General features: G+C 44.2%; 1 protein-coding gene across 1 annotated transcript; it reads left to right on the top strand.

The window, feature by feature from the left end:
- Positions 1-39,828: 39,828 nt before the first annotated feature.
- On the top strand, positions 39,829-252,501 carry LOC132817298 (E3 ubiquitin-protein ligase MARCHF4-like). The gene is made up of 4 exons (XM_060827709.1): positions 39,829-40,221; positions 89,882-90,037; positions 95,522-95,714; positions 252,182-252,501. The coding sequence occupies exons 1-4, from the start codon at positions 39,829-39,831 to the stop codon at positions 252,499-252,501; spliced, it is 1,062 nt and encodes a 353-aa protein (XP_060683692.1).
- Positions 252,502-254,019: the final 1,518 nt, after the last annotated feature.

The raw sequence follows: 254,019 nt of genomic DNA, 5'->3' as shown, positions 1-254,019 counted from the left end.
GGGCGAAGCACTGCTGAAAATTCCTGCATTTTTTTTCTATGTATGGGTTTCTTTGGGTTGGTGATGTTATTTCCTATGATGATGTTACTTCCTGTTGTGAAGTCACTTCCTGTTTTTTTTCTCAGGGGGTGGTAGGTGGGGTCTAACTCGATGTGTTTGTTGATAGAGTTCCGGTTGGAATGCCATGCTTCTTGGAATTTTCATGCGTGTCTTTGTTTGGCTTGTCCTAGGATGGATGTGTTGTCCCAGTTGAAGTGGTGTCCTTCCTTATCCGTATCTACTCAGACCCCTTGGCGTCATGGTAGCCAACAAACCCACCAAATACACTAAAACAGCAGCTAATGAACTCGAAAGACTCCATACAGACAACAAGCAAAACTAATGTAATTTACAAAATGCTGAAAATGTGTTGCTGGAAAAGCGCAGCAGGTCAGGCAGCATCCAAAGAGCAGGAGAATTGACCTGCCTGACCTGCAGCGCTTTTCCAGCAACACATTTTCAGCTCTGATCTCCAGCATCTGCAGTCCTCACTTTCTCCTAATTTACAAAATATCATGCAAGGACTGTAACAAACACTACATTGGACAAACAAGCAGAAAACTAGCCGCCAGGATTCATGAACACCAACTAGCCACAAAACAGCATGACCCTCTCTCACCAGTATCCTTACATATGGATGAGGAAGGACACCACTTCGACTGGGAAAGGTAGCATTGAGGAGGCAAAGAGGCTGCAGAAGGATTTGGACAGGTGAGAATAGTGGGCAAAGAAATGACAGATGGAGTACAATGTGTGAAAGTGTGATGTCATGCACTTTGGTATGAAGAATACTGACATGGGCTATTTTCTCAATGGGGAGAAAATTCAGAAGTCTGAAGTACAAAGAGACTTGGGAGTTCTAATCCAGGATTCTCTCAAGGTAAACTTGCGGGTTGACTCAGTAGTTATGAAAGAAAATGCAATGATGGCATTTATTTTGAGAGGACTTGAATATAAAAGCAGGGGTGTATTTCTGAGGCTTTATAAGACCCAGGTCAGACCACATTTGGAGTATTGTGAGCAGGTTTGGCCTCCATATCTCATGCATGTTATATTGGCCCTGGAGTATATTCAAAGGAGATTCACGAGAATGGCCCCAGGAATGAAAAGCTTAACATATGAGGGGTGTTTGAGGACTCTGGGTTTCTACTCAGTGGACTTTAGAGGGATGAGGTGGGATCTAATAGAAACATACAGAATACTGAATGCCTAGACAGAGTAGATGTTGGAAAGATGTTTCCATTGGTAGGATAGACTAGGACCTGAGGGCTTAGCCTTAGAGTAAAGAGAAGACCTTTTAGAATGGTGGTAAGGAGAAATTTCTTCAGCCAGAGAGTGGTGAATCTGTGGAATTCATTGGTACAGAAGGCTATGGAGGCAAGGTCATTGAATATATTCAAAACTGAGTTAGATAGGTTCTTGAATATCAAGGGAACCAAGGGCTTCGGGGAGAAAACGAGAGAATGGGATTGAGAAACTTATCAACCATGATTAAATGGCAGAGCAGATTTGATGGGCTGAATGGCCTAATTTCTGCTCCTTTGTCTTGTGGTCTTATGGTCTTATTGTCTTACATTGGTGGTTGAGAAGCTACTGAAGAGAATTCTTAGGGATAGGATTTTCATGCATTTGAAAAAGCATGGCCTAATTAGCGACAGGCAGCATGGGTTTGTGCAGGGCAGGTTATGGCTTACTAACTTGATTTAATTTTTCAAGGAGGTGAGAAGGGTGATCAATGAGGGTAGAACAGTGGGTGTTTGCAGCAGAGAGCGGCGGGAGCTGGGCAGAAGTGAAGTCGGAGCGCAGAGGCTGTTGGGAAGGTGGGTGAGTGTTGTTTAAGTACTTACCTCGAAGCCAGCGGTCTTTTTGCAGCAGAGAGCAGTGGGAGCTGGGTGGAAATGAAGTCAGAGCGCAGAGGCTGCTGGGGAGATGGGTGAGTGTTATTTAAGTAGAGCCAGACATGGTGGTACATGTCAGCACAAATGACGTCGGGAAGAAGAGGAGGGCCATTCTACAGCGGGACTTTGGAAAACTCGGAAGAAGGCTGAAAAGCAGGACATCCAGGGTGGTTTTCTTTGGTTTGCTTCCAGTTCCCCGGGTGGAGAGGACAGGAACAGGGAGATAGTGGACTTGAATGTGTGGCTGGGGAACTGGTACAGGAAGCAAGGATTTAAATTCTTGGATCACTGGGTTATGTTTAGAAGTAAGGATAAATTATACAAAAGGGATGGGTTGCACCTTAATAAATGGGGGACCAGCAGATAGGTTTGCCATTGCAGCACAGCTGCGTTTAAACTAAGTAGCTGGGAGGAGGGGACAAACTGGTTGTTTAAGAAGGAAGTTAAAGGGAAAGTTAGAACAAGAGAAGTCAAGAAAGACAACGGAATCAATGGAGCAAAAAATTCAAAAAAGGATCATGCTGTAAGATTAAGTGAAATAGGGATTGATAGGAAGGGTGAGGGGAGTAACAAATTAAAAATATGAATGCACGAAACATAAGAAATAAGGTGGATGAGCTTGAGGCTCATTTGGAAACTGGCAGTTACAATGTTGTGGGGATTACTGAGACGTGGCTTCAAGTGGACAGGGCTTGGGAAATGAATATTCAAGACTATATGTGCTATCGTAAGCATACACTAACTGGCAAAGGGGGTGGGGTGCCCCTGTTGGTAAGGAATGATATTCAATCCCTTGCGCAGGGGGACCTAGAATCAGGGGATGTAGAGTCAGTGTGGATAGAGCTGAGAAATTCTAAGGGTAGAAAGACCCTAATGGGAGTTACCTACAGGCCCCCAAACAGTAGTCTGGATGTAGTGTGTAAGTTAAATCAGGAGCTGAAATTGGCCTGTTGCAAAGATATTACTACAGTTGTTATAGGGGATTTCAACATGCAGGTAGACTGGGAGAACCAGGATGGTACTGGACCCCAAGAAAGGGAGTTTGTGGAGTGCCTCCGAGATGGATTCTTAGAACAGCTTGTGCTGGAGCCTACCAGGGAGAAAGCAATTCTGGATCTTGTGTTGTGAAACGAATGGATTTGATCAGGGACCTCGAAGTAAGGGAGCCATTAGGAGGTAGTGCTGAAAATGTGTTGCTGGTTAAAGCATAGCAGGTTAGGCAGCATCCTAGGAACAGGAAATTCGACGTTTCGGGCCAGAGCCCTTACAATAAGTTTTAATCTGCAGTTTGAAATGGAGAATTAGAATCGGAAGTGACAATATTTCAGTTGAATAAGGGGAACTATGGAGCTATGAGGGAGAAGTTGACCAATGATGATGCAATACCCCAGCAGGGATGGCAGTGGAACAATAATGAAAGGTATTTCTGGGTATAATGCAGAAGATGCAGGATCAGTGCATTTCAAAGTGGAAGAAAGATCCAAAGGGGAGTCAGGGGTGGCCGTGGCTGACAAGGGAAGTTAAGGACCATATAAAGACAAAAGGGAAAAAGTATAACATAGCAAAGATGAGTGGGAAGCTTTTAAAGAACAACAGAGGATAACTAATAAGGAAATACGCAAGGAAGAAATAAGGAATGAAGGTAAACTGGCCAAAAATATAAAGGAGGATAGTAAAGGTTTTTTTAGGTATGTGAAAAGAAAAAAAATGGTTAAGACTAAAATTGGGCCCTTGAAGACAGAAACGGGTGAATTTATTACGAGGAACAAAGATATGGCAGAAGAGTTGCATTGGGACTTTAGATCTATCTTCACTGGGGAAAACATGAGCAATCTCCCAGATGTAATCGTGGCTGAAGGACTTGAACTGAAGGGAATTTATATTAGGCAGGAAATGGTGTTGGAGAGACTGTTAGGTCTGAAGACTGATAAGTCCCCGGGACCTGATGGTCTGCATCCCAGGGTACTGAAGGAGGTGGCTCTAGAATTTGTGGATGCATTGGTGATCATTTTTCAATGTTCTATAGGTTCAGGATCAGTTCCTGCGGATTGGAGGGTGGTTAACGTTGTCCCACTTTTTAAGAAAGGTGGGAGAGAGAAAACAGAATTATAGACCAGTTAGTCTGACCTCAGTGGTGGGAAAAATGCTGGAGTCAGTTATAAAGGACGAAATTACGACACATCTGAATAGCAGTAACATGATAGGTCAGAGTCAGCATGGATTTATGAAGGGGAAATCATGCTTGACTAATCTTCTGGAATTTTTTGAGGATGTAACTCTGAAGATGAACAAGGGAGATCTAGTGGATGTAATTTACCTGCACTTTCAGAAAGCCTTTGATAAAGTCCTACATAGGAGGTTAGTGAGCAAAATTAGGGTACTGGTATTAGGGGAAAAATACTGACATGGATTTAAAATTGGTTGGCTGACAGGAAACAGAGTAGTGATAAACGGGTCCCTTTCGGAATGGCAGGCGGTGACCAGTGGGGTACCGCAGGGATCAGTGCTGGGACCGCAGCTTTTTACAATATATATTAATGATATAGAAGATGGTGTTAATAGTAATATTAGCATATTTGCTGATGACACAAAGCTGGGTGGCAGGGTGAAATGTGAGGAGGATGTTAGGAGAATACAAGGTGACCTGGACAGGCTAGGTGAGTGGATGGATACATGGCAGATGCAGTTTTTTGTGGATAAATGTATGGTTATCCACTTCGCTGGCAAGAACAGGAAGGCAGATTACTACCTAAATGGAGTCAAGTTAGGTAAAGGGGTAGTGCAAGAAGATCAAGGTGTTCTTGTACATCAGTCAATGAAAGCAAGCAGGCAGCAAAGAAAGCTAATAGCATGCTGGCCTTCATAACAAGAGGAATTGAGTATAGAAGCACAGAGGTCCTTCTGTAGCTGTACAGGGCCCTAGTGAGACCGCACCCGGAATATTGTGCGCAGTTTTGGTCTCCAAATTTGAGGAAAGACATTCTGGCTATTGAGGGAGTGCAGCGTAGCTTTACGAGGTCAAGTCCCGGAATATCTCATGTTGAAAAATTGGAGCAATTGGGCTTGTATATCCTTGAGTTTAGAAGGCTGAGAGGGGATCTGATTGAGACGTATAAGATTATTAAAGGTTTGGACACACTGGAGGCAGGAAGCATGTTTCCTCTGATGGGTGAGTCCTGAACCAAAGGACACAGTTTAAAAATAAGGGGTAGGCCACTTAGAACAGAGTTGAGAAACTCCTTCACCCAGAGAGTGGTGGGTGTATGGAATGCTCTGCCCCAGAGGGCAGTGGAGGCCCAGTCACTGGATACTTTCAAGAAAGAGTTGGATAGAACTCTTAAGGATAGTGGAATTAAGGGTTATGGCGATAAGGCAGGAACAGGATACTGATTGAGGATGATCAGCCATGATCATAATGAATGGTATTGCAGGCTCGAAGGGTTGAATGGCCTAATTGTCTATTGTTGTCCATATGGATTTTAGTAAGGCTTTTGAAAAGGCCTCATGGTAGGCTCAACCAGAAGATTAAGATGCATGGGATCGATGGTGATTTGGTCCTGTGGATTCAGATTTGGCTTGCCCATTGAGGCAGTTAGTGGAAGAGCGTTTTTCAGGCTGGAGGTCCGTGATTAGTGGTGTTCTGCAGGGATCTGTACTGCTATTTGTGACATTTATAAATGACTTGGATGACAATGTAGATGAGTGGACTAGGAAGGTTGTCAAAGGATACAATGGGAAATAAATCAGTTGCAGATATGGACATAGAATTCCGAACTCTGAGTCTATAACTCTAAATGGTTGATGGAGTTTATTTCAGATAAGTATGAGGTCCTGCACTTTGAGAGATCAAATGTTAAGCAGAGATATACAGGACCCTGAACAGCATTGATGACAGAGGGATTTTGGGATTCAAGTCCATAGCTCCCTGAAAGTGGTCATGCAAGTAGATAGAGTGGTAAAAGTGGCATACAGCATGCTTGCCTTTATAGGAAAGATATAGAGGCTTTAGAGAGGATGATGCTGCCAGACCTGCTGAACTTTTCCAGCAATTTCTGCTTTTGTTTCTGATTTACAGCATCCACCATTTTTATTTTCAGTTTTTACTAGGATGCTGTCTAGATTAGAGGGTATGAGCTTTAAGGATAAACTAGATACTCTCTGGAGCGGCGGAGGCTGGGAGTTGATTTGATAGCAGTCTATAACGTTATAGAATTGATGATCAGAATGCTTTTCCCAGAGTTGAACTGTTTAAAACTAGGGGGTATGCATTTAAGGTAAGATGGGAAAGTTCAAAGGAGAGTGGTGCAAGTTTTTTACACAGTGGTTGGAGTCTGTAACACGCTTTCAGGGGTAGAGGTGAAGCAGATATAATTGGGGCATTTTAGGGACTTCTAGATAAGCACATGAATGTGCAAGGAATGGAGGGATATGGACCAAGGGCAGGCAAAAGGGATCAATTTAATTTGGGACCATGTTTGGCATAACATTGTGAGCCGAATGGCCCATTCCTGTGCTGTACAGTTCAATGTTCTATGTCGGAGAGTCAAGACTAAGGGAGTGCTGCACTGTGTCGGAGGGTCAATAGAGGAAGTGGTGCACTGTCAAATTATGGGACTGAAGGGGTGGATGAATGAACTATTGCACTGTATTATAGGCAGATATTCAAGTGGGCAGGAGGAAATTGGAACACAGTAGTGGTAGAAAACAATACAATTAGTTTTGAGATCATCACTGCTTTTCCTTATTTGTCTTCTTTTTGGTATGGAACTGTGAGCTGAAGTAGAGACACTTGAAGTAACAACATTTGTTTATTTTTAAAATGGAAAGAATAAACAAACTGATAGTTGTTTATTGGAACTGACCAGAAAAGTTCACTGCAGGTTAATTATTGATCAAAGAATGTTGCAGACATTTCTGCATTTGAATATATTATGAGTAAGGACTGGCAGCCACTTGGATGTTAATAGAAGCAACCCTAGGGAGACTGCTACTGGCCACTAACAAAGAGAATGTTAGAAAAAGGAAGATATACAACAGATTGAACTGGTCTGGACTGGGTTTTGGGCAGAAGGCAGTGCGGCTATGAAAGCTACTAGATGGAGTTTTGGTCACTCTTTAGTTCTCCTCCAGTTGTTGAATTATTTAAAGTTCTGAGAAAAGGGCCAGTCTGGTAACTTTGGAATTCAAGCAGGATAAAGAGTGTTACATGCCTGTGAACAAGGATTTCAAGGATTGCATGAAGGTTTAGCCATTCAAAACTGCTTAAATGAACTGGCCAGTTATAACAATTTGATTTTTCTTATTAATTTAACCCTTAACTGTGCCTGTCAGTCTGCCTATGTGTGTGAGTTGGGGCTATATTTAAAGAGCTGCAAATGTGTTGCTGGTCAAAGCACAGCAGGCCAGGCAGCATCTCAGGAATAGAGAATTCGACGTTTCGAGCATAAGCCCTATCATAGATATATTAAATAGATTATCTTCTTTAACTTTGCTCCATAAAAGTTCTAGTATTAATAATAATTTTTTTTCTGTTTAACCTATAAACTTGATATCTGATTCTTAAAGTCTGGTTTGGAACAATTGGGAAATTTTGAACATAAGAGCCAAACTAAGTGCAAGACTTGGCTGCTTCACCATTAAGTAGAATAATGACTAATCTCACCTCTCTTAGTCTCAAATCCTTTGTTGCTCACTCTCCATTACCCTTAAATTCCTTAAATTACTCAATGACCCAGAATCCTACGCACTTTGGAGTTGTAAATTCCACAAATTCCACATAACTCCTCTTCATTTCTGTTTTAAATCTACTACCCCATATCTTAAAACTGTGACCTCCAGTTCTAGATCACCAACGTGAGGAAATATCCTCTCTATGTCTCTGTTATATATCTCAATTAAATCTAATCCCATTCTTCTAAAGTCTAGAGAGTTTAAGCTGAAACGACTCAAACTATAAAAAAAGTCTTTTTCTCTGGAATTAATCCAGTGAACCTCTTCTGAACTGCCTTCAATGCAATTACATTCTTCCTGAAATAAGGGGATCGAAACTGTACGCAATACTCCACGTAGATGGGGAGTCGATAGCCTGGTGACATTCTCCATAGACTATTAATTCAGAGATCCAGGCAATGTTTTGGAGACCCAGGTTCGAATCCTGCCATAGCAGATAGTTGAATTTGAACTTAATTTAAAAATATGGAATTAAGAGTTTAATGATGATGACGAAATGGATACCGATTATCAGAAAAACCCATCTAGATCACTATTATCCTTTAGGGATGGAAACTGTCTTCTTTATCTGGTCTGGCTTACAGGTGACTGCAGAGCCACAGCAATGTGAGTGACTGTCCTCTGGGCAACTAGGGATGGGCAATAAATGTTGGCGTAGCCTGTCACGTCCACATCCTGTAACTAAATTTAAAAAAGATGTTATCTCATTAATGCTTTGTAAAGTTGTGGCAGCAATTGACTATTTTTATACAATTACACAATTCCGGACAATTAAACAAGACGGAATTTCAGAAAATGAAACCAGACGGGACCAACACCCCACGATTCTACGGACTACCAAAAATCCATAAATCAGGAGCCCCCCTCAGACCCATAGTCTCACTACCCAGAACACCAACTTACAGACTGGCCAAAGAACTACACGCAAGACTGAAATACCTAGTAGAAGAGTCACAGCACTCCATCCACTCCACATTACCAATTAAAACATCATGAAGCTAGTGGACCTGTGCCTCACCACCCACTTCACCTTCAACAACATAATCTACAAACAAACCAACGGCACACCCATGGGATCTCCGCTGTCAGGATTCATAGCAGAAGCGGTAATGCAAAGGCTAGAACAAACAGCCCTACCAACCATCAAACCACAAATCTGGGTCCACTACATAGATGACACCTTTGTCATCACAAAACAAAACAAGATAGAAGAGACATTTAACATCATCAACAATACCGTCAGGCATAAAGTTCACCAAGGAGGAAGAAACCGACAACAAACTCACATTCCTGGATGTCACAGTCGAAAGAAAGGACAACGGAGAATTACAAACCTGCGTATACAGAAAACTGACAAACACTGACCAAATACTTAACTACACCAGTAACCATCCCAACACAAACAAATGAAGCTGTATTAGAACACTATTCCAACGAGCCACCACACACTGCAGCACAGATGAACTTCGGAAAACAGAGGAGAACCACCTATACAACGTATTCCAGAAGAACGGATACTCAAAACATACAGTCTGCAGATTCCTCAAGAACAAACCACGACAAGCAGACCAAACACAGCCAGAAATCTTAACCACCTTACCATACATCAAAGAAGTTTCAGAAATGACAGCCAGACTACTAAGACCCCTCGGAATCCTAGTAGCACACAAACTCACCAACACTCTCAAACAAAAACTAACAAACTTAAAAGACCCAGTAGAATCCATGGACAAAACCAACGTCTTCTACAAAATTCCATGCAAGGACTGCCACAAACACTACGTAGGACAAATAGGAAGAAAGTTAGCCACCAGCATACATGAACACCAGCTAGCCACAAAAAGACACGACCCTCTCTCCCTCGTAGCCCTACACATGGATGAAAAAAACCACCATTCTGACTGGGACAACACATCTATCCTGGGACAGGCTAAGCAAAGGCATGCCAGAGAATTCCTAGAGGCCTGGCCCTCCAACCACAACGCCATAAACAAACACATAGAACATAGAAAAAATACAGCGCAGTACAGGCCCTTCGGCCCTCGATGTTGCGCCGACCAAAGCCTACCTAACCTACACTAGCCCAATAACCTCCATATGCTTACCCAATGCCCGCTTAAAGGACCATAAAGAGGGAGAGTCCACCACTGCTACTGGCAGGGCATTCCATGAACTCACAACCCGCTGAGTAAAGAATCTACCCCTAACATCTGTCCTATACTTACCACCCCTTAATTTAAAACTGTGTCCCCTAGTAACAGCTGACTCCATTAGCGGAAAAAGGTTCTCACTGTCAACCCTGTCTAAACCCCTAATCATCTTGTACACCTCTATCAAATCTCCCCATAACCTTTTTTTCTCCAATGAGAACAGCCCCAAGTGCCTCAGCCTTTCCTCATACGATCTTCCTACCATGCCAGGCAACATCCTGGTAAACCTCCTCTGCACTCATTCCAATGCCTCCACGTCCTTCATATAGTATGGCGACCAAAACTGCACACAATACTCCAGATGAGGCCGCACCAGAGTCTTATATAACTGCAACATGACCTCAGGACTCTGGAACTCAATTCCTCTACCAATAAAGTCCAGTAGACCATATGCCTTCTTCACAGCACTATTTACCTGGGTGGCAACTTTCAGAGATCTGTGTACATGGACACCAAGATTCCTCTGCTCATCCACACTACCAAGTAGCCTACCATTAGCCCAGTAATCCATCTTCTTGTTACTCCTATCAAAGTGAATGACTTCACACTTAGCTACATTGAACTCCATTTGCCACCTTTCTGCCCAGCTCTGCAGCTTATCTATATCCCGCTGTAACCTGCCACAACCTTCTTCGCTGTCCACAACTCCACCGACTTTCGTGTCATCCGCAAACTTGCTCACCCAGCTTTCAAGCCCCTCCTCTAGGTCATTTATAAAAATGACAAACAGCAATGGTCCCAAAACAGATCCTTGTGGAACACCGCTAGTAACTGCACTCCAAGATGAACCTATACCATCAACTACTACCCTCTGTCTCCTTCCAGCCAGCCAATTCCTAATCCAAACCTCTAATGCACCCTCAATGCCATACCTCCGTAGTTTTTGCATTAGCCTACCATGGGGTACCTTATCGAACGCCTTGCAAAAATCCATATACACCACATCTACTGCTTTACCCTCGTCCACTTCCTTGGTCACCTTCTCAAAGAACTCAATAAGGTTTGTGAGGCACGACCTGCCCTTCACAAAACCATGCTGACTATCCTTGATCACATTATTCCTATCCAGATGTTCATAAATCCTATCCCTTACAATTCTCTCTAAGACTTTGCCCACAACAGAAGTGAGACTCACTGGCCTATAGTTACTAGGGCTATCCCTACTCCCCTTCTTGAACAAGGGGACCACATTCGCTATCCTCCAGTCTTCTGGCACTATTCCCGTAGACAATGACGACATTAAAATCAAGGCCAATGGCTCCGCTATCTCCTCCCTAGCTTCCCAGAGGATCCTAGGATAAATGCCATCAGGCACAGGGGACTTATCTATTTTCATCCTTTCCAGTATTCCCCAGACCTCTTCCCTACATACCTCAAGGTCATCCATTCTAATCACTTGTGACTCAATATTCACATTAGCAACAGTGTCGTGTTCCTGAGTGAATACTGACGAAAAATATTGATTTAGTGTCTCTCCAATCTCCTCCGCCTCCACGCACAACTTCCCACTACTATCCTTGACTGGACCGATACCTACCCTAGTCATCCTTTTATTCCTGACATACCTATAGAAAGCCTTTGGGTTTTCCCTAATCCTACCTACTAAGGACTTTTCATGTTCCCTTCTCGCTGCTCTTAGCTCTCTCTTTAGGTCCTTCCTGGCTACCTTATAACTCTCAATCGCCCCAACTGAACCTTCACCCCTCATCTTTACATAGGCCGCCCTCTTCCCTTTCACAAGGGATTCCAATTCCTTATTAAACCACGGCTCCCTCACAAGACCCTTTACTCCCTGCCTGACTGGTACATACTTATCAAGGACACCCAATAGCTGTTCCTTGAACAATCTCGACATATCATTTGTATTCTTCCCTTGAAGCCTATTTTTCCAATCCACGCATCCTAAGCCATGCCTCACTACATCATAATTTCCCTGCCCCCAGCTATAACTCTTGCCCTGCAGTGCACACTTATCCCTCTCCATCACTAGAGTAAAAGTCACCGAGTTGTGGTCACTGTCCCCGAAGTGCTCACCTACCTCCAAGTCTAACACCTGGCCTGGTTCATTAACTAGAACCAAATCCAGTATAGCCTCACCTCTTGTTGGCCTGTCTACATAGATCTAGATATCATAGAACATAGAAGGATACAGCGCAGTACAGGCCCTTCGGCCCTCGATGTTGCGCCGACCGAATCCTACCTAGCCTATACTAGCCCAATAACTTCCAAATGCCTATCCAATGCCCGCTTAAATGACCATAAAGAAGGAGAGTTCACCACTGATACGGGCAGGGCATTCCATGAACTCACAACCCGCTGTGTGAAGAATCTACCCCTAACATCTGTCCTATACCTACCACCCCTTAATTTAAAGCTATAAACCCCTCAGAAAACAAACAGGAAATGACATCACCACAAACTCCAGGAACCCCATCCAGGAGAAAGATATAAATAGAAAGCAGGAGACAACAGCTTCGCTTCACTTGGAGATCGCCACTGATGATGTTACCTAGCCAGGTAATGAAACGTCTGGATATCAAACCTACAGCTCAGCGAGCAAACCTACACCCTATATTTTTATACTCTATTCCTTTAGCCATAAATGCCAAAATTTCATTTGCCTTCCTTATACCTGCTACACCTGCATACTAGTTTTCTGTGATTCATGCATAAATACAGGCAGATACCTCTGCACTTAACCACATTAAACTTCATCTGCTTGGCTCATTCACCTAATCGATCCATATTCATTTGTAAATTTCTTATTTCTTCATTGCAATTTATTTTTCTATCTATGTTAGTGTCATTTTAGATTTATAGAACATTGGAATTATACAGGAGAAGCTTTCCAGCCCCATAAAGTCTCTACCGCCAAAAATATACTAAATCCACACTAATTCTATTTTTCATCAGTAGTCATATAGTCTTGAATGTTATGTCACTTCAGGTGCTCATCCCCACCTCACTACCCTGCTTCCTCCATCCCCTTTATCTGCAGCTCCCCTTACACCCATCCCCAGTCCTAAAGAAGGGTTACACCCGAAATGTCGACTTCTCCACCTCTTGATGCTGTCTGGCTTGTTGTGCTGAATGGCAGAGCACACTTTATGGGCCAGATGGTCTACTCCCCATCCTATTTCTTACATTCTTATAAGTAGAGAAGGCAGGTTTTTTAAAATAGATTCAGGAGAACATTTTTATGTCAACATGTAGAAGGTCCATGAAAGAAAGATGCATTACTGGACCTAATTCTCGGGAAGAAAACTGGACAGATGTTTGAGGTGATAGCAGGCGAGCATTTTAGTGGGAGTGGCCATGACACCATTGTTCAGTTTATTATAGAAAGGGATAAAGAAGGTCTACAAAAAGGGATTCAGCAACTTGTTCATAATGTCCTCAAAGAATACCAGTAGATTAGTTAAACATGACTTTCCATTCGTGAACCCATGCTATGTCTGCCCGGTGGGACAATTTCTATCCAGGTGTCTCACTATTTCTTTCATGATTATAGATTCAAGCTTTTTCCCCACTACAGAATTTAAGTGAATGAGCCTAAAGTTACCGACCTTTTATGTACCATCTTTTTTAACATACACTTTATACTCATTATTCCAATTTATTTTGGGGTCGTTGAAAGCCAGTAATACATTGTTTTTACACATCTTTGCGGAAGGCGGAAAGGGGTGGGGAGGGAAATATATCCCTGTTGGTTGGGGTCTTTTTGGAGGTGGCGGAAATGTCGGCAGATGATTTGGTTTATGCGAAGGTTTGTAGGGTGGAAGGTGAGCACCAGGGGCGTTCTGTCCTTGTTATGGTTGAAGGGATGGAGTCTGAAGGCAGAGGCACGGGATGTGGACGAGATGCATTGGAGGGCATCTTTAACCACGTGGGAAGGGAAATTGCGGTCTCTAAAGGAGGCCATCTGGTGTGTTCTATGGTGGAACTGGCCCTCCTGGGAGCGGATACGGTGGAGTCGGAGGAATTGGGAATACGGGATGGCATTTTTGCAAGAGGTAGGGTGAGAAGAGGTGTAATCCAGGTAGCTGTGGGAGTCGGTGGGTTTGTAAAAAATGTCAGTGTCAAGTCGGTCATCATTAATGGAGATGGAGAGGTGCAGGAAGAGGAGGGAGGTGTCAGAGATGGTCCAGGTAAATTTAAGGTCAGGGTGGAATGTGTTGGTGAAGTTGATGAATTCTTCAACCTCCTCGCGGGAGCACGAGGTGGCGCCAATGCAGTCATCAATGTAGCGGAGGAAGAGGTGGGGAGTGGTGCTGGTGTAATTACTGAAGATCAACTGTAACAGCTTGTGAAAGGGCTGGGAACCTGAGGGGTATCTCAAATTGGAAAGAAGTAAATTGGTACCAAGAGGCAGAGAAGAACTAGAAGATAGGAGAAACGAAGCCGGTAATCAAGTATACTATGAGACAAAGTTAACAGCACCATTTCTGAATATGTACAGCATTTGCAACAAGGTAGATGATCTAAAGGCACAAGTAAAGATACATGCAAATGATAGAACATAGAACATAGAAAAATACAGCGCAGTACAGGCCCTTTGGCTCTTGATGTTGCGCCGACCCAAGCCCACCTAACCTGCACTAGCCCACTTTCCTCCATATACCTATCCAATGCCCGTTTAAATGCCCATAAAGAGGGAGAGTCCACCACTGCTACTGGCAGGGCATTCCATGAACTCACGACTCGCTGAGTAAAGAATCTATCCCTAACATCTGCCCTATACCTACCACCCCTTAATTTAAAGCTATGCCCCCTCATAACAGCTGACTCTATACGTGGAAAAAGGTTCTCATGGTCAACCCTATCTAAACCCCTAATCATCTTGTACACCTGTATCAAGTCACCCCTAAACCTTCTTTTCTCCAATGAAAACAGCCCCAAGTGCCTCAGCCTTTCCTCATACGATCATCCTACCATACCAGGCAACATCCTGGTAAACCTCCTCTACACCCGTTCCAGTGCCTCTGCATCCTTCCTATAGTATGGCGACCAAAACTGCACACAATACTCCAGATGCGGCCGCACGAGAGTCTTATAAAACTGCAACATGACCTCAGGACTCCGGAACTCAATTCCTCCACCAATAAAAGCCAGTACGCCATATGCCTTCTTCACAGCACTATTTACCTGGGTGGCAACTTTCAGAGATCTGTGTAAATGGACATCAAGATCTCTCTGCTCATCCACACGACCAAATATCCGACCTTAGCCCAGTACCCCATCTTCTTGTTACTCTTACCAAAGTGGATCACTTCACACTTACCTACATTGAACTCCATTTGCCACCTTTCTGCCCAGCTCTGCAGTTTATCTTATATCCCGCTGTAACCTGCCACATCCTTCCTCACTGTCAACAACTCCACTGACTTTCATATCATCCGCAAACTTGCTCACCCAACCTTCTAGCCCCTCCTCCAGGTCATTTAAAAAAATGACAAACAGCAATGGTCCCAAAACAGATCCTTGCGGAACACCGCTAGTAACTGTACTCCAAGATGAACCTTTACCATCAACTACTACCCTCTGTCTTCTTCCAGCCAGCCAATTTCTAATCCAAACCTCCAACGCACCCTCAATGCCATATCTCTGTATTTTTTGCAGTAGCCTACCATGGGGAACCTTCTCAAACGCCTTACTAAAATCCAGAAACACCACATCTACTGCTTTACCCTCATCCATTCCTTAGTCACTTTCTCAAAGAATTCAATAAGGTTTGTGAGGCACGACCTGCCCGTCACAAAACCATGCTGACTATCCTTGATCACATTATTCTTCTCCAGATGTTCATAAATCCTATCCCTTACAATTCTCTCTAAGACTTTGCCCACAACAGAAGTGAGACTTTCACCGCCCTATAGTTACTAGGGTTTTCCCTACTCCCCTTCTTGAACAAGGGAACCACATTTGCTATCCTCCAGTCTTCTGGCACTATTCCTGTAGACAACGAGGACATAAAAATCAAGGCCAATGGCTCTGTAGTCTCCTCCCTTGCTTCCCAGAGAATCCTAGGATAAATGCCATCAGGCCCAGGAGATTTATCTATTTTCACCTTTTCCAGAATTTCCAACACCTCTTCCCTACATTCCTCAAAGCCATCCATTCTAATTAATTGTGACTCATTCACATTGGCAACAATGTCCTGTTCCTGAGTGAATACAGATGAAAAGTATTCATTCAGTGTCTCCCCAATCTCTTCAGCCTCCACACGCAACTTCCCACTACTATCCTTGACTGGACCTATTCCTACCCTAGTCATTCTTTTATTCCTGACATACCTATAGAAAGCCTTTGGGTTTTCCCTAATCCTACCAACTAAGGACTTTTCATGTCCCCTCCTTGCTGCTCTTAGCTCTCTCTTCAGATCCTTCCTGGCTACCTTATAACTCTCAATTGTCCCAATTGAACCTTCACGCCTCATCTTTACATAGGCCGCCCTCTTCCCTTTAACAAGGGATTCCAATTCCTTATTAAACCACGGCTCCCTCACACAACCCTTTCCTCCCTGCCTGACAGGTACATACTTATCAAGGACACTCAATAGCTGCTCCTTGAACAAGCTCCACATATCGATTGTCCCCTTCCCTTGAAGCCTACTTTTCCAAGCCATGCATCCTAAGTCATGCCTCACCGCCTTACCTCTTGTTGGCCTGTCTACATATTGTGTCAGGAAACCCTCCTGCACACATTGGACAAACACCGACCCATCTAACATACTCGAGCTATAGCTTTTCCAGTCAATATCTGGAAAGTTAAAGTCCCCCATAACAACCACCCTATTACTTTCACTCTTCTCCTGAATCATCCTTGCAATCCTTTCTTCTACATCTCTAGGACTATTAGGAGGCCTGTAGAAAACTCCTAACGGGATGACCTCACTTTTCCTATTTCTAACCTCAACCTCAGATGGCGAGTCTTCATCCATCGTCCTTTCCACCGCTGTAATGCTATCTTTGACAAGCAATGCCACACCTTCCCCTCTTTTACCCCCACCTCTGACCCTACTAAAACATTTAAACCCTGGAACCTCCAAAGATTGCAGACAGATGGGTGACAGTGAGGGGGACTTGGAGGAAGCAGTCAGTGCAGGGACCCCCTGCGGTCGTTCCCCTCAAGAACAAGTATACCATTTTGGATACTTGTGGGGGGGTCGACTTACCAGGGGTATGCAATGCGGTTCAGGCCTCTGGCACGGAGCCTGTCCCCATTGCTCAGAAGGGAAGGTTTGAGAAGAGCAGAGCAAACATGAGTCTCTCTCGCCCCCACAAAACCACCTATCTGTGCCCCGAACTATCGAGTCCCCAATAACTATTGCAAAATGCAGCACTTACCTGCTTACCACAAGGGGTCTTATTATTAGGTTAGAGGAGAAGGGCGGGTGGGAGGCACTACCTCTGTAGTGCCTCGGGTTCCTCTCCTGCGCGCTTTTATAGGGTCCACTCCGCACTTTTTTTTAAAAAAAACTTTCAAATTTAAACCATTAAACAAACGTCACCGAGCCTACAAGCAGCCACTGCCAACACAGCCCTTACCTGCTCCGCTGAGAGAGTGAGGCCTAGGCCTTGGAGCTGCGCGCTTTTATAAGGAAAAAAAACCTACCCAGGTAAGCTTGCGCAACACCAGCTTCCGGGTCTGCTCCGTGCTTTTTTTAAAAAAAAACTTTCAAATTTAAACCGTTAAACAGATGTCACCGAGCCTACAAGCAGCCACTGCCAAACAGCCCTTACCTGCTCCGCTGAGAGAGTGAATCCGCTGATCTCATTATTCTTCCAAAATCATAGCTGTCTTATGACCAGCACTGGCATCTGAATATCCAAGGATATTCAATGACTGGGAAGGAAAACATGATGTGGAGGTGCTGGTGTTGGACTGGGGTGGACAAAATCAGAGTCACATGACAGCAGGTTATAGTCCAACAGATTTATGTGAAGCTTTTGGAGCACAGCCCATTTGTCAGGTGCAGTAAGAGACAAGAGCACACAAACATAGAGTTTATAGGCAGGGAGATCAAGGGCTTCCATCTCTAGCCTGCACATCTAGCATCTATCCTAAACATATTAGAACATTAAATATAGAACAATACAGCGCAGTACACGCCCTTCGGCCCTTGATGTTGCGCCAACCTGTGGAAACAATCTAAAGGCCTTCTATCCAACACTATTCCATTTTCATCCATATGTTTATCCAATGACCATTTAAATGCCTTTAAACTTGGCAAGTCTACGACTGTTGTAGGTGGAGTGTTCCATGCCCCTACTACTCTCTGAGTAAAGAAACTATTTCTGATATCTGTCCTATATCTATCACCCCTCAATTCAAAGCTATGTCCCCTCGTGGGCTATCCATCACCATCCGAGGAAAAAGGCTCTCACTGTCCACTCAATCCAACCCTCTGATTATCTTATATGTCTCAATTAAGTCACCTCTCAACCTTCTTCTCTATAATGAAAATAGCCTCAAGTCCCTCAGCCTTTCCTAGTAAGACCTTCCCTCCATACCAGGGAACATCCTAGTAAATCTCCTCTGAACCCTTACCAAAGCTTTCACATTCTTCCTATAATGTGGTGACCAGAACTGTATGCAATATCCAAGTCCGGCTGCAACAGAGTTTTGTACAGCTGCAGCATGAACTTGTGGCTCTGAAACTCAATCCATCTACCAATAAAAACTTATACACCATATTCCTTCCTAACAACCCTATCAACCTGGGTGGCAACTTTCAGGGATCAATGCACATGGACACAGATCTCTCTGTTCATCTATAGAACCAAGAATCTTACCATTAGCCCAGTACTCTATTCCTGTTGCTCATTTCAAAGAGAATCACCTCACACTTTAAGATTAAATTACTTACAGTGTGGAAACAGGCCCTTCGGCCCAACAAGTCCACACCAACCCGCCGAAGCGCACCCACCAGCAGCAGAGAGTGGCGGGAGCTGGGTGGAAGTTCAGGCGGAGCGCAAAGCCGGTCAGGAAGGTAAGTGATTGCTATTAGAGTGGGTGTGTTCTAAACCCCAGGTCCTACAAAGTAGGGTCTCCCTCCCTCCCTCCTCCTCTAACCTAAATTAAGAGTCCACAGACTTGCCACAAAAAGAGGGTCTAAGGAAGTTTGGATCGAAGAGTGAGGCTTCAGCTCAGGAGTCTTTGACAAGGAGGTTGAGTGAAGTGATTACGCCACAGTTGAAGAGGGTGAAGACATGACTGCCCAGCTGATTCAGTGTGCTACGTGCTTGATGTGGGAGGACAATGACTCTGGTGTGTCTGGCTCGTATATGTGTGGAAAGTGTGTGCACATTCAGCAATTGACCGAGCATTTTGCAGCACTGATGAAAGAACTCGAGGACCTAAGGCTCATTCGAGAGAACAAGATCTTTCTGGACAAGACCTTCAGCGAAGTTATTACACCAATCATGCTAGAAGGGAGCAGACGATGAGGAAGGCAGAGAGGAGACAGGTGCAAGAGACCCCAGGAGAAGTACCTGTCAGGAACAAGTTGAAGCTTTTGGAACCAGTAGAGACTGATGACACTGCCAGTTCGCAAGGCAGCCAGGTCTGTCAATCAAAAGTTGGCGCAGAGGCAGAGCGGAAGAGTCGGACATTGCACAGAGCTGTGGTAATAGGGGACTCCATCGTGAGGGAAACTGACCGGGGTTTTTGTGGCAGCAGACGGGATTTAAGGATGGTGTGTTGCCTTCCTGATGCCAGTGTGAAAGACATCGCAGGCAGAGTGCGGGAAATCCTCAAGGATGAGGGTGAAGAGCCAGAGATGGTGGTACACATCAGCACAAATAATATCGGGAAGAAGAGGAGGAACATACTACAGTGGGACTTTGGAGAACTAGGAAGAAGGCTGAAAAGCAGGACGTCCAAGGTGGTTATCTCCAGTTTGCTTCCTCTGGCTGGTGAGGCCAGAAACAGGGAGATAATGGACTTGAACGTGTGGTTGGGGAACTGGTGCAGGAAGCAAGGATTTAAGTTCTTGGATCACTGGGGTATATTTTGTGGTAAGCATAAATTCTACAAGAGAGACGGTTTGCACTTTAATAGGTTAGGGATCAGCATTCTGGCAGGCAGGTTTTCTAATGCAACACCACTACATTTAAACTAAGTAGCGGGGCGGAAGGGCCAAACTGGATGTATAAAAAGGAAATTGAAGGGAAAGTTAGAACAAGATAAGTCAAGAAAGACAACTGTATCACTGAGGCAGAAAACTCGGAAAGGGATCATGCTGTAAGTTTGAGTGATATAGGGGTTGATGGGAAGGGTGAGAGCAGTAACAAATTAAAAATACTATATATGAATTCACGAAGCATTAGAAATAAGATGGATGAGATTGAGGCTCTTTTGGAAATTGGCAGATACAATACTGTGGGGATAAGTGAGACGTGGCTTCAAGTGGACAGGGCCTGGGAAATGAATATTCAAGGCTACACGTGCTATCTTAAGGACAGACTGACGGGCAGAGGGGGTGGGGTGGCCTTGTTGGTAAGGGAGGATATTCAGTCCCTTGCGCGGGGGGACCTAGAGTCAGGGGATGTAGAGTCAGTGTGGATAGAGTTGTGAAATACTAAGGGTAAAAAGACCCTCTTGGGAGTCATCTACAGGCCCCCAAACAGTAGTCTGGATGTTGAATGTAAGATGAATCAGGAGCTGAAGTTGGTCTGTCGCAAAGATGTTAGGTAGATTGGGAGAATCAGGATGGTCTTGGACCTCAAGAAAGAGACTTTGTGGAGTGCCTCAGAGATGGATTCTTCGACCAGCTGGTGCTGGAGCCGACCAGGGAGAAGGCAATTCTGGATCTGGTATTGTGTAACGAACCAGAATTGGTCAGAGACCTCGAAGTGAAGGAGCCATTAGGAAGTAGTGACCATAATACAATAAGCTTCAATCTGCAATTTGAGAGGGAGAGGGTACAATCGGAAGTGACAATTTTTCAGTTGAATAAAGTGAACTATGGAGCTATGAGGGAGGAGCTGGCCAAAGTTCAATGGTGCAATACCTTAGCAGGGATGACCGTGGAGGAACAATGGCGGATATTTCTGTGTATAATGTAGAAGTTGCAGGATCAGTTCATTCCTAAAAGGAAGAAAGATCCCAGGAAGAGGCATGGGTGGCCGTGGCTGATGAGGGAAATTAAGAAACATATAAAGTTAAAAGATAAAAAGTATAACATAGCAAAGATAAGTGGGAAAACGGAGGACTGGGAAAGCTTTTAAAGAGCAACAGAGGATTACTAAGAAGGAAATACGCAGAGGAAAAATGAGGTACGAAGGTAAACTGACCAATAATATAAAGGAGGATAGTAAAAGCTTTTTTAAGTATGTGCAAGGCAAAAAAATGGTTAGGACTAAAATTGGACCCTTGAAGACAGAAACAGGGGAATATATTACGGGGAACAAAGAAATGGTAGAAGATTAAATGGGTACTTCAGATCTGTGTTCACTGGGGAAACACAAGCAATCTCCCTGAGGTAACAGTGACTGAAGGATCTGAACTTAAGGGAATCTATATTTGCCAGGATTTGGTGTTGGAGAGACTGTTAGGTCTGAAGGTTGATAAGTCTCCGGGGCCTGATGGTCTACATCCCAGGGTACTGAAGGAGGTGGCTCGGGAAATCGTGGATGCAATGGTGATTATTTTCCAGAGTTGGATAGATTCGGGGTCGGTTCCTGAGGATTGGAGGGTGGCTAATGTTATACCACTTTTTAAGAAAGATGGGAGAGAGTAAGAAGGAAATTATAGGCCAGTTAGTCTGACCTCAGTGGTGGGAAAGATGCTGGAGTCCATTATAAAGGATGAAATTACGGCACATCTGGATAGTAGTAATTATGGATGGATTTATGAAGGGGAAATCATGCTTGACTAATCTTCTGGAATGTTTTGAGGATGTAACTCTGAAGATGGACAAGAGAGCTCCAGTAGATGTAGTGTACCTGGACTTTCAGAAAGCTTTTGATAAAGTCCCACACAGGAGGTTAGTGAGTAAAATTAGGGCGCATGGTATTGGATGTACTAGATTGGATTGAAAATTGGTTGGCTGATAGGAAACAAAGAGTAGTGATAAACGGGTCCATTTCGGAATGGCAGGCAGTGACCAGTGGGGTACCGCAGCGATCCTTGCTGGGACCGCAGCTTTTTACAATATATGTTAATGATATAGAAGATGGTATCTGCAATAACTTTAGCAAATTTGCTGATGATACAAAGCTGGGTGGCAGGGTGAAATGTGATGAGGATGTTAGGAGATTACAGGGTGACCTGGACAAGTTAGGTGAATGGGCAGATGCATGGCAGATGCAGTTTAATGTGGATAAATGTATGGTTATCCACTTTGGTGGCAAGAGCAGGAAGGCAGATTACTACCTCAATGGAATCAGTTTGGGTAAAGGGGCAGTACAGAGAGATCTGGGTGTTCTTGTACACCAAACAATGAAGGCAAGCATGCAGGTACAGCAGGTAGTGAAGAAGGTTAATAGCATGCTGGCCTTCATAACAAGAGGAATTGAATATAGAAGCAAAGAGGTTCTTCTGCAGCTGTACAGGGCCCTGGTGAGACCTGTAAATATATATAAAAATCTTACCTGGAAACTAAATTGTCGAGTCTGAGGGGCGTGTCCTCAGCGCTCGGAGGTCACGTGGTCCTCTGATGCGCGCGCAGAGGATGATCACGTGATGCTCCGAGACGCGGGCGCGGTCACGTGGTCTCCCTGTTTCGCACTCCGGGAGGTCACGTGATTGGCCGTTTCGCACCCCGGAAGTGGGCGAAACTGCCGTTTCGCGCTCAAAAGGGGGCCGCATGGTGGTCCTTTGTCTCCGAAAAGGGACGGTCACGTGAGGTCGGACAGCCGGAAATGTGAGGAGGCGGGGAATGGAGTCGGAGCAACAGCCAATTAGAAGACAATTTCACTTGAGTGATGGTATGATGTTTTCTATGGTATAAAAGACTGTGTCAGGGAAAGATATACGTCTTTTGTTCTTTCTGAATTGACTGACTGAGTAATTTGTCAGGGACAGAAAGGTTTAGACCCAGAGCTCTGTATACTTTATCCACTTACTGCTAGAATAAAACTAAAAGTGTAAGATTAGATATTGTTTCCTATTGCTTTATTTAAAGAGCACGCAGGACTTGGCTCACACATAAAAGATAATAAGGTTGTAGATTGAGCTTAAAGTCCGTCAAACCACACCTGGAGTACTGTGTGCAGTTCTGGTCTCCAAATTTGAGGAAAAAACATTCTGGCTATTGAGGGAGTGCAGCGTAGGTTCATGAGGTCAATTCCTGGAATGGTGGGATTACCTTACACTGAAAGACTAAAGTGACTGGGCTTGTATACCCATGAGTTTAGAAGACTGAGAGGGGATCTGATTGACACATATAAGATTATGAAAGGATTTGGCAATCTGGCAGCAGGAAACATGTTTCCGCTGATGGGTGAGTGCCAAACCAGAGGACACAGCTTAAAAATACGGGGTAGACCATTTAGGACAGAGATGAGGAGAAACTTCTTCACCCAGAGAGTGGTGGCTGTGTGGAATGCTCTGCCCTAGAGGGCAGTGGAGGCCCAGTCTCTGGATTCATTTAAGAAAGAGTTGGATAGAGCTCTCAAAGCTAGTGGAATCAAGGGTTATGGAGATAAGGCAGGAAGAGGATACTAATTAGGGATGATCAGCCATGATCATATTGAATGGTGGTGCAGGCTCGAAGGACTGAATGGCCTACTCCTGCAGCTATTGTCTATTGTCTATTGTCACCCAGACCCATTCCCATAAATTTACCCCTGCACCTGCGGCACGGTGGCACAGTGGTTAGCACTGCTGCCTCACAGCGCCTGTAGACCCGGGTTCAATTCCCGACTCAGGCGACTGACTGTGTGGAGTTTGCACGTTCTCCCCGTGTCTGCGTGGGTTTCCTCCGGGTGCTCCGGTTTCCTCCCACAGTCACAAAGATGTGCGGGTCAGGTGAATTGGCCATGCTAAATTGCCCGTAGTGTTAGGTAAGGGGTAAATGTAGGGGTATGGGTGGGTTGCGCTTCGGCGGGTCGGTGTGGACTTGTTGGGCCGAAGGGCCTGTTTCCACACTGTAAGTCTAATCTAATCTAATCTAACACCACGGGCAATTTAGCATGGCCAATTCACCTAACATGCACATTTTTGGACTGTGGGACAAAACCGGAGCACCCGGAGGAAACCCATGCAGACACGGGGAGAATGTGCAAACTCCACACAGTCAGTCACCTGAGGCGACAATTGAACCCGGGTCTCTGGTGCTGTGAGGCAGCAGTGCTAACCACTGTGCCACCGTGCCGCCCAGCACTTTTCTGCATTAAACTCTTTTTGCCACCTCTCAGCTCAGCTCTGCAGCTTATGTATGTCCCTCAGTAACCTGCAACATCCTTCAGCACTATCCACAACTCCACCAATCTTCGTGTCATCCGCAAATTTACTAACCCATCCTTCTATGCCCTCATCTAGGTCTTTTACGAAAATGACAAACAGCAGTGGCCCTAAAACAGATCCTTGCGGGACACCACTTGTAACTGAACTCCAGGATGAACATTTTCCATCAACCACCACCCTCTGTCTTCTTTCATATAACCTACCATGGGGAACCTTATCAAACGTCTTACTGAAATCCATATATACTACATCAACCGCTTTACCGGTATCCAATTGTTTGGTCACCATATCAAAGAACTCAATAAAGTTTGTGAGGCACGACCTACCCTTCACAAAACCGTCTTGATTATCCCTAATCAACTTAGTCCTGTTTAGATGATTGTAAATACTATCTCTTATTACCTTTTCCAACACTTTACCCACAACTGAAGTAAGGCTCACTGGTCTATAATTACCAGGGTTGTCTCTACTTCCTTTCTTGAACAAGGGAAAAACATTTGCTATCCTCCTGTCTTCTGGAACTATTCCTGTAGACAATGATGACATAAGGATCAAAGCCAAAGGCTCTGCAATCTCCTCCCTGGCTTCCCAGAGAATCCTAGGATAAATCCCATCCAGTCCAGGGAACGTATCTATTTTCACACTTTCCAGAATTGCTAACACCTCCTTCTTGTGAACCTCAATCCCGTCTAGACTAGTAGCCTGTATCTCAGCATTCTCTTCGACAACATTGCCTTTTTCCAGCGTGAATACTGATGAAAAATATTCATTTAACACCTCACCTATCTCTTCAGACTCTATGTTCAACTTCCCACTACTGTCCTTGACTGGCCCTAATCTTATCCTGGTCATTTGTTTATCCCTGACATACGAATAGAAAGCTTTAGGGTTTTCCTTGATCCTACCTGCCAAGGACTTCTCATGTCCCCTCCTAGCTCTTGTTAGCTCTCTTGTTAGGTCCCTCCTGGCTAACTTGTAACTCTCAAGCACCCTAACTAAGCCTTTTCACATCTCATCTTTACGTAAGCCTCTTTCTTCCTCTTGACGAGAGATTCAACTTCTTGTTGACGATGGTTCTCTCGTTCGAGCACTTCCTCCCTACCTGATAGGTACATACCTATCAAGGACACACAGTGGCTCGTCCTTGAATAAGCTCCACACTTCAATTATACCCATCACCTGCAGTTTCCTTCCTTATTCTACACATCCTAAATCTTGCCTAATTGCATCATAATTGCCTTTTCCCCAGCAGTAACTCTTGCTCTGCATTATATACCTGTCCCTTTCCATCACTAAAGAAAACATAATGGAATTGTGATCACTATCACCAAAGTGCTCACCTCCCTCCAAATCTAACACCTGGCCTGGTTCATTACCCAGTACCAAATCCAATGTGGCAATGCCCTTGTTGGCCTGTCTACATACTGTGTCAGGAAACCCTCCTACACACAATGGACAAAAAACTGACCCATCTAAAGTACTCTAAACTATAGTATTTCCAGTCAATATTTGGAAAGTTAAAGTCCTCCATAACAACTACCCTGTTACTCTCGCTCCTGTCCAGAATTATCTTTGCTATCCTTTCCTCTACATCTCTGGAACTATTCAGATGCCTATAGAAAACGCACATCAGGGTGACCTCTCCTTTCCTGTTTCTAACCTCAGCCCATTCTACCTCAGTAGATGAGTCCTCAAACATCCTTTCTGCCACTGTAATACTGCCCTTGACTAACCAGACCACACCTCTCCTTTTACCATCTTCTATTAAAGAAGCCTTCCCCTAAGGACAAGCCTGCACATGCACAGGATTTGTTCAGATGAGGAAGAATGCGATGGACACCTGAAGGATGTCCTCGTAGAACGGGATACGATGCTCAACTAATCTATCGCCATTTCCAACGTGCTGCAGTGAAAAACCACAACCACCTCCTCAGACACAGGATATGACTGATAGAGTACCCTTCATCATCCAGTACTTCCCTGGAGTGGAGAAACTGTGCCATGTTCTTCACAGCCTTCAACATTGTCATAGATGATGTTGAATATCTCATCAAAGTCATCCCTATACCCCCACTTCTCGCCTTCAAACAACCACATAATCTTTAACAGACTATGGTTTGCAGCAAACTATCAAGCCTTCAGGATAACGTCATGGCCATAGCAACTTCTGTAAGACATTTCAGATCATCGACATGGATACTACCATCACACTTGGCTGTCCTTTCATGTGCTGTCATGAATCTGAGTCATCAGAGAAGTCTGGCTGTCAGTTCCGAAATGTCTTTTATATAAAGTAGTGTGGTTAGTATATTGGGTCATGGCATCTATGGATAAAGGTGCAGGGATGTCCGTTCTTGGCAAAGACTTTGCAGAGGTGTTCTTCCTCTCTTCGCAGACCGGGGGTACTGCAGTGTGTTGTAGCCCTTTTGGACAGGATCTGAATACAGATTCTCTGTGTGTGTTTGGATGATTGCTGTTATAATTCAGGATCTGGTCTGTGTGTGTGGCTTTTCTGTACAATCCCCATTCAGTGTTCTTTCTACATCATATCTAGGAACGGGAGTTGCTTGTTAATTTCCTCCTCTCTTATAAATTTGACCCCTGTGAGCATATTGAAGTCTCCTATGATTATACAATAGCGTGGTGAGCGTGGTGTTGATCATCCGGTGAGTTCTCGATCTCTTTTTTTTAATAATTATGATTCATGACAGCACATAAACCAGCATATGCTATGCTCAGACAACAACTCACCAGAACAAAAGACTCAACACCCCTCATGTGCAGGATAAATGTGGTATACAAACTTTCATGCAGGTACTGCACGAAACACTATGTAGGATAAACAGGCAGACAACTAGCGATTCTCCTTCATTAACATCAACTAGCCACTAAACACCACAACCAGCTGTCCCTAGTAGGGATACATACAGATGTCAAGGACCATAAATTCAACTGGGACAACACAGCAATAATAAGATAAGCCAAAGAGAAGACAGCCAGAAAATTACTAGAAACATGGTAATCATCCACAGAATCCATCAATAAACGCACTGACCTAAATCCAATGCACCAACCATTGCAATGAACAACTGGAACCGGCAACAGGAAGCAGTGGGAACAAAACCAAATGGATTCCAACTAACACAGGACAGCAGCACTTCACAGGAGGCTCCACAGCATTGAGGATGTAACCTAGAAAGGAGATGAAATATCAATAAGCCAACTTCCCAGCTTGGCGTACACACCCACAACTGCAGTATGGAAAGAGTCAGGAATGCACACAGCATACGAAACAAAGTCAATAAGCTTGTAATGTAGGTTCGAATTGACAGGTATGATATTGTGGGTATCACAGAGATGTAGTTACAAGGAGATCAGGGCTGGGAAGTCAATATCCAGGGGAGGGAAGGCAGTTGCCTCGTGGTATTATCACTGAACTGTTTAATTCAGAAACTTAGGTAATGTTCTGAGGGGCTGGGTTCGAATCCTACCATGGCAGGTGGTGGAATTTGAATTGAATAAAAATCTTGAATTAAGATTCTAATGATGACTATGAATCCATTGTTGATTGCCAGAAAATCCATCTGGATAGTCTTCCCAGTTATGCTGTCATCCCTTGAATGAATAAAACCATCCAAGGATACATATCCTATTGAACAGAAAGGCAAATGACCAAATGGGGTATGGTTGCCTTGTTAGTAAGAAATTAATTAAATCAATAGCAAGAAGTGATATAGATTTGGAAGACACAGAATCTGTGTGGTAGGATTGAGGAGCCACAAAGGAAAAAAGACCCTGATGGGAAATATGTACAGACATCTTAGCAGTAGTCAGTATGTGAGGCAGGAAATATATCAGGCAATAGAAAAGACATATAAGAAAGGCATTATTGTATAATCATAGGAGACTTCAATATGCTGGTGGACTGGGAAAATCAAGTTGGCATTGGATCCCAAGAAAAGGAATTTAAGGAATGTCAACAAAATGGCTTTTTAAAGCAATTGTGGTAGACCCCAATAGGAAACAGAAAATTCTGGATTTGGTGATGTGTAATGAGACAAACTGGATCAGGAAGCTTAAGGAGAAGGGACCTCCATGGATCAGTGATCATAATATGATAGAATTCACCCTGCATTTGAGACGGAGGAACTGTAATCAGATGTTATGGTCTTACAGTGAGTAAAGGTAACTACAAAGATATTAGGGAGGAGATGTCCAGAGTTGATAGGAAGGGGAACCTAGTGGGGAAGATGGAAGACCAGAAGGCAGCAATGTCAGGAGATTCTGGGAGTAATTCAGGAGGCCTGGCAGAAATTCATTCAAAGGAAGAATAAGAGGATGGTGAGGCAACCATGGCTGACAAGGGAAATCATGGACAGCATATAAACAAAAGTAAAAACATACGTGGTGAAGATTATCGATTCATAGACTCATACAGCACAGAAAAGGGCCCTTTGGTCCAACCAGTTCATGCCAAACTTAATCCCAAACCAAACTAGTCCTACCTGCTTGCTCCTGGCCCATATCCCTCCAAACCATTCCTATTCATGTATCTCTCCAAATGTCTTCAAAATTCCTCAATGTAATTGCATCTGCATCCACTACTTTCTCAGGAAGTTCATTTCATATGCAAACCACTCTCTGTGTAAAAGATTTGCCTCTTATGTCTTTTTTAAATCTCTCTCCTCTCACCTTAAAAATGTGTCCCCTAGTTTATGATTAACTCTATCCATACCTGTCATTATTTTATAAATTTCTATCAGATTGCTTCTCAACTTCCGAAGCTCCAGTGAAAAAAGTCCCAGCCTATCTGGTCTTTTCTAACTCAATCTTCCATACCCAGTAACATCCTGGTAGATCTCTTCTGAACCCTCTGCTGCTTGATAATATCATTCCTCTAACTAGGCAACCAGGACTGGACACAGTATGCCAGACGAGGCCTCACTAATGTCCTGTACAATCTCAACATGACTTCCAACTCCTATATTAAAAGGACTGAGCAATGAAGGCAAGCATGCCATACGCCTTTTTAACTAGCCTGTCTTTATGTGATGAAAACTTCAAAGAATTATGTACCTCCACCCCTAGGTCATTGCCTTCTATGCTCGCTTTGAGCAGAATTTCGGCGGAGAGGAAACATCTATTCCGACAAGTCCTAATGAATCTATCCCAACCATCGCAGCATTAGAGGTCAGATCAGTTTTCCTTCATGTGAATCCAAGGAAAGCGATGCGACCAGACAGAGTACCAGGCTGTGCATTCAGAGCAGATGGATTGGTCAGATGAGCATATCAGGGACAGATAGAACAGATGGAATTTAACCCTGATAAATATGAGACGTACTACTCCAGATGGAGTACCAGGCTGAGCACTCTATGTGCAGATCAACTGGCAGAGGTGTTCTCTAACTTCTTCAACCTTTCCCTGCAAGCACGCCACAGTCCCTGCCTGTTTCGAGAGGGCCAACATCATCCTTGTGCCTAAGAAGGCTCATGTCTCAATGAGTATCGCCCAGTGGCCCTAACTTCGATGGTCATGAAGTGCTTTGACAGGCTGGTCATGGCATTAATCAACTCCAGCTTCCCCACTACTCTCGACCCACTCCAATTTGCCTATCGATCCACATCAGATGCCATATCATTTGCCCATCATTCTTTTCGGAACACCTTGACACCAAGAATAGCTACGTAAGAATTCTGCACATTGACTACAGTTCAGCCTTTAACACAGTTATTACTGATTACTAAACTTAGTGATCTCAGACTAAGCCCCACTCTCTGCAACTGGATCCTCAGTTTCCTGACCCACAGGCCACAATCAGTGAAGACTGAGCACAATATTTCATCCTCACTTACACTCAACAGTGGAGCCCCTCAGGGGTGCGTACTCAGCCCCCTACTGTACTTACTGTATACTCATGACTGCATTGCCAAATACCAGACCAATGCCATTTACAAGTTCTCTGATGACAACCACCATAGTCTGTTGAATCTCAGATGGCGACGAAGCAGACTACAGGTGGGAGGTGGAAGACCTGGAAAAATGGTGCACTGAGAACAACCTAACCTGCAAAACCAAGGCACCCATTATTGACTTTTGGCGGGATGTTACTCATGTCCCCCCTACATATTAACAGCACAGAGGTGGAACGAGTGGAGAGTGTCAAGCTCCTGGCAGTGGTCATCCACAATAAGCTTTCTTGGCCTCTTCATGTGGACGCACTGGTTACAAAGGCCCAACATTGTCTCTTCTTCCTCAGGCAGCTGAGGAAAATTGGCATGACGGCAAACTTTTATAGGTGCGCCGTATAAAGTATGATGAACTTGGCCCAGACAATCACAAAAGCCAACCCCCATGCGTTCTCAAAGATCCATCCCACCCTGGCAATGTTTGTCTACACCCTCTACCATCGAGGAGAAGGTACAGAAGCCTGAACACATGCACCAGCCAGTTTTGAAACAGTTTCTACCCGACTGTTGTTAGAATATAGAATGGACTCACAAACTCTTAACATTTGCCTATACCTGTGTTTTTGCTTTTGCCGCAGTTTACCTATTATTTATATCTATGCTACTTAACTCTGTGATCTGTCTGTATTGCTCGCAAGACAAAGCTTTTCACTGTGCCTCGGTACACATGACAATAAATTCAATTCAGTTCATTTCAATTCAATTCAGGTCCCTCAGTTCTACAACACTACCCAAGGTCCTACCATTAATTGTATAAGCCTACCCTTGTTTTTTTGTACCAAAATGCAATACCTCACATCTATCCAGACTGAACTACACCTACTATTTTTCAGCCCAGTGATCCATTTGATAAAGATCCCTTTGTAATCTTAGGAAACTGTCTTCACTGTCTGCAGTGCCATCAATTTTGGTGTCATCCACAAACTTACTAACCATGCTTTCTACATTGTCATCCAAATCATTTATATGTGACAAACAAACGAGGATCCAGAACCGATCCCTGTGGAACACCACTGGTCACAGGCCTCCAGTCGGAAAAGCAACCCTCCATCATTACTCTCTGTGTACTGCCATAAAACCAATTATGTATCCAATTGGCAAGCTCACCCTGAATCCCATGTGACCTAACTTTACTAATTAGTCTACCATGCAGAACCTTGTCAAAGGTTTTACTAAAATCCAAATAAACAACATCCATTGCTCTGCCATCATCAATCTTTTTGGTAACTTCCTCAAACAACTCAATTAAGTTTGTGAGACACGACTTTTCTCACACAAAACATGCTGACTATGCTTAATTAATGCTGACTATGCTGAATTAATTTTTGCCTCTCTAAATGTGCATAACTCTTATCTTTCATAATCACCTCTAACAATTTGCCCATAACCGAAGTCAGACTCACAGATCTATAGTTCCCTGGTTTCCCCTTACAACCACTCTTAAACAAATGTACAACATTAGCCACCCTCCAGTCATCAGCCACGTCACCTGTAGTTATAGAATTACTTCTGCAAGGGGCCTTGTAATTTCCTCTCTTGCTTCCCACAACATTCTACGATATACTGGATCAGGTCCAGGAGATTTATCCACCTTTGTATTCTCGAAGACCTCCTGAACTTCCTCTTCTATGATGTAAACTGTTTTCAAAACATCAAAATTTATTTCTCTGCATTTCTAGACTCTATTTCTTTCTCCACAGTAAAATCTGATGCAAAATATTCATTTAGTATCTCTCCCATCTCCTGAGGTTCAACACAAAGTCAACCTCCTTGATCTTTCAGAGGTCCTACCCTCTATCTAGTTATCCTCTTGCGCAATGTATTTATAGAAATTCTTTGGGTTATGCATAACCTTATCTGCCAATGCTATCTTATATTTCCTCTTTGCCTTCCTAATTTCTCTCTTTGGAATGTCCCTACATTCTTAATACTGATTAAGACATTCAATTAAACCAAATTGTTTGCATCTAAAATAAGATTCTCTTTTATTCTTGACTAGAACCTTAATATCTTTATTCATTGGTTGTTCCGTAATCTTACCAGCCTCACCCTTCACTCTAAAAGGAACAAAATACCTCTGAGTTCTCATCATCGCACTCTCAAATGCCTCCCACTTGTCAGATGTTCTTTTACCTGCAAACAGTCTACTCCAATCAACTTTTGAAAGTTCTTGTCTTATGCCATTAAAATTTGCTTTACGTCAATTAAAACTTTAACTTTCATGGAGGGTTTGCCCTTTTCCATAACCATTTTGAATAGAATCATGATTGCTAGACCTAAAGCATTCCCCCACTTTTACTTCAGTCACCTGCCCTGCCTTATTGCCTAAAAGAAGGATCGAAATTTGCTCCTTCTCGATTATTAGCATTCACATATTGATAAAGGAAATTTTCTTGGAAACACGTACTACTTTCTGCGTACTACATTCGGTCTCCTTTATACCTTTCCCCCTCAACCTGAGCCTGTACGGTGGAGTTCAAAGACTTTGTCTATTTATCCTATTCTTGCCCCTCATGATTTTATAAACCTCTATAAGGTCACCCCTCAGCCTCCGGCTCTCCAGGAAAAACAGCTCTAGCCTATTCAACCACTCCCTATCTCCCAAATGCACCAACCTTGGCAACATCATTGTAAATTTTTTCTGAACACTTTCAAGTTTCACAATGATCAGATGACCAATGGGCCGAAAAGTGGCAGATTGTATTTAATTCAATAAATGCAAGGTGCTGCATTTTAGGAAAGCAAATCTTAGCAGGACTTATACACTTAATAGTAAGGTCCTAGAGAGTGTTGCTAAACAAAGAGACCTTGGAGTGTATAGCTCCTTGAAAGTGGGGTCGCAGGTCAATAGGATAGTGAAGAAGGCATTTGGTATGCTTTCTTTTATTGGTCAGAGTATTGAATACAGGAGTTGGGAGGTCATGTTGTGCCTGTAAAGGACATTGGTTAGGCCACTGTTGGAATATTGCATGCAGATCTGGTCTCCTTTCTATCGGAAAGATGTTGTGAAACTTGAAAGTGTTCAGAAAAGATTTACAAGGATGTTGCCAGGGTTGGAGGATTTGAGCTATGGGGAGAGGCTGAACAGGCTGTGGCTGTTTTCCCTGGAGCGTCGGAGGCTGAGGGGTGACCTTATAGAGGTTTACAAAATTATGAGGGGCATGGATAGGATAAATAGGCAAAGTCTTTTCCATGGGGTGAGGGAGTCCAAAACAAGAGGGCCTAGGTTTAGGGTGAGAGGGGAAAGATAAATAAGGGACCAAAGGGGAAACCTTTTCATGCAGAGAATGGTACGTGTATGGAATGAGCTGCCTGAGGAAGTGGTGGAGGCTGATACAATTGCAATGTGCTAGGGAAGCTGAAAGGTCTAAAGGTGGATAAATCACATGGATTAGATGGACTGTACCCCAGCATTTTGAAGGCAACAGCTGAAGAGATTGTAGAGACATTACGATGATCTTTAGGAATCACGAGAATCAGGGAGTGTCCCAGAGAACTGCAAAATGGCTAATGTAACACGACTCTTTCAGAAGGGAGGAAGGCAGGAAATTATAGACCAGTTCAGCTTAAGCTTGATCATTGACTCAATTTGAGAATCCATTATTAAGAATGAGATTGCAGAGTAGTTGGAACTGCATGATAAAATAGGGCTGAGTCTGCATGACTTAATCAAAGAGACACCATTCCTGACAAATCTCTTAGAATTCTTTAAGGTAACAAGCAAATTAGGCAAAGGAGTGTCAATGGATGTGATCTCATAGAATCAAAGAATCCCTGCAGTGTGGAAACAGACCATTTGGCTCAACAGGTCCACACCGAAGCTCCAAAGAGTACCCCACCCAGACCCATTCCCATATTCCTCTACATTTCCACTGACTAATGAACATAACCTATACAGTCGAAGAGTGTGGTGCTGGAAAAGCATAGTCAGTCACGCAGCATCCGAGGAGCAGGAGAAACAATGTTTCGGGCATAAGCCCTTCATCAGTAATGAAGCTGGACCTAACCTACACATCCCTGAACACTATGGGCAATTTAACATCTTAGGACTGTGGGAGGAAACCAGAGGACCCAGAGGAAACCCACGCATATACTGAGAGAATGTGCAAACTCCATGCAGACAGTTGCCGGAATTTGGAATCGAACCTGGGTCTCTGGCACTGTGGAGGCAGTAATGCTCACTATTGAGCCACCTTGCTTATCGGTTTCAATTTCTGGAAGGCTTTTAACACAGGAGGCTGCTATATAGGAGCTCATGTTAGGGGCAAGTTACTGGCATGGATAGTGGATTGGGTGACTGGTAGAGAGCAGGGAGTAGGGATAAAGGACTCTTTTTCAGGATGGTAGCTGGCAACTAATGGGGTTCCATGGGGTCCCTTTTGCAACCACTACTATTCATGTTATACATTAATGATCTGGATGAAGGAACTGAGAGCATTGTTATTAAGTTTGCAGATGATAAAAAGACAGGTGGAGGGACAGCTAATGTTGAGGAAGCAGGGAGCTACAGAAGGACTTGTACAGACTAGGCAAGTGATCATATAGCGGCAGAAGGAATACAATGTGAGAAAGTGTGAGGTTATGCACTTTGGTAGGAATAACTATTTTCTAAATGGGGAAAAGCTTTGGAAATCTGAAGTACAGTGGAACTTACAAGTCCTCATTCAGGATTCTATAAGATTAACATGTAGGTTCAACTAGCAGTTAGAAAGGCAAATGCAATGTTAGCATTCATTTTAAGAGATCTAGAATACAAGAGTAGAGATGTGCTATTAAGGCTGAACTTATTGCTAAAGAGGTTCATGGAGGCCGAATCATTGAGTATATTTAAGTCAGCGATAAATTGGTTCTTGATTAATAAGGGGATCAAGGGTTATGGGGAAACACAGGAGAATGGATTAAGAAACATATCAGCCATGTCGAATGGTGGAGGAGACTGAATGTGCAGAATGGTCTAATTCTGCTCCTAAATCTTATGGTCTTATTAACAAAAATGATCTGTCTGGCTCAAGAAGGCTTATTTCAACATTGGAACCAGAAAGCAAAGATCAGTGAACTGACTTTGCGGTTTTCTACCTCTTCGGATAATCTAATTTTCCCTATTTGTTTGTCTTTGTGTGTATGGGTGGGGGAGAGGTTATTACAGATTATTAGAACATTGAACATAGATTGGTACAGCACAGTACAGGCCCTTCAGCCCTAGGTATTATGTTGCCCTTTTATCCCATTCTAAGATCAAACTAACCTACACACCCTTCATTTTACTCTCATTATGTACCGATCCACAAGTTGCTTAAATGTCCCTAATGTATCTGACTCTATCACCATGACTGGCAGTATATTCCACGCACCCACCATTCTCTGTTTAAAAAACCGACGTCTAACCTCACCCCTAAATCTTCCTCCAATCACCTTAAAATCAAGCCCCCTTGTGATAGCCACTTCTGCCTGGAGTAAAAGTCTCTGACTATTCATTCTATCTGTGCTTCTCATCATCTTGTACACCTCTATCAAGTTGCCTCTCATCTTTCTTCGCTTCATTGAGAAAAGTCCTAGCTCCCTCAACCTCTCTTCATAAGACATGCCCTCCAGTGCAGGCAGTATCCTGGTAAATTTCCTTTGCATCCTCTCTCAAGTTCCACATCCTTCCTATAATGAGGCAACCAGAACTGAACACAATAATCCGAGGGTGGTCTAACCAGGGCTCTATAGAATTGCAACATAACCTCGCAGCTCTTAAATTCAATTCCCCCTGCTAATGAAAGCCAACACACCGTTCACCTTCTTAACAACCATATCAATTTGGGTAGCAACTTTGAGGAATCTGTAGACATGGGCCCGAAGATCCCACTGTTCCTCCACGCTGCCAAGAATCCTGCCTTTCATCCTGTATTCTGTATGCAAATTCAAATTTCCAAAATGAGTCACTTCACATTTTTCCAGGTTGAACTCCCTTTGCCACTTCTCAGTCCAGTTCTGCATCCTGTTAATGTCCCATTACAACCTACAACAGACCTCCACATTATCCACAAGTCCACCAATCTTCGTGCCATTGGCAAACTTACTAACCCACTCTTCCACTTCCTCATCCAAATCATTTATAAAAATCACAAAGAGCAGAGGTCCTAGAACTAATCCCTGCAGAACACCACTGGTCATCGAGCTCCAGGCTGAATACTTTCCATCTACTACCTATGTCATGCTTGCCTTCATTAGAAGGGCATTGAGTATAAGGATAGACAAGTTATGCTGTTGCTTTATAAAACTTCAGTTAGGTCATGTTTGGGATATTTTGAACAATTCAGGTCACCACATTTCCGGAAAGATGTGGATGCTTTGGAGAGGGTATGTAGAAGATTTACCAGTATGTTGCCTGGTATGATGGATTTTAGCTATGAGAAAGGTTGGATAGACTGGGTTTGTTTTCACTGGAACATGGGAGGTTGAGGGGTGACCTGATAGAAGTTTATAAGATTGTGAATGGCATGGATAGAGTGGATACTATGAGGCTTTTTCCCATGGAGGAGGGTTCAATTATTAAGGGGCACAGGTTAAAGGTGCGGGCAGCAGGGGTGAAAGTGTAAAAGAAATGTGCAAGGCATGTTTTTCACACGAAGAGTGGTGAATACCTGGAACATGCTGCCAGAGGAGATGGTGGAAGCAGACACAATAGCAGCATTAAAGAATATATGAAGAGAAAGGGAACAGAGGGATACAGATCCTGCAAGTGAAGACAGTTTTAGTATGGAAGGACAAAGTGTGTTGGCACAGGCTTGGAGTACAGAAGAGCCTATTCTTGTCCTGTATTGTTCTTTGTTCTGTTTATTTGTAGTTAGAATCTAATGAATTGTAATAAATAATAATTCTTTTTTAGTTCAGAAACTTGATTTGTGCTTTCTAACAACTAAGAGTCATAGAGATGTATAGCACAGAAGCAGACACTTTGATCTAACTCATCCATGATGACCAGGTATTCCACAGTAATGTAGTCCCATTTGCTGGCATTTGGCCCATATTCCTCCAAACCCTTCCTATTCGTATAGCCATCCAGATGCCTTTTCAATTTTGTAATTCTACCAGCCTACACCACCTCCTCTGGCAGCTCCATACACGTGCCACCCTTTGCATGAAAAATTTGCCCCTTATTTCCCTTTTAAACCCTTCCCTTCTCAGTTTAAACCTATGCCCTCTACTTTTGGATTTCCCCTACCCTGGGGATAATACCTTGACTATTCACCCTATCTATGCCCCTCGTGATTTTATAAACTTCCATAAGGTCACTTCTCAGCCTCCGATGCTCCAGGGAAAATAGCCTCAGTCTATTCAGCCTCTCCCTATAGTTCAAACCCCCCAGCCTTGGCAGCAACAAGCTTATAAATCTTTTCTGAAGCCTTTCAAGTTTCACAACATCTTTCTTATAGTAGGGAGACCAGACTTGAATGCAGTATTCCAGAAGTGGCCTAACCAATGTCCTGTACTACAACAACATGGCCTCCCAACTCATTTTCTCAGTATTGACCAATAAAGAAGGGCTTATGCCCGAAACATCAATTTGCCTGCTCCTTGGATGCTGCCTGACTTGCTGCACTTTTCCAGCAACACATTTTTCAGCACTGACCAATAAAGCAAGTGTACTAAATGCCTTCTTTACTATGTGTATATATGAGACTCAGTTTTCAAGGAACTATGAATGTGGACCCCAAAATCTCTTTGTTCAGCAAAACTCCCCAGGATTTTACCACTAAGTATATAAGTCCAGCCCTGATTTACCCTACCAAAATGCAGCACCTCACATTTATCTAAATTAAACTAATTTGCCAATTTGATCAAGATCCCATTGTACATGGAGGTAAACACAGCAAATAACATTTGAATCAGAAAGTAAGGTAAATTGGGGAACTTTAACATTTGGTTTAACTCTAGGAGCAGGGGGCATGATTTATGGCATGCTATCTCAGTGGGTTGTGACAGTTTGCTTAAGAAATCAGTTAATTTGAGGATGTTAGAATTACACAATTAGAGATCCACACAAATGGAAATTGAAAAAAAATGACTGAATTATAGCGAAATGTCACCAATCAGGTATCCATGGAAGGAGAAAATCATGAAAAAATAGAAACAGTAAATAAAACTTATTTTAAAATTAGTTTCAAAATAAGTGATTGCCCAGTTAAAATATCGAAGAGGCATTTTTTTTCTCTCGGGTTGTTATGTGTATTTGGAATTCCCTTCCTCAAGCCACAGTGGATGCAGAATGTTAAGTATTTTTAAGACAGATTTGGATAGATCTTGATTGTCAGGGATATGCAGAACCGTGGAGGTTAAAATTAGGTCAGCCATGATCTTACCGAACAGCACAACAGAATCGAAGGGCTGAATGGTTCACTCCTTTTACCTTCTTCATATCAATCACATAATTGTTAAAAATACTTAATCGGAGAATCACAATGCAAATAAATCAATTATAAGCCTGTCAACAATATACTCAGAGAATTATACAGTTTTGAATTGTGGTTTATACAATCAAATAATCCCAGAATCTGAGAAGCACATAAAATCTGATGAAATAATTGTAGTACAATTCGATTGCAAAAACATGGAGTAAATTAATCCAAACCGCACAATCCCTTTCCATTGTCCCCATCAAACACTCGCAGCTCAGGTACAGCATAGAGTTAGATACAAAATATATGGAGGACAGTGGGAGGTGGGGGTGAAGGTAGGGATGAGGGAATCGGTTGGTATCGGTGACGCTGTTGCTGAGCTGCAAGTGACAATTGTTTGAATCAGGAAACAGAGATGACTGGCTTATTGAAGTTTCAATATATAAGATAATGTGGATGCAGCCAGAGAGGCAAGCGACGAAAGGCCGCCTTAAGGAGCCAGGAGGAAGAGGCGGGGTGGGAGAGAGGCCGCTTTAAGAAGGGCCGGGAGGCGGGAGCTGTCCCGGATTCGGTGCTGAAATGAGCAGCTGCTCGAAGCAAAGCTTCGGTGTTCCATGTACAGCGTATTTCAAGGGGCTGAAGGTGGAACCGTTTGGGTTTGAGGAGCCACCAGATTGGATCACCGAATATGAACCGGAATTAGAGAGAAGCCGGAGACAGGGAGCGCCAGAAACTGAAAAATCAACACAAACGTCCCGGAGATCCCGGAGAGATGGAACACTGAGTGTAACCCGGAGTAGAGCCGGAACAGGAGCAGACCCCCAGCTGGAGCTGACGCTCAAATCGGATCGGCGCAGCCTTGTGATCCCGGTGTAAACCGGATGAAATGACGATGCGTTTATTCCGATTGCTCGATACTGACTCGAGTGGATCTGAAATCAACTTCATATTTGCTTGGTGGTTTTGACTCCCAAAGTCCGGAAGCGATTGTTCCCGTTCGCAGAGAAAAACTGCAACATTCACCAAGAAGCCGATCCATATTTCCCCAGATTCCGAGCCCCGAGGCCGGATGCTGGCCCTAGGGTTCGGTGAGGTCTATCCCCCGGACTCGGTGCGGCCTGTATTTAAACCCTGACCAGGGCTTGTTCTGTTGCTGAGCTGCACATTGTTTGATCACAACACACAGATGTTGCGCCAAGTCCGGCTCAAGTGCCGCTGCCGCCTGTTGTTCAGTGACCTAAAAGGTTTTCTACTCCGGCGCCCCCCTCCTCCTCCTCCTCCTCCAGTGATGAATTACGACCGAATCTCACGGCCGACCAACAACGGGGTCCTGACCAACAACAACACACTGCTCCCGGCTGCGAAAGGGGGCAAGTGGCGGGCAGGCGGTGCTCCAGGAGAGGAATGTCCTGAGGAACAGGAGCACGGGGCCTATGAGCAGCCCATGCCCTTAGTGAGCCCATCAGCCGAGGAATCTTACCGAAGGAAATGTGAGGACGGAGTGTCTTTAAGCAGCAGCAGCATTGCCAGTGGCTGTCGCTCTCCTCAGTGCCGCATCTGTTTCCAGGGCTCCGAGCAGGTCAGTGCTGAATATTCTCAATTACAGCTTCACTTCCACCTTGAAACCCACCTCCAGCGCCGAGATCCTCCCTCCGGCCGTTTGCTAACTTCAAAAACCTCGGTTCGGTGGAAACATATTTTCCTGTTTCCTTATGAGAAAGGAATGATTGTCATTGGGACATAGAAGGATCCAATTCGGCCCATCGAAGATATACCGGAGGGACCATATCAAGGATGTTATAAACACTGGCGGGTAAAATTAGGGTGAACCCCAAGATATTCTATAAGTACTTTAAGAGAGAGAGATTAACCAGGGAAAGAACAGGGCCCAGTAGGGACTAAGGAGGTAATCTGTGGGTGTAGCCGGAGTATATTGATCAGTGTTAAACAAGTACTTCCCATCTGTGTTCACTTGGGAGAAGGAGGATATAGGTACAGAATTCAGAGAGAGGGACTTGAACAGATTGGCATAAGGAATGAGGAGGAATTGAAAGTTTGTTGGACTTAAAAGTGGACAAATTCCCAGGGCCAGATGTGTGAAATCCAAGGCTGCAATGGGAGATAAGGGAGGAAGTAGGGGCTCTGAATCAATTTTTAAATTCCTCCCTGGCCACAGGGAAGGTGCCAGAGGATTGGACAACAGCTTTAGTTCCACCTTTCAACAAGCATGGTAGGGATAGACTGGGTAATGAGAAGCCAGTAGGGAAACTGTTGGAGATAATTCCAGAAGAGGCAAGGTTTGATCAGTGATAGTGGGAGGTCTTTGTCAGAGGGAAGTCATGCCTAACAGATTTGATTGAAGTTGGTGTGATCAGGTGTGTAGATGCAGGTAGTGATTTGGTTAATGTGGATTTCAGCAAAGCTGGTCCCACATAGGAGACTGATCAAGAAGGTAAAAGTAATCAGATTCAATGGTAACTTGGAAAGTTGGATTCAAAATTAACTTAGTATGTGAAGACAGAAGGTGGTGATAGAACGCTGTTTGTGTGACTAGAGGCCAGTGTCCAATGGTGTACCACAAGGATCAATGCTCAGTCTCTTATTGTTTGTGATATTCATAAATGATGTAGATGAGAATTTGAGGTAATCTTAAGTAAGTTTGTGAATGACCAGAAGATCAATCAGAGAGGACTAGGTTAATAGAGAGGAAGAAGGTCTTAGGTGACAGGAGGATATAGAGGGATTGGTCAGACAGGCAGTTTGTGGCAGATGGAATCTAACCCAATAAATATGTGACACACTTTGGAAGAAGTAACAAGACAAGAGAGTACTCAATGAATGACAGGATACTAGGAGGTTCAGAGGAGTAAAGGGATCTTGGACGGCTTGTCCACAGATCCCTGAAGATGGCAGGGCAGGTTAATACTGTTGTCTCGTTCTTCCTTAAACAGGTAAGACAACTCCGACCAGAGTTCTGTGAAGGAATTTGCTCTGGTATCCCACAATAGCAAAGTGGTCAAATCAATATGAACACAAACCAGTATCAATTTCCTTTATTAGGAACAAAGTTACAATAACCTTTAATAACAAATGCCTCTAATTCTATTTGGCTGCTTAAGGTTACAATACTTCTCGACCTTCTTAGAGTCAGAGAGTCATAGAGATTTACAGCAAGGAAACAGACCCTTTGGTCCAACAAGTCCATACTGACCAAATTACCCTAGTTCCATTTGTTAGCGCTTGACCCATATCCCTCTAATCCTTTCCTATTCATATACCTAGCCAGATACGTTTTAAATGTTATAATTGTACCAACCTCCACCACTTCCTTTGACAGCTCATTCCATATACGCACCACCCTCCACATGAAACTGTTGCCCCTTAAGTCCCTTTTAAATCTTTCATCTCTCATCTTAAACCTATGCCTTATAGTCTGGGCTCCCCACCCCAGGGGAAAAACCTTGTCTATTTACCAAACCCATGCCCCTAATGATGCCTTTCTGTATTGGCCTTCCTTTGTTTGGTGGATAAGTTGTTAGGTGTATGAAGTCCAGGATAGCTGTTGCCTTTTACATTATGCTAATATCATTAGCACCTGGCTGCTGTGTTTGCACTGTGTCTGGTGTGTGGGTTTTGTGATTTCAGCGTTTTACATAGCCAATGTACCCAGCATCTCTTGATATTTGGCCAAGTTAGCGATATATAGTGACATTTCCCCACTTTTGAATGGAAAAACCTGATGTGAATGAAGTTCAAACCTAAAATTTGGTTATGTGTGTTGTCAGGGAAACCTGCATGTTCATGTGAAAGTCATTGTGGGCATTGGTCAAACCTATCATACAATTAAATGTACAAAAAAGGGAACTCCTGTTTTCACAATTCCATATAGGATTGAAGTACAAAAATAACTTCCAGTAATCAGAACAAAATGGAAGTGACAATAGTGATAACTCTGGGAGGTCTATCTATCAAGTGGTCCAGAAGTGCATATACAGCATTATTCATAGTGACCGTGCTGAATTGTAGGGATAGCTATCTTTCTCAGCCTACAATCCTAACTGCCAGTATCTTGAGGTATATTAAAGTGAGTGCAATTGGGACCACAGCTAGATATGAGAAGAGCCAAATTCATGAATGATAGGTTAAGGGCACAATGGTATTATAGCCTGTTTGTCTGCATTTACTTAAGAGTAGTCCCAATCGTTGTCCCTGTCGCTCCACAGCATATGGGAGGGTGTCATGGTAACCTAACCAATACTATTTTTTAATAATTCCAATATTTTCAACTTCAAAGGCCCTCAACTCAACTTTGTTATTCAGAATAATTGGACACCTTAGCACCAATGCCAATGCCTTGCTAAGAGCATTGTTGCAGTGTCATTATATCACACCTTTGTGAGCTGCTGCTAGAGATGTTAATGTGGGTTTTCTCCTGGAACAAATGTTTGAGCTATTCATCACTGACCCAGAATGGGACTTTTCCTTGGCTAGCCTGTCCAAGGTCCTTTCTCAGCTGTTTAATCATCCAGTTAGTGTAGATACTGCACAGTGTGTTGCTTTGTTGCTCAGCGTCACCCCTGTTTTTGCCCTGGATGATCTGGTTAATCATCTAGGCGTGACCCTGTAGTATGGTCACTATATAGTGACTAGCCTGATTCTCCACTAGTTCTCCTGTGCTCTCATGTTGATTGCCTGTATTTAATTCATCTTGGGCTTATTTGACTTGTTGGGTTGAGTTCCTGTGCTTATTTTCTAAACTAGCCAAATCAAGGGAAGCGACCGTTGACATCTCTGCCCCATTTGCTGTGGCTAGATCATTTAAAGGACTCCTTTATCTTTTGTCTATTGACTGCTGATCTTGGTTTTCCCTGATATTTTCCTGTCCCTCATCCCATTATTCTGCAAGTCAGGTGGGAATATGATTATTTTAATGGGGAAGGATACCACACCAGTAACAGTATCTCTGATACATTTATTATAATTGGTGTTAGTTACATAATCTGTGTCTGGGCCTCTTGCTGAGATATTTGTATCATCGATAGTCATAGATGAGGTGCCGGAAGACTGGAATTTGGCTAACGTGGTACCACTATTTAAGAAGGGTGGTAAGGACAAGCCAGGGAACTATAGACCAGGGAGCCTGATGTCGGTAGTGGGCAAGTTGTTGGAGGGAATCCTGAGGGACAGGATGTACATATATTTGGAAAGGCAAGGACTGATTCAGGATAGTCAACATGGCTTTGTGCATGGGAAGTCATGTCTCACAAACTTGATTGAGTTTTTTGAAGAAGCAACAAAGAGGATTGATAAGGGCAGAGTGATAGACGTGATCTATATGGACTTCAGTAAGGCATTTGACAAGATTCCCTATGGGAGACTGATTAGCAAGGTTAGATCTCATGGAATAAAGGGAGAACTAGCCATTTGGATACAGAACTAGCTCAAAGGTAGAAGACAGAGGGTGGTGGTGGAGGGTTGTTTTTTGGACTGGAGGCCTGTGACCAGTAGAGTGCCAAAATCTTCGAGTAAAAAATGAGGTCTGCAGATGCTGGAGATCACAGCTGCCAATGTGTTGCTGGTCAAAGCACAGCAGGTTAGGCAGCATCTCAGGAATAGAGAATTCTATTCCTGAGATGCTGCCTAACCTGCTGTGCTTTGACCAGCAACACATTTGCACCAGTAGAGTGCCACAAGGATCGATGCTGGGCCCTCTACTTTTTGTCATTTACATAAATGATTAGGTAAGGCATTTGATAAGGTTCCCCATGGTAGGCTTATGCGGAAAGTCAGGAGGCATGGGATAGAGGGAAATTTGGCCAATTGGATAGAAAACTGGCTAACCGGTCGAAGTCAGAGAGTGGTGGTAGATGGTAAATATTCAGCCTGGAGCCCAGTTACAAGTGGAGTTCCACAGGGATCAGTTCTGGGTCCTCTGCTGTTTGTAATTTTTAGTAATGACGTGGATGAGGGAGTCGAAGGGTGGATCAGTAAATTTGCAGATGATACGAAGATTGGTGGAGTTGTGGACAGTGAGGAGGGCTGTTGTCGGCTGCAAAGGGACTTAGATATGATGCAGAGCTAGGCTGAGGAGTGGCAGATGGAGTTCAACCCTGCCAAGTGTGAGGTTGTCCATTTTGGAAGAACAAATAAGAATGCAGAATACAGGGTTAACGTTAGGGTTCTTAGTCAGGTGGAGGAACAGAGGGATCTTGGGGTCTATGTACATAGATCTTTGAAAGTTGCCACTCAGGTGGATAGAGCTTGTAAGAAGGCCTATGGTGTATTAGCGTTCGTTAGCAGAGGGATTGAATTCAAGGGTCGTGAAGTGATGTTGCAGCTGTACAGGACTTTGGTTAGGCCACATTTGGAGTACTGTGTGCAGTTCTGGTCGCCTCACTTTAGGAAAGATGTGGAAGCTTTGGAGAGGGTGCAGAGAAGATTTACCAGGATGTTGCCTGGAATGGAGAATAGGTCGTACGAGGATAGGTTGAGAGTTCTCGGCCTTTTCTCGTTGGAATGGCGAAGGATGAGGGGTGACTTGATAGACGTTTATAAGATGATCAGAGGAATAGATAGAGTAGACAGTCAGAAACATTTTCCCCCGGGTACAACAGAGTGTTACAAGGGGACATAAATTTAAGGTGAAGGGTGGAAGGTATAGGGGAGATGTCAGGGGTGGGTTCTTTACCCAGAGAGTGGTGGGGGCATGGAATGCGCTGCCCGTGGGAGTGGTAGAGTCAGAATCATTGGCGACCTTTAAGCGGCAATTGGATAGGTACATGGATGGGTGCTTAATCTAGGATAGATGTTCGGCACAACATCGTGGGCCAAAGGGCCTGTTCTGTGCTGTATTGTTCTATGTTCTATGTTCTATGATTTGGATGCGAGCATAAGAGGTACAGTGAGTAAGTTTGCAGATGACACCAAAATTGGAGGTGTAGTGGACAGTGAAAAAGGTTACCTCAGATTACAACAGGATCTTGACCAGATGGGCCAATGGGCTGAGAAGTAGCAGATGGATTTTAATTTAGATAAGTGCGAGGTGTTGCATTTTGGGAAAGCAAATCTTAGCAGGACTTATACACTTAATGGTAAGGTCCTAGGGAGTGTTGCTGAATAAAGAGACCTTGGAGTGCAGGTTCATTGCTCCTTGAAAGTGGAGTCGCAGGTAGATAGGATAGTGAAGGTGGTGTTTGGCATGCTTTCCTTTATTGGGCAGAGTATTGAGTACAGGAGTTGGGAGGCCATGTTGCGCCTGTACAGAACATTGGTTAGGCCACTGTTGGAATATTGTATGCAATTCTGGTCTCTTTTCTTTCGGAAAGAAGTTTTGAAACTTGAAAGGGTTCAGAAAAGATTTACAAGAATTTTTGCCAGGGTTGGAAGATTTGAGCTATAGGGAGAGGCTGAACAGGCTGCTGCTGTTTTCCCTGGAGCGTCGGAGTCTGAGTGGGTGATCTTATAGAGGTTTACAAAATTTTGAGGGGCATGGATAGGATAAATAGACAAAGTCTTTTCCCGGGGATGGGGGAGTCCAGAACAAGAGGGCATATGTTTAGGATGAGAGGGGAAAGATATAAAAGGGACCTAAGGGGCAACTTTTTCACGCAGAGGTGGTGTGTGTATGGAATGAGCTGCCAGAGGAAGTGGTGGAGGCTGGTACAATTGCACCATTTGAAAGGCATCTGGATGGGTATATGAATAGGAAGGGTTTGGAGGAATATGGGCTGGGTGCTGGCAAGTGGGACTAGATCGGCTTGGGATATCTGGTTGGCATAGATGGGTTGGACCGAAGGGTCTGTTTCCCTGCTGTACATCTCTATGACTCTATGACTCTATGTTGTTCCAGCTTGTCAATGAATGGTGAGGCTGCCTCCCGGTCTCCAGTAGCTCTCCTCTCACTAGAACAGGTTCTTTCCAGTTGTGACTGGAACTGTCCCACATAGAAACTCGGTGCAGGAGTAGGCCATTCGGCCCTTCCAGCCTGCACCATTCAGTATGATCACGGCTGATGATGCAATCTCAGTATCCCATTCCCACCCTCTCCCCATACCCCTTGATCCCTTTACCCTTAGGATCACGTCCAGCTCCCTCTTGAATCTATCTAATGAATTGGCCCCAACAGGTTCCTGTGGGAGAGAGTTCCACAGGTTCACAATTCTCTGACTGAAGAAATTCTTCCTCATCTCAGTCCTGAATGCTTACCCCTTATTCTTAGACTGTGAGCCCTTGTTCTGGACTCCCCCAATATGGAGAATATTCTTCCCGCATTTAGCCTGTCTAGTCCCATTGGGATATTATATGTTTATGAGATCCCCCCTCATTCTTCTAAATTCCAGCACATACAAGGCCTTTCCATCCAGCCTTTCCTCATCTGTCAGTCCTGCCATTCTGGGAATCAATCTGGTGAACCTCTGCTGGACTCCCTCAATAGCAAGGTGTCCTTCCTCATACTCGGAGACCAAAACTGCACACACTACTCAAGGTGTGGCCTTTCCAAAGCCCTGCAGAACTGCAGCAAGATATCTTTACTCCCAATGTTCAAATCCTCTTGCTATGAAGGAGAGCATGCTCTTAGCTTTCCTCACTGCCTGCTGCATCTGCCTTCATCAACTTTTCCACTGTGACATCCAGGTCTTGTTGCACCTCACCTTTTCCTAAAGTACCTTCCTGTTTTTGTGACAAAAGTGGATAACTTCACATTTATCCACATTTCATTGCATTTGTCAAGTATTTGCCCACTCAGTCAATCTGTCCAAGTCACCCTGCAGCCTCTTTGCATCTTCCTCGCAGTGCATACTGCCACCCAGCTTAGTATCATCTGCAAATCTGGATATTTGGCATTCAATTCCTTCATCCAAATTGTTAATGTACATTGTGAACAGCTGAGGCCCCAACACTGAAACCTGTGGCACTTCACTCGTCACTGCTTGCCACTCTGAAAAGGGCCTGTTTATTCCAACCAGTTCTCTATCCGTGTCAGTACATTACCTCCGATACCATGAGCTTTAATTTTCCTTACTAATTTCTTGTGTGGAACCTTGTCAAAAGCCATATAGATCAGGTTTTGCTGTATTCTGATGTCTTGCTCTTTAACTTTTCTAATTCATCAGTAAGTGATTACTAATCTCTCCCACAGCAATCTAATCTCAGCTGGTCAGTTGCGGGAATCTCCTAGGCTGCATTCTATTGCTATTGCTGTGGTTATGTTAGGGGCCTTCTTTCCTAATTTGTTATATGTTTTCTGCCATGGAATGTCTAGGGGTAGTGTTGGGCAAGCTAATGCAGCTACAGATAGACAAGTCTCCTGGCCCTGATGGAATGCATTTCAGGGTGCTAAAAGAGATGGCGGGAGAAATAACAAGTGTTTAACAAGGGCGGTAGACAAAAGATGGGGGATTTTGGACTGGTTAGCTTAACTTCTATAATAGGGAAGATGCTTAAGTCTATTATCAAGGAAGAAAAAGGAAGGCATCTAGATAAAAATTGTCTCATTGGGCAGATGCGGCATGTGTTCATGAAGAACAGATCATGCTTAACTAAATCTTTTGGAACTCTATGAAGACATTACAGTGAACAATGAGGACCCAGTAGATGTGGTGTACCTAGATTTTCAAAAGGACTTTGACAAGGTGCCACACAAGAGGCTGCTGCATAAGATAATGATGCTGGTGTCATAGGTAAAGTATTGACATGGATAGAAGATTAGTTGATTAACAGGAAGCAAAGAGTGAGGATAAATGAGTGCTCTTTTGGTTGGCAATCAGTTATCAGTGGTGTGCCTCAGGGATCAGTGTTTACAATTTATATAGATGATTTGGAGTTGGGGACCACGTGTAGCGTGTCAAAATTTGGAGATGAGACTAAGATGAGTGACAGAATAAAGTGTACAGAGAACTGCGAAACTTTGCAGAGGGACATGTATATTTTAAGTGAGTGAGCAAAAATCTGGTAGGTAGAATACAATGTAAGTAAATGTGAAGTCCTCCATTTTGGTCGGAGTAACAGTAAAAAGGACTATTACTTTAATGGTAAAATGTTGCAGCAAGGACCTGGGTGTCCTTGAATCACATAGGGTTGGTCTGCAGGGACAACAGGTAACTAGGATGGCAAATGGGATTCTGTCCTTCATTGCTAAAGGGATTGAATTTAAAAGCAGAGAGATTATGTTGCAGCTGTATTGGGTACTGGTGAGGCCACATCCCCTGGAGTCCTGTGTGCAGTTTTGGTCGTCTTAGTTGAGAAATGATGTACGGGCCTTAGAGGGGGATGCAAAGGAGGTTCATGAGGTTGATTCTGGAGTTGAAAAGGTTGGCTTATGAGGAGAGACTGAATAGACTGGGATTATATTCATTGGAATTTAGAAGAATGAGGCAGAATCTTATAGAAAAATATAAAATTATGAAGGAATGAGATAAGATAGATGTGGAGATGATGTTTGCACTGGCAGGTGAAACTAGAACAAGAGGACATAGCCTTAAAATTAGGAGAGCAGATTTAGGACTGAATTGAGAAGGAACTTCTTCACCCAAAGGGTTGTAAATCTATGAAATTCTCTGCCCAGTGAAGTCGTTGATGCTACTTCACTAAATGTTTTTAAAACTAAGGTAGTTTTTTTGAACAATGAAGGAATTAAGGGTTACGGTGACAGGGTGGGTAAGTGGAGCCGAGGCCATGAAAAGATCAGCTATGAACTTATTGAATGGGAGAGCAGGCTCAAAGGGCCAGATGGCCTACTCCTCCTCCTGGTTCTAATGTTCTTAAGTTCTGTGATCCAGGGACAGCCTGGGCCACTTTTTATTGTCTGAGACTGTCCTCCCATGTTGGATGAAGGGGTACTTGTCCCATTTTGCTATGAAGCAAATTATTGCTAGATGCTTTGTAGGATTTCTCTTCGATGTTGTGAAGTTATGGGAAGTGGTTGTGTTCTTGCTGCAGCCTCTCAAAGACTTAGATATGTAGAACTAGAGCACAGTGACCCCTTCTAACACTACCCAGATATATGATTTTAACCTCTTATCTTGGCCTGACTGTAGAGTTTCCCACACCTATGTTTTACATCCATCCCTGGGTCCGTGACCAAATCTCTAGTTCCTTGTTCCAGGTACTCTGTAAAACACCAAGCAGTCGTTTTGATAGGGATAGTGGAATATGTAGGAGTGTCAACAGCTGCCAATATCTTTATTTCTTTTAAACAGAAAAGTTTCCTCAACTTTGCTCAACTCTCTTGAACTCAAAATTTGACTCTTAAAATTACTTTCTCTCGACTCTGTCCCCATCAAATACACTTGGGGTAGGGACAACAAGGAATCAAAATATAGGGTAAACTTTGCTCTACTCATTCGAACTCAGTAAACTAAATATCAACTCCTCTCAGCTCCATCCCTATTGAGAACTCCTGGAATAGGTACAACAGAGTTTAAAATTCAGAGGAAAACACTTTTCTACTGATTGGAATTGAAAATAAATAAAACTCCTCTCACACTGACCATCAGAGACTTCTTGAATAGGGACAACAGGGCTTTAAAATAAGGAGTCCAAAATGTCTCTAGGGTTTCCACACAAGAGGCAAATTGTCCCATGGGCTGACTTCCTCAGAGTCCCTGCATTTCCCACTACCGTTTTCCAGCTCATGCTTTGTTTACTCTAGCTGTAGGACCAATTTCTGGTAGGCTGCCTGTAATCTCAGTTACTCACTTGAATCCTGGCTTTCATGTGAGATATTTACACATTTAATTATGGCTCAAGCTTAATTCTGACTGCTCCACTATCAACATCCTACGAGTTACCATTGATCAAAAACTCAACTGGACTCACCACATGAACACTTCATGTGGCTTCAAGAGCAGGTCAGAGGCTAAGAATACTGTAGTGAGTAACTCATCTCCTGACTCCCGAAAGCCTGTCCACCATTTACAAGGAATACTCCCCACTTGACTGGATGGGTGCAGCCCCAACAACACTCAAGAAGCTTGACACCATCCAGGTCAAAGCAGCCCACTTGACTGGCACTGTATCTAGATTAGAGTGATGCTGGAAAAACAAAGCAGGTCAGGTAGCATCCGAAGAGCTTTTGCCCGAAATGACGATTTTCCTGCTCTTTGGATGCTGCCTGACCTGCTATGCTTTTCCAGCACCACTCTAATCTAGACTCTGATGTCCAGCATCTGCAATCCTCACTTTTGCCTGGCACTGTATATACAATCATCTACTCCCTCCAACACTGATGCTCAATAGCAGCTGTTCGTATTATCTACAAAATGCACTGCAGAAATTCACCAAAATTCCTCAGACAGCACCTTCTAAACCCATGACAACTTCTATCTAGAAGGACAAGGGCAGCAGATATATGGGAATACCATCATCTTCAAGTTCCCCTCCAAGTCACTCACCGTGCTCACTTGGAAATATATCACCGTTCCTTCACTGTCACTGGGTCAAAATCCTGGTATTCCTTCCTAATGGAATTGTGGGTCAACCCACAGCACATGGACTGCAGTGGTTCAAAAGGCAGCTCACTACCACCTTCTCAAGGGCAACACATACTGGCTAGCTAGTGATGCTCACACCCCATAAAAAATGTTTAAAAAAAAATACTGCTGTTGAGTTTGACTTTGGAGGACCTGATGGTCACTTCTAATTGAAACCTATTCGGGTGCAAAATGTTGTCAAGTTCCTCCTGAAACAAGTTCAACAACTCTGACAACAGTGTTATGAATGAATTTGTTGGTGTTCCACAATACCAAACGGTCAAATCAATATGAACACAAACTGGTTCCAATGCAAAACAATCACATTTTTTTTTCTTTTGTGTTTTTTTGTAAATGAAAGGAACAAATATCTTCCCTATAAAAGGCGGGAAAGATAAATAAACTCTCCTTCTCAAAACACAAAGACCACTAGTATCAGCAGTAACACAATGACAGTGCCCAGCCAGCACAGAGTCTGTGCCCTAAACTAAGGAGACTCTAAATCTTTATTTTTCTATTTCCCCCACATTTTCGCCTAACAGCAGTAGTGCTTATATTTTCACCAGTACCCATGTGTGTGTAGATGTGAGACACAGTGAAAGACAACAGGTGTACACATCTTTATTCAATTTCCACCACCAGGAAGAAAGGAAACACCAGAGTGGCCAGTGACAAGCAGTGTCCTTCTCATCAAAGGGCAATGCCGCTTGATCAAAAAAATGAAGGGGAGGGTAGGGATACAATCCATCTTTATTAGGAACAAACTTACAATCATCTTTAATACTAAACACACTAATCTCTAAGGATTTTCCTGCTCCTCAGATGCTGCCTGACCTGCTGTGCTTTTCCAGCACCACTCTGATCTAAACTCTGATTTCCAGCATCTGCAGTCCTCACTTTTGCCAACATGAATCTTAATCCTATTAGCTCCTTAAGGTTACAATACTTCCCAAGTCTCATGAATGATTTATGCAGTCGTGCTCTCTGTCTCTTTCTGTGTCTCCGGGTCTGTGAAGCTGCTTTCTTCCTCTCTCTGGATGGTCAGCTAGTTATCTGCCTCCTGCCACACTGGCCTTCTCTGAAGGCCTTCAGAAGAGATTCAAGAGAGAGATTGAACTGCAGGTGAACCCTGTTTTCATATTGTATTGGATGGTTTTCTAGAACTTTCTGTAGTCTGGCCAATCATGGAGACACACTTAATAATTTGAAACATGGTCAATCATTTGGAAAGTTTGGTACTGTTTGTTTCTTTGTGTAGCAGGGCCCAGCGCCTTTCTGCGTGGTGGATACATTGTTGGGGAAGAGTTGATTTTGCTGGCTTTTCTGGCTGATAGTTTGTAAGTTTATTTTCACAGAATAAATTGAAGCCCAGGATCAGGGGCACAGCACAAAAAAGAGTGACATCCCAGGAAAACTGTAAGTTTATAGGTTGGTAATAGCTGCTAATGTGACTGTAGGATGCTTTCAGAATGAATGAAAATGGAGAAATACTTACAGATAACAAACTAAAAGATTAGTAGAACATTAAATAAAACAAACTAATAAATTAAATATTAAATAATTAAATAAAAAATAAATAATTAAATATTACAATTAAATAAATAAAAGAGAGATGCAGGACCAAGCAATGTGCTGTACCTGTATAATGTGGAAACTGATGATTCATAGTGATCATATCTATAGCAAGCGTTGGTTGCTTGAGGAACTCTGAGTCAGAGCTGATGACATTGAGTCTGAGTTTCAAACACTGCGACACATCAGGAGGGGAAGAGTTACCTTGACACTGTGTTTCAGGGGAAAATGACACCCCTTAGATGCACTACCTTGAAATTTGGTTCGTGGTGAGGGACAGAAGGGTGTGACTATGAGGGAGCCGGGTAGAGGTATCCAGAAGTAGTGCTGCAGGAACCTCAGTCTCAAGCTTGTCGAGAGGTTTGAGATTCTTGCTCCCTATATGAACAAGAGCTTTGGCTGTGGGGAGGATAAGCAAGCTGACCATGGGGAGATCCAAGATGGCGGCGACTCAGCAAGTCTGAGTTTACAGTGCTCTTCCCAAAACCTGGGTAAAGTGAGTTACTCACCCCCACCACACTTACCAAACCACCCAAAAAAATGTTCTAACCTTAATTAGCTGTTTACTATTATATTTAAGCAGTTTAATATTAAGTGGATAATGAGTAAACCAAAGGGATCCCGCAGCTCTCAGAAAACAAAGACCCCTCCCCCACCCTCCTCTCCTCCTCCGGCTGCAGCTGATGTAAAAACAGGCCTTGAAGAGATGATTGCCAGGCTGGAAACGACACTCGTCAATTTCATCGCAGAATCCAGACAGAGATGGAATGCATTCGAAGAAAAGCTACAAAAGCACAGCCAGGCTATCGAGGAATTACAGGGCCGAGTGAAGGGGGCGGAGCTAAAGGCCACGACCTCCGAGGCTGCAGCACAAACAGCTGCAGAACAGGTGCGAGCTCTGGAGCAGAGAGTCCGGGCCTTTGAAATCTACATGGATGACCTGGATAATAGAAATCGGAGAAAGAATATCCGTCTTCTGGGCCTCCCTGAACAAGAAGAGAAGGGACAGTTAGTAGTATTTCTGGAGCGATGGCTGCCCCAGCTTTTAAACCTGGGGGCTGAAACTGACCGGGTAAGGGTGGAGTGGGCCTACCGGGTCGCAGTACGCGGATCTGGCCCAAACCAGCGCCCACGCCCGGTGCTGTTCCGGCTGCAGAGTTATAGGGAGAGGCAGATACTCCTGGATGCCTCTAGAAATCTTGGAAAGGATCCTAAAGCCATGATCCATGAAGGATCCAAGATTATGTTATTTCAGGACTTCTCCCCGGCTTTGGCACGAAGGAGGAAGGCGTTTGATGAGGTGAAGAAATGTCTAAGGAACTTAAATATTCAATACACCTTACGTTACCCAGCGACGTTATGCTTTAACCACGAAGGATCCGAGTATAATTTTAGATCACCAGAAGAGGCTAAGGAACTTTTAGACTCGTTTACATAAATCGTAAGAGACAATTTATGTTGGCTTGCCTCTTCCACACTCCGTGGGGAGAAATGGATACTTTACTCTACTTTACTTTTGCTTCTGGGAGCAGGGTTGTCTTCCCTTGCTATTTTATGTTATTATATTTAACTGTAATTTGTTGGAATTGTAATTTTATAGTTATGTGTGTTTGTACGTGGCATTGATGCTATCAGATATACTCAGGTATGGGTGGGGAGGGGTGGGGGTGGGGCGCTCACTGTTAACTCTAGCTCGGTATTATATCTAAATCCTATTAAGGAGCGCCCGGGTCAAGGGTGGGACACTGTTTGGGAGAGGATATGGTGGACCTTTAGAAAGGAAGTAAGGCCCCCTGAGAATAAGGGGGAGGATCTCCATTCAAACATATTTTTTTTTGTTCTTATTGTTTGGAAATAGTTTCCTTTTTATTATACTGTTGTGAGTGTATTAGAGAACATTTTCTCTTGTTTGAAGGATGTAAGTGACTCAACTATACACTCTGGATAATTGTGGATTAGATTAGTAGTTAACTGAGTTTCATTGTTTTTCTTTCTTCTTTAGTATCATTCCTTTGAATTTTGATGATTATATATTTAAGATCTATTTTTATATTAATGTTTGTGCTTGAAAGTTCTGTTTATTTTTGTAAATCTGTCAAAATATTAAATTTCTAATAAAAATATCTTTAAAAAAAAAGCAAGCTGACCATAACAGCATAAAACAATTCAAGAGGGGTCAAAATACTTGGGAGGAATTAAGTACTATCACCATCACTAAAGAAATAGTATTGGACAAACTAATAGGGTGAAAGGCATTTAAATCTCCTGGCCCTAATAGCTTGCCTCCAAGGATCAGTACAGTACAGGAACAGGCTTTTTGACCCACTATGTCTGTGCTAACCATGAGGCTATTCTCAACTAATCCCAACTGCTTGCACCTTACTTATTCTCTGTCCAGTCATGCAAACGTCTAAATGCCTCTTAGACTTTGCTTTCATATATAGCTTCTACCATCTCCCATGACAGTGCATTCCAGGCACCTAGTACCCTCATTGTAAAAAACGTTGCTTGTTTATCTCCTTTAAACTTTTCCCCCTCTCACCATAAGTCTATTTCTCCTAGAATTTCACATTTCCACCCTGGGAAAGAGACTTGACTATCCACCCTATCTATGCCTCTCATAAATTTATTAGATCAAGTTATTGCAGATGCTAGAATCCGTGTTGAAAATAAAAAATGCTGGAAATCACAGTGGGTCAGGCAGGATCAATAGAGATAGAGAGCAAGCTAATGTTTAAAGTTGAGATGACTTCATCAGAGCAGCTATTTATGTTTTCATAAATTTATACACTTTCAAATCACCCCTTAGCTTCCAATGCTCTAGCGAAAACAATCCATTTTTTTCTAATCTCTCTAATCTGTTGCTCAAACAGTCCAAATAATGTGTTGTAATTCTAAAAAAATTATTATATTCCAGAGGATCGGATAACTGCTAATGTGACACCCCTATTCAAAAAGGGAGGGAAGCAAAAAGTGGGGAAATATAATACAATTAGATTAACATCTATTTTTGGAAAAGTAATGATTAGATTACTTACAGTGTGGAAACAGGCCCTTCAGCCCAACAAGTCCACACCGATCCTTCGAAGAGCAACCCACCCAGATCCAGGAAACTGGAGCACCCAGAGGAAACCCATGCAGACACGGGGAGAATGTGCAAACTCCACACAGAGAGTTGCCTGAGGTGGGAATTGAAGCCGGGTCTCTGATGCAGCAGTGCTAACCACTGTGCCACCGTGCCACGTGTAATGGAGTCAATTGTTATGGAAGTACTAACAGATGTTATGACACAGGGTAAACCCTCCTGCTAAATTTAAACTAGCAACACAGAAAATATTTATTCCATACAGTGATCTGTGAAAATTCAAGGGGCCAAGAACTAGTTAAAGTAACAACTTTATTTCTTAAAGTAAAACAGGGAATAATTAACTAACAGTTATTTACAACTCCTTCCTCTAATTTATCTTTTATTTTCCATTCTATAATACTAATCAGATAAAACTGCCGATTAAGATTTACCAAAATTCAACTTTTCAAAAACCAGCCAGATATTGAATCTTCTTTTCTTATTCTTTAGCATTTCTGCTTAACAGGTTACTGATTGATAAAGGTACCTTTAAGAGAGCTATTCTCCGGGCAGTCTGTAGATGTCATTAGCTTGGCAGTTCTCCATCCAAGTGTTCAATTTTCCCTGGTCTTATACCCCGAACGCATTGGATTGCATCATTGGCTTTGAAGATATATTAAATTCAAACTTGATTGGAATTTGGTTTTTTTGGGGTATAATTTAAACTGATTGGCCTAATTTGAATCTGTTTTGTCCTTTCCAAGCAACCAGCTAATCTAGCTTTTGACCATGTGTTACATTGTTACCTTATTCAGAACACTTTTACAGGTAGTTCTGCTAGCGTTTAACTCTCTTAAAGGACAGCACATCCACATCTTCATAACACCCCCCCCAAGAAAAAAACAAACCAACATATTGAAAATATGGCTTCATTGTTTTTGTTTCACTATTCTTCAAACATATTACCCTAATATACCAATAACGTTAATCTAAGTTCACCTTAACTTCTTCCCATGCATGTGTGTGTGTATATATACACACACATATAAATCTCATCTAAACTTTACTCAGTTAAATCTGCAATAGAGCATCTGTGATTACCTTTTTAAACCCACAACATGTACAATTTTAAATTAAAACCCTATAACGTAAGACTCCAATGAAATAGTCTCCTATTCTTGTCTTTAAAATGTTCTAAGAATGTAAGCGGATTGTGATTGTGAGAAACAGAACTCACTCACAAATCAGCCTGAGACAAAGCCTTGGAAACAAGAACAATTTATTACAGCCTTGCAAGTACCGGACGCTTCTGCAACCAAGCAGAAATGCGCATGAAAACAGAGCATGTTAACTTTCTTATTCAGTTTACAAGTTGTGGAATCATACCTCCCTTTTCCCAGCCTATCATAAGCCGATTACCTCACTTGTTTTTTTCTCTCTAGTTATTTTCTTATCCGGCCATCCTGTTGTCCTTGTCTGCATTCTTTGTTCCTTGTTTGTTACAGCTTGTTCTTTTATTCAGTTTCTCTTATCATACTATTATCTTTATTGTGAAATGCCCCTGCTGCTTCTTTTTGTGGTCAGCTACTACCCTTCATAGTTATTTCTTAGCTTAAAACTATTTTCTTTAAAAGACCCTCTATATTCATTAAAGTCTTAGCCTGAAGTATGCTACATGCGACATGCTGCAAGAATTCCGTGACCGTTTGTATAATGTTTCCCTTCCTCCTCCCCCACCTGCAGAAACTACATTTCTAACCTCCCACAATTCCCTTTTTCTTTTTCTCTAACTGTTGTTTCTGCACTTACTAAGTCTCCTTTAATTCATTTTCATATGCTCTGCCCTTCTACGTCTTTTGTGTTGTTTGTCCCTCGAACTCTAGAAGCATTCTTTGACTTTCTCTTTGTTGCATATCACCTGCTGATTGTAAAAGCATCTGATGATTTATTTGGGTTCCATCCCCAAGGGATCTCATCAGTCGGCTCATTGCCCACTTTAGGACATTGAACCCTACCACCAGACCCACTAATATCAATAATCCATAGATAGCTAGATTGACTAACCACCTTCCCCAACCAGTCAATCCCCAATTCCCCCATTCCCATCATTTTTCATTCCGGTATCAATTACCGGCCTCCCTTATTTTGGCAATTTTGTCTCGCACATGTTTGGAGATATCAGAAATGTTAGAGGAGACCTCAGGTATGTACGTACAACATTCCTCTCCAATTAGTGCACAGGTACCACCCTTCTCTGCTAGAATATAATCCAGAGCCATCCTGTTCTGAAGCCTAGTGGCAATCATTTCGGTTGCTATGGCTGCTACTTGGGATTGAGTTTCGGCCAATGCATCGGCAGTATTATCAGCCAACTCTTCCAGGGAAGCCGCCAACTTTTGTATTTCTACTCCTGCTTGAGCGGTCCCATACACAGGTATCAAAGTCCAGAGGAGGCAATCTCCTTCGGTTACTTTCTGGGTTACTCGCCTTCCTCCCTGTTTATTCCGAGGTATTTTTGGGGCTCTCTTTAACAGCCTCAAGTGGGGAATTATACAGGCGAGGTAGCAGCAGCCACTCCAGCCTTTCTGGTTTTGGGGCAGTATCTGAACTGGATGGTCCCAGCACCCAATCCCGTTACATCCGCCACTCCAAATGTACTTCTCGCCAGGGATAAATGGGTAGGCCTTTAAGCCATGCACCCAATATGTCCCATTCAATACCTAGGGAATGGTTGTGGGAGTAGCTTGGCTGGTGTGGACACAAGATGAATTTTCTAATCAGAAGGGTGCGACATTATTCTGATTACAGAAACAAGTGGTATTTACTGCTCCTTTCGGGGGGGGGAAACTCTAAGGCCATTGATAGCACCCAGAGTTTTCAGGACTGGTTGAGAGAACCATCCCGCAAAATTATAATTATCCCTTTCAAATCTCCAAGTTGTATCATTTGAGCCTGAGTCAAATTGTTGTACATCTTACATTTCTTCTTTAGTAAGTGGTATTACCATGAGAGGAATTCCGGATTCCCCATGGTGTGGGATCTCCGCACATACCCAACAGTCGGTATGCCCTTTTAGTTTCGCATAATTCTGACATAAAGTGGTAAAATGATTTTTCCCACCCCCCTTGGCAGCTAGCGCCAATATTATCGTGACAACATAAAGCTGACCATTCATTTCAGCTCACAACCCTATCTGTCTATTCTCTAACCCTTTAAATACCAGTGAGTTCATGCAACACTTACAATTGTTTTGGGATACAGTTTTTTACCCAATACTTAATAGTCTCTTATCTCAGTCCATTCTTTTTTTTTTCTCAGCTTGACTTTCAGGGGGTTGTCTGTGAGGTGAGCTTGCCACTCTGCTGAAGGGGAAGGAGCGTCCATGGGGCCCTTAACACGAGTGTGATGACTCCACCCTTTTTCAGCAGTTCGGATGGCTGTTTCAGTAGCCAGGAAGGTTAGGAACGGTCCCTCCCAGCTTGGGTGCAGTTTGGTATCTTTCCAGGTTTTTATCAGGACCCATTCACCTGGCTGTATTCAATGTACGGCGAACTCAAGTGCAGGTGTCTGGGTCAACAGACCCTTCTTCCTAAGGACAGACAAAGAAGAGCCGAGCGCCACAATATAGTTCTTTAAAAACTTATCATTGAACTCTACAGTTGGTAATTGTCCTGTCACTTCTCATCATTTCCTCTAATTAGGGTTGGCTCAAAAATAGGCACCAAGAATTCCTCGCCTTTTACTCTGGAAATCCTGTGATTCTTGTTAGTCAATTTAACACTGGTAGGTCTAAAATTAGGGATGATCGTGCTCCCGTGTTCACCAAAAATACTGCCTCCTCCCCTTCAGGTCCCACCTTTAAATTTATCAAGGGTTCCTGGTGGGTCTCAGGAGGAAGGAATCCCTGACTCCCCTCATCTTCATCTAAGGTCATTAGGGAAAAGGCTTCCCTTTCTCATGCTAATTCTGGGCATTCACATTTAAAATGCCCCACTTTCCCGCAATGGTAACATCCTGCCTGTTGCCTCCTTTCTCGGGTATCTGACCCTTGTCTTTCGTATCCTCCCCTACCTTTCCTGTTATCCCTTGATCCCATTCTTCTTTTTTGTTATTTCTTCTACTGCCGCCACGATCATTTTGGCTTTCTGTTTATGCTTCTCGTCTTCCCTTTTCACATACACTTTCTGTGCCTCACGTAACAATTCTTCCATCTATCTTTCACTCCATCCATCTAATTTCTGTAATTTCTTTTGTATGTCCGGCCGTGATTTAGTTACAAACTGGACCTTTAAGAGTCCCTGTGCTACCGGATTATCGGGATCCATTCCCGAATACTTCCTTGTGGTCTCCTTGAGCCTTTGAAGAAATGCAGAAGGGGTTTCATCCTTCTCTTGTCATACTTCAAAGGCCTTAACAAAGTTTGTGATCTTGGTGCTGCCTCTTTAATTCCTAGATTAGATTAGATTAGATTACTTACAGTGTGGAAACAGACCCTTCGGCCCAACAAGTCCACACCGACCCGCCGAAGCACAACCCACCCATACCCCTACATTTACCCCTTACCTAACACTACTGGCAATTTAGCATGGCCAATTCACCTGACCCATACATCTTTGGACTGTGGGAGGAAACCGGAGCACCCGGAGGAAACCCACGCAGACACGGGGAGAACGTGCAAACTCCACACAGTCAGTCGCCTGAGTCGGGAATTGAACCCAGGTCCCTGGCGCTGTGAGGCAGCAGTGCTAACCACTGTGCCACCGTGCCGCCCGATTACCATTTCTCGTAGATCTCGCATTGACTCCGTATCTTCTCTGTCATTATTTTCCCAATGAGGGTCAACATTTGGGAATTTCTGTTCTGCACTGGCGCCCCTTTTTCCCCAACTGGGTGCTTCTTTTCCCATTCCTATAAAGCCGCTCTCCTAATCATACCTCGTTCCTCCCCTGAAAATAACCTTAAAATTGCCATCAGTTCTCCACAGGTATATAAATTAGGCCCTAGGAATTGCTCTAATTGTTCGGCTAGTCCAAGCGGATCCTCTATTAAACTTTTCATTTCCTTTTTAAAGATCCTAACTCACTGCTAGTTAAGGGAGCGTTTACATATCTGATTGTCCCTTCCCCAATCGGAACCTCTCTTAAGGGACATAATTTTACATTTTCCATTATCTCTGCCCCTCCTTTACGTGCGGTGGCTCGAGTGATTCTGACCCCCCCCAGGTTCTGCATCTTTTAGTTCAGAGTCCGTTCCCCTTTCTGTATCTGGACTCGGTTCTACTTTGGGAGCTGTAGGCTCGTTCCGAGGAGTAGTATTTGGGGGCGGGAAACACATTAAGGGATCCCATTGTGGCTTCCCTTGTTCATTCTTTTTCTGTTCTTTCCCTGATTCCTCTGTATTCATGGGACATAATTTTACTCCTGCACTCCCTATCCAACAAGCCGCATATTCTGACTCTTTTTGACTGTAGGTTCTTTCTGATTGACATATATATTGAGATCTTGACACAGCCAATCCTCATCAGACCCATATTTGGGCCAAAAAAATACCAGGCACCTTAATACTTTCTCTAGTCCAAACGAAACAACAATATTTTATCATTGTAGTCTTATCTTTCTCCCGTATCCGGGAGTTGTGTTCCCAATTACTCAACTTTCTCCCCAAAGAACTGTCGGGCGGGATATATCCCCTTTAACGTTATTTATGATCGACCGTTACACAGACAACTCCCCGTGCCTCCCATTGTTGCTAATTTAATTAATCTTAACGAGGTCCTGTGTCACCTTCTTCCACACCCCCTTCAGGGTCCTGACTAGACACCTTACTCATCCGATTAATCTGACCAATTATATGCTTTTTGAGACTTCAACTGTTCTCCATAAATCACTTTTATGTAAGGATAAAAGAGATTAGTTAGAAGCTGATAGTAAGGCAGTCATGACCTGTAAAAAGAACAGGGGTTAACATTTTATTTCATAATCTGTAAAATCCTTAACCTTAAAAGAAATCATGTTAAAATTTCCATAGTATCTCACAGACACTTTGAGCTTCCTGCAACGACTCCTCTAGCTTTTGAATATTCTTCTGGACGTCTGGCCATTAGTTAGTTACGAAGTGCACCCTCAGTAACCCTTCAGCTACTAGTCCTTCTGACACGGACTGTTTTCCATTGACATATGCTCATTTTTATATATCGCCAATTCCCCGTACTTTTGTATGTCCCGACCACCAAGGCAATACTTAAAAGTCTCTTTTCTTACCTTGGTCTGTGCACAGAGTTACCTGGCCATTTCGGTGCACGCCGTCCCGCGGCAATTTCTGCAGCAAATACCGCTGCCCCCGGTCGCCCGGATATATCCTTTAAGACCTTTCCCTACTCGGGTCTTGTGCACAAGAGTTGCCCGACCGAACCCGCCGCGTCTGCCCGCCTTGTTTCCAGGGTCTCCCAGTCCGGATTGTACTTGCCCAAACCGCGAACGACAAGCAAGGGAGTCGGAGATCACCGAAATTGGCGCGGTGCACCTCCCCCGTTGTCCCAAGAGTGTCGAGCGGTCGGAGTTTTGGATCCCGGAACGAGGCCCCCAATTGTAAGAACCTTTGGTCAACCTTTCATGACCAATGCTATGTCACAAGAACACCACCAGTTTATCACCAGTTTTGCTTCTAGTAGTCATTCAAAGAGCTCTGCCAACTGTATCATGTACCTTTCCAGGACTTACTAAAGATCACTACAATGTACAAATACATTGCACGGTTTGTTAACTTAGCCACAACTCTGGTCATGATAGCAGAACCTTCGCAGAGCCGTTAAGACAGCCAAGGACCAATAGTGATTCAAACTAGAGACCGAGACACCCGGCAACTATGGCAAGGACTGAATGCCATCACAGGTTCTAAAAAGAGACAGTGCAAGAAAGCAGACAACGATACATCCCTCCCAGATCGTCTCAATGCCTTCTATGCTTGCTTTGAGCTGAATTTCGGCAGAGCGGTAACACCTATTCTGACAAATCCTGACGAACTTATCCCAACAGTCACTGCATCAGAGGTCAGAGCAATTTTCCTTCATGTGCAGGTCAACTGGCAGAGGTCTTCTCTGGCATCTTCAACCTCTCCCTGCAGCAGGCCACTGTCCCTGCCTGTTTCAAGAGGGCCAACATCATCCCTGTGCCTAAGAAGATTCATGCAGCATGTCTCAATGATTACCGCCCAGTGGCCCTAACTTCAGTGGTCATGAAGTGCATTGAAAGGCTGGTCATGGCATTAATCAACTCCAGCCTCCCTACTACTCTTGACCCATTCCAATTTGCCTATCGGACCAACAGATCCCCATGAGCTGCCATATCACCTGCCCTTCACTCCTCCCTAGAACATCTTGACATCAAGAACAGCTATGTAAGAATCCTACTCATTGACTACAGTTCAGCCTTCAACACTATTATCCACTCGAGGCTGAATTACTAAACTTAGTGATCTTGGACTAAGCCATGCTCTCTGCACCTGGATCCTTAGTTCCTGACCCACAGTGAAGATTGGGGATAATATTTCATTGTCACTAACACTCAACACTGGAGCCCCCAGGATGCTTCCTTAGTTCCCTACTGTACTCACTGTGACCCATGACTGTGTCGCCAAATATCAGATTAATGCTATTTACAAGTTCACTGATGACACCACCATAGTCGGTTGAATCTCACATGGTGACAAAACAGACTACAGACAGGAGGTGGAAGACCTGGAAAAATGGTGCACTGGGAACAATGTAGCTCTCAATACCGGCAAAGCCAAGGAACTCATTATTGACTTCCGGCGGGATATTACTCATGTTCGCCTACACGTTAACAGCACAGAGGTGGTGCAAGTGGAGAGTGTCAAGCTCCTGGGAGTGGTCATCCACAACAAGTTTTCTAGAACTCTTCATGTGGATGCACTGGTTACAAAGTCCCAACAGTGTCTCTTCTTCCTCAGGCAGCTGAAGAAATTTGGCATGACGGCGAAAACTGTTGCCAACTTTTATAAGTGCACCATCGAGAGCATTCTGTCTGGATGTATCTCTACTTGGTATGGCAACTGTACCATGCAAGATTGGAGATGGGTATAAAGTATGGTGAACTCAGTCCGGACAATCACAAAGGCCAACCTCCCATCTATAGAATCCATCTACCAGGCCCACTGACAAGGAAAGACCACCAACATTCTCAAAGATCCATCCCATTCTGGCAATGTTTTTCTACAACCTCTACCATTGGGGAAAAGGTACAGAAGCCTGAACACACTCTACAGCTGGTTTCAAAACAGTTTCTACCCTACTGTTGTTACAATACTGAATGGCCTCACAAACTCTTAACATTCGCCTGTACCTGTGTTTTTGTTTTTACCGCTGTTTACCTATTATTTATTTATCTATGCTACTTAGATTCATTTGGGGCATCTCCAATGGCAAACGATATGAATGGGATACCTTTATCCCAGTCATTCAGGTAATCCTGACAGTATTCTCTCAACATGGTCTTCAAGGTCTGATGCCACCTTTCTGAAGCTCCCTGGGATTCAGGATGAGACGCACTGGATCTAATGTGCTGTACAGCTTAGCTATCCATAACCTCCTCAAACAGCCTAGCAGTAAATTTGATCCTTGGTCTGACTGAATCTCTCTGGGTAGCCCATACCATGTGAAGAAAGCTATCAACTCCTCTACAACCTTTTTGTCTTGGTACTCCATAATGGAATTGCCTCTGGAAATCTGGTAGACTCATCCATTATGGTAAATAAGTACTGGTTCCCACTTTTAGTTCTCGGGAGGGGACCTACACAATCAATTATAACCCGTGTGAAAGGTACTTCAAATGCAGGAATTGGAAACAAAGGTGTTGGTTTTATTACCGCCTGGGGCTTCCCTACCATTTGGCACGTATGACACATACGGCAAAAGTTAACCTTGTGCATTCCAGGCCAATTAAAAATGTTTTTGGATCTTAGCCTGAGTCTTTCGAATCCCTAGGTGATGTCCTACAGGTAGTTCACATGCTTCGTGCTGTGACTTATGATAGTAGGATCTGGTTACTACACAATCTGGGAAAATACAGGATATTTCTGTTTTAACTTCTCAGTTTCTTGGTCTTCCTTGGACTTCTCCACAACAAGGCATGTCACTCCCACCTTGGATCCTGCCAAATCATTCCCAAGAACAAACTGAATTCTGGATCTGACACTCTATGACTCACTCCCATTGTAACTTCCCCAGTCTTGAGTTGGCACTCCAACCTGATCTTACATAGATGAATGTTAAATATCTGTTCATCTGTCCCACACATTACCACACTCTTGGGTACCAGGTCATAAAGAGTGCATATTCGCTCGTCCCTTATATCAGCGACTGGATTAGATTCTGTATGTCTCAAAATTATAACTTCTTGTCCTTCTCCCCCTATTCTTTCTGAGAAAACTTTACACACAGAGGCAAATTCTTTGTAGAGATCAGGTACTAACTCCATACCTAGCCACTGCCTAGGCTCTGTACTCTCCTGCAGCTCCTTGTCTCTTCTTGTGGCCTCCTTTACGACCTTCACTAATGCCATGGCTTAGCTTCTTTTACCACATCTTTTCCCACCACGCCTTTTTTTAACGACCACTACTGTGTCTTTACGAGTCCCACCTTCTGGCAGTGAAAACACCTTTACCCAGTGTCCTTCTGAAACCACCAGCACTGTAATTTTCTATGTCCCACTCCATTACAGTGAAAACACCAGAGGCCTTTCACTTTCTGCCCACCCTCTTGGGCTTCTTTAACCTGTGGTAAATTCTTACCAGTGCTCTCTACTCTTGGTTTAGTAGTGTAGGATCTCCCCTTCTCCTAACTTCTATTCCTTTACAGGAAGCTTGTCTTATGCACCAACATGTATTCATCTGCTAATTCTGCTGCCCTTCTCACTTCCTGAAGTTTCTGTTCCTCCATGTGAATTCTGACCATCTCTGGAAGTGAGTTTTTAAACTCCAGCAGAATAATCTCTCTTGGAGCCTCAAAGGTCCTATCTATTTTCAAAGGACGCACCCATTGATCAAAATGACTATGTTTAATTCTTTCAATTCAGCATAAGTCTAACCTTGTTCCTTCTTTGTGTTTCTGAACCGCTGTCTATATGCATCTGGTAGTAAAAAATGAGGTCTGCAGATGCTGGAGATCACAGCTGCAAATGTGTTGCTGGTCAAAGCACAGCAGGCCATGCAACATCTCAGGAATAGAGAATTCGATGTTTCGAGCATAAGCCCTTCATTCCTGATGAAGTATATTGGGTCCAGGTCGATGTGCTTATTGATTGAATCTGTGGATGAGTGCCATGCCTCTAGGAATTCCCTGGCTGTTCTTTGTTTGGCTTGTCCTATAATAGTAGTGTTGTCCCAGTCGAATTCATGTTGCTTGTCATCTGCATGTGTGGCTACTAAGGATAGCTGGTCGTGTCGTTTCGTGGCTAGTTGGTGTTCATTGATGTGGATCGTTAGCTGTTTTCCTGTTTGTCCTATGTAGTGTTTTGTGAGTCCTTGCATGAGATTTTGTACACTACATTGGTTTTGCTCATGCTGGGTATCGGGTCCTTCGTTCTGGTGAGTTGTTGTCTGAGAGTGGCTGTTGGTTTGTGTGCTGTTATGAGTCCTAGTGGTCGCAGTAGTCTGGCTGTCAGTTCGGAAATGCTCCTAATGTATGGTAGTGTGGCTAGTCCTTTGGGTTGCGGCATGTCCTCATTCCGTAATCTTTCCCTTAGGCATCTGTTGATGAGATTGCGGGGGTACCCGTTTTTGGTGAATACATTGTATAGGTGTTCTTCTTCCTCTTTTTGCAGTTCTGGTGTGCTGCGGTGTGTTGTGGCTCTTTTGAAGCTCTCTTGTGGCTCTCTTGATGCAACTTCTTTTGTGTGTGTTGGGGTGGTTGCTTTCATTGTTCAGGACTTGGTCTGTGTGTGTGGCTTTCTTGTATACCTTCGTGGTGAATTCTCCGTTCGGTGTTCTCTGTACCATCACATCTAGGAATGGGAGCTGGTTGTTCTTTTCTTCCTCTGTCGTGAATCGGATTCCAGTGAGTGTGGCGTTGATGATCCGGTGTGTGTTCTCTATTTCTGTGTTTTTAATGATTACAAAGGTGTCATCCACATATCTCACCCAGAGTTTGGGTTGAATTTGCGGTAAGACTGTTTGTTCTAACCTTTGCATTACCGCTTCTGCTATGAGTCCAGAGATGGGTGAGCCCATGGGAGTGCCATTGATTTGTTCGTATATTTGATTGTTGAGTGTGAAGTGTGTTGTGAGGCACAGGTCCAGTAGTTTAAGTATGCTGTCTTTGTTGATAGGTTCAACGTCCTGTTGTCTGTTCTGTATGTCCAGCAGGTTGGCTATTGTTTCTCTGGCAAGGGTTTTGTCGATATAGGTGAACAGTGCCGTTACATCGAATGAGGCCATGGCTTCTTCCTTGTCTATGTGTATATTTCTGATGATGTCCAAGAATTTCTATGTTGATTGTATAGAGTGTCTGGATCCGCTGATCAGGTGTTCAGTTTCTGCTGTAGTTCTTTAGCCAGTTTGTGTGATGGTGTCCCAACAACACGACCAGCTATCCTTAGTAGCCACACACGCAGATGACAAGCAACATAAATTCGCTGGGACAACACTACTATTATAAGACAAGCCAAACAGAGAACAGCCAGGGAATTCCTAGAGGCATGGCATTCATCCACAGATTCAATCAATAAGCACATCGAACTGGACCCAATATACTGACCACTGCAGCGGGTCATGTCTTTTTGTGGCTAGCTGGTGTTCATGTATCCTGGTGGCTAGTTTTCTTCCTGTTTGTCCTACGTAGTGTTTGCGGCAGTCCTTGCATGGAACTTTGTAGATTACGTTGGTTTTGTCCATGGGTTGTACTGGATCTTTTAAGTTTGTTAGTTTTTGTCTGAGAGTGTTGGTGGGTTTGTGTGCTACTAGGATTCCGAGGGGTCTTAGTAGTCTGGCTGTCATTTCTGAAACTTCTTTGATGTATGGTAAGGTGGTTAGGGTTTCTGGCTGTGTTTAGTCTGCTTATCATATTTTGTTCTTGAGGAATCTGCAGACTGTATTTTTTGAGTATTCGTTCTTCTGGAATACGTTGTATAGGTGGTTCTCCTCTGTTTTCCGAAGTTCATCTGTGCTGCAGTATGAGGTGGCTCATTGGAATAGTGTTCTAATACAGCTTCATTTGTGTGTGTTGGGATGGTTGCTGGTGTAATTAAGTATTTGGACAGTGTTTGTCAATTTTCTGTATACGCAGGTTTGTAGTTCTCCATTGTCCTTTCTTTCGAATGTGACGTCCAGGAATGCGAGTTTGTTGTCTGTTTCTTCCTCCTTGGTGAACTTTATGCCTGAGGGTATTGTTGATGATGTTAAATGTCTCTTCTATCTTGTTTCGTTTTGTGATGACAAAGGTATCACCTACGTAGCGGACCCAGATTTGTGGTTTGATGGTTGGTAGGGCTGTTTGTTCTAGTCATTGCATTACTGCTTCTGCTATGAATCCTGATAGCGGAGATCCCATGGGTGTGCTGTTGGTTTGTTATAGATTATGTTGTTGAAGGTGAAGTGGGTGGTGAGGCACAGATCCACTAGCTTCATGATGTTTTAATTGGTAATGTGGAGTGGATGGAGTGCTGTGACTCTTCTACTAGGTATTTCAGTCTTGCATGTAGTTCTTTGGCCAGTCTGTAAGTTGGTGTTCCAGATTTGGGGCGGCACGGTGGCACAGTGGTTAGCACTGCTGCCTCACAGCACCAGGGACCTGAGTTCAATTCCCGCCTCAGGCGACTGTCTGTGTGGAGTTTGCACGTTCTCCCCGTGTCTGCGTGGGTTTGCTGCGCTTTCCTCCCACAATCCAAAGATGTGCAGGTCAGGTGAATTGGCCATGCTAAATTGCCCGTAGTGTTAGGTAAGGGGTATGGGTGGGTTGCGCTTCGTCGGGTCGGTGTGGACTTGTTGGGCCGAAGGGCCTGTTTCCACATTGTAAGTAATCTAATCTAATAGTGAGACTATGGGTCTGAGGGGGGCTCCTGGTTTATGGATTTTTGGTAGTCCGTAGAATCGTGGAGTGTTGGTCCCGTCATTCCATGCGAGGACTGTCACAAACACTACGTAGGACAAACAGGAAGAAAGTTAGCCACCAGGATGCACGGACACAAGCTAGCCACAAAAAGACACGATCCTCTCTCCCTCGTAGCCTTACACATGGATGAAAGAAAACACCATTTCGACTGGGACAACACACCTACCCTGGGAGAGGCTAAGCAAAGACGTACCAGAGAATTCCTAGAGGCCACAACGCCATAAACAAACACATAGATCTAGATACCATCTATCAACCTCTCAGAAAATGAACCAGAAATGACATCACCACAAACCCCAGGAACCCCATCCAGGAGAAAGATATAAATAGAAAGCAGGAGACAACAGCTTCGCTTCACTTGGAGGTCGCCACTGATGATGTTACCTCGCCAGGTAATGAAACATCTGGAAATCAAACCTACAGCTCAGCGAGCAAACCAACACCCTAAACCTCAACCTGACCAACAAACCTTCACAAACCTTATAGGGCGGCACGGTGGCAATAGGGCGGCACGGTGGCACAGTGGTTAGCACTGCTGCCTCACAGCGCCAGGGACCTGGGTTCAATTCCCACCTCAGGCGACTGACTGTGTGGAGTTTGCACGTTCTCCCCATGTCTGCGTAGGTTTCCTCCGGGTGCTCCGGTTTCCTCCCACAGTCCAAAGATGTGCGGGTCAGGTGAATTGGCCATGCTAAATTGCCTGTACTGTTAGGTAAGGGGTATGGATGGGTTGTCGCTTCGGCGGGTCGGTGTGGACTTGTTGGGCCGAAGGGCCTGTTTCCACACTGTAAGTAATCTAAATCTTGCATGTCTCAGGATATTGATGCTTCTGGCAGGATAGAGATGGAGGAAAAAAGGGTGGAGGAGTTGCATTACTGCTCAAAGAATATACCACAGTCATGCTAAAGGAGGGCACTATGGAGGACTATGGTGACATCACTTCCTATTCCTTTTCTCAGGGGTGGTAGATGGGATCTAACTCAGTGTGTTTGTTGATAGGGTTCTGGTTGGAATGCCATGCTTCTAGGAATTCTCGTACACAAATTCCAACCAGAACCACAGGAAATAACATCACCATGGGAAATGTTATCACCAACCCAAAGAAATCCAAACATATAAATAGAAAGCAGGAAATTTCAGCATTGCTTCACCTGAGGTCTACTGAAGATGTTACCTAGTAAGGTAATGAGACGTCTGGAAATGAACCTTTCAGCTTAGCGAGCAAACCTACATCCAAAAGTTGTATAGGACTTTGGTTTGGCCACATTTGGAATACTGCATACAGTTCTGGTTGCTACATTACCACAAAGATGTGGATGCTTTGGAGAGGGTGCAGAGAAGGTTCACCAGAATGTTATCTGGTATGGAGGGTGCCACCCATGAGGAGAAGTTGAGTAGATTAGGAATATTTTCATTGGAAAGAAGACGTTTGAGGGAGACCTGATTGAGGCCTACAAAATCATGAAAGGTGGATAGCAAGAAACTTTTTCGCAGAGTGGAGGCCTCAATTACTAGGAGGACTCATGAGTTCAAAGTGAGAGGGGAAATGTTTAGGGGAAATATACAGGAGAGCCTCCACTATCCAAATATCTGAAAATCGGATTATCTGAAGGAGATCTTGGTGTCCCGATTGAAACATTACATCAAAGACGTGTGCCCAACAGTGATCACGTCTTTTGTTTACAGTGATTTAAAGAGAACAGTTCTGGACTGATGGGGAGCACAGGACTGTCTCTAACCTCCCACCCTCTCTCTCTCTCTCTCTCTCTCTCTCTTCCCACACTTTCCCTGGAGTTCTACACAGGCGTGTACCCTAACCACCCCTCACCCCCCACTTCCCCAGATAATCTCTCTAACATTATCCTGCACAGGGCCAAAGTGGAACCTCTCAAAACGTTGCAGTAAAAAGGTGTGTGTGTGCGCATCCTATTTGGAGACTCACCACCCAAAAGACAGTAGCAGCACCAGCAGTCTTGTTGTGGGTGTCCAGTCTGGCTGCCCTGGAGAGGGGGCGCAGGGTTGAATGGGGGGGGGTGCAGGCAAGGGGCAGTGTTGGATGGGTTTGGCAGCGGGCAGTGTTGGATGAGGTTTGGAGGGGGGCCAGCAGGGCTCGCACTCGCTGTGCTGCTGCTCATCTCCTGAACAGGGAGCCCCACTTATCCGAATAAAATAGTGCCCGCTCATCTCATTCGGATAATCAGGGTTCCCCTGTACATAGAAAGCTCTTTATGCAGAGGTTCGTGGGTACCTGAAATGCTTTGCCAGTGGAGGTGGTAGGGGTGGGAATGATAGCATCACTTACCAATATCCTTTTGGGAAGGAAACTGCTATCCTTACCTGGTCTGGCCTACATGTGACTCCAGACGCACAACAATATGGCTGACACTTAACTGCCTTCTGGATAATTGGGGATAATAAATGCTAGTCTGGCTAGTGACACCCATATCCCCACGAATGAATTTTAAAAAAAGCACAATATGCCCTTTGGTCCACCATGTCTGTACCAACCAACAAATTCCAAACTACACTAATCCCATTTATCTGCACTTGGTCCATTGCCTACTATGACCTTGTATTTAAATGCATGTCCAAGTGCCTCTTAAATGTCGTGAGAGTACCTGCCTCCACCACTCTGTCAGTCTTAGATGTGTCTGTCATGGGGACAAATGTCTTACTATCTACTCTGTCTCTGCTGCTTAGAATGTTGCATACCCCAATAAGACTCCCCCCTCAGCCTCCTCTGCTCCAAGGAAAACAGTCTCTCCTCATAGCTGAGACTTTACATCCCAGACAACATCCTGGTGAATCTCCTCTTCATCCTCTCCAGCATAATCACATTCTTCTGATAGCATGGCAGCCAAAACTACACACACCGTTCCATCTGTGGCCTAACCAATGTTTTATAAAGTTGTAACTAAACTACCTTGCTCCTAATTTCTACACCGCAGCTAATGAAGGCAAGCATCCCCTATGCCATCTTCATCATCTTGTCTATATGTGTTAACATCTTCAGAGATTTATGGACTTGTACACCAATATTCCATTGTTCTTAGGGACCTAGGGACTTACCATTTATAGAACACAGAACATGGAACAGTTCAGCACAGTACAGTCCCTTCAACCCTCAATGTTTGTTCCGACCTTTTATCCTACTCTAAGATCAAACTAACCTACATGGCCTTCATTTTACCATCATCCATGTGCCTATCCAAGAGTTGCTTAAATGTCCCTAATGTATTTGACTTTATGTGTAAATCCTTCTCTTATTAGGCCTCCTAAAATGTATCACCTCACACTTTTCAGAATAAAATTCCATCTGCCATTGCTCTGCCTAATTTCCCAGCTGATCAATATCAAACTGCAACCTGACACCATCTTCCTCACTGTCAACAACACCAACAGTTTTTGTGTCATCTTGTAAACTTGCTAATTATCCCTTCTATATTCACATCCACGTTGTTAATATACATAAACAGCATTGATTCCTGTAGTTCACTGCTATCATCACAAATTTCCGATCACAAAAACAACTCTTCACCTTTACTCTTTGCCTCCTATTTGCAAGCCAGTTTTGAAATTCCATTTCATCGTCTGCATCTGTTATTTGTTGAGACTAGTTTAGTCAGAGGTCTCATTGTACTGGCTCAGCTGATGGTTGGCACTCTTTGATGGTGACACTGCCATTTAGGCCCCTAATTTCCTGTCCTTGACTGACTATCCTCACCTTAGACCCCACGCTGTGGACAACAGACCTTTCCTATTTCACTTCTCCAAGCACATGATTCTATACTGAGTTCTCCCTTGGGTTCCCCTTCCAATCCTTGATCCCCCCAACTCCACTCCACAATCCCACTCAGCACTGACTACCTCTTGACAGTCTTGGCCTCTGCAAGCTGCAACCACTCCCCCTCTTTGTGACTTAAGTTAACTAAGTCGAAAAGTGCGGCTGATGAAGGGCTTATGCTTGAAACATCAGCTCTCCTGCTCATTTGATGCTGCTTGACCTGCTGTGCTTTTCCAGCACCACATTTTTCAACTGACAGTGCAACTGTAGTTCTCACTTTCTCTTCTTTAAGTTAAGTAAGTAAAACTGAAGACAGAGTTGGTTGAAGTGAACTGAAAAATTCGTTAAAAAGTAAGATGGTAGAGAACTAGTGGCAGCACATGTCTAGTAATTCTCATTGAGAAAGAAGACTCTATGAGAATGAAGCAGCATTCCATGGCTAGCCAAGAAAATTACAGATGGTTTCATAGTGAAGAGGAATGTACACTGCCAAAAATCCTGTCTTTAATTCTATATTCAGCATTCAAATACAACCTTCCAAAATGCATTACTTCACATTTATCCAGGTTGAACTCCATCTGCCATTTCTCAGCCCAGCTCTGAATCCTGTCTATATTGTGCTGCAGCCTGCAGTAGCCCTCTACACTATCGACAGCACCTCCAACCTTTGTGTCATCTGCAAATTTACTAACCCACCCATCAACCTCCTCATCCAAGTCACTTATAAAAACGACAAAGACCAGAGGCCCAAGAACAGAGCCCTGCGGTACACCGCTCAACATTGACCTCCAGGCAGAATACTTTCCATCTACAACCATTCTCTGCCTTCTGCCAGCCAACCAATTCTGAATCCAGATAGCCAAATCTTCCTGTATCCCATACCTCCTGACCTTATGAATGAGTCTACCATGGGGAACCTTATCAAATGACTTGCTGAAGTCCACAACACCACATCTAATACTTGACCTTCGTCGACCTGTCTCGTCACCTCTTTATAGAACTCAATAAGATTTGTGAGGCATGACCTGCCCCTCACAAAGCCATGCTGACTGCCTTTAATCACACTATGCTTTGCCAAATAGTCATAAATCCTATCCCTCAGAATTCTTTCCACAACTTTGCTGACCACAGACGTAAGACTGACTGGTCTGTAATTGCCAGGGATTTCCCAATTCCCCTTCTTGAAAAGAGGAACAATATTCGCCTCCCTCCAGTCCTCCAGTACGACTCCTGTGGAGAGTGAGGAAGCAAAGATCTTCACCAGAGGCTTAGCAACCTTCTTTCTTGCTTCCCGGAGCAAAGTTATAGAGTCAAAGAGCAACTTAGGATAAATCTGGTCTGGCCCTGGGGGCTTCTCAATCTTAATGTTTTCCAAAATTTCCAGCACATCAACATCACCAATCTTGATCTATTCAAGCCTATTTCCCAGCTCCTCAAAGTTCTCATTCATAACAAGGTCCCTTTCCTAAGAGAAAACTAAAGCAAAAAAATCCTTTCGGGCTTTCCCTATCAGCTTAGACTCCACGCACAGGTGCTCTATGCTATCCCTGACCAGTTCTACCTTCTCCCTGATCAATTTCTTATTCCTCATGTATGAGTAAAATGCCTTTGGATTCCCGTAAGGTAGATTGGATAGTGAAGAAGGTGTTTGGTATGCTTTCCTTTATTGGTCAGAGTATTGAGTACAGGAGTTGGGAGGTCATGTTGCGGCTGTACAGGACATTGGTTAGGTAAAAACAATGACTGCAGATGCTGGAAACCAGATTCTGGATCAGTGGTGCTGGAAGAGCACAGCAGTTCAGGCAGCATCTGAGGAGCAGCGAAATCAATGTTTCGGGCAAAAGCCCTTCATCAGGAATAAAGGCAGAGAGCCTGAAGCGTGGAGAGATAAGCTAGAGGAGGGTAGGGGTGGGGAGAGAGTAGCATAGAGTACAATGGGTGAGTGGGGGAGGGGATGAAGGTGATAGATCAGGGAGGAGAGGGTGGAGTGGATAGGTGGAAAAGGAGATAGGCAGGGAGGACAAGTCCGGACAAGTCATGGGGCCAGTGCTGAGCTGGAAGTTTGGAACTAGAGTGAGGTGGGGGAAGGGGAAATGAGGAAACTGTTGAAGTCCACATTGATGCCCTGGGATTGAAGTGTTCCGAGGCGGAAGATGAGGCGTTCTTCCTCCAGGCATCTGGTGGTGAGGGAGCGGCGGTGAAGGAGGCCCAGTACCTCCATGTCCTCGGCAGAGTGGGAGGGGGAGTTGAAATGTTGGGCCACAGGGCGGTGTGGTTGAACGGTGCGGGTGTCCCTGAGATGTTCCCTAAAACGCTCTGCTAGGAAGCACCCAGTCTCCCCAATGTAGAGGAGACTGCATTGGGAGCAACGGATACAATAAATGATATTAGTGGATGAGAAGGTAAAACTTTGATGGATGTGGAAGGCTCCTTTAGGGACTTGGATAGAGGTGAGGGAGGAGGTGTGGGCACAGGTTTTACAGTTCCTGCGGTGGCAGGGGAAAGTGCCAGGATGGGAGGGTGGGTTGTTGGGGGGCGTGGACCTGACCAAGTAGTCACGGAGGGAACGGGTCTTTGCAGAAGGCGGAAAGGAGTGGGGAGGGCAATATATCCCTGGTGGTGGGGTCTTTTTAGAGGTGGCAGAAATGTCGGTGGATGATTTGGTTTATGCGAAGGTTTGTAGGGTGGAAGGTGAGCACCAGGGGCATTTTGTCCTTGTTACGGTTGGAGGGGTGGAGTCTGAGGGCGGAGGTGCGGGATGTGGACGAGATGCGTTGGAGGGCATCTTTAACCACATGGGAAGGGAAATTGCGGTCTCTAAAGAAGGAGGCCATCTGGTGTGTTCTATGGTGGAACTGGTCCTCCTGGGAGCAGATACGGTGGAGGCGGAGGAATTGGGAATATGGGATGGCATTTTTGCAAGAGTTCGGGTGGGAAGAGGTGTAATCCAGGTAGCTGTGGGAGTCAGTGGGTTTGTAAAAAATGTCAGTGTCAAGTCAGTTGTCATTAATGGAGATGGAGAGGTCCAGGAAGGGGAGGGAGGTGTCAGAGATGGTCCAGGTAAATATAAGGTCAGGGTGGAATGTGTTGGTGAAGTTGACGAATTGCTCAACCTCCTCGCGGGAGCACGAGGTGGCGCCAATGCAGTCATCAATGTAACAGAGGAAGAGGTGGGGAGTGGTGCCGGTGTAATTATGGAAGATCAACTGTTCTACGTAGCCAACAAAGAGACAAGCATAGCTGGGGCCCATACGTGTGCCCATGGCTACCACTTTGGTCTGGAGGAAGTGGGAGGATTCAAAGGAGAAATTGTTCAGGTGAGGACTAGTTCGGCCAAACAAATGAGAGTGTCGGTGGAAGGGTACTGTTGGGGATGTCTGGAGAGGAACAAACGGAGGGCTTGGAAGCCCTGGTCATGGCGGATGGAGGTGTAGAGGGATTGGATATCCATGGTGAAGATGAGGCGTTGGGGGCCGGGGAAACGGAAGTCTTGGAGGAGGTGGAGGGCGTGGGTGGTGTCTCAAACGTATGTGGGGAGTTCCTGGATTAGGGGGGATAGGACAGTGTCGAGGTAGGTAGAGATGAGTTCAGTGGGGCAGGAGCATGCTGAGACAATGGGTCGGCCAGGGTGGTCAGGCTTGTGGATCTTGGGAAGGAGGTAGAACCGGGCAGTGTGGGGTTCCCGGACTATGAGGTTGGAAGCTGTGGGTGGGAAATCTCCTGAGGTGATGAGGTTCTGTATGGTCTGGGAGATGATGGTTTGGTGATGGGGGATGGGGTCGTGGTCGCGGGGGCAGTAGGAAGAGGTGTCCTTGAGTTGGCATTTGGCTTCAGCTGTGTAGAAGTCAGTGCGTCAGATTACCACTGCACCCCCTTTATCTGCTGGCTTAATGGTGAGGTCAGGATTGGAGCAGAGGGAGTGGAGGGCTGCACGTTGTGAGGGTGAGAGGTTGGAGTGGGGGAGGGGGGGTAGACAGGTTGAGGCGGTTAATGTCCTGGCGGCAGTTGGAAATGAAGAGGTCGAGGGCAGGTACTAGGCCAGCGCGGGGTGTCCAGGTGGATGCAGTGTGTTGGAGGTGGGCGAAGGGGTCCTCGGAAGGTGGGCGGGAGTCCTGATTGTGAAAGTAAGCTCGGAGGCGGAGGCGACGGGAGAATTGTTCGACGTCATGGTGTGTATTAAATTCATTGATGCGTGGACGGAGGGGGATGAAGGTGAGTCCTTTGCTGAGGACTGATCGTTCGTCCTCAGTGAGGGGGAGGTCTGGAGGGATGGTGAAAACTTGGCAGGGCTGGGATCTGGTGTATGTGTGGAGCTGGGAGTGGGATCAGAGCCAGTAACTGGAGTGGGTGTGATGGTGGGGGGAATGGGGGTGGAGTCATGAGCAGGGATAGTGTTCCCCTCGGGGTTCTGGGGAGTGGGGATAGTGACAGTGGGGTCTGTGGGGGGCGTGTCAGCAGAATGCAGATGAGTGGCGCTGGTGGGGGTGGAAGTGGTGGTGACCACGGCAGTAGGGGTGGCAGAAGTCATTGAGCGTGTGGCATCAGTGATGATGTGAGGGGTGGAAGTGGTTGTGGGAGTGGCCATGATGAGGGCGGAAGTGACATCATCAATCAGTGAGGGGGTGGTAGCTGCCTCAGCCGCATGGCTAATGGCGTCTGAGTCGTTTCCGAGGCCAGGGGAATCTTCTGAATGTTTGAGGAGCGCTGGTTATGGAGGTGGGTAGATAAAAGTTTGTTGTACTTACAGTTTTAGATGTTTGAGATGGAATTGAAATACTGTGTTGAGAGTATGAATTCTCCTGAGGATGTAGTACAGAGTGGGTCCTTTGCGATTCTGAGAGAGTGTGGCCCTCAGCTGAGGCAGGGCTGACTGTGGAGAGGTTAGGTGCCGGCGCATTGCTGCGAGCATGGAGGGGAAGATCCTGAAGGAGAACTGTTGCTGGTGTTTTTGAATCTGTAGTCTGTACTGTTTGTCCTGTTCGGGTCCGAACTCTGCTGGTTTAAAGGTGGGCTGGAGTCCGTGTGGGATGAGTTGGTTACGGAGGCAGGCACTGAGGGAGCAAATGTGGCTGTGGTACCGAGTTTGTTTCATGACATGGTTGAAGAGTTTCAGGGCAGAGAAAATGACCTGGGAATTGCAGTGGGAGAGGGACTCCCTGAGATTTTTGTAGAGAGAGGAGGAAAACTTCTTCAAGGCAGGCATCCTTTTCCACCTATCCACTCCACCCTCTCCTCCCTGACCGATCACCTTCATTCCCTCCCCCACTCACCCATTGTACTCTATGCTACTTTCTCCCCATCCCCACCTCCTCTAGCTTATCTCTCCACGCTTCAGGCTCACTGCCTTTATTCCTGATGAAGGGCTTTTGCCTGAAACGTTGATTTCGCTGCCTGAACTGCTGTGCTCTTCCAGCACCACTAATCCAGAATTCAGAACATTGGTTAGGCCACTTTTGAAATATTGCATGCAATTCTGATCTCCTTCCGATTGGAACAATGTTGTGAAATGTGAAAGATGACAAGGAAGTTGCCAGGGAGAGGTTGAATAAGCTGGGGCTGAGGGGTTACCTTATATAGGTCTATAAAATCATGAGGGGGATGGATAGGATAAATAGACAAAGTTGGGGAGTCCAGAGTTGGAGGGCATAGGTTTAGGGTGAGAGGGGAAAGATATAAAAGAGACCTAAGGGGCAACTTTTTCACACAGAGGGTGGTACGTGTATGGAATGAGCTGCCAGAGGATGTGGTGGAGGCTGGTACAATTGCAACATTTAAGAGGCATTTGGATTGGTTTTATGAATAGGAAGGGTTTGGAGGGATATGGACCAGGTGCTGGCAAGTGGGACTAGATTGGGTTGGGATATCTGGTTGGCATGGATGAGTTGGGCCGAAGGGTCTGTTTTCATACTGTAAATCTCTATGACTCTATGGCTAAACTGAAGATCATGTGGTGTGTGAGAGAAAATGAATAATAAATATAAAACCAGACAATAAAAACTTCCATAATTAAATGAAAATAAAGATAGCTGCTCAGGTGAGTTTTGATCCTTCCCACTAGACAATAGACAATAGGTGCAGGAGTAGGCCATTCTGCCCTTCGAGCCTGCACTACCATTCAATAAGATCATGGCTGATCATCCTTAATCAGTATCCTGTTCCTGCCTTATCTCCATAACCTTTGATTCCACTATCCTTGAGAGCTCTATCCAACTCTTTCTTAAATGAATCCTGAGACTGGGCCTCCACTGCCCTCTGGGGCAGAGCATTCCACACAGCCACCACTCTCTGGGTGAAGAAGTTTCTCATCTCTGTCCTAAATGGTCTACCCCGTATTTTTAAGCTGTGTCCTCTGGTTCGGCACTCACCCATCAGCAGAAATATGTTTCCTGCCTCCAGAGTGTCCAATCCTTTAATAATCGTATATGTCTCAATCAGATCCCCTCTCAGTCTTCTAAACTCAAGGGTATACAAGCCCAGTCGCTCCCGTCTTTCAGCATAAGGTAGTCCCGCCATTCTAGGAATTGACTTCGTGAACCTACGCTGCACTCCCTCAATAGTCAGAGGTAAGAGTGGAGAACTGATCATAGAATCATAGAATCAAACAGTGCAGAGGAGGACTTTCAGCCCATCAAGCCTGTACCACCAAAAATATACTACTATTTATACTAGTCCCACTTTCCTGCACTAGGCCTATAGACCTCGTTCCTGAAGGGCTTCTGCCCAAAACATCAATTTTCTTGCTCCTCGGATGCTGTCTGACCTGTGCTTTTCCAGCACCACTCTAATCTTGACTCTGACCTCCAGCATCTGCAGTCCTCACTTTTGCCTGTAGGCCTGAATGTTGTGGTACTTCAGGTACTCATCCAAGTATTTTTAAAGGTTGCAAGATTTCCTGCCTCAACTGCTATTCCAGGCTTTGCAAACCAGATTCCCATTAACCTCTGGTCGAAAAATACCCTCTAAACTTCCTGCCTTTCACCTCAAAATTACGCCCCCTATAGTCATCATAACAGGAAAGAAGCAGACGTAAAGCCTTTGACGAGTATTTTATTTCTGACTTCATAGTAGAATGTCAGTGGTTAGCACTGCTGCCTCACAGCGCCTGAGACCCGGGTTCAATTCCTGACTCAGGCGACTGACTGTGTGGAGTTTGCACGTTCGCCCCGTGTCTGCGTGGGTTTCCTCCGGGTGCTCCGGTTTCCTCCCACAGTCCAAAGATGTGCGGGTCAGGTGAATTGGCCATGCTAAATTGCCCACAGTGTTAGGTAAGGGGTAAATGTAGGGGTATGGGTGGGTTGCGCTTTGGCGGGTCGGTGTGGACTTGTTGGGCCGAAGGGCCTGTTTCCACACTGTAAGTCTAATCTAATCTAACAAAAAGAGTAAAAATAATCTAGAGGCAAAAGGAAGGGAAGAATTTTGAACAGTCACAATCATGAGTGAAAATCCACAATCTATTAACAGAGCTAAAAGCTGACAGATGCCCTGGAATTATGCCTTTTTAGTTGTTCGTGGGATGAGGGTGTCACTGGGTAGACCAGGGTTTTATCCTTCCCTAACTGTCCTTGTAAACCTCACATCTTTTTTATTGTCCAGTGTTGGATTATAAATAAAGATAATGAGAACAGACACATTTCCCAGAATGCACAAATGATGATATACGTTAAGAATTTAAGAGAAAGATGGCAATACACTGTATAAGCTGTATCTAAGGAATGAACAAAGATAAATTGATGCTAGACTCATGTTTTTTCCTGAAAACACATTTTTGAAATGGCCATCCATTTTTGCTAAGGGTAGAGGCATGTAATGACCATGTTGAAGGACCCTCCAATCGAAAGGAAATGTTCCAGAATCTGTGGAATCTTGGAAGATGACCAGTAATGCAACCAATATTTCTTCGGCCACTTCCTTAAGAATCTTGGGATGTAGGTTATTGGGCCCTGGTAATTTAATTAGCCATTAATCCTGTTAATTTCCCTACCCCATTTCCCTACTAATACTGATTTCCTTCAGTTTCTCTCTCTCACTAGACCATGTGTTCCCTAACAATTCTAGGATGTTATTTTTTCTCCTCCTTTGTGGAGACAGGCCCAAAACGTGTACTTGCTTGGTCTGCCATCTCTTCACTCCCCATTATAACCTCCCCTGTTTTTGACTGTAAGGGACTTACATTTGTCTTCGCTAATCTTTTTCTTTTCACACACTGATGGAAACTTTTACAATCACTTTCCCTGCAAAGATATACTCTATTTTCCCTTTCTTAATCTATTCCTTTGTCTTCCTTTGCTGAAAGTCTCAACTGCTTCTAATGTTCATGATTGCTGCCTTTTTGCCCAATTTGGAAAATCTTTCTTTGGATCTAATACTATCACTAATTTCCTGTTGGTCATGGTCGGGCCACCCTTCCCTGCATTAGGATTTGAAACCATGTATAAAGCTCTTAGATAAATCATTCTCTTGGAGAAAAAGTTAGAACTCACTTTTTTATAATTAAAAACCCATGTTCAAGACTGAAGAGTTGCAACTCTTAGGGCGGCACGGTGGCACAGTGGTTAGCACTGCTGCCTCACAGCGCCAGGGACCTGGGTTCAATTCCCAACTCAGGCGACTGACTGTGTGGAGTTTGCACGTTCTCCCCGTGTCTGCGTGGGTTTCCTCCGGGTGCTCCGGTTTCCTCCCACGGTCCAAAGATGTGTGGGTCAGGTAAATTTGCCATGCTAAATTGCCCATAGTGTTAGGTAAGGGGTAAATGTAGGGGTATGGGTGGGTTGCGCTTCGGCGGGTCGGTGAGGACTTGTTGGGCCGAAGGGCCTGTTTCCACACTGTAAGTCTAAACTAAACTGTTAGGTAAGCAGCAATAATGGCTGGTAATTAACGAAAAGTAAACCTCCTTTACATCACCCTCATATACTCAGGAATAGTAATGGTCTGGAGAACAAAGAAAATTTACAGCCCAGGAACAGGCCCTTCGGCCCTCCAAGCCTGAGCCGATCCAAATGTACTGTCTAAACCTGTCGCCCAATTCCTAAGCATCTGTATCCCTCTGCTCCCCACCTACTCATGCATCTGTCCAGACACATCTTAAATTAATCTACCATGCCTGCCTCTACCACCTCTGCTGGCAACGCGTTCCAAATGCCCACCACCCTCTGTGTGAAGTACTTGCCATGTGTATCCCCCTTAAACTTTCCACCTCTCACCTTGAAAGTGTGACCTCTCATTATTGAATCCTTCACCCTGGGAAAAAGCTTGTCTCTATCCACCCTGTCTATTCCCTTCATCATTTTGTAAACCGTAATCAGGTCCACTCTCAATCTCCTTTTTTCTAATGAAAATAAAAGTAACCTACTCAACCTCTCTTCATAGCTAGCACCTTCCATACCAGGCAACATCCTCGTAAACCTTCACTGCACCCTCTCCAAAGCGTCCACATCCTTTGGGTAATGTGGCGACCAGAACTGTACACAGTATTCTAAATGCGGCTGAACCAATTTCTTGTACAATTTTAACATGACCTGCCAGCTCTTATACTCAATACCCTGTCCAATGAAGGAAAGCATACCATATGCCTTCTTGACCACTCTATCCACCTGTGCAGCAACCTTCAGTTTAACATGGACCTGCACTCCCAGATCTCTCTGCCCATCAACTTTTCTCAAGGCTCTTCCGTTCATTGTATAATCCGCTCTAGACTTAGTCTTATCTAAATGCATCACCTCACATTTGACTGGACTGAAAGCCATCTGCCACTTTTCCGCCCAACTCTCCAGTCTCTCTATATTCTTCTGTATTCTCTGACAGTCCCTTATGCTTTCTGCTACTCTACCAATCTTCGTGTCATCTGCAAACTTGCTGATCATACCAACAGTGCCCTCTTCCAGCTCATTTATGTATATTACAAACAACAGTGGCCCCAACACTGACCCCTGTGGAACACCACTGGTCACCTTTCTCCATTTTGAGAAACTCCCTTCAACTACTACTTTCTGTCTCGTGTTGATCAACCAGTTCTTTATTCACCTGCTAGAACAGCCTGCACACCATGTGACTTCACTTTCACCATTAGTTTACCATGGGGAACATAGAACATTACAGTGCAGTACAGGCCGATCAGCCCTCGATATTGCGCCGACCAACCATACCAACCTGAAGCCCATCTAACCTACATTATTCCATGTACGTCCATATACTTGTCCAATGACGACCTAAATGAGCTTAAAGTTGGTGAATCAACTACCGTTGCAGGCAAAGCATTTGCCACCTCTCAGCCCAGCTCTGCAGCTTATGTATGTCTCTCTGTAACCTACAACATCCTTTGTCACTTTCCACAACTCCATCGACTTTATTGCCGTAATTTACTAACCCACCCTTCTACGCCCTCATCCACGTTGTTTATAAAAATGACGAACAGCAGTTGACCCAACACTGACCCTTGCGGTTCACCACTAGTAACTGGACTCCAGGATGAACATTTCCCATCAACCACCACCCTCTGTCTTCTTTCAGCAAGCCAACTACTGATCCAAACTGGCTATTGAGGGAGTGCAGCATAGGTTCACGAGGTCAATTCCTGGAATGGCGGGACTACCTTACACTGAAAGACTAGAGCGACTGGGCTTGTATACCCTTGAGTTTAGAAGACCGAGAGGGGATCTGATTGAGACATATAAGATTATTTAAGGATTGGACACTCTGGAGGCAGGAAAAATGCTTTTGCTGATGGGTGAGTGCCGAACCAGAGGACACAGCTTAAAAATACGGGGTAGACCATTTAGGACAGAGATGAGGAGAAACTTCTTCACCCAGAGAGTGGTGGCTATGTGGAATGCTCTGCCTCAGAGATTAGTGGAGGCCCAGTCTCAGGATTCATTTAAGAAAGAGTTGGATAGAGGTCTCAAGGATAGTGGAATCAAGGTTATGGAGATAAGGCAGGAACAGGATACTGATTAAGGATGATCAGCCATGATCATACTGTATGGTGGTGCAGGCTTGAAGACCAGAATAGCCTACTCCTGCACCTATTGTCTATTGTCTCTTGTTAAATATTATATCTCCCACAATCCCATTCCTCCACATTTTGTACAATAGCCTACTATGGGAACATTATCGAACGCCTTGCTGAAATCCATATATACCACATCAACCAGTTTAATCTCATCTACCTGTTTGGTTATCTTCTCAAAGAATTCAAGGTTTGTGAGGCACGACCTACCCTTCACAAAACCATGCTGATTATCCCTAATCGAATTTTTTTTTTCCAGATGATTATAAATCCTATCTCTTATAAAATTTTCCAACACTTTACCAACAACTGAAGTAAGGCTCATTGGTCTATAATTTCCGGGATTGTCTCTACTCCCCTCTTCTGGCACTATTCCTGTAGACAATGACGATTTAAAGATCAATGCCAAAGGCTCAGCAATCTCCTCCCTGGCTTCCCAGAGGATCCTAGGATAAATCCCATCCGGCCCAGGGGACTTCTCTATTTTCACACTCTGCAAAATATCTAATACCTATTCCTTGTGAACCTCAATCCCACCTAGGCTAGTAGCCTGTATCTCAGTATTCTCCTCGACAACATTGTTATTTTCTAGAGCAAATATTGTCGAAAAATATTCATTCAGTGCTTCCCCTATCTCCTTTGACTCCACACACAACTTCCCACTACTATCTTTGATTGGCCCTAATCTTGCTCTCATCATTCTTTTATTCCTTATACCTATAGAAAGCCTTAGGGTTTACCCTGATCCTATCTGCCAGCAACTTCTCATGTCTCCTCCTGGCTCTTCTGAGCTCTCTCTTTAGGTCTTTCCTGGCTCCCTTGTAATCCTCAAGCACTCTAACTGAGCCTTCACATCTCATCCTAACATAAGCCTTCTTCCTCTTGACCAGAGATTCCACTTCCTTCGTAAACCACGGCTCCCATGCTCTACAGCTTCCTCCCTGCCTGACAGGTACATACTTATCTAGGGGACCTTTTCCTTGAATCAGCTCCACATTTCTAATGTGCCCATCCCCTTCCCCATCCTATGCTTCCTAAATCTTATCTAATCACATCATAATTGCCTTTCCCCCAGCTGTAACTCTTGCCCAGTGGTATACACCAATCCCTTTCTATCACTAAAGTAAACATAACACAATTGTGATCGCTATCACCAAAGTGCTCACCTACTTCCAAGTCTAACATCTGGCCGTGCTCATTATCTAGTACCAAATCTAATGTGGCTTCGCCCCTCGTTGGCCTGTCTACATACTGTGTCAGGAAGCCCTCCTGCACACACTGGACAAAAACTAACCCATCTATAGTACTCATACGATAGTGTTCCCAGTCAATATTTGGAAAGTTGAAGTTCCCCATGACAACTACCCTGTCGTTCTCACTCTTATCGAGAATCATCTTTGCTATTCTTTCCTCTACATCTCTGAAACTATTCGGAGGCCTATAGAAAACTCTCAACAGGGTGACCTCTCCTTTCCTGTTTCTAACCTCAGCCCATACTACCTCACTTGACGAGTCCCCAAACATCCTTTCCGCAACTGCAATACTGCCCTTCATCTGTCTCTCACCGACCTGGACAAGAAGGACACCTATGTTAGATTGCTGTTCATTTACTTCAGTTCTGCATTTAACACTATCATTCCTCAGTGTCTGATTGGAAAGCTGAATCTGCTGGGCTTGTATACCTCTCTTTGTAACTGGATTCTGGACTTCTTGACTGGGAGACTTCAGTCAGTCCAGATTGAGAACAGCGTCTCCAACACCATCTCACTGAGCACGAGGACCCCTCAGGGCTGTGTGCTCAGTCTACTGCTATTCATCTTGTGACTGTGCAGTGATGCACTGCTGGAAAGATATTATTAAGTTCGTTGAAGACATGATAGTAGTGGGTCTCATTAGCAGGAACAATGAGTCAGATACAGGGAGGAGGTGCAGCAGCTAACATACTGGTGCAGAGCCAACGATCTGTCTCTGAATGTGGACAAAATGAAAGAAATGGTTGTTGACCTCAGGAGGACATGGAGCGAGCACTCTCCACTAGACATTGATGGCTCCCCCGTGGAGGTCATGAAGAGCACGGAATTTCTTGGTGTCCACCTGGCAGAGAATCTCACCTGGTTCCATAGCCAAAAAGCCAGCAGCATCTCTACTTTCTGTGTAGCTTGAGAAAAGCCCATTTCCCATCCCCCATCCTCACCACATTCTACACAGGGTTCTTTGAGAGTACCCTGAACTGATGCATCACTGCCTGGTTTGGGAATTGCATCGTCTCAGATCGTAAGACACTACAACAGATAGTGACGACAGCTGAGAAGAATTTCAGGGTCTCTCTTTCTCTTCCCTTCATTACAGACATTACATCACACACTGCATCTGCAAAGCTAATAGCATTGTGAACGACCCCACACACGCTTCATCTAAATTCTTCTCTCTCCTGCCATCTGGCAGAAGATACCAGAGCATTCAGTCTCTCATGGCCAGACTGTGCAATAGGGCTTGTGCTCGAAACGTCGAATTCCCTATTCCTGAGATGCTGCCTAACCTGCTGTGCTTTAACCAGCAACACATTTTCAATAGTTTCTTCCCCCAAGCCATCAAGCTCCTTAACACTGTATGATCACACCCTATTGCAAGACAAAAGATGTAAAATTATCGGCCAACTAGCTTAACTCCGGTTTTACGTAAAATTCTAGAATCCATCATTAAGATGAGATTTCTAAATTCTTGGAAGTGCAGGATCAAATTAGAAAAGTTCGTATGGATTTAGTAAGGGGAGGCTGTACCTGACAAACTTGTTGGAATTCTTTGAAGAGGTAACAAGTAGGTTAGACCAGGGAATCCCAGTGGATGTGGTCTACCTAGACTTCCAAAAGGCCTTTGATAAGGTGCCTCACGGGAGGCTGCTGAGTAAGGTGAGGGCCCATGGTGTTCCAGGTGAGCTACTGGCATGGATTGGGGATTAGCTGTCTGACAGAAGATAGAGAGTTCAGATAAAAGGTTCCTTTTCGGAATGACAGCTAGTGACAAATGGTGTCCTGCAGGGTTCAGTGTTGGGGCCACAGCTGTTCACTTTACATATAAATGATCTGGAAAAAGGGACTGGGAGCATTCCAGCAAAGTTTGTTGATGAGACAAAGTTAGGTAGACTGGCAGGTGGTACTGAGGAGGTGGGGAGGATGCAGAAAGATTTAGACAGTTTAGGAGAGTGGTCCAGGAAATGGTTGATGAAATTCAATGTGAGCAAATGCAACGTCTTTCACTTTGGAAAAACGAACACAGGCATGGACATCTTTATAAATGGTGAGAAAATTCATAAACCAAAATACAAAGGAATCCAGGAGTGTTAGCACAGGATTCTGTAAAGGTTGACATGCAGGTTGAGTCTGTGGTTAAGAAAGTAAATGTAATGTTGTCATTTATTTCAAGAGAGTTAGAATATAAAAGCAGTGAGGTGCTACTAAGACTTTATAAAGCTCTGATTAGAATATCTTGTCCAGTTTTGGGCCCCACACCTCAGAAAGGACATACTGGCACTGGAGCGTGTCCAGCAGAGATTCACACAGATGATCCCTGGAAGGTAGGCCTTACATACGATGAATGGCTGAGGATCCTGGGATTGTATTCATTAGAGTTTAGAAGGTTGGGGGAGATCTAATAGAAACTTACAAGATAATGCTTGGCTTAGAAAGGGTGGACGCTGGGAAATTGTTTCCTTCAGGCGGTGATACTAGGACCTGTGGGCACAGCCTTAGAATTAGAGGGGGTCAATTTAGAATGGAAATGAGAAGACATTTCCTCAGCCAGAGAGTGGTGGGCCTGTGGAATTCATTGCCACGGAACGCAGTGGAGGCCGGGATGTTAAGTGTCTTCGAGGCACAGATTGATAAATTCTTAATCTCGCAAGGAATTAAGGGATACGGGGAGAGTGTGTATAAATGGCATTGAAATGCCCAACAGCCATGATTGATGGCAGAGTGGACTCGATGGGCCGAATGGCCTTACTTCCACTCCTGTGTCTTATTGTCTTATTCCATTTGCAATTTTCAGATGACTTTTTGAATTGCTGCTAAAACAATGGTTTATTAATGATCATTCATTGTTACATTGTAATTTGTCCACCACTGTGCCTGATATCTTGTCTTGTTAGGAATTACTGTGCTGTCTTGCGTGTTTTGTACTTTTCCATGTACTTTATGTTGCCCTGTGTATGACTACTCTCTTGTAGTCTGTTTGTTCCCAATACACCTTGGTCCTGGAGGAATGCTGCCTCATTTTTATTGTACCAGATGTATATGTTAGAAACGATAAATAAAGTTACTCTACTCTACTCTACATTCGAGACTCCTACCACTCTCTGTGTAAAAATACCTGCCCCACACATCTCCTTTGAACTTTCCCCCTCTCACCCTAAATGCATGCACCTGAGTATTAAGCATTTCAACACTGGGAAAAAATATTCTAACTGTCAATCCTATCTATGCATCTCATAATTTTATAGATTTCTATCAATTCTCCCCTCAGCCTCTGCTGCTCCAAAAAAAACCATCCGAGTATTTCGAGCCTCTCCTTATAGCTCATACCCTCTAATCCAAGCAGTATCCTGGTAAACCTCTTCTGCACCCTCTCCAATGCCTCCACATCCTTCCTGTAATGTGGCAACCAGAAATGAACACAATACACTAAATGAGGCCTAACCAAAGTCACAAACTAGACTATTCCCTACTACAGGAGAATCGACGTTTCAGGCATAAGCCCTTCTTCAGGAATCCTGAAGAAGGGCTTATGCCTGAAACGTCGATTCTCCTGCTCCTTGGATGCTGCCTGACCTGCTGCACTTTTCCAGCAACACATTTTTCAGCTCTGACCTCTAGCATCTGCAGTCCTCACTTTCTCCTATTCCCTACTACCACTATATTGCTTTTTGCTTATCTACTTGAATGGCTACCTTTACCATGGATGCTGTGGCCACATAGCTCATACCACTCTCCAAACAAGCTGAAGGAACCTCAAAATTGGTGGACAATTGTAAGGGCTAAGACTCCTGCACTCCTGTCCTCTAGGCCCCCCTTCACTGTCTCACTTTAAATTACATTCTCTTGTTCCTAACCACTGACCAAATTGAACATTCTATCCTAAGAGGTGTCATCACCTCCTGAAACAAAGGTAACTTTCCCTTCCCTGATGTTTCACAATGTATGCTTCTCAGCCTCCAGAACAATAAAGTTTCTGTATTCATCCAAACATGGACAAAAGAGCTGAACTCGAGGTGAGGCGAGAGCAACTGCCATTGACGTCAAGGAGTCCTAGCAAACCTGGAGTCAATGGGAATGAGACAGAAGATTGTCAGCTGAATAGAGTCATACTGAGTAAAGAGAGAAATTGTTCCTAATTCCAGGACATTGCTGCAGGAATGTTTCATGGCAGTGTCATAGACCACTTCTTTAATCAATTAATTATGTCATAAGATCTGAAATGTTTGCTGATGGTTACACTGTGCACAATTCCATTCACAACTGCTCAGATATTGAAGCAGTCCATGTACATATGCAACAAGGCCTAACAAAATTCAGGTTTGGAAAGATAAATGCTATTATCATTCTCCCCACTGGATTACTAGACAATGACCATCTCCAACTAAAGCAAATCTAAACACCTCCATATGACATTCGATGAGATTATAACAACATCCAAGAAACTTGACTTCAAGAAAATGTAGCATGCTTATTCACTTCCACAATCATCACTTTAAACATTCATTTCCTTGTTAACAACACACAGTGGCAGCTGTATATAACATTTGTGAGATGAACTGCAGCAGTTCACTTAGTTTTTTTTGATAAATAATCTCCATTACCTCAGACAACAAGTGTAACTAATGCATAGAAACATTACTTGTAAGTCACACATCATCTGGTATTACGTTGCTGTTGTTCTTGTTACTGGATGTAAATCCTGAAATAATTACCCCGAACTACACTCCACCACCCCATAGGAGCATCATCAACACAGAGACTTTGGGGTTCAAAAATAAGGTTCCCTGCTTCTTTCTCAAGGGTAACTAGGGATAAGTAATAATTGCTAGCCTGGCTAGTGATACAACATCCTGAGAATTAATTAAAAGCCTTTCAGAGATATGTCTCTCTGTAACATTAATGATTATGTTATTATTATGTCCTGTGCTGCTGTCCTGTTAGTCACACTTTCATTTTCTTATTGTTGTTTAGGGGGATTTGCTGAGTCCATGTCGCTGTGCCGGATCTGTTCGTTGTACACACCAACCCTGCCTGATAAAGTGGATCAGTGAGCGAGGATCCTGGAGTTGTGAGCTGTGTTACTACAAATACCATGTCATTGCCATTAGTGCCAAGAACCCCCTTCAGGTGCCATCTTTTTTTTTACTTCTGCTTTACTCTGTGTTTAATTTTGTATTTTGCTAATGCTTGTGCACGTGCAATTTCTGACATAGGTCATTGGGCAGTGCTTGAAAATTGGAATGCCTGCTGACTTCTTCCTCCTTACTTAGGGATTCTGAGAGATTCTGTCTACTCAGCTGACATCAGCTGGGCAAGAAAATGGTGAACTTAGGGTTCAAACCAAGAATAATGCAGAGACAGATGTGAACTTCTGCAGCTATTCATGTCTGTCAAAATATGATAGGCTGCTTCATCTGCAAACAGTATCATATTGCAGTGAATTGTAATGGCCAATGTATGCAGAACAAGATCTCAGAAATAGTAAATTAATGAAAGTAATGTCAGGTGACGAAGGATTTTTGTACTAGGATTGGCACCTTACTGATTTGCCTCATTGTAAAAGTCTGAATGCTCCTTTAACAATGAATTCACGTGTATTAAATAAAAACCGAAAGAACCGCAGATGCTGTAAATCAGAAACAAAACAGAAGTAGCTGGAAAAACTCAGCAGGTCTGGCAGCATCTATGAAGAGAAATCAAAGTTAATGTTTTGAGTCTGGTGACTATTCCTCAGAACCCAGAGTTCTGAGGGAGGGTCATCGGACTAGAAATGCCAGCTTTGATTTCTCTGCATAGATGCTGCCAGACCTGCTGAGCTTTTCCAGCTACTTCTGTTTTTGTTTCTGATTTACAGCATTTGCAATTCTTTCAGTTTTTATTTAGTATTTAACTCACTTTCACATCTCTTCTAGGCATGCCTACCTTGAAGAAGTTCTGCTCCTGTTCCCAATGGGATTTCTGTCCCATGCTTTTTTGATGTCCAGTTCTGAATTCATGTAAACACAAAAATGCAAAACCTGCTGGTACACCATCCCCCTCACCCCCATCCAGGGCCCCAAACAGTCTTTCTAGATGAGACAGAGGTTCACCTGCCTTGCTCCCAACCTAGCTTACTTTATCGGATGCTCCCGATATGGTCTTCTCCACGTCGGGGAGACCAAACTTAAGCTTACAGAATGGTTCGCCAAGCATCTCAGCCAGGCTCGCAGGGGCTGACTGGACCTCCCAGTCACTGCCCATTTTAATTCCCCTTCCCAGTTCCTTTCCAACATGACCTTCCTTGGTCTCCTCCATTGCCAGAAAGAACCAAACTGCAAATTGGAGGAACAGCACCTTATCTTCTGCCTGGGCAACCTACAGCCCAGAGGACTCAATATTCAAATAACCTCCCTTCCCAGCCCCCTCCCTTCCTTTCACTCCTCCCAGCCACCTACCAGATTCATTCCTCTTATTGACCAATCGAGTCATTCTCTCTACCTGTCTTTACTTATCCCCACTTCACTATCCTGCCCCTGACACCCCTCCAGGTCCCCCGCACCCATCCCCAGTCCTGAAGAAGGGTTACACCTGAAACGTTGACTTCTCTACCTCCTGATGCTGTCTGGCTTGCTGTGTTCTTCCAGCCTCCTGCTTGTCTATTTTGGATTCCAGCATCTGCAGTTTTTTTGTCTCTCACGAAAATTAGCTTTTGTCAGTGAGGACATTGACTCAGCTAGTTCACATAATCACAGAACTGTTAAAGCACAGAAAGGGACAATTCAGTCAATCATGTCTGTGCTAACTCTCTACATGAGCATCTCACTCATTATCATTCTCCTGCCTTCTCCCTATAGCCTTGCACATTGTTCCTTTTCAGGTAACAATCTAATTCCCTTTTGAACGCCTCGATTGAACCTGACCCCATCACAGTGTCAGACAGTGTTTTCCAGACCACACCACTCACTGCATGAAAATGTTTCTCCTCATTTTGCCATTGTTTCTTTTGCCCATCAAGGTAAATCTGTGTCCTATAACTCTTGATTCTTCCACCAGTAAGAGTAGTTTCTCCCTAATTACTTTGTCCAGGTACCATATTTTAAATTCATTCCTGATGAAGGGCTTTTGTCCAAAACGTTGATTCTCCTTATCCTCGGATGCTGCCTGACCTGCTGTGCTTTTCCAGCACCACACTCTTGACTCCAATCTCCAGCATTTGCATATCTCATAGAACGTAGAACATAGAACTTTACAGCGCAGTACAGGCCCTTTGGCCCTCGGTGTTGCACTGGCCTGTGAACATAGTCTAATGCTCATTTAATCTACACCGTTCCATTATTATCCATATGTATGTCCAATGACCATTTAAATGCCTTTAACGACAGCGAGTCTACTACTGTTGCAGGCAGGTCGTTCCACACCCCTAATACTCTCTGAGTGAACCACATTTTAAATACTGAGTTATCTGAGTTATTTGACAGCTACCCACCATCTCAAAAACATCCAGCTTATTGAGCTTATTTTCATAAATTGTTTTCACAAAAATTGTTCACCAGCTTAAGAAAGCCAACAGCAACACCGCAACAGTTCAGAGTTTGACAGTGACTGGCTAAATCACAATTTAGGATTAGAAAATTAATTTACAATGATAGCCAACATCATCAACACTCAGTGCAGCAGTGAATACTGTCCAACTTTAGCTGAACATGGACATGGACTGCTTCAATACCAGAGCAGTCATGAATGATTCCGACCATTTTGCAGTCATCCATGAACATTCCCACCTCTGATGGAGGGATAGTATTGAGAAAGCAGTTGAAGATAATTTGGCATAGGACCCTACTCTGAGGAACTCTTGTAGAGATGTCCTGGCATTGAGATGACTAACCTTCATTTTCCTTTGTGCCAGCCAGCTGAGAGATTTTCCCTATTAGCTATTGACTTTAGTTCTGCTAGAGCTCCTTGAAACCAAGGTTAAATGCGTCTTTAAAGTCAAAGGGAGTTACTTTACCTTACCTTCAGAATTCAGATCTTTTATCCTTGTTTGAGCAAAGGTTGTAACGAGGTCAAGAGCTCAGTACATTTAGGAGCTATGTCTCCCCAAGTCTTTTAAGATAGAGATGTGTGTATAAGGAGTTGTGTCTTCCCTTCTTGGTTGTTCAGAGAGGACTTTCCCAGAAGTGTTCCCCATAAATTGACTGAGACTTTTTATCTCTTTGATTTTGCACAATGGTCAGTTCAGAACTCACTGGCCCAACTGGTTCAATTGATCAATCAATCTTCTGATTTCCCATGCCCATTGGTTTTCTATGTTTACTGGTGGAACTTTATTTTGTTGATTTCCTGACTTTTGCATATTGGGGTCATTGTGACTTTCATGGTGTTGTAAATAGTGATAACAATTTACTCCCTCTCCATTTTCATTTTCATTGAACTCATAGAAAGTCCATAGTTTTATCATCCAATTTTTTTTACAAAATTCAATTTGCCATCTTTGACCCTTGCTAAAGCCTTCTCTTGTCACCAGTTCATTTCTAACCCTTACACACTCCACATTAAATCATTGATGTTTCCTCAATGCACTTCTTCCCCCCACGCCCAACCCCCTAAAAGCTTTCTATTGCCAAAGCCTCAATCACAGACAAATGCCACTCCAACTACTTCCTTGTTCTTCCATTGACGCTATCCCTTTTCCTTTGAACCCAGTCCCTTACCTGAAAAACAAAATTGGCCAAATTGCTTAAATATACATGTTCAAACTTTGACCTCAGTAGCACAACTATATCTTTGGAATTCCAGGATGGAACTGTACCTGTCTCCAACATATCAAATTTTTTTCTCTCAAAGTCCACTGAGTTTTCCAGGAACATCCTGCAGGGCTAAGTTCTTGTCTCTGGAGACACCTGGTTCTTTCTCCATGGAAACCTCACTTCCAACCGAAATTGGGAGGAGCACAGATTTCATAATGTCTAAAATGTAGGGCAACTATTCAGCCATCTCTCTAATCTGTATAATTTTCATTCTCCCAAACTCAAACCTCCTCTTTCCCCTATAATCTAGCCCCACTAAAATCATTGCATCCACTAAAGTGCCATTGATTCCATGTTTACTAAATTCTTGACTGCTCAGCTTCACTCCGCTGAAGCAGATGGTAATGGGTCCCCTTCCTCAGGTATAATCCCCTCCCTTGAAATTAAGCATTAGTAATTCTCCATAAAAAAACCCACCTTTTAAAAATTCATTCATAGGATGTGATCATTGTTTGCAAAGCCAGTAATTATTGCCCGTCTCCATACTACACTTAAACTGAGTGGCTTGCTAGGGCCATTTCAGATCATTACCGCATCGTCTCGTCAACAATCAGCAAAGTGGCAGAAGCGGCACTTGCTCTTCCAGATCTGCTGTGGAATGTATGGTTTCATGGACATTGTCCATTTCAGAGACAGTAATGAGTCAACCATATTGCTGTGGCTCCAGAATCACATGTAGGCCAAACCAGGTAAAGATGGAAGATTTCCTTCCCTAAAGGACATCAGTTCATTAGAAGGGTATTCACAACAATTGGCTTTGAACACATGGTTGCCAAGTTCTTTTATTCTTCAGCATGGGTTCTGGATTGCAAGATCAATGATATTACCACTGCAGCACTGCCTTGATCTCTTCATCCTTATAAATTAGCAACCAGCCTTTCCTCTCCAAGGTTCTTCAATATTTTCTTTCCTTTTAAGCAGTTGTCCAATTTATCTGCACCCCATATTCAAATCTCTCCAAATCAGTTTCTGTCCCTCCTGCAGCAATGAACAACCAAACCAGATGTTTGAGAGTATTTGCATTCTGGCTGACCCTGAAATTAGCTTTCAATACTATACCCTCTCCACTACAAAGACTGTCTTACATCCACCTCCAGACTTTGTCTGTCTTCACTGCTGCTCATCTTCTGCTAAAGAGCAATTAGGATCAGGCGTAAACCATTTTGCACCAGAGGCCTATTTCAGCTGAGATACTTTGCTATCTTTAGGTTATTTTAGTGTTCCTTCTGATACCTCTCTTAAATTCCACTTTCTGAATTTCACCACATTAAAAACTCAGTGCCCCTATCCTATATCAAGTTTCATCCTCATTATTATGCTCATGGACCTAAATAAACTTCAGTCAATGATCAAATTGAAAACTCTCAGCTCTTTAAAAAATCTTTCAAAATCCCGTTTTCTGTAACATCCTGCAGCCCTCCAAACCCTCTACAAGTTCTCCATTGTTCTGTTTCCCAACCAAAGTCTGTACACATCTCCCTTGGCCCATATTATTGTCAAACATGCTGTCAGCTGCTTTGCTTTCTTCCTCTGAAATTCCTTTCTTGAACTATTTTCATTTTAATTATCCTTAGGAAAATACTTATTGTGCCGATGTTTTGTTCACTGCTATGAATCTTTCCTGCTTTCTTTCCATATTTTCTTCATCCTTACATCTCAATTATTTCACATTACTTGTGCATGTAAATGTACAATATTATTTTTGATTGTGCAGCGTGATATTACAGTAGTTTGTTTTGTGAACTATGCTGTCAAACGTACAGACATTACTCTGTACAAATGATAAAGAGTTAAAGAGTTTGACCACTTTCTGCTCCGTCTCCAGTGGCAGGCAATATCTCTGACGGTGATTGAGAGAGTTCAAATTGCAGCTGCAATTCTCGGCTCCTTATTCCTCATTGCAAGCATTTCCTGGCTCATCTGGTCAACAATCAGCCCATCAGCAAAGTGGCAGAGGCAAGACTTACTCTTCCAGATCTGCTATGGAATGTACGGATTCATGGACATTGTCTGCATCGGTAGGTCCTCACTACTGAATCTCTGCATACTTAGTATGGTGTGAAAATGAATTGAGTGCAGGACATTCAACTTTTGGAGCAAGATCTGAATCTGGTGGGTGTAAGAAGGAAAGTTGAGTGAAATAAGGGAATCTCAACGAAGTGGAGAAAGTGAGGACTGCAGATGCTGGAGATCAGAGCTGAAAATGTGTTGCTGGAAAAGCGCAGCAGGTCAGGCAGCATGCAAGGAACAGGAGATTCGACGTTTTGGGCATAAGCCCTTCTTCAGGATTCCTGATGAAGGGCTTATGCCCGAAACGTCGAATCTCCTGCTCCTTGGATGCTGCCTGACCTGCTGTGCTTTTCCAGCAACACAATCTCAACAAAGTCCAGAGTGAGCATAATTCTGGGGAATGCAGTCTCACTCATAAAGGGCACGAGAAGAACCTCAACAAATGTCTGTTAGGATTACCCTTGATAACTTGCCACAACACTTCAAAGATAATTAAGAATAAAATATAAAACAGGGTTTGGAGTCACATGTCAGTCTGTTTGCTTATTGAATATACCCCTTCTCTGAAGGGCATCATTGAAATAGTTGGGTTTTATGTGCTAATCCAGGAGGCGCATGTGTGTGTAGGGTACACAACAGTGACAGTTGTAACACAGTTACCCACAAAAGGTTTGTTGAGCACATTTGGGCAATAAGGGTTTAGCTAGTTCCATCCAACAACCATTTCCTGTAACCCAGCAGTTTGTTTCTTTTCAGGTAATTATCAATTCCTTACCCAAGAATGACCTTGCCTCCACCACCTTCTCAAGCAATGCATTCCATACCTTAACCACTTGCTGCAAGAAAATGTTTTCACTCATGTTACCTTTGCTTTTTTTGCCAGTTATCTTAAATCTTTCCCCTCCACAATCCTTGCACAATTGGGAGCCCTAAATATGCCTCATATTTTTGACTATCAAATCTATAACAATACGTTTCTGAATCTTCTGATTTCCAAGGGCACCAACTGAAATCTTCTTAGGAATTTGTATCACAGGATTTAGGAGGAGCAGGCCATTCTGCTGTTCTAGTTCATGGCTGATGCTATTTTTGTGAATTCTCCCAATGTTCTTTGATATCTTTAATATCTCAAAATCTATTGATCTCTGTCCTGAATATACTCGATGATTGAGCCTCCACAGCCCCCGAAGCAAGAGAATTACAAAGACTTACCTCTCTTGAGTGAAGAAATTTGTTTTTGGCTCTGTTCAAAATGGCCTATCTCTTAGTTTGAGACTGTTTCCGTTGGTTCTACACCCCCAGGCAGCGGTAACATTCTTCCTGCTTCTCAGGTCCTGTAAGAATTTTCAATAAGATCACCTCTCATTTCTGTAAGCGGTAGAGAATGCAGGCACACTCTCCTCAATTCTTCCTCATCAGACAATCTTGCCATTCCAGGAATCAATCTTGCGAACCTTTGTAGAACGCCCTGTATGTCAGGTATATCCTTCCTTAGGTGAGGAGATCATAATGCACACAATACTCTAGGTGGGGTCTCACCAAGGCTTTACATAATTCTAGTAAGACATATTTACCCCTGTATTTAAATCTTCTTGCAATAAAGGCCAACGTTTCATTTGCCTTTGTAAATGCTTCCTGTACCTGCCTGGTAATCTTCAGCGGCTCGTACTCTGAGAAATGTGATGAGATATGGCATATATTTATTTACTCACTCGTGGGATTCCTTTTATTAACTCATGGGATGTGGACATCATTGACCTGGTTGGTATTTATTGCCCATCCCTAATTGTCCAAAGGGCATTCGCAAGTCAACCACATTGCTGTGTGTCTGGAGTCACATGTAGGCCAAACCAGGTAAGGATGACAGATTTCCTCCCTTAAAGGACATCAGTGAACCAGATGCCTTGACATTCCAGTGCTGTCACATTCCTTGTTTAACATGGATTCCAGACCTGCATTCAATACTCTAGTTGTGGCCAAACAAATGTTTTGTACACTTCCAGCACAACCTTCCTGCCCATAAACTAAATCCTTGGCTAATAAAAACAAGTAGGAGAAAGTGAGGACTGCAGATGCTGGAGATCAGAATGAATAGTGTGGTGTTGATGAAAGGCTAATGCCCAAAACGTTGATTTTCCTGCTCCTCGGATGCTGTCTGACCTGCTGTGCTTTTCCAACACCACATTCTCGACTCTAGTAAAGACAATGCTTTATCTCCATGTCCTAATATTTCAAGGCACCAATGCACACCAAGTGGTATCACATTCCTCTGATCCTTGATGTTTCTAAGGGTCCTACTGTTAGTAGAGGGCATATGAGACACTTGTCTTTACTAGAGCCGAGACTGTGGTGCTGGAAAAGCCTCCTTTGCCTTGTTTGACCTGCCCAAGGGCATAATTTCACATTTATCCAAATTGAATTCCACTTGCCACTGATCAGTACATCTGAGGTCAGCCTGAGCAACAGAGTGAAGGAGGGCAAATGTCGGAGTGAATAGTCGTAGCTTGGAGCTGAATTTAGGGGTGGAGCTCCAGAGGTGATGTCATGACTCGGAAAGTGACTATCAGCTTGGCTGCTGAAGAAGCAGGTTTGCAGATTGAATGAGTGGTGTCTGGAAAGAGATAAAATATTTTATTTTATGGTTGTAGTCTGCTAGGAATAGAGAATGTGAGTGAGTCTGGTAACTAGTGGATTAGATTATATAATCAGTCCCCGGATTATTGTCTGTATTTGATAAGGTTGATTTAGTCAATAAAGTTTGCAATGGCAGGAGAACTCAGCCCCATGGAATACTCCTCCTGCAATATGTGGGAAATCAAGGACACTTCCAGTCTCTATGGTAAGTACATATGCAATAAGCGCGTTCAGCTGCAGCTCCTGATTTTCCACATTAGGCACCTAGAGCTGTGGATGGAGCATCCACAAGATTGAAAATGTCATGGATAGCATGATTGGTGAGCTGGTCACAATCAGTGAGTGCTACACAGACAGAAGAGTTGGATAACCACTAGGAAGTTTGCATAAGCATTGTCAGACAGTGCAGGAGTCTCCTGTAGCCATTCCCCTCTCAACAAGTATAACATTTTGTATACTGTTAGGGGGTTGGCCTCTCCTGGGAAAGCAGCAGCAGCAGCCGGATCAGTGTCACTGACTGGAACTGTTATACAGCGGGAAGAGCTGAAGTGGAAGCAAATAGTAGTGATGGAAAGTCTATAATCAGGAGCACAGATATGCATGTCTACGGCCACAAGTGAGTCTTCAGGATGGCATCCCTGGTGCCAGGCTAGGGATGTCTCTAAACAGGCATAGGATATTTTAAAGTGAGTAACCAGAAGTTGTGATCCATATTGGTTTTAAAAAATATTCATTTGTGAGCGTAGCTGGCTGACCGGCATTTTATTACCTGTTCTTAGTGGCCATTGAGAAAGTGCTGGTGAGCTGTCTTCTTGCACTGTTGCAGTCCACCTGCTGTGGGTTGACCCATGATGCCATTAGGGGGAGAATTCCAGGATGTTGACCAAGCAATTAAGAAGGAAGGGCATTATGTTTCCAAGTTAAGAGTGTGTCGCTGGAAAAGCACAGCAGGTCAGGCAGCATCCGAGGAGCAGGAAAATCGACGTTTTGGGCCGGAGCCCTTCATTGGATGCTGCCTAAGCTGTTGTGCTTTTCCATCAACATACTCTCAACTCTGATCTCCAGCATCTACAGACCTCACTGTCTCCATTATGTTTCCAAGCCTGGACATTGTTTCTCTTCAAGAGATGTTTGGGACATTGGTTCGGCTACTTTTGGATTACTGCATTCAGTCTGGTCTCCCTACTATAGGAAGGATGCTTTTCAGAAAAGGTTTAAAAGGATGTTGCCAGGGTTAGAGGTTTTGAGCTATAGGGAGAGGCTGGGGCTACTTTCCCTCGAGCGTCAGAGGCTGAGGAGTGACCTTGTAGAAGTTTATGAAATCATGAGGGGCATGGATAGGGTGAGCAACCAAGGCTAGGGGAGACCAAAACTAGCGAGCACAGGTTTAAGATGAGAGGGGAAAGATTTAAAAGAGACCTAAGGGGCAACTTTTTCACGCAGAGGGTGGTACATGTATGGAATGAGCTGCCAGAGGAAGTGGTAGAGGCTGGTACAATTACAACATTTAAAATGCATCTGGATGATTGTATGAATAGGAAAGGTTTAGTGGGATATGTGCCAAATGCTAGCAAATGGGACAAGATCAGTTTAGGATATCTGGTTGGAATGGTTGAGTTGGACTGAAGGGTCTGTTTCCATGCTGAACATCTCTATGACTCTGGGTCCTGGAACTGAAATGACTGACCTCCAACAACCATGACCATCTTCCTATGTGCCAGAAATGACTCCAACCAGCAGACTGTTTGCCCCCTGATACTCATTGATTCCAGTTTTTCTAGTGATACTGGATACCACACTCTGGTCAAATGCAGCCTTGATGTAAAGGGCTGTAACTCTCACCTCACCTCTGGAATTCAGCTCTTTCATCTGTGTTTGAACCAAGGCTGTAATGAGGCCAGGATGTGGGTGGCTCTGGAGAAACCCAAACTGGGTGTCACTGAGCAAGTCGTAGAGTCCTACAGCATGGAGATGGGTCTTTTGGCCTAAACTGGTCCATGCCGACCAAAATGTCCATCCACGCTAACCCCATTTCCCTGCACTTGACCCATATCCTTCTAATTAATTTCTATCCATATATTTGTCCAAATGCCTTTTAAATGTTGTTAATGTACCCACCTCAATCACTTCTACTGGTGTATGCATACCACCCTCTGTATAGAAAAGTTGCTCCTCAAGTTTCCTTTTATTCTTTCCTCTCTAACCTTAAACTGATGCCCTCTAGTCCTCGATTCCCCAACCCTGGAAAAAAAACTGAATGCATTCACCGTTTCTATCCCTCTCATGATCTTATACACCTTGAGAAGGGCGCCCCTCAGTCTATTAAGCTCTAAAGACAAAGGTCTGAGCTTGTCCAACCTCTCCCTATAACTCAGACCATTGAGTCCAGGCAACATCAATGTAAATTGTTTCTACACTCTTTCCAGTTTAATAACATCCTTCCTATAGCAAGGTGACCAAAACTGAACACAGTACTCCAAGTCCAGCCTCATCAATGTCCTCTACAATTGCAACATAACTTCCCAACTTCTATGCTCAATGACCTGATGAAGGCCAGTGTGCCAAAAGCCTTCTTCATTCTCCTGTCTACCTGTGACTCCACTTTCAGAGAACCATGCACCTAACTCCAATGTCCCTCTGTTCCACTACACTCCTTAAGGCCCTACCATTCACCATGAAACTCCTGCCTTGATTTGACTTTCCAAAATGGAGGATCTCACCCTTATCTATATTAAACTCCATTTGCCTTTTCTCGCCCCACCCCCCCAAATGATCATGGTCCTGCTGCAATTTCTGATGATCTTCCTCACATCCACGATACTGCCTATTTTAGTGTCATCAGCAAACTTACTAATCATGCCTTCTGCATTCTCATCCAAATCATTGATATAGATTACAAACAGCAACGGCGCAGCACCGATCTCTGAGCACACCACTGGTCACTGGCCTCCAGTCCAACAAGCATCCTTCCACAATTACCCTCTGCTTCCTACCATCAAGCCAATTTTGTATCCAATTTGCCAGCTTGCTCTGGATTCCATGCAACATAACCTTACACAGCAGCCTACCATGTGTAACCTTATGAAAGGTCTTACTGAGATTCATATAGGATCGTCAACCCTGCCCTCGTCAATGTTCCTGCTCACTTCATCAAAGAACTCGAACAAATTTGTGAGGCATGATCTCCCATTCACAAAGCCATACTGATTACTTCTAATCAAACCCTGTCTTTCCAAATGCATGTACATCTTACTCCTCAGAATCTTCTCAAGCAACTTACCTACCACTGGCTTACTAGTCTATAGTTCCCTGGTTTTCCTTGCATTATCACTTGAATAATGGTACAACATACACTACCCTCCAGTCTTCTTGGACTTCACTAATGGCTAACAATGATGCAAAGTGTTGCTTGATAGCACTATTGAGGATATCATTTGACACTTTATTGATGATCAAGAGTAGATTGATGGGGTGGTAATTGGCTGGGTTGGATTTGTCCTGGTTCTCCAGGATCATTTGCATTTCTGCGCTGGAAGCTGTGAGGTACCAGTCTCTGCCACTCTAGATTCAGGGTTCTGAACCTGACTCCCTTTCAATTGCCCTTCGGAACGGCACTCGCCTGTCTCTTAGGATTGACTGACCCATGTTCAACTACTATTCACATGGATCCCTTCTCCACTTTGGTCTTCAAAGTTCTAGATTGAATATTTGCTACAACCACTAAGATCTGCTTCTGCGACAGTTCCATCTGGGCCCTGGGCTTCTGTGCTCACCTCACCGTAGAGGCCCTCCTACTTGTCACAGCGTAGCCTCCACAGGCTCTGTCTGCCAACGATGGCTGGGTTTGGGCCCGATGCTCTAGTGCCATCCATTTTCAGTGCTGGTTGATTTGGCAGGTCAGTTGTTACACATTCCTTCATAGAGTCCAACTTCCATGGCCCCCATCCTGCTATGGATATCAACAGCACCTTTTGTGGAGTCTGATGAGCATTGGGATTGGGCGCCTTTACCCAACATTCAGTTCATCTTGCAGGATCAGGTCTGCTTACCAAAAGTGGCCCACCAGGCACTCACATTCCACACCTGCCTCCAAGCCAGCGAGTCTGGCTTCTTACCCATTTAAAGTTTGCAAATAGGTTGAGATCTTTTCGACTCCAAGACCTCTAATCATTCACTGGGTAATACTGTGTGGAGGAGAGCACCAGCTATCTTGAGGGAAACTCCGGAGGGAATTAGCTACCAGATGGTTCGATTAGTCTTTCGCTCCTATACCAAGGAAGGATGACCAATTTGTATGTCAGGACTGCTAGGACCTCCACCAGAGGTAACTTCTCAGATTCTATGCCCAGGCATAGTTCACCATCTTTTGGGTCCTAACACGTGCGCTTGTGCTCCATCTCCCTGACAGTGTGGGTGAGACAGGCTAGTGGTGCGCCCACTGCAAAGGACGGTGGTATACCATCTTGTTTGGCCCCCACCACCTTTACCTTCATTGCACCATGAGGTTTCGTGACCGCCTTTTAGCTCACGCATGTATTAGTCCATATTCTGGAGTACAAGTCGTCAGTACTATCACCAGAATGTTGTCAGGGCCCATAATCTTTCCAGTGTCTCCAACTGTTTCTTGATATCATGTGGGGTGAACTGAATTGGTTGACAACTGGTATCTGAAATGCTGGGGTCCACAGGAGCCCAAGATGAATCTTCCTCTTGGCACTTATGGCTGAAGATTGCTGCGAATGCTTCAGTTTTATCTTTTGCACTTATGTACTGAGCTATACCATTATTGAGGATGGGCATATTTGTGGAGCCTTATCCTCCAATGAATTTTTAAAATTATCCACCACCATTCATGTCTGGATGTGGTTGGACTGCAAAGCTTAGATCTGATCTGTTGGTTGTGGGATCGCTTAGCTATGCCAATCACTTACTGCTTATGCTGTTTGACACGTGAATAGTCCTCTTTGGTGGCTTCAGCAGGTTGACTCTCATTTTCAAGGTATGTCTGGTACTACTCCTGGCATGCTGCCCTATACTCTCCATCGAACCAGGCTTGATATTAATGGTTAAATGGGGGTATATGCCAGGCCATGAGGTTGCAGATTGTGATGGAGAACAGTTCTGCTGTTGATGACCCATGGTGCCTCATGGCATGGATGCCCAATCTTGGGTTCTAGATCTTTTTGAAGTCTGTCCCATCTAGCACGGTGATAGTGCCATGCAACACAAATGAATGACATCGGCAGAAAGAGATTACTTCCTGTGTTATGTGCTACTGTAAGGAGAAATAGAAAGATAGTACAGGTAAATGTGTAGCTGAAGAGCTGTTGTAGGTGGCAGTGCTTCAGATATGCAGATCATTGAGATGTCCAAGGCAGCTGAGACCTGGACAAGAAGGACAGATTGCATCTAAACTGCAGAGGCAACAATATTCTGACGGGTAGGTTTGCTAGCGCCACTTGGGAAGGTTTAAACTAGTGTGGCAAGAGAGTGAGAACCTGAACAGTAGGTCAACAAGTAAAATTACCAAGGAGGAATCTGAGACTGAGGCCAGTGAGACTAAGAGAAAGAACAAGAGATAATGAGGACTGCAGATGCGGGAGAGATCAGAGTCAACGAGTGGGGTGCTGGAGAAGCATGGCAGTTCAGGCAGCATCCGAGAAGCAGGAGAGCCCTTCATCAACTCTCCTGCTCCTCGGATACTGCCTGACCTGCTGTGCTTCTCCAGTGCCACACTTTTCAACTAAGAGGAAGAACAGACGGGGGGAGGTTACTGAAGATGGTGGAACTGTTTGAAATACCTTTATTTTAATGTGAGGAGTATGACAAGTAAGGCAGATATACTTAGAATTTAGAGTAACATATATAACTCTGATGTTGTAGCTATGACAGAGACTAGGTTGAGAGACTCTCCTGCTCCTCAGATGCTGCCTGACCTACTGTGCTTTTCCAGCGCCACACCTTTCGACTAAGAGGAAGAACAAACAGGTGGAGGTTACTGAAGACGGCGGAACTGACTGAAATACCTTTATTTTAATGTGAGGAGTATGACAGGTAAGGCAGAAGAACTTAGCATTTGGAGTAACATGTATAACTCTAATGTTGTAGCTATGACAGAGACTAGGTTGAGAGACAGGCAAGTCTGGCAGCTTAACATTCCAGGATTCAGATGTTTTGGACGAGATAGAGAGGGATGTAAAAGAGGTGGGGGAGTTGCGTGACTGATCAAGGAGAATGTCAAAGCTGTACTAAGGGAGGATACCTCGGAGGGCTCATCCAGCGAGGCATTATGGGTACAGCTCAGGATTGGAAAGGTGGAATCACTTTGATGGCATTGTACTACAGTTCTCCCAACAGCCAGCAGGTGATAGAGGAACAGCTAAGTGGACAGAATATGGAAAAATATGAAAACAACAGGGTTGTTGTGGTGGGTAATTTTAACTTCTCCTAAATTAACTGGGGTTCCTTTTGTACCAGGGGCTTGGATGGGGGAGAATTTGTTAGGTATGTCCAGGATTGTATTCTGAAACAATATGTAAATAATCCAACTAAGGAAGAGGCCTTAGTTGGAATATGGTACTGAGTACTGGTATTGGGAAATGCGCCCAGCCAGGTGATCAAAGTTTCAGTTGGGGAGCATTTCGGGATTAGCGACCGTAATTCTGTAAGTTTTAATATACTTACGGATAGAAATAAGAGTAGTCCTCAGGTGAAAGTAAACCAAGAGACATAGGAGCAGAAATTAAGTCATTCAGCCCATTGAACTGCCATTCAATCATGGCTAATAAGCTTGTCAACTCCATTTTCCCACTTTCTCCCCGTAACCCTTGATCCCCTTGAACTCAAGAGTCTATCTATTTTAATCTTAAATGTACTCAATGACCTGACCTCCACAGTCTTCTCTGGCAATGAATTCCATAGATTCACCACTATCTGGCAAAAGAAATGTCTCCTTATCTCCATTTTAAAAGGTCTTCCCTTTACTTTAAGGCTATGCCCTTGGGTCCTAGTCTCTCTTACCAACGAAAACATCCCCCAACATCTACTCTGTCCAGGCCATTCATTATTCTTATCCTTCAATTAGATCCCCCCATATTCTTCTAAAAGCCATCGAGTATAAACCCAGAGTCCTCAAACATTCTTCATATGTTAAGCTTTTCATTCCTGGGATCATTCTTGTGAACTTCCTCTGAACATGCTCCAGGGCCAGTACATCCTTCCTGAGATATGGGGCCGAAAACTGCATACAATGCTCCAAATGTGGTCTGACCTGGGTCTTATAAAGCCTCAGAAATACATCCCTCCTTTTATATTCAAGTCCTCACAACATAAATGCCATCATTGCATTTGCTTTCCTAACTATTGACTCAACCTGCAAGTTTACCCTGACAAAAATCCTGGACTAGATCTCCCAAGTCTCTTTATACTTTAGACTTCTGAATTTTCTTCTCATTTAGAAAATAATCCATGCCTCCATTCTTACTACCAAAGTGCATGACCTCATACTTTCTCACGTTGTACTCCATCTGCCATTTCTTTGCCCACTAACGTATCCAAATCCTTCTGCAGCCTCTCCGCCTCTTCAATGCTACTTGTCCCTTTACTTATCTTTATATCGTTGCAAACTTAGCCAGAATGCCCTCAGCTCCTTCATCTAGATCATTAGTGTATAAAGTGAAAAGCTGTGGCCCTAATACAGAACACCACTTGTCACTGGCTGCTATCCTGAGAAGGACCCTTTTATTCCCACTCTCTGCTTTCTGACAGACAGCCAAGATTCTGTCCATGCTAGTACCTTTCCCCTGATGCATTGGCCCTTATCATAATCAGTAGCCTCTTGTGTGGTACCTTGTCAAAGGCCTGCTTGAAATCCATGTAGATAACATCCATTGGCTCTCCATGGTCTAACCTGCTCGTTACTTCCTCAAAGAATTCTAGCAGATTTGTCGGGCATGACTTCCCCTTGATGAAACCATGTTGACTTTACCCTATTTTACCATACACTTCCAAGTATTCAGGAATCTCATCCTTCACAATGGATTCTAGGCTCTTACCGTCGACCAAGGTTAGGCTAACTGGTCTGTACTTTTCCATTTTTTGCCTTATTTCCTTTTTAAATAGGGGTGTCATATTTGTGATTTCCCAGGCCTCTGGGACCCTCTCTGATTCTAGTGATTCATGAAGGATTACTATAAAAGCCTCCACTATCTCTTCAGCTATCTCCCTTAGAACCCTGAGGTGTAGTCCATCTGGTCCAGGCAATTTATCCACCTTCAGGCCATTCAGTTTTTCTAACACCTTCTCCTGGGTGATGACCATCATTCTCAGCTCTGCCCCCTGATTCTCTTGAATTTTTGGGATATTGCTCATGTCATTTTCTAGGAGTCATAGCTTGAAGGTAAAAGGGGAAAGATTTAGAGGAGCTGTGAGGCAAGTGTTTATACATAAGGATGCGCTGACAGAAAAGGTTGTTGAGATGGATACAAAAGCAATGTTCATGAGGCATCTTGACAGAAACATAAATATGCAGAGAATAGAGAGGTATGGACCATGTAGAAGTGAAGAGTTTTTAGTTTAGAAGGACGTCATCTGTTGGTGTAGTCTTGATGGGCAATTGGTGTCTGGAAAATCAGGTTATTAGCAGATCTCAAGAAGAGGAATTTGTGGAATGTCTATGAAATGGATTTTTGGAGCAGTTTGTGGTAGAGCCCCCTGGGGAACAGGCAATTTTGGATTTGGTGATGAGTCATAGAGTCATAGAGATTTATAGCACGGAAACAGACCATTCATCCAACCTGTCCACGCTGACCAGATATCCCAACCCAATCTAGTCCCACCTGCCAGCACCCAGCCCATATCCCTCCAAACCCTTCCTATTCATATACCCATCCAAATGCTTCTTAAATGTTGCAATTGTACCAGCCTTCATCACATCCTCTGGCAGCTCATTCCATATACATACCACCCTCTGAGTGAAAAAGTTGCCCCTTAGGTCTCTTTTATATCTTTCCTTTCTCACCCTAAACCTATGCTCTCTAGTTCTGGACTCCCCGACCCCAGGCAAAAGGCTTTGTCAATTTATCCTATCCATGCCCCTCATAATTTTGTAAATCTCTATAAGGTCACCTCTCAGCCTCCGACGCTCCAGGGAAAACAGCACCAGCCTGTTCAGCCTCTCCCTATAGCTCAAATCCTCCAACCTTGGCAACATCCTTGTAAATCTTTTCTGAACCCTCTCAAGTTTCACAACATCTTTCTGATAGGAAGTAGACCAGAATTGCATGCAATATTCCAACAGTGGCCTAACCAATGTCCTGTACAGCCGCAACATGACCTCCCAACTCCTGTACTCAATACTCTGACCAATAAAGGAAAGCAAACCAAACGCCGCCTTCACTATCCTATCTACCTGCGACTCCACTTTCAAGGAACTATGAACCTGCAATCCGAGGTCTCTTTGTTCAGCAACACTATGTGGGACCTTACCATTAAGTGTATAAGTCCTGCTAAAATTTGCTTTCCCAAAATGCAGCACCTCACATTTATCTGAATTAAACTCCATCTGCCACTTCTCAGCCCATTGGCCCATCTGGTCCAGATCCTGTTGTAATCTGAGGTAGCCCTCTTCGCTGTCCACTACACCTCCAATTTTGGTGTCATCTGCAAACTTACTAATTGTACCTCTTATCCTCGCATTCAAATCCTTTATGTAAATGACAAGAAGTAGAGGACCCAGCACCAATCCTTGTGGCACTCCACTGGTCACAGATCTCCAGTCTGAGAAGCAACCATCCACCACCACCCTCTGTCTTCTACCTTTGAGCCAGTTGTGTATCCAAATGGCTAGTTCTCCCTGTATTCCATGAGTCATGGTACAGATTTGAATAGCCTAAAGTGGAGAAATCCCCTCGGGGGCAATGGCCATAATATAAAAGTTCATAGAATTTGTACAGCACAGAAGCAGGCTATTCAGCTTATCAAGTCTGCACCAACCCTTTGAAGAGCATCTGACCCAGACCCTCCCCTGACCCTGTCCCCCTAACCCTGCATTTTCCATGGCTAACCCACTTAACCTGCACATTATGAGCAATTATGCATAGCCAATCCACCTAGCCTGCACTTTGGATTGTGGGAGGAAACCAGAGCACCCAGTGGGGACCCACACAGATACAGGGAAAATACGCAAAGTTAACACAGCCACCCAAGGAGGGAATTGAACCTGGTTTGTCTGTTACTGTGAAGCAGCCATGCTAACCACTGACCCACCATGCCACCCAACATTTGAACGTGTAGAGTGAAGCCCTAATGGATGTCTAATCCAACGTTCACCCTTCAGTTTGAAAGGGAAAATGGAATTGGATGCAACCGTATTAAAATTGAGTAAAGATAACTACAAAGACACGAGGGAGCAGCTGGCCAAAATTGATTGGATGGAAAATCTACCAGATAAGATGGTTGAATAGCAATGGCAGGAGTTTCTGAGGGTAATTTGAAAGGCACAACAGAAATTCATCTCAACAAAGAAGAAATATACTATAGAGAGGAGACAACTATGGCTGACAAAAACAAAAGTAAAAGCATATGATGTGGTGAAGACTAGTGAGAAGCCACTGGATTGGAAAACCTTTAAAAACCAGCAGAGGATAAATAAAAATGCAGTAAGGGAGAAGGGGATGAAATATGAGGGTAAGCTAGTGTAATACTATTAGATTAAAAAATGAGGTCTGCAGATGCTGGAGATCACAGCTGCAAATGTGTTGCTGGTCAAAGCACAGCAGGTTAGGCAGCATCTCAGGAATAGAGAATTCGACGTTTCGAGCATAAGCCCTGATGAAGGGCTTATGCTCGAAACGTCGAATTCTCTATTCCTGAGATGCTGCCTAACCTGCTGTGCTAATACTATTAGATTGCAAGGGTTTTTTTTAGATATTAGATTAGATTAGACTTACAGTGTGGAAACAGGCCCTTTGGCCCAACAAGTCCACACCGACCCGCCGAAGCGAAACCCACCCATACCCCTACATTTATCCCTACCTAACACTACGGGCAATTTAGCATGGCCAATTCACCTGACCCGCACATCTTTGGACTGTGGGAGGAAACCGGAGCACCCAGAGGAAACCCACGCAGACACGGGGAGAACGTGCAAACTCCACACAGTCAGTCACCTGAGTCGGGAATTGAACCCGGGTCTCAGGTGCTGTGAGGCAGCAGTGCTAACCACTGTGCCACCGTGCCGCCCTATCTAGAAGTTAAGAGAGGGAAGTGTGGACATTGGACTGCTGGAAAATAAGGTTAGAGAAGTAATAATGGGGAACAAAGAAATGGTAGAGAAAATGAATAGGTACTTTGCATTAGTTTTCACGATGGAATATATTAATGTAAAGCAGAACTTCAAGAGAGTCAGGGGCAGAGGTGAGAGTAGTGGTCATCAGTAAGGCAAAGGTACACAGTGGTTCAGTGGCTAGCACTGCTGTCTCACAGCACCAGAGTCTCAGGTTCGATTCCAGCCTTGGGCAACTGTCTGTGTGGAGTTTGCACATTTTTCCCATCTCTGTGGGTTTCCTCCCACTGTCCAAAGATGTGCTGGTCAGGTGAATTGGCCATGCTAAATTGCCCATAGTGTTAGGTGCATTAGTCAAAAGGAAATGGGACTGGGTGGGTTACTCTTTAGAGGGTTAGTGTGGACTTGTTGGGCCAAAGGGCCTGTTTCCACACTGTAGGGAATCTAATCTGAAAGGTCTGAAAATGGATAAATTACCTGGATCCAAGCTATACCCCAGAGTGCTGAAGGTGATAGCTGAGGAGATTGTGGAGGCATTGGTGTGATCTTTAGGAATCTCTGGAGTCATGGAGAGTCCGAGAGGACTGAAAAATGGTTAATTTAACATCCCTGTTTAAAAAGGGAGAGATGCAGAAGATGAGAAATAAAAGGCTGATTACCCTGACATTGGTAAAATTGTAGAGTCCACTATTATGGGCGACATGGTGACTCAATGGTTAGCACTGCTGCCTCTCAGCGCAGGGACCTGGGATCATATCGTGCCTTAGCGACTGTCTGTCTGGAGTTTGCACATTCTCCCTATGTCTGTGTGGGTTTCCTCCCACAATCCAAAGATGTGCAGGTTAAGTGAATTAGCCATGCTAAATTGCCATGTTCAGGGATGTGTAGGTTAGGTGCATTAGTCAGGAGTAAATATAGGCTAGGGGTAGGGGTTGGGGAATGGGTTTGGGTTGGTTACTCTTCAGAGGGTCAGTGTGGACTTGTTGGGCTAAAGGGCTACCATTGTAGGGATTCTAATTCTATTAAGGATGACATTGCTTAGGACTTGAAGGTGCATGGTAAAATCGGATCAGTCAGCACGGCTTCGTCAAGGGAGGTCAAGCCTGATAAATCTGTTAGAACTCTTTAAAGAAATTACAGTACAACCTTGATTATCCGAACATCAATTACCTCATTTTTGGATAATCCGAACTAGATCTCAAGGTCCTGCAAAAACGGCATCAGGCAACTCAGCATTCAAATATCAATTAAACCGCATGATGGCATACATTACCGGATAACAAAGAAATGTTTGATAACTGGCACTCAAATTGCTACTTGTTTACGATAGGTCAGTTATTGGTTAAATAGCATTATGGTGTGCATTGTCAGATAGCGAGAAATGTTTGGATAACTGGCACACACAAATTACCGCTTATTTACGATCAGATCAGTTATCCGAGCGCTCAATTATCTAAACAAAATACTCCCCGCCTGTCTAGTTTGGATAATTGAGGTTCTACTGTACAAGCAAATGGAGAGCCAGTGTATATGATTTATTTGGATTTCCAGAAGGCCTTTGACATGGTACTACTCAGGAGGCTGCTAAATAAGATATGATGTTTGGGGCAAGGTAGTGGCATGGATAGAGGATTGGCTGACTGGCAGAAAGCAGATAGTAGGGACAAAGGAGTCTTTCACAGGATGGTAATAGGTGATTAGTGGAGTTCTGCAGGGATCTGTGTTGGGACCACTAGTATTTAAGTTATACATCAATGATCTGGACGAAGGAACTGAGGGCATTGTTGCTAAGTTTGGCCGATGACACAAAGATAGGTGGAGGGACAGGTAATGCTGAGTGAGGAGGCTGCAGAAGAGCTTGGACAGGTTAGGCAATTAGGCAAAGAAATGGCAGATGGGATACAATTGAAGGAAGAATAGAATGTTTGGTGGAGTGGTGTAAAAAAAAATGGGGTTGAGAAACATATCAGCCATGATCAAATGGTATAGCAGCATTGATGTGCCAAAAGGCCTGATTCTGTTCCTATAAAGTAAACTTGAAGATTGAGTCGTACTTCGGAAGACAAGTACAATGTTGTCATTCATCTCAAGAGGACCATAACATAAAAGTAGGGATCTATTTCTGAGGCTTTATAAGGCTCTGGTCAGACTACATAGAACATACCACATTCCAGCACAGTAGAGGCCCTTAAACTCTTGATGTTGCAACGACCTGTGGAACTAATCTGAAGCCTATCTATCCTACACTATTCCATTTTCATCCATATGTTTATCCAATGACCACTTAAATGCCCTTAAAGTTGGCAAGTCTACTACTGTTGCAGGCAGGGCATTCCACACCCATTGCCATCTGAGGAAGAAGAATCACTGTCCACCCTACCTAACCCTTTGATTATCTTACACATCTCAATTAAGTCACAGAAACCTGGCTCAAACCATCCATTTCTGACTGTGCACTTCAGGCTGATAGTTTTTCTGTCCATCGTATGGACCTCACAGTGTCCTCGGGTAAGACAAAGGGTTGGAGGGGTTTGCTTTTTTAATCAACAACTTGTGACGCATGGGCATTGCAACCCTGGGCAGCCATTGGTCCCCAAACCTTGAACTCCTCACCATCAAATGCCGCCCCTGTACATACCACCACAAGCAAAGGTTGAGGAAGCTCTGGATGTGCTGTACTCCACGACTAACACTGTGGATTCGGAACACTCTGAGGCCTTGTTTATTGTGACTGGCGACTTCAATCAAGCTAATCTAAGGAAGGTATGGTCCAAGTACCACCGGAACATTACCTGTCCCACATGGGGCCGAGACATTTTAGACCACTACTTCACCACTGTGAAGGATGCCTACCATTCCATCCCCTGCCCTTATTTCAGAAACTCCGACCACAATACCGTGTTTCTTCTCCCGGCTTACAGGGCAAAAGCACAAGCAGGAGACCCCCTCGTGGTTACAGGTCCAGTGCTGTTGGAGGAGGCAGAGGATCAACTCCGGTGCTATCTGGAATCAGCTGATTGGGTCTTGTTCAGAGAGTATGCAGGTACCTTGGACGAGTACGCCACCACCATCACAGACTTTGTCAGCAAGTGTGTGGAGGACTGCATACCGAGGAAGAAATCCGGGTGTTCCCCAACAGGAAACCCTGGATGAATCAGGACAGACAGAACCTGCGAAAAACCAGGTGTGAGGCCTTCAGATCACAAGATCCACTCAAATATAAGGAATCCAAGTATGACTTTCGCAGAGCCATTAAGACAGCCAAGGACCAATACCGATCTAACCTAGAGACCCAGATAGACACCTGGCGACTGTGGCAAGGACTGAATGACATCATAGGTTCTAAAAAGAGACAGTGCAAGATAGAAGATGATGGCACATCCCTCCCAGATTGTCTCAATACCTTCTATGCTCGTTTTGAGCAGAATTTTGGAGGAGAGGTAACACCTATTCTGACAAGTCCTGGCGAACCTATCCCAACAGTCACTGCATCAGAGGACAGATCAGTTTTCCTTTGTGTGAATCCAAGGGAAGCAATGGGACTAGATGGAGTATCAGGCCGTTCACTCAGAGCATGTGCAGGTCAACTGGCAGATGTCTTCTCTGGCATCTTCAACCTCTCCCTGCAGCAGGCCACTGTCCCTGCCTGTTTCAAGAGAGCCAACATCATCCCTGTGTCTAAGAAGGCTCATGCAGCATGTCTCAATGACTACCATCCAGTGGCCCTAACTTCGATGGTCATGAAGTGCTTTGAAAGGCTGGTCATGGCATTAATCAACTCCAGCCTCCTCAGTATTCTTGACCCACTCCAATTTGCCTATCGGACCAACAGATCCACATCAGATGCTATGTCACCTGCCCTTCACTCCTCCCTAGAACATCTTGACACCAAGAACAGCTATATAAGAATCCTACTCATTGACCACAATTCACCCTTCAACACTATTATCCCCTCGAGACTGAATTACTAAACTTAGTGTTCTCAGACTAAGACCCACTGTCTGCAACTGGATCCTCAGTTTCCTGACCCACAGGCCACAATCAGTGAAGATTGGGGACAATATTTCATCCTCACTAACACCCAACACTGGAGCCCTCCAGGGTTGTGTACACGGCCCTCTACTGTACTCACTGTATACCATGACTGCGTCGCCAAATACCAGACTAATGCCATTTACAAGTTCACTGATGACACCACCATAGTCGGCCGAATCTCAGATGGCGATGAAACAGACTACAGACGGGAGGTGGAAGACCTGGAAAAAATGGTGCACTGGGAACAACCCAGCTCTCAATGCCAGCAAAACCAAGGAACTCATGATTGATGTTTGGCAGGATGTTACTCATGCCCCCCCCCCCCCCACTATACATTAAAGCACAGAGGTGGAACGAGTGGAGTATGTCAAGCTCCTGCGAGTGGTCATCAACAACAAGCTTTCTTGGACCCTTCATGTGGGCACAGTGGTTACAAAGGCCCAACAACGTCTCTTCTTCCTCAGGCAGCTGAGGAAATTTGGCATGATGGCGAATACCCTTACCAACTTTTATTGCTGCGCCATGGAGAGCATTCTGTCTAGATGTATCACTACCTGGTATGGCAACTGTACCACACAAGATCAGAGAGTGGTGAACTTGGTCTGGATAATCACACAGGCCAACCTCCCATCTATAGAATCCATCCATCAGGCCTGCTGTCAAAGAAAAGCCACCAGTATTCCTAAAGTTCCATCCCACCCTGGAAATGTTTTTCTACAACACCTACGATTGGGGAGAAGGTACAGAAGCCTGAACACATGCACCAGCCGGTTTCAAAACAGTTTCTACCCTACTGTTGTTAGAATACTGAATGGATTCACAAACTCTTAGCATTCGCCTTTACCCGTGGTTTTGTTTTTGCTGCTGTTTACCTATTATTTACTATCCATGTTACTTAACTCTGTGATCTGCCTGTACTGCTCACAAGACAAAGCTTTTCACTGTGCCTTGGTACACCTGACAATAAATTCAATTCAACCTCTCAACCTTCTTCTCTCTAATGAAAACAGCCTCAAGTCCCTTGGCCTTTCCTCATAAGACCTTTCCTCCATACCGGGCAACATCCTAGTGAATCATCTCTGAATCCTTTCCAAAGCTTCCATATCCTTCCTATAATGCGGTGACCAGAACTGTACACAATATTCCAGGTGCAGCTGCACAAAGAGTTCTGTACGTGACCTCGTTTTTCCGAAACTCAATCCCTTCACCAATAAAACCTAGCACACCATATGCTTACTTAACAATCCTATCAGTCTGGGTGGCAACTTTCAGGATTCTATGTTCATGGTCAATGAGATCTCTCTGCTCATCAACACTGCCAAGAATCTTACCATTAGCCCAGTACTCTTTATTCCTGTTGCTCCATCCAAACTGAATCAACTCACACTTTTCCACATTAAACTCCATTTGCCACCCCTCAGCCCAGGTGTGCAGCTTATCTATGTCCTTCTATAACCTTCAACATCCTTCAGCACTGTCCACAACTTCACCAGCCTTAGTGTCATCCACAAATTTACTAACCCATTTTTCTAAGCCCTCATCCAGGTCATTTATAAAAATGACAAACGGCAGTGGCCCAAAACAGATCCTTGTGGTACATCATTGTAATTAAACTCCAGGATGAAGATTTCTTATCAACTACCACCCTCAGTGTTCTTTTAGCTAGTCAATTTCTGATCCAAACCACTAAATCACCCTCAATCCCATGCCTCTGTATTTTGTGCAACAGCCTACTGTGGGGAACCTTATCAGATGCCTCACTGAAATCCACATACACCACATCAACTGCTTTACCCTCATCCACCTGTTTGGTCACCTTCTCAAAAAACTCAATAAGGTTTGTGAGATACACCGTGGGCGGCACGGTGGCACAGTGGTTAGCACTGCTGCCTCACAGCGCCTGAGACCCAGGTTCAATTCCCAACTCAGGCGACTGACTGTGTGGAGTTTGCACGTTCTCCCCGTGTCTGCGTGGGTTTGCTCCAGTTTCCTCCCATAGTCACAAATATGTGCGGGTCAGGTGAATTGGCCATGCTAAATTGCCCGTAGTGTTAGGTAAGGGGTAAATGTAGGGGTATAGGTGGGTGGCGGGTCGGCGTGGACTTGTTGGGCCGAAGGGCCTGTTTCCACACTGTAAGTAATCTAATCTAATCTAAAACTTACCATTCACAAAGCCGTGTTGACTATCCCTAATCAAATTGTTCCTTTCTAGATGGTTATAAATCCTATCTCTTATGATACTTTCGAAAATTTACCCACCACCAAAGTAAGGCTCACTGGTCTATTATTACCAGGGTTGTCTCTATTCCCCTAATTGAACAAGGGGACAACATTTGCTATTCTCCAGTCTTCTGGCACTATTCCTGTAGACAATGATGACATAAAGATCATAAGCGAAACGCCCTGCAATCTGCCCCTGGCTTCCCAGAGAATCCTAGGTAAATCCCATCTGGCCTAGGGGACTTATCTGTTTTCATACTTTCTAAAATTGCTAACGCCATCTAGTCTAATATCCTGTATCTCAGTATTCTCCTCGATAACATTGTCTTTTTCCAGTGTGAATATTGACGAAAAATATTCATTTAGCACTTCTCTTATCTCCTTGGAGTCCACGCACAACTTCCCACCACTGTCTCTGACTGGTCCTAATCTTGTTCTAGTCATTCTTTCATTCCTGATATACCTATAGAATGCTTTCGGGTTTTCCTTGATCCTATCTGCCAACAACTTCTCATGTCCCCTCCTGATTCTTGTTACTTCTCTCTTTAGGTCTTTCCTGAATAACGTGTAACTCTCAAACTCTCTAACTGAGCATTAACGTCTCATCCCAATATAAGCCTTCATCTTCTTCTTGACAAGAGAAATGTGAGAAATTTAGAGTAATGTGAGAAAGTTTGGGCCTCATACCTCAGGAAATATCTACTGAACCTGGAGCAGAAGAGGTCCACGAGAATGCTTCCAGCAAATAAAGGCTTAATGTATGAGGAACATTCGAGAAATTGATGGAGTTTAGAAGGATAAGACCATAAGACATAGGAGTGGAAGTAAGGCCATTTGGCCCATCAAATCCATTCTGCCATTTCATCATGGTTTTTGGGATTTTCAACTCCACTTACCCACATTCTCCCAGTAGCCCTTAATTCCTTGGAGGATTGAGAATTTATCAATCTCTGTCTTGAAGACATTTAACGTCCCAGCCTCCACCGTGCTCTGTGGCAATGAATTGACCCCCTCTAATTCTAAGGCTGTGCCCATGGGTCCTAGTATTCTCACCTGACGGAAACAAATTCCCAGCAACAACCCTTTCTGAGCCATGCATTATCTTGTAAGTTTCTATTAGATCTCCCCTCAACTTTCTAAACTCTAACGAATCCCAGGATTCTCAGCCGTTCATCATATGTTAGGCCTACCATTCCAGAGATCATCCATGTGAATCTCTGCTGGACATGCTCCAGTGCCAGTATGTCCTTCCTGAGGTGTGGGGCCCAAATTTGGACTCAATATTCTAAATGGGGCCTAACTAGAGCTTCATAAAGTCTCAGACACACATCACTGCTTTTATATTCCAACCCTCTTGAGATAAATGACAACATTACATTCACTTTCGTAATCACGGACTCAACCTGCAAATTAACTAGCACTTGCAGATCCCTTTGTATTTCGGCTTTATGAATTTTCTCACCATTTAGAAAGTAGTCCGTGCCTGTATTCTTTTTTCCAAAGTGCAAGACATTGCATTTGCTCACATTAAATTTCATCAGCCATTTCCTGGACCAGTCTCCTAAACTGTCTGAATCTTTCTGCAGCCTCCCCACTTCCTCAGTACTACCTGCCTGTCCACCTAACTTTGTATCATCGACAAACTTTGCTAGAATGCCCCCAGTCCCTTCATCCAGATCATTAATATATAATATGAACAGCTGCGGCCCCAACACTGAACCCTGCGGGACACCGCTTGTCACCGGCTGTCATGCCAAAAAAGAATCTTTTATCCCAACTCTCTGCCTTGTCAGACAGCCAATCCTCAATTCATACCAGTAGCTCACCTCAAACACCATGGGCCCTTACCTTGCTCAGCAGCCTCCCATGTGGCACCTTATCAACGGCCTTTTGGAAGTCTAGATAGACCAAATCCACTGGGTTTCCCTGGTCTAACCTACTTGTTACCTCTTCAAAGAATTCTAACAGGTTTGTCAGGCACGACCTCCCCTTACTAAATCTATGCTGACTTGTTTTAATCTGACCCTGCACTTCCAAGAATTTGGAAATTTCAACCTTAACGATGGATTCTAGAATTTTACCAACAACTGAGGTTAGACCTATAATTTTCCATCTTTTGTCTTAATCCTTTCTTGACCAAGGGGGTTACAACAGCGATTTTTCCAATCATCTGAGACTTTCACTGACTCTAGTGATTTTTGAAATACCACAACAATGCCTCCACCATTTCCTCAGCACTCTAGTATGTAGCCCATCGAAGCCAGGAGATTTATGTTTTTAAACTTTTTAGCTTTTCTAGCACTTTTTCTTCTGTAATGGCTACCATACTTAACTCTGCCCCCTCACTCTCCTTAATTGTTGGGATACTACTCATGCCTTCCACTGTGAAGACTGACACAAAGTATTTATTAAGTTCTCCATCTATTTCCTTAACTCCCAGCTCTAGCCTTCCTACATCAGTTTGGAATGGCCCAATTTCTACTTTTGCCTCTCCTTTGTTTCTTATGTATAGAAAGAAACTTTCACTATCATTTCAAATATTACTAACTCGCTTACCTTCATATTTTATCCTCTCCTTCCTTATTTCTCTCTTTGTTATGTTCTTTCTGTTTTTGTAGTCTTCCCAATCTTCTGATTTCACAGTGCTCTTGGCCACTTCATAGGCTCTCTCTTTGATACATTTCCTGACTTCCTTTGTCAGTCATGGCTATCTAAATGCTCACCCCTGCCCCGCCCCTGGATAATCTTTCTTTTCTTTTGGGGTGGACCTCTGTTCTGTGTCCTTAATTACAGCCAGAAACTCCTGTTGTTGCTGTACTGCCTTCCCCTCTAGGTTCTGCTTCCAGTCATTTTTCGTCAGTTCCTCTCTCATGCTCTTGTAATTACCTTTATTTAACTGTAATATCGTTACATCCAATTTTGCCCTCTCTCTTTCAAACTGCAGACTGAACGCTACTATATTATGATCACTGCCTCCTAAGTGTTCCCTTACTTTAAGGTCTTTTATAAAGTCTGGCTCATTTCAAAGCACTAAGTCCAGACTAGCCTGCTCCCTTGTGGGCTCCATCACAAACTGCTCCAAAAAGCCATCCTGTAAGCGTTCCATGAATTCCTTTTCTTTGGATCCACAAGCAACATTATTCACTCAGTCCACCTGCATATTGAAGTCCCCCGTGATCACCGTGACCTTGCCTTTCTGATATGCCCTATCTATTTCCCGGTACATCTAGCGCCCCTGGTCCTGACCACTGTTAGGAAGTCTGTACATAACTCCCATTATGGTGTTTTTGCCTTTGTGATTCCTCAACTCGACCCACACAGACTCCACATTATCTGACTCTATGTCATTCAGTGCCATAGATTTAATTTCATTCTTAACTAACAAGGCCACCTCGCCCCCTCTGCCCACCTCCCTGTCTTTTCGATTAGTTGTAAATCCTTGAATGTTTAAATGCCAACCCCCTGCAGCCACCTCTCTGTGATGCTACCACACCATAATCATTCACAAAGACTTGTGCTGTTAATTCATCTACTTTATTATGAATACTACGAGCATTCAGGTAAAGCGCTTTAGTGCTAATTTTCTTATCCTCATAATTTCCAACATCTCTTGTAATATGTCCTAAGTTATCCTTCCATTTTGCTTCATTCCTGGTCTGCCTTGAACTTAAACCCTGCACACATGCTAATCTGCTGCTTATCGTTCTTCTTGACTTCACACTCCCTATTGCTTTCCCTTTCCCTTCCCCCAGACTCACAAGTTTAAAGCCCTAGTGACAACCCTATTTATCCTTTTTGCTAGAACACTGGTTCTAGATTGGTTCAGGTGGAGACTGTCCCATCGGTACAGAGTCACAGAGATGTACAGCCTGGAAACAGACCCTTTGGTTCAATCCGTCTATGCCGACCAGATATCCCAACCCAATCTAGTTCCACCTGCCAGCATGTGGCCCATAGCTCTCCAAACCCTTCCTATTCATATATATCCTTGAACGTTCTGACAATTGAAGTGCTCATCCCAATATTTTCTAACTTTGTAAGGTTTCCAGCCTCCATTACCTTCCCTAGCAGTGCATTGCAAATTCTCACCACCCACTGAGTGAAACCTTTTTTTCCCCAACTCTCCTCTGAACCTCGTGCCTATTACCCTAAAACTATGCCCTCTCATGAGTGGCACCTCAACTAAGGGGAACGGCTATTCTCTCTTCATCCTGTCCATACCCCTCATAATCTTATTCAGCACAATCATGTCCTTCTCTGTCTTCTCTGCACGAAATAAACAATCCAAGCCTATCTCGTCTCTCCTTGCAGTTAAGTTTTTCCATCTTGGGCCAGATCCTGGTGAACTTCCTCTGTACCCCCTCTAGTGTTACCACGCCCTCCCCACTAACCCACTCTCCACTCCCAACACATCCCTTGCCACTGCAAGAGGTGTCAAACCTGTGCCCACACCTCCCCCTGCACCTCCATCCAAGGTCCTAAAGAATCCTTCCACATCTGAAAGAGATTTTCCTGCACATCCAAACTCAGTTACACTCGATGTAGTCTCCTGTACATCAGAGAGACAGGATACCAACTTGGGGAACTTTTCAGAGAACATCTCCGGGACACACACACTAAACTACCCACTGCCCTGTAGCTAAACACTTCAACTCCCCCTCCCACTCCACGAAGGACATGCAAGATCTGGTACTCCTCCACCACTGAATCCTAGCCACTCGATGACTGGAGAAGAACACCTCATCTTCTGCCCAGGGACCCTCCAACCATACAGAATCATGTCGATTTCACCAGTTTCCTCACCTTCACTCCCTCCACCTTATCACAGATCCAACCCTCCAACTGCCCTCTTGAACTGTCCTACCTGTCCATTTTCTTTCCCACGTATCTGCTCCACCCTCTGGTCCGACATATTACCATCACCTTCCACCTTCATCTGCCTATCACATTCCTAGCTACCTCTTCCTCAGCCCCACACACCTCTCATTTATCTGTCAGCCTCCTTAGGTCCCAGTTCCACCCCCCCCCCCCAATCCCAGAACATTCCTGATGAAGAGCTTATGCTTCCTGCTTCTTGGATGCTGCCTGACCTGCTGTGCTTTTCCAGCGCTACACTTTTTAACTCTGATCTCCAACATCTGCAGTCCTCACTTTCTCTTAAACTCTATGCCACAACAGATGAAAGCAAGTGTCCCATATGCCTTCTTAACTATCCTATTTACATGCCCTGCCAACTTCAGGGATCTGTGAATAATTACCCAAGATTCCTCTGTTCGCGTAAGTTATGCAGTGTCCTGTCATTCATTAAATACTCTCTCATCTTGTTTCTTCATCCAAAGTGCATTACTTCACACTTGTCAGGATTAAATACTCCCTGCCTCTGGTCTACCCATCTGATCAACCCATCTATATCTTCCTGTAACATATAACCATCTTTTTTGTGACAAACCACCCTAACACTCTTGGTGTTTTCTGCAAATTTGCTTAACATTCCCCCCAGATATTTATCTATATCATTTATGTATTTAACAAGCAATTAGTGGGCGGCACGGTGGCACAGTGGTTAGCACTGCTGCCTCACAGCGCCTGAGACCCGGGTTCAATTCCTGACTCAGGCGACTGACTGTGTGGAGTTTGCACGTTCTCCCCGTGTCTGCGTGGGTTTCCTCCGGGTGCTCCGGTTTCCTCCCACAGTCCAAAGATGTGTGGGTCAGGTGAATTGGCCATGCTAAATTGCCCGTAGTGTTAGGTAAGGGGTGTATGTAGGGGTATGGGTGGGTTGCGCTTCGGCGGGTCGGTGTGGACTTGTTGGGCCGAAGGGCCTGTTTCCACACTGTAAGTAATCTAATCTAATCTAAGGGTGATTCTTTTGGTGCATCACTGGACACCGGCCTCCAGACACCCAAACAGCCTTTTAGTACTATCCTTGTGTCTTATTACTAACCGGTTTCTGATGCATCTCGCCAAGTTCCCCTCAATTCTATTTCACCTTCTCAATCAGTTTCCCATGTGGGACCTTGTCAAAAGTGTTACTAAAATCCATATATTACATCAACTAAACTTCTCTCATCCACACACTTGATCACATTTTCAAAAAATTCTAACAAATTTGTTAGGCATGACCTCTCCCTGACAAAGCCATGCTGATCATTACTAATTCACTCATGCCTTTTCAGATGGGTACTGATTTGCTCCTTCAGAATTTTCTCCAATAGTTTCCCGAGCATTGATGTGAGACTCATGGTGTTCTGTAATTTTCTGGTTCACTCCTCTTAAAAAGGAGAGCCACATTAACCATCCTTCAATTCTTTGGCACTTCCCCTATGGCTTGAGAGGAATTAAAAATTTGTTGTCAGACCCCCTGCGATTTCCTGTCTCACTTCCCACAGCAGCCTGTGATGCAATTCATCCGGGCCAGGGGAGTTCTCTATTTTTAAGCCAAACAGGGCCTCTAATACCTTCTCATTTCCTATGTCAAACTGTGCAAGTTCCTCAAATCCCTTTTGCTGAATTCCATACCCACATTCTTAATATCCAGATTAATGCCTTTTCTGGAAATTAGAAACAAAAATATCACTGGAAAAGCTCAGCTGATCTGACTGCATGTATGGAAAGAAAACAGAATTAATGTTTTGGGTCTAGTAACCCTTAGGATACTCTATCTTCCCATTTTTGCTACCATAGTGTATACCCTTACAATGGTCCACATTGTACCATTGGCCATGCATTTACTCACTTATTTAACTTGTCCAAATCACACTGAAGCATCTCTTCATCCTCCTCCATCATCCTCATACCCTCCCAACTTTGTGTTGCCTAAAAACATGGAGATACGACATACAGTTTCCTCATCTAAATCATTAATATAAATTTTGAACAGCAGGGGTCTAAGCACTAATCCTTGAGGTGCCCTGGTATTGCCTGCCTGCCACTTGAAAAGAAGAACTGTATATTGCTACCTTTTATTTTCTATCTGCCAATCAGTTCTCTATCCATGTCATTTATTAACCAAATCCCATCTGTTTTAATTTTACATGCTAAACTCTTAAGTGAGGACTTATCGAAAGCCTTTTGAAAATTCAAGGAAGCCACAGCCGCATGGAAGATACAGAATGTGGGGAAATAGATGGTGCCATCTTGAAAAATGTCCATATTACAAACAAGGAGGTGCTGGATGCCTTAAAAAACATAAAGGTGGATTAATCCCCAGGACCTGATCAGGTATACCGTAGAACACTGGGAAGCTAGGGAAGTGATTGGTAGACCCCTGGCTAAGACCCCTGACTACTCAGTCAAGGATAGTAGTGGGAAGTTGTGCGTGGAGGCGGAGGAGATTGGAGAGACACTAAATCAATACTTTTCGTCAGTATTCTCTCAGGAACAGGACACTGTTGCTGATGTGAATATTGAGTCACAAGTGATTAGAATGGATGACCTTGAGGTATGTAGGGAAGAGGTCTGGGGAATACTGGAAAGGATGAAAATAGATAAGTCCCCTGGGCCTGATGGCATTTATCCTAGGATCCTCTTGGAAGCTAGGGAGGAGATAGCGGAGCCATTGGCCTTGATTTTTATGTCGTCATTGTCTACGGGAATAGTGCCAGAAGACTGGAGGATAGCGAATGTGGTCCCCTTGTTCAAGAAGGAGAGTAGGGATAGCCCTAGTAACTATAGGCCAATGAGTCTCACTTCTGTTGTGGGCAAAGTCTTAGAGAGAATTGTAAGGGATAGGATTTATGAACATCTGGATAGGAATAATGTGATCAAGGATAGTCAGCATGGTTTTGTGAAGGGCAGGTCATGCCTCACAAACCTTATTGAGTTCTTTGAGAAGGTGACCAAGGAAGTGGACGAGGGTAAAGCAGTAGATGTGGTGTATATGGATTTTAGCAACGCGTTCGATAAGGTACCCCATGGCAGGCTAATGCAAAAACTATGGAGGTATGGCATTGAGGGTGAGTTGGAGGTTTGGATTAGGAATTGGCTGGCTGGAAGGAGACAGAGGGTAGTAGTTGATGGTATAGGTTCATCTTGGAGTGCAGTTACTAGCGGTGTTCCAAAAGGATCTATTTTGGGACCATTGCTGTTTGTCATTTTTATAAATGACCTGGAGGAGGGGCTAGAAGATTGGGTGAGCAAGTTTGCGGATGACACGAAAGTCGGTGGAGTTGTGGACAGCGAAGAAGGATGTGGCAGGTTACAGCGGGATATAGATAAGTTGCAGAGCTGGGCAGAAAGGTGGCAAATGGAGTTCAATGTCGCTAAGTGTGAAGTCATTCACTTTGGTAGGAGTAACAAGAAGATGGATTATTGGGCTAATGGTAGGCTACTTGGTAGTGTGGATGAGCAGAGGGATCTTGGTGTCCATGTACACAGATCTCTGAAAGTTGCCACCCAGGTAAATAGTGCTGTGAAGAAGGCATATGGTGTACTGGGCTTTATTGGTAGAGGAATTGAGTTCCGGAGTCCTGAGGTCATGTTGCAGTTGTATAAGACTCTGGCGCGGCCTCATCTGGAGTATTGTGTGCAGTTTTGGTCGCCATACTATAGGAAGGATGTGGAGACATTGGAACAAGTGCAGAGGAGGTTTACCAGGATGTTGCCTGGCATGGTAGGAAGATCATATGAGGAAAGGCTGAGGCACTTGGGGCTGTTCTCATTGGAGAAAAGAAGGTTTAGGGGAGATTTGATAGAGGTGTACAAAATGATTAGGGGTTTAGATAGGGTTGACAGTGAGAACCTTTTTCCGCGTATGGAGTCAGCTGTTACTAGGGGACACAGCTTTAAATTAAGGGGTGGTAGGTATAGGACAGATGTTAGGGGTAGATTCTTTACTCAGCGGGTTGTGAGTTCATGGAATGCCCTGCCAGTAGCAGTGGTGGACTCTCCCTCTTTATGGTCATTTAAGCGGGCATTGGATAAGCATATGGAGGTTATTGGGCTAGTGTAGGTTAGGTAGGCTTCGGTCGGCGCAACATTGAGGGCTGAAGGGCCTGTACTGCACTGTATTTGTTTCTATGTTCTATGTTCTATGAATCATCAATAGTCACAGGTAAGGTGACGGAAGACTAGAGGTTGGCTAATGTGGTGCCACAACCTAAGAAAGTTGGTAAGGAAAGGCCATGGAATTATACACCGGTGAGCCTGGCATCTGTGGTTGGCAAGTTGTTGGAGGGAATCCTGAGGTACAGGATTTACATGTTTTTGGAAAGGCAAGAACTGATTAGGGATAGTCAGCATAGCTTTGCGTGTGAGCAGTCATGTCTCACTAACTTAATTTAGTTTTTGAGGAAGTAATGAAGAAGACTGATGAGGGCAGAGCAGTGGACATGATCTGTATGGACTTCAGTAAGGCATTCGACAAGATTCTGCGTCGTAGACTGGTTAGCTTGGTTAGATCACATTAAATATAGGTACTACTTACTATTTGGATACAAAACTGGCTCGAAGATGGAAAACAGAAGGTGGTGGTGGAAGGTTGCTTTTCAGACTGGAGGTCTGTGACCAATGGTGTGCCACGTGGATCAGTGCTGGAACCACTGTTTTCCATCATTTATACCAATGATTTGGATGTGAGCATAGGAGATATAGTTAGTAAGTTGCAGATGACACCAAAATTAAAGATGTAGTGGACAACGGAGAAGGTTTCCTCAGATTACAATGGGATCTTGACCAGATGGGCCAATGGGCTGGGAATGGAAGATGGAGTTTAATTTAGATAAATGTGAGATGCTTCACTTTGGAAAGGCAAATCAAACAGGGCTTGTACAATTAATGATGAAGGGCTTGTACACTTCCTGATGAAGGGCTTGTACACTTCCTGATGAAGGGCTTATGCTTGAAACGTTGATTCTCCTGCTCCTCAGATGCTGCCTGACCTGTTTTGCTTTATCAGCATCACACTCTCGACTTGGATCTCCAGCATCTCAAGTTTTTTTAGGATAATGAAAAAGGCATTTAGTATGCTATATCGGGAGAGGCTGAATAGGCTGGGACTGTTTTCTGGAGGGTTAAGAGTCTGAGGGGTGACCTTATAGAGATTTATACAATCATGAGGAGCACAGATAGGGTAACTAGACAAGGTATTTTCCTGGGGTGGGGAGTCTAGAACTAGAGGACCTAGGTTTAGGATGAGAGGGGAAAGGTTTAAAAGGAATGTAAGGGGGGAGTGGAGAGTATTCCATCACGCTCCTGACTTATGCCTTGTAGATGGTGGATAGGCTTTGGGGATCAGTCTTCCTAGTCTCTGACCTGTTCTTGTAGCCACTGCATTTATGTGGCAATTCCCATTCAGATTCTGGTCATTGATAACTCCCTGGATATTGATAGAGGGGGATTCAGTTATGGTAACGTCATTGAATATTAAGGACTGATGGTTATGTTGTCCCTTTTTGGAGATGGTCATTGCTTGGCATTTGTGTTTTGGGAACATTATTTATCATTTGTCAACTCAAGCCTGGATATTGTCCAGTTCTTACTGTATTTGGAAATGGATTACTTTTGTAGCTGAAGCTGTAATGAAGTCAGGAGCTGAGTGATCCTGGTGGAACCCAAACACGGTGTCACTAAGCAGGTTATTGCTGAGTAGGTGCTGCTTGATAGCATTGTTTAATGACACCTTTCATTGTTTTACTGATGAGTGACAGTAGACTGATGGGGCATTAGTTTGTTGGGTTGGATTTATCCTGCCTTTTTTGTACAGAATTTATCCAAATACTTTTCCACATTGTCGTTTCAATGTCAATTTTGTGGCTGTGTTGGGTCACTTCAGTTAGGGGTGCATACATTCTGGAACATAAGTCTTCAGTACTATTGTCAGAATGTTGTCAAAGCCCAAAGTCTTTGCAGAATCCTATCCCTCCAACTATTTCTTGACATCATGTGGAGTGAATTAAATTGGCTGAAGACTGGCATGTGTGATGGTTGGGACCTCTGCAAGAGGCTGAGACGGATCATCCCGAAGCATTCTGGCTCCAGATTGTTGTGAATAAGAGAGCAAAGGACAGTATCAGCACAGGAACAGGCCCTTTGGCCCTTCAAGCCTGCATTGACACATTTTGCCCTTCTATACTCAATTGAATTGAATTGATTGTCACGTGTACCAAGGCACAGTGAAAAGCTTTGTCTTGCGAATAATACAGGCAAATCACAGAGTTAAGTAGCATAGGTAAGTAAATAATGGATAAATAGCGGCAAAGTCAAAAACACAGGTACAGGCGAATGTTAAGAATTTGTGAGTCCATTCAGTATTCTAACAACAGTAGGTAGAAACTGTTTTGAAACCGGCTGGTGCATGTGTTCAGGCTTCTGTACCTTCTCCCCGATGGTAGGGGTTGTAGAAAAACATTGCCAGGGTGGGATGGATCTTTAGGAATACTGGTGGCTTTTCTTTGACAGTGGGCCTGATGGATGGATTCGATAGATGGGAGGTTGGCCTTTGTGATTGTCCGGGCCGAGTTCACCACTCTCTGTAACCATCTCTGATCTTGAATGGTGCAGTTGCCATATGAGGTAGTGATACATCCAGGCAGAATGTTCTTGATGGCGCACCTATAAAAGTTGGTAAGGGTATTCACCGTCATGCCAAATTTCCTCAGCTGCCTGAGGAAGAAGAGACGTTGTTGGACCTTTGTAACCAGTGCATCCACATGAAGGGTCCAAGAAAGCTTGTTGTGGATGACCACTCCCGGGAGCTTGACACTCTCCACTCATTCCACCTCTGTGCTGTTAATGTGTACGGGCAGGGGGCATGAGTAATATCCTGCCGAAAGCCAATATTGAGTTCCTTGGTTTTGCTGGCATTGAGAACTAGGTTGTTCTCAGTGCACCATTCTTTCAGGTCTTCCATCTCCCGTCTGTAGTCTGTTTTGTTGCCATCTGAGATTCGACTGACTATGGTGGTGTCATCAGCGAAATTGTAAATGTCATTAGTCTGGTATTTGGTGACACAGTCATGGGTATACAGTGAGTACAGTAGGGGGCAGAGTACACACCCCTGGGGGGCTCCACTGTTGAGTGTTAGTGAGGATGAAATATTGTCCCCAATCTTCACTGATTGTGGTCTCTGGATCAGGAAACTGAGAATCCAGTTACAGAGAGTGGGGCTTAGTCCAAGATCACTACGTTTTGTAATTCAGTCTCAAGGGGCTAATAGTGTTGAAGGCTGAACTGTAGTCAGTGAGTAGGATTCTTACGTTCTTACTAAAACTGTATTCACTTACAGGATCCATATCCCCCTATTCCCTTTCTATTCATGTATTCGTCCAGGTGCTTCTTGAATGCTGCTATTGTGACTGCTTCCACTAACTCCTCTATAGACAGGCAGGACGTTGGAAGAACAGAGCAAGCCAGGCAACATCAGGAGATGGAGAAGTAGACGTATCGGGTCCAGACATTCACCATCCTTTACGTGAAAAACGTGCCTCGGCTCCTAGTAAACCTTTTCTGTATCCTCTCCAAAGCATCCACATCCGTCTAACAGTGTGGTGACTAAAACTGTCAGCAATAGTCCAAGTGTGGCTTAACTAAAATTCAAAAAGCTGCAGCGTAACTTATCTATCCTTATAGTCAGTGCCCCTTCCAATGAATTGGAGATGCTGGTGTTAGACTGGGGTGTACAAAGTTAAAAATCACACAACACCAGGTTATAGTCCAACAGGTTTAAATGGAAGCACACTAGCTTTCAGAGCATCGCTCCTTCATCAGGTGATAGTGAAGGGCTCAATCCTAACACACAGAATTTAAAGCAAAAGTTTACAGTGTGATGTAACTGAAATTATACATTGAAAAATTGATTGTCTGTTAAGCCTTTCATCTGTTAGAATACAGTGATAGTTTCACTTCTTTCATGTGTAAATCACAAGCGTTTTTTTAAAAAGTTGCATTCTCGGGTTAGCTGTTAACAATGGTGATAGCTAGACAATATGTTGAAGGTGTTAGCCCCCTGTGGTCTCTGTCTATGCCACGATGTTTAGATTGATTCTAATCTAAAAAATGAGATAACGGAGTTTTACATAAATTTGTGCAGTTTTTGAGCTCAGAGTTCTACATGAATGTATGCAGTTTTTGAGAAAAGTACAATGTAACCCTGAATGTACAAATTCATCCCACAAAATATATGTGTGCATGTGGGTCTTTGTCTGTCTGTGTGTGTCTGTCTCTCTGGGTTGGGGGTTGTGAGTATGAGTGTGTGTGTGTGTGTGTGTGTAGGAGTATCTGTGTGTGTATATAGTGCAATGGTGGTCACCTGTAATGTGACATGAACCCAAGGTCCCGGTTGAGGCCCTCCCTATGGGTACCAAACTTAGCTATCAGCCTCTGCTCGGCCACTTTTCTCTGCTGCCTGTCCCGAAGTCTACCTTGGAGGATGGTCACCCGAAGGTCCGAGGCTGAATGTCCTGAACCACTTAAGTGTTCGCCAACTGGGAGGGAACCCTCTTGTCTGTTGATTGTTGTGCGGTGCCCATTCATACGTTGTTGTAGCCTTTGCTCAGTTTCCTCAATGTACCATGCCTCCGGGCATCCTTGTCTGCAACGTATAAGATTGGCTGAGTTGGCTGAGTCACATGAGTGCCTGCCATGTACAAGGTGGGAGGTGTCCCCATGCGTAATGGTGGTATCTATGTCCACACTCTGACACGTCTTGCAGCGCCTACCATGACAGGGTTGTATGGAGTTGTCCTGAGAGCCGGGCAGCTTGCTACGAATAACAATCTGTTTGAGGTTTGGCGGTTGTTTAAAGGCAAACAGTGGAGGTGTGGGGAAGGTCTTGGCGAGGTGCTCATCCTCATTGATAATGTGTTGCAGGTCACGAAGAACATGGCATAATTTTTCAGCTCCTGGGAAATACTGAACAACGAAGGTACCCTGTCGGTTGCAGCACGTGTCTGTCTCCTGAGGAGGTCATTACAGTTCCTTGCTGTGGCATGTTGGAACTGGCGGTTGATGAGTTCAGCATCGTACCCCATTCTTGTGAGGGCATCCTTGAGTACTTCCAGGTGTCCGTCACTCACGTTCCTCCTCATCTGAGCAGATCCGTTGTATGCGTAGGGCTTGTCCATAGGGGATGGCTGTTTTAATATGTTTTGGGTGGAAGCTGGAGAAGTGTAGCATTGTGAGGTTGTCTGTGGGTTTGCGGTAGAGTGTGGTGCTGAGGTATCCGTCCTTGATGGAGATGCAGTGAGACAGATAGTCGAGAGTAGTCCATGGTGAGTTTGATGGTGGAATGAAACTTGTTGATGTCACTGTGTAGTTTTATCAGTGACTCCTTGCCATGGGTCCAGAGGAAGAAAATGTCATCAATGTACCTGGTGTACAATGTTGGTTGGAGATCCTGCATAGAGAAGAAGTCTTGTTTGAACCTGTGCATAAAAATGTTGGCATATTGGGGTGCAAATTTGGTCCCCATGGCTGTTCCGTGTGTCTGGATGAAGAACTGGTTGTCAAATGTGAAGATGTGATCGAGGATAAAGCGGATGGGTTGTAGGATGGTGTTTGGAAATTGGCAGTTGTTGGTGTTGAGTACTGTGGCTGTTGCCGCGATGCCATCCTTGTGGGGGATGCTGGTGTAGAGTGCGGAAACGTCCATTGTGACGAGGAATGTTCCTGGTTCGACTGGTCCGTGGGTGCTGAGTTTCTGTAAGAAATCTGTAGTGTCGCGACAGAAGCCTTTCAATGAAGGCAGGCACGGCACAGGCCTTTTTTTACTACCTTATCTACCTGCGCTGCCACCTTCAGTGATCTGTGGATTTGCACACTCAGATCCCTCTGCATATCAATACTTCAGCTTTATCTGTTGCACTAATGTTTTGAGCACCCCCTTCAATGAGAGTGGGAATATTTGTGGATCTCCTCCAGTGAGTTTTTTAATTGTCTACCACCATTAATCCTGGATGATATGACACTGCAGATCTCAGATCTGATTCAATGGTTGCATAATTGCTTCTCTCTGTCACTTCCTGCTTATACTGTTTGACATGCAAGTAGTCTTCTTTTGTACATTCACCAGGTTTACACCTCATTTTTAGGTATGCCTCGTGCTGCTGCTGAATGTTCTCATGTATACTTCAATAAACTAGTCAGCATGACTCTGTGCAGGGGAGGTCTTGTCTCTCAAATTTGGTTGAATTTTTTCGAAAGCGATGAAGAAAATTGATGAAGGTATCGTAATCGACATGGACATTACTAAAGCATGGTCGGCTGGTCCAGACGGTTAAGTAACGTAGGATGCATGGTGAGTTGGTCAGTTGGATGCAAAATTGGTTTGTTGGAAAGTTGGAGGGAAGAAATGGAGGATGGAGTTTGATCTAGTCCAGTGTAAGGTGATGCATTTTGGGGGATCAAATGCAGGAGGAAAGTAAACAGTAAGTGACAGGATGCTTGGGAGCAATGATAATGTAGAATAATCCAGATATCCAAGCAGCATTCTGGTGTCTTGGTTTTGAATCCTACCATGGCACATGGTGGAATTTAGATGCAATAATAATCTAGAAATTATGGTCGAATGATGATAGTGAAATCTTTGCTAAATGTCATGGAAAACCCATCTGGTTCACTGAAACCAAAAGAGAAAATGCTGGAAAATCTCAGCAGGTCTGGCAGCATCTGTAAGGAGAGAAAAGAGCTGACATTTCGAGTCTAACTGACCCTTTCTCAAAGCTATGACAAACGGTCAGTTAGACTTGAAACGTCAGCTCTTTACTTAGTCTGGCCTACATGTAACTCCAGACCCATAGCCATGTGGTTGGCTCTTAACTGCCCTCTGGGCAGTTAGGGATAGGTAATAAATGCTGATCTAGTGATGCCCACATCCAGAGGGATCTTTGGATGCAAGTCCATAGCTTTCTGAAAGTGGCAAGACAAATGAATAAGGTGGCAAAGAAGGCACACACCATGCTTGCTTTCATTGGTCAGGGCATTGAGCATAAAAGTTGACAAGTCCTGTTGCAACTATATAAAAGTTTAGTTCAGCCACATCTGAATAATGTGTGTAGTTCTTTCTAGGAAGGATGTGCATGTTTTGGAGAGGGTGCAACAGAGGTTTACCAGGATGTTGCCTGGATTGGGAATGCATTAATATGAGGAGAGGTTGGACAAACTTGGATTATTTTTATATAGTCAGAGGATGAAAAGTGACCTGATAGAAGTATATAAAATGATGAGAGACATGGATATGGTGGATAGATGGAGACTTTTTCCCAAGGCGAATACATCAAATACTAGGAGGCACAGGTTTAAGGTGAGACAGGGAAAATTTAAAAGCAGGTTTTTTAACACAGAGGGTGGCAGGTGCCTGGACTGTGCTACCAATGGATTGGTGTTATGGACCAGGTCAGACCCTCTCAAAATATTTTAAGAAGGTAGCCTAGACACTCTTAGGCCACCATTTTTCAGGGGGAGTGAGAGAGAGAGAGAGATAGAGGACCAGGGAGCTGCTGGGAAGATGTGTTTCCCACTTAAAAGGGACTGACGTCGAGCGTCAGCAGCCTTCACTTGCAGCAGCGGTGAGAGTGAGGAGCTGAGTGGGAGCAGTCGAATTGCGCACTGGGAAGGTGAGTGAACTGATGTATTTGGGTAGTAGCTGAACTCGAGACACGTGTAGTGTCTCCCTTTCGCCTTCCTCCTCTAACCAAAAAAAGGGCTCTGTGATGTGCTGATAAGGTATGGATTTCTATTTTGTTTTTTCATCAAGTAATTGGTAAAAACATCTTTTATTTCTTTTCTTGTTTATGCAAGTTAAGCTTAAGATTAAAAATGGCAGGAGATCTCAGACCCATGTTTTGTTCCTCTTGCTCAGTGTGGGAGCTCAGGGACACAGCTTCCTTCAGGTGCAACGAGTGTGTCCAGTTGCATCTCTTGTTAGACTGCATGACGGCTCTGGACCTGCAGATGCACTCACTTTGGAGAATATGTGATGCTGAGATGGTCGTGGATAGCATACTTAGTGAATTGGTCACACTGCAGATTAGGATTGCTGACGGAAAAAAGGAATGGGTGACCAAAAGGCAGAGAAAGAGCAGGAAGGCAGTGCAGGCGTCCCTTGTGGTCATCTCCCTCCAAAACAGGTATACTGTTTTGGATAATAGCTGGCTCTGCTGTTCAGAAGGGCGGGAAGAAGAGTAAAAGGGCTATAGTCATGGGGAATTCAATTGTAAGGGGAGTTGATATGCAGTTTTGTGGTTGAAAACAAGACTCCAGAATGGTATGTTGCTTCCTTGATGACTCAGATTGGCGGCAGAACATTCTCAACGGGGAGGGTGAACAACCAGTTGTGGTGGTGCATATAGGCACCATTGATATAGGTAGAAAAAACACAGGATGAGGTCCTACAAGCTGAATTTGGTGAATTAGGAGCCAAGTTAAAAAGTAAGACCTCAAAGGTAGTAATCTCAGGATTGCTACCAGTACCCACGCACTATTCAGAGTAGAAAAGAAATAAATAGGCAGGGTGAATGCGTGGCTTGAGAGATGGCGCAGGAGAGAGGGTTTCAGATTTTTGGGACATGAGGACCAGTTCTGGGGTAGGTGGGACTATTACAAATTGGACGGTCTATACCTGGGGCGGACTGGAACCAGTGACCTTGGGGGCGGTTTTGCTAATGCTGTTGGAATGGATTTAAACTAGTGTGGCAGGGAATGGAAAGCAAATGAGGAGATTAGTGGACAGTAAGGAGGTAATAACTGAAGCCTGTAAGGAACTACATAATGGAGTCAGCGCGCCTAAGGGGAATAGTAGGCAGGGAGCAGATGATGAATGCAAAGGGACTGGTGGTCTGAGGTGCATTTGTTTTCATGCAAGAAGTGTAGTAGGTAAGGCAGATGAATTTAGGGTTTGGATTAGTACCTGGGAGTATGATGTTATTACTATTACTGGCTTAATTGAGGGAAGGACATGATTGGCAACTAAATATCCCAGGGTATCAATGCTTCAAATAGGATAGAGAAGGAGGTAAAAGGGGTGGAGGAGTTGCATTACTGCTCAAAGAAGATAACACAGCTGTGCTGAAGGAGGGCACAATGCAGGACTCGAGCAGTAAGGCAATATGGGCAGAGCTCAGAAATAGGAAGGGTGTGGTAACAATGTTGGGGCTGTACCTCAGGCCTCCCAACAGCGAGCGTGAGATAGAGGTACAAATATGCAAACAGATTATTGAAAGATGTAGAAGCAACAGGGTGGTCGTGATAGGAGATTTTAATTTTTGTAGCATTGACTGTGATTCACTTCGTGTTAAGAGGTCCAGATGGAGCAGAATTTGTAAAGGGCTTCCAGGAAGATTTTCTAGAGCAGCATGTAAATAATCCATACTGGACCTGGTTTGGGAATGAGCCTGGCCACGTGGTTGAAATTTCAGTAGGGATTACTTTGGAAATAGTGATCACATTTACATAACTTTTAGAACACTCATGGGCAAAGACGAGAATTGTCCTAAAGGAAGAGTGCTAAACTGGGGGAAGGCCAAGTATACCAAAATACAGCAGGAGCTGGGGAATGGCAGCAGTTGTTTGAATCCACATCTGATATGCAGTAGTCCTTGAAAGAGAGGTTGATTAGAATTCGGGAAAATTACATTCCTGTGAAAATGAGGAATAGAAATGGCAAGATTAAGGTACCATGGATTACAGGTGAAATTGTGAGACTAGCTAAGAGGGAAAAGGAAGCATATATAAGGATACGCGACTGAAGATAGATGAAGCTCTGGAAGAATATCAGGAATGTAGGATCAATCTAAAATAAGGAATTAAGAGGGCTGAAAGGGGTCATGAGATATCTTTAGCAAGCAGAGTTAAGGAAAATCTCAAACCTTTTATTCATATATAAAGGAGTAAGAGAGTAACTACAGAAAGGGTTGGCCCACTCAAGAACAAAGGAGGAAAATTATGTGTAGAGTCAGAGAAAATGGGTGAGATTCTAAATGAGTACTTTGCATCAGGATTCACTGAGGAGAGGGTCATGGCGGATGTTGAGGTTAGGGATAGATGTTTGATTACTCTAGGTCAGGTCAGCACAAGGAGAGAGGAAGTGTTGGGTATTCTAAAAGGCATTAAGGTGAACAGAGTCCCAGGTCTGGATGAGATCTATCCCAGGTTTCTGAGAGGAGCGAGAAAGGAAATAGCTGAGGCCTTAACAGATATCTTTGCAGCATTCTTAACCACAGGTGAGGTCCTGGAGGACTGGAAAATCGCTACTGTTGTTCCCTTGTTTAAGGAGGATAGCAGAGATAATCCAGGTAATTATAGACCAATAGAACAATACAGTGCACAACAGGCCCTTTGGCCCTCAATGTTGCGCCGATCTGTGAACTATTCTCAGCTCGTCCCTCTACACTGTCCCATCATCATCCATGTGCTTATCCAAGGATTGTTTAAGTCTCCCTAACGTGGCTGAGTTAACTACGTTGGCAGGTAGGGTATTCCACGCCCTTACCATTCTCTGAGTAAAGAACCTGCCTCTGACATCTGTCATAAATCTATCACCCCTCAATTTGTAATTATGCCCCCTCGTACAAGCTGACGTCATCATCCTAGGAAAAAGTCTTTCACTGTCTATCCTATCTAATTCTATGATCATCTTGTATGTCTCTATCAAATCCCCTCTTAGCCTTCTTCTTTCCAATGAGAACAGACCCAAGTTTCTCAGCCTTTTCTCATAAGACCTTCCCTTCAGACCAAGCAACATCCTGGTAAATCTCCTCTGTACCTTTTCCAATGCTTCCACATCGTTCTCGAAATATGGCGACCAGAACTGTACACAATATTCCAAGTGTGGCCACACTTGCGTACTTTGTATAGTTACAGCATGATATTGTGGCTCGGAACTTAATCCCTCTATGAATGAATCCTAACACACCGTATGCCTTCTTTACCTCACTATCAACTTGGGTGGCAACTTTCAGGGATCTATGTACATGGTCTCCAAGATCCCTCTGCACATCCACACTGACCCAGTACTCTGCCTTCCTGTTATTCTTCCCAAAGTGCATCACCTCACATTTAGTGCAAGCTTACCTGGGTAAGTTGTTTCTTTTCCCCTCGGCCTCACTCTCTCAGCGGAGCAGGTAAGTGCTGTTTGGCAGTGGCTGCTTGAAGGCTCGGTGACGTTTGTTTAATGGTTTAAATTTGAATTTTTTTGTAAAAAAAGGTGTGGAGCGAACCGGAAGCTGGTGTAGCACAAGCTTACCTGGGTAAGTAGTTTTCCTATAAAGGCGCACAGGAGAGGAACCCGAGGCACTACAGAGGTAGTGCCTCCCACCCGCCCTCCTCCTCTAACCTAATAATAAGACCCGTTGTGGTAAGCAGGTAAGTGCTGCATTTTGCTTATTCTCGTGTTTAGACCTAGTTTTTTTAAAGGTTACTTTTAGAGGGATGGCAGTGAAGGCAGTGCAATGTTCCTCTCGCAACATGTTTGAGTTGAGGGATGCCATGGTCGTCCCTGCTGATTACACTTGCAGGAAGTGCACCCATCTCCAGCTCCTCCAAGACCGTGTTAGGGAACTGGAGCTGGAGTTGGATGAACTTAGGATCATTCGGGAGGCAGAGGAGGTCATAGATCGGAGCTTTAGGGAAGTAGTAACTCCGAAGATTGCAGACAGATGGATGACAGTGAGGGGGACTGGGAGGAAGCAGTCAGTGCAGGGACCCCCTGCGGCCATCCCCTCAAGAACAAGTATACCGTTTTGGATACTTGTGGGGGGGACGACTTACCAGGGGTAAGCAATGGGGTTCAGGCCTCTGGTACGGAGCCTATCCCCGTTGCTCAGAAGGGAAGGGTGGAGAAGAGCAGAGCAATAGTTATTGGAGACTCGATAGTTCGGGGCACAGATAGGCGGTTTTGTGGGGGCGAGAGAGACTCATGTTTGGTATGTTGCCTCCCAGGTGCAAGGGTACGTGATGTCTCTGATCGTGTTTTCCGGGTCCTTAAGGGAGAGGGGGAGCAGCCCGAAGTTGTGGTCCACATTGGCACCAACGACATAGGTAGGAAAAGGGATGAGGATGTTAGGCAGGCTTTCAGGGAGCTAGGTTGGAAGCTCAGAGTTGGAACAAACAGAGTTGTTGTCTCTGGTTTGTTACCGTGCCACATGATAGAGAGTCGAGGAATAGGGAGAGAAAGCAGTTAAATGCGTGGCTACAGGGATGGTGCAGGAGGGAGGGATTCCTGTATCTGGATAACTGGGGTTCTTTCTGGGGAAGGTGGGACCTCTATAAACAGGATGGTCTACACCTGAACCTGAGGGGCACCAGTATCCTTGGGGGGAGGTTTGCTAGTGCTCTTTGGGGGAGTTTAAACTAACTCTGCAGGGGCATTGGAACCTGGACTGTAGCTTTAGGGTGCAGGACCTGGATTGTAGGGAGGCTAGGAACATGGCATCAATCTCGAAGGAGGGTGCCTGTAAACAGGAAAGTGGCTTGAAGTGTGTATACTTCAATGCGAAAAGTATACGAAATAAGGTAGGTGAACTTGCAGTGTGGGTTGGTACCTGAGACTTCGATGTTGTGGCTATTACGGAGACATGGGTAGAACAGGCACAAGATTGGTTGTTGCAGGTTCCAGGGTTTAAATGTTTTAGTAGGGTCAGAGGTGGGGGTAAAAGAGGGGGAGGTGTGGCATTGCTTGTCAAAGATAGTATTACAGCAGTGGAAAGGATGATGGATGAAGACTCACCATCTGAGGTAGTTTGGGCTGAGCTTAGAAATAGGAAAGGTGAGGTCACCCTGTTAGGAGTTTTCTACAGGCCTCCTAATAGTCCTAGAGACGTAGAAGAAAGGATTGCGAGGATGATTCAGGAGAAGAGTGAAAGTAATAGGGTGGTTGTTATGGGGGACTTTAACTTTCCAGATATTGACTGGGAAAGCTATAGCTCAAGTACGTTAGATGGGTCAGTGTTTGTCCAATGTGTGCAGGAGGGTTTCCTGACACAATATGTAGACAGGCCAACAAGAGGTGAGGCCATACTGGATTTGGTTCTGGGTAACGAACCAGGCCAGGTGGTAGAATTGAAGGTAGATGAGCACTTTGGGGACAGTGACGACAATTCGGTGACTTTTACTCTGGTGATGGAGAGGGATAAGTGTACACAACAGGGCAAGAGTTATAGCTGGGGGCAGGGAAATTATGATGCGGTGAGGCATAACTTAGGATGCGTGGCTTGGAAAAGTAGTCTTCAAGGGAAGGGCACAATCGATATGTGGAGCTTGTTCAAGGAGCAACTACTGAGTGCCCTTGATAAATATGTACCTGGCAGGCAGGAAGGAAAGGGTCGTGTGAGGGAGCCGTGGTTTAATAAGGAATTGGAATCCCTTGTTAAAGGGAGGTGGGCGGCCTATGTAAAGATGAGGCGTGAAAGTTCATTTGGGGCGATTGTGAGTTATAAGGTAGTCTGGAAGGATCTAAAGAGAGAGCTAAGAGCAGCAAGGAGGGGACATGAAAAGTCCTTGGTTGGTAGGATTAGGGAAAACCCAAAGGCTTTCTATAGATATGTCAGGAATAAAAGGATGACTAGGGTAGGAATAGGTCCAGTCAAGGATAGTAGTGGGAAGTTGCTTGTAGAGGCTGAAGAAATTGGGGAGACACTGAATGAATACTTTTCATCAGTATTCATTCAGGAACAGGACATTGTTGCCGATGTGAATATTGAGTCACAATTAATTAGAATGGATGGCTTTGTGATATGTAGGGAAGAGGTGTTGGAAATTCTGAAAAGGGTGAATGTAGATAAGTCCCCTGGGCCTGATAGAGGATAGCAAATGTGGTTCCCTTGTTCAAGAAGGGGAGTAGGGATAACCCTAGTAACTATAGGCCGGTGAGTCTTACCTCTGTTGTGGGCAAAGTCTTAGAAAGAATTGTAAGGGATAGGATTTATGAACATCTGGATAGGAATAATGTGATCAAGGATAGTCAGCATGGTTTTGTGAAGGGCAGGTCGTGCCTCACAAACCTTATTGAATTCTTTGAGAAGGTGACTAAGGAGGTGGACGAGGGTAAAGCGGTAGATGTGGTGTATATGGATTTTAGTAAGTTGTTTGATAAGGTTCCCCATGGTAGGCTACTGCATAAAATACGGAGGTATGGCATTGAGGGTGAGTTGGAGGTTTGGATTAGGAATTGGCTGGCTGAAAGAAGACAGAGGGTAGTAGTTGATGGTAAAGGTTCATCTTGGAGTGCAGTTACCAGCGGTGTTCCGCAAGGATCTGTTTTGGGACCATTGCTGTTTGTCATTTTTATAAATGACCTGGAGGAGGGGCTAGAAGGTTGGGTGAGCAAGTTTGCGGATGATACGAAAGTCGGTGGAGTTGTTGACAGTGAGGAAGGATGTGGCAGGTTACAGCGGGATATAGATAAGCTGCAGAGCTGGGCAGAAAGGTGGCAAATGGAGTTCAATGTAGGTAAGTGTGAAGTGATTCACTTTGGTAAGAGTAACAAGAAGATGGAGTACTGGGCTAATGGTCGGATACTTGGTAGTGTGGATGAGCAGAGGGATCTTGGTGTCCATGTACACAGATCTCTGAAAGTTGCCACCCAGGTAAATAGTGCTGTGAAGAAGGCGTATGGCGTACTGGCTTTTATTGGTAGAGGAATTGAGTTCCGGAGTCCTGAGGTCATGTTGCAGTTGTATAAGACTCTGGTGCGGCCACATCTGGAGTATTGTGTGCAGTTCTGGTCGCCATACTATGGGAAGGATGTGGAGGCACTGGAACGGGTGCAGAGGAAGTTTACCAGGATGTTGCCTGGTATGGTAGGAAGATCATATGAGGAAAGGCTGAGGCACTTGGGGCTGTTTTAATTGGAGAAAAGAAGGGTTAAGGGTGACTTGATAGAGGTGTACAAGATGATTAGGGGTTTAGATAGGGTTGACCATGAGAACCTTTTTTCATGTATGGAGTCAGATATTACAAGGGGGCATAGCTTTAAATTAAGGTGTGGTAGGTAGAGGACTGATGTTAGGGGTAAATTCTTTACTCAGCGAGTCGTGAGTTCATGGAATGCCCTGCCAGTAACAGTGGTGGACTCTCCCTCTTTATGGGCATTTAAACGGGCATTGGATAGGCATATGGAGGAAAGTGGGCTAGTGTAGGTTAGGTGGGCTTGGATCGGTGCAACATCGAGGGCCGAAGGGCCTGTACTGCGCTGTATTTGTCTATGTTCTATGTTCTATGAACTCCATTTGCCACGTCTCAGCCCAATTCTGCAGTTTATCCAAGTCCCCCTGCAACCTGTAACATTCTTCCAAACTGTCCACTACTCCACCGACTTTAGTTTCATCTGCAAATTTACTAATCCAGCCACCTATGCCTGCGTCCAAGTCATTTATAAAAATGACAAACAGCAGTGGTCCAAAAACAGATCCTTGTGGCATACCACTAGTGACCAGACTCCAGGCTGAATATTTTCCATCAACCACCACTTACTGCCTTCTTTCAGAAAGCCAATTTCTAATCCAAACTGCTAAATCACCCTCAATCCCATGCCTCTGCATTTTCTCTCAGAAACCTGGGATAGATCTCATCCAGACCTGGGGTTCTGTCCACCTTAATGCTTTTCAGAATACCCAACACTTCCTCCCTCCTTGTGCTGACCTGACCTAGAGTAATCAAGCATCTATCCCTAACTTCAACTTCCGCCATGTCCCTCTCCTCAGTGAATACTGATGCAAAGTACTCATTAAGAATCTCGCCCATTTTCTCTGACTCCACACTTAACTTTCCTCCCACCATGTGGAACCTTATCAAAAGCTTTACTGAAATCCATGTATACCACGTCAACTGCCCTACCCTCATCTATGTGCTTGGTTACCTTCTTAAAAAATGCAATGAGGTTTGTGAGACACTTCCTGCCCTTGACAAAACCAAGTTGCTATCTGAAATCAAATTGTTGCTTGCTGGATGATTGTAAATCTTATCTCTTATAATCCTTTGCAAAACCTTTCCTACAACATAAGTAAGTCTCACTGGTCTATAATTACCTGGGTCAACTCTACTGCCCTTCTTGAACAAGGGCACAACATTTGCAATCCTCCAGTCCTCTGGAACTAAACCTGTAGACAATGACAACTTATATATCAAAGCCAAAGCATCTGCTATCTCCTCTCTAGCTTCCCGGAGAGTTCTTGGATAAATTCCATCCGCCCAGGGGACTTGTCTACTTTCACTCCTTCTGAATTGATAACACCTGTCCGTAACTAACCTCGATCCTTTCTAGTCTAACATCTGGTACCTCATTGTTCTCCTCTACAATATTCTCCTTTTCCCGAGTGAAAACTGATGAGAAATGTTCATTTAGCACCGCTCTGATCTCTACAGGGTCCACACTCAACTTCCCACTTCTGTCTTTGACTGGTCCTATTCCTATCCTAGGCATCCTTTTATTCCTCACATACCTATAGAAAGCTTTAGGGTTCTCCTTTATTCTATTTGCTAAAGACTGCTCATGTCCTCTCTTTGCTCTTCTTAACTCTCTCTTTAAATCCTTCCTAGCTGATCTGTAACTCTCCATCGCCTCATCTGAATCATCTTGCCTCATCAACACATAAGTCTCCTCCTTCTGCTTAACAAGAGATGCAATTTCTGTAGTAAACCACGGTTCCCTTACCTTATCACTTCCTCCCTGCCTGACAGGGACATACCTATCAAGGAAACTTGAAAGCGTTCAGAAAAGATTTACAAGAACGTTGCCAGGGTTGGAAGATTTGAGCTATGGGGAGAGGCTGAACAGGCTTGGGCTGTTTTCCCTGGAGTATCGGAGGCTGAGGGGGTGACCTTATAGAGGTTTACAAAATTATGAGGGGCATGGATAGGATAAAGAGACAAAGTCTTTTCCCGGTGGTGGGGGAGTCCAGAACTAGAGGTAAAAAGTGAGGTCTGCAGATGCTGGAGATCAGAGCTGAAAATGTGTTGCTGGTTAAAGCACAGCAGGTCAGGCAGCATCCAAGGAACAGGAAATTCGATGTTTCGGGCCAGAGCCATTCATCAGGAATGAGGAGAGTGTGTACAGCAGGCTAAGATAAAAGGTAGGGAGGAGGGACTTGGGGGAGGGGCAATGGCGATGTGATAGGTGGAAGGAGGTCAAGGTGAGGGTGATAGGCCGGAGTGGGGTGGGGGCGGAGAGGTCAGGAAGAAGATTGCAGGTTAGGAGGGCGGTGCTGAGTTTGAGGGAATCGACTGAGACAAGGTGGGGGGAGGGGAAATGAGGAAACTGGAGAAATCTGAGTTCATCCCTTGTGGTTGGAGGGTTCCCAGGCGGAAGATGAGGGGCTCTTCCTCCAATGGAATATATTTCCCTCCCCTCCCCTATCAGCGTTCCGCATAGACACTCCCTTCGTGACTCCCTCGTCAGGTCCACACCCCCCACCAACCCAACCTCCACTCCCGGCACCTTTCCCTGCAACCGCAGGAAATGCAAAACTTGCGCCCACACCTCCTCCCTTACTTCTCTCCAAGGCCCCAAGGGATCCTTCCATATCCGCCACAAATTCACCTGCACCTCCACACACATCATCTATTGCATCCACTTCACCCGATGTGGCCTCCTCTATATTGGGGAGATGGGCCGCCTACTTGCGGAACGCTTCAGGGAACACCTCTGGGACGCCCGGACCAACCAACCCAACCACCCTGTGGCTCAACACTTTAACTCCCCCTCCCACTCCACCGAGGACAAGCAGGTCCTTGGACTCCTCCATCGCCAGAACATAACAACATGACGGTTGGAGGAAGAGCGCCTCATCTTCCGCCTGGGAACCCTCCAACCACAAGGTCGAATTTCCTGTTCCTTGGATGCTGCCTGACCTGCTGTGCTTAAACCAGCAACACATTTTCAGCTCCAGAACTAGAGGGCATAGGTTTAGGGTAAGAGGGGAAAGATATGGGATATGGGCCGGGTGCTGGCAGGTGGGACTAGATCGGGTTGGGATATCTGGTTGGCATGGAAGGGTTGGACCGAAGGGTCTGTTTCCATGCTGTACATCTCTATGACTCTATGACATGTAATATCTGTTCCTTAAACCAACTCCACATTTCCATTGACTGTATCTCCTGCATTTTGCTATCCCATTCTATGCATCCTAATTCTCAGCTAATTGCATTATAATTACCCTTGCCCCCATCGATAACTCTTGACCTGTGGCATGTACATATCCTTTTCCATCGCTAAATTAAACATAACTGAATTATGGTCTCTTTCTCCAAAATGTTCACCTACAACTAAATCAAACACCTGGCCTGTTCATTACCAAGCACCAGATCCAGTGTGACCTCCCCTCTTGTCAGCCCTTCAACATATTGTGTCAGGAAACCCTCCTGTACACATTGGACAAAAACTGATCCATCCGACGTTCTAGAGTTATAGCATTTCCAGTCAATGTTGGAGAAGTTAAAGTCCCCCATAATGACCACCTTGTTCCTTTCACTCCTACTCAGAATAATTTTGCCAATCCTGTCTTCCACCTCCCTGGAACTCTGCGGAGGCCCATAAAAAAGTCCAAGCAGTATGACCTCTCCTCTCCTGTTTCTAACCTCACCCCACACTACTTCAGTAAACGAGTCCTCATCAAAAGTTCTTTCAGTCAGGGTCATACTATCCTTGACTAACAAGGCCACACCTCCTCCTCTTTTACTACCTTGCCTGCTTTTAATGAAATATCTAAACCCTGGAACCTGCAATATCCATTCCTCACCCTGCTCTATCCATGTCTTTGAAATGGCCACAACACCAAAGTCCCAGTACCTATCCATGCTGCAAGTTCACCTACCTTATTTCAGATACTTCTGGCATTGAAGTAGACACATTTCAAACCAGGCAAAAATGAGGACTGCAGATGCTAGAGATCAGAGTCTAGATTAGACTGGTGCTGGAAACGCACATCAGTTTCGGCAGCATCCATGGAGTAGGAAAATCGACGTTTCGGGCAGAAGCCCTTCATAACCCTAACCCTTCTGCCCTGAAACGTCGATTTTCCTGCTCCTCGGATGCTGCCTGACCAGCTGTGCTTTTCCAGCACCACTCCAACCTAGACACTTCAGCATCCGAATGTGTCTGCCAGCTCATTCCTGTATTATGAAATCCTGTCCCTGTCCTTCCTACTCTCATCCTCCTGTGCACTGCAACTACACCTCAGGTTCCCATCCCCCTGCTGAGCTGGTTTAAAACCCACCCGAATAGCACCAGCAAACTTCTCATCCAGGATTTTTGTACCCCTCTGGTTCAAGTGAAGACCGTCCTGTTTGTACAGGTCCCACCTCCCCCAGAATGAGCCCCAATTATCCAAGTACTTGAACCCCCCCGCATCATCCTTGCAGCCACGTGTTCAGCTGATATCTCTCCCTATTCCTTGCCTTGCTATCACATGGCACAGGTAGCAAACCAGAGATAACAACTCTGGTGATACTGACGTAAGTAGTAGGGAAGATACTGAGGAATAGGATCTATTCCCATTTGGAAGGAGATAAGCTTATCAGTGATAGGCAGCATGGTTTTGTGCAGGGAAGGTCATATCTTACCAACTTAATAAAACTCTTTGAAGAAGTGGCAAAGTTGATTGATGAGGGAAGGTCTGTAGATGTCATATACATGGACTTGAGCAAGGCATTCGATAAGGTTCCCCATGGTAAGTTGATGGAGAAAGTGAAGCCACATGGGGTTCAGGGTGTACTAGCTACATGGATAGAGAACTAGCTGGGCAACACAAGACAGAATAGTAGTGGAAGAGAGTTTCTCAAAATGGAGACCTGTGACCAGTGGTGTCCCACAGGGATCCGTGTTGGGACCACTGTTGTTTGTGATATACATAAAATGATTTGGAGGAAGGTGTAGGTGATCTGATTAGCAAGTTTGCTGATGACACTAAGATTGGTGGAGTAGCAGATAGTGAAGGGGAGTCAGAGAATACAGCAGAATATAGAAAGATTGGGGAGTTGGGCAGAGAAATGGCAGGTGAAGTTCAATCTGGGCAAATGCGAAATGATGTATTTTGGACAATCCAATTCAAGAGCAAACTATATAATAAATGGAAAAGTCCTGGAGAAAATTGATGTACAGAGAGATCTGGGTGTTCAGGTCCATTGTTTCCTGAAGGTGGCAATGCAAGTCAATAGAATGGTCAAGAAGGCATACGGTGTGCTTTCCTTCATCAGACGGGGTATTGAGTACATTGGTTCAGCCACATTTGGAATACTGCGTACAGTTCTAGTCGCCACATTACCAAAAGGATGTGAATGCTTTGGAGAGAGTGCAGAGGAGGTTCACCAAGATGTTGCCTGGTATGGAGGGTGCTAACTATGAAGAGAGGTTGAGTAGATTAGGATTATTTTCATTAGAAAGACGGAGGTTGAGGGGGGACCTGATTGAGGCCTACAAAATCATGAGAGGTATAGACAGGGTGGATAGCAAGAAACTTTTTCCCAGAGTGAGGGACTCAATTACTCGGGGTCACGAGTTCAAAGTAAGAGAAGAAAAGTCTAGGGACATATGCGTGGAAAATCCTTTATGCAGAGGGTGATGGGTGCCTGGAGCACATTGCCAGTGGAGGTGGTAGAGATGGACACAATAGCACCATTTAAGATGTTTCTAGACAGACATATGAATGGGCAGGGAGCAAAGGGATACATGCCCTTAGAAAATAGGTTACAGGTTTAGATAGAGGATCTGGATTGGCGCAGGCTTGGAGGGACGAAGGGCCTGTTCATGTGTTGTAATTTTCTTTGCTCTAACATTTTTTATTTTATAGGCAGATGTGAACTAGGTGTTCCATGTGTAATGCAACTGGTAAAAACCACTCGGCTTTAAGTAAAACAGAATTTACTTAAACACTACAGTTGAATCATGAACAAAAGAAAGCAAAATTTAGAATAACTTACAATAAAAGGGTTTTTACAAATATATTAGGGAGAAAATAGGGCCTTTCAAAGATCAGCAAGGTAGCCTTTGTGTGGAGCCGCAGGAGATGGGGCAGATATTAAACGAGTATTTTGCATGAGTATTTACTGTGAAAAAGTCCATATTACAGAGGAGGAAGTGCTGGATGTCTTGAAACACATAAAGCGGGATAAATCCCCAGGACCTGATCAGGTATACCCTATAACTCTGTGGGAAGCTAGGGAAGTGATTGCTGGGCCTCTTGCTGAGATATTTGTATTATTGATAGTAACAGGTGAGGTGCTGGAAGACTGGAGGTTGGCTAATGTGGTGCTACTATTTAAGAAAGGTGGTAAGGACCAGCAAGGGAACTATAGACCAGTGAGCCTGACTTTGGTTGTGGGCAAGTTGTTGGAGGGAATCTTGAGGAACAGGATGTACATGTATTTGGAAAGGCAAGGACTGATTACGGATAGTCAACATGACTTTATACATGGGGAATCATGTCTCACAAACTTGGTTGAGTTTTTTGAAGAAGTAACAAAAAGGATTGATGAGGGCAGAGTGGTAGATGTAGAACATTGAAAAATACAATGCAGTACAGGCCCTTCGGCCCTCGATGTTGCGCCGACCAAAGTCTACCTAACCTACACTAGCCCAATAACCTCCATATGCTTATCCAATGCCCGCTTAAATGACCATAAAGAGGGAGAGTTCACCACTGCTACTGGCAGGGCATTCCATGAACTCACAACCCGCTGAGTAAAGAATCTACCCCTAACATCTGTCCTATACCTACCATCCCTTAATTTAACACTGTGTCCCCTAGTAACAGCTGACTCCATTAACAGAAAAAGGTTCTCACTGTCTACCCTATCTAAACCCCTAATCATCTTGTACACCTCTATCAAATCTCCCCTAAACCTTCTTTTCTCCAATGAGAACAGCCCCAAGTGCCTCAGCCTTTCCTCATACGATCTTCCTACCATGCCAGGCAACATCCTGGTAAACCTCCTCTGCACTCGTTCCAATGCCTCCACATCCTTCCTATAGTATGGCGACCAAAACTGCACACAATACTCCAGATGAGGCCGCACCAGAGTCTTATACAACTGCAACATGACCTCAGGACTCTGGAACTCAATTCCTCTACCAATAAAGCCCAGTACACCATATGCCTTCTTCACAGCTCTATTTACCTGGGTGGCAACTTTCAGAGATCTGTGTACATGGACACCAAGATCCCTCTGCTCATCCACACTACCAAGTAGCCTACCATTAGCCCAGTAATCCATCTTCTTGTTACTCCTACCAAAGTGAATGACTTCACACTTAGCTACATTGAACTCCATTTGCCACCTTTCTGCCCAGCTCTGCAACTTATCTATATCCCGCTGTAACCTGCCACATCCTTCTTCGCTGTCCACAACTCCACCGACTTTCGTGTCATCCGCAACCTTGCTCACCCTGCTTTCAAGCCCCTCCTCTAGATCATTTATAAAGATGACAAACAGCAATGGTCCCAAAACAGATCCTTGTGGAACACCGCTAGTAACTGCATTCCAAGATGAACCTATTCCATCAACTACTACCCTCTGTCTCCTTCCAGCCAGCCAATTCCTAATCCAAACCTCTAATGCACCCTCAATGCCATACCTCCGTAGTTTTTGCATTAGCCTACCATGGGGTACATTATCGAACGCCTTGCTAAAATCCATATACACCACATCTACTGCTTTACCCTCGTCCACCTCCTTAGTCACCTTCTCAAAGAACTCAATAAGGTTTGTGAGGCACGACCTGCCCTTCACAAAACCATGCTGACTATCCTTGATCACATTATTCCTATCCAGATGTTCATAAATCCTATCCCTTACAATTCTCTCTAAGACTTTGCCCACAACAGAAGTGAGACTCACTGGCCTATAGTTACTCGGGCTATCCCTACTCCCCTTCTTGAACAAGGGGACCACATTCGCTATCCTCCAGTCTTCTGGCACTATTCCCGTAGACAATGACGACATAAAAATCAAGGCCAATGGCTCTGCTATCTCCTCCCTAGCTTCCCAGAGGATCCTAGGATAAATACCATCAGGCCCAGGGGACTTATCTATTTTCATCCTTTCCAGTATTCCCCAGACCTCTTCCCTACATACCTCAAGGCCATCCATTCTAATCACTTGTGACTCAATATTCACATCAGCAATAGTGTCCTGTTCCTGAGTGAATACTGACGAAAAGTATTGATTTAGTGTCTCTCCAATCTCCTCCGCCTCCACGCACAACTTCCCACTACTATCCTTGACTGGACCGATACCTACCCTAGTCATCCTTTTATTCCTGACATACCTATAGAAAGCCTTTGGGTTTTCCCTAATCCTACCAACTAAGGACTTTTCATGTCCCCTTCTCGCTGCTCTTAGCTCTCTCTTTAGATCCTTCCTGGCTACCTTATAACTCTCAATTGCCCCAACTGAACCTTCACGCCTCATCTTTACATAGGCCGCCTTCTTCCCTTTCACAAGGGATTCCAATTCCTTATTAAACCACGGCTCCCTCACAAGACTCTTTACTCCCTGCCTGACTAGTACATACTTATCAAGGACACCCAATAGCTGTTCCTTGAACAATCTCCACATATCATTTGTGTTCTTCCCTTGAAGCCTATTTTTCCAATCCACGCATCCTAAGTCATGCCTCACCGCATCATAATTTCCCTGCCCCCAGCTATAACTCTTGCCCTGCAGTGCACACTTATCCCTCTCCATCACTAAAGTAAAAGTCACCGAGTTGTGGTCACTGTCCCCGAAGTGCTCACCTACGTCCAAGTCTAACACCTGGCCTGGTTCATTACCTAGAACCAAATCCAGTATGGCCTCACCTCTTGTTGGCCTGTCTACATATTGTGTCAGGAAACCCTCCTGCACACATTGGACAAACACCGACCCATCTAACGAACTCGAGCTATAGCTTTCCAAGTCAATATCTGGGAAGTTAAAGTCCCCCATAACAACCACCCTGCTACTTTCACTCTTCTCCTGAATCATCCTCGCAATACTTTCTTCTACTTCTCTCGGACTATTGGGCGGCCTGTAGAAAACTCCTAACAGGGTGACCTCACCTTTCCTATTTCTAACCTCAGCCCAAACTACCTCACATGGCAAGTCTTCCTCCATCGTCCTTTCCACCGCTGTAATACTATCCTTGACAAGCAATGCCACACCACCCCCTCTTTTACCCCCATCTCTGATCCTGCTAAAACATTTAAACCCTGGAACCTGCAACAGCCATTCCTGCCCCTGTTCTACCCACGTCTCTGTAATGGCCACAACATCGAAGTCCCAGGTACCAACCCACGCTGCAAGTTCACCTACCTTATTTCTTATACTTCTGGCATTGAAGTATACACACTTCAAGCCACCTTTCTGTTTACAGGCACCCTCCTTCGAGATCGATGCCTTGTTCCTAACCTCCCTACGCTCAAGGTCCTGTACCATAAAGCTACAGTCCAGGTTCCCATGCCCCTGCAGAGTTAGTTTAAACCCCCCCAAAGAGCACTAGCAAACCTCCCCCCAAGGATACTGGTGCCCCTCACGTTCAGGTGTAGACCATCCTGTTTATAGAGGTCCCACCTTCCCCAGAAAGAACCCCAGTTGTCCAGAAACTGGAATCCCTCCCTCCTGCACCATCCCTGTAGCCATGCATTTAACTGTTCTCTCTCCCTATTCCTCGACTCTCTATCACGTGGCACGGGTAACAAACCAGAGACAACAACTCTGTTCGTTCTAGCTCTGAGCTTCCAACCTAGCTCCCTGAAAGCCTGTGATCTATATGGACTTCAGTAAGTCTTCAACAAGGTTCCCCATGGGAGACTGGTGAGCAAGGTTAGACCTCATGGAATAAAGGGAGAACTAGCCATTTGGATACAGAACTGGCTCAAAGGTAGAAGACAGAGGGTGGTGGTAAGGGTTCTTTTTCAGACTGGAGGCCTGTGACCAGTGGAGTGCCACAAGGATCGGTGTTGGGTTCACTACTTTTCTTAATTTATATAAATGGTTTGGATGTGAGCATAAAAGGTATAGTTAGTAAGTTTGCTGATGACACCAAAATTAGAGGTGTGGACAGTGAAGAAGGTTACCTCAGAATACATTGGGATCGTGATCAGACGGGCCAATGGGCTGAGAAGTGGCAGATGGAGTTTCATTTAGATAAACGTGAGGTGCTGCATTTTGGAAAGCAAATCTTAGCAGGAGTTAATGGTAAAGTCCTAGGGAATGTTGCTGAACATAGAGATGCTGAAGTGCAGATTCATAGCTCCTTGAAAGTGGAGTCGCAGGTAGATAGGATAGTGAAGAAGGCATTTGGTATGCTTTCCATTATTGGTCAGAGTATTGAGTACGGGAGTTGGGAGGTCATGTTGCAGCTGTACAGGAAATTGGTTAGGTCACTGTTGGAATATTGCATGCAATTCTGGTCTCCTTCCTATTTGAAGGATGTTGTGAAACTTGAAAGGGTTCAGAAAAGATTTACAAGGATGTTGCTAGGGTTGGAAGATTTGAGCTATAGGGAGAGGCTGAACAGGCTGGGGCTGTTTTCCCTGGAGCGTCGGAGGCTGAGGGGTGACCTTATTGAGGTTTATAAAATCATGAGAGACATGGATAGGATAAATAGACCAAGTCTTTTCCTTAGGGTGGTGAAGTCCAGAACTAGAGGGCATAGGTTTAGGGTGAGAGGGGAAAGACATAAAAGAGACCTCAGAGGCAACTTTTTCACGCAGAGGGTGGTACGTGAATGGAATGAGCTGCCAGAGGAAGTGGTGGAAGCTAGTACAATTGCAACATTTAAAAGGATGGGTATATGAATAGGAATGCTTTGGAGGGATATAGGCCAGATGCTGGGAGGTGGGACTAGATTGGGTTGGGATATCTGATCGGCATGGACGAGTTGGACCAAAGGGTCTGTTTCCATGCTGTACATCTCTATGACTCGAACTTAACTACTGGAAAACCTAACAGACCCAATACAGTAACTCTGAAGTAACTGTTCTGGGGAGATCCAAGATGGTGGTGAGCTGAGAAGATAGCACTGCAAGTTTCATGTCATAGCACAAGCAGGACAAACCTTTAACCCACCCAACTCAGGCCATCATGATATCTTGGCACTCCAGAAAGATTGTGGAGTCCCAAGAAACTTCTAAAAATTCACTCACCTGTGTTTCCAGCCATCCAGAGATGCCAAAAAAGGGTGGCCGGGTCTGCAGTTCAGCCTGCAGGATCCTCAAAGCCAAATACTTTCCAGGCTGCAGTGAATGAGCTCTCGAAATCTGAGATGCTGGGGAAACAGATTGAAGAGAAGCTGGCTCCAATCTCTCATGCTGCAAAAGCAAGAGGAGCAGCTGGAGACCTGGAGAAGAGGATAGATGAGGTGGAGCACAGGGTCACAGTCGTGGAAGCTGATGCCAATTCATCCAAGGATAGGATCCAGGTCCGTAATTTGCGTGACCGAGTGGATGATCTTGAGAACGGGGCAGGAGAAAAAAACATTTGGATCATTGGCCTGCCTGAGGGTAAGGAAGGTGAGCGGCCTGCAGAGTTTAGATTAGGTTAGATTACATTCCCTATGGTGTGGAAACAGGCCCTTTGGCCCAACCAATCCACACCGACCTTCCGAAGAGTAACCCACCCAGACCCATTTCCCTTTAACTAATGCACCTAACACTATGGACAATTTAGCATGTCCAGTTCACCTAATCTGCACATCTTTGGATTGTGAGAGGAAACCGGAGCACCCGGAGAAAACCCAGGCAGACATGGGGAGAACGTACAAACTCCACACAGACAGCTGCCTGAGGCTGGAATCGAACCTGGGACCCTGGTGCTGTGAGGCTGCCAAAATTCCTTGACTTGGAGGCTGACATGAGAGGATTGAAGATAGAGAGGGCTCACCGGGTTGCAGTGCCGAGACTGGGTCTGGGTCAACGTCCTCATCCTCTTCTGGTGCAGTTCCATCATTACTGGGATAAGGATATAGTCATGGAGGCTTCCAGAGTCCAGGGGAAGGATCTGAAGGCCCTAATGTATGAGGACTGTAAGATCATGTTCTTTCAGGACTTCTCAGTGGCGGTGATCCAGAAAAGAAAATCTTGTGTTTGTGTCAAGAGAAGACTGAGGGAACTTGGGATTCAGTACTTCCTGAAATATCCAGCGGTGCTTCAGGACACCTTAGATGGATCCATACATCTCTTTGACATGTCAGAGAAGGCAAGAAACTTTGTGGACAAACTAACCTACTTTGAACAATTGTAGTATGTATAAATAGTGTTGTTTGGGTATGTGTTTATCGTTCTGTAAAATAAACGGAGGAAATCCGGCTGGAGCTTTATCTTTCTTTTTCCTATGTTGATAATAATTTGATTTAAACTATATTTGGCGGCAGTTGAGATGTACATTTTCAATTTCTAAGTTAGGATATACCAAAGGATGGGTGGGGTATTTACTCCCTTATTTTAAAAAAAATATTTTTATGCATATTGGTATTCTATGGGGTGTTTATTCTTTTCTGCTTGTGTTTGTGGTGCAGCTGTAGTTGACTGGGATGTTTAGATGCCTACTTATGGGCAGTTTGGGATGTGTAGTTGCCGCCTCTGGGCAGTGGGTGAGTTCCCCTACTCAGTGCAGTTGGTGCTTTACATGTTGGTTTGTTTTGTAGTTTTTGTTGTTTTTTTATTCTCAATAGGTTCTGTAGGTTTGTTAAATGTAGTGGTTTTAGTTTATGTAGTTTTTATATTTGATGGTTTGTGGTTTGGGTTCCTCCTCTCTGGAATTTAAATGTTATTGCAGAAGATTATGGCTAAAGATTTGATTAAATGGTGTACCTGGAATATCAAGGGAAGTCATTTGCCTATTAAGAGGAAGAGTCTTAGAAAGGAGAAGATGGACATTGCTTTGGACACATTTGGATGGCAAGGACCATCTGAAATTACAGCAGAATGGCTTTGGCTGAGTTTATTTTTCATCATTTAATACCACAAGTAGGTGAGTGGCTGTATTGGTTAGGAAAAATCTCCCATTTGAGTTGTTGGAGTGTGTTAAAGACACACATGGGAAGTTTGTAATTATTAAAGCCTTGACAAATGGGGAAGAATATGGTGTTTTAAATGTTTTTGCCCTTCAGCTCATCCCCTTAAATTTCTGATAAGTCTCGAGTCCTGGCACATCATTATAGGGGAGATTTTAAATGTCTCATGGATCCCACAGTAGACAGGTTCCTCGATACCCTCTACACAAACTAAACAGTTAGTGGGTCTGTGTGGGAAATTAGGGTTGGTGGACATCTGGAGATGTCTCCATCCTACAGGTAGGGATTTTACGTTTTTCTCCAATCCGTACAGATGTCACACATGGATTGATTTTTTTCCTGACCCCTGCGGTAACCCTGGATCTGGGGACATCTTGTACGATTGGTAATATTACCATCTCTGATCATGCTCCAGTGTACCTTATGGTTAAGATTAAGGACATTACAGTGGGTTTGAGGTACTAGCGAATGGATCCCTTTATCCTCAAGGATAATAAGTTTGTGGAGTATTTCTCTAGGGAATTTCAGGCATTCCTAGGCATCAACATAGGCTTGGTTGATAGCTCATCCATTCTCTGGGAAACTGCCAAAGCCTATGCTAGGGGGTTAGTTATTTCATATTCCGCCAGTAGGAAGTGGAAGAAGGGTGAGCAGCAACGTCTTCTTGAAGCACAGTTGAAGGCAGCCGAGAAGGCCTACTTTGACAGACCCTCTTTAGTCAAACTACAGAGCATTCCGGCCCTGCGGTCTCCATTAAATTCCATGCTCATACAAACGGCAAAGAAGGAGCTTGCTTATGCAAAGCAAAGGTTATACAAGCATGGTGACAAGCCAGGCAAATACTTAGCGTATCTTGCGAGAAAGAGGAGTGCCCCACAAGCCATTACGGTGATTAGGGAAGGGTCTGGGAACCGAACATGTGATTCTAAAAAGATTAATGTGGCATTCCAGAGATTTTATTCTAAGTTATACCAATCTGAGGATTGTGAGGAGGGGCAGGCCAAAATGGAATCCTTTTTAGGGACCTGAAGCTCCTGGATGTGACTGTTCCGAAGGGAGGAGGGAACAACAAGAGGAATTCTTTATTGAAGGTTGCAACTCCCATCGATTTGTGACTTGTGACTGCTACAGCTAAACGCAAACTAGAAAACCCTGAGCTGGGTGAACTGGCCACTCCCCCTTTCATTGTTAATTTAGACTCCTGGGCACCTCTGCTTTTACAACTTCCAAAACACCCAAGGTCAAAATAACCTTTTTAAAGTTGCAGCATCATCACAGTGGTAGAAGTATATATGTCAGCAATGATGAAGAGGCATTGTCACAGGAACAGGCAGGGAATAGCAGGATATGGGCCAAGTGCAGGCAGGTTGGATTAGTTTATAATGGCGTCATAGTCTGCACAGACATGATGGGCTGAAGGGTGTTTCCTGTGTTGTACCGTTCAGTGTTCTTTGTTCTGTGGTCTATGGGTAAACAGGGACATTAAGAATAACATTCAAATTGAAAGAAAAAAAACATATAACCTGGCAAATTCTGCTTGATTGGCACCAGATTCATAAGCACCCATTTCCTTCACCATCGACACTCAGTTGCAGCAGTGTGTACTATTCCAAGATCCACTGCAGAAATTGACCAAAGATCCTCAGATAGCACCTTCCAAATCCACAATTGCTTCTATGTAGAAGGAAGAGGGCAGCATACACATGGGAACTCCTCCACCTTCAAATACCCCTCCAATCCACTGACCATCCTGACATGGAAATATATCACTGTCCCTTCACTGTCACTGGGTCAAAATCCTGGAATTCTCTTCCAAAGGTCATTGTGGAACAACCCACAGCAGGCAAACTCCAGCTGTTCAAGAAGGCAGCTCATCACAACCTTCTCAAGGGCAACTAGGCACTGCAATAAATGCTGGCTAGCCAACGATGCCCACACCCCATAAGTAAATATAATAATAATAGTATTGGAAAAGTATTAAAAGTCAAACATGGTAACCAAAAAAAAGGAAGAAAATAAACTTGGAGGGATAATTTTGAAAGTATATCAAAATGGATAGCAAGAGCTTCTTTTAATATATAAACAGGAATTGAAACTCCAAAATCAGCATAACCCCTTTAAAGAATGAATCTGGGAAATAATAATGTGGAACCAGGAAATGACAGGGAACAGTTGAATAAATAGAAGATGCTGACAGCATTTCAAAATGACAGAATATTCAAGGGTCAAGTGGAAAAGAGGAAATAATCATAACTATCATTACATATGAAAACTAATGGGGCCAAAGACTGATAAGTCTTTAGACATGATGGGCTGCATCCTAGGATATTAGAGGAAGCAAATACAGAGATAGTGGATGCATTGGGAGTAATATTTCAGGAATCCTTAAATTCTGCAGAAAACCCAGAGGATTGCAAAATTGTCAATGTAGCACCTTTGTTTAAATAAGGACGGGGACAAAAAAAAACAAGTAACTGTTGGTGGGTTGATTTAATGTTTGTGATCATAGTGGGTTGGGCAGCAGTCATGGAGAGAAAGCAAACTAATATTTTGAGTCTCTCCATGGATGCTGCCTGATCCACTGTGATCTTCAGCATTATTTTGTTTTCCGTAAAAATTCCAGCATCAGTGGTACTTTGTTCCTAGTTTAATGTTTGTTGTTGGGAAAATGTTAGTCTATTAAAAAGGATGTAAAAGCAAAGTATTTACAAATACATAATATGATCAAGCAGAATCAGCATGGCTTCATGAAGGAGAAATTATACTTGACATATTGACCAGAATTCTTTGAGGAGGTAACAAATAGAATAAAGGGGAAGCAGTGGATACAATATATTTAGAATTTCAGCAAGCAACCTTTAACAGTGGGGTGTAATAGGGCCCACAAATACTTATGATATATATTAATGACTTGGATAAACTGACTGTACAATAGCCGAAGTTTGTGGATGACTCAGTAATATGTGAGAAAGCAAGTGGTGAGGGTGACACAGAATCTGCAGAGGGATTTGGACAAGTTACAGAATGGGCCATAACTTGACAGATGGAATGCTATGCGAAAAATATGCGCTCTGTAATTGGGCATGAAAAGTAAAGGAACTGAATTTTATTTAATTGGAGAATGGCTGCAGAAAGCTGCAGATCAGAAGGATTTGGGAGTCCTTGCCATGAATCACATAAAGCTAGCATCAAATTTCAGCAGGTAACAAGGAAGGCAAATGGAATGTTGATGTTTATTTCAAAAGGAATGGAGTATAAAAGTAGGGAGGTTTTGCTAAAACTATACAAGGCAAGAGTCAGAAGTCACACGACTTCGAAATCATAAACTTTTCGAGTACTGCTCTTTTGTCGGGTGAAGTGATGAAGGAGCAGCGGTCCAAAAGCTTGTGATTTCAAATAAATCTGTTGGACTATAACCTGGTGTCATCTGACTTCTGGCTTTGTCCATCCCAGTCCAACACTGGCACCTCCACATCAGACCATAGCTGAATACACAAAATGTGGGAAAGTGCGAGATTACGCAATTTGGTGGGAAGAATAGAGGCATAGACTATTTTCATAATTGAAAAAGGCTTTAGAAATCTGAAGCACAAAAGAGACTAAGGAGTCTAGTTCAAGATTCACTTAAGGTTAACTTGCAGGTTCAATTTGCAGTTAGGAAGGCAAATACAATGTTAGCATTCGTTTAGAGAAGGCAAGAATACAAGAGCAAAGATATAATGCTGCGGTTGTATAAGACTAGTCAGACCGCATCGGGATATTGTGAATAATATCTGCTTGTATTGCTCACAAGACAAAGCATTTCACTGTGCCTCGGTACAGGTGACAATAAATTCAATTCAATTCAATTCAAGAGTTTTGAGTCTGGTATCTAAGGAAGGATGTTAAGTCCTTGGAAGGGTCTAGATGACACTTACAAGAATAATCCTGAGATGAAGAGCCTGTCATGAGGAGCGGTTGAGGACTCTAGGCCACGATGGAGTTAAGGTGGATGAGGAGGGATCTCATTAAAATTTGCAGAATACTAAGAGGCCTGTATAGAGTGGGCGTGGACAAGGTGTTTCAAACAGTAGGAGGTTCTAGGACCCAAGGACAGAGCTTCAGATTGAAGGGACGACCCTTTAGGAAAGCAATGAGGAGGAGAGCTAAGAGAGGGCATGAAAAATCTTTGGCGGGTAGGATCAAGGATAACCTCAAGGCCTTTTATGTGTATGTGAGAAACATGAGAATGACGAGAATGAGGGTAGGTCTGATCAAGGACAATAGTGGGAGACTGTGTATTGAGTCGTAAGAGATAGGAGAGGTCTTGAATGAGTACTTTTCTTCAGTATCTACAAATGAGAGGGACTGTTTTGTTGAAGAGGAGAGTATGAAATGGACTGGTAAGCTGGCGGAGATACTTGTTAGGAAGGAAGATGTGTTGGGCATTTTGAAAAACTTGAGGATAGACAAGTCCCCAGGGCCTGATGGGATTTATCCTAGGATTATGTGGGAAGCAAGAGAGGAAATTGCAGAGCCATTGGCAATGATCTTTTTGTCTTCACTGTCAATGGGGGTGGTGCCAGGGAACTGGAGAGTGGCGAATATTGTGCCCCTGTTCAAAAAAGGAAATAGGGATTACCCTGGGAATTACAGGCCAATTAGTCTTACTTCGGTGGTGGGCAAAGTAATGGAAAGGGTACTGAGGGATAGGATTTATGAGTATCTGGAAAGACACTGCTTGATTAGGGACAGCCAGCACAGATTTGTGAGGGGTAGGTCTTGCCTTACAAGTCTTATTGAATTCTTTGAGGAGGTGACCAAGCATGTGGATGAGGGTAGAGCAGTGGATGTAGTGTACATGGATTTTAATAAGGCATTTGATAAGGTTCCCCATGGTAGGCTTATGTGGAAAGTCAGGAGGCATGGGATAGTGGAAAGTTTGGCCAGTTGGATAGAGAACTGGCTAACCGGTCGAAGTCAGAGAGTGGTGGTAGTTGGCAAATATTCAGCCTGGAGCCCAGTTACATGTGGAGTTCCGCAGGGATCAGTTCTGGGTCCTCTGCTGTTTGTAATTTTTATTAATGACTTGGAAGAGGGAGTCGAAGGGTGGGTCAGTAAATTTGCAGACAATACGAAGATTGGTGGAGTTGTGGATATTGAGGAGGGCTGTTGTCAGCTGCAAAGGGACTTAGATATGATGCAGAGCTGGGCTGAGGAGTGGCAGATGGAGTTCAACCCTGTCAAGTGTGTGGTTGTACATTTTGGAAGGACAAATAAGAATGCGGAATACAGGGTTAACGGTAGGGTTCTTAGTAAGGTGGAGGAGCAGAGGGATCTTGGGGTCTCTGTTCGTAGCTCTTTGAAAGTTGACACTCAGGTGGAATAGAGCTTGTAAGAAGGCCTATGGTGTATTAGCGCTCATTAGCAGAGGGATTGAATTCAAGAGTCGTGAGGTGATGTTGCAGCTGTACAGGACCTTGATAAGGCCACATTTGGAGTACTGTGTGCAGTTCTGGTCACCTCACTTTAGGAAAGACGTGGAAGCTTTGGAGAGGGTGCAGAGGAAATTTACCAGGATGTTGCCTGGAATGGAGAATAGGTTGTACGAGGATATGTTGAGAGTGCTAAGCCTTTTCTCATTGGAACGGCGAAGGATGAGGGGTGACTTGATGGAGGTTTATAAGATGATCAGGGAAATAGATAGAGTAGACAGTCAGAGACTTTTCCCCTGGGTGCAACAGAGTGTTACAAGAGGACATAAATTTAAGGTGAAGGGTGGAAGGTATAGGGGGGATGTCAGGGGTAGGTTCTATACCCAGAGAGTGGTGGGGACATGGAATGCGCTGCCTGCAGGAGTGGCAGAGTCAGAATCATTGGTGACCTTTCAGCGGCAATTGGATAGATACATGAATAGGTGCTTAAGCTAGGACAAATGTTCGGCACAACATTGTGGGCCGAAGGGCCTGTTCTGTGCAGTATTGTTCTATGTTCTGTGTATTTAGAGGTGCATTTGTGATACCAAAGCATACAAGGCTGTTGCCAAGATCTGAAACATGGGATTAGAATAGTTATGTGGTTGTTTTTAATCAACGAGATAAAAACAATGACTGCAGATGTTGGAAACCAGATTCTGGATTAGTGGTGCTGGAAGATCACAGCAGTTCAGGCAGCATCCAATGAGCAGCGAAATCCATGTTTCGGGCAAAAGCACTTCATCAGGAATAAAGGCAGTGAGCCTGAAAGCGTGGAGAGATAAGCTAGAGGAGGGTGGGGGTGGGGAGAGAGGAGCATAGAGTACAATGGGTGAGCGGAGGGAGGAGATGAAGGTGAAATGACCTGGGAGTTGCAGTGGGAGAGGGACTCCCTGAGATTCTTGCAGAGAGAGGAGGAAAACTTCTTCAAGGCAGGCATCCTTGCAAGAGGATTCGCAGTAGGGTTAAAATCAACGAGGTAAAAACAATGACTGCAGATGCTGGAAACCAGATTCTGGATTTCCTCCTCTTTCTACAAGAATCTCAGCGAGTCCCTCTCCCACTGCAACTCCCAGGTCATTCCACTTTCATCTCCTCCCCCAACTCAACCTTTTGTACTCTATGCTACTCTCTCCCCACCCCCACCCTCCTCTAGCTTATCTCTCCACGCTTTCAGGCTCACTGCCTTTATTCCTGATGAAGGGCCTTTGCCCGAAACGTCGATTTCGCTGCTCATTGGATGCTGCCTGAACTGCTGTGCTCTTCCAGCACCACTCTAATCTAGAATCTGGTTGTTTTTGTCTGTCGAAGGTTTGATGAAATATAGACTTATATGACTCTATGATATGCAGGGATATGAAAAAAAGGCAAGAGATTGGCACTAGATAATAGACCAGTGCAGGCATAACGGGCTGAATGGCCTCCTTCTAAATTGAATTGAATTGAATTTATTGCCACGTGTACAGTGAAAAACTTTGTCTTGCGAGCAATACTCACATAGTTAAGTAGCATGGGTAGTAAATAATAGGTAAACAGTGGCAAAAACAAAAACACAGGCACAGACAAACCTTAAGATTTTATGAGTCCATTCAGTATTCAAACTACAGAAGGGTAGAAACTGTTAGGAAACCGGCTGGTGCATGTGTTCAGGCTTCTGTACCTTCTCCCCGATGGTAGGGGTTGTAGAAATGCATTGCCAAGGTGGGATGGACCTTTGAGAATGCTGGTGGCCTTTCCTATGGATGGATTCTATAGATGGGAGGTTGGCCTTTGTGATTGTCTGGGCTGAGTTCATCACTCCGTAACTGTTTCTGATCTTGTGTGGTACAGTTGCCATACCAGATAGTGATACATCCAGACAGGATTCTCTCAATGGCACACCTATAAAAGTTGGCAAGGGTATTTGTCATCATGCCCAATTTCCTCAGCTGCCTGAGGAAGAAGAGACATTGTTGAGCCTTTGTAACCAGTGCATCCACATGAAGGGTCCAAGAAAGCTTGTTGTGGATGACCACTCCCAGCAGCTTGACACTCTTCACTTGTTCCACCTCTGTGCTGTTAATGTGCGGGGGGTGGCAGGGGGCCTGAGTAACATCCCGTCGAAAATCAAGAATGAGTTCCTTGGTTTTGCTGGCATTGAGAGCTAGGTTGTTCTCAGTGCACCACTTTTTCCAGGTCTTCCACCTCCCGTCTGTAGTCTGTTTCATCGCCATCTGAGATTTGACCGACTGTGGTGGTGTCATCAGTGAACTTGTAAATGGCATTAGTCTGGTATTTGGTGACGCAGTCAGGGGTATGCAGTGAGTACAGTAGGGGGCTGAGTACGCACCCCTGGAGGGCTCCAGTGTTGAGTGTTAGTGACGATGAAATATTGTCCCCAATCTTCACTGATTGCAGCCTATGGGTCAGGAAACTGAGGATCCAGTTGCAGAGAGTGGGGCTTAGTCCAAGGTCACTAAATTTAGTAATCAGTCTCAAGAGGGTAATTGTGTTGAAGGCTGAACTGTAGTCAATGAGGAGGATTCTTACATAGCTGTTCTTGGTGCCAAGATGTTCTAGGGAGGAATGAAGGGCAAGTGATATGGCATCTGATGTGGCTCTGTTGGTCTGATAGGCAAATTGGAGTGGGTCCAGAGTAGTGTTAAGACTAAGATTGGGCCCTTGAAGACAGAAATGGGTGAATTTATTATGGGGAACAAGGAAGTGGCAGAAGAGTCGAATAGGTACTTTGGATCTGTCTCCATTGGGGAAGACACAAGCAATCTCCCAAATATAATAGTGGCTGAAGAACCTAGGGTAATGGATGAACTGAAGGGAATTTATATTAGGCAGGAAATAGTGTTGGATAGACTGTTAGGTCTGAAGGCTGATAAGTTCCTGGTACCTGATGGTCTGCATCCCAGGGTACGTAAGGAAGTAGCTCTAGAAATTGTGGACACATTGGTAATCATTTTCCAATGATTCATAGATTCAGGATCAGTTCCTGCAAATTAGAGGGTGGCTAATGTTATCCGACTTTTCAATAAGGGAGGGAGAGAGAAAACGGAATTACAGACCGGTTAGCCTAATGTAAGTGGTGGGAAAGATGCTGGAGTCAATTATAAAAGATTAAATTACGACTCATTTGGATATCAGTAACAGGATAGGTCAGAGTCAGCATGGATTTACGAAGCTTGACTAGCCTTCTAAAATTTTCTGAGGATGTAACTATGAAGATGGACAAGGGACAGCCAATGGTTGGAGTGTACCTGGACTTTCAGAAAGCCTTTGATAAAGTCCCACATAGGAGATTAGTGAGCAACATTAAAGCACATGATATTGGGGGAAAAATACAGACTTGGATTGAAAATTGCTGGCTGACAGGAAGCAAAGAGTAGTGATAAACGGATCCCTTTCGGAATGGCAGGTGGTGAGCAGTGGGGTACCACAAGGTTCGGTGCTGGGACCACAGCTGTTTACAATTTACATCAGTGACATAGATGAAGGCATTAAAAATAATATTAGCACATTTGCTGATGACACAAAGCTGGGTGGCAGGGTGAAATGTGAGGAGGATGTTATGAGAATACAGGGTGACTTGGACAGGCTAGGTGAGTGGACAGATGCATGGCAGATGCAGTTTAATGTGGATAAATGTGTGGTTATTCACTTTGGTGAGAAGAACAGGAAGGCAGATTACTACCTCAATGGAGTCAATTTAGATAAAGAGGAAGCACAGCGAGATCTAGGTGTTCTTGTATATGAGTTATTGAAAGCAAGCTTGCAAGTACAGCAGGCAGTTAAGAAAGCTAATAGCATGCTGGCCTTCATAACAAGAGGAATTGAGTATTGGAGCAAAGAGCTGAAAATGTGTTGCTGGTTAAAGCACAGCAGGTCAGGCAGCATCCAAGGAACAGGAAATTCGACGTTACAGGCCAGAGCCCTTCATCAGGAATGAGGAGAGGGTGCCAGGCAGGCTAAGATAAAAGGTAGGGAGGAGGGACTTGGGGGAGGGGCGATGGAGATGTGATAGGTATTGGAGCAAAGATGTCCTTCTGCAGCTGTACAGGGCCCTGGTGAGATCGTACCTGGAGTATTGCGTGCAGTTTTGGTCTCCAAATTTGAGGAAGGACATTCTAGCTATTGAGGGAGTGCAGCATAGGTTCATGAGGTCAATTACTGGAATTGCAGGATTATCATATGTTGAAAGATTGGAGCAATTGGGCTTGTATACACTTCAGTTTAGAAGGATGACAGGGGATCTGATTGGGATGTATAAGACTATTAAAGGGTTGGACATTCTGGAGGCAGGAAGCATGTTTCCGCTGATGGGTGAGTCCAGTACCTGAGGACACAGTTTTAAAATAAGGGGTAGGCCATTTTGTACAGAGTTGAGGAGAAACTTCTTCACCCAGAGAATGGTGGATATATGGAATGCTCTGTCCCAAAAGGCAGAGGAGGCCAAGTCTCTGGATACTTTCAAGAAAGAGATGGATAAAGCTCTTAAAGCTAGTGTCAGGGGATAAGGCAGGAACAGGATACTGATTGTGGATGATTAGCCATGATCATAATGAATGATGGTGCTGGCTCGAAGGACTGAATGGCCTACTCCTGCACCTATTGTCTATTGTCTGTTGTCATAGTGGGGAGGCTGGAGTTGATTAATGCCATGACCAGCCTTTAAAGCACTTCATCACCACCAAAGTTAGGGTCACTGGGCGGTAGTCATTGAGACATGCTGCATGAGCCTTCCTAGGCACAGGGATGATGTTGGCCCTCTTGAAACTTGCAGGGACAGTGGCCTGTTGCAGGGAGAGGTTGAAGATGCCAGAGAAGACATCTGCCAGTTGATATGCGCATACTCTGAGTGCATGGCCTGGCACTCCATCTGGTCCCAGCGCGTTCCTTGGATTCACAAAAAGGAAAACTGATCTGTCCTCCGATGCAGTGACTGTTGGGATAGGTTCATCAGGACTTGTCAGAATAGGTGTTACCTCTTCACCAAAATTCAGCTCAAAGCGAGCATAGAAGGCATTGAGACGATCTGGGAGGGATGTATCATTGTCTGCTATCTTGCACTGTCTCTTTTTAGAACCTGTGATGGCATTCAGTCCTTGCCATAGTCGCTGGGTGTCTGTCTGCGTCTCTAGTTTGGATCCTTGGTTGTCTTAATGACTGTGAAGGTCAGACTTTGATTCCTTACATTGGAGTGGGTCTCTTGATTTGAAGGTCTCAGGCCTGGTTTTTAGCAGGTTCTGTATGTCCTGGTTCATACAGGCTTCTGTGATTCTGTGTTATATTAATATGAGCGAGGAAGGAGGATAACAGGCAGAGAAGAGCAATTCTGACACCAATACAGATCACAGACATTGATAAGTTGATTCCTTTCAGTTGAGAATATGAGGTTGTAGTTACTCTGAGTTTCAGACTTTCATTCACTAGTTGAAACTTCATCTTTCAGTTTCAAAATGGTTTTACAATTTTTTACTTTCAATAATGGAATTTAAAGTGAGACTGGTTTATAGGGAAATGATGAGTGACAACACCTGCTAGAGACTTTCTGTAACTTCTCCACACAGGTAGGAGAAAGAGATTCAGGATGTTTTCTTTTGCAGGCTAGAGCCTTTTGTTTTATTGCCCATGCACAGAGGATATAGTCACTTGCCCAGAAACCAATCAAAATAGTCAGCTATCCCTAAATTCTGAAACCCACTGATTCAATTCTGTCAGACTTCTTTCTGTATGTTCCAGGAAAAGGCAAAATTGAGTTATGTATGCAAGGATATCTTTATAGATTATCCTCAGTTTAAATCAGTATCTTCTCATTTTGATCCACAATCCAAAACCAAAGAGAATAAAGAAATGTGATCTTTACATGCCTCTACCCTAAAGATGAAATGATATTTCAAAAAATATGATTTGAGGAGAAAACATTGAAGAGAAAATATGAACTTGCGTCCATTCATTTTCTTCAGCATGTAAAATTCAAGTGCTTGGGATCGGGGTGGTGTACTGACATGGACAGTGAACTGGTTGGCAGCCAGAAAACAAGCATTTTCCAACTGATAGCCTGGACGATTGGGGTACCGCAGGGATCAGTACTTGGACTCCAGCTATTCACAATCGACATTAATGATTTAGGTGAGGGAATTAAGTGTAATATCTCAATATTTGCTGACAACACAAAGTTGCATCTATTGTTAATTGTTGTAAGAATTCATCTGGTTCACTGCTTTTTTAGGGAAGGAAATCTGCCATCCTTATAATAAAAGCAAAACACTGTGGATGCTGAAAAATTTGAAAAAAAAACGTTCTGAAGTAACTCAGCCTGTCTGGCAGCATCTATGGAGAGAGAAATAGAGTTAACATTTTAAGCCTGATATGACTTTCAGAACTCTCCTTACCTTGTCTGCCCTACATGTGACTGGATCCTACATGTGGCAACCACAACATCACTGGCCCGATAAAATGCTACTTACCAACACGGGTGGCATGGTGGCTCAGTGGTCAGAGCTGAAAATGTGTTGCTGGAAAAGTGCAGCAGGTCAGGCAGCATCCAAGGAGCAGGAAAGTCGACGTTTCGGACATGACCCCTTCTTCAGGAATCTGGCTCAGTGGTTAGCACTGCTGCCTCACAGTGCGAGGGACCTGGATTCGATTCCCAGCTTGGGCGATGGTCTGTGTGGAGTTTTCACATTCTCCCACAATCCAAAGATGTGCAGTTCAGGCAAATTGGCCATGCTAAATTGCCCATAGTGTTATGTGCATTCATCATGGGTAAATATAGGGTAGGGGGAATGGGTCTGGGTGGGTTACTCTTCAGAGGGTCTGTGTGGACTTGTTGGGCCAAAGGGCCTGTTTCCATACTGTAGGGAATCTAATCAAACATTTGGGGCTGTTGTCTAAATTGGGAGAGCTGTCTTGCAGACCAGTCAAGCAATACTTTGAAAGAGCCATTCAGAATCATATGTTAGGGACAATGTCCCAGACATCACCATCACCATCCCTAGATATGTTCTGTCCTACCAGCAGGACAGACCCAACAGAGATGGTCATACATTTGAATATAGTTGTGAGTCCTCAATATCTTGGATACCAGGTAAACTGTGGACAAGGAAACGTCGTGCTGATTACCACGTCCTGTTCTCCTCAGGTGATGAATCACTTCTCCTCCATTTTGAACAACACTTGGAGGAAGCACTGAAGGTGGCAAAGGCACAGAATGTACTCTGGGTGAGGACTTGAGTCCATCACTAAGAGTGGCTTGGCAGCAGCACTACTGATTGAGCTAGTCAAATTGTAAAGGACATAGCTGCTAGACTGGCAGGTGATGAAGGAAACAAGAGGGAAAAACATGCTTAATCTCATCCTCAGCAACGTGCCAGCTGCACATACATCTGTCCATGACAGTATCGGCAAGAGCGATCATGCACAGTCCTTGTGGAGACAAAGTCCCCTTTCACATTGAGAATACCCATAATTGTGTGTGCGGCATCATCAAAGTGCTAATTGGGACCGACTTTGAACAGATCTAGCAATTCAAGACTTGGCATCCATGAAGCTCCGTGAGCCATCAGCAGCAGCAAAATCATACTCCAACACTATGTAGCTTCATGGCCCGGCATATTCTTCACTCAACCATTCCCATCAACCCTGATCAATGGAGAGTGTATGAGGGCATGCCGAGAGCAGCATAAGCCATACCTAAAACTGAGATGTCAGTCTAGGAAAGCTGCAAACCAGGATTAACAGCATAAGCAGAAAATGATTGATAGAGCTAAATGATTCCACAAGCAACAGATCTAAGCTCTTTAGTCTTGCCACACCCAGGTGTGAATGGTAGAGGTCAATTAAACAACTCCATGGAGGAGCAGGCTGCACAAATATCCCGATCCTCAATGATGGGGAAGCCCAGCACATCAGTGCGAAAAACAAGGTTGAAGCATTTGCAACAATCTTCAACCACAAATGCTGAGTGGGCTGAGAGGTGGCAAATGGAGTTCAATGCAGCTAAATGTGAGGTGATGCACTTTGGGAAGAATAACAGGAAGGCAGAATACTAGGTCAATGGAAACGTTGTTGGTAGTGTGGATATGCAGACGGATCTTGGAGTCCATGTATATAGATCCCTGAAAGTTGCCACCCAGATTGATAGTGCTGTTAAGAAGGCATACGGTGTGTTAGGTTTCATTGGTAGAGGGATTGAGTTCCGGAGTTGCAATGTCATGCTGCAACTATACAAAACGCTGGTGCGGCCGCACTTGGAATATTGTGTACGGTTCTGGTCGCCATATTTCGGGAAGGATGTGGAAGCATTGGAAAAGGTACAGAAGAGATGTTGTCTGGTCTGGAGGGAAGGTCTTATGAGGAAAGGCTGAGAGACTTGGGTCTGTTCTCATTGGAAAGAAGAAGGCTAAAAGGGGATTTGATAGAGACATACAAGATGATCAGAGAGTGGTAGACGGTGAAAGTCTTTTTCCTAGGATGATGACTTCAGCTTGTACGAAGGGACATAACTATAAATTGAGGGGTGGTAGATTTAAGACAGATGTCAGAGGCAGGTTCTTTACTCAGAGTATGGTAAGGGCGTGGAATGCCCTGCCCGCCAATGTAGTTAACTCAGCCACAATAGGGAGATTTAAACAATCCTTGGATAAGCTCATGGATGATGATGGGATAGTATAGGGGGACAACCTGAGAATAGTTCACAGGTTGGCGCAACATTGAGGGCCTAAGGGCCTGTTCTGTGCTGTATTGTTCTATGTTCGATGATCCATGTTGGTCTCCTCTAGAGGTCCATATCATCAGACATGCCAATCTTCAGCCACCTTGGTTCATTCCATGTGATTTAAAGAAATGGTTGGAGGCATTGCAAAGGCTCTGACAACATTCCAGCAATAGTACTGAAGACATCTGTTCCAGAAGTCACTTCCCTAGCCAAGCTGTTCTAGTGCATCTACAAGACTGGCATCAACCCAGTAATGTGGAAAATCTCCCTGGTATATCCTGCACAAAATGATGGACAAATCCAAAACAGCTAATTACCACCCCATCAGTCTACTCGTGATGATTAGTAAAACGATGGAAGGTGTCATCAACAGAGCTATCAAGCAGCACCTGCTCAGCAATAACCTGCTCAGTGACACCCAGTTTGAGTGCTGCCTGGGCCACTCAGCTCCTGACCTCATTACAGCTTTGGTTCAAATATAGACAAAAAAGTTGAATTCCAGAGATGAGGTTAGAATGTCAGCCCTTGACATCAAGGCTGCATTTTATCAAGTATGGAATCAAGGAGCCCTCACATTGAAATCAATGGGTATCAGGAGACACACTGTTGGTTGGAGTCTACCTGGCATATAGGAAGATGGTTATGGAGGCTGGAGGGCTGTCATCTCAGCTCCAAGACATATTTGCATGGGTTCCTCAGGGTAGTGACTTGGTCACTAGGCCCAACCATCTTCAGCTGCTTCATCAATAACCTTCCCTCCCTCATAAGGTCAGAAATGGGGCTGTTTGTCAGTGATTGTACAATGTTCAACACTTTTCATGACTTCTCTGATACTGAAGCAGTCCATGTTCAAATGCAACAATATGTGGACAATATCCAGGTTTGGGCTGACAAGTAGCAAGTAATATTCGCACCAGTGCCAATCCATTTCCAACCAAATAGAATCTAACCATAGTTCCTTGACATTCAGTGGTGTTATCATCACCTAATTCCCCACTATCAACATCCTGAGGGTTGTCATTGATGATAAACTGACCTGGACTCACCATAGATATATTGTGATTACAAGATCAGGTCAGAGGTGAGGGGCCCTATAGGGAGTAACTCACCTCCTGACTCCTCAAAGCCTCTACTCCATCTACAAGGCACAAGTCAGGTGTATGATGGAATAGTCTTCATTTACCTGGATGGGTAGAGCTTCAACAACTCTCAAGAAGCTTGTCACCATCCACTACAAAGCAGCCCACTTTATTGGCACCACATCCACAAACATCCACTCCCGCCACTTCAATGTTCAAATGCATCAGTGTATACTATATACAAGATGTATTGCAGAAGTTCAGAAAGGCTCATTAGATATGACCTTCCAAGCCCATGACCACTCCCATTTAGAAGGACAAGAGCAACAGATACATGGTATAACAACTCACTGGGAAAGTGTACTAGAAATCAACCCCTGATATTTGCAGATTTACCATTCCCCATAAAGTACGCAACCTTACCCAATTTACTTGACTTTCAAATCCAACTTGACAGAAGAGAAGAATGATATTCCTGTTACTATTTATCATAAGTGGGCTCTAGTTACAGGTAAACAGATATAAACTGTCAACAGATAATACTGCATTTAAAATTCTAATCTCCTTATGAACTCCCCCTTACATAGACAGACAATAGAGACAGAGAATCAGGTTTTGGGGAGAGGGAAAACTGAAAAGACAGTTCAGTACTGTTCCAAGCTACTGTTCTTGAAGTGATGTTTATGACTGGTATGCTATCTAGGACGTTGATTCAGTTATTTTTCTCCAGATGCTTCCATTTCTCGGTGAGAGACTCAAGATGGCTGATTACCTTATAAAAAGCTTCTGACTTAGAACATCTAGCTCTTCAAGCTCGCTCCGCCATTCAATAAGACCATGGCAGATCTTTTCATCCTCTCAGCTCCACTTACCCACCCTGTCACCATAAGCCTTAATTCCTTTACTGTTCAAAAAATTATCTATCTTAGCTTGAAAGACATTCAATGAGGAAGCCTCAACTACTTCACTGGGCAGGGAATTTTATAAATTCACAACCTTCTCTGTGAAGGAGTTCCTTCTCAATTCAGTCCTAAATCTGCTCCCCTAATTTTGGGGCTATGCCCTCTTGTCCTAGTTTCATCTGCCAGTGGAAATATCTGATCTACTTCTATCCTACCTATTCCCTTCATAATTTTATATGTTTCTATAAGACTCCCCCCTCATTCTTCTAATTTCCAATGAATATAATCCCAGTCTACTCAGTGGACTTACTGATTAAAAGTCATAGCTTATAACAAATAGTGCAGGAAAGATAAACTGTTTTTCTTCCAGTTTAAAGTTAGTTTTGACTGCACAGAACAGAGAAACCAAACCTGAGCTGGGGAAGAACTCAGCACTTTTCTCTTTTTGATTTGTTTCCAGCTTCAAGCTGTTCAACTACCTGCGAACCAATCACATGGTTATTGGCAGGTAACAGAACTATGTCATCAATAACTGGTCAGTAATCTGTAAAACTTCTAATACATGTTTTTGTTGCCAACCTGAGCTGCATCACCAACCTCAGCTCCTCTCCACCCTTCCCTCTCCCCCCCAATGTGTCCCCACGCCAACCCCCACCTTGGGCTCAAATTGTCTGCAACTCAAATCTCAATTACTGCTTGTTCAAACAGCTATTTATGATGCTTGGTCAGTTTATCAAATTACTTGCCTTCAAAACATACAGCTACTTCAAACACTGATTTTAAAACAGACTTTTTTCATTTCAGTCTGCAGTTATTTCGGGGTGGCATGGTGGCTCAGTAGTTAGCATTATTGCCTCACAGTGCCAGGAACCCGGGTTTGATTTCTGCCTCTGTGTAGAGTTTGCACATTCTCCCCATTTCTGCGTGGGTTTTCTCCAGGTGCTCTGGTTTCCTCCCACTGTCCAAAGATGTGGAGGTCAGGTGAATTGGTCATGCTAAATTGCCCGTAGTGTTAGGTTCATCAGTCAGTGGGAAATGGGTCTGGGTGGGTTACACTTCGGAGGGTCGGTGTGGACTTGTTGGGCCGAAGGACCTATTTCTACACTGTTGGGAATCTAATCTAATCTAATCTATTTTAAAAAATCACAAAATTAAAAGCTAGAGTCCTTCCAGTGAGAATGTCACCATCTGCAAGTTCCCCTGCAAGTCACTCACTATCTTAACTGGGAAATATATCACCATTCCTTCAGTGTCACTGGGTCAGAATTCCAGAACTCCCTCCCTAATGGCATTAATGGAACTACCTTCACCAAAAGACATTATCAGTTCAAAGCAGCAGCTCACCACCACCTTCTCAAGGATATCTAGGGGCAAGCAATGAATCTTAGCACATCCAGCAATACCAACGTTCCGGGATTTATTTTTTTTAAATGTTCAATGAACCCTAATAAAACTTGCACCAAATGTGCACCTACACCCAAGCCACTAGAATCAATCATAATTATTAAAAAGCTTTATTAAAGTTTATTAGGATTATCTACGCCTTCTCAAACGCTGTTTGACATTCTGTTGACCCTACCACTTTTGTCTGTTTCTGTAACAAATTAGTTAAGGATACGGATATTGTGTTGAAGTTTCAACAAAAATTTCTTGTAAAACCCTCACTTTCCTAAAAATCTCATGATTTCCCGTTTAGTTTTAGGAATGGGGAATTCGATCAGAGCCTTCCATTTTGCCATTCTTGGCAATACTTGCTCGTGTCCTACGATATGTGCTAGGTAAGTTACCCTTGCTTTTGCAAATTCACGTTTGGCCATATTTATTACTAAGCTAGCTAACTGCAATTGCTTATACACATCTTCTAGTTGCCTCACATGCTTTTCCAAGTTTTACTGTATATTATGACATCATCTAAAAAAACTACACAGTTTCATACTTGAGTTACAACATAACTCGTAAGTCTTTGGCATGTAGGTGGAGCATTTTTAAACCAAATAGCACCTTTCAACATTGATATAATCTATTGGTGTATTGAAGGCTGATATTCTTTTAGCTCATGGTATTAGGAATATTGCTAATTGCCTTCAACAAATCAATCTCAGAAATAAATAACACACTGCCAAGATTTTTGAGGCGATCTTTTGAGGAATTGAATAAGAATCTGTTTCTCTTTTTGCATTTACGTTTCTGTAATCTATACAGAATCTAGTCGATCTGTCCAACTTACCTAACAGCAGCTGCTTTGGCTAGGTTCAATCAAATGGTTTTCCAACATGTACTGTATCTGTTTCGACCAGAGTCTGCTTTCCTGGGCTCAGCCAATAGGGATGTTATTTTAACATAAAACATAGAACATAGAACATTTCAGCACTGTACAGGCCCTTCGGCCCTTGATGTTGCACCGACCTGTCATACCAATCTGAAACCCATCTAACTTACACTATTCCATATATGTCCATATGCCTGTCCAATGATGACTTAAATGTACTTAAAGTTGGTGAATCTACTACCGTTGCAGGCAAAGCATTCCATACCTTTACTACTCTCTGAGTAAAGAAACTACCTCTGACATCTGTTCTATATGTATCATCCCTCAATTTAAAGCTATGCCCCCTCGTGCTCGCCGTCACCATTCTTGGAAAAAGGCTCTCCCTGTCCACCCAACTAACCCTCTGATTATCTTATATGTCTCTATTAAGTCACCTCTCAACCTTCTTCTGACGAGAACAGCCTCAAGTCTCTCAGCCTTTCCTCATAAAACCTTCCCTATACCAGACAACATCCTAGTAAATCACCTCTGCACCCTTTCCAAAGCTTCCACATCCTTCTTATAATGTGGTGACCAGAACTGTACACAATACTCCAAGTGCGGCCGCACCAGAGTTTCGTACAGCTGTAGCATAACCTCATGGTTCCAGAACTTAATCCCTCTCTTAATAAAAGCTAAAACACTGTATGCCTTCTTAAAACCCTGTCAACCTGGGTGGCAACTTTCATGGATCTGTGTACCTGGACACCAAGATCTCTCTGCTCATCTACACTACCAAGAATCTTACCATAAGCCCAGTACTTTGCATTCCGGTTTAAAGATCAATGTCAAAGGCTCGGCAATCTCCTCCCTGGCTTCCCAGAGGACCCTAGGATAAGTCCCATCCGGCCCAGGGGACTTATCTATTTTCAAACACTGCAGGATTTCTAATACCTCTTCCTTGTGAACCTCAATCCCACCCAGTCTAGTCGCCTGTATCTCTGTATTCTCCTCGACAACATTGTCGTTTTCTAGAGTGAATACTGTCAAAAAATATTCATTTAGTGCTTCCCCTATCTCCTCTGACTCCACACACAACTTCCTACTACTATCCTTAATTGGCCCTTATCTTACTCTCGTCATTCTTTTATTCCTTAAATACCTATAGAAAGCCTTAGGGTTTACCCTGATCCTATCCGCCAACAACTTCTCGTGTCTCCTTCTGGCTCTTCTGAGCTCTCTTATTAGGTCTTTCCTGTCTACTTTGTAACCCTCAAGTGGCCTCAAGTGAGCCTTCACATCTCATCCTAACATAAGCCTGTTTCTTCCTCTTGACCAGAGATTCCATTTCCTTCGTAAACCACGGCTCCCAGGTCTAACCATGTCTCCGAAATGGTCACAACATCGAAGTCCCAGGTACTAACCCATGCTGCAAGTTCACCCACCTTATTCCAGATGCTCCTGGCGTTGAAGTAGACGCACTTCAAACCAACTTCTTGCTTGCCGGTGCCATCTTGTGTCCCTGAAATTTGATTTTGGCCCTCTCTACTCTCAACCTTTTCTATACCCGAACTACAATCTCGGTTCCCATCCCCCTGCTGGGTTAGTTTGAGAGAGTGCTGCTTGAGAGAGTGGTAGAGGCAGAAAACCTCATAACATTGAAGTAGTATTCAGAGGTGCATTTGTGATACCAAGGCAGACAAGGCTGTCGCCAAGATCTGAAACATGGAATTAGAATAGTTACGTGATTGTTTTTCATTAGTAAAAAGGAGATTGGGGGGAACCTGATTGAGATCTGCAAAATCATGAAGAGTACAGAGAGGGTAGATAGAGATAAGGTGAAGGATTCAATAACGAGAGGTCACATTTTCAAGGTGAGAGGTGAAAAGTTTAAGGGGCATACACGCGGCAAGTACTTTACACAGAGGGTGGTAGGTGTCTGGAATGCGTTGCCAGCAGAGGTGGTAGAGGCAGGCGTCTGGACAGGTACATGAATAGGTGGGAAGCCAATTATTCCTCTTACGATCAGGAATATTTATCAAATAAGTCACTTGACTAACCTTTCTGACTGATTTGCAGGGACCACAGAATTTTTTTTCAGAGGAATACTACCAACACTTTTTCTCCTCCTTGAAATGTTCTACTTGAGGGATGTTTGTTTGCCCATTTTTTCATTATTACTTGTGAAGTTTAAATGCTCCTGCACCACATTCCATCCTCACAAGGATTTGAACCTAGTAAAATAGGAGAGAGGCCTCGGGGAAGTAAATAGGGTTTCAAAAAATTGGAGCAGTCGGGGCACAGACAGGCGTTTCTGTGGCCATGGTCGAGACTCCAGGATGGTGTGTTGCCTCTCTAGTGCCAGGGTCAAGGATGTCTGAGCGGTTGCATTGAACTTTTTAAGTGGGAGAGAGTAGCCAAGGGTTGTCGCACACATTGGGACTGACGAAATAGTTAAGAAAAGGGACGGGGTCCTGGAGAGAGTGATTATAGGGAATTAGGCAGACGTTAAAATGCAGCACTTAAGGGTAGTAATTTCTAGATTACTTCCAGTGCCACATGTTAGCGAGAGCAGGAGTAGGAGGATTTGGCAGATGAATGTGTGGCTTAAGAGCTGATGCGGCGGCTGGGATTCAAAAGTTTCGGATCATCAGTATCTCTTCTAGGTAAGGGTGACCTGTACAAGAGGGACGGGTTGCAACTGTACTGGAGGGGGACCAATATCCTGGCAGGCAGATTTGCTAGAGCCACTCGGGAGGGTTTAAACTAATCCAGAAGGGGGTGGGATCCAAAGAGTAGGGAAACGACAGAGAAGATTGAGGACAGAACAGAGGTTAATGAAAGCAAGGTAAATAGTAAAGGCAGTGTCGGTAATCCTAGTACTAGACAGGGTGAGCAACAGCAATACAGGAAGCAAAGGAAGTCTGGATTAAACTACATTTATTTTAATGCAAGAGACCTGACAGATAAGGCAAATGAATTTGGGGCATGGATTAGTGCATGTAACTGGGATATTATAGCTATTATAGAAATATTGTTATAGTGATAACTGCAGATTCTGGAGACCAGAGTCAAAATGTTTGGTGCTGGAAAAGCACAGCAGGTCAGGCAGCATCTGAGGAGCAGGAGAGTCGACATTTGAGGGAGGGACAGAACTATGTTTTTGATTAGGGAGAACATCACGGTAGTACTGAGAGAGGATATTCCTGAGGGATTGTCCACTGAGCGGAAAAGTGTGAGGTAATTCACTTTGGAAGGAGTAACAAGAATGCAGAGTACTGGGCTAATAGTAAGATTCGTGGCAGTGTAGATAAGCAGAGAGATCTTGGTGTCCATGTATATAGATCCCTGAAAGTTGCCACCCAAGTTGAGACTTGTTCAGAAGGCATATGGTGTGTTAGCTTTTATTGGTAGAGGGATTGAGTTTCGGAACCATGAGATCATGCTGCAGCTTTACATACTATGGTGCGGCCACATTTGGAGTATTGCATACAAATCTGGTCACCGCTCTGGAAAGGGTTCAGAAGAGATTTACTTGGATGTTGCCTGGTATGGAGGGAAGGTCTTACGAGGAAAGGCTGAGGGACTTGAGGCTGTTTTCATTAGAGAGAAGGTTGAGAGGTGACTTAATTGAGACGTAAGATAATCAGAGGGTTAGATAGGTTGGACAATGAGAGCCTTCTTCCTCAGGTGGGGATGGCTAGCATTTAAATTGAGGGGACATAGCTTTAAATTGAGGGGTAATAGATTTAGGACAGATGTCAGAGGTAGTCCCTTTACTCAGACAGTAGTAGGGGTGTGGAACACACTGCCTGCAACAGTATAGACTCGCCAACTTTAAGGGCATTTAAATGGTCATTGAATAGGCATATTGTCAAAGATGGAATAGTGTAGGTTAGATGGGCTTCAGGTTGGTTCCACAAATCAGCGCAACATCGAGGGCTGAAGGGGCTGTACTGTACTATAATGTTCTATGTTTTATGGTGTGTTGCCTCCTGGGTACTAGGGTTCGTGATGTCTCGGATTGTGTTTTTGGGATCTTGAGGGGGAGGGGGAGCAGCCCCAAGTTGTGGTCCACATAAGCACTATTGACAAAGGTAGGAAAAGGGATGGGGATTTAAGACAGAAATTCAGGGAGCTAGGGTGGAAGCTTAGAGCTTGAACAAACAGAGTTGTTATCTCTGGTTTGTTACCTGTGCCACGTGCTAGTGAGGCAGGGAATAGTGAGAGGGAGGAGTTGAACACGTGGCGACAGGGATAGTGCAGGGAGGGAGGGTTTTGGATACCTGGATAATTGGGGCTCATTCTGGGATAGATGGGACCCCAGGCTGGTCTACACCGGAACCAGAGGGGTACCAATATTCTAGGGGGAGGTGGGTGAAATTTGCTAATGCTCTTTGGGAAGGTTTAAACTAATTCAGCGGGGCGATGGGAATCTAAATTGTAGTTCCAGTGTCCAGGAGATTGAGAATATTGAGGTCAGAAATGTGGTTTCAAGGTTACAAGAGTGCATTGGCAAGCAGGAAGGTGGTTTGAAGTGTGTCTACTTCAACGCCAGTAACATCCGGAATAAGGAGGGTGACCTTGCAGCGTGGGTTGGTACCTGGGACTTCGATATTGTGGCCATTTTGGAGACATGGATAGAGTAGGGATAGGAATGGTTGTTGCAGGTTCTGGGATTTTGACATTTCAATAAGAACAGATGCATTTTGGAAGGTCGAATTTGAAAGCTGAGTACAGGATTAAGGATAGGATTCTTGGCAGTGTGGAGGAACAGAGGGATCTTGGGGTGCAGGTACATAGATCCCTTAAAATGGCCACCCAAGTGGACAGGGTTGTTAAGAAAGCATATGGTGTTTTGGCTTTCATTAACAGGAGGATTGAGTTTAAGAGTCGGGAGATCTTGTTGCAGCTCTATAAAACTTTGGTTAGACTGCACTTGGAATACTGTGTCCAGTTCTGGTCGCCCTATTATAGGAAAGATGTAGATGCTTTGGAGAGGGTTCAGAGGAGGTTTACCAGGATGATGCCTGGACTGGAGGGCTTATCTTATGAAGAGAGGTTGACTGAGCTCGGACTTTTTTCATTAGAGAAAAGGAGGAGGAGTGGGGACCTAATTGAGTTATACAAGATAATGAGAGGCATAGATAGCTTCAATAGCCAGAGACTATTTCCCAGGGCAGAAATGACTAATACGAGGGGTCATAGTTTTAAGTTAGTTGGAGGAAAGTATAGAGGGGATGTCAGAGGCAGGTTCCTTACACAGAGAGTTGTGAGAGCATGGAATGCGTTGCCAGCAGCAGTTGTGGAAGCGAGGTCATTGGGGACATTTAAGAGACTGCTGGACATGCATATAGTCACAGAAATTTGAGGATGCATACATGAGGATCAGTGGTCGGCACAACATTGTGGGCTGAAGGGCCTGTTCTGTGCTGTACTGTTCTATGTTCTATGGTAAAAGAGGGGGAAGTGTGGTATTGTCAGTCAAGGACAGTATTACAATGGCAGAAAGGACATTTGATTGAGGTAGTGTGGGCTGAGGTTAGAAACAGGAAAAGAGAGGTCACCCTGTTGGGGGTTTTCTCCAGACCTCCGTATAGTTCCAGAGATGTAGAGGAAGGGATAGCAAAGATAATTCTCGATAGGAGCGAGAGTAACAGGGTAGTTGTTATGGGGGATTTTAACTTTCCAAATATTGACTGGAAATATTATAGTTCAAGTACTTTAGATGGGTCAGTTTTTGACCAATATGTGCAGGAGGGTTTCCTGACACAGTAAGGGTGGCACGGTGGCACAGTGGTTAGCACTGCTGCCTCACAGCGCCTGTAGACCCGGGTTCAATTCCTGACTCAGGCGACTGACTGTGTGGAGTTTGCACGTTCTCCCCGTGTCTGCGTGGGTTTCCTCCGGGTGCTCCGGTTTCCTCCCACAGTCACAAAAATGTGCGGGTCAGGTGGATTGGCCATGCTAAAATTGCCTGTAGTGTTAGGTAAGGGGTAAATGTAGGGGTATGGGTGGGTTGCGCTTCGGCGGGTCGGTGTGGACTTGTTGGGCCGAAGGGCCTGTTTCCACACTGTAAGTCTAATCTAATCTAATCTACGTAGACAGGCCAACATGGAGCAAGGCCACATTGGATTTAGTTCTGGGTAAGGAACAAGGCCAGGTGTTAGATTTTGAGTGAAGGGAGCACTTTGGTAATAGTAACCACAATTTGGTTATGTTCACCTTAGCGATGGAAAAGGATAGGTATATACTTACTGCAGGGCAAGAGTTATAGCCGGGGAAAAGACAGTTGTGATGTGATTAGGCAAGATTTAGAATGTATAAGATGGGGATGGAAACAGATTAGATTTGATTCCCTACAGAATGAAAGCAGGTCCTTTGGTCCAACAAGTACACACTGACCCTCTAAAGTGTAACCCACCCAGACCTATTCCCCTATCCTATAATTACCCCAGACTAATGTACCTAATACTATGGGCAATTTAGCATAGCCAATTCACCTTAACTGGCATATCTTTGGATTGTGGGAGGAAACCCACACAGACATGGGGAGAATGTGCAAACTCCGTACAAATGGCTGCCTGAAGCAGGAATTGAACCTGGGTCTCTGGCACTGTGAACCAGCAATGCTAATCGCTGAGCCACCATGCCACACCTGAGCATATAGTACAATTTCTTCAAAGTGATCTTTACTTTCTTATGTTTAATACGACCCATATATTTTAACTGGATGATTTTTTTCAGAAATATCTTCCCCAGTTACAGCAATAAGTATGTACCTGTCAGGCAGGGAGGAAGTGGTCAAGTGACAGATCCGTGGCTTAGTAAAGAAGTTGAATCTCTTGTCATAGAGTCATAAAGTCATAGAGATGTACATCATGGAAACAGACCCTTCGGTCCAATCCCTCCATGCTGACCAAATATCCCAACCCAATCTAGTCCCAACTGCCAGCACCCAGCTCATATCCCTCCAAACCCTTCCTATTCATATACCCATCCAAACGCTTTTAAATGTTGCAATTATACCACCCTCCACCATTTCCTCTGGCAGCTCATTCTATAATTCCATACACGTACCACCCTTTGTGTGAAAACGTTGCCCCTTAGGTCTCTTCTATATCTTTCCCCTCTCACCCTAAAACTAGGCCCTCTCATTCTGGACTCCCCGACCCCAGGGAAAAGACTTTGCCTATTTATCCTATCTTTGCCCCTCATAATTTTGTAACCCTCTATAAGGTCACCCCTCAGCCTCCGACGCTCCAGGGAAAACAGACCCAGCCTGTTCAGCTTCTCCCTGTAGCTCAGATCCTCCAACCCTGGCAACATCCTTGTAAATCTTTTCTGAACCCTTTCAAGTTTCACAACATCTTTCCGATAGTAAGGAGACCAGAATTGCATGCAATATTCCAACAGTGGCCTAACCAATGTCTGCACAGCCACAACATGGCCTCCCAACTCCTGTCCTCAATACTCTGACCAATAAAAGAAACATACCAATCCCCTTCTTCACTATCCTATCTACCTGTGACTCCACTTTCAAGGAGCTATGAACTTGTACTCCAAGGTCTCTTTATTCAGCAATACTGTAGGACCTTACCATTAAGTGTGTCAAGAGGAAGAAGAAGGCTTATGTTAAGATGAGATGTGATGGCTCTGTTCGAATGCTTGAGAGTTACAAGTTAGCCAGGAAAGACAAGAAGAAGAACTAAAAAGAGCCAGAAGGGGAACATGAAAAGTTGTTGGCAGATAGGATCAAGGAAAATTCTCAAGCTTTCTATAGTTATATCAGGAAGAAAAGAATGACTAAAGTAAGATTAGGGCCAATCAATGACAGTAGTGAGAAGTTGTGCGTGGAATCTGAAGAGATAGGAGAAGCACTAAATGAATATTTTCCTCAGTATTCACACTGTAAAAAGACTGTTGTTGAGAATACTGAGATACAGGCTACTATACAGGATTGAGGTTCACAAGGAAGAGGTGTTAGCAATTCTGGAAAGTGTGAAAATATATAAGTCCCCTGGGCTGGATGGGATTTGTCCTAGGATTCTTTGGGAAGCCAGGAAGGAGATCTCAGAAACTTTGGCTTTGATCTTTATGTCATTATTGTCTACAAGAATAGTGCCAGAAGATTGGAGGATAGTAAATGTTGTCCCCTTGTTCAAGAAGGGGAGTAGAGACAACCCTGGTAATTATAGACCAGTGAGCCTTACTTTGGTTGTGGGTAACGTGTTGGAAAAGGTTATGAGATATAGGATTTATCATCTAGAAAGGATAAATTGATTAGGGATAGTCAACTAATTTTTGTGAAGGGTAGGTTGTGCCTCGCAATCTTCATTGAGTTCTTTGAGAAGGTGACCAAACAGATGGGTGAGGGTAAAATGGTTGATGTGATGTATATGGATTCCAGTAAGGCATTTGATAAGGTTCCCCATGGTAGGCTATTGCACAAAATACGGAGACATGGGATTGAGGGTGATTTAGCAGTTTGGATGAGAAATTGACTAGCTGAAAGAAGACAGAGGGTGGTGGTTGATGGGAAATATTCATCCTGGATTTCAATTAACCAGTGGTGTAAGGATCTGTTTTGGTCCACTGCTGTTTGTTATTTTTAAAAATGACCTGGATGGGGGCATAGAAGGGTGGGTTAGTAAATTTGCGGCGAAATCGACATTTCGGGCAAAAGCCCTTCATCAGGAATAAAGGCAGTGAGCCTGAAGCGTGGAGAGATAAGCTAGAGGAGGGTGGGGATGGGGAGAAAGTAGCATAGAGTACAATGGGTGAGTGGGGGAGGGGATGAAGGTGATCGGTCAGGGAGGAGAGGGTGGAGTGGATAGGTAGAAAAGGAGATAGGCAGGTAGGACAAGTCCGGACAAATCATGGGGACAGTGCTGAGTTGGAAGTTTGGAACTAGGGTGAGGTGGGGGAAGGGGAAATGAGGAAACGGTTGAAGTCCACATTGATGCCCTGGGGTTGAAGTGTTCCACCCACAGCTTCCAACCTCATAGTCCGGGAACCCCACACTGCCCGGTTCTACCTCCTTCCCAAGATCCACAAGTCTGACCACCCTAGCCGACCCATTGTCTCAGCATGCTCCTGCCCCACTGAACTCACCTCTACTTACCTCGACACTGTCCTATCCCCCCCAGTCCAGGAACTCCCCACATACGTTCGAAACACCAACCACGCCCTCCACCTCCTCCAAGACTTCCATTTCCCCGGCCCCCAATGCCTCATCTTCACCATGGATATCCAATCCCTCTACACCTCCATCCGCCATGACCAGGGCCTCCAAGCCCTCCGTTTCTTCCTCTCCCGACGTCCCCAACAGTACCCTTCTAATGACACTCTCATTCGTATGGCCGAACTGGTCTTCACCCTTAACAATTTCTCCTTTGAATCCTCCCACTTCTTCTAGATCAAAGGGGTAGCCATGGGCACACGTATGGGCCCCAGCTATGCCTGACTCTTTGTTGGCTACGTAGAACAGTTGATCTTCCGTAATTACACCGGCACCACTCCCCATCTCTTCCTCCGCTACATTGATGACTGCATTGGCGCCACCTCGTGCTCCCGCGAGGAGGTTGAGCAATTCATCAACTTCACCAACACATTCCACCCTGACCTTAAATTTATCTGAACCATCTCTGACACCTCCCTCCCCTTCCTGGACCTCTCCATCTCCATTAATGACGACCGACTTGACACTGACATTTTTTACAAACCCACCGACTCCCACAGCTACCTGGATTACATCTCTTCCCACCCTATCTCTTGCAAAAATGCCATCCCGCATTCCCAATTCCTCCGCCGTATCTGCTCCCAGGAGGACCAGTTCCACCACAGAACACACCAGATGGCCTCCTTCTTTAGAGACCGCAATTTCAATTCCCACGTGGTTAAAGATGCCCTCCAACGCATCTCATCCACATCCCGCACCTCCACCTTCAGACCCCACCCCTCCAACCATAACAAGGACAGAACGCCCCTGGTGCTCACCTTCCACCCTACAAACCTGCACATAAACCAAATCATCCGCCGACATTTCCGCCACCTCCAAAAAGACACCACCACCAGGGATATATTTCCTTCCCCATCCCTTTCCGCCTTCCGCAAAGACCGTTCCCTCCGTGACTACCTGGTCAGGTCCACCCCCCCCACAACCCACCCTCCCATCCTGGCACTTTCCCCTGCCTCCGCAGGAACTGTAAAACCTGTGCCCACACCTCCTCCCTCACCTCTATCCAAGGCCCTAAAGGAGCCTTCCACATCCATCAAAGTTTTACCTGCACATCCACTAATATCATTTATTTTATCCGTTGCTCCCGATGTGTGGTCTCCTCTACAATGGGGAGACTGGGTGCCTCCTAGCAGAGCGCTTTAGGGAACATCTACGGGATACCCACACCAATCAACCACACTGCCCCGTGGCCCAACATTTCAACTCCCCCTCCCACTCTGCCGAGGACATGGAGGTCCTGGGCCTCCTTCACCGCCGCTCCCTCACCACCCGATGCCTGGAGGAAGAACGCCTCATCTTCCACCTCGGAACACTTCAACCCTAGGGCATCAATGTGGACTTCAACAGTTTCCTCATCTCCCCTTCCCCCACCTCACCCTAGTTCCAAACTTCTAGCTCAGCACTGTCCCCATGACTTGTCCTACCTGCCTATCTCCTTTTCCACTTATCCATTCCACCCTCTCCTCCCTGTCCTATCACCTTCATCCCTTCCCCCATTCACTCATTGTACTCTATGCTACTTTCTCCCCACTCCCACCCTCCTCTAGCTTATCTCTCCACGCTTCAGGCTCACTGCCTTTATTCCCGATAAAGGGCTTTTGTCAGAAACGTCGATTTTGCTGCACTTTGGATGCTGCCTGAACTGCTGTGCTCTTCCAGCACCACTGATCCAGAATCTGGTTTCCAGCATCTGCAGTCATTGTTTTTACCCCACCAACTTTAAGGGCATTTAAATGGTCATTGGATAAATATATGGATAAAAATGGAATAGTGTAGGATGGTTAAGCTTCGGATTGGTTCCATAGGTCATGCAACATCAAGGGCCAAAGGGCCTGTACTGTGCTGTAATGTTTTACATAGGTCTAAGGTGAGAGGGGAGAGATACAAAAGGGTGCAAGGGGCAATGTTGTTTCACAGAGAGGCTGGTGAGTGGAACGGCTGCCAGACGTTATGGTGGAGGCAAGTACAATTTTGTCATTTAAGAAACATTTGGACAGGTGTACAGATAGGATATGGACCAAACACAGGCAAATGGGACCTGATTAATTGTGAAATCTTAGCAATATGGACATTGGGCCAAAGAGCCTGTTTCCATGCTGTAAATCTCTATGTCTGTGACTCTATGACTAGTATCAGGAATAAGCATGATGAACTCAGAACATGGATTACTTGGAACTATGACATTGTGGCCATTATGGAGACTTGGGCATCACAGAGGCATGTTCTTGGGTGTTCCAGGGTTTAGATGTTTCAAAAGGAATGGGGCGGGGGGAGAGGGAGGGAAAACAGATGGAGGAGAGGCATTGCTAACCAAAACTTGTATTACAGCTGCAGACAGGGAGATCGTCCAGGAGGGTTTGTCTACAGAGTCAGTATTGGTGGAAGTCAGAAACAAGAAAGGAGCAGTCACTTTATTGGGAGTTTTCTACAAGTCCCCATTTAGCAACTGAGACAGGGAGGAGCAGATTGGGAGGCAGATTTTGGAAATGTGTAAAGGTAACAGGGGTAGTGTCATGGGTGACTTGAACTTCCCTAATATTGATTGAAATCTATGGAGAGCATTTCGGTAATACTGATCACAACAATTTTACTACGGTCATGGAGAGGGATAGGAACAGAGGGTATGGGCAAATATTTAATTGGGAGAGAGGGAATTACAATGCTATTACGCAGGAACTGGGGTATCTAAATTTGGAATAGATGTTCTCAGGGAAATGCACAATAGAAATGTGTAGATTATTTATGAAGCACCTGCTGGATAGGTTTGTCCCATTCCCATTGAGGCAAGGAAGGGATGGTAGGTTGAAAGAACCATGGGTGACAAGGGACGTGGAACATCTAGTCAAGGTGATGAAGGAAGCTTACTTAGGGTTAAGGAGGCAAGAATCAAACAGGGCTTTAAAGGGTTACAAGGCAGTTAGGAAGTAACTCTGAAGATGGACGAGGGAGATGCAGTAGATGTAGTGTACCTGGACTTTCAGAAAGCTTTTGATAAAGTTCCACACAGGAGGTTAGTGAGTAAACTTAGGGCGCATGGTATTGGGGGCAAAGTACTAGATTGGATTGAAAATTGGTTGGCTGATAGGAAACAAAGGGTAGTGATAAACGGGTCCATTTCGGAATGGCAGGCAGTGACCAGTGGGGTACCGCAGGGATCCATGCTGGGACCGCAGCTTTTTACAATATATGTTAATGATATAGAAGATGGTATCAGCAATAACATTAGCAAATTTGCTGATGATACAAAGCTGGGTGGCAAGAACAGGAAGGCAGATTATTACCTAAATGGAATTAATTTAGGTAAAGGGGCAGTACAGAGAGATCTGGGTGTTCTTGTACACCAGTCAATGAAGGCAAGCATGTAGGTACAGCAAGTAGTGAAGAAGGCTAATAGCATGCTGGCCTTCATAACAAGAGGAATTGAGTATAGAAGCAAAGAGGTGCTTCTGCAGCTGTACAGGGCCCTGGTGAGATCGCACCTGGAGTAATGTGTGCAGTTCTGGTCTCCAAATTTGAGGAAAGACATTCTGGCTATTGAGGGAGTGCAGCGTAGGTTCATGAGGTCAATTCCTGGAATGGCGGGATTACCTTACACTGAAAGACTGAAGCGACTGGGCTTGTATACCCTTGAGTTTAGAAGACTGAAAGGGGATCTGATTGAGACATATAAGATTATGAAAGGATTGGACACTCTGGCAGCAGGAAACATGTTTCCGCTGATGGGTGAGTGCTGAACCAGAGGACACAGCTTAAAAATACGGGGTAGACCATTTAGGACAGAGATGAGGAGAAACTTCTTCACCCAGAGAGTGGTGGCTGTGTGGAATGCTCTGCCCCAGAGGACAGTGGAGGCCCAGTCTCTGGATTCATTTAAGAAAGAGTTGGATAGAGCTCTCAAAGATAGTGGAATCAAAGGTTATGGAGATAAGGCAGGAAGTGGATACTGATTAGGAATGATCAGCCATGATCACATTGAATGGCGGTGCAGGCTCGAAGGGCTGAATGGCCTACTCCTGCACCTATTGTCTATTGTCTATATTGAACTGAAGAATGGACTTAGGAGAGCTAGAAGGGGGCATGAGAAAACTTTAGCAGCGAGGATTAAGGAAAACCCAAAGGCGTTCTACACTTGTGAGGAACAAGAAGATGTGGGGAAGGGTGGATCAGGGATACTGGAAGGAACTTGTGCCTGCAGTCGGAGGAAGTAGGGGAGATCCTTAATGAATACTTTGCTTCAGTATTTACTACTGAGAAGAACCTTGACATTTCTGAGGAGAGTGTGAAATACACTGATACACTGGAACAACCTGATATTAGGAAGGAGGATGTGCTGAAAATTTTGAAAAACATAAGGATAGATAAATCCCCAGACTGGATGGAATTACTATCCTAGGTTACTACAGGAAGTGAGGGAAGACAATGCTGTGCCTTTGGTAATGTCTTTGTGTCCTCACTGTCCACTGGAGTAGTGCCAGATGATTGAAGGTTAGCAAATATTATTACCTTGTTCACGAAAGGGAATTGGGATAATCTTTGGAATTACAGACCAGTCAGTCTTATGTCAGTGGTGCGCAAAGTATTGGAGAGAATTCTGTGAGACTGGATTTATGATTACTTGGAAAATCATACTTTGATTAGAAATAGTCAGCATGGCTTTGTGAGGGACATGCTAAAGATTCCTGATGAAGGGCTTTTGCCCGAAATGTCGATTTTCCTGCTCCTCAGATGCTGCCTGAGCTGCTGTGCTTTTCCAGCACCACTCTAATTTTGACTCTGATCTCCAGTCCTCACTTTCACGATAGCTTTGTGAGGGGCAGGTCATGCCTCACAAACCTTATTCAATTCTTTGAAGATGTGATAAAACACATTGATGAAAGTAGAGCATTGGATACTGTGTACATGGATTTTAGCAAGGCGTTTGATAAGGTTCCCCAGGGTAGGCTCATTCAGAAAATAAGGAGGCATGGGATATGAAGAAACCTGTCTGTCTGGATATAGAATTGGTTGGCCTATAGAAGACAGAAGGAGGTGGTAGATGGAAAGTATTCAGCCTGGAGTTCTGTGACCAGTGGTGTTCTGCAGGGATCGGTTCTGGGATCTCTGCTCTTTGATTTTTTTTAAGATGACTTGGATGAGGAAGTAGAAGAGTAGGTTAGTAAGTTTGCCGATGACATGAAGGTTAGTGGAATTGTGGATAGTATGGAGGGCTGTTGTAGGTTGCAATGGGATATTGACAGGATGCAGAACTAGCTGAGAAGTGGCAGATGCAGTTCAACCTGGAAAAGTGTGAAGTCATTCACTTTGGAAGGTTGAATTTGAATGCAGAATACAGGCAGGATTCTTGGCAGTGTGGAGGAACAGAGTGATCTTGGAGTCCATGTCTATAGATCCCTCAAAGTTGCCACCCAGTTTGATAGGGTTGTTAAGAAGGCGTATAGTGTGTTGGCTTTAATTAGCAGGGAGATTGAACTTAAGAGCTGTGAGGTTATGCTGCACCTCTATAAAGTCCTGGTTACACCATACTTAGAATATTGTGTTTAGTTGCTTCCTGGGCTGGAGGGTGTGTCTTCTGAAGAAAGGTTGAGGGAGCTGGGGCTTTTCTCATTGGAGCGAAGAAGGATGAGAGGTGACTTGATAGAGGTGTACAAGATGTTGAGAGGCACAAATAGAGTGGATAACCAGAGCCTTTTTCCCATAGCAGAAATGTCTATCACAAGGAAACATAAATGTAAGGTAATTGGAGGAAGGTTTATGGAAGATGTCAGAGGTTGGTTCTTTACACAGAGAGTGATGGGTGCATGAAATGCACTGCCAACAGTAGATTCAGATACATTAGGGATATTTAAGCGACTCTTGGATAGATACATGGAAGTTAGTACAATGATGGATATGTAGGTTAGTCTAATCTTAGAGTAGGATAAAAGGCCGGCACAACATAGAGGGCTGAAGGGGCCTAAACTGTGCTGTACCATTCTCTGTTCTATGTAATACAGACTGTAAAGAAACATTCTGCTTCAGGTATGACAGGCAAAGGCTAAACTATAGGTATGCTGAATAAATTAGCAGAGAGAAATAATAAACAGGTGAATAAAGCATCATAGGTGAAGTACAAGTTATAGTGGATGGCCTAAATGAGAATTCTAAATACCAATGCACAAGGTGTAAGGAATAAACTAAAGAAGTTGTAAGCATTACTTACAACTGAGACTGAGAATTAAACATACCAGTTTATAAAGATTTATCAGATGGATAAGGAAAATGTTAGAGGGGGTGGAGTAGCCTTACTAGTTAGAAACAAAATCACTTTAATGGTGACGGAGGATTGATTGGAAAAACACCCAGTGGAACCATTGTGGATGGAACTGAGGAACAGTAAAGAATCAAAAACTATAAGAGATGTTTTGTATAGACTCCCTGGTAACAGCACTAAAATGCTAGATTGTCTAAATGCAGAAATTAGGCAAGTATGTCGTAAAAGCAGAGTAGTGTTAGTGGAGGATTTTAACTTTGATATTGATTGGGAGACACTGACAATCACCTGTCAGAAAGGTATTGAATTCTGGAATCTGGGGTAGCTTCCTACATGAATATGTCCTGGATGAGCAAGGGGACAAACAATATTGGATTTAGTAATCAATAATGAGCCTGATTTAGTTAGCAACCTAATTGAGTGAAAATTTATCAAATAGTGATTATAACATGATTGACTTCAATGCAGCATTGGCCAGGGAAAAGCACGAATTTAGATGAGGTAAGGCCTTCATAAATAAGATGAGACAGAGACTGTCTACAGTAAATTGGGAAAATCTGCTAATGGGAAAACAACTAAAGAACAGTGGAAGATGTTTATAGAAACATTTATTGCAATACAGAATCAGTTTATACCATGAGAGGGGATAGGTTCACTTAGAGTCATAGAGAAGTACAGCATAGAAACAGACCCTTTGGTCCAACTCATCCATGCTGACCAGATGTCCTACCCTAATCTAGCCAGCATTTGGCCCATATCCTTCTAAACTCTTCCTATTCATATATCCATCTAGATGCCCTATAAACATTGTTATGTACCAGCCTCCACCACTTCCTCCTGCAGCTCATTCCATACATGCACCACTCTCTGCATAAACAATTTGCCCCTTAGATCCCTGTTAATTTTTTTCCCTCACACCCTAAAACTAGTCCTCTAGTTCTGGACTCCCCACCACAGAGAAAAGACCTTGCCTATTTATCCTATCCATGCCCCTCATGATTTTAAAAGCCTCTATAAGGTCACCCCTTAGCCTCCAACGCTCCAGGGAAAACAGCCCCAGCCTATTCAGCCTTTTCCTATAGCTCAAATCCTCCAACCCTGGCAACATCCTTGTAAATCTTTTCTAAATCCCTTTAAGTTTCACAACATCCTTCTGATAGCAGGGAGACCAAAATAGCCCACAATATTCCAAAAGTGGCCTAACCAATAAAAACAGCCATGGATAACTAAAGAGACCATGGGCAGCAAAAAGGCAAAAGAAAGATTTACAAAAATGCACAAAATACCACAGTTCCTAAAAATGGGAAAGATACAAAACCAGCAAAAAGTGGGGATATTATCAACAACTATAGGTAAATGACAGCCATGTTGATTAATTACTTTGTCTCAGTATTTACAGTAGAAAAGGAAGACAGCTTACTGAAGTTCCAGGGAAATTAATAGTGAATTGGGAACAGAGACTAAATAAAGTTAATGTAAGTAAAATTGATAATGAGGATATTAATTGAACTAAAGTGTGACAAGTTCCAAGGCCTGACGGTTTCCACCCGACGGTGTTAAAGAAAGTAGGGAAGCACATTATGGATGCCCTAACTATAACCTTTCAGTGTTCCTAGGTTCAGGAGTCGCCCCCTCTGGACTGGAAAATTGCACATATCATTCTGCTTTATAAGAAGGGTGAAAGAGGAAAACCAGGGAATTACAGACCAGTTAGCCTTACATCTGTGGTGGGGAAATGGCTGGACTCTATAATCAAGGATAGGGTAACTGAACACCTCAAGAATTCAGTTAATCAGGGAGATGCAGCATGGATTCATGACAGGTAGGTCATGCCTGACAAACCTCTTTGAAGACGTATCAAAGGTAATGGACAGGGGAATGTCTATGGATAAAAACACTGACTGCAGATGCTGGAAACCAGATTCTGGATCAGTGGTGCTGGAAGAGCACAGCAGTTCAGGCAGCATCCGAGGAGCAGGAAAATCAATGTTTCGGGCAAAAGCCCTTCATCAGGAATAAAGGCAGAGAGCCTGAAGCTTGGAGAGATAAGCTAGAGGAGGGTGGGGTGGGGAGAAAGTAGCATAGAGTACAATAGGTGAGTGGGGGAGGGGATGAAGGTGATAGGTTGGGAGGAGGGTGGAGTGGATAGGTGGAAAAGAAGATAGGCAGGTAGGACAAGTCATGGGAACAGTGATGAGCTGGAAGTTTGGAACTAGGGTGAGGTGGGGGAAGGGGAATTGAGGAAACTGTTGAAGTCCACATTGATGCCCTGGGGTTGAAGTGTTTCGAGGCGGAAGATGAGGCATTCTTCCACCAGGCGTCTGGTGGTGAGGGAGCGGCGGTGAAGGAGACCCAGGACCTCCATGTCCTCGGCAGAGTGGGAGGGGAGTTGAAATGTTGGGCCACGGGGCGGTGTGTTTGATTGGTGCGGGTGTCCCGGAGATGTTCCCTAAAGCGCTCTGCTAGGAGGCGTCCAGTTTCCCCATTGTAGAGGAGACCACATCGGGAGCAATGGATGCAATAAATGATATTAGTGGATGTGCAGGTAAAACTTTGATGGATGTGGAAGGATCCTTTAGGGCCTTGGATAGAGGTGAGGGAGGAGATGTGGGCGCAGGTTTTACAGTTCCTGTTGCAGGCCTGTTTTCCTGATGAAGGGCTTTTGCCCAAAACATCAATTTTGCTGCTCCTCGGATGCTGCCTGAACTGCTGTGCTCTTCCAGCACCACTAATCCAAAGAATGTCTGTGGATGTTTATGTAAACTTCCAGAAGCCACTTGATAAAGTGGCACAAAAAAAGAGACTGGTAACTAAGGAAGAAGCCCACAGAATTTAGGGCAAATTACTGACATATCTGGGAAATTGGTTAAGTGGCAAATGCCCCTGTGAATGGCAAGAGGTCCAGAGGAGGTTTGCAAGAGTAATCCTGGGGATGAAGGGGTTGTCATATAAGTAGCAGCAGAGGACTCTGGGTCTGTACTTGATTGAGTTTAGAAGGTTGAAGGGTGATCTCATTGAAATTTACAGAATACTGGATAGAGTGAAGGTGGAGAGGACGTTCACTAGTAGGAGAGACTTGGACTTGAGAGCACAGCCTAAGAGTGAAAAGACAACCCTTTAGAACTAAAATGAGAGGGAATTTCTTCTCAGAGGGTGGTTAATCTGTGGGGCTGATTGCAGTAGAAGGTAGTAGAGGCCAAGGTATTGAGTATCTTTAAGACAAAGATGGATAGTTTCTTGATTAGTAAGGGGATCGAGGTTACAGGGAGAAGTCAGGAGAATGGCCTTGAGAAACATATCAGCCATGGTTGAATATTGGAGCACCCTTGATGGGCCAAATGGCCTAATCTGCTCCTGTATGGTCCAGTCTTATGAACGTAAAGTAGAGATCATGGGTAGGTACTCAAATTGACAAAACTGTGGCAGATGGAGCTCAATGTAAGTGTGAGGTTATCTATCTTGGACAAGAAAAAGATCAAGGCACCTTTTAGATGGTATTGTTAAATATAGTGGATTTCCAAAGAGACTTTGGGGTTCAGGTGAATATATCTTTGAAATGCTATGAATAGGTGCAGAAAATAATCAAGAGAGCTATTGGAATGATAGAGTTTACATCTAGAGGACTTGAGTACAAGGATACAGAAGTAATGCTGCAGCTATACAAAATAATAGTTAAACCCAATTAAGAGTACTATGAGCAGGTTTGGACATCATATCTTTGTAAGGATATATTGGCCTTTCAAGGAGTACCAGAAAGGTTTACAAGAATTAAAACCTGTGAAATAACTCCACAAAGGCTTGTATCACGTCACCAGGGCACCCTTTATTTCCATATGGAGAGTTCCTGACACTGATCCAGCTTCCTCAGAGCCAGTTCACAGTCAACAGAACTCCTAACACTCCTTTTTATATCTATCAGCAAGGTCTCCCTGTTTGGACCAGATTAATTCCAGGTCCTCCAACATCCAGGTCATTTATAAAAATGATAAACAGCAGTGGACCGAAACAGATCCTTACGGTAGAGCACTTGTAACTAAACTCCAGGATGAACATTTCCCATCAACCACTATCCTCTGACTTCTTTCAGCTTCTTTCCTCCCACCCTGCTCCCTGTAAAAACGCCATCCCATATTCCCAATTCCTTCGTCTCCGCCGCATCTGCTCCCAGGAGGACCAGTTCCAATACTGTATAGCCCAGATGGCCTCCTTCTTTAAGGACCGCAGTTTCCCCCCAGACGTGATCGACGATACCCTCCACCGCATCTCCTCCACTTCCTGCTCCTCCGCCCTTGAGCCACGCCCCTCCAACCGCCACCAGGACAGAACCCCACTGGTTCTCACCTACCACCCCACTAATCTCCGTATCATCCGCCGTGATTTCCGCCACCTCCAAACAGACCCCACCACCAGGGATATATTTCCCTCCCTCCCCTATCAGCGTCCCGAAAAGACCACTCCCTCTGTGACTCCCTCGTCAGGTCCACACCCCCCACCAACCCAACCTCCACTCCCGGCACCTTCCCCTGCAACCGCAAGAAATGCAAAACTTGGGCCCACACCTCCTCCCTTACTTCTCTCCAAGGCCCCAAAGGATCCTTCCATATCCGCCACAAATTCACCTGCACCTCCACACACATCATTTATTGCATCTGCTGCACCCGATGTGGCCTCCTCTATATTGGGGAGACAGGCCGCCTACTTGAGGAACGTTTCAGAGAACACCTCTGGGACACCCGGACCAACCAACCCAACCACCCATGGCTCAACACTTTAACTCCCCCTCCCACTCCACTAAGGACATGCAGGTCCTTGGACTCCTCCATCGCCAGACCATAACAACACAACAGTTGGAGGAAGAGCGCCTCATCTTCCGCCTAGGAACCCTCCAACCACAAGGGATGAACTCAGATTTCTCCAGTTTCCTCATTTCCCCTCCCCCACCTTGTCTCAGTCAAATCCCTCGAACTCAGCACTGCCTTCCTAACCTGCAATCTTCTTCCTGACCTCTCCGCCCCCACCCCACTCCGGCTATCACCCTCACCTTGACCTCCTTCCACCTATCGCATCTCCATCGCCCGTCCCCCAAGTCCCTCCTCCCTACCTTTTATCTTAGCCTGCTGGACACAGTTTCCTCATTCCTGAAGAAGGGCTTATGCCCGAAACGTCGAATCTCCTGTTCCTTGGCTGCTGCCTGACCTGCTGCGCTTTTCCAGCAACACATTTTCAGCTTCTTTCAGCTAGCCAACTTCTGATCCAAACCGCTAAATCACCCTCTATCCCATGGACTTACCTATTTTCACACTTTCCAGAATTGCTAATACCTCCTCCTTGTGAACCTCAATCCCGTCTAGTCTAATAACCTGTATCTCAGTATTGTCCTCAATAACACTGTCTTTTTCCAGTGTGAATACTGACAAAAAATATTCATTTAGTGCTTCCCCACCTCCTCGGACCCCATGCACAACTTCCCATTACTATCCTTGATTGGCCCTAATCTTTTTCTATTCATTCTTTTGTTCCTGATATGCTTATAGCAAGCTTTAGGGTTTTCCTTGATCCTACCCCCCAATGAGAGCTCTTCCGAGCTCTCTCTTTCGGTCTTTCCTAGTTAACTTGTAACTCTCAAGCACCCTAACTGAGCCTTCACGTCTCATCCTAACATAAGTCTTCTTCTTTCTCTTGACAACAGATTTAACTTGTTTAGTAAACCATGGCTCCCTTGCTCAACCACTTCATCCCTGCCTGACAGATACATACTTATCAAGGACAAACCTTAGCTGTTCCTTGAATAAGCTCCACATTTCAATTGTGCCCATCCCCTGCAGTTTCCTTCCCCATCTTATGTATTCTAACTCTCGCCTAATCGCATCGTAATTGCCTTTCCCCCAGCAATAATTCTTGCCCTTTGGTATGTAACTATCCCTTTCCATCGCTGAAGTAATCATAACTAAATTATGGTCACTATCACTGAAGTGCTCACCTACCTCCAAGTCCCAGGTATCAACTCATGCTGCAAGATCACCCATCTTATTCCAGACGCTCCTGGTGCTGAAGCAGACACACTTCAAACCACCTTCCTGATTGCCGGTGAACTGTTGCGACCTTGAAACCATATTTCTGACCTCACTGCTCAACCTCCTGGACACTTAAACTAAGCCCTCTTGAAGAGCATTATCAAATTACCCCCTTCAGGATATTGATACCCCTCTGGTTCAGGTGTAGATCATCCTGTAGAGATTCCACCTATCCCGGAATGAGTCCCAATTATCCGAAACCCTCCATCCTGCACCATTCCTGTAGCAACGTATTTAACTCCTCTCTCTCTCCCTCTTCCTCACTTTGCCAGCACATGGCATGGGCAGCAAACCAAAAATAACAACTCTGTTTGTTCCAGCACTAAGCTTCCACCCTAGCTCCCTAAATTTCTGTCTTAAATCCCCATCCCTTTTTCTACCTATGTCATTAATGTCTATGTGGACCATGACTTGGGACTGCTCCCCCTCCCCACCCAGGATCTCCAAAACACGATGAGACATCATAAACCCTGGCACCTGGGAGGCAACACACCGTGAGTCTCTCTCATTCCCACAAAACCTCCTATCTGTCTCCCTAACTATAGAGTCCCCAATGACTAATGCTCTGCTCCTCTTGCCCCTTCCCTTCTGAGCAATAGGGATAGACTCTGTACCCCTTGGCTTACCCCTACTCTAATACTCTATTCTTCAACGGATGAAGGCAAACATGCCATATGCTTTTTTGGCAACCTTATCAACTTATGTTGCCACTTTCAGGGAACTAGGGACCTGTGTTACTAGATCCCTCTGTATGGTGATGCTACTAAGATTTCTGCCAATTACTGTCTACTTCCCTCCTGCATTAGATCTCCCAGAATGCATCACCTCCCATTTGACAGATTAAATTCCACTTGCCATTTCTCTGCCTAAGTCTTGAGCCTATCTATATCCTGCTGTATGCCCTGGCAATCCTCCTCATTATCCGCAGCTCCCTAAATTTTTGTGTCATTCTCACCAATCAGGCCACCTGCATTCTGCTCCAAATCATTTTTATATATTACAAACAAGAGGGCCCCAATACTGACCCCTGCGGAACAGCACTGGTCACAGACCTCCAAAATGAAAAACATTCTTCCACCGTATTCTGTCTTGTATAACTAAGCCAGTTCTGCATCCATCTTACCAGCTCACCATGGATCCCATGTAATTCCACCTTCTGTATCAACCTGCCATGAGGGACCTTGCTCAACTCCACATAGGTAACATCTGTCCCCCGCCATCATCAATCACCTTACTCACTTCCTCCAAAATCTCAATAAACACAACTTTCCCACACAAAGCTATGCTGCTTGTCACTATTAAGTCCATATTTTTTCAAATGTGAGTGAATCCTATCTTAAGAATCTTCTCCAATAATTTCCCTACCATTGAAGTTAGGCTTATTGGCTATAATTTCCCAGATCATCCCTTTTGCCCCATTTAAACAAAATAACAATGTTGGCTATTCCTCAGTTCTCTGGGACCTTTCCTGTAACGAAAGAAGATACAAAGATTTCATGTAAGGCTCCAGCAATTTCCTCACCAGCCTCCCTCACCATTCCTGGATAGGTCCCATCAGATCCTGAACCTTAATGCTTTTCAAAACGCCCACAATTTTTTTTATATCGGCATGCCTTACAATATTAACATACACCTCACAAGCCTCAACATCCACCCTGGCCTTCCCCTTTGTGAACACCAATGCAAAGTATTCATTAAGGACATCACTCACTTGCTCCTGCTCCACAGATGATTTCCCTCCTATGTCATTGAGTGGACCTACCCTTTCGCTAGCTACCCTCTTGATCTTTGTGTATGCATACAACATCTTGAGATGCTCCTTAGTCATTTTTGCAAGGTCATTTCGAGGCCCCTTTTGGCCCTAATTCTTTGAGTTCTTTCCTAGTATCTTTGTATTTTTTGAGGGCTCTGACTGTCTTTGGTTTCCAAAACTTTATGTATGCCTCCTTTATTTTTGATTGTGCTCTCAATTTCTCTTATCATCCATATCATTGTGAAGAACCTGTTCCAACAGTAAGCACTTTTGCGTTGGACTGAACACAAATTGGTGTAGGAAACATACAGAACATTTGCCCCTTATAGCTTTTACACTTTCAATATAAAATATCCCAGTCTGTATTTGCACAGTTGAAAATTCCCCATAATAATTATTTTATATTGTAATTTCCTGCAGACTTGTTCTTGTATATTCTTTTCACTAGTTGGTGGTACAGGCGGTATGACCACTCAATGGTTAGCACTCCCTCAGAAGGCCCGGGATCCAGTTTGCACATTCTCCCAGTGTCTGTATGGTATCCTCCGGGTGCTCCAGTTTCCTCCCACAGTCCAAGGATGCGCAGGTTAGGTGGATTGGCTATGCTAAGTTGCCCATAGTGTCTGGGGATGTGTAGGCTAGGTGCATTAGCCATGGAAAATTCAGGGTTACAGGGATTGTTGCTGAGTGAGTCCCTCCCTGACTCTGAGGGCAAATGCCTTTTTTTTATACTTCCCCCAGACATTTTAGCACTGGGTCAGGTTCCTGAAGAAGGGTTTCCGAAACGTCGATTCTCCTGCTCCTTGGATGCTGCCTGACCTGCTGTGCTTTTCCAGCAACACATTTTTCAGCTCTGATCTCCAGCATCTGCAGTCCTCATTTCCTAAAACTCTGTCTCTGATTTGGGCAACGCCTTGGAAGACATTATTTTCCACTTCAGGTGGCAAAAGTGTTGTGAGAGAGACAAAAAAAACTGCAGTTGCTGGAATCCATAGTAGACAAGCAGGAGGCTGGAAGAACACAATAAACCAGGCAGCATCAGGAGGTGGGGAAGTCGAGGTTTCGAGTGTAACCATTCTTCAGGCAAAGGTGTTGAGGTAGTGACATCTAATGCATCCATCTCAGATTCCAAGGTATCTTCAATGCTAGATGCAGAGGGAGAACCCATGGGTTGTGGAACAGTTAGGAATGCAGTCCAGGTGCTGGGCACGATTTGCTGCCACACTGTTTGCAAATTTGCAGCTTTCATATGGTCCACATCCTTGCTAAGGATCATCGCACCTACCTGAACCTTTTACGTCACTGGACCTGACCTCATGTCAACCATGCCTGTTACCCCTTCCCATAGTTCCTTCACCAAATGTTGTTCTCTGAAGTAAACTGTATCTCTCACTTAATCGAGTCTTGTGTCTGGCATTGGGGTTCCAGATACGGTTTCACCACCCCATCTCCCATCTGCGCCCCCCCCATCCAGGAGGATCAGATTTAATCTGGGGCAGAGTCTTTTCCCCACTAGCAACTCTGATGGAGCTATCCCTGTGAGGCTGTAGGCTGTTTCTTTAAGCCTGTCTTCAAAGTTTGGACTGTACTTTCTGCCAGACCATTGGATGATGGATGGTATGGAACTGTCCATGCATGATGAATACTATTAGAGTTTAGGAAGTACTCAAATTCCCTGCTGATAAATGATGGCCTGTGATCTGTGACCAACACATTCTGGAGTCTGTATATGGCAAAAGATGCACACATTTTTTCGATCGTCATCCCTATATTTGACAATGCAGGTCCAGCCACTTTGAGTGGGTGTTCACAAATGACCTACATAGTCTATGTGTAACCAAGTCCAGGGTTTACCCAGCCATCCCACAATTTTTGTTCCTGCTGCCACTCTGGGCACTGCTCAACCTATGCGGCTATGTCAGCAACCAATCTTGGCCACCAGACATAACTTAAAACACAGAACTGTACAGCACAGGAACCGGTCCTTCGACCCACAAGGTTGTGCCAAACACAATGCCAAATTAAACTAATTCCTTCTGCCTGCCCACGTCCATAACCTTCCTTCCTTGAATATTCATGTGTTTACCTAGAGGTCCCTTAAATAGCCCTATGTGCACCCACCACCACCCCTAGCAGCGCATTCCAGACTCCTGCCACTGTGTTTCATACTTCTGCCACTCAATGTAAAAAACTTGCTCCTCACATCTCATTTTGAAGTGTCTCCGTCTCATACTAAATGCATGCCCTCTAGTATTAGACATTTCAACTCTGGGAAAAAGAATCAGACCATTATCTATGCATCTCACAGGTTTATAGACATCTACTAAGTCTCCCTTCAGCCTTTGCCACTCCAGAGAAAACAACTCGGGTTTTTCAACCTCTCCTTAAAGCTCATACCCTCTAGTCCATGCAGCATCCTGGTAAACCACTTTTGCACTGTTTCTAAAGCGTCCACATCCTTCCTGCAACCAAAACTGAATGCAATACTATGTGTGGCCTACCAAAGTCTTGTAAAGCTGCAACATGACATCCTGACGCTTGGTACGCAATTATCCGATGAATAAAGGCAAGCATGCCGTGTGCCTTCTTTACAACCATTGGACTGAAGGGTCTGTTTCCATGCGGTACATCTCTCTGACTACGAGGTGCTGCATTTTTGGGAAAGTAAATCTTAGCAGGACTTATACACTTAATGATAAGGTCTGGGGAGTGTTACTGAACAAAGAGACCTTGGAGTGCAGGTTCATAACTCCTTGAAAGTAGAGTTGCAGGTAGATAGGATTGTGAAGACGATGTTTGGTATGCTTTCCTTTATTGGTCTCAGCATTGAGTACAGGAGTTGCGGCTGTACAAGACATTGGTTAGGCCACTTTTCGAATATTGTGTGCAAATCTGGTCTCCTCCCTATTGGAAGGATATTGTGAAACTTGGAAGGGTCGAGAAAAGATTTACAAAGCTGTTGCCAACTATGGGGAGAGGTTGAATAGGCTGGGGCTGTTTTCCCTGGAACGTCGGAGGCTGAGGGGTGACCTATAGACCTGGTGAAGTGTCCTGTACATCTTAACAAGGTGACTTGAACCTTCTAAGTGGAGTCGCAGGTAGATAGGATAGTGAAGAAAGCATTTAGCATGCTTTCCTTTATTGGTCAGAACACTGAGTATAGGAGTTGGGAGGTCATGTTGCGGCTGTACAGACCACTTTTGGAATATTGCGTGCAATTCTGGGTCTTCCGATTGGAAGGATGTTGTGAAACTTGAAAGGGTGCAGAAAAGATTTACAAGGATGTTGTCAGGTTGGAGGGTTTGAGCTAAAAGGAGAGGCTGAACAGGCTGGGGATGTTTTCCCTGGAGCATCGGAAGTTGAGGGGGTGACCTTATAGAGGTTTATAAAATCATGAGGGGCATGGGTAGGATAAATAGAGAAGGTATTTCCCTTGGGGTGGGGGAGTCCAGAACTAGAAAGGTATAGGTTTAGGGTGAGAGGGGAAAGATATAGAAGAGATCTGAGGGGCAATTTTATTTCTCACAGAGGGTGGTACATATATGGAATGAGCTGCCAGAGGAAATGATGGAGACTGGTACGATTACAACATTTAAAAGGCAGTGGATGGGTATATGAATAGGAAGGGTTTGGAGGGATATGGGCCGGGTGCTGGCAGGTGGGACTAGATTGGGTTGGGATATCTGGTCAGCATGGGCAAGTTGGACTGAAGGGTCTGTTTCCATGCTGTACCTCTCTATGACTATATGTCTAAGTTTAAAGTGTGATCTAATTGAAGTCTACATGGTATCAACAGGATAAGACAGATAAAGATAAACTGTTTCCACTGATTAGGAATTAGGGGCAGGCTGTTCAGGAGAGATATTAAGAAGCACCTCTAGACACAAAGGGTGGCAGAGGTTTGGAACTCTCTTCCAAAGTTGAATTATGATAAGTTTTATCAATCTGAGATGGATCTTTCTTTATAAAGCAAGGGCATTAAGGTATATGGGCCATAGGCAGGTATATACAGTTAGGCCATAAATCAGCCATGATCTCTCTGGATGGTGTTATCTTGGATCACAGGGTGAATCAAAATGTTTTTTTTTCAGATTCAGTTAAATGTAATTAAGAGAAGACTCAACAATAGCAATTTGCATAAATAGGAACATTTATTCAGTAACAATAAAAAATGGAAAAAAAAACAAAAATAAAAGACTGAACTATGAACATCTATTAAGTAATCAAAAAATATGGAAAAGGGAAAAAAACAAACGTAATGAGCCTCACATCTTCCTGCATGTCGGGAATCCCTCAATTGACGGCTGGTCTGGAGGCTTAGGTTGTTACTGGCATTGTTCATGTTTCCAGTCCAAGGGTGATGACTTGGAATGAAACTCTCTTGCTTATACAGCATGGAGAAAGTGAGGTCTGCAGATGCTGGGGATCAGAGCTGAACATGTGTTGCTGGAAAAGCGCAGCAGATCAGGCAGCATCCAAGGAGCAGGAGAATTGACATTTCAGGCATGAGCCCCCCGAAACGTCGACTCTCCTGCTCCTTGGATGCTGCCTGACCTGCTGCGCTTTTCCAGCAACACATTTTCAATGCTTATACAGCATACAAACAAACAGCACAAAGGGAAAACAGATACAGAAGACAAAACTGCTTGCTAGTACCGAAAACAAGTTTTGATTGTTTGCGACATGTATGGGAATGTTCGTTCAAGGTTATGTAGCTTGTCGAGTATCATCGACAATTTCAGCCCTTCAGCCCATCCAATACAATTTATTTTCTCATGCAGCTGTCGAATATCATCATTACCTTTTAGCCCTTAGGGACAGGCTTGAGAGGTTCAATGGCCTACTCACATTCCTATATTCTTTCTGTGAATCTCTCTGAAAACATGAAAACACATAATCCAATATTCAGAATTCATCTTTTTGTCTAAAGAGCTGTCATAGAGATCTACAGTACAGAAGCTTCAGTCCAACTTAACAGAGTCCCATTTGCCAGCATTTGGCACATATCCTTCCATACCCTTCCTATTCATATATCCAGGTCTCCTCCTATAGGAGCCACCTGGTATGGCTTGGCAACCTTCCGGCTTCCTGAAGCGGCCTCCATGTATGTGGCGGGCACAGTGTGGAGCCAGAGCCTGGAGCGGACTAGAAGCGAGATGTCAACATGGTCTGCTGTACTGAACTTTTATTTCTGCAGCGTTGGACATTTTATTTCTGCATTGCCCAAATCTTATAACCAAAGAAGCTGTGCATAGGTATTTGTGTGTCTAAATCGGCACTGTAATTGGTGACATATAAACATTGAGTACATGTGACAATAAAGGCTATTCTATTCTTAAATAATGGAACTACATTAATCTACCTCCACTCTTACAGCATCTCACCCACGGCTATCAAAGCCCCTAAATTATTTTCAATGGATCTCTTATCTCATGTCTATAGACCATTTTGAATAGACTAAACCAAATAGATTCATTTGGGGAATATCTGGCAGATAATAATAATTTAATCTTCTGCTCCAATCCTGTGGGTGGTTCATGACTAAAGGCTTTTATCATTGTTTTGAAAGTCTAATAGCATTTCTTCAAAGCTCCCTATGTTTGTCGATGATAGGCAGTTAACATAGAACATTACAGCACAGAACAGATGTTAGGGGTAGATTCTTTACTCAGCAGGTTGTGAGTTCATGGAATGCCCTGCCAGTAGCAGTGGTGGACTCTCCCTCTTTATGGTCATTTAAGCAGGCATTGGATAAGCATATGGAGGTTATTGGGCTAGTGTAGGTTAGGTAGGCTTCAGTCGGCACAACATCGAGGGCCAAAGGGCCTGTACTGCACTGTATTTTTCTATGTTCTATGTTCTATGTAGATCCTTCGGCCCTCAATGTTGCGTCGCCCTGTGAAACCACTGTGAAGCCCATCTAACCTACACTATTTCATTCTATCCATATGCCTATCCACTGACCATTTAAATGCCTGTAAAGTTGGCGTGTCTACAACTATCGCAGCAGTGCATTCCACGCCCCATTACTCTCGGAGTAAAGAAATTACCTCTGACATCTGTCCTATATCTATCACCCCTCAATTTGAAGCTATGACACGGTGACCTGAACTGCATGCAATATTCCAGGTGCTACAGCATGACCTCATGGTTCTGAAACTCTATCCCTCTATTAATAAAAGCTAACACACCTTATGTCTGCTTAACAGCCCTATCAACCTGGGTGGCAACTTTGAAGGATCTAAAATGCCTGTTAATCAATTCTTGAGTTTTCTGTCTTCCTACAATGTCCTACCACAGGAATTTCATGAGCTACTCACAATATCTCTTGGTAACTTCTAGGTCTGCTCATACCACTATTTAACCGTCCATTCCTCATAGAATCAAAGTCATACAGTACAGAAACAGACCCCTTTGGTCCAAATGGTTCATGCCGAGCTTTTCCTAAATTAGTCCCTCCTGTCTATGGTGTCCCATATCCCTCCAAACCTTTCCTATTCATGTACTTATCCAAACGGCTTTTAAATGGTGTAATTGTACCTGCACCCGCCACTTCCTCTGGCAGTCCATTCCACAGTAACCACTATCTGAATAAAACAGTGACCCTCAGGTTTAAATGTTTCTCCTCGCCTTAAAAATATGCTCCATTGTTTTGAACTCCCATCTCAACCTCCTACATTCCAGTGAAAAATGTCCCAGCCTATCCAACTCCACACAACTCAAACCCTCCATATCTGGCAACATCCTGGTAAATCTTTTCTAAATCCTCTCCAGTTTAATAATATCCTTCCGATAACGGAACGACCAGAACTGCAAACAGTACTCCAAAAGAGGCCTCACCAATCCTGTACAATCTTAACATGATGTCCTAACTCCAACACTCAATGATCTGAACAACAAAGGCTTGCATTCTAAACATCTTAACAGCCCTGTCTACCTGTAATGCAAATTTTAAAAAATTATGTAGCTGAACCCCTAGGTCTCTGTTCTACAACACTTCGTTGTGTAAGAACAAAGAACAAAGACAAAGAACAAAGAAAATTTACAACCCAGGAACAGGCCCTTCGGCCCTCCAAGCCTGAGTCGATCCAAATATACTGTCTAAACCTGTCAATCAATTCCTAAGCAAATGTATCCCTCTGCTCCCCACCTATTCATGCATTTGTCCAGACTCATCTTAAATGACTCTCCCATGCTTGCCTCTACCACCTCTGCTGGTAACACATTCCAAATGTCCACACCCTCTGTGTGAAGTACTTGCCGCATGTATCCCCCTTAAACATTCCACCTCTCACCTTGAAAGCGTGACCTCTTGTTATTGAATCCTTCACTGTGGGAAAAAGCTTGTCTCTATCCAACCTGTCTATACCCTTCATGATTTTGTAAACCTTAGTCAGGACCCCCCTCAATCTCAGCAGGTCTGGCAGCATCTGTAAGGAAAGAGAAGAGCTGACGTTTCGATCTAACTGACCCTTTGTCAAGACCCTTTGTCTTTTCTCTCCTTACAGATGCTGCCAAACCTGCTGAGATTTTCCAGCAGTTACTCTTTTGGTTTCAGATTGCAGCATCCGCAGTAATTTTCTATTATCCCCCCCTCAATCTCCTTTGTTCTAATGAAAATAAACCTAACCTAGTCAATCTTTCTTCATAGCTAGCACCTTCCAAACCAGACAACATCCTCGTAGACATTCTTTCACCCTCTCCAAAGCGTCCACATCCTTTTCCTTTTGGCTAGTCGTACAACTTCTCCCGTCATCCAGAGTTCACGAATCTTGCCCTTCCTATCCTTTGCCTTCAACGGGACATGTCTAACCTGCGCTATCTTTAACCTAACTTTGAAAGCCTCCCACATCTCAAATGTGGACTTCCCTTCAAATAGCTGTGTCCAACCCACATTTCTGAGTTCCTGCCTAATTTTGATATAATTGGCCTTGGCCCAGTTTAGTACTCTTCCCTTAGGATCACACTTTTCTTTATCTACGAGTAATTCTAAAACTTGCAGAATCGTGGTCACTGTTCCCAAATAAATCCCCCATTGCAACTTCTACCACCAAACCTGGCTCGTTCCCCAGGAACAAGTCTGCCCTTGTTTGTTTTACCAAAACGCAATACCTCACATTTATCCAAATTAAACTCCGTTTGCCACTCCTCTTCAACCCATTGACTCAATTGATGAATATCTCTTTGTAATTATAGATAACCTTTTTCACTGTCCACTATACCACCAATTCAGTGTCATCTGTTTCAAACTGATGCAGGAAGCCTAGTGATGGGAGATAAGGAAATAGCAGGAGAACTTAACAAGTACTTGGCATCAGTTTTCATAGTGAAAGACATGAGTAATATCCCAACAATTAAAGGGAGTCACGGGGCTGAGTTGAGTATGGTTGCCGTTACAAAAGAGATAGTGCTAGAAAAGTTAAAAAGTCTTAAAATTGATAAATCTCCTGGCCCCGATGGGATACATCCGAGAATTCTGAGAGAGGTGGCTGAGGAAATAGCGGAGGCATTGGTTGAGATCTTTCAAGAGTCAGTGGAGTCAGGGAAAGTCCCGGATGATTGGAAGATCGCTGTTGTAACCCCCTTGTTCAAGAAAGGATCAAGACAAAAGATGGAAAATTATAGGCCAATTAGCCTAACCTTGGTTGTTGGTAAAATTCTAGAATCCATCATTAAGGATGAGGTTTCTAAATTCTTAGAAGAGCAGAGTCTGATTAGAACAAGTCAACATGGATTTAGTAAGGGGAGGTCATGTCTGACAAATCTGTTGGAATTCTTTGAAGAGGTGACAAGTAGGTTAGACCAGGGAAACCCAGGGGATGTGGTCTATCTAGACTTTCAAAAGGCCTTTGATAAGGTGCCACACGGAGGCTGCTGAGCAAGGTGAGGGCCCATGGTGTTCGAGGTGAGCTACTGGGATGGATTGAGGATTGGCTGTCTGACAGAAGGCAGAGTGTTGGGATAAAAGGTTCTTTTTCGGAATGGCAGCCGGTGATGAGCGGTGTCCCGCAGGGTTCAGTGTTGGGGCCACAGCTGTTCGCATTATATATTAATGAACTGGATGAAAGGACTGGGGGCATTCTAATGAAGTTTGCTGATGATACGAAGTTAGGTGGACAGGCAGATAATACTGAGGAAGTGGGGAGGCTATAGAAAGATCTAGACAGTTTGGGAGAGTGGTCCAGGAAATGGCTGATGGAATTCAACGTGAGCAAACGTGAGATCTTGCGCTTTGGCAAAAAGAATAAAAGCATAGACTACTTTCTAAACGGTGAGAAAATTCATAAAGCCAAAGTACAAAGGGATCTGGGAGTGCTAGTCGAGGATTCTCTGAAGGTAAACATGCAGGTTGAGTACGTGATTAAGAAAGCGAATGCAATGTTGTCACTTATCTCAAGAGGGTTGGAATATAAAAGCACCGTTGTGCTACTGAGACTTTATAAAGCTCTGGTTAGGCCCCATTTGGAGTACTGTGTCCAGTTTTGGTCCCCACACCTCAGGAAGGACATACTGGCACTGGAACGTGTCCAGCGGAGATTCACACGGATGATCCCTGGAATGGTAGGTCTAACATATAAGAAACGGCTGAGGATCCTGGGATTGTATTCATTGGAGTTTAGAAGATTAAGGGGAGACTTAATAGAGACGTACAAGATAATACATGGCTTGGAAAGGGTGGGCGCTAGGAAATTGTTTCCGTTAGGCGAGGAGACTAGGACTCCTGGACACAGCCTTAGAATTAGAGGGGGTCAATTCAGAACAGAAATGTGGAGACATTTCTTCAGCCAGAGAGTGGTGGGCCTGTGGAATTCATTGCCACAGGGTGCAGTGGAGGCTGGTACGCTAAATGTCTTCAAGGCAGAGATTGATAGTTTCTTGATGTCTCGACAAATTAAGGGCTACGGGGAGAATGCTGGTAAGTGGAGTTGAAATGCCCATCAGCCATGATTGAATGGTGGAGTGGACCCGATGGACTGAATGGCCTTACTTTCACTCCTATGTCTTATGGCCTTATGGTCTATCTGCAAGCTTCCTGGCCATGCCTCGTACATTCTCATCCAAATCATTTATATAAATGACAAACTGAAGTAGACCCAGCACCAATCCTTGTGGAACACTGCTTGCCACAGGCTTCCAGTTGGAAAAGCAACAATCCAGCACTATTCTCTGTCTCCCTCTGGAGTACTGTGTGCAGTTTTGGTCGCCATATTATCAGAAGAACGTGGAAGCATTCGAGAGTATGCAAAGATGGTTCACCAGAATGTTGTTTGGTCTTGAGGACATTGGCTGTGAGGAAAGGTTAAAAAGGCTAGATTGTTTTCACTGGAAAGACAGTGTCTGAGACAAGACCAGATGGAGGTCTACAACATTATGAGATGCATCGATAGGGTGGAGTCAGAGGCTTTTCCCAGGGTTGAAGTTTCAATTACAAGGGGGCACAGGTTCAAAATGAGAGGGGGACAATTTAAAGAGATGTGTGAGGGATGTTTTTCATGCAGGAAGTGGTAGGAGCCTAGAATGCACTGCCAGAAGAGGTGGTGGAAGCAGGCACGTTAGCGACGTTTAAGAAGCATCTGGATGGTTACATGAATAGGGATAGAATAGAGGGATATGGACTAAAGAAGGGCAGAAGGCTCATTTTTTTAGGGCATGATGATTGGCATAAGCTTGACGGGAGCAAGGGCCTGTTCCTGTGCTGCACCTTTCTTTCGTTCTTTTAATAGATAGTACATAATAGACAATAGGTGCAGGAGTAGGCCATTCTGCCATCAGCGGAAACATGTTTCCTGACTCCAGAGTGTCCAATCGTTTAATAATCTTATACGTCTCAATCAGATCCCCTCTCAGTCTTCTAAACTCAAGGGTATGCAAGCCCAGTCGCTCCAAGCTTTCAGCATAAGATAGTCCCGCCATTCCAGGAATTGACCTAATGAACCTACACTGCACTCCCTCAATAGTCAGAATGTCTTTCCTCAAATTTGGAGACCAGAAATGCACACAATATTCCAGGTGCGGTCTCACCAGGGCCCTGTGCAGCTGCAGAAGAACCTCTTTGCTTCTATACTCAATCCCTCTTGTTATGAAAGCCAGCATGCTATTAGCCTTCTTCACTACCTGCTGTACCTGCATGCTTGCCTTCATTGACTGGTGTACAAGAACACCCAGATCTCTTTGTACTGCCCCTTTTCCTAACTTGACTCCATTTTCAAGTTGTAATCTGCCTTCCTGTTCTTGCCACCAAAGTGGATAACCATATATCCACATTAAACTGCATCTGCATGCACCTGTCCACTTATCTAACCTGTCGAGGTCACCCTGTAATCTCCTAACATTCTCCTCACATTTCACCCTGCCACCCAGCTTTGTATCATCAGCAAATTTGCTAATGTTAAGGGCGGCATGGCGGCACAGTGGTAAGCACTGCTGCCTCACAGCGCCTGAGACCCGGGTTCATTTCCCGACTCAGGCGACTGACTGTGTGGAGTTTGCACGTTCTCCCCGTGTTTGTGTGGGTTTCCTCCGGGTGCTCCGGTTTCCTCCCACAGTCCAAAGATGTGCGGGTCAGGTGAATTGGCCATGCTAAATTGCCTGTAGTGTTAGGTAAGGGGTAAATGTAGGGGTATGGGTGGGTTTTGCTTCGGTGGGTCGGTGTGGACTTGTTGGGCCAAAGGGCCTGTTTCCACACTGTAAGTAATCTAATCTAATCTAATCTAATCTTATATTAATATCATCTTCTATATCATTAATATATATTGTAAAAAGTTTCGGTCCCAGCACTGATCCCTATGGTACACCACTGGTCACCGCCTGTCATTCTGAAAGGGAGCCGTTTATCACTACCCTTTGTCTCCTATAAGCTAACCAATTTACAATCCAATCTAGTACTTTGCCCCCAATACCATGCACCCTAATTTTGGTCACTAACCTTCTGTGTGGGACTTTATCAAAGGCTTTCTGAAAGTCCAGGTACACTACATCTACTGGATCTCTCTTTTCCATCTTCAGAGTTACACCCTCAAAAAATTCCAGAAGATTAGTCAAGCATGATTTCCCTTTCATAAATCCATGCTGCCTCTGACCTATCCTGTTACTGCTATCCAGATGTGTCGTAATTTCATCCTTCATAATAGACTCCAGCATCTTTCCCACCACCGAGGTCAGACTAACTGGTCTATAATTTCCTGCTTTCTCTCTCCCACCTTTCTTAAAAAGTGGTACAACATTAGCCACCCTCCAATCCGCAGGAACTGATCCTGAATCTATCGAACTCTGGAAAATAATCACCAACGCATCAACGATTTCTGGAGCCACCTCCTTTAGTACCCTGGGATGTAGACCATCAGGCCCCGGGAGACTTAGCCTTCAGACCTAACAGTCTCTCCAACACCAAATCCTGGCAAATATAAATGTAAAAACAAATTTTGTATCCATTTAGCAAGCTCACCCTGAATCCCTGATCTAACTTTGCTAATCAGTCTACCATGCGGAATCTTATCAAATACTTTACTAAAGTCTGAGTAAACAATGTTTACTGCTCTGCCTTCACCAATCCTTTTCAAATATCCCTGAGGATATCTCTACCCCTAAAGTAGTGTACAGGGGAATGTGTATGGATGGTGTTTACATGGATTCCCAGAAGCCATTTGGGTAAAGACCTGCATAAGAGATTATTAACTAAGATACATGCCCATGCAAATGAGGGCAAATTGCTGACATAGCTGGGAAACTGGTTAATTGGCAGGTGACAGAAATAGGGATACTGGAATGGAATTCAAATTGGCAGGATGTGACCAGAGTGTCCCTCAAGGATCTGTGTAAAGACTTCAATTATTCACATTATTTATTAAAGACTTGGAAAATTACATAGAAATTCATATATTTGCTGATGAGACAACGTTAGTCAACATTGTAGACAGTGTAGATGATAGCATAAAGTTACAAAAGGACATTGATAGATTAAATGAATGAGCAAAACTGAGGTAGATGGAGTTCAATGGAAGCAAGAAAAAGGATAAGTGAGGATACTTTCTAGATGGTATGATGTTAAATACAGTGGCTGTCCAAAGAGACTTGGGGGGGGGGGTTCAGGTGCATACATCTCTAAAATGTCAGGAAATGAAGTTGCAGGTAGATAGGATAGTGAAGAAGGCATTTGGTATGCTTTCCTTTATTGGTCAGAGTATTGAGTACAGGAGTTGGGAGGTCACGTTGCAGCTGTACAGGACATTGATTAGGCTACTGTTGGAATATTGCGTGCAATTCTGGTCTCCTTCCTATCAGAAAGATGTTATGAAACTTGAAGGGGTTCAGAAAAGATTTACAAGGATGTTGCCAGGGTTGGAGGATTTGAGCTATAGGGAGAGGCTGAACAGGCTGGGGCTGTTTTCCCTGGAGCGTCAGAGGTTGAGAGGTGACCTTATAGAAGTTTATAAGATAATGACGGGTATAGATGGCATTAATGGTGGTTATCTTTTCCAGGGATGTGGGATTTCAAGACTAAGGAGCACATTTTTAAGGTGAGAAGAGAAAGATTTTGAAAAGACATGAGGGGCAAATTTTTATATAGAGGGTGTTTCGAATGTGGAATGAACTGCCAGAGGTGGTGGCAGATGCAGGGACAGTTACATTTTAAAAGACATTTGGATAGACACACAAATAGGAAAGGTTTGGAAGGATATGGGCCAGGAGCAGGTAGGTGAGACTAGTTTAGTTTGGGACTATATTCGGCATAGACTAGTTGTACCGAAGGGTCTGTTTTCATGCTTGCGAATCTATGACTATATTAACAGGAAAAGACAGGATAGATGGAGATAAACTATTTCCACTGGTTGGGAATTCTAGAACTAGATGGTAGAATCTGAGAGTTAGGCCAGACTGTGCAAGAGAAATGTTAGGAATCACATTCAACATACAAAGGGTGAGAGAGATTTGGAACTTTCTTCCACAAATTACAGTGTATGCTGGATCAGATGTTAATTTTAAATATGAGATAAACACATTTTTATGAAGCAAAGATATTAAGGAATATGGGCCACGAGCAGGTACATTAAGTTAAGCCACATATCAGGCATGACCTCATTGAATAGTGGCTGAATGGTCTGGTCCTGTTCCAAGTTCTAATAACTCCATTTTCAGTGAAATAACACCCTAGTACATCACAGCCTTAGCTTCAGTGTAAGCTGCCTGTGCAAACGTTTTTAACTCTGGATCTGCTTCCTGATCCTTTAATTAATGAAGACATGCCAAACAGTTTCTTTGAATTACCCCTTCTTTAAGTATAGTTTCAGCTTTTCTAACAGTTGCTTGTGGAATTTCTGTGACCTTTGGAGATGGACTTTGCTGAGCCATTGCTCTGATCACCAGACATGATGAAAAATATCTGGAACCTATTCCTGTAACTAAAAACTGAAAGAACTGCAGATACTGGAGATCAGAAACTAAAAGAGAAATTGATAAAAAATCTCAGGTCTGGCAGCAACTGTGGAGAGAAATCAGAGTTAACATTTTGACTCCAGTGATGCTTCTTCAGACCCTGGCTATTTACCCTATCTATGCCACTTATGATTTTATAAACCTCTAAGATATAATCTCTCAGTGTCCCATGCTCCAAGTAAAAAAGCCCAACCTATTCATCCCAGGTTCACTATATTGATTCCGGGGTTGAGGGGGTTGGCTTATGAGAGGCTAAGTAGATTGGAATTATATTCGTTGGAATTGAGAAGAATGAAGGGAGATCTTATAGAAACATATAAAATTCTGCAGGGAAGCGATAAAATAGAAATGGATGGGATGTTTCCACTGGCAGGTAAGATTAGGACAAGAGGGCATGACCTCAAAATTACAGGAAGCAGGTTTAGAACTGAACTGAGGAGGAACTTCTTCACCCAGAGGGTTGTTAATCAGTGGAATTCCTTGCCCAGGGAAGTACTTGACACTACTTCAGTAATCGCTTTTAAAGCTAAGGGAGATACTGTTTTGAAAAAATAAAGGAATTAAGGGATATGGTGAAAATGTGGGTAAGTGGAGCTGAGTCCATGAAAAGATTAGCCATGATCTTACTGAGTGGCGATGTGGGCTCGAAGGGCCGAATGGCCTACTCCTGCTCATAGTTCTTATGGTCTCTCCTTATAACTCAAATCCTCCAGCCTCAATAAGAACTTTGTAAATCTTTTTTGCACCCTTTCCAGTTTAATAACATCTTTCTTGAAGCAAGGTGACCAGAATTCTACGCATTACTCCAAATGTTTTGTACAGCCTAACACAATGTTCCAGCTCTGAGCAATGAAGCCAAGCATGTCAAACGCCTTCTTCACCATCCTGTCTATCTGTGACAACACTTTCAAGGAATTATATTCCTGCATCCCTAGATTTCTCTGTTCAACAACACTCCCAAGGGTTCTACCATTAAATGTGTAAAACCTGCCCTGGTCTGTTTTACCAAAATGCAATGCTTTGCATTTATCTAAATTAAACTCCATCTGTCACTCCTTGCCCCACTGGCCCAGTTGATCAAGCTCCCATTGAACACTTCAAAAACCTTGTTCACTGTCCACTATGCCACCAATTTTGGTGTCATCTGCAAATCTACTAACCATGTCTCTTATATTCTCATCCAAATCATTTATCTAAATGATGAACAATAGCGGACCCAGCACTGATCCTTGCGGAACATCGTAGGTCACAGGTTACAGTCTGAAAAACAACACTCTACCACCACCCTCTGTCTCCTACCGTCAAACCAAATTTGTATCCAATTGGCTAGCTCTCCCTGTATCCCATGTGACCAAACTTTTCAAACCAATCTACCATGTGGAATCTTCTGTAGATGCTGGGTCGTTGAAAATATTCAAGAAAGAGATCGATACATTTTGAGATATTAAAGACATCAAGAAGTATGAGAAGAAAGCAAGGACATGGCTTTAAGGTAGAGGATCAATTATGATCATAGTAAATGGAAGAGCAGGCACTAAGAGCCAAATGATTCCTGACCCTAAATGTCGATTTTCCTTCTCCTCGGATGCTGCCTGACTTGCTGTGCTTTTCCAGCACTACTCTAATCTTGACTCAAAGAGCCAAATGGCCTACTCTTGTTTCTATGTTTAACAAATCAGAATTGTTACAATGCAGAAGGAGGCTAGTCAGTCCATTATGCTTGCACTCGCTCTTCATCATTACCGAGTGCCAATCTCCTGCCTTTTCCCATATCCTTGCATAGTATTTCTATCCAAATAATCATCCAATACTCTCTTGAATGCCTAAATTGAATCTGCCTCCACCACATTATCTGGCAGAGCATTCCATATCCTAACTAGTTGCTGTGTGAAAAAGATTTTTCTCACATCAGTCTTGCTTCTCTTCCACATCATTTCAAATCTATACACTCTCATTCTTGTTTTACTATTAAGCAGGAACAGCTTCTTCCTGTTTACTCTGAAAGCCTCTTCATGATTTTGAAAATCTCTCTCTGATCGCCTTTCACTCTTCTTCTCTGCAAGGAAAACAGTCATAACTTCTTCAACCTATTCTCATACCGAAGTTTCTCATCCCTGAAATCATTCCTATCAATTGCTTCTGCACTCTCTCCAATTCATATCTTTCCGATAATGTGGCACCTACAACTGTACATAATACTTCAGCTGAAGTCTAACAAGTGTCTTGTGCAAGTTCACCTCATTGCTTTTGTACTCTACACCCCTATTAAAACTGTGCTTTATTGACTACTCTCTCTACTGTACAGCCACTTCAATGATCCGTGCACATAAATATTCAAGTCCTTCTGCCCCTGCTGCACCCATTTTAAAGTTATGCCTATTATTTACTGTTGTTTTTCAACATTCTTCTGACCAAAGGCCATCATCTCAAACCTTTCTGCACAGAACTTTGATACCTATCCACCCACTCCACCAGTTGTCAATGTCCTTTTAGAATTCAACACTGCCCTCCACATAGTTTTCAATTCTTCCAAGTTTTGTATCATCTGCACACCAAGATCCTGATCATTAATATATATCAGGAAAATCAAGGGTCCCAATACTGACTCCTGGGGAACTCCACAATGAACCAACCTCCAGCTGAAATCCATTGCTCATTACCCTCTGTTTTCTGTTATTCAGCCAATTTAGTATTCATGTTGTTACTGCCCCTTTTATATCATGTTCTATAGTTTTCCTCACAAGTCTGTTATTTGGCACCACATCTGGAATCCATGTACACCATATCAACAGCATTACCATAAGACCATATGACACAGCAACAGAAATTAGGCCACTCAGCCCATTGAGTCTGCTCTGCCATTCAATCATGGTTGATAGGTTTCTCAACCCCATTCTCCCCATAACCCTTGATCCTCTTGATACTCAAGAACCTATCTATCTCAGTATTAAATATACTCAATGACCTAGCTTCCAACACCTTTTGTGGCAATGAATTCCATCAGTTCCCCACTCTCTGGCTGAAGAAGTTTCTCCTTATCTCTGTTCTAAAAGGTCTTCCCTTCATTCTAAGGCTGTTATCTCGGGTCCTAGTCTATCCTACTATTGTAAACATCTTCCCAATTTCCACTCTGTCCAGGCCATTCAATATTCTGTATGTTTCAATTAGATCATTCCTCATCCTTCTGAACTCCTTTGAGTATAATCCCAGAGTCCTCAAATATTCCTCATATGTTAAGCTTTAATTCCTGGGATCATTCAGTGAACATCCTCTGAACATGCTCAAGGGCCAGTACATCCTTCCTGCGGTATGGGGCCCAAAACCACACACAATACTCCAAATAACCAATCAACCACACCACCCCGTGGCCCAACATTTCAACTCCCCCTCCCACTCTGCCAAGGACATGGAGGTCCTGGGTCTCCTTCACCGCCGCTCCCTCACCACCAGACGCCTGGAAGAAGAACGCCTCATCTTCCGCCTCGGAACACTTCAACCCCAGGGCACTCTCTGCTCTTTGCCACACAGCCAAGCTTCTATCTATACTAGCACCTTGCCTCTGACACCATGGGCCCTTATCTTATACAGTTGCATCCTGTGCGGCACCTTGTCAAAATCCGTCTTGAAGTCCAAAGTCCAAGTAGATAACTTCCATTGGCTCTCCATGGTCTAACCTGCTTGTCACTTTCTCAAAGAATTCAAGGAGATTTGTCAGGCCTGACCTTGCCCTATTTTATCATACACTTCCAAGTATTCAGAAGTCTCATCCTTCACAATGGATTCAAAGATCTTACCCACGACCGAAATTAGACTAATTGGCCTGTCTTTTGCCTTACTCCCTTTTTAAACAGGAGTGTCACATTAGAAATTTTCCAGGCCTCTGAGACTTTCCCTGATTCTAGCGATTCCTGAAAGATCACCATGGATGTACCTGTTATCTCTTCAGCTATCTCCCTTAGAACACTGGGGTGTAGTCCACCTGGGTAAAAACAAGGACTGCAGATGCTGGAAACCAGAATCTAGATTAGAGTGGTGCTGGAAAAGCACAGCAGGTCAGGCAGCATCCAAGGAGCAGGAAAATCAACGTTTTGGGCAAAAGCCCTTCATCAGGATTCGGGCTGTAATCCATCTGGTCCAAATGAATTCTCCATCTTCAGGCCATTCAATTTTTCTAGCACCTTATCCTTGGTGATTACCACAAACTCTCAGACTCTCTCAAATTTTTGGGATGTTACTCATGTCTTCCACCATGAAGACTGATACAAAGTAATTGTTCAGTTCCTCAACCATTTCCTTGTTTTCCACTACTATCTCTCCAGTGTCACTTTCCAGCAGCCCAATGTCCACTTTTGCCCTTTATGTATCTAAAGAAATTCTTACAGTCTTCCTTTATGTTACTGGTTGGTTTACCCTCATATTTAATCTTCTCCCTCCCTAAATTTTGTTTTGTTGCCCTCTGTTAGTCTTTGTAAGCTTCCCGGTCCTCTGGTTTCCCTCTGTCCTTTGTCTCATTATATGCTTTTTCCGTTGCTATTATACTATCCCTGATTTCCCTAGTCAGCCATATATGCCTCATCCTCCATGCTTCCTTTTCCTTGGGATGAATCTCTACCGTGTCTCCTGACTTACTCCCAGGAACTCCTGCCATTGCTGTTCCACTGTCTTTCCTGTTAGGCTCCTCTCCCAGTCAATTCTACCCAGCTGCTCCCTCATGCCTCTTTAGTTGCTTTTATTCAGCTGTAATACTGTTATCTCTGATTCTATCTTCTCCCTCTGAAATTGCAGAATCAATTCAATCATATTATGATCACTGCCTCCGAAGAGTTCCTTAACCTTAAGCTCCCTTATCAAGTCTCATTGCCCAACACTAAACCCAGTATTGCCTGTTCCCTAGTGCGCTCCACCACAAACTGCTGCAAAAAAGGTGGGCATAGAACACAGAACCTTAGAGCACAGGATAGGCCCTTTGGCCCTTGATGTTGTGCCGGCCTTTTATCCTACTCTAAGATCACACTAGCCTACATACTCTTCATTGTACAATCTTCATGTCCCTATCCAAGAGTCGCTTAAACGTCCCTAATGTATCTGACTCTACTACAACTGCAGGCAGTGCCTTTCATATACCCGCCACTCTGTGTAAAAAACTGACCTCTGATATCTTCCGGAAACCTTCTTCCAGTTACCTTAAAATTATGTCCCCTCATGATAGACATTTCTGCCATGGAAAAAAGTATCTGGCTATCCACTCTATCTATGCCTCTTACCATCTTGGACACCTCTATCAAGTCACCTCGCTTCCTTCTTCGTTCCAATGAGAAAAGCCCGAGCCCCCTAAATCTTTCATCATAAGACATGTCAACCAATCCAGGCAGCATCCTGGCAAGTCTCCAGTGCACCCTTTCCAAAGCTTCCACATCCTTCCTATGATGAGGCAACCAAAACTGAACACAATATTCCAAGTGTGGTCTAACCAGGACTCTATCGCAGGTGCAGCATAACCTTGTGGCTCTTAAGTTCAATTTCACTGCTAATGAAAGCCAACACACCATATGCCTTCTTAACAACCCTATTAAACTGGGTGGCAAGTCTGAGGGATCCCTCTGAGGGACCCCAAGATCCCTCTGTTCTCCCATACTGCAAACAATCCTGTCTTTAACCCTATATTCTGCATTCAAATTCAACCTTTCAAAGTGAATGACTTCACACTTTTCCAGGTTGAACTTCACCTGCCAGTTCTGCATCCTGTCAATGTCCTGTTGCAACTACAACAGCACTCCATACCATCCACAACTTCACCAATCTTCATGCCATCGGCAAACTTACTAATCTACTCTTCTACTTCCTCATCTAAATATTTATAAAAATCACAAAGAGCAGTGTTCCTAGAACTGATCCCTGCAGAACACCACTGGTCACCAAGCTCCAAGCTGAATACTTTCCATTTACTACTACCCTCTGACTTCTATGGGCCATCAAATTCTGCACCCAGACAGCCAAATTTCCCTGTATCCCATGCCTCCTTACTTTCTGAATGAGCCTACCATGGGGAACCTGAACAAATGCCTAGCTAGAATCCATGTACACAGGTCAGGCAGAATACGAGGAACAGGAAAATCAACATTTCGGATAGGAGCCCTTCATCAGGAATTCCTGATGAAGGGCTCCTGCCGGAAATGTCAATTTTCCTGTTCCTTGGATGCTGCCTGACCTGCTGTGCATTTCCAGCACCACTCTAAACTTGATTCTAATCTCCAGCATCTGCAGTCCTCACTTTTGCCTCCATTAACACCAGAGCCACAGCTCTCCCTTCATCAATGTGTTTTGTCGCATCTCCAAAGAATTCAATAAGGTTTGTGAGGCAAGACCTGCCCCTCACAAAACCATGCTGATTATCTCTGATCAAATTGTGTTTTTCCAAGTAATCATAAACCCTGTCTATCAGACTCCTCTCCAATACTTTGCCCTCCATTGACGTAAGACTGACTGGTCTGTCATTCCCAGGGTTATACCTATTCCCTTTCTTGAACAAGGGAATAACATTTGCCACCCTCCAATCATCTGGCACTATTCCAATGGGCAGTGAGGACATAAAGATCATCACCAAATCTCCTCCCTCGCTTCCTGTAGTAATCTAGTGTACATGTTTTTCAAAATTTTCAGCACATCCTCCTTCCTAACATTAACCTGTTCAAGCATATCAGTTTGTTTCATACTGTCCTCAGAAACGTCAAGGTCCCTCTCACTACTGAATACTGAAGCAAAGTATTCATAAAGGACCTCCCCTACTTCGTCCAACTCCAGGCACAAGTTCCCTCCATTATACCTGGTCAACCCTATCCTCACTCTGCCCATTCTCTTGTTCCTCACATTGGTGGAGAAAGCCTTCGGGTTTTCCTTAATCATACCTGCTAAAGCTTTTCCTTGCACCCTTTTAGTTCTCATAAGTCCATTCTTCAGTTCTTTCCTGGCTACCTTGTAACCCTTTAGAGCCCAGTCTGATCTTTGCCTCCTCAACCTTAGGGAAGCTTCCTTCTTCCTCTTGACTAGATATTCCACATCCCTTGTCACCCAAGGTTCCTTCACTTTGCCATCCCTTCCTTGCCTCAGGGGGACAAACCTATTCAGCACTATCAGCAAGTGCTCCCTAACGTCCACATTTCTGTCGTGCATTTCCCTGAGAACATCTGTTCCTATTTTAGGTGCCACAGTTCTTGTCTCTTCATATTGTATTTTCCCCATCCCCCAATTAAATACTTGCCCATACCCTCTGCTGCTATCCCTCTCTATGAGTATAGTAAAGTTCAGGGAATTGTGATCAGCATCACCGAAATGCTCTCTCACCAAGAGATCTGACATCTGGCCTGGCTCGTTGCCAAGCACCAAATCCAATATGGCCTCACGTCTAGTTTGCCTATCTACATACAAACTCAGGAATCCTTCCTGGACACACCTGTCAAAAACTGCTCCATTGCTGTTTTCTCTGGAGTGTCGGAGACTGAGAGGTGACCTTATAGAGGTTTACAAAATTATGAGGGGTAATGATAGGATAAATACACAAAGTCTTTTCCCTGGGGTTGGGGAGTCCAGAACTAGAGGGCATAGGTTTAGGGTGAGAGGGGAAAGATATAAAAGAGACCTCAGGGGCAACTTTTTCACGAAGACAGTGGTACATGTATGGAATGAGCTGCCAGAGGATGTGGTGGAGGCTGGTACAATTGCAACATTTAAGAGGCATTTGGATGGGTATATGAATAGGAAGAGTTTGGAGGGATATGGGCCGGATGCTGGCAGGTGGGACTAGATTGGGTTGGGATATCTGGTCGGCATGGACAGGTTGGACCAAAGGGTATGTTTCCACGCTGTACGTCTCTATGACTCTATAAGGAGGTTCCAATGACTGCCAGACTACTCAGACCCCTTGGCATCATGGTAGCCCACAAACCCACCAACACACTAAAACAGCAGCTAATGAACTTGAAAGACCCTATACAGGCAACAAGCAAAACTAATGTCATTTACAAAATACCATGCAAGAACTGTAACAAACACTACATTGACAAACAGGCAGAAAACCAGCCACCAGGATACATGAACACCAACTTGCCACATAACGACATGACCCTCTCTCACTAGTATCCTTACATACAGATAAGAAAGGAAACCACTTCGACTGGGACAACACATCTACCTTAGGACAAGTCAAACAGAGACATGCACAAGAAATCCTAGAAGCATGGCATTCCAACCAGAACTCTATCAACAAGCAAATCGAGTTAGACCCCATCTAACACTCCCTGAGAAAAAGAACAGGAAATGACATCACCACATGAAATGACATCACCACAGGAAATTACATCACCAGCCCAAAGAAACCCAAACTTATAAATAGAAAGCCGGAATTGTGCACATTGCTTTGCCTGAGACCCACTGAAGATGTTACCTAGTAGGGGTGACAAAACGTTTGTAAATGAACCTCCCAGCTCAGTGAGCAAACCCATATCCAGAGGTTCCAATCAATATTAGGGAAATTAAAGTTACTGATGACAATAACCAAATTACTTCTGCACCTTTCCAAAATTTGCCACCCATCTGTTCCTCCATGTCTCTGTTGTTATTGGGGGGTCTGTAGAAAACTATAAAGTGACTGCTCCTTTCCTGTTTCTGACTTCCACCCATAGTGACTCTGTAGACAAACCCTTTTCGACGACCTTCCTTTCTGCAGCTGTGATACTATCCCTGATTAGCAATGCCACTCCCCCAATTCTTTTACCTCCCAAGAGATGGATGTTGGTTCACAATTTGAAGGTGTTGAACTCAATATTACATCCAGAAGGCAATGAAGTGCCTAGTCTGAAGATGAGATGTTGTTCCTCCAGTTTGTGCTCTGATTCACTGGAACATTGCAGCATGCCAAGGTCACACAAAGGGCTTGCAAGCAGGACAATGTGTTAAAGTGACTAGCTATGAGAAGGTCGGGGTCATGCCTATGCACAGACTGGAGGTGTTCCTCGAAGCAGTTACCCTGTCTGTGTTTGGTTTGTCCAATGAAGAGTAGGCCACATCAAGTTCAGTAAATGCAATACATCCCCAAACCCCCACCCCCATACAATTATAATATAAATGTTGTCCCCTCCACACTTCACTACAGCTCTGATGAAGAGTCATCTAGACTCAAAACATTAGCTTGCTCTCTTCTATCGATGCTACCTGATCCACTGTGATCTTCAGCATTTGTTGTTTTCAGCCTAGAATATTGTGTGCAGTTTTGATCTCCTTATCTGAGGAAGGATGTTCTTGCTACTGAGGGAGTGCAGCCAAGGTTTACCAAGCTGCTTACTGCATACAGTATATAAAACAAGGTAAATGAGCTAGTGGTGCAGACCAAAATTGGTGTGATGTGGTGGGCATCACAGAGACATGGATGCAAGGGATCAGGACTGGAAGCTAAATATTCAAGGATATACATACTATTGAAAAGATAAGCAGGTGGACAGAGGGTTGAGGTTGCCTTATTAGTAAGAAATGAAATTAAATCGATAACAAGAAATGGGTCAGATGATGTAGAATCTAAGTGGGCAGAATTGAGGAACTGCAAAGATGAAAAACCCATAATGGGACTTATGTATAGGCCTCCAAACCGTGGTCAGGACATGAGGTACAAGATATACCCAGAGATAAAAAAAGATGTCTAAGAAAGGCAAGGTTACAATGATCATGGGGAATTTCAATATGCAGGTGGACTGGAAAATCAGGTTGGTCATGGATTGCAAGAAACGGAATTTTGGAATGTCTATGAATTTGCTTTTTGGAGCAGCTTGTGGTGAGCCCACCAGGGAATAGAGTAGTCTAGATTAGAGTGGTGCTGGAAAAGCACAGCAGGTCAGGCAGCATCCGAGGATCAGGAAAATTGATGTTTCGGGCAAAAGCCCTTCATCGGGAATAGAGGCAGGGTGCCTGCAATGGAGAGGTTAATGAGAGGGGGAGTGGGGGTGGGGAGGAAGTAGCATAGAGTACAATCGGTGAATGGGGGTGCGATTGGAGGTGATAGGTCAGAGAGGAGGGTGGGCAAAGGTAGCAAAGAGTACTATGGGTGAATGGGGGTGGGGATGAAGGTGATAGGTCAGAGAAGAGGGTGGAATGGATAGGTGGAAAGGAAGATAGGCAGGTAGGACAGGTCATGAGGACGGTGCTGAGCTGGAAGGTTAGAACTGGGGTGAGGTGGGGGAAGAGGAAATGAGGAAACTGGTGAAATCCACATTGATGCCATGGGGTTGAAGTGTTCCAAGGCAGAAGATGAGACGTTCTTCCTCCAGACATCGGGTGGTGAGGGAGCAGCGGTGAAGGAGGCCCAGGACCTGCATGTCCTCGGCAGAGTGGGAGGGGGAGTTGAAATGTTGGGCCACGGGGCGGTGTGTTTGATTGGTATGGGTGTCCCGGAGATGTTCCCTAAAGTGCTCTGCTAGGAGGCGTCCAGTCTCCCCAATGTAGAGGAGACCGCATTAGGAGCAACGGATACAATAAATGATATTGGTGGATGTGCAAGTAAAACTTTGATGGATGTGGAAGGCTCCTTTGGGGCCTTGGATGGAGGTGAGGGAGGATGTGTGCGCAGGTTTTGCAATTTCTGCGGTGGCAGGGGAAAGTGCCAGGATGGGAGGGTGGGTCGAAGGAGAGCATGGACCTGACCAGGTAGTCACGGAGGGAACTGTTTTTGCGGAAAGCAGAAATGGGTGGGGGTGGGGAGGGAAATATATCCCTGGTGGTGGGGGTGGTTTGGATGTGGCGGAAATGTCGTCAGATGATGTGGTTTATGCGAAGGTTTGTAGGGTGGAAGGTGAGCACCAGGGGGATTCTGTTATCGTTGGAGGGGTGGGGTTTGAGGGCGGAGGGGCAGGATGTGGATGAGATGCATTGGAGGGCATCTTTAATCACGTGGGAAGGGATATTGCCGTCTCTAAAGAAGGAGGTCATCTGGTGTGTTCTATGGTGGAACTGGTCCTCCTGGGAGCAGATACGGCAGAGGCGGAGGAATTGGGAATATGGGATGGCATTTTTGCAGGAGGTAGGTTGGGAAAAGGTATAATCCAGGTAGCTGTGGGAGTCGGTGGGTTTGTAAAAAATGTCAGTGTCAAGTCGGTCGTCATTAATGGAGATGGAGAGGTGCAGGAAGAGAAGGGAGGTGTCAGAGATGGTCCAGGTAAATTTAAGGTCAGGGTGGAATGTGTTGATGAAGTTGACGAATTGTTCAACCTCCTCTTGGGAGCACGAGGTGGCGCCAATGCAATCATCAATATAGCCGAGGAAGAGGTGGGGTGTAGTGCCGGTATAACTACGGAAGATGGACTGTTCTACTTAGCCAACAAAGAGACACGCATAGCTGGAAAAGTAGGAATGGGGACCAAAGAAATGGCAGAAGAACTGAACAAGTACTTGTGTTAGTCTTCATGGCAGAAGACACAAGTAATATTCCTAAAATTCAAAAGAGTCATGGGGGCAGAGGTGAGTATTGGCGACCATTACTAAGGAGAAGATGCTAGAAAAACTGAAAGGTCTAAGGTATGAATCACCTGGAACATTTGGTCTATATCCCAGAATTCTGAAGGAGATAGCTGAAGAAATAGTGGAGGTGTGAGTGGTGAACTTTCAGGAATGACTAGAGTCAGGGAGGTTTCCAGAGGACTGGAAAATTGCTAATATAGAGAGCGATTGTTAAATAGAGAGCAAAGCAAAAGACAGGCAATTACAGATCGATTTGCCTGACCTCAGTCGTTGGTAAGATTTTGGAGTCCATTGTGAAGGATACAATTTCTGTATACTTGGAAATGCGTGGTAATAGAGGGCAATGTCAGCATGGTTTCATCAAAGGGAGGGAGGGCTGCAGATGCTGGAGATCAGAGCTGAAAATGTGTTGCTGGAAAAGTGCAGCAGGTCAGACAGCATCAAAAGAGCAGGAGAATCGACGTTTTGGATATGAGCCCTTCAAGAAGGGCTCATGCCCGAAACGTCGATTCTCCTGCTCCTTGGATGCTGTCTGACCTGCTGCGCTTTTCCAGCAACACATTTTCAGCTTCCTCAAAGGGAGGTCATGTCTGACATATCTGTTAGAATTCTTTGAGGAGGTGATGAGCAGATTAGACCAAGGAGAGCTAATGGGTGTTATCTAATTGGGACTTCCAAAAGGCCTTTGACAGGGAGCCGCACTGCAAGCTGCTGAGTAAGATGAGGCCATGGTATTAGCAAGGTACCAGCATGGATAGAAGATTGGCTGTCTGTCAGTAAGCAGTGAGTGAGGATAAAAGGGTCCTTCTCAGGATGGCAGTCGGTGAAAAGTGGTGTTGCACAAGGGTCAGTTTTGGAACCACAAGTTTTCACTTTATACATTAAAAATTTAGATGAAGGAAGTGACAGTGTTTTGACTAACTTTGCAGATGATACAAAGATAGGTGGAGGGAGAAGTCGTCTTGAGGAGGTGGGGAGGCTGCAGAAGGATTTGGACAGTTTAGGAAAGTGGGCAAAGAAGTGGCAGATGGAATATAACATGGGAAAGTGAAAGGACAATTTTCTAAATGGGGAAAAAAACTCATAAATCTGAAGTGCAAAGGGACTTGGGAGACCTAGTTCAGGATTCTCTTAAGGCTAAACATATGAGGAAAGTTTGAAGACTCGGGGTCTGATACTAAGCTAGGTGCAGGGTGAAATGTGAGGAGGATGTTAGGAGATCACAGGGTGACCTGGACATGTTAGGTGAGTGGTCAGATGCATGGCAAATGCAGTTTAATGTGGATAAATGTCTGGTTATCCACTTTGGTGGCAAGAACAGGAAGGCAGATTACTACCTAAATGGAATCAATTTAGGTAAAGGGTCAGTACAAAGAGATCTGGGTGTTCTTGTACACCAGACAATGAAGTAAGCATGTAGGTACAGCAGGTAGTGAAGAAGGCTAATAGCATGCTGGCTTTCATATCAAGAGGGATTGAGTATAGAAGCAAAGAGGTTCTTCTGCAGCTGTACAGGGCCCTGGTGAGACCTCACCTGGAGTATTGTGTGCAGTTCTGTCTCCAAATTTGAGGAAAGACATTCTGGCTATTGAGGGAGTGCAGCGTAGGTTCATGAGGTCAATTCCTGGAATGGCGGGACTACCTTACACTGAAAGACTGAAGCGACTGGGCTTGAGTTTAGAAGGCTGAGAGGAGATCTGATTGAGACATATAAGATTATTAAAGGATTGGACACTCTGGAGGCAGGAAACATGTTTCCGCTGATGGCTGAGTGCCAAACCAGAGGACACAGCTTAAAAATACGGGGTAGACCATTTAGGACAGAGATGAGGAGAAACTTCTTCACCCAGAGAGTGGTGGCTGTGTGGAATGCTCTGCCCCAGAGGGCAATGGAGGATCAGTATCTGGAATCATTTAAGAAAGAGTTGGATAGAGCTCTTAAAGATAGTGGAATCAAGGGTTATGGAGATAAGGCAGGAACAGGATACTGATTAAGGATGATCAGCCATGATCATATTGAATGGAGGTGCAGGCTCAAAGGGCAGAATGTCCTACTCCTGCACCTATTGCCTTTTGTACGTGATGGAATTTAGAAAACTGAGGGAGATCTAATTGAAACTAATAGAATGCTGAAAGGCCTGGATAGAGTGGACATTGGGAAGACATTTCCATTAGCAATGGAGAGTAAGACCCGAGAGCACAGCCTTAGAGTAAAGGGAAAACCCTTTAGAACGGAGACGCGGAGAAACTTCTTCAACCAGAGAATGATGAATCCATGGAATTCATTGCCACAGAAGCTGTTGAAGCCAGGTCAGAGTATGGTTAAGACAGAGAGATAGGTTCTTTACTGTTAAGGAGATCAAAGGTTACAAGGACAAGGTGGGAGAATGGGGTTAAAGAGACTTATCAGCCATGAATGAATGGTGGGGCAGACTTGATTACCTCATTTCTGCTCCTATGTGTTATGGTCTAATGGAGATTTTCCTATCACCTGAGATGTATAATTTGTTTTACAGAACTTCAGTACATTTTTAGCAAGTCTTGAACATGCAAAATATCTATTTATTGATGCGTGTGCTTTTTCAAAATCTCAAATGTTCTCCCTGCAAGAAATAGAACATAGAACAGCACAGTACAGGCCCTTCAGCCCACAATGCTGTGCTGAACATTTACCTTAATCTAAGATCAACCTAACCTACACACTTCTCAATTTACTGCCATCCATGTATTTGTCCAGCAGTTGCTTAAATGTCAAGAGTGTGGTGCTGGAAAAGCACAGCTGGTCAGGCAGCATCCTGGTAAACCTACTTTGCACCTTTTTTAAGCATTCACATCCTTCTTATAATGAGGCGACCAGAACTGGACACAATATTCTAAGTGTGGTCTAACCAGGGTTTTATACAGCTGCAGCACAACCACACAGCTCTTAAACTCAATTCCCCCTATTAATGAAAACCAAAACACCATTTGCCTTCTTAACAACCCTATCAACTTTGAGGGATCTATGTACGTGGACCCCAAGATCCCACTGTTCCTCCATACTGCCAAGAATCCTGTCTTTAATCCTGTACTCTGCTTTCAAATTTGACCTTCCAAAATGAATCACTTCACATTTATCCAGGTTGAACTCCATCTGCCACTTCTTAGCCCAGCTCTGTATCCTGTCAATATCTTGTAGCCTGCAACAGACCTTGATAGTATCCACAACACAATCCACCCTTCCACTTCTTCATCCAAGTCATTTATAAAAACTATAAAGAGCAGGGGCCCAAGAACAGATCCTTGCAGGACACCACTGGTCACTGACCTCCAGGCGGAAAACTTTCCATCCACTACCACTTGCTATCTTCTTTCGGCCAGCCACTTCTGTATCCAGACAGCCAAATTTCCCTGTATCCCAAACCTCCCTTCTTTCTGAATGAGCCTACCATGGGGAACCTTATCAAATGTCTTACTGATAGCCACATCCACCACATCCACTGCTCAACCTTCATCAGCATTTCTTGTCACACCCTCAAAGAACTCAATAAGGCTTGTGAGGCATGACTTGCCCCTCACAAAGCTATGCTGACTATCTTTAATCAAACTATGTTTTCCAAATATTAGAACATAGAACATAGAACAACACAGCGCAGAACAGGCCCTTCGGCCCTCGATGTTGCGCCAACCTGCGAACTATTCTCAGTTTGTCCTCCTACACTATCCCAAAATCATCCATGTGCTTATCTAAGGATTGTTTAAATCTCCCAAATGTGGCTGAGTTGACTACATTAGCAGATAGGGCATTCCATGCCATTACCACTCTCTGCGTAAAGAACTTGCCTCTGACATGTTCTCCCCGTGTCTGCGTGGGTTTCCTCCGGGTGCTCCGGTTTCCTCCCACAGTCCAAAGATGTGTGGGTCAGGTGAATTGGCCATGCTAAATTGCCCGTAATGTTAGGTAAGGGGTAAATGTATGGGTATGGGTGGGTTGCGCTTCGGCGGGTAGGTGTGGACTTGTTGGGCTGAAGGGCCTGTTTCCACACTGTAAGTAATCTAATCTAATCTAATCTGTTTTAAATCTATCACCCTTCAATTCGTACAAGCTGACATCATCATCCGAGGAAAAAGTCTTTCACTGTCTACCCTATCTAATCCTCTGATCATCTTGTATGTCTCTATCAAATCCTCCCTTTGCCTTCTTCTTTCCAATGAGAACAGACCCAAGTCTCTCAGCCTTTCCTCATAAGACCTTCCCTCCAGACCAGGCAACATCCTGGTAAATTTCCTCTGCACCTTTTCCAATGCTTCCACATTCTTTCTGTCATCGGGCGACCAGAACTGTACACAATATTTCAAGTGTGGCCGCACCAGCGTTTTGTATGATCTTGTGGTTCTGGAACTCAATCCCTCTACCAATGAAACCTAACACACCGTATGACTTCTTAACAGCACTATCCACATGGGTGGCAACTTTCAGGGATCTATGCACATGAACGCCAAGATCCCTCTGCACATCCACACTACCAACAATCTTTCCATTGACCCAGTATTCTGTCTTCCTGTTATTCTTCCCAAAGTGCATCACCTCACATTTAGCTGCATTGAACTCCATTTTCCACCTCTCAGCCCAATTCTGTTGAAGGTGTTCACCCCTGTGTTCTCTGTGCCATGATGTTTAGATTGAATCTAATCTAAAAAGTGAGATAACAGAATTTTACATGAATTCATGCAGTTTTTGAGCAAAGTACAATGTAACTCTGCAAGTACAAATTCACTCCACAAACGTCTGTGTGTGTGTGTGTGTGTCTGTGTCTGTGTGTGGGTTGGGAGGGTTGTGAGTGTGAGAGAGAGTGTATATATGTGTGTATGTGAGTGTACAGTCTCCTAAGTCTGTGACGGGGTGCATGTTTGAGTGTGTGTGTATGTGTGTGTCTGGGGCAGGTGGTTGTGAGTGTCTGTGAGAGAGAGTGTATATGTGTGTGCATGAGTGTAAAGTGCTCTAAGTCTCTGAGAGGATGCATGTGTGAGTGTGGGAATGTGTGTGTGCCTGTGAGGGTGTGTGTGAGTGTCTGTGTGCATGTCTGTGTATATGTGTGTCCATGTGTATGTATGTGTATAGGAGTGTGCGCGCGCGCGCGTGTGTGTGTGTGCGCGCGTGTGTGTGTGTGTGTATAGTGCAATGGTGGCCACCTGTAGTGTAATATGAACCCAAGGTTCCGGTTGAGGCCCTCCCTATGGGTATGAAACTTAAAAATCACACAACACCAGGTTATAGTCCAACAGGAGAAAGTGAGGACTGCAGATGCTGGAGATCAGAGCTGAAAATGTGTTGCTGGAAATGCGCAGCAGGTCAGGCAGCATCCAAGGAGCAGGAGAATCGACGTTTCGGGCATAAGCCCTTCTTCAGGAATGAGGAAAGTGTGTCCAGCAGGCTAAGATAAAAGGTAGGGAGGAGGGACTTGGGGAGGGGCGTTGGAGATGCGATAGGTGGAAGGAGGTCAAGGTGAGGGTGATAGGCCGGAGTGGTCTGGGGGCGGAGAGGTCAGGAAGAAGATTGCAGGTTAGGAAGGCGGTGCTGAGTTCGAGGGATTTGACTGAGACAAGGTGGGGGGAGGGGAAATGAGGAAACTGGAGAAATCTGAGTTCATCCCTTGTGGTTGGAGGGTTCCTAGGCGGAAGATGAGGCACTCTTCCTCCAACCGTCGTGTTGTTATGGTCTGGCGATGGAGGAGTCCAAGGACGTGCATGTCCTTGGTGGAATGGGAGGGGGAGTTAAAGTGTTGAGCCACGGGTGGTTGGGTTGGTTGGTCCAGGTGTCCCAGAGGTGTTCTCTGAAACATTCCTCAAGTAGGCGGCCTGTCTCCCCAATATAGAGGAGGCCACATCGGGTGCAGTGGTTGCAATAAATGATGTGCGTGGAGGTGCAGGTGAATTTGTGGCGGATATGAAAGGATCCCTTGGGGCCTTGGAGAGAATTTTCTGTAAGGGAGGAGGTGTGGGCGCAAGTTTTGCATTTCTTGTGGTTGCAGGGGAAGGTGCCGGGAGTGGAGGTTGGGTTGGTGAGGGGTGTCAACCTGACGAGGGAGTCACGGAGGAAGTGGTCTTTTCGGAACGCTGATAGGGGAGACCAACCAACCCAACCACCCCGTGGCTCAACACTTCAACTCCTCCTCCCACTCCACCAAGGACATGCAGGCCCTTGGACTCCTCCATCGCCAGACCATAACAACACAACAGTTGGAGGAAGAACGCCTCATCTTCCGCCTAGGAACCCTCCAACCACAAGGGATGAACTCAGATTTCTCCAGTTTCCTCATTTCCCCTCCCCCCACCTTGTCTCAGTCAAATCCTCAGTCATAGGGCGGCATGGTGGCACAGTGGTTAGCACTGCTGCCACACAGTGCCAGAGACCTGAGTTCAATTCCCACCTCAGGCAACTGACTGTGTGGAGTTTGCACGTTCTCCCTGTGTCTGCATGGGTTTCCTCCCACAGTTCAAAGATGTGCGGGTCAGGTGAATTGGCCGTGCTAAATTGCCCGTAGTGTTGGGTAAGGGGTAAAGTATGGGTGGGTTGCGCTTCGGCGGGTCGGTGTGGACTTGTTGGGCCGAAGGGCCTGTTTCCACACTGTAAGTAATCTAATCTAAAAATAAATCCCTCGAACTCAGCACCGCCTTCCTAACCTGCAATCTTCTTCCTGACCTCTCCGCCCCCACCCGACTCTGACCTATTGCCCTCACCTTGACCTCCTTCCACCTCTCGCATCTCCAACACCCCTCCCCCAAGTCTCTCCTCCCCACCTTATGCCCGAAACATCGATTCTCCTGTTCCTTGGATGCTGCCTGACCTGCTGCGCATTTCCAGCAACACATTTCAGCTATAGTCCAACGGGTTTAATTGGAAGCACACTAGCTTTCGGAGCAACGCTCCTTCATCAGGTGATAGTGGAGGGCTTGATCGTAACACTGAATAATTTGCAATAAATTTTTGCTATAAATTCTGTGTTACGATCGAGCCCTCTACTATCACCTGATGAAGGAGCGTTGCTCCGAAAGTTAGTGTGCTTCCAATTAAACCTCTTGGACTATAACCTGGTGTTGTGTGATTTTTAACTTTGTACACCCCAGTCCAACACCGGCATCTCCAAAGTATGAAACTTAGCTATCAACCTCTGCTCGGCCATTTTTCGCTGCTGCCTGTCCCGAAGTCTGCCTTGGAGGATGGTCTCCTGAAGCTCCGAGGTTGAATGTCCTGGACACTCTGCAATCACATAGACATACATTAACACTCTCACACTCACAATCCCCCAATCCAGACAGACAGATAGACACACACAAAGACCCACATGCACACATATACATAAATGTTTGTGGGGTGAATTTGTACCTGCAGAGTTACATTGTACTTTGCTCAAAAACTGCATGAATTTATGTAAAACTCTGTTACCTCACTTTTTTAGATTAGATTCAATCTAAATATCATGGCACAGACAGAGAACACAGGGGGCTAACACCTTCAACATATTGTCTAGCTAACACCAATTGTTACAGTTAACCTGAGAATGCAACTTTTAAAAGAAGGTTTTGTGATTTACACATGAAAGAAGTGAAACTATCATGGTATTCGAACAGATGAAAGACTGAACAGACAATCAAAGTATTTTCAATGTATAATTTCAGTTACATCACACTGTAAACGTTTGCTATAAACTCTGTGCCTTACACTTGTGTCCTCCACAACTACCTGATGAAGGAGCGTCGCTCCGAAAGCTATGTGGTTCCAATTAAACCTGTTGGACCAGAACCTGGTGTTGCGTGATTTTTAACTTTCACTCCTTCCAGAATTGATAACACCTGTTCATAACTAACCTTTCTAGTCTAATATCTCGCACCTCATTCTTCTCCTTTACAATATTTTCCTTTTCCTGAGTGAAAACTGATGAAAAATGCTCATTTAGCACCTCTCTGATCTCCACAGGGTCCACACTCAACTTTCCACTTCTGTCTTTGACTGGCCCTATTCCTACCCTAGTCATCCTTTTATTCCTTAAAGACCTATAGAAAGCTTTAAGGTTCTCCTTTATTCTATTTGCTAAAGATTGCTCGTGTCCTCTTTTTGCTCTTCTTAACTCTCTCTTTAAATCACTGATCTGTAACTCTCCATCGCCTCATCTGAACCATCTTGCCTCATCAACACATAAGCCTCCTTCTTCTGCTTAACAAGAGATGCAATTTCTGTAGTAAACCACGGTTCCTTACCGTATCACTTCCTCTCTGCCTGACAGGGACATACCTATCAAGGAGACCCAATAACTGTTCCTTAACCCAGTTCCACATTTCCATTGTCTGCATCCCCTGCATTTTGCTACCCTATTCTATGCATCCTAATTCTTGTCTAATCGCATTATAGTTGACCCATCAATAACTCTTGACCTGTGGCATGTACCTATCCCTTTCTATTGCTAAACTAAACATAATTGAATTATAGAACATCATAGAACGATACAGCGCAGAACAGGGCTGAAGATGTTGCACCAACCTGTGAACTATTCTCAGCTCGTCCCCCCATCATCATCCATGGTCACTCTCTCAAAAGTGCTCACCTACAACTAAATCAAACATCAGGCCTGGCTCATTACCAAGCACCAGATCCAGTGTGGCCTCCCCTCTTGTCGGCCCTTCGACATACTGCGGTAAAAACAAGGACTGCAGATGCTGGAAACCAGAGTCTAGATTAGAGTGGTGCTAGAAAAGCACAGCAAGTCAGGCAGCATCCGAGGAACAGGAAAATTGACGTTTCGGGCAAAAGCCCTTCATTAAGGGCTTTTGCCCAAAACGTCGATTTTCCTGCTCCTCAGATGCTGCATGACCTACTGTGCTTTTCCAGCACCACTCATATCTAGATTTCGACATACTGCATCAGGAAACCCTCCTGTACACATTGGACAAAAATTGATCCATCAAACGTACTAGAGTTATAGTTCCAAGTACTGATCCATGCTCTAAGTTCATCACTCCTATTCCTGACGCTCCTTGCATTGAAACAGACACACTTTAACCATCTCTTCGCCCTATCAACTGTATATCCTTCCTGACAGACTCTCTGTTTTCTATTTCTGCCCATTCAACAACTACCTTTTTCTCTGATTTGTCACTCTAGTTCCCATCCCCCTACCAAATTTGTTTCAATCCTTCTGAAGTGAACTATCAAATCTCCCATCCAGGACACTGGACTCAGTAATAGCAGTGTGTACTATCTACAAGATGCACTGCAGAAATGCCCTAAACATCCTTAGATAGTACCTTTCACACACATGACTACTTCAATCTAGAAGGATGTTGCAGGTTACGGAGGCACGATAAGCTGCAGAACTGGGCTGACAGGTGGCAAATGGAGTTTAATACAGAAAGGTGTGAGGTAATTCACTTTGAAAGGAGTAACAGAAATAAAGAGTACTGACCTAATGGTAATATTCTTGTTAGTGTAGATGATCAGAGAGATCTTGGTGTCCCTTGTACATAGATCCCTGAAAGTTGCCACCCAGGTTGATTGTGTTCTTGAGAAGGCATACGGTGTGTTAGCTTTCATTGGTAGAACGATTGAGTTGCGGAGCCACGAGGTCATGCTGTAGCTGTACAAAACTCTGGCGCGGCCACAGTTGGGGTATTGCTTATAGTTCTGGTCACAGCATTATAGGAACGATATGGAAGCTTTGGAAAGGGTACAGGTGAGATTTACTAGGATGTTGCCTGGTATGGAGGGAAGATTTTATAAGGAAAGGCTGAGGGACTTGAGGCTGTTTTCGTTAGAGTGAAGAAAGTTGAGAGGTGACTTAATCCAGACATATTAGATAACCAGAGGGTTAGATAAGGTGGACAGTGAGAGCTTTTTTCCTTGGATGGTGATGGCGAGCACAAGGGGACATGGTTTTAAACTGAGGGTAGTAAATATAGGACAGATGCCAGAGGTAGTTTAATTACTCAGACAGTAGTAGGGGTGTGTAATGTCCTGCCTGCAACTGTAGTAGACTCGCCAACTTTACGGACATTTAAATGGTCATTGGATAAACATATGGATGAAAATGGAATAGTGTAGGATAAATACATGGCTATCTTCAGACTGGTTCCACAGGTTGATGCAACATCCAGGGCCTGTACTGCGCTGTAATGTTCTATGTTCAATTACAAGGGCAGAAAATACATGAGAAAACTACCAGCTGTAAGTACCCTCCAAGCCACTTGCCATTCTGGCTTGGAAATATATCATTGTGTCTTCACTATTGCTGGGTCAACATCCTGAAATTCCTTCTATTATTCCCTCCATGTGGGTCTACCTACAGCACACGAACTGCAGCGGTACAGAAAGGCAGTTTTCCACCACTTTCTCTAAGGCAACTTTCTAATGGACTGGCAATAAATGCTGACCCAGTCAATAATGCCCACATCATTTGAATGAATAAAATAATTGTCTAGTTGAATTTCTGGTCACTGGTAGCTCCCAGGATGTTGAGAGTGAGGATTATGGGAGAGGTGGTGGTCCAATGGCATTATCACTGGACTCTTAATCCAGAAACCCAAGTGATGTTCAGGGGAACCCAAGTTCAGTATTCAGAATTCAGTATTTATTGAAAGTAGCATTATAATAGAATTATTGAATTTGAATTATTCAATCTTATAATAATTAAGATTATATCTTAATATAATCTTATTAAGATATTATTTGCTTATTCGCTAATTCGCTTAGGGAAGGAAACTGCCATCTATAACTGGTTTGGCCTACTTGTGACTCCAGACCCACAGCAATGTGATTGATTCTTAGCTGCCTTCAGGGATGGGCAATAAATGCTGGCCTAGCTAGCGACATCCTCATGCCATGAATGATTGAAAATAAGTTCACCATAGAATCACTACAGTGTTGAAACAGGCCATTTGGTGCATCAAGTTCATACTGACCCTCCAAACAGCATCCCACACATACCCGCCTCTTACCCAATCCCTGTAACCCTGCATTCCCCACAGCCAAATGACCGTGGGAAGAAACCAGAGCACCCAGAGGAAACCCACGCAAACACAGGAGAATGAGCAAACTCCACACAGACGGTCAACTGAGAGTGGAATCGCACCTGGCTTCCTGGTGCTGTGAGGCAGCAGTGCTAATCACTGAGCCATCACCTCTAAATTGTGGACTAAAATGAAAAATGTTGTCAATTAAAGGATTGTAGAAGGAATTGCAGAACTTCTAAAAACAATTTGCTGAAATTTATTGTGTGTGATATTTCCTCTGCTGCTTTGTTCAAACAGTGGGAAACTGTTTGTTGACTTGAGTATTTAGTGAGATTTGGCAGGCAACAAATAACTGTAATCAATCTTAAATGCTAAAGGTAGCCTCATGACAATTCTGATTAGTTCCTGCGCAGCTGATCAACTTGAGGGTGTGAATGACAGAGGGAGAGGCCTTCAAGCTTCTGTGTGGCTCTATGTTTAGACCATAAGACCATAAGACATAGGAGTGGAAGTAAGGCCATTCGGCCCATCGGGTCCACTCCGCCATTCAATCATGGCTGATGGGCATTTCAACTCCACTTACCAGCGTTCTCCCCGTAGCCCTTAATTCCTCGAGACAACAAGAATCTATCAATCTCGGCTTTGAAGACATTTAGCGTCCCGGCCTCCACTGCACTCCATGGCAATGAATTCCACAGGCCCACCACCCTGCAGTTTCTGCAGTGAAAATACTCAAGGCCTGAAGAAAGCCATTGTTTTGTTCCCTGTCAATTGCTGTCAGCTGTTGCCTTTAATCAATAACTAAGAGACTTTGTAGCTAATGTATCAATTACTTTGTGTCTCCTACAAAGAAGGGAAAGAACCTGGAGAAAGGAGATTGAAGAATAGAAAGTAGGAGCAAATTACAACTGTGCTGGAATATGTACTGAAAACAACAAATGGTGGAGATCACAGCAGGTTAGATAGTATCCATGGAGAAAGAGCAAGCTAATGTTTCAAATCTAGATGACTCTTCATCAGAGCTGAAGTGAATTGTGAGGAGATAGCATATATGATATAGTTTGGGGCAAGGATGGTGAGTGTACAGTGCTGGTGGAGAAACAATAGTGATAGTTCAGATAAGTGATCAGAATGTGAGAAAGGAAGAATAATGTGTCTCCTGCCAGACTTGAAATGACAGTAACTGGGATGGGAGGAGGACAGGACATGATAACACACTAAAAGAAATGGAAGAAATGGTTCACAATTTGAAGGTGTTGAACTCAATATTAAATCCAGAAGGCTAGAGATATTGTTCCTCTACTTTGCACTCTGATTCACTGGAACACTGCAACATGCTGAGGTCAGATAAGTGTACAGGCAGGAGACTGGAAGAACACAGCAGGCCAGGCAGCATCAGGAGGTGGAGTACCTGAAGAAGGGTTATATCCAAAACGTCGACTTCTCCACCTCCTGATGCTGCCTGGTTTGCTGTGTTCTTCCAGCCTCCTGCCTATCTAACTTTGGATTCCAGTATCTACAGTTTTTTTTGTCTCTAACCAAGGACAGATGAGTGGGCATGTGAGCAGGAGGCTGTGTTAAAATGACCGGCTATGGGAAGGTTGGGGTCCTGCTTGAGCACAGACTGGAGGTGTTCTGCAAACAGGTCACCCAGTCTGCGTTTGGTTTCTCCAATATAGAGTTAGCCACATTGAGTGTAGCTAATATTATACACAAGATTGGAGGAGTAACAGATGAAATGCTGCTTCACCTGGAAAGACTGTATAAGCCCTTGGATGGTGAGCAGGGAGGAGGTTAAGGTGTTGCACCTTCTGCTGTTACATGGGAGAGGGGTGTGGTGTTGGTGGTTGTGTACCACCCTACATCCACAATCCCCTGAACTATAACATAAATGCTCTCCCCTCCACACTTCACTTCAGCTCCAATGAAGAGTCACCTAGGCTCTTGCGCTCTCTGACCCACTGTGATCTTCAACATTAGTTGTTTCGAGGAACAGAAAGTCCTGGCAAAAGGAACATTTCAATGAATCCTATGGACTGATGCTATTGAACTGTGTTTTCACAAGTAAACAGTTGTACTTGTTAAAGATAGCAACCTGATAAAATGTTCTCTAAATGTGATTCCAATGGATAACTAAATTAGGGACTTTGCATGCTTTGATTAAATCATTAACTATTGTGGTAACCACCACAGTAGTGGAGCTTGAGAATCAAAGCACTTTCCCAAGTGCAATGGAACAGGGTTTAATTGTTCCGGTGATCCTGATAGCGATGCCATCAAAAGTTCTCAACTCTTCGCAGGGCCACCCATGACGGTAAGGTGGGAGGGGAGGAACCAAATAAAATGCAACCCAAAATATTCATGTGATATCAACGATTCTGATAGCAGACAAATGCTGCAGCAATTGGCCAATCCCTATTCATCAAGGTTTCCTTGCTACTGGTACTAGATCTACATTCTGTCAAGGACCATGTGTCTGCTGACATGCAACAACATTCCCATGTTAAAAGATTTCCTACACAAGGCATCTACCTAGAGGAATTCAAAACCCACACACACAAGCTCTACAATGATCAGCAAGAGTTGATGAGGGCAGGCTTGTGATGTTTCAGACTGATGTTTCCTAGTTTCAGACTGGTGCATAGGTTGTGGAGTTTGACTTAGTCATTACACTCTTGGAATAGGAACAGAAGAGCATTCAGCAGCTTTCTTCAGACTGAACAATCCTCTATAGGATCCACTCTGCTCACCCCGCATGGGTAATGCGGTTAGAAAAGGCATCCTAAAGATAATCTGTCCATAGATTCATGGATTCATGCAGCACAGAAAAGACCTTTCAGCCCATTGAGTCTGCACCGATATAACTACAATTAAAGGTGCGCTAATCCCAATTTCCTGCACTTTTTCCATATATTTAAATGGCATAATATTTGAAGTGCTCATCCAAATATTTTTTAAAGATTGTAAGTTTTCTGGCCTACACTACCCTCTCAGCGGTGCATTCCAGATTCTCACCATCCTCTGAGTGAAAAGCTTTTTTTTCCAAATTCCCTTCAGTCACCAAATTGGCAGGAAAACAACATCCAGCAGGCTCATCTATCTGTAGTCTGAAAAACAAAGTCAAACTCAAACTCAGTCTCGGAACTTGGAATGTACAAACCCTCATTGGCAACAAACAAAGCATTCGTCCAGAATGAGGAACATGTTACCCATGAACCCAGGCACTTCAATATTGAGTCTCCTGCAGGACAGTGATATCAAACAGCAGGTGAAAGGCAGCTGAGGGGACAAGGTGGTGGTTACACCTTCTTCTTGAGAGGAAAACTCAAGGATGCATGGAATCAGATTTCAACTGACACTTGTAGCTCCCTGTTGGCAATGATCATCTCATGACTCTCCATTTACAACTTGCCAAGACCCAACAGGTAACAGGTAATGATAGCCTATGCACCATCCCTTGATGTCACAGACAATTCCAAAGAAGGCTTCTGCTCCACCCTGGACACCATACTCGTCAATATCCCTAAGGAAGATAAAATTATCCTCCCTAGAATTTTCAATGCCAAGGGTTGTAATGGACACCCAACTTTGGAAAGGAACCATTGGAAAGGAAGGAGATGGAAATTGCAGCACCAATGGGATTCTTCTGCTCACCAAATGTTAGAACACCAGTTGATCATTATCAACATATTAGTAATATATATTAACCTTTTCCTAGCTACAGTCTGTTCTGAAGAAGGGTCACTGGATCTGAAACATTAACTCTGTGAGGTGATACACTTTGGACAGAGTAATCGGAATACAAAGTACTGGGCTAATGGTAAGATTCTTGGGAGCGCAGATGCGCAGAGAGATCTCGGTGTCCATGTACACAGATCCCTGAAAGCTGCCACTCAGATTGACAGGGTTGTTAAGAAGGCATACAGTGTTTTGGCCTTTATTAATAGAGGGATTGAGTTCCGGAACTAGGAGGTTATGTTGCAGCTGTACAAAGCTCTGGTACAGCCACATTTGGAGCATTGTGTACAGTTCTGGTCAACGCATTATAAGAAGGATGTGGAAGCTTTGGAAAGGGTGCAGAGGAGATTTACTAGGATGTTGCCTGGTATGGAAGGAATGTTTTACGAGGAAAGGCTGAGGGCCTTGAGGCTGTTCTTGTTAGAGAGAAGAAGGTTGAGAGGTGACTTAATAGAGACATACAAGATAATCAGAGGGTTAGATAGGGTGGACAGGGAGAGCCTTTTTCCAAGTATGGGGACGGCGAACACGAGGGGACACAACTTTAAAGTGAGGGGAGATAGGTATAAGACACATGTCAGAGGTAGTTTCTTTACTCAGAGAGTAGTAAGGGTATGGAATGCTTTGCCTGCAACGGTAGTAGATTCGTCAAGTTTAAGTGCATTTAAGTCATCATTGGACAGGCAAATGGACGTACATGGAATAGTGTAAGTGGGATGGGCTTCAGATTAGTATGACAGGGCGGCACAACATCGTTGGCCAAAGGGCCTGTACTGCGCTGTAATGTTCAATGTTCTATGCTGCCAAGTCTGCTGAGTATTTCCAAGAATTTGTGTTTTTGGATCATCAATACGCTGCTCTACCAAAAAGACAAGTTCATGACTTCTTGAAGGTATCCACAATCAAAGCATTCATATGTGAATGACTACATTATCATTCAATCCTGAGACCTACAGGATGTCCTCATTACGAAAGCAATGACCAGTGCAGATACTGCTGGCATATCCACTCCTTTATGTCCATCATATACCACAGGATGCAGCTGAAGACAAAGAAATAATTCAGAAAAAAGCTCAACATTAAGCTCTTCAAGAGACGAGCAGACTAGCAAACTTTCAACAAGGTCTTCATCAAATTCTCCAGAGTTCATTTTAATGACCACTGGAAATGACATCACCAGCCCAAGGAAACCCAAACATATAAATAGAAAGCAGGAAACTCCAGCAGTACTTTGTGTGGAGGCTCACTAAAAATGTTACCTAATATGGTGATGAAACATCTGAAAATGAACCTCCCAGCTCAGTGAGCAAATGTACATCCAGAACCTCAACCTGAACTACAAATCTTCTCAAAACTCTCTAATAACATGTATCTCAGTCTTCTCCTTTACAATATTCTTCTTTTCCTGAGTGAAAACAGATGAGAAATATTCGTTTAGTATCCCTCCGATCTCCACAGGGTCCACACACAACTTCCCACTTGTGACTTTGACTGGCCCTATTCCTACCCTAATCATCCTTTTATTCCTCACGTGAAAGCTTTAGGGTTCTCCTTTATTATATCTGCTAAAGACTGCTCATGTCCTCTCTTTGCTCTTCTTAACTCTCTCTTTAAATCCTTCCTAGCTAATGTGTAACTCTCCATCACCTCATCTGAACGTCACTTAAGCTTCCCTCTTCTGCTTAACAGGAGATACCATTTCTTTAGTAAACCACTGTTCCCTTATCTAATCACTTCTTCCCTGCCTGACAGGGACATACCTATCAAGGACACGCAATAACTGTTCCTTACAAGACTTCCACGTTTCAATTGTCCCCAACCCCTATAATGAGAGAGTATAGTCTCAGAATAAATGGATGCTAATTTAAGACTGAGAGGAAGATCTCCTTGTCCCTGTGGGCAACTGTATGGGCAGTGTCCATGTGTAAATTTAAAGCTAAGATAAATAGATTCTTGATCAGTTGGGAATCAGGTTCCAATGAAATGGCAGGAAAATGGATGTTAGAAATGTCAGCCATGATCTTATTAAATGGCAGAGCAGGCTCATGGGTGTAACATTTTGCTTCTGTTCTTACTCCGTATGGGCTTATGGCACTGGTGAGACTCCATCATGGAGGCAAATCAGACTAATACCCATTGCCTTATGAGGGGAGGTTAGAACAGCTGGGCTTGTATACATTGGAGTTTAGAAAAGTTAAAGGAGACTTGATTAAAATATAAAATTGTGTAGGGTCTTGAGAAGGTAGATCTCAAAACTTTTCAAAAACTACTTAGGAGAGCACCTGAAATGTCATAATATCCAAGGCTATAGGCCTAGATATGGAAAGTGGGACTACTTTAGATTTAGTGTATTCTTGGCAGTACGTCTTGATAGGTGGAAGGGTGTCTTCTATGCTGTATGATTCTTTGATGTGGAGAGGTTGTTTCCTCTTGTGAGACAATCTAAACTCGGTCACTGCTGAAAAATCAGAGTTTGCAAATTTATAACATAAATTAGGCAATTTTGTTTTCTTACAGAACATAGAACATAGAACAATACAGCACAGAACAGGCCCTTCGGCCCACGATGTTGTGCCGAACATCTATCCTAGATTAAGCACCCATCCATGTACCTATCCAATTGCCGCTTAAAGGTCGCCAATGATTCTGACTCTACCATTCCCACGGGCAGCGCATTCCATGCCCCCACCACTCTCTGGGTAAAGAACCCACCCCTGACATCTCCCCTATACCTTCCACCCTTCATCTTAAATTTATGTCCCCTTGTAACACTCTGTTGTACCCGGGGAAAAAGTTTCTGACTGTCTACTCTATCTATTCCTCTGATCATCTTATAAACCTCTATCAAGTCACCCCTCATCCTTCGCCGTTCCAACGAGAAAAGGCTGAGAACTCTCAACCTATCCTCGTACGACCTATTCTCCATTCCAGGCAACATCCTGGTAAATCTTCTCTGCACCCTCTCCAAAGCTTCCACATCTTTCCTAAAGTGAGGCGACCAGAACTGCACACAGTACTCCAAATGTGGCCTAACCAAAGTCCTGTACAGCTGCAACATCACTTCACGACTCTTGAATTCAATCCCTCTGCTAATGAACGCAAATACACCAAGCTCTATCCACCTGAGTGGCAACTTTCAAAGATCTATGTACATAGACCCCAAGATCCCTCTGTTCCTCCACCTGACTAAGAACCCTACCGTTAACCCTGTATTCCGCATTCTTATTTGTTCTTCCAAAATGGACAACCTCACACTTGGCAGGGTTGAACTCCATCTGCCACTCCTCAGCCCAGCTCTGCATCATATCTAAGTCCCTTTGCAGCCGACAACAGCCTTCCTCACTGTCCACAACTCCACCAATCTTCGTATCATCTGCAAATTTACTGACCCACCCTTCGACTCCCTCATCCAAGTCATCAATAAAAATTACAAACAGCAGAGGACCCAGAACTGATCCCTGCGGAACTCCACTTGTAACTGGGCTCCAGGCTGAATATTTACCATTTACCACCACTCTCTGACTTCGACCGGTTAGCCAGTTTTCTATCCAATTGGACAAATTTCCCTCTATCCCATGCCTCCTGACTTTCCGCATAAGCCTACCATGGGGAACCTTATCAAATGCCTTACTAAAATCCATGTACACTATATCCACTGCTCTACCCTCATCCACATGCTTGGTCACCTCCTCAAAGAATTCAATAAGACTTGTAAGGCAAGACCTACCCTTCACAAATCCGTGCTGGCTGTCCCTAATCAAGCAGTGTCTTTCCAGATACTCATAAATCCTATCCCTCAGTACCCTTTCCATTACTTTGCCTACCACAGAAGTAAGACTAACTGGCCTGTAATTCCCGAGGTTATCCCTATTCCCTTTTTTGAACAGGGGCACAACATTCGCTACTCTCCAGTCCCCTGGTACCACCCCCGTTGACAGTGAAGACGAAAAGATCATTGCCAAAGGTACTGCAATTTCCTCTCTTGCTTCCCACATAATCCTAGGATATATCCCGTCAGGCCCGGGGGACTTGTCTATCCTCAAGTTGTTCAAAATGTCCAACACATCTTCCTTCCTAACAAGTATCTCTTCTAGTTTACCAGTCCGTTTCACACTCTCCTCTTCAACAATACGGTCCCTCTCGTTCGTAAATACTGAAGAAAAGTACTCATTCAAGACCTCTCCTATCTCTTCCGACTCAATACACAATCTCCCACTACTGTCCTTGATCGGACCTACCCTCGTTCTCGTCATTCTCATGTTTCTCACATACGCATAAAATGCCTTGGGGTTATCCTTGATCCTATCCGCCAAGGATTTTTCATGCCCTCTCTTAGCTCTCCTAATCCTTTCTTCAGGTCCCTTCTGGCTATCCTGTATCCCTCCACTGCTCTGTCTGAACCCTGTTTCCTCAACCTTATGTAAGCCTCCTTCTTCCTCTTTACTAGACATTCAACCTCCTCGTCAACCAAGGCTCCCTCACACGACCATTACTTTCCTGCCTGATAGGTACATACATATCAAGGACACGTCGTATCTGCTCCTTGAAAAAGTTCCACATTTCCTCCACATCCTTCCCTGACAGCCTATGCTCCCAACTTATGCTCCTCAAATCCTGTCTTACAGCATCGTAATTTCCCTTCCCCCAATTGTAAAATCTACCCTGTTGTGCGCACCTATCTCTCTCCATGACCAAGGTGAAAGTCACAGAATTGTGGTCACCATCACCAAAATGTTCACCCACTAACAAGCCCATCACTTGTCCCGGTTCATTACCGAGTACCAAATCCAATATGGCCTCCCCTCTGGTTGGACAATCTACATACTGAGTTAGAAAAGCTTCCTGGACACACTGCACAAACACCGCCCCATCCAATCTACTTGATCTAAAGAGCTTCCAATCAATATTTGGGAAGTTGAAGTCGCCCATGACTACGACCCTGTGGCTTCTGCACCTTTCCAAAATCTGTTTCCCAATCTGTTTCTCCACATCTCTGCTGCTATTGGGGGGCCTATAGTAAACACCCAACAAGGTGACTGCACCTTTCCTATTTCTGACTTCAGCCCATACTAATTCCAAAGGCAGATCCCCCTCAAACTTCCTTTTTGCAGCCGTTATACCATTTCTAATTAGCAATGCCACCCCCCCTCCTTTTTTACCACCCTCCCTAATCTTACTGAAACATCTGTAACCAGGAACCTCCAACAACCATTCCTGTCCCTCATCTATCCACGTTTCCGTGATGGCCACAACATCGTAGTCCCAGGTACCGATCCACGCCTTAAGGTCACCCACCTTATTTCTGATACTCCTTGCGTTGAAGTATACGCACTTGAGCCCATCTCTGTGTCCGCAAGTATTCCCTGTCAGTGCTACCTTCTCCACAGCCTCCCTACATTCTTGGACATCCTGACAAACAGCTAGCTTACTTGCTGGACTACAAGTCCGGATCCCATCCCCCTGCCAAATTAGTTTAAACCCCCCCAAAGAGTGCTAGCAAACCTATCCCCCAGGATATTGGTGCCCTTCTGGTTCAGGTACAACCTGAGGGTGAAGAGGGTGAAGAATCTTTGAAACACTTCTTGTAAAGGTGGTGGAAGCGGGGTCCTTGAATGTTGTGAAGGCGGAGGTAAATCGATTGTGTTAGGGAAGGGTTTTCAGGGGTACGCAGAAATATTAATGTGAGGTAAAAAAAAATCAATCATCAGATCTTTATGAATGGGATAGCAGGCTCAAGGGGGCCAAATGGCCTACCCCTGCTCTTCGCTTTGATGCTCACAAATACGGTTTGAACACATTTCACAGATCACCTCATTTTACCACTTCACAGAATTATACAATCTCTGTCTCATTGCACTGAAGTCAGCCATATCTGAATCTAGAATCCTCAGAGATGAGATTTTTCTCTTTTATTTTTTTCCATCTTTCTCTTTTCAACTGCTAAACTCAATCATATGATTAGCATTGAATAAATGTTGGAACACTTTTGAAATTCATTCCTTTTCTGAGTTGCGTTGTCCTTTTTATCCCGTCTAGGACAGTGCCTCCAACAGGGCAGAACTCCAGGTTGGGCCACACTGAATCCATGGCTCACGGCCCTGGAGTGGGACTTGCCTCTGAGGGAGAAGGTGGTGAGGTCATGGGTGCTGCATGTCAAGCAACACCAGAGACTATTCTGATTGGCGCGTGACAGCTTTTTGAGGATGTTGGTGGGGCCTCTTCCAGCCTACAGTGTCCCATTCTGGTCGCCCTGTTATAGGAAAGATACTATTTAGATGGAGAGGTTTCAGAAAAGATTTGCCAGGAATTAAGGGTTTAAGTTATAAGGAGAGGTTGGATAGGCTGGAGTTCAGGAGGATGAGACCCACCGAAGTTTATAAAATCCTGGGGGGGTATAGATAAGTTGTCTTTTTCCCTAGGATGGGGATTTCAAGACCAGGGGAGATATGTTAAGGTGAGAGATGAGAGATCTTAAAAAGGACATGGGGGCAATTTTCTTTAAACAGAGAGTGGTTCATGTGTGGAATGAACTTCCAGAGGAAGTGGTGGGTTTAGGTAGAGTTACAGTAAGTACATGAATCAGAAATGTTTATAGGAATTATGGGCCAAGTGCAGGCAGGTGGGATGAGTTTATTTTGAGATTATGGTCGATTTTGACTAGTTTCTGTGCTGTATGACTCTATGACCATCATGCCGATACCCAATGTGCACTTAATCCTCCATTTTTACACTGAGTTTACAGCTGCAACAAAGAGACAGAACACAACTTCCACTAAAAGTTTATATCCTCTCCTATTTTTATTCCATCTATTCAGTCCCTATTGCCAACGTACCTTCCATGTCATTGTCTCTTTGCATGGAGGTGGATTTATCATTAATAACTACACCAACTCCATCTTTCTGTCATTTTTTGGGATTTTCCTAATGTATATTCAAAATGAGGTATACTCAGTCCCGGTTTCAGACCGTCCTGTAGCTGTGTCTCAGTAATGGCTCCCATGGTGATTGTTTAAAATTAAGAGGTCATCCATTTAAGACACAAGTCAAAATGTTTTATCTCTGAATCTTCAGAATTCTCTTCCTGAAAAGACAGTAGCAGCAGAGTTCTTGAATATTTTTAAGGTAGAGGTGGATCAAGCAGTTGGGGTGAAAGGTTACTCTACATTCCTGCTTAACCCAAAATCAGAGCAGCCATGTTCTTACTGAATGGCAGGTCAGTATCAAGGAACTGATATGAACCTAAGAACTAGGAGCAGGAGTAGACAATTCAGCCCTTTCAGTCAGCTCCGCCATTCAATATGATCATGGATGATCTTAACTTGGCCTCAAAACCATTTTCTTGCCTATTCCTCTGAACACTTTACTAATTAAAAATCTATCTCCTTAGGGCAGTATGGTGGCTTATTGGTAATCACTGCTGCCTCACAGTGCCAGGGACCCGGGTTCGATTCTAGCCTAGGGCGACTGTCTGTATGGAGTTTGCACATTCCCCCCATGTCTGCATGGGTTTTCTCCAGGTGCTCTGGTTTCCTCCCACAGTCCAAAGATATGCAGGTCAGGAGAATTGACCATGCTAAACTGTCCATAGTATTAGGTGCGTTAAACAGAGGGTTCAACCTGTGTTGCAACTTTCAGGGATTTATTCACCTGGACACCAAGATCTCTCTGTTCATCTACACTGCCAAGAATCTTACCATTAGCCCAGTACTCTGTATTCCTGTTACTTCTTCCGAAGTAAACTACCTCACACTTTTCCGCATTAAATTCCATTTGCTACTTCTCAGTCCAGCTCTGCATCTTATCTATGCTCCTCTGTAACCCACAACATCTTTTGGCACTGTCCACAACTCTGCCTACCTTAGTGTCATCCACAGATTTCCTTTATGCCCATCCTTCCATGCCCACATACAGATCATTTATAAAAATGATAAACAGCAGTGGCCCCAAAACAGATCCTTGCAGCACACCACTGGCAACTGAGCTCTGGGATAAACATTTCCCATCAATCACCATCCTCTGTCTTTTTTCAGCTAGCCAATTTCTGATCCAAACCACTAAATCACTTTCAATTCCGAAACTCCGTATTTTGTGCAATAGCCAACCATGTGGAACCTTATCAAATGCCTTACTGAAGCCCATAGACGCATCAACAACTTTACCTTAATTCACCTGTTTTGTCACCTTCTCGAAGAACTCAATAAGATTAGTGAGGCACGACCTACCCTTCACAAAACCCGGTTGACTATCCCTAATCAAATTATTCCTTTCCAGATGATTATAAATCCTATCTCTATAACCTTTTCCAACATCTCACTCACAACCAATGTAAGGCTCACTACCCTATAATTACCAGGGTTGTCCCGACTCCCCTTTTTAAACAAAGGAACAACATTTGCTGTCCCTCAGTCTTCTGGCACTACTCCTGTCAACAATGATCACATAAAGATCAAAGCCAAAGGCCCCGCCATCTCCTCCCTGACTTCCCAGAGAATCTGAGGACAAATCCCATCCAGCCCAGGGGTCTTATCGACTTTCAGATCTTCTAAAATTGCTAAAATCTCTTAAGGGTTCTTAAGGGCATGACAAGGTAAATGTTTCCCCTCATGGGAGATTCTGGAACCAGAATTATGGGGCATCATGTTAAGACTAAGATGAGGAAGGATTTCTTCTTTCAGAGGGTTGAGGGTCTTTGGAACTCCAGGTGCAGTAACCCTTCTTCAGAACTGATTGCAGCTTAGAAAATGTTGGTATATATGCTAAAGAAGGAGGGGTGGGGGTGGGGGTGGGAATGAACCTAGACAGAGAGAGAAAAGCAGAGAGTATGGTGTTGGAAAAACACAATAGGTCAGGCAGCATCCAAGGAGCAGGAGAGTCGATGTTTTGGGCAAAAGCCCTTCATCCTAAAGCTGAGATTCACTGGAGCACTACAGTAAGCCCGAGACAGAGATGTTGGCCAGGAAATTGGGGGGGGGGGTGTTGAAATGGCAGGCAACTGGAAGGTTAGGGTATTTTTTTCCAGACAGAATGTGGATGTTCCACAAAACGGAGGCTCAGTCTATGCTTCATTTCCCCAATGTAGAGAAGACCACATTGTGAGCAGTGAACCCACTGGACTAGATTGTGTGAAGTGTCTTCTGCAATTGCAGAAGGAAGGAACCATGGGGCTGTGTGGCAGGGATGTGAGGATTTTCAGAATATGAGGAGTGGATCAGGATGTCCCAGAGGAAATGGGAGGATAGCAAAATGTAACTCGTGCTGGCATTCCCCAGGAGGTGGCAGTAATGGTGGCTAATGATCCTCTGGATGTGGATGCTAGTGGGATGGTAGGTGAGTATGAGGGGGACCCTATCATATTAAGAGAAGGGGTGAGGGTTGAAGTGTGGGACATAGGTGAGACATGGCTGTGGGCCCTCTCAGCCATTGTGTGGAATCTTCAGTTGTGGAAGAAGGTGGACATCTTGGAGACCCCCTTGTCAAAGACAAGGATGCAACGGAGACGAAGGAACTAGGAAAATGGAATAGAGTCTTAATAAGAAGCCGGGTGTGAAGATACACAGTAAAGGTAACTGTGGGAGTCGAAGGATTTGTACTGGATATTAGTGGCTAGCCTATCCCAGAAATGTAAACAGAGATGTCAAGAAAGGGCATGGAGAAGTCAGAGATGGGCCAAGTAAAGGTGAGAGCAGGCTGAAAATGGGAAACAAAATTGATAAACTCTTCAAATTTCTGAGAAGACGGAAAACAGCACTAATGATGTCATCAATCTACCGGAGAAAAGAATTCTGAGTGGGGGCCGGAGTAGAACTGGAACAAGGAATATCCCACCCCACAAAGACAGACATAACTGGGGGTATCCATGGTACACCTTTGATCTGAAGAAAGTGGGAGGAGTTGAAGTAGTTGTTCAAAGTGAGGATGACTCAGCCAGGCAGAGCAGGCTGGTAGTGGAGTGGGATGGTCCAAGCTTGTCTTCCAGGAAGAAGTAGAGAGTGCTGACTCTGTCTACTTTCTCTTCATAAAACTCTCCAGGCCAGACAACATTCTGGTAAATGTCCTCTGCTACCTCTCCAGTGCTATCACATCTCGCCTATGGTGTGGATTAGAGAACTGCACAGTTAGCTGTGGCCTAACCAAAGTTTAGTACAGTTCCAGCATCACCTCCCTGCTCTTAAACTTGATGCCTCAGCTAATAAAGGCAAATATCCCACATTCTTTGTCATAAAACTGTCCTTTTTTTTCTAAAAGCTGTTCCTTGGCTCAAGGAGACTCTGTCTTTGATGTTTTTCAGAGAAGCAATAAACTGGGCCAGGCTCCAGTCAGTCTGGTTTGGTACAGAGGTGAAAAGGATTTTGAGAGGCCTTTTGTTTTTATGTAAACAGATATTTTAGAAGTGACCTGTATAATGAAAGGGGAGTGGTCAGCTCTTCAGCTGAGCTGAGCAGTTTTAGTTCAGTCTTGAACTGGAAGTTCAACAAGAAGTTGTGTGGTAACTCTCTCTTTTCAGCCCTTCAACTTCAACCTGTATGCATATGTCCCATTTATACTGGTTTCTAAAGGAAGTTTGTTTATTAGGACTGTTGTGCATATTCAGAAAAGCATAATTAAGTCTAGTTGGATAGATTGAGTTCTGGATGGGTTCTTTATTCTGTTCTTTGTGTTTCATTTTGTAATTTTGTGAATAAATCTTAGTCTGTAATCAGAAGCCTAATGAGTAACTATTTAAGTATGTTCAAGCATTGCCTAAATTTGATAAGAAGAATGTTGAAGTCTTTTTCTTAATCTCATTTGAAAGGATGGCTAAACAAAATGCAGTGGCCAGTGGCAATGTGGGTTTTGTTGATCCAAACGAAACTTGTAGGTAGGGCGAGTGAGGTATTCGCATCACTATCAGAGGACATATCTGGAGAGTGAGGTGATGAAAAAAGCTATTTTAAGTGCAAATGAGCTTGTACCAGAAGCCTATAGAAAACGTTTCAGGAATCTAAGGAGGGAGTTTAAAGTTTGGGAGAAAATTTGTAGCTCGGGTGCTCGTTGTTATTGTTCTGTTCGCCGAGCTGGGAATTTGTGTTGCAAACGTTTCGTCCCCTGTCTAGGTGACATCCTCAGTGCTTGGGAGCCTCCTGTGAAGCGCTTCTGTGATGTTTCCTCCGGCATTTATAGTGATTTGTCTCTGCCGCTTCCAGTTGTCAGTTCCAGCTGTCCGCTGCAGTGGTCGGTATATTGGGACCAGGTCGATGTGATAATTGATTGAATCTGTGGATGAGTGCCATGACTCTAGGAATTCCCTGGCTGTTCTCTGTTTGGCTTGCCCTATTATAGTAGTGTTGTCCCAGTCAAATTCATGTTGCTTGTCACCTGCGTGTGTGGCTGCTAAGGATAGCTGGTCGTGTCGTTTCGTAGCTAGCTGGTGTTCATGGATGCGGATCGTTAGCTGTCTTCCTGTTTGTCCTATGTAGTGTTTTGTGCAGTCCTTACATGGGATTTTGTACACTACATTGATTTTGCTCATACTGGGTATCGGGTCCTTCGTCCTGGTGAGTTGTTGTCTGAGAGTGGCTGTTGGTTTGTGTGCTGTTATGAGTGCTAGTGGTCGCAGTAGTCTGGCTGTCAGTTTGGAAATGCTCCTGATGTATGGTAGTGTGGCTAGCCCTTTGGATTGCGGCATGTCCTCGTTCCGTCGTCTTTCCCTTAGGCATCTGTTGATGAAATTGCGCGGGTATCCGTTTTTGGCGAATACATTGTATAGGTGTTCTTCCTCTTTTTTGCAGTTCTGGTGTACTGCAGTGAGCTGTGGCCCTTTTGAATAGCGTCTTGATGCAACTTCTTTTGTGTGTTTTGGGGTGGTTGCTTTCATAGTTCAGGACTTGGTCTGTGTGTGTGGCTTTCCTGTATACCTTTGTGCTGAATTCTCCGTTCGGTGTTCTCTGTACCATCACGTCTAGGAATGGGAGTTGGTTGTCGTTTCCGATTCATGAGAGAGGAAGAAAAGAACAGCCACTCTCAGACAACAACTCACCAGAACGAAGGACCTGAAACCCAGCACGAGCAAAACCAACATAGTGTACAAAATCCCATGCAAGGACTGCACAAATCACTACATAGGACAAACAGGAAGACAGCTAACGATCCGCATCCATGAACACCAACTAGCCATGAAACGACACAACACGACCAGCTTAGTAGCCACACACACAGATGACAAGCAACATGAATTCGACTGGGACAACACTACTATTATAGAGCAAACCAAACAGAGAACAGCCAGGGAATTCCTAGAGGCATGGCACTCATCCACACATTCTATCAACAAACACATCGACCTGGACCCAATATACCGGCCACTGCAGCGGACAGCTGGAACGGACAACCGGAAGCGGCACAGACAAACCAATATAAATGCTGGAGGAAACATCACAGAAGTGCTTCACAGGAGGCTCCCAAGCACTGAGGATGTCACCTAGACAGGGGACAAAACGTTTGCAACACAAATTCCCAACTCGGCGAACAGAACCACAACAATCTAAGGAGGGACCCTATATTGAGTTGAATCAAACCGATATTGAGTGTGAAAGGATCAAACAGAGTAATTTTGATAGCTGGATAAGAGCTTTAACAATCGAGCAAACTATGATGCCCTTAGAAAGGCAATTATTTTGGAGCAATTCAAAAATTCACTGCCTGAAGTAGAGCAAACTCATGTGGAAGAACAGAGCTAAAATGGCAAGGTTAAAATGGCAATGGAATGGAGTTCAACCCTGTCAAGTGTGAGGTTGTCCATTTTGGAAGGACAAATAAGAATGCGGAATACAGGGTTAACGGTAGTGTTCTTAGTAAGGTGAGGAGCAGAGGGATCTTGGGGTCTATGTTCATAGCTCTTTGAAAGTTGACACTCAGGTGGATAGAGCTTGTAAGAAGGCCTATGGTGTATTAGCGTTCATTAGCAGAGGGACTGAATTCAAGAGTCGTGAGGTGATGTTGCAGCTGTACAGGACCTTGGTAAGGCCACATTTGGAGTACTGTGTGCAATTCTGGTCGCCTCACTTTAGGAAAGATATGGAAGCTTTGGAGAGGGTGCAGAGGAGATTTACCAGGATGTTGCCTGGAATGGAGAATAGGTCGTACGAGGATAGGTTGAGAGTGCTAGGCCTTTTCTCATTGGAACGGTGAAGGATGAGGAGTGACTTGATAGAGGTTTATAAGATGATCAGGAGAATAGATAGAGTAGACAGTCAGAGACTTTTTCCCAGGGTACAACAGAGTGTTACAAGGGGACATAAATTTAAGGTGAAGGGTGGAAGGTATAGGGGGGATGTCAGAGGTAGGTTCTTTACCCAGAGAGTGGTGGGGGCACGGAATGCGCTGCCTGTGGGAGTGGCAGAGTCAGAATCATTGCTGACCTTTAAGTGGCAATTGGATAGGTACATGGATGGGTGCTTAAGCCAGGACAAATGTTCGGCACAACATCGTGGGCCGAAGGGCCTGTTCTGTGCTGTATTGTTCTATGTTAGCAGCTGAAGTGGCTGATGATTATGAGTTGGTCCATAAAACTTGGTTTAGCTTGAAGTAAAAGGACCATTAAAGTTAATGAAGGAGAAATTAATGTCAGAATTCAGAGACCATCCATTTGGGATATGTGTCAAATTTTAGAGAACGATTCAATAGAGCTGGAGAGTTGGCTAGACAGCATTTAAAAGTACCACTGCATACAATGAAACAGGAAGCTGATAAGAAATCACAAATTTGCAATTTACAAACTGGGGACAGGGTATTGTGTTACTTCCAGCAACAGGCCATAGAGTCATAGAGATGTACAGCATGGAAACAGACCCTTCAGTCCATCCAGTCCATGCCGACCAGCTATCCCAACCCAATCTAGTTCCACCTGCCAGCACCCGGCCCATATCCCTCCAAACCCTTCCTATTCATATACCCGACCAAATGCCTCTCAAATGTTGCAATTGTACCAACCTCCACCTCTTACACTGGTAGCTCATTCCATACACGTACCACACCCTGTATGACAACATTGCCCCATATGTCTCTTTTATATCTTTTCTCTCTCACCCTAAACCTATGCCCTATCGTTCTGGACTCCTCAACCCCAGCGAAAAGACTTTGTATATTTACCCTATCCATGCCCCTCATAATTTCGTACACCTCTATAAGGTCACCTGTAAGCCTTCGACGCTCCAGGGAAAACAGCCCCAGCCTGTTCAGCCTCTCCCTGTAGCTCAAATCCTCCAACCCTGGCAACATCCTTGGAAATCTTTTCTGAACCCTTTCAAGTTTTACAACATCTTTTCGATAGGAAGGAGACCAGAATTGCATGCAATATTCTAACAGTGGCCTAACTAATGTCCTGTACAGCTGCAACATGACCTCCCAACTCTTGTATTCAATACTCTGACCAATAAAGGAAAGCATACCAAACGCCTTCTTCACTATCCAATCTACCTGCAACTCCACTTTCAGGGAGCTATGAACTTGCACTCAGGGAGCAATACTTCATAGGACCTTACCATTTAGTGTATAAGTCCTGCTAAGATTTGCTTTCCCAAAATGCAGCACCTCGCATTTATCTGAATTAAACTCCATCTGCCACTTCTCAGCCCATTGGCCCATCTGGTCAAGATCTTGTCGTAATCTGAGGTAATTAACCCTCTTCACTGTCCACTACACCTCCAATTTTGGTGTCATCTGCAAATTTACTAACTGTACCTCTTATGCTCGCATCCAAATCATTTATGTAAATGATAAAAAGTAGAGGACCCAGCACCAATCCTTGTAGCACTCCACTCGTCACAGGCCTCCAGTCTGAAAAACAACCTTCCACCACCACCCTCTGTCTTCTACCTTTGACCTTTTAAAAGCAAGGTTTAGTGGACATTATCAAATTGAGAAGAAATTGAGTGAGGAGAACTACTTTATAAGGATTCCAGATCAGAAAAAAATCTCAGAGTGTGTCATGTGAATATGCTCAAAAGGTATTTTGATAGGGAAAGAGAGCAAGAGGAGAAAATGTTAATGATTACAGTACAGAAGGAAGAACCAAGTTCTGAAGTGGACATTCCTGAAATCAAACTGGACAATGAGGAAGTTGTCAAAAATTGGGATTATAAATTATTGTAGGAGAAAGTGAGGACTGCAGATGCTGGAGATCAGAGCTGAAAATGTGTTGCTGGAAAAGTGCAGCAGGTCAGGCAGCAACCAAGGAGCAGGAGAATCAATGTTTCGGGCATTCGGATGTTCCTGAAGAAGGGCTCATGCCTGAAACATCGATTCTCCTGCTCCTTGAATGCTTCCTCCAGTGAAGCTTCACAGGAGGCTCCAATAGCACTGATGATGTTCCCTAGCCAGGGAACGAAACGTTTGCAGCAAAAACTTCCAGCTCGGCGAACAGAACCACAACAGTGATGTCCTTCCGTATCTGTATGTAAGGATACTAGTGAGAGAGGGTCATGTCGTTTTGAGGCTGGTTCATGTTCATGTATCCTAGTGGATAGTTTCCTGCCTGTTTGTCCAATGTAGCGTTTGTTAGAGTTCTTGCAAGATATTTTGTAAATGACATTAGTTTTGCTTGTCTGTATAGAGTCTTTCAAGTTCATTAGCTGCTGTTTTAGTGTGTTGCTGGGTTTTTGGGCTATCGTGATGCCAAGGGGTCTGAGTAGTCTGGCAGTCATTTCTGAGATGTCTTTGATGTAGTGGAGAGTGGCTAGTGTTTCTAGATGTGTTTTGTCTGCTTGTTTGGGTGTGTAGCTGAGAAATCGGCGGACTGTATTCATTAGGTTCTGGATCAGTGGTGCTGGAAGAGCACAGCAGTTCAAGCAGCATCCAATTAGGTACCCATTCTTTTTGAATACACGGTATAGGTGATTTTCCTATGCTCTGCATAGTTCCTCTGTGCTGCAGTGTGTGTTGGCTTGTTGAAATAATGTTCTGATGCAGCTTCGTTTGTGGATGTTGGGATGATTGCTTCTGTAGTTCAATATTTGGTCCATATGTATTGTTTTTTTGTAGATGCTGGTTTGAAGTTCCCCACTGGCTGTTCACTCTACTGTGACATCTAGGAATGGCAGTTTGTTGTTGTTTTCCTCCTCTTTAGTGAATTTTATGCCAGTTAAAGGTATTATTGATGGTCTTGAAGGTTTCTTCTATTCACTAAAGAGGAGGAAAACAACAACAAACTGCCTAGTAGGGTGACAAAACGGCTGGAAATGAACCTTCAACTCACTGAGCAAATCTACATCCAGAACTTCAATCTGAGCTACAAATCTTCTCGAAATCACTAAGATGTCATTCAAGCAAAGCTTAAATGTAGATTAATAAAAGAATTGCACCATTATGGGTACTTCAGTGTACAAATACTTATATTATTTCCTTAATGTATGCAATAAGAATAAAAGTCAATTGCTCTTTGCATTTTATATTAAAATCACAGGATGGTTTCCGTATAGAGGGAGGCCATTCAGCTCCACTTGTTCATGCTGGTGGTCTGTAAAAGCACCTCAGTAAATCCCACTCCCCACTTCTCCCCCTATCTCAGCCAATCTCTTCTTTTCAGATAATGATCTACTTTCCTTTTGAAATTCACAATTAAATATTCTCCCTCACACTTGTGCATTCCAGATCCTGATCATTTGCTGCAGAGAAACATTTTATCTCGTCTCTAATTCTTTTGCTCATTACTCCAAACCAGCGATCACTGATTAACAACCTTTTCATCTTTAGGAACAGCTTCTCCAGCCCCCTTCTGCTCTCTCCAGAAACTTCTTGATTTTGAATATATTTGGTAGACAGTAAGATAACTATTTAAACAAAAGACTCAATGATATTTGGATTGGCAAGTAAAGATAATTCAATTATGAAATATGATGTGAGACCAACATCAGCTCAGGTTAAGCAAGCTGTATAGTTTAATTTAATGTTAAAATTACGATGATTTTATCATTAAAAGGTAATGTGTTGAATTGTGCTGCAGTAGTAATCGTAATTTTTGATTGCTCTTTCTATTCTGCCTATCCAGGTTTGATTATTCATGAGGGGCCATCTGTATATCGTATCTTTAAGCGTTGGCAAGCAGTTAACCAGCAATGGAAAGTACTGAACTATGAAAAGTCCAAGGACTTGGAGGATCAGAAGAGCAGCATGAACCGTAACAGGAACTCACGGACCGAAAGGTCATCTACAACACACAGTTCCAGAAGCAACCAGCCAATGGCAACCATGTCCAATCATCACTGTGCATACACTATTCTACACATTCTCAGCCATCTGAGGTCTAGTGAACAGAGGCACCAACCAAATGCAAACAGAGAACTGGTAATGAGAGTGACCACAGTCTGAGAAAAGATTTGCTTTATGGATACCTCGATGAAGCATTTTAACATGGGAATGATAGCACAGCAAGAGTGAAGAGGCTGAGATGAGAAGCTCATGGTAGTAGGACAACATTGGGCATCGTGAATCTACCAGGTCTGTCTGTGGAAATAGGCTACAACTAAGGCCACAGAATGGAAATTAGTCCATTCATAGAGTCACTGTATAATCCGAACTGCCTGTGAAATGAGATAAAAATGGCCACAACTGTTAAACAATTCTTTGAGCAAAGTTTTATTCTTTGATTCAGAACTAACTGCCAAATGGATTACTTAACTGTGATTCAGGCCTAGTAGTCCCATTCAGCAGGTTGCTTTTATCATTGCAATATTTCCATTGCTAACATCTGCTGACTGTACAAGATGGAAACAAGACCATTCACAACCTGGTGTTGTATTTGACTCTGGGTTGAACTACTGACCCAGATGTGCCCTCACCAAACCATCAATTTAGAGCATGGCACCAGAGCTTGCTTTCATCCCTACCTTAACTCATGTGCTGCTGTAATTTTTTGTTGTGTCTTGTCTGTTCTTGTTCCTATGTAGAAATACATCCTAAACTTTATTTTAAAAAATACTTTCCAGGCTGGCCTCATACCTACCACCCTTTTCAAACTTGGCAACTACAAATTTGGTTGCCTGTATTATAACTTCCACCAAATACCATAGCCTGATCACCCCATGCCTTAAAAATATTCAGTGACCTAGTCTCCTAAGGCAGAGTTCCAAAGTGTCACAACTTTCAAAGATAAAGAAAATCTCTTCTGTGTCCTAAAGGGTTACTACTAATTTTTAAACAGTTCCCTCTTTGTTCTCAACTGACCCACAAGAGAAACATCCTTTCCATGTCTACCTTGTGAAGACCATTCAGGATCTTATACACTTCAATCAAATCACCCCTCACTCCTCTGAATTCCAGTGGTCGCAAGCCCGGTTATAAAGTCATACAGTATGGAAACAGTTCCTTTGATCCAATCAGTCCATGCCGACCATGCTTCTTTTTCAATTGTGGGATAACTCTGTTGATATCTGCTCAATTTGTGTGAAAACTGCAGAAATTTCCTCAGCTCTCTTTGTCAGTAGTACTTGCCAATACCCTATTAACAAATCAACTTTAGATAAAAATTACACACTACCAACCCTATCAATGCAATCTTCTAGACTGGGAATAGGGTATGAATCCATCTGTGTGATTGCATTCACTTTTCTGTAGTCTACACATAATCTAATTGAACCTTCTAATTTAGGAACCAATAATACAGGAGGACTCCAATTACTCTGACTTGGTTTGATCAATTGATTCCTCAATGTGGATTGAATTTCCTTTGGTACTTTTGCCTGTTTGTCTGGATTTAACCATTACGGTTGTTGTTTTATCTGGTCCAAAGTATCTACATCCGCTCAAGTGCATTGTTGGAAATTTCGCTGTATTTTCTGAGAAAACTCACAATATCTCTCACTTTAAAACAAAAATTGATGGAAAAAC

Source organism: Hemiscyllium ocellatum, chromosome 7 (assembly GCF_020745735.1).
Source record: "Hemiscyllium ocellatum isolate sHemOce1 chromosome 7, sHemOce1.pat.X.cur, whole genome shotgun sequence".
Taxonomy (NCBI): Eukaryota; Metazoa; Chordata; class Chondrichthyes; order Orectolobiformes; family Hemiscylliidae; genus Hemiscyllium; species Hemiscyllium ocellatum.
Note: the sequence above shows the minus strand (reverse complement) of the source record. Positions and strands in the feature narration are given on the sequence as shown.

What these genes read in the sequence shown, in the direction of transcription:
- LOC132817298 (XM_060827709.1), top strand. Translation starts at nt 39,829, where the DNA reads ATGTTGCGCCAAGTCCGGCTCAAGTGCCGCTGCCGCCTGTTGTTCAGT. An exon ending in GTTTCCAGGGCTCCGAGCAG is followed by an intron (nt 40,222 to 89,881) that starts GTCAGTGCTGAA and finishes ATTGTTGTTTAG; the next exon opens with GGGGATTTGCTGAGTCCATG. An exon ending in GTGCCAAGAACCCCCTTCAG is followed by an intron (nt 90,038 to 95,521) that starts GTGCCATCTTTT and finishes CTCCGTCTCCAG; the next exon opens with TGGCAGGCAATATCTCTGAC.